Below are 221,175 nucleotides of genomic sequence, written 5' to 3' on the forward strand. Positions count from 1 at the left end.
TCAGGAGGTGAATGTTTTTTTTTTACTCAAATCTAAAAACGGACACCCGAATGGGATTCGGGGTTGAATTTCGTCCTTAAAAATGGTTTTTTTCATAGTTTATGAAAATCAAGATTTTTTTGGTGTCCAGGGAAGAAAATTCCTGATGACGGGGTTTAGGGACTTTTGTGCCCAGGAGGTGAATTTTTTTCCCCACCCAAATGTAAAAACGGACACCAGAATGAGATACGGGGTTGAATTTCATTCTTAAAAATGGTGTTTTTCATAGCTTTTAAAAATCAAGAACTTTTTGGTGTCCGGGGAAGAAAATTCCTGATGCCGGGGTCAGGGATTTTTGTGCCCAGGAGGTGAAATTTTTTTTCCACCCAAATCTAAAAACGGACACCAGAATGAGATTCGGGGTTGAATTTCATCCTTAAAAATGGTGTTTTTCATATTGTATAAAAATCAAGATTTATTTCGTGTCCGGGGAAGAAAATTCCTGATAAAGGTAAAGGGCAGGCTGAACAGAAGGGGGCTGAGCCAAAGACAGAGGCCACAGATATCCCACTGTACAGTAATGGAACAAATCCAATTTCAATTGCCTTAGTAACACTTTTTATACACAGGTAACAAAATAAGCATTTCTCCTGCTTCTTTGGAGCTAAAGAAGCACCGGGGGGAGCCACTGTTGGTATTTATTGATTCCTACTTTCCATCATACAAGAGAATTCAGACCTCTTAACTCTCATCTAGTCAACCGTGTTCTTTTGACCAGAATCACAGGTATGTAGAGTGAGTGTAGTTACTAAATTTAAATTTTAAATTTTAAATTTTAAATGTAAAAACGGACACCAGAATGAGATTCGGGGTTGAATTTCATCCTTAAAAATGGTGTTTTTCATAGTTTATAAATATCAAGATTTATTTCGTGTCCGGGGAAGAAAATTCCTGATTCCGGAGTCAGGGATTTTTGTGCCCAGGAGGTGAATTTTTTTTCCACCCAAAACTAAAAATGGACACCAGAATGAGATTCGGGGTTGAATTTCATCCTTAAAAATGGTGTTTTTCATAGTTTATAAATATCAAGATTTATTTCGTGTCCGGGAAAGAAAATTCCTGATGCCGGAGTCAGGGATTTTTGTGCCCAGTAGGTGAAAATGGTTTTTTGACCCAAATCTAAAAACGGACACCAGAATGAGATTTGGGGTTGAATTTCATCCTTAAAAATGGTGTTTTTCATAGCATTTAAAAATCAAGATTTTGTTGGGAAGAAAATTCCTGATGCCGGGGTCAGGGACTTTTGTGCTCAGGAGGTGAATGTTTTTTTTTACTCAAATCTAAAAACGGACACCTGAATGGGATTCGGGGTTGAATTTCGTCCTTAAAAATGGTTTTTTTCATAGTTTATGAAAATCAAGATTTTTTTGGTGTCTGGGGAAGAAAATTCCTGATGCCGATTTTTGTGCCCAGGAGGTGATAAAAAATTTCTGACTCAAATCTAAAATCGGACACCAGAATGAGATTCGGGGTTGACTTTCTTCCTTAAAAATGGTGTTTTTCATAGTTTATAAAAATCAAGATTTATTTGGTGTCCGGGGAAGAAAATTCCTGATGCCGGAGTCAGGGATTTTTGTGCCCAGGAGGTGAAATTTCTTTCCCCAACCAAATGTAAAAACGGACACCAGAATGAGATTCGGGGTTGAATTTCATTCTTAAAAATGGTGTTTTTCATAGCTTTTAAAAATCAAGAATTTTTTGGTGTCCGGGAAAGAAAATTCCTGATGACGGGGGTTAGGGACTTTTGTGCCAAGGAGGTGAATTTTTTTTCCCCACCCAAATCTAAAAATGGACACCAGAATGAGATTCGGGGTTGAATTTCATTCTTAAAAATGGTGTTTTTCATAGCTTTTAAAAATCAAGAATTTTTTGGTGTATGGGAAAGAAAATTCCTGATGCCGGGGTCAGGGACTTTTGTGCTCAGGAGGTGAATGTTTTTTTTTACTCAAATCTAAAAACGGACACCCGAATGGGATTCGGGGTTGAATTTCGTCCTTAAAAATGGTTTTTTTCATAGTTTATGAAAATCAAGATTTTTTTGGTGTCTGGGGAAGAAAATTCCTGATGCCGATTTTTGTGCCCAGGAGGTGAAAAAAAATTTCTGACTCAAATCTAAAATCGGACACCAGAATGAGATTCGGGGTTCAATTTCTTCCTTAAAAATGGTGTTTTTCATAGTTTATAAAAATCAAGATTTATTTGGTGTCCGGGGAAGAAAATTCCTGATGCCGGAGTCAGGGATTTTTGTGCCCAGGAGGTGAAATTTCTTTCCCCACCCAAATGTAAAAACGGACACCAGAATGAGATTCGGGGTTGAATTTCATTCTTAAAAATGGTGTTTTTCATAACTTTTAAAAATCAAGAATTTTTTGGTGTCCGGGAAAGAAAATTCCTGATGACGGGGGTTAGGGACTTTTGTGCCAAGGAGGTGAATTTTTTTTCCCCACCCAAATCTAAAAATGGACACCAGAATGAGATTCGGGGTTGAATTTCATTCTTAAAAATGGTGTTTTTCATAGCTTTTAAAAATCAAGAATTTTTTGGTGTATGGGAAAGAAAATTCCTGATGCCGGGGTCAGGGACTTTTGTGCTCAGGAGGTGAATGTTTTTTTTTACTCAAATCTAAAAACGGACACCCGAATGGGATTCGGGGTTGAATTTCGTCCTTAAAAATGGTTTTTTTCATAGTTTATGAAAATCAAGATTTTTTTGGTGTCTGGGGAAGAAAATTCCTGATGCCGATTTTTGTGCCCAGGAGGTGAAAAAAAATTTCTGACTCAAATCTAAAATCGGACACCAGAATGAGATTCGGGGTTCAATTTCTTCCTTAAAAATGGTGTTTTTCATAGTTTATAAAAATCAAGATTTATTTGGTGTCCGGGGAAGAAAATTCCTGATGCCGGAGTCAGGGATTTTTGTGCCCAGGAGGTGAAATTTCTTTCCCCACCCAAATGTAAAAACGGACACCAGAATGAGATTCGGGGTTGAATTTCATTCTTAAAAATGGTGTTTTTCATAACTTTTAAAAATCAAGAATTTTTTGGTGTCCGGGAAAGAAAATTCCTGATGACGGGGGTTAGGGACTTTTGTGCCAAGGAGGTGAATTTTTTTTCCCCACCCAAATCTAAAAATGGACACCAGAATGAGATTCGGGGTTGAATTTCATTCTTAAAAATGGTGTTTTTCATAGCTTTTAAAAATCAAGAATTTTTTGGTGTACGGGAAAGAAAATTCCTGATGCCGGGGTCAGGGACTTTTGTGCTCAGGAGGTGAATGTTTTTTTTTTACTCAAATCTAAAAACGGACACCCGAATGGGATTCGGGGTTGAATTTCATCCTTAAAAATGGTTTTTTTCATAGTTTATGAAAATCAAGATTTTTTTGGTGTCTGGGGAAGAAAATTCCTGATGCCGATTTTTGTGCCCAGGAGGTGAAAAAAAATTTCTGACTCAAATCTAAAATCGGACACCAGAATGAGATTCGGGGTTCAATTTCTTCCTTAAAAATGGTGTTTTTCATAGTTTATAAAAATCAAGATTTATTTGGTGTCCAGGGAAGAAAATTCCTGATGCCGGAGTCAGGGATTTTTTTGCCCAGGAGGTGAAATTTTTTTCCCCACCCAAATGTAAAAACGGACACCAGAATGAGATTCGGGGTTGAATTTCATTCTTAAAAATGGTGTTTTTCATAGCTTTTAAAAATCAAGAATTTTTTGGTGTCCGGGAAAGAAAATTCCTGATGCCGGGGTCAGGGACTTTTGTGCTCAGGAGGTGAATGTTTTTTTTTTACTCAAATCTAAAAACGGACACCCGAATGGGATTCGGGGTTGAATTTCGTCCTTAAAAATGGTTTTTTTCATAGTTTATGAAAATCAAGATTTTTTTGGTGTCCAGGGAAGAAAATTCCTGATGACGGGGTTTAGGGACTTTTGTGCCCAGGAGGTGAAATTTCTTTCCCCACCCAAATGTAAAAACGGACACCAGAATGAGATTCGGGGTTGAATTTCATTCTTAAAAATGGTGTTTTTCATAACTTTTAAAAATCAAGAATTTTTTGGTGTCCGGGAAAGAAAATTCCTGATGACGGGGGTTAGGGACTTTTGTGCCAAGGAGGTGAATTTTTTTTCCCCACCCAAATCTAAAAATGGACACCAGAATGAGATTCGGGGTTGAATTTCATTCTTAAAAATGGTGTTTTTCATAGCTTTTAAAAATCAAGAATTTTTTGGTGTACGGGAAAGAAAATTCCTGATGCCGGGGTCAGGGACTTTTGTGCTCAGGAGGTGAATGTTTTTTTTTTACTCAAATCTAAAAACGGACACCCGAATGGGATTCGGGGTTGAATTTCATCCTTAAAAATGGTTTTTTTCATAGTTTATGAAAATCAAGATTTTTTTGGTGTCTGGGGAAGAAAATTCCTGATGCCGATTTTTGTGCCCAGGAGGTGAAAAAAAATTTCTGACTCAAATCTAAAATCGGACACCAGAATGAGATTCGGGGTTCAATTTCTTCCTTAAAAATGGTGTTTTTCATAGTTTATAAAAATCAAGATTTATTTGGTGTCCAGGGAAGAAAATTCCTGATGCCGGAGTCAGGGATTTTTTTGCCCAGGAGGTGAAATTTTTTTCCCCACCCAAATGTAAAAACGGACACCAGAATGAGATTCGGGGTTGAATTTCATTCTTAAAAATGGTGTTTTTCATAGCTTTTAAAAATCAAGAATTTTTTGGTGTCCGGGAAAGAAAATTCCTGATGCCGGGGTCAGGGACTTTTGTGCTCAGGAGGTGAATGTTTTTTTTTTACTCAAATCTAAAAACGGACACCCGAATGGGATTCGGGGTTGAATTTCGTCCTTAAAAATGGTTTTTTTCATAGTTTATGAAAATCAAGATTTTTTTGGTGTCCAGGGAAGAAAATTCCTGATGACGGGGTTTAGGGACTTTTGTGCCCAGGAGGTGAATTTTTTTTTCCACCCAAATGTAAAAACGGACACCAGAATGAGATACGGGGTTGAATTTCATTCTTAAAAATGGTGGTTTTCATAGCTTTTAAAAATCAAGAACTTTTTGGTGTCCGGGGAAGAAAATTCCTGATGCCGGGGTCAGGGATTTTTGTGCCCAGGAGGTGAAATTTTTTTTCCACCCAAATCTAAAAACGGACACCAGAATGAGATTCTGGGTTGAATTTCATCCTTAAAAATGGTGTTTTTCATATTGTATAAAAATCAAGATTTATTTCGTGTCCGGGGAAGAAAATTCCTGATAAAGGTAAAGGGCAGGCTGAACAGAAGGGGGCTGAGCCAAAGACAGAGGCCACAGATATCCCACTGTACAGTAATGGAACAAATCCAATTTCAATTGCCTTAGTAACACTTTTTATACACAGGTAACAAAATAAGCATTTCTCCTGCTTCTTTGGAGCTAAAGAAGCACCGGGGGGAGCCACTGTTGGTATTTATTGATTCCTACTTTCCATCATACAAGAGAATTCAGACCTCTTAACTCTCATCTAGTCAACCGTGTTCTTTTGACCAGAATCACAGGTATGTAGAGTGAGTGTAGTTACTAAATTTAAATTTTAAATTTTAAATTTTAAATGTAAAAACGGACACCAGAATGAGATTCGGGGTTGAATTTCATCCTTAAAAATGGTGTTTTTCATAGTTTATAAATATCAAGATTTATTTCGTGTCCGGGGAAGAAAATTCCTGATTCCGGAGTCAGGGATTTTTGTGCCCAGGAGGTGAATTTTTTTTCCACCCAAAACTAAAAATGGACACCAGAATGAGATTCGGGGTTGAATTTCATCCTTAAAAATGGTGTTTTTCATAGTTTATAAATATCAAGATTTATTTCGTGTCCGGGAAAGAAAATTCCTGATGCCGGAGTCAGGGATTTTTGTGCCCAGTAGGTGAAAATGGTTTTTTGACCCAAATCTAAAAACGGACACCAGAATGAGATTTGGGGTTGAATTTCATCCTTAAAAATGGTGTTTTTCATAGCATTTAAAAATCAAGATTTTGTTGGGAAGAAAATTCCTGATGCCGGGGTCAGGGACTTTTGTGCTCAGGAGGTGAATGTTTTTTTTTACTCAAATCTAAAAACGGACACCTGAATGGGATTCGGGGTTGAATTTCGTCCTTAAAAATGGTTTTTTTCATAGTTTATGAAAATCAAGATTTTTTTGGTGTCTGGGGAAGAAAATTCCTGATGCCGATTTTTGTGCCCAGGAGGTGAAAAAAAATTTCTGACTCAAATCTAAAATCGGACACCAGAATGAGATTCGGGGTTGACTTTCTTCCTTAAAAATGGTGTTTTTCATAGTTTATAAAAATCAAGATTTATTTGGTGTCCGGGGAAGAAAATTCCTGATGCCGGAGTCAGGGATTTTTGTGCCCAGGAGGTGAAATTTTTTCCCCCACCCAAATGTAAAAACGGACACTAGAATGAGATTCGGGGTTGAATTTCATTCTTAAAAATGGTGTTTTTCATAGCTTTTAGAAATCAAGAATTTTTTGGTGTCCGGGAAAGAAAATTCCTGATGACGGGGGTTAGGGACTTTTGTGCCAAGGAGGTGAATTTTTTTTCCCCACCCAAATCTAAAAATGGACACCAGAATGAGATTCGGGGTTGAATTTCATTCTTAAAAATGGTGTTTTTCATAGCTTTTAAAAATCAAGAATTTTTTGGTGTACGGGAAAGAAAATTCCTGATGCCGGGGTCAGGGACTTTTGTGCTCAGGAGGTGAATGTTTTTTTTTTACTCAAATCTAAAAACGGACACCCGAATGGGATTCGGGGTTGAATTTCGTCCTTAAAAATGGTTTTTTTCATAGTTTATGAAAATCAAGATTTTTTTGGAGTCTGGGGAAGAAAATTCCTGATGCCGATTTTTGTGCCCAGGAGGTGAAAAAAAATTTCTGACTCAAATCTAAAATCGGACACCAGAATGAGATTCGGGGTTCAATTTCTTCCTTAAAAATGGTGTTTTTCATAGTTTATAAAAATCAAGATTTATTTGGTGTCCAGGGAAGAAAATTCCTGATGCCGGAGTCAGGGATTTTTTTGCCCAGGAGGTGAAATTTTTTTCCCCACCCAAATGTAAAAACGGACACCAGAATGAGATTCGGGGTTGAATTTCATTCTTAAAAATGGTGTTTTTCATAGCTTTTAAAAATCAAGAATTTTTTGGTGTCCGGGAAAGAAAATTCCTGATGCCGGGGTCAGGGACTTTTGTGCTCAGGAGGTGAATGTTTTTTTTTTACTCAAATCTAAAAACGGACACCCGAATGGGATTCGGGGTTGAATTTCGTCCTTAAAAATGGTTTTTTTCATAGTTTATGAAAATCAAGATTTTTTTGGTGTCCAGGGAAGAAAATTCCTGATGACGGGGTTTAGGGACTTTTGTGCCCAGGAGGTGAATTTTTTTTTCCACCCAAATGTAAAAACGGACACCAGAATGAGATACGGGGTTGAATTTCATTCTTAAAAATGGTGTTTTTCATAGCTTTTAAAAATCAAGAACTTTTTGGTGTCCGGGGAAGAAAATTCCTGATGCCGGGGTCAGGGATTTTTGTGCCCAGGAGGTGAAATTTTTTTTCCACCCAAATCTAAAAACGGACACCAGAATGAGATTCGGGGTTGAATTTCATCCTTAAAAATGGTGTTTTTCATATTGTATAAAAATCAAGATTTATTTCGTGTCCGGGGAAGAAAATTCCTGATAAAGGTAAAGGGCAGGCTGAACAGAAGGGGGCTGAGCCAAAGACAGAGGCCACAGATATCCCAATGTACAGTAATGGAACAAATCCAATTTCAATTGCCTTAGTAAAACTTTTTATACACAGGTAACAAAATAAGCATTTCTCCTGCTTCTTTAGAGCTAAAGAAGCACCGGGGGGAGCCACTGTTGGTATTTATTGATTCCTACTTTCCATCATACAAGAGAATTCAGACCTCTTAACTCTCATCTAGTCAACCGTGTTCTTTTGACCAGAATCACAGGTATGTAGAGTGAGTGTAGTTACTAAATTTAAATTTTAAATTTTAAATTTTAAATGTAAAAACGGACACCAGAATGAGATTCGGGGTTGAATTTCATCCTTAAAAATGGTGTTTTTCATAGTTTATAAATATCAAGATTTATTTCGTGTCCGGGGAAGAAAATTCCTGATTCCGGAGTCAGGGATTTTTGTGCCCAGGAGGTGAATTTTTTTTCCACCCAAAACTAAAAATGGACACCAGAATGAGATTCGGGGTTGAATTTCATCCTTAAAAATGGTGTTTTTCATAGTTTATAAATATCAAGATTTATTTCGTGTCCGGGAAAGAAAATTCCTGATGCCGGAGTCAGGGATTTTTGTGCCCAGTAGGTGAAAATGGTTTTTTGACCCAAATCTAAAAACGGACACCAGAATGAGATTTGGGGTTGAATTTCATCCTTAAAAATGGTGTTTTTCATAGCATTTAAAAATCAAGATTTTGTTGGGAAGAAAATTCCTGATGCCGGGGTCAGGGACTTTTGTGCTCAGGAGGTGAATGTTTTTTTTTACTCAAATCTAAAAACGGACACCTGAATGGGATTCGGGGTTGAATTTCGTCCTTAAAAATGGTTTTTTTCATAGTTTATGAAAATCAAGATTTTTTTGGTGTCTGGGGAAGAAAATTCCTGATGCCGATTTTTGTGCCCAGGAGGTGAAAAAAAATTTCTGACTCAAATCTAAAATCGGACACCAGAATGAGATTCGGGGTTGACTTTCTTCCTTAAAAATGGTGTTTTTCATAGTTTATAAAAATCAAGATTTATTTGGTGTCCGGGGAAGAAAATTCCTGATGCCGGAGTCAGGGATTTTTGTGCCCAGGAGGTGAAATTTTTTTCCCCACCCAAATGTAAAAACGGACACTAGAATGAGATTCGGGGTTGAATTTCATTCTTAAAAATGGTGTTTTTCATAGCTTTTAGAAATCAAGAATTTTTTGGTGTCCGGGAAAGAAAATTCCTGATGACGGGGGTTAGGGACTTTTGTGCCAAGGAGGTGAATTTTTTTTCCCCACCCAAATCTAAAAATGGACACCAGAATGAGATTCGGGGTTGAATTTCATTCTTAAAAATGGTGTTTTTCATAGCTTTTAAACATCAAGAATTTTTTGGTGTACGGGAAAGAAAATTCCTGATGCCGGGGTCAGGGACTTTTGTGCTCAGGAGGTGAATGTTTTTTTTTTACTCAAATCTAAAAACGGACACCCGAATGGGATTCGGGGTTGAATTTCGTCCTTAAAAATGGTTTTTTTCATAGTTTATGAAAATCAAGATTTTTTTGGAGTCTGGGGAAGAAAATTCCTGATGCCGATTTTTGTGCCCAGGAGGTGAAAAAAAATTTCTGACTCAAATCTAAAATCGGACACCAGAATGAGATTCGGGGTTCAATTTCTTCCTTAAAAATGGTGTTTTTCATAGTTTATAAAAATCAAGATTTATTTGGTGTCCAGGGAAGAAAATTCCTGATGCCGGAGTCAGGGATTTTTTTGCCCAGGAGGTGAAATTTTTTTCCCCACCCAAATGTAAAAACGGACACCAGAATGAGATTCGGGGTTGAATTTCATTCTTAAAAATGGTGTTTTTCATAGCTTTTAAAAATCAAGAATTTTTTGGTGTCCGGGAAAGAAAATTCCTGATGCCGGGGTCAGGGACTTTTGTGCTCAGGAGGTGAATGTTTTTTTTTTACTCAAATCTAAAAACGGACACCCGAATGGGATTCGGGGTTGAATTTCGTCCTTAAAAATGGTTTTTTTCATAGTTTATGAAAATCAAGATTTTTTTGGTGTCCAGGGAAGAAAATTCCTGATGACGGGGTTTAGGGACTTTTGTGCCCAGGAGGTGAATTTTTTTTTCCACCCAAATGTAAAAACGGACACCAGAATGAGATACGGGGTTGAATTTCATTCTTAAAAATGGTGTTTTTCATAGCTTTTAAAAATCAAGAACTTTTTGGTGTCCGGGGAAGAAAATTCCTGATGCCGGGGTCAGGGATTTTTGTGCCCAGGAGGTGAAATTTTTTTTCCACCCAAATCTAAAAACGGACACCAGAATGAGATTCGGGGTTGAATTTCATCCTTAAAAATGGTGTTTTTCATATTGTATAAAAATCAAGATTTATTTCGTGTCCGGGGAAGAAAATTCCTGATAAAGGTAAAGGGCAGGCTGAACAGAAGGGGGCTGAGCCAAAGACAGAGGCCACAGATATCCCACTGTACAGTAATGGAACAAATCCAATTTCAATTGCCTTAGTAAAACTTTTTATACACAGGTAACAAAATAAGCATTTCTCCTGCTTCTTTGGAGCTAAAGAAGCACCGGGGGGAGCCACTGTTGGTATTTATTGATTCCTACTTTCCATCATACAAGAGAATTCAGACCTCTTAACTCTCATCTAGTCAACCGTGTTCTTTTGACCAGAATCACAGGTATGTAGAGTGAGTGTAGTTACTAATTTTAAATTTTAAATTTTAAATTTTAAATTTTAAATGTAAAAACGGACACCAGAATGAGATTCGGGGTTGAATTTCTTCCTTAAAAATGGTGTTTTTCATAGGTTTTAAAAATCAAGAATTTTGTGGTGTCTGGGGAAGATAATTCCTGATGACGGGGGTCAGGGACTTTTGTGCCCAGGAGGTGAAATTTTTTTTCCACCCAAATCTATAAACGCACACTAGAATGAGATTCGGGGTTGAATTTCATTCTTAAAAATGGTGTTTTTCATAGCTTTTAAAAATCAAGAATTTTTTGGTGTCCGAGTAAGAAAATTCCTGATGCTGATTTTTGTGCCCAGGAGGTGAAAAAAAAATTCTGACAAATCTAAAATCGGACACCAGAATGAGATTCGGGGTTGAATTTCTTCCTTAAAAATGGTGTTTTTCATAGTTTATAAAAATCAAGATTTATTTGGTGTCCGGGGAAGAAAATTCCTGATGCCGGAGTCAGGGATTTTTGTGCCCAGGAGGTGAATTTTTTTTTTTGACTCAAATGTAAAAACGGACACCAGAATGAGATTCGGGGTTGAATTTCTTCCTTAAAAATGGTGTTTTTCATATTTTATAAAAATCAAGATTTATTTCGTGTCCGGGGAAGAAAATTCCTGATAAAGGTAAAGGGCAGGCTGAACAGAAGGGGGCTGAGCCAAAGACAGAGGCCACAGATATCCCACTGTACAGTAATGGAACAAATCCAATTTCAATTGCCTTAGTAACACTTTTTATACACAGGTAACAAAATAAGCATTTCTCCTGCTTCTCCTTGCTAAAGAAGCACCGGGGGGAGCCACTGTTGGTATTTATTGATTCCTACTTTCCATCATACAAGAGAATTCAGACCTCTTAACTCTCATCTAGTCAACCGTGTCCTTTTGACCAGAATCACAGGTATGTAGAGTGAGTGTAGTTACTAATTTTAAATTTTAAATTTTAAATTTTAAATGTAAAAACGGACACCAGAATGAGATTTGGGGTTGAATTTCATTCTTAAAAATGGTGTTTTTCATAGCTTTTAAAAATCAAGAATTTTTTGGTGTCCGGGGAAGTAAATTCCTGATGCCGGGGTCAGGGATTTTTGTGCCCAGGAGGTGAAAGTTTTTTTTTTACTCAAATCTAAAAACGGACACCAGAATGAGATTCGGGGTTGAATTTCGTCCTTAAAAATGGTGTTCTTTATAGATTTTAAAAATCAAGAATATTTTGGTGTCCGGGAAAGAAAATTCCTGATGAGGCAGCAAAACCAACTGAATGGTAATAGGCAACACATGTGTTTCACTTAGTGACGTGTTTCATTTAGTGACGGTCAGACCAAGTCAACGGTAACAGCCAGTGCATGTGTAGCTCACTCACATGTTGCAAGACCAACTCAATGGTAACAGACAACACATGTGTTTCACTTGGTGATCTGTTTCAGTTTGTGACGGTCAGGCCAAGTCAATGGTAACAGCCAGTGCATGTGTAGATCACTTAGAGGCGGCAACATCAACTCATTGGTAACAGCCAACACATGTGTTTCACTTAGTGACGGTCAGGCAAAGTCAACGGTAAAAGCCAGTGCACATGTAGGTCACTTAGAGGTGGCAAGACCAACTCAATAGTAACAGCCAACACGGGTTTCACTTAGTGAAATGCTTCACTGAGTGACGGTTAGACCAAGTCAACGGTAACAGCCAGTGCACGTGTAGGTCACTTAGAGGCGGTAAAACCAACTGAATGGTAACAGACAACACATGTGTTTCACTTACTGACGTGTTTCACTTGGTGATGGTCAGACCAAGTCAACGGTAACAACCTGTGCATGTGTAGGTCACTTAGAGGCGGCAAGACCAACTAAATGGTAACAGGCAACACATGTGTTTCACTTAGTGATGTGTTTCACTTAGTGACGGTCAGACCAAGTCAACGGTAACTGCCAGTGCATGTGTAGGTCCCTTACAGGCGGCAAAACCAACTGAATGGTAACAGGCAAGACATGTTTCACTTAGTGATGCATTTCACTTAGTGACGGTCAGACCAAGTCAATGGTTACAGTCAGTGCACGTGTAGGTCACTTAGAGGCGGCAAAACCAACTGAATAGTAACAGACAACACATGTGTTTCACTTAGTGACGTGTTTCACTTAGTTACGGTCATGTCAAGTCAATGCTTACAGCCAGTGCACGTGTAGGTCACTCAGAGATGGCAAGACCAACTCAATTGTAACATCCAACACATGTGTTTCATTTAGTGATGTCTTTCACTTAGTGACGGTCAGACCAAGTCAACGGTTACAGTCAGTGCACGTGTAGGTCACTTAGAGGTGGCAAAACCAACTGAATGGTAACAGACAACACATGTGTTTCACTTAGTGACGTGTTTCACTTAGTTACGTTCATGTCAAGTCAATGCTTACAGCCATTGCACGTGTAGGTCACGTAGAGATGGCAACACCAACTCAATAGTAAAAATGGTGTTTTTCAAAGCTTTTAAATCATGAATTTTCAACACCATCCTTAAAAATGGTATTTTTCAAAGCTTTTAAATCAAGAATTTTTTGGTGTCCGGGGCAGAAAATTCCTGATGCCGGAGTCAGGGATTTTTGTGCCCAGGAGGTGAATATATTTTTTTTGACCCAAAGGTAAAAACGGACCCCAGAATTAGATTCGGCGTTGAATTTCTTCCTTAAAAATGGTGTTTTTCATAGTTTTTAAAAATCAAGATTTTTTTGGTGTCCGGGGTAGAAAATTCCTGATGAGGCAACAAAACCAACTGAATGGTAATAGGCAACACATATTTCAATTAGTGATGCCCAGGAGGTGAAATTTTTTTTCCACCCAAATCTAAAAACAGACACCAGAATGAGATTCGGGGTTGAATTTCATTCTCAAAAATGGTCTTTTTCATAGCTTATAAAAATCAAGAATTTTTTGGTGTCCGGGGAAGAAAATTCCTGATGCCGGGGTCAGGGATTTTTGTGCCCAGGAGGTGAAATTTTTTTTCCACCCAAATCTAAAAACGGACACCAGAATGAGATTCGGGGTTGAATTTCATCCTTAAAAATGGTGTTTTTCATATTGTATAAAAATCAAGATTTATTTCGTGTCCGGGGAAGAAAATTCCTGATAAAGGTAAAGGGCAGGCTGAACAGAAGGGGGCTGAGCCAAAGACAGAGGCCACAGATATCCCACTGTACAGTAATGGAACAAATCCAATTTCAATTGCCTTAGTAACACTTTTTATACACAGGTAACAAAATAAGCATTTCTCCTGCTTCTTTGGAGCTAAAGAAGCACTGGGGGGAGCCACTGTTGGTATTTATTGATTCCTACTTTCCATCATACAAGAGAATTCAGACCTCTTAACTCTCATCTAGTCAACCGTGTTCTTTTGACCAGAATCACAGGTATGTAGAGTGAGTGTAGTTACTAATTTTAAATTTTAAATTTTAAATGTAAAAACGGACACCAGAATGAGATTCGGGGTTGAATTTCATTCTTAAAAATGATGTTTTTCATAGCTTTTAAAAATCAAGAATTTTGTGGTGTCTGGGGAAGATAATTCCTGATGACGGGGGTCAGGGACTTTTGTGCCCAGGAGGTGAAATTTTTTTTCCACCCAAATCTATAAACGCACACTAGAATGAGATTCGGGGTTGAATTTCATTCTTAAAAATGGTGTTTTTCATAGCTTTTAAAAATCAAGAATTTTTTGGTGTCCGGGTAAGAAAATTCCTGATGCTGATTTTTGTGCCCAGGAGGTGAAAAAAAAATTCTGACAAATCTAAAAACGGACACCAGAATGAGATTCGGGGTTGAATTTCTTCCTTAAAAATGGTGTTTTTCATAGTTTATAAAAATCAAGATTTATTTGGTGTCCGGGGAAGAAAATTCCTGATAAAGGTAAAGGGCAGGCTGAACAGAAGGGGGCTGAGCCAAAGACAGAGGCCACAGATATCCCACTGTACAGTAATGGAACAAATCCAATTTCAATTGCCTTAGTAACACTTTTTATACACAGGTAACAAAATAAGCATTTCTCCTTCTTCTTTGGAGCTAAAGAAGCACCGGGGGGAGCCACTGTTGGTATTTATTGATTCCTACTTTCCATCATACAAGAGAATTCAGACCTCTTAACTCTCATCTAGTCAACCGTGTCCTTTTGACCAGAATCACAGGTATGTAGAGTGAGTGTAGTTACTAATTTTAAATTTTAAATTTTAAATTTTAAATGTAAAAACGGACACCAGAATGAGATTCGGGGTTGAATTTCATTCTTAAAAATGGTGTTTTTCATAGCTTTTAAAAATCAAGAATTTTTTGGTGTCCGGGGAAGAAAATTCCTGATGCCGGGGTCAGGGATTTTTGTGCCCAGGAGGTGAAAGTTTTTTTTTTACTCAAATCTAAAAACGGACACCAGAATGAGATTCGGGGTTGAATTTCGTCCTTAAAAATGGTGTTCTTTATAGATTTTAAAAATCAAGAATATTTTGGTGTCCGGGAAAGAAAATTCCTGATGAGGCAGCAAAACCAACTGAATGGTAATAGGCAACACATGTGTTTCACTTAGTGACGTGTTTCATTTAGTGACGGTCAGACCAAGTCAACGGTAACAGCCAGTGCATGTGTAGCTCACTCACATGTTGCAAGACCAACTCAATGGTAACAGACAACACATGTGTTTCACTTGGTGATCTGTTTCAGTTTGTGACGGTCAGGCCAAGTCAATGGTAACAGCCAGTGCATGTGTAGGTCACTTACAGGCGGCAAAACCAACTGAATGGTAACAGGCAAGACATGTTTCACTTAGTGATGCATTTCACTTAGTGACGGTCAGACCAAGTCAATGGTTACAGTCAGTGCACGTGTAGGTCAGTTAGAGGCGGAAAAACCAACTGAATAGTAACAGACAACACATGTGTTTCACTTAGTGACGTGTTTCACTTAGTTACGGTCATGTCAAGTCAATGCTTACAGCCAGTGCACGTGTAGGTCACTCAGAGATGGCAAGACCAACTCAATTGTAACATCCAACACATGTGTTTCATTTAGTGATGTCTTTCACTTAGTGACGGTCAGACCAAGTCAACGGTTACAGTCAGTGCACGTGTAGGTCACTTAGAGGTGGCAAAACCAACTGAATGGTAACAGACAACACATGTGTTTCACTTAGTGACGTGTTTCACTTAGTTACGTTCATTTCAAGTCAATGCTTACAGCCATTGCACGTGTAGGTCACGTAGAGATGGCAACACCAACTCAATAGTAAAAATGGTGTTTTTCAAAGCTTTTAAATCATGAATTTTCAACACCATCCTTAAAAATGGTATTTTTCAAAGCTTTTAAATCAAGAATTTTTTGGTGTCTGGGGCAGAAAATTCCTGATGCCGGAGTCAGGGATTTTTGTGCCCAGGAGGTGAATATATTTTTTTTGACCCAAAGGTAAAAACGGACCCCAGAATTAGATTCGGCGTTGAATTTCTTCCTTAAAAATGGTGTTTTTCATAGTTTTTAAAAATCAAGATTTTTTTGGTGTCCAGGGTAGAAAATTCCTGATGAGGCAACAAAACCAACTGAATGGTAATAGGCAACACATGTTTCACTTAGTGATGCCCAGGAGGTGAAATTTTTTTTCCACCCAAATCTAAAAACAGACACCAGAATGAGATTCGGGGTTGAATTTCATTCTCAAAAATGGTCCTTTTCATAGCTTTTAAAAATCAAGAATTTTTTGGTGTGCGTGGAAAAAAATTCCTGATGCCGGAGTCAGGGATTTTTGTGCCCAGGAGGTGAATTATTTTTTTTTTTACTCAAATGTAAAAACAGACACCCGAATGAGATTCAGGGTTGAATTTCATTCTTAAAAATTGTGTTTTTCATAGCTTTTAAAAATCAAGAATTTTTTGGTGTCCGGGGAAGAAAATTCCTGATGATGGGGGTCAGGGACTTTTGTGCCCAGGAGGTGAAATTTTTTTTTGACTCAAATGTAAAAACAGACACCAGAATGAGATTCGGGGTTGAATTTCTTCCTTAAAAATGGTGTTTTTCATATTTTATAATAATCAAGATTTATTTCATGTCCGGGGAAGAAAATTCCTGATAAAGGTAAAGGGCAGGCTGAACAGAAGGGGGCTGAGCCAAAGACAGAGGCCACAGATATCCCACTGTACAGTAATGGAACAAATCCAATTTCAATTGCCTTAGTAACACTTTTTATACACAGGTAACAAAATAAGCATTTCTCCTTCTTCTTTGGAGCTAAAGAAGCACCGGGGGGAGCCACTGTTGGTATTTATTGATTCCTACTTTCCATCATACAAGAGAATTCAGACCTCTTAACTCTCATCTAGTCAACTGTGTTCTTTTGACTAGAATCACAGGTATGTAGAGTGAGTGTAGTTACTAATTTTAAATTTTAAATTTTAAATTTTAAATTTTAAATTTTAAATTTTAAATTTTAAATTTTAAATTTTAAATTTTAAATTTTAAATTTTAAATTTTAAATTTTAAATTTTAAATTTTAAATTTTAAATTTTAAAGTTTAAATTTTAAAGTTTAAATTTTAAATGTAAAAACGGACACCAGAATGATATTCGGAGTTGAATTTCATTCTTAAAAATGGTCAGGGACTTTTGTGCTCAGGAGGTGAATGGTTTCTTTTTACTCAAATCTAAAAACGGACACCCGAATGGGATTCGGGGTTGAATTTCGTCCTTAAAAATGGTTTTTTTCATAGTTTATGAAAATCAAGATTTTTTTGGTGTCTGGGGAAGAAAATTCCTGATGCCGATTTTTGTGCCCAGGAGGTGAAAAAAAAATAAATTTCTGACTCAAATCTAAAATCGGACACCAGAATGAGATTCGGGGTTGAATTTCTTCCTTAAAAATGGTGTTTTTCATAGTTTATAAAAATCAAGATTTATTTGGTGTCCAGGGAAGAAAATTCCTGATGACGGGGTTTAGGGACTTTTGTGCCCAGGAGGTGAATTTTTTTTCCCACCCAAATCTAAAAACGGACACCAGAATGAGATACGGGGTTGAATTTCATTCTTTAAAATGGTGTTTTTCATAGCTTTTAAAAATCAAGAACTTTTTGGTGTCCGGGGAAGAAAATTCCTGATGCCGGGGTCAGGGATTTTTGTGCCCAGGAGGTGAAATTTTTTTTCCACCCAAATCTAAAAACGGACACCAGAATGAGATTCGGGGTTGAATTTCATCCTTAAAAATGGTGTTTTTCATATTGTATAAAAATCAAGATTTATTTCGTGTCCGGGGAAGAAAATTCCTGATAAAGGTAAAGGGCAGGCTGAACAGAAGGGGGCTGAGCCAAAGACAGAGGCCACAGATATCCCACTGTACAGTAATGGAACAAATCCAATTTCAATTGCCTTAGTAACACTTTTTATACACAGGTAACAAAATAAGCATTTCTCCTGCTTCTTTGGAGTTAAAGAAGCACCGGGGGGAGCCACGGTTGGTATTTATTGATTCCTACTTTCCATCATACAAGAGAATTCAGACCTCTTAACTCTCATCTAGTCAACCGTGTTCTTTTGACCAGAATCACAGGTATGTAGAGTGAGTGTAGTTACTAATATTAAATTTTAAATTTTAAATTTTAAATGTAAAAACGGACACCAGAATGAGATTCGGGGTTGAATTTCATTCTTAAAAATGGTGTTTTTCATAGCTTTTAAAAATCAAGAATTTTTTGGTGTCTGGGGAAGATAATTCCTGATGACGGGGGTCAGGGACTTTTGTGCCCAGGAGGTGAAATTTTTTTTCCACCCAAATCTAAAAACGCACACTAGAATGAGATTCAGGGTTGAATTCAGACCTCTTAACTCTCATCTAGTCAACCGTGTTCTTTTGACCAGAATCACAGGTATGTAGAGTGAGTGTAGTTACTAATTTGAAATTTGAAATTTGAAATTTGAAATACCAACAGTGGCTTCCCCGGTTTTTCTTTAGCTCCAAAGAAGCAGGAGAAATTTCAAATTTCAAATTTCTTTAATTTTATTTAATTTAATTTAAAATACCTCAGTCCAGGCCAGACAATTCAAACAACCCAAATGTAAAAACGGACACCAGAATGAGATTCAGGGTTGAATTCCATCCTTAAAAATGGTGTTTTTCATAGTATTTAAAAATCAAAAATTTTTTGGTCTGCGGGGAAGAAAATTTTTGATGCCGGAGTCAGGGATTTTTGTGCCCAGGAGGTGAATATTTTTTTTGACCCAAATGTAAAAACGGATGCCAGAATGAGATTCGGGGTTGAATTTCGTCCTTAAAAATGGTATTTTTCATAGCATTTAAAAATCAAGATTTTTTTGGTGTGCAGAGAAGAAAATTCCTGATGCAGGGGTCAGGGACTTTTGTGTCCAGGAGGTGAATTTTTTTTTTTACTCAAATCTAAAAACGGACACCAGAATGAGATTCGGGGTTGAATTTCATCCTTAAAAATGGTGTTTTTCATAGTTTATGAAAATCAAGATTTATTTCGTGTCCGGGGAAGAAAATTCCTGATGCCGGGGTCAGGGATTCTTGTGCCCAGGAGGTGAAATTTTTTTTTGACTCAAATGTAAAAACAGACACCAGAATGAGATTCGGGGTTGAATTTCTTCCTTAAAAATGGTGTTTTTCATATTTTATAATAATCAAGATTTATTTCATGTCCGGGGAAGAAAATTCCTGATAAAGGTAAAGGGCAGGCTGAACAGAAGGGGGCTGAGCCAAAGACAGAGGCCACAGATATCCCACTGTACAGTAATGGAACAAATCCAATTTCAATTGCCTTAGTAACACTTTTTATACACAGGTAACAAAATAAGCATTTCTCCTTCTTCTTTGGAGCTAAAGAAGCACCGGGGGGAGCCACTGTTGGTATTTATTGATTCCTACTTTCCATCATACAAGAGAATTCAGACCTCTTAACTCTCATCTAGTCAACTGTGTTCTTTTGACTAGAATCACAGGTATGTAGAGTGAGTGTAGTTACTAATTTTAAATTTTAAATTTTAAATTTTAAATTTTAAATTTTAAATTTTAAATTTTAAATTTTAAATTTTAAATTTTAAATTTTAAATTTTAAATTTTAAATTTTAAATTTTAAATTTTAAATTTTAAATTTTAAATTTTAAATTTTAAATTTTAAATTTTAAATTTTAAATTTTAAATTTTAAAGTTTAAAGTTTAAAGTTTAAAGTTTAAAGTTTAAAGTTTAAATTTTAAATGTAAAAACGGACACCAGAATGATATTCGGAGTTGAATTTCATTCTTAAAAATGGTCAGGGACTTTTGTGCTCAGGAGGTGAATGGTTTCTTTTTACTCAAATCTAAAAACGGACACCCGAATGGGATTCGGGGTTGAATTTCGTCCTTAAAAATGGTTTTTTTCATAGTTTATGAAAATCAAGATTTTTTTGGTGTCTGGGGAAGAAAATTCCTGATGCCGATTTTTGTGCCCAGGAGGTGAAAAAAAAAATAAATTTCTGACTCAAATCTAAAATCGGACACCAGAATGAGATTCGGGGTTGAATTTCTTCCTTAAAAATGGTGTTTTTCATAGTTTATAAAAATCAAGATTTATTTGGTGTCCAGGGAAGAAAATTCCTGATGACGGGGTTTAGGGACTTTTGTGCCCAGGAGGTGAATTTTTTTTCCCACCCAAATCTAAAAACGGACACCAGAATGAGATACGGGGTTGAATTTCATTCTTTAAAATGGTGTTTTTCATAGCTTTTAAAAATCAAGAACTTTTTGGTGTCCGGGGAAGAAAATTCCTGATGCCGGGGTCAGGGATTTTTGTGCCCAGGAGGTGAAATTTTTTTTCCACCCAAATCTAAAAACGGACACCAGAATGAGATTCGGGGTTGAATTTCATCCTTAAAAATGGTGTTTTTCATATTGTATAAAAATCAAGATTTATTTCGTGTCCGGGGAAGAAAATTCCTGATAAAGGTAAAGGGCAGGCTGAACAGAAGGGGGCTGAGCCAAAGACAGAGGCCACAGATATCCCACTGTACAGTAATGGAACAAATCCAATTTCAATTGCCTTAGTAACACTTTTTATACACAGGTAACAAAATAAGCATTTCTCCTGCTTCTTTGGAGTTAAAGAAGCACCGGGGGGAGCCACGGTTGGTATTTATTGATTCCTACTTTCCATCATACAAGAGAATTCAGACCTCTTAACTCTCATCTAGTCAACCGTGTTCTTTTGACCAGAATCACAGGTATGTAGAGTGAGTGTAGTTACTAATATTAAATTTTAAATTTTAAATTTTAAATGTAAAAACGGACACCAGAATGAGATTCGGGGTTGAATTTCATTCTTAAAAATGGTGTTTTTCATAGCTTTTAAAAATCAAGAATTTTTTGGTGTCTGGGGAAGATAATTCCTGATGACGGGGGTCAGGGACTTTTGTGCCCAGGAGGTGAAATTTTTTTTCCACCCAAATCTAAAAACGCACACTAGAATGAGATTCAGGGTTGAATTCAGACCTCTTAACTCTCATCTAGTCAACCGTGTTCTTTTGACCAGAATCACAGGTATGTAGAGTGAGTGTAGTTACTAATTTGAAATTTGAAATTTGAAATTTGAAATACCAACAGTGGCTTCCCCGGTTTTTCTTTAGCTCCAAAGAAGCAGGAGAAATTTCAAATTTCAAATTTCTTTAATTTTATTTAATTTAATTTAAAATACCTCAGTCCAGGGCAGACAATTCAAACAACCCAAATGTAAAAACGGACACCAGAATGAGATTCAGGGTTGAATTCCATCCTTAAAAATGGTGTTTTTCATAGTATTTAAAAATCAAAAATTTTTTGGTCTGCGGGGAAGAAAATTTTTGATGCCGGAGTCAGGGATTTTTGTGCCCAGGAGGTGAATATTTTTTTTGACCCAAATGTAAAAACAGATGCCAGAATGAGATTCGGGGTTGAATTTCGTCCTTAAAAATGGTATTTTTCATAGCATTTAAAAATCAAGATTTTTTTGGTGTGCAGAGAAGAAAATTCCTGATGCAGGGGTCAGGGACTTTTGTGTCCAGGAGGTGAATTTTTTTTTTTACTCAAATCTAAAAACGGACACCAGAATGAGATTCGGGGTTGAATTTCATCCTTAAAAATGGTGTTTTTCATAGTTTATGAAAATCAAGATTTATTTCGTGTCCGGGGAAGAAAATTCCTGATGCCGGGGTCAGGGATTCTTGTGCCCAGGAGGTGAAATTTTTTTTTTGACTCAAATGTAAAAACGGACACCAGAATGAGATTCGGGGTTGAATTTCGTCCTTAAAAATGGTGTTTTTCATAGCATTTAAAAATCAAGATTTTTTTGGTGTCCGGGGAAGATAATTCCTGATGACGGGGGTCAGGGACTTTTGTGCCCAGGAGGTGAAATTTTTTTTCCACCCAAATCTAAAAACGCACACTAGAATGAGATTCGGGGTTGAATTTCGTCCTTTAAAATGGTGTTTTTCATAGCTTTTAAAAATCAAGAATTTTTTGGTGTCCGGGGAAGAAAATTCCTGATGCCGATTTTTGTGCCCAGGAGGTGAAAAAAAATTTCTGACTCAAATCTAAAATCGGACACCAGAATGAGATGCGGGGTTGAATTTCTTCCTTAAAAATGGTGTTTTTCATAGTTTATAAAAATCAAGAATTTTTTGGTGTCCGGGGAAGAAAATTCCTGATGACGGGGGTCAGGGACTTTTGTGCCCAGGAGGTGAAATTTTTTTTCCACCCAAATCTAAAAACGGACACCAGAATGAGATTCGGGGTTGAATTTCGTCCTTAAAAATGGTGTTTTTCATAGCATTTAAAAATCAAGATTTTTTTGGTGTGCGGGGAAGAAAATGCCTGATGCCGGGGTCAGGGACTTTTGTGCCCAGGATGTGAAAGTTTTTTTTTTACTCAAATCTAAAAACGGACACCAGAATGAGATTCGGAGTTGAATTTCGTCCTTAAAAATGGTGTATTAGTAGGAATAAGTGATTGGATTAATTTGACACAACTGAGGTTATTAAATCTTGAGGGCCATGATTTGTTGTTTGGCTGGCATGCATATTTGTTATATGATAAGAAGGTAGACAATGTGTTTAGGGTGCATATTTTAAGACAGGCATTGCTGAGAGTTTGGAAGAAGTATAGACATAAGTTGGGTTGCAAGATACCATTGTGGGCAATTCCAAAACACGCAATAGAAAATATACATGCTGGCTTCAAACATGATGTGACTACGTACAAGGAGATCCTAAGTTTGGAAAGAAATGTCTGGTGTTTGAAGTCATATAGCCTCTTGCGAGAAGAGAAGGTTGTTCAAAACTGGTTTCAATATACTCAGTTACGTGCCAGGTGGAAAGAAGACCAGAAAAATGGTTTTACAATGACTGATGAAAATTTGATAAAGCAAGTTAGAAATCAGGGTCCAGCACATATCAAATGGATATATCTTGCATTGATAGAGATTGACTCAGAAACAGAGCTTGTTAAGGATTGTATGATAAAATGGGCCCAAAACATCCAGGAAGTTATCACAATGGACACGTGGGAAAAGATTTGGGTGAGGAACGTAAAATTTACACAAGCTCAAAATCTAAGAGAGAATTTTTATAAAATGTTTTATAGATGGCATTTAGATCCTAAAAAGCTTGCAAGTATGTATCCGAATTATCAGCCTAAATGTTGGAGGTGCGGTGATGAAGATGCAACATATTTTCACATATGGTGGACATGTAAGAAGGTTAAGGCTTTTTGGATAAAAGTTTGGTGGAATATGCAGAAGATTTTTAAACAGAGGATAAAGTTTTGTCCGCAACTTTTTTTGTTGGGAATAATTGCCGACGCTACAGTTGTGGACACCAAGTTGATGTTGAATTTAATTACGGCAGCAAGAATTTTGATAGGTCAATATTGGAAGAAAGAGGAACTGCCGACCATAGAAGAGTGGACTTTAAAGGTTTCCGACCTGGCAGAGATGGCGAAGATTTCGGCCTATTTGAAAGATCATTCGCAAGAACGCTATATTATGGAATGGAGAAAATGGATTGAGTTTATCCAGAACAAGTATAGGGTTAAGAAGTTTTATGTAGCATTTGAATAAGTCTTCTTTCGTTTTTTTTTCTTTTCTTATCTTAGTTTCTTTTTATACATATTCAATATTACTAAGGCTTGTTTTATCCTATATAAGCTAGAGAGTGATGGATTTTAGAGTTTATAGTTGTTAGTATATGATTGTTTATGATTGCTTTTTATATATATACCTTGTATTTAGCTCTGGGAAGTCGGGGGGGAGGGGGGAGGGGGGGAGGGAGGGGGGGAGGAGGGAGGGGGAAGGGGGGATTTTTAAAGAAAAATTGTATGGTAAAACTTTTCAATAAAAAAAAATGGCGTTTTCATAGCTTTTAAAAATCAAGAATTTTTTGGTGTCCGGGGAAGAAAATTCCTGATGACGGGGGTCAGGGACTTTTGTGCGCAGGAGGTGAATTTTTTGTTCCACCCAAATCTAAAAACGGACACCAGAATGAGATTCGGGGTTGAATTTCTTCCTTAAAAATGGTGTTTTTCATAGTTTATAAAAATCAAGATTTATTTGGTGTCCGGGGAATAAAATTCCTGATGCCGGGGTCAGGGATTTTTGTGCCCAGGAGGTGAAAGTTTTTTTTTTTTACTCAAATCTAAAAACGGACACCAGAATGAGATTCGGGGTTGAATTTCGTCCTTAAAAATGGTGTTTTTCATAGTTTATAAAAATCAAGAATTTTTTGGTGTCCGGGGAAGAAAATTCCTGATGACGGGGGTCAGGGACTTTTGTGCCCAGGAGGTGAAATTTTTTTTCCACCCAAATCTAAAAACGGACACCAGAATGAGATTCGGGGTTGAATTTCATCCTTAAAAATGGTGTTTTTCATAGCATTTAAAAATCAAGATTTTTTTGGTGTGCGGGTAAGAAAATTCCTGATGCAGGGGTCAGGGATTTTTGTGCCCAGGAGGTGAAATTTTTTATTTGACTCAAATGAAAAAACGGACACCAGAATGAGATTCGGGGTTGAATTTCTTCCTTAAAAAGGGTGTTTTTCATAGCATTTAAAAATCAAGATTTTTTTGGTGTGCGGGGAAGAAAATTCCTGATGCAGGGGGTCAGGGATTTTTGTGCCCAGGAGGTGAAATTTTTTATTTGACTCAAATGTAAAAACGGACACCAGAATGAGATTCGGGGTTGAATTTCTTCCTTAAAAATGGTGTTTTTCATAGTTTATAAAAATCAAGATTTATTTCGTGTCCGGGGAAGAAAATGCCTGATGCCGTGGTCAGGGACTTTTGTGCCCAGGAGGTGAATGTTTTTTTTTACTCAAATCTAAAAACGGACACCCGAATGAGATTCGGGGTTGAATTTCGTCCTTAAAAATGGTTTTTCTCATAGTTTATGAAAATCAAGATTTTTTTGGTGTCCGGGGAAGAAAATTCCTGATGCCGATTTTTGTGCCCAGGAGGTGAAAAAAAATTTCTGACTCAAATCTAAAATCGGACACCAGAATGAGATTTGGGGTTGAATTTCTTCCTTAAAAATGGTGTTTTTCATAGCTTTTAAAAATCAAGAATTTTTTGGTGTCCGGGGAAGAAAATTCCTGATGCCGGAGTCAGGGATTTTTGTCCCAGGAGGTGAAATTTTTTTCCCCACCCAAATGTAAAAACGGACACCAGAATGAGATTCGGGGTTGAATTTCATTCTTAAAAATGGTGTTTTTCATAGCTTTTAAAAATCAAGAATTTTTTGGTGTCCGGGAAAGAAAATTCCTGATGACGGGGGTTAGGGACTTTTGTGCCCAGGAGGTGAATTTTTTTTCCACACCGAAATGTAAAAACGGACACCAGAATGAGATTCGGGGTTGAATTTCATTCTTAAAAATGGTGTTTTTCATAGCTTTTAAAAATCAAGAATTTTTTGGTGTCCGGGAAAGAAAATTCCTGATGACGGGGGTTAGGGACTTTTGTGCCCAGGAGGTGAATTTTTTTTCCCCACCCAAATCTAAAAATGGACACCAGAATGAGATTCGGGGTTGAATTTCATTCTTAAAAATGGTGTTTTTCATAGCTTTTAAAAATCAAGAATTTTTTGGTGTCTGGGAAAGAAAATTCCTGATGACGGGGGTCAGGGATTTTTGTGCCCAGGAGGTGAAATTTTTTTTTGACTCAAATCTAAAAACGGACACCCGAATGAGATTCGGGGTTGAATTTCGTCCTTAAAAATGGTTTTTCTCATAGTTTATGAAAATCAAGATTTTTTTGGTGTCCGGGGAAGAAAATTCCTGATGCCGATTTTTGTGCCCAGGAGGTGAAAAAAAATTTCTGACTCAAATCTAAAATCGGACACCAGAATGAGATTCGGGGTTGAATTTCTTCCTTAAAAATGGTGTTTTTCATAGCTTTTAAAAAATCAAGAATTTTTTCGTGTCCGGGGAAGAAAATTCCTGATGACGGGGGTCAGGGACTTTTGTGCCCAGGAGGTGAAATTTTTTTTCCACCCAAATCTAAAAACGGACACCAGAATGAGATTCGGAGTTGAATTTCGTCCTTAAAATGGTGTTTTTCATAGCATTTAAAAATCAAGATTTTTTTGGTGTGCGGGGAAGAAAATTCCTGATGCCGGGGTCAGGGATTTTTGTGCCCAGGAGGTGAAAAAATTTTTTTTACTCAAATCTAAAAACGGACACCAGAATGAGATTCGGGGTTGAATTTTGTCCTTAAAAATGGTGTTTTCATAGCTTTTAAAAATCAAGAATTTTTTGGTGTCCGGGGAAGAAAATTCCTGATGACGGGGGTCAGGGACTTTTGTGCCCAGGAGGTGATTTTTTTTTCCACCCAAATCTAAAAACGGACACCAGAATGAGATGCGGGGTTGAATTTCTTCCTTAAAAATGGTGTTTTTCATAGTTTATAAATATCAAGATTTATTTGGTGTCCGGGGAAGAAAATTCCTGATGACGGGGGTCAGGGACTTTTGTGCCCAGGAGGTGAAAGTTTTTTTTTTACTCAAATCTAAACACGGACACCAGAATGAGATTCGGGGTTGAATTTCGTTCTTAAAAATGGTGTTTTCATAGCTTTTAAAAATCAAGAATCAAAAATCGGCATCAGGAATTTTCTTCCCCGGACACCAAAAAATTCTTGATTTTTAAAAGCTATGAAAACACCATTTTTAAGGACGAAATTCAACCCCGAATCTCATTCTGGTGTCCGTTTTTAGATTTGAGTTAAAAAAAAACTTTCACCTCCTGGGCACAAAAATCCATGACCCTGGCATCAGGAATTTTCTTCCCCGCACACCAAAAAAATCTTGATTTTTAAATGCTATGAAGAACACCATTTTTAAGTGTAGTTATCCAAAAGACCCTTTTAATTTCTATATTAAAAGTTATACAGTTTTGCATTCTTGAGTTGTAGTGATAAATCTCTTTACACTAACAAGACTTGTTTCATGTAATTGCTCATGCCTCAAGATATGGCTTCCTGTCTCCTGTAATTGTCCTTGCTTCAAGATAAAACCTCTGCCTTTCCCCAATTATAATTATGAAGTCTGCATTTCTGTGATAAACCTTTGTCCCCTGCCTCATTTATAACAAGACTTGTCTTTTATAATTGTCCTTGCTTTGAGTTATGTTTCAAGTTATGTTTCAAGTCATGCCTTTCAAAGATATGCCTTCCTGATGACAACCCTTGTATTTTCTGTTAGCATAAGATAAGCTATGCATTATTGTTTCCTGTAATGACCTTTGCCCTCTTCATTAGCAGTTCTCTGTTAGCATAAACTATGTTTTATTGTTTCCTGTGATGACTTTTGCTCTCTTCATTAGCAGATGTATGCAATGAGTTATGTTCAAATGAAACAGCATAATAAAAGGAGGGTGTGTGGAGCTGTTCGGGGGCACACCATCCACCCCGGGCACTCCGTGCTCTCTCACCTTGAGCAAACTTGTGTTGGTGCCTCAGTTTGTCCTAGGACTCTGCCTCTGAACCATCGCAGTTCCCAAGTGTGACCGTTGAAACGTCCGGCACACTGGGTCGGTGGCAAAGGGCAAGATCCTTCCATATTCAAGGTGTTCACCCTTACGAGGGTCCCTCTAAATTCTCACCCGTTACAGGGCTCTAAGAGTTGAGGCCAGAACCCTGATCAACCGCTCAGCGCAACAACTGGGGGCTCGTCCGTTGGATCGCAGCTTCAACTCCACAGTACGACTCCTGTCCAGGGGTGTGCTGCCTGCATTCCTGTTCTCACGCACCTCGGAGAAGGCTTCAAATCGTGAGTAAATGGGCTCCCCACTTTCCAAAGTTTCGTCAGGTCATAGGGACGAACTTTTTAATATAGTGCAGAATGCTAATTTTGTTCAAAAACACAATGGCACCATGGTCCATCCTGCAGGAAAGAGACTTTTAACAAAACTTTTACGATATATTAACAAAAATTGTCCGGCTTATCCAGAATCAGGCACTTTGTCTGTTATAACCTGGGAAAAGCTAGGGAAATATCTTCACAATCATCCCAGGGCGCCTGCTGACATTCTGTCCGCATGGCAAGCAGTGATGGCAGCATTAAAACTTTTGCCATCTCCTTTAGATCTGACATCTTCTACCTCTAAACCTCTTGATCCTTCTTCTGATCTTTCGCCTTCATCTGAAGCACCACCACCCTATCCTTCTGCACCATCTACAACACCTTCTGAGGAACCTTCCTTGCATTCTTCATCCTCATCTGAATTTCTAGCCTCCTCTTCTCCAACCTTATTGCCAGGAGGCCAATTAACAAATCTTCTTACTTCATCTGTTTTTCTGATGAATTCTCCTGAAGAAACATCTCTTTACCCTTTAAGTTTAGCCCCGGGTGGAGGGGGTCCTGCAGTTCATCAAAATATACCTATGAAATTATTAAAAGATTTGAAAATGGCAGTAAAAGAATATGGTATCCAATTGCCATATGTTAAAGGATTACTTAATTCATTAGTAGATGCTAACTCGACAATGCTACTTTATGATTGGAAAACTCTTTTTTCTATGCTTTTAACTCCTGCTCAATGTGTCATCTGGCAATCAGAATACCAAAAAAATGTTGAATCTGAGGTCCGAAAAGGACTCCCTCAGGGTGTAACACGTGACCACTTGTTGGGCATCGGTCAATTTGCCACCTTAATTCAACAGCAAAATTGTCCCCGGCGTGCTTTTGCCATGATACATCTCTGTGCAATGGCAGCTTTACGCCACGTAGATGATGCCTCTGGAGAATCTGCTCAAAATTTTCTCAAAATTGTTCAAGGACCTACGGAACCATATGCTACATTTATCAGTCGCCTTCAATTGGCATTAGAACGACAATTTGATAATAAAGCTGGCAGGGATGAATTAATTATTAAACTGGCTTATAGCAATGCTAATGATGACTGTCAGAAAGTCTTACAACCCATTGCTAACAAACCAGGAGTTACACTTGCAGAATTTTTAGAACTTTGTCGCAGTGTAGGGACAACTTCCTATAAGATGCAAGCACTGGCGGAAGTTATTTCTGCTAATAAAGCATCTCCTGAAACTTCTCCGGAAGCTTTTCCTATCACAAGAACAGGGAATTGTTTCAATTGTGGCAAACCAGGTCACTTCAAAAATCAGTGTCGACAACCTGGGGGAGGGGGTGCGCCTCGTGGCCAAGCACGGGGACCACAGCCACCCCCCAACACAAAGCCAAAAACAGTCTGCCCACGTTGCCGCAAAGGCTTCCACTGGGCTTCGCAATGTCGAGCAAATGTTTCCATTCAACAAAATCAGGGAAACTAGACACGGGGCGATCAACCAGCCCCACTCCAAAGGTTGAAACTATTTCCACACTTCCTTTTGATTTGGCAAACACTCAATCTTCAAATACATTTTCATTGCCTGTTATTTTAACTTCAGATATAACATATGATGATCCTGGATCAATTTTTACCATGCCATTATTAATTACATTACAGAAGCCTGTTCCCTCTAATATTCCGGCTTTACTTATTCCTAATTCTGTTTTAATTGTTGAAGGAGTAGTCGCTGCTCCTTTCCTTTATGACTCTACTTCACTTCATAATCTTTCTTTATCTGCCTATGGCGATAGGGCCTTCCACCTTAAAGCAGGCACACAAGTCGCCACACTAATTTTTCTGTCGCCACCAACTAACGAAACCCCTGGTGTTTTTTCTTTGCATCAACCTATTCATGTTTCTAAATCCTTTCTTACTGTTTCCTTACAAGGCCGTTCTTTTTCTGGTCTAATAGATACAGGAGCTGATGTTTCCGTGATCCGTACAGCTGAATGGCCTGCTGATTGGCCCCTTACCAATACCTCTGCCATTCAGGGAGTGGGAGGAGCACAGGCTGCCAAGGTTAGCACTAACTGGCTGTCTGCCTCCACTCCTGATTCTTCGGCTACTGCTTTTCTTAAACCTTACGTGTTGCCTCTTCATTGTAACCTCTGGGGGCGAGATCTTCTTTCTCAACTTCGGGCTACACTACATATTCCTTAAATATGCTGCCTAAACCTTTGTCACTTGCTTTAAAATCTAGTCTTCCTGTGTGGGTAGATCAATGGCCACTTCCTATTGAAAAACTCACTGCTTTAATAGATTTAGTCCAACAACAGTTGCAGCAGGGTCATATTGAGCCTTCTACTAGCCCTTATAACACACCAATTTTTGTCATCAAAAAGAAATCGGGAAAATGGCGTCTATTACAAGACCTCAGAAGGATAAACGACATTCTCCAACCAATGGGCCCATTGCAATGTGGCCTACCTAATCCTAATTTGATTCCTCAAAATTATGACCTTGTTGTAATTGATTTGAAGGACTGTTTCTTTTCTATTCCGCTTGCAGAACCTGACCGTCTTCTTTTTGCTTTTACTATTCCTGAGTTTAATAATAGCAGACCCACTAAAAGGTACCAATGGAAAGTTCTTCCTCAGGGAATGTTAAACTCTCCAACAATGTGCCAATACTATGTAGATAAAGTTTTAGAACCATTTAGACATAAATATCCAAAAATTTTGGTTGACATACTATGATTTCATACTATGATTTCATACTATGATAGTATGATGTCATACTATGGATGACATACTAATTGCAGCAGAAGGACCAAAAGGTACTGTTATGCAAACAATCCCTTTCCTTACTCAGCTTTTAAATTCTGCTGGTCTTTTTATAGCCCCAGACAAAATACAGTCACAATATCCGGTACAATATTTGGGTCATAAGGTACTTGCAGCTGCAGCTGCCCCCGATCTTCCACTTTTAAATATTGGACCAGTTACTACCTTGGTCAAACTACAACAATATCTTGGTACTTTGAATTGGGCTAGACCTTTTTTCTCTCTTCCTACTAATATTTTATCTCCTTTATTTAAGGCCTTAATAGGCCCCAAGCATCCTGCAGATAAAATCATCCTGGATTCACATCAATTACAAGTGGTTCAAGAGGTTAATCTGGCCCTTCGTACTCTGTGGGTGGATCGATTAGAAGCCAACATTCCAATATCTTTGGCTGTTCTTTCCACTCCGCAATTGTATACAGGAATTCTTATGCAAATTAGTAGCAGTAAAAAACTTTTAATTTTGGAATGGTTACACCTTTCTCACACTCCAAAAACTTCTATTTTTTCTCGAATCACCCAACTTGCTGCTCTTTTTACCAAAGCTCGGAAACGGGCAAAGGCAATGATGGGTCTGGAAATAGACACAATTTATCTCCCCTTCCGATTGACACAATGGGAAGAAATGTTTGTAAATTCAGATGTCCTTCAAATTGCTCTTGAAAATTGGAATGGAAAATTATCTTGCCACCTCTCCACAGACCCTCGACTACAATTGATCAAAACAATCCCAACTACAATTTTTAATCCAATAGCAAAACAACCTATCCCACAGGCACTAACAGTGTTTACGGATGGTTCAAAAGCCATTGGAGCATGTGTTTGGCAACTTGATTCCACATGGCACAAACGTCTCACTACGGGACAATCATCAGCTCAACATGCTGAATTAGCTGCTTTTAATCTGGCTCTTTCCATTTTTCAAAATCAGCCATTGAACATAATCACAGACAGTCTTTATGTTGCCAACATTGTTTTTTCCATTTTTGATGCCTATATTTCTCCTTCTTTACCACCATCATTAATGACTTTATTTTTACAGCTGCAACAATTGTTACAAAAACGAACAACACCATTATTTGTAGCACACATTAGGAGTCATCAACATCTTCCAGGATTCCTATCAGAAGGGAATAATATGGCGGATGAAGCCTGTAAATCTGTCTTACAGATTTGTGCTTTAACAGCTGGAGAAAGTCACTCATATTTTCATCAAAACAAAAAGGCTCTTGTGAAGCAATTCGGACTCACACACCAAGAAGCTGCTGCAATCATTCAACAATGCCCTACTTGTAGTCTTCAAGCTCGAAGTATCCCTGAAGGAGTAAATCCTAGGGGTACACAAGCTTGTGAGACTTGGCAAATGGACGTTACACAATTCCCTCCATTTGCCCCTTGGAAGTATATTCATGTATCCGTAGATACGTATTCAGGCTTTATCACGGCCACCCTACAAAGAGGGGAAACGGCCAAACAAACAATCAATCATTGTATTAGATCTTTCATAACACTGGGATGTCCTAAAATTTTAAAAACTGACAATGGTCCTGCATACACAAGTACTGCATTTTCAGAATTCTGCTATCGATGGGACATTGTACACAAATTTGGTATTCCATTTAATAGCCAAGGGCAAGCTATTGTGGAACGCACAAATCAAACACTTAAAAATGCATTGCAACGATATTTAGGGGCAAAAGGCGTAAGCCCCCCGACACTCCCAGTGTTGCAAAATGTTCTTAATGTTTGTCTTTATACTCTCAATTTTTTGAACCTCACAGGGTCACCAGCTACTTCAGCCGCTTCTCGACATTTTTCTAACCCTCCTTGTCCAACCTCCAGACCTTCTGTTTATTATAGGCAACTACCAGATCCTGCTTGGAAAGAACCGGTACCCCTGATCACCTGGGGAAAAGGCTACGCTGCAGTCCAACTTCCGGATCGCACATTGTGGGTCCCTGCACGTTGCGTACGGCCCTATCATGCTATCACAAAGCCTTCCCCTGCTGCTGACTCTATGTCTTTGCCTTTACTCTTTAGCGACAGCTCAATTGAGGGCTGACCCGCATATTATACTTGCACTCCCTTTCACATCTGTCACTTTCACTTTTCGAGATGACTCTCTGCCTCACTGTAATTATGCATTGCAACACCGCGGTCGTTATCTTGCTTCTCCTTTTCCGGCACATATTCAATACACTTATTTTCCATGTACTATTTTCCTTCATGTAACAGTCACCCCCTCCAATATTGGCTCTTACTCCTGCCTTGGATTTCTAGCCAATGGCACCCGTTTCAATCAAACCGTGTATCTTTTCTCTTCATATTCTGCCTCCTACCTTCCTATTCCTTCTCTGCTTGCTTCTTGGCTCTCTAGATACCCACCCTATTCAAAGGATCCCTGTGCTGTACGCTACGTCCGCTGCAGACGCCCCTCTCCTGTCAACACGCTAAAGTGCCTCTGGTCTTTTGATCGCCTCGTCGGCCACTGTGAAGGAGGAAGCAAAATTTCCCCGCCGCCTCATCATCACATTCATCAACGGGCTTCGCCAAGTCACGGCCAGCGAGGACACGACCAACGTCCTTTGTCACTTCCCCGCCGGCCGCGTAACATTGCTTGGACCGATGCGCAGCCTGCTGCACCAACCACTCCAAGAACCATTCTACAAGCCTCATCACCACGACAACATTTTTCTCGATCACAGCGCTCTTTGCCCTCCGTTCCTAACAACCAGCATCGCCCTGCAAACTACACCTGGACTATCATTGACTTTCAAGGAAACACCCTATACTCCATTTCCAACCGTACCCTATGGCCCTGGTTTCCCACGCTCTACTTTGACTTTGCTGAAATGCTCGTAGGAGCCCATGGGTTTAAGCACAAAACAAAGTGCGATCCTTCCCCTCGTGAGGTCTGGTGCACAGGCCCAGGCCTGTACATTTGCCCAGCCTATATTACAGACCTATCCCATATAGATGAATGTGGAACCGCCTCTGATTGGTATTGCAAATCTTGGCAATGTGTGTCCACAGGAAAAATTTGGTGGACTGCACCTTACACTACTGATTACATCGAGGCAGGACTGGGGCCGGACTCCAACTTGCCTTGGTCATCATGCAGCAATTGGGCCTGCTGTGGTGTTCGCCTCAACCCAATGTACGTTACCTTCACATCACATGGAAAAAGGCTCCCGCTTGCTGCTTGGTTAGCAGGGAAAAAGTGGGGGGGGGCAGATCCTATGATAAATCCAGATACAGTCATCCAGGTAATATTTTTATAATTCGACTCACCATGTCCCTAGAAGTATCCCCACCTGTGGGTCCAAATAAGCAAAATAACTCTCCTTTTTTACAACCCTTTTCAAGGGAAACTAATCCATTGATAACTCTTGTTTCCTCCACACACGACGCCCTAGTAGCAGCCCATGCTTTCCCTGACAATGATACCAAATGTTGGTTGTGCTTATCTTCTCAACCCCCTTTTTATGAAGCTATTGGCTCCCCCTCCCCATTTGCAAATAGCACCTCTGATGCCACTTGCAGGTGGTCCAATTCTTCTATAACTATATTTTCCATTGAAGGCCAAGGATGCTGTCTTGGATATGTACCTTCTAATTACTCCCACTATTGTATTAATGCCTCATCTGACGCTTATATATCTTGTATGATATTTTTACCAAATGAAAGGACAGGTCTTCCCTATGGAGCTGAGGGATGGTCTACAATGTATACTCACTCTACAACAGCAGATCTTTCCAAACGACTTAAGGGTCAGTTCTTCATTCCTTCCAATGGATCCATCTGGGCTTGCTCCACTGGTGCCACTGCATGTGTCAGTGGAGACATATTACACACACAAAAAGCTTTTTGTATTCAGGTTTACCTTCTCCCAAAAATGTCTGTCTTTTCTGATAATGACTTTATCTCCCGTATGGAACCACCCCAATATTCTCTTCGAGCTAAGCGCGAGGTAATCACCACTGTGACCTTAGCCATTCTCTTAGGCCTGGGAGCCACTGGTGCAACAACAGGCATTGCAGGTATGGTCCTGGGTGACCAAAACATCCGCAAGTTAAGTATCGAAATTGATGCAGACCTCAAACGAATCGAACAGTCTATGGTTGCTCTCCAAAAATCCCTCACCTCATTATCTGAAGTTGTTTTACAGAATAGAAGAGGCTTGGATTTGCTTTTCTTGAAAAATGGAGGCCTATGTGTAGCTTTGAAAGAGGAATGTTGCTTTTACACTGATAGCTCAGGTATTGTGCTTGACTCCATGGCAGAATTAGACAAACGATTGAAAGACAGAGAAAGGGAATGCTCCCAGCATTATACTTGGTATCAAGGAATGTTTAACTTTTCTCCCTGGCTGACCACCCTTTTCTCAGCTATAGCTGGTCCTTTAATTTTATTATTACTTGCATGTGCAATTGGCCCATGTGTTATGGGTAAACTTTTAGATTTTCTACAACGAAGGCTGAGCAGCATTAGCGATGACATTCTGTTGATGAAACACACTGTTGACAGTGAATACAAACACCCTCTTTTAGAATTCACTTCTGACCCAGAGACTGATGCACCCTCACACCAACACTCTTTGAAAGGAACACTGACGCCGGCACAGGAGGTATCGTAGGATTTCTCTTTTTCCCGCGTAAGTATCCTAGAAGAGAAAGTTTTGGACATTGAGGGGCCTTCTCAGTAATTGGCTTTAAAAAACAGAAAAGGAGGAGTTGTAGTTATCCAAAAGACCCTTTTAATTTCTATATTAAAAGTTATACAGTTTTGCATTCTTGAGTTGTAGTGATAAATCTCTTTACACTAACAAGACTTGTTTCATGTAATTGCTCATGCCTCAAGATATGGCTTCCTGTCTCCTGTAATTGTCCTTGCTTCAAGATAAAACCTCTGCCTTTCCCCAATTATAATTATGAAGTCTGCATTTCTGTGATAAACCTTTGTCCCCTGCCTCATTTATAACAAGACTTGTCTTTTATAATTGTCCTTGCTTTGAGTTATGTTTCAAGTTATGTTTCAAGTCATGCCTTTCAAAGATATGCCTTCCTGATGACAACCCTTGTATTTTCTGTTAGCATAAGATAAGCTATGCATTATTGTTTCCTGTAATGACCTTTGCCCTCTTCATTAGCAGTTCTCTGTTAGCATAAACTATGTTTTATTGTTTCCTGTGATGACTTTTGCTCTCTTCATTAGCAGATGTATGCAATGAGTTATGTTTTCCTTTGACCTCACATATGTTAATTCCTCATGTGTACTTTCCCCCTCCCAAATGAAACAGCATAATAAAAGGAGGGTGTGTGGAGCTGTTCGGGGGCACACCATCCACCCCGGGCACTCCGTGCTCTCTCACCTTGAGCAAACTTGTGTTGGTGCCACAGTTTGTCCTAGGACTCTGCCTCTGAACCATCGCAGTTCCCAAGTGTGACCGTTGGAACGTCCGGCACACGGGGTCGGTGGCAAAGGGCAAGATCCTTCCATATTCAAGGTGTTCACCCTTGCGAAGGTCCCTCTAAATTCTCACCCCTGTTACGGGGCTCTAAGAGTTGAGGCCAGAACCCTGATCAACCGCTCAGCGCAACATTTAAGGATGAAATTCAACCCCAAATCTCAGTCTAGTGGTCCGTTTTTAGATTTGGGAGGGGAAAAAAATTGGTGTCCGGGGAAGAAAATTCCTGATGCCGATTTTTGTGGAAAGGAGGTGAAAAAAAATTTCTGACTCAAATCTAAAATCGGACACCAGAAAGAGATTCGGGGTTGAATTTCGTCCTTAAAAATGGTGTTTTTCATAGTTTATAAAAATCAAGAATTTTTTGGTGTCCGTGGAAGAAAATTCCTGATGCCGGAGTCAGGGAATATTGTGCCCAGGAGGTGAATTTTTTTTTTTACTCAAATCTAAAAACGGACACCTGAATGAGATTCGGGGTTGAATTTCGTCCTTAAAAATGGTTTTTCTCATAGTTTATGAAAATCAAGATTTTTTTGGTGTCCGGGGAAGAAAATTCCTGATGCCGATTTTTGTGCCCAGGAGGTGAAAAAAAATTTCTGACTCAAATCTAAAATCGGACACCAGAATGAGATTCGGGGTTGAATTTCTTCCTTAAAAATGGTGTTTTTCATAGCTTTTAAAAATCAAGAATTTTTTGGTGTCCGGGGAAGATAATTCCTGATGACGGGGGTGGGGGACTTTTGTGCCCAGGAGGTGAAATTTCTTTCCACCCAAATCTAAAAACGGACACCAGAATGAGATTCGGGGTTGAATTTCATCCTTAAAAATGGTGTTTTTCATATTTTATAAAAATCAAGATTTATTTCGTGTCCGGGGAAGAAAATTCCTGATAAAGGTAAAGGGCAGGCTGAACAGAAGGGGACTGAGCCAAAGACAGAGGCCACAGATATCCCACTGTACAGTAATGGAACAAATCCAATTTCAATTGCCTTAGTAACACTTTTTATACACAGGTAACAAAATAAGCATTTCTCCTGCTTCTTTGGAGCTAAAGAAGCACCGGGGGGAGCCACTGTTGGTATTTATTGATTCCTACTTTCAATCATACAAGAGAATTCAGACCTCTTAACTCTCATCTAGTCAACTGTGTTCTTTTGACCAGAATCACAGGTATCTAGAGTGAGTGTAGTTACTAATTTGAAATTTGAAATTTGAAATTTGAAATAGCAACAGTGGCTTCCCCCGGTGCTTCTTTAGCTCCAAAGAAGCAGGAGAAATTTCCACCCAAATCTAAAAACGGACACCAGAATGAGATTCGGGGTTGAATTTCATCCTTAAAAATGGTGTTTTTCATAGCATTTAAAAATCAAGATTTTTTTGGTGTGCGGGGAAGAAAATTCCTGATGCAGGGGTCAGGGATTTTTGTGCCCAAGAGGTGAAATTTTTTATTTGACTCAAATGTAAAAACGGACACCAGAATGAGATTCGGGGTTGAATTTCTTCCTTAAAAATGGTGTTTTTCATAGTTTATAAAAATCAAGATTTATTTCGTGTCCGGGGAAGAAAATTCCTGATGCCGGGGTCAGGGATTTTTGTGCCCAGGAGGTGAATTTTTTTTTTACTCAAATCTAAAAACGGACACCTGAATGAGATTCGGGGTTGAATTTCGTCCTTAAAAATGGTTTTTCTCATAGTTTATGAAAATCAAGATTTTTTTGGTGTCCGGGGAAGAAAATTCCTGATGCCGATTTTTGTGCCCAGGAGGTGAAAAAAAATTTCTGACTCAAATCTAAAATCGGACACCAGAATGAGATTCGGGGTTGAATTTCTTCCTTAAAAATGGTGTTTTTCATAGCTTTTAAAAATCAAGAATTTTTTGGTGTCCGGGGAAGATAATTCCTGATGACGGGGGTGGGGGACTTTTGTGCCCAGGAGGTGAAATTTCTTTCCACCCAAATCTAAAAACGGACACCAGAATGAGATTCGGGGTTGAATTTCATCCTTAAAAATGGTGTTTTTCATATTTTATAAAAATCAAGATTTATTTCGTGTCCGGGGAAGAAAATTCCGGATAAAGGTAAAGGGCAGGCTGAACAGAAGGGGACTGAGCCAAAGACAGAGGCCACAGATATCCCACTGTACAGTAATGGAACAAATCCAATTTCAATTGCCTTAGTAACACTTTTTATACACAGGTAACAAAATAAGCATTTCTCCTGCTTCTTTGGAGCTAAAGAAGCACCGGGGGGAGCCACTGTTGGTATTTATTGATTCCTACTTTCAATCATACAAGAGAATTCAGACCTCTTAACTCTCATCTAGTCAACTGTGTTCTTTTGACCAGAATCACAGGTATCTAGAGTGAGTGTAGTTACTAATTTAAAATTTGAAATTTGAAATTTGAAATAGCAACAGTGGCTTCCCCCGGTGCTTCTTTAGCTCCAAAGAAGCAGGAGAAATTTCCACCCAAATCTAAAAACGGACACCAGAATGAGATTCGGGGTTGAATTTCATCCTTAAAAATGGTGTTTTTCATAGCATTTAAAAATCAAGATTTTTTTGGTGTGCGGGGAAGAAAATTCCTGATGCAGGGGTCAGGGATTTTTGTGCCCAAGAGGTGAAATTTTTTATTTGACTCAAATGTAAAAACGGACACCAGAATGAGATTCGGGGTTGAATTTCTTCCTTAAAAATGGTGTTTTTCATAGTTTATAAAAATCAAGATTTATTTCGTGTCCGGGGAAGAAAATTCCTGATGCCGGGGTCAGGGATTTTTGTGCCCAGGAGGTGAATTTTTTTTTTTACTCAAATCTAAAAACGGACACCTGAATGAGATTCGGGGTTGAATTTCGTCCTTAAAAATGGTTTTTCTCATAGTTTATGAAAATCAAGATTTTTTTGGTGTCCGGGGAAGAAAATTCCTGATGCCGATTTTTGTGCCCAGGAGGTGAAAAAAAATTTCTGACTCAAATCTAAAATCGGACACCAGAATGAGATTCGGGGTTGAATTTCTTCCTTAAAAATGGTGTTTTTCATAGCTTTTAAAAATCAAGAATTTTTTGGTGTCCGGGGAAGATAATTCCTGATGACGGGGGTGGGGGACTTTTGTGCCCAGGAGGTGAAATTTCTTTCCACCCAAATCTAAAAACGGACACCAGAATGAGATTCGGGGTTGAATTTCATCCTTAAAAATGGTGTTTTTCATATTTTATAAAAATCAAGATTTATTTCGTGTCCGGGGAAGAAAATTCCTGATAAAGGTAAAGGGCAGGCTGAACAGAAGGGGACTGAGCCAAAGACAGAGGCCACAGATATCCCACTGTACAGTAATGGAACAAATCCAATTTCAATTGCCTTAGTAACACTTTTTATACACAGGTAACAAAATAAGCATTTCTCCTGCTTCTTTGGAGCTAAAGAAGCACCGGGGGGAGCACGTGCACGTGTAGCTCACTCAGAGATAGGAAGAGCAAATCAATGGATACAGCCAACACAAGTGTTTCACTTAGTGACATGTTTCACTTAGTGGCGGGCAGGCCAAGTCAATGGTAACAGCCAGTGCACGTGTAGGTCACTTAGAGACGGCAAGACCAACTCAATGGTAACAGACAACACATGTGTTTCACTTAGTGACGTGTTTCAGTTAGTGACGGTCAGACCAAGAATGGTAACAGCCAGTGCACGTGTAGATCACTTAGAGGCGGCAAGACCAACTCAATGGTAACACACAACACATGTGTTTCACTTAGTGACGTGTTTCAGTTAGTGATGGTCAGACCAACTCAATGGTAACAGCCAGTGCACGTGTAGATCACTTAGAGACGGCAAGACCAACTCAATGGTAACAGACAACACATGTGTTTCACTTAGTGACGTGTTTCACTTAGTGATGGTCAGACCAAGTCAATGGTAACAGCCAGTGCACGTGTACGTCACTTAGAGGCGGCAAGATCAACTCAATGGTAACAGACAACACATGTGTTTCACTTAGTGACGTGTTTCACTTAGTGGCGGACAGGCCAAGTCAATGGTAACAGGCAGTGCACGTGTAGGTCACTTAGAGACGTCACTTAGAGACGGCAAGATCAACTCAATGGTAACAGACAACACATGTGTTTCACTTAGTGACGTGTTTCAGTTAGTGACGGTCAGACCAAGAATGGTAACAGCCAGTGCACATGTAGGTCACTTAGAGACGGCAAGACCAACTCAATGGTAACAGACAACACATGTGTTTCACTTAGTGACGTGTTTCAGTTAGTGACGGTCAGACCAAGAATGGTAACAGCCAGTGCACGTGTAGATCACTCAGAGGCGGCAAGACCAACTCAATGGTAACAGACAACACATGTGTTTCACTTAGTGACGTGTTTCACTTAGTGATGGTCAGACCAACTCAATGGTAACAGCCAGTGCACGTGTAGGTCACTTAGAGACGTCACTTAGAGACGGCAAGACCAACTCAATGGTAACAGACAACACATGTGTTTCACTTAGTGACGTGTTTCAGTTAGTGACGGTCAGACCAAGAATGGTAACATCCAGTGCACGTGTAGATCACTCAGAGGCGGCAAGACCAACTCAATGGTAACAGACAACACATGTGTTTCACTTAGTGACATGTTTCACTTAGTGACGGTCAGACTAAGTCAATGGTACAAGCCAGTGCACGTGTAGGTCACTTAGAGACGGCAAGATCAACTCAATGGTAACAGACAACACATGTGTTTCACTTAGTGATGTGTTTCACTTAGTGACGGTCAGACCAAGTCAATGGTAACAGTCAGTGCACGTGTAGGTCACTTAGAGACGGCAAGACCAACTCAATGGTAACAGACAACACATGTGTTTCACTTAGTGACGTGTTTCACTTAGTGACGGTCAGACGAAGTCAATGGTAACAGCCAGTGCACGTGTAGGTCACTTAGAGACGGCAAGATCAACTCAATGGTAACAGACAACACATGTGTTTCACTTAGTGACGTGTTTCACTTAGTGATGGTCAGACCAAGTCAATGGTAACAGCCAGTGCACGTGTATGTCACTTAGAGACGGCAAGACCAACTCAATGGTAACAGACAACACATGTGTTTCACTTAGTGATGTGTTTCACTTAGTGACGGTCAGACCAAGTCAACGGTAACAGCCAGTGCACGTGTAGGTCACTTAGAGACCGCAAGATCAACTCAATGGTAACAGACAACACATGTGTTTCACTTTGTGATGTGTTTCACTTAGTGACGGTCAGACCAAGTCAACGGTAACAGCCAGTGCACGTGTAGATCACTCAGAGGCGGCAAGACCAACTCAATGGTAACAGCCAACACATGTGTTTCACTTAGTGACGTGTTTCAGTTAGTGACGGTCAGACCAAGAATGGTAACAGCCAGTGCACGTGTAGATCACTCAGAGGCGGCAAGACCAACTCAATGGTAACAGACAACACATGTGTTTCACTTAGTGACATGTTTCACTTAGTGACGGTCAGACTAAGTCAATGGTACAAGCCAGTGCACGTGTAGGTCACTTAGAGACGGCAAGATCAACTCAATGGTAACAGACAACACATGTGTTTCACTTAGTGATGTGTTTCACTTAGTGACGGTCAGACCAAGTCAATGGTAACAGTCAGTGCACGTGTAGGTCACTTAGAGACGGCAAGACCAACTCAATGGTAACAGACAACACATGTGTTTCACTTAGTGACGTGTTTCACTTAGTGACGGTCAGACCAAGTCAATGGTAGCAGCCAGTTCACATGTAGGTCACTTAGAGGCGGCAAGATCAACTCAATGGTAACAGACAACACATGTGTTTCACTTAGTGACGTGTTTCACTTAGTGACGGTCATACGAAGTCAATGGTAACAGCCAGTGCACGTTTATGTCACTTAGAGACGGCAAGACCAACTCAATGGTAACAGACAACACATGTGTTTCACTTAGTGACGTGTTTCACTTAGTGACGGTCAGACCAAGTCAACGGTAACAGCCAGTGCACGTGTAGGTCACTTAGAGACGGCAAGACCAACTCAATGGTAACAGACAACACATGTGTTTCACTTAGTGACGTGTTTCACTTAGTGGCGGACAAGCCAAGTCAATGGTAACAGCCAGTGCACGTGTAGGTCACTTAGAGACGGCAAGATCAACTCAATGGTAACAGACAACACATGTGTTTCACTTAGTGATGTGTTTCACTTAGTGACGGTCAGACCAAGTCAATGGTAACAGCCAGTGCACGTGTAGGTCACTTAGAGACGGCAAGACCAACTCAATGGTAACAGACAACACATGTGTTTCACTTAGTGACGTGTTTCACTTAGTGGCGGACAGGCCAAGTCAATGGTAACAGCCCTTGCACGTGTAGGTCACTTAGAGGCGGCAAGATCAACTCAATGGTAACAGACAACACATGTGTTTCACTTAGTGATGTGTTTCACTTAGTGACGGTCAGACCAAGTCAATGGTAACAGCCAGTGCACGTGTAGGTCACTTAGAGATGGCAAGATCAACTCAATGGTAACAGACAACACATGTGTTTCACTTAGTGACGTGTTTGACTTAGTGATGGTCAGCCCAAGTCAATGGTAACAGCCAGTGCACGTGTAGGTCACTTAGAGACGGCAAGTCCAACTCAATGGTAACAGACAACACATGTGTTTCACTTAGTTACGTGTTTCACTTAGTGGCGGACAGGCCATGTCAATGGTAACAGCCATTGCACGTGTAGGTCACGTAGAGGCGGCAAGATCAACTCAATGGTAACAGACAACACATGTGTTTCACTTAGTGACGTGTTTCACTTAGTGACGGTCAGACCAAGTCAATGGTAACAGCCAGTGCACGTGTAGGTCACTTAGACACGGCAAGACCAACTCAATGGTAACAGACAACACATGTGTTTCACTTAGTGACGTGTTTCACTTAGTGATGGTCAGACCAACTCAATGGTAACAGCCAGTGCACGTGTAGGTCACTTAGAGACGGCAAGACCAACTCAATGGTAACAGACAACACATGTGTTTCACTTAGTGACGTGTTTCACTTAGTGATGGTCAGACCAAGTCAATGGTACAAGCCAGTGCACGTGTAGGTCACTTAGAGACGGCAAGATCAACTCAATGGTAACAGACAACACATGTGTTTCACTTAGTGATGTGTTTCACTTAGTGACGGTCAGACCAAGTCAATGGTAACAGTCAGTGCACGTGTAGGTCACTTAGACACGGCAAGACCAACTCAATGGTAACAGACAACACATGTGTTTCACTTAGTGACGTGTTTCACTTAGTGACGGTCAGACCAAGTCAATGGTAGCAGCCAGTTCACATGTAGGTCACTTAGAGGCGGCAAGATCAACTCAATGGTAACAGACAATACATGTGTTTCACTTAGTGACATGTTTCACTTAGTGACGGTCATACGAAGTCAATGGTAACAGCCAGTGCACGTGTAGGTCACTTAGAGGCGGCAAGACCAACTCAATGGTAACAGACAACACATGTGTTTCACTTAGTGACGTGTTTCACTTAGTGACGGTCAGACCAAGTCAATGGTAGCAGCCAGTTCACATGTAGGTCACTTAGAGGCGGCAAGATCAACTCAATGTTAACAGACAATACATGTGTTTCACTTAGTGACATGTTTCACTTAGTGACGGTCATACGAAGTCAATGGTAACAGCCAGTGCACGTGTAGGTCACTTAGAGGCGGCAAGATCAACTCAATGGTAACAGACAACACATGTGTTTCACTTAGTGACGTGTTTCACTTAGTGACGGTCAGACCAAGTCAATGGTAACAGCCAGTGCACGTGTATGTCACTTAGAGACGGCAAGACCAACTCAATGGTAACAGACAACACATGTGTTTCACTTAGTGACGTGTTTCACTTAGTGACGGTCAGACCAAGTCAACGGTAACAGCCAGTGCACGTGTAGGTCACTTAGAGACCGCAAGATCAACTCAATGGTAACAGACAACACATGTGTTTCACTTAGTGATGTGTTTCACTTAGTGACGGTCAGACCAAGTCAATGGTAACAGCCAGTGCACGTGTAGGTCACTTAGAGACGGCAAGACCAACTCAATGGTAACAGACAACACATGTGTTTCACTTAGTGACGTGTTTCACTTAGTGGCGGACAAGCCAAGTCAATGGTAACAGCCAGTGCACGTGTAGGTCACTTAGAGACGGCAAGATCAACTCAATGGTAACAGACAACACATGTGTTTCACTTAGTGATGTGTTTCACTTAGTGACGGTCAGACCAAGTCAATGGTAACAGCCAGTGCACGTGTAGGTCACTTAGAGACGGCAAGACCAACTCAATGGTAACAGACAACACATGTGTTTCACTTAGTGACGTGTTTCACTTAGTGGCGGACAGGCCAAGTCAATGGTAACAGCCCTTGCACGTGTAGGTCACTTAGAGGCGGCAAGATCAACTCAATGGTAACAGACAACACATGTGTTTCACTTAGTGATGTGTTTCACTTAGTGACGGTCAGACCAAGTCAATGGTAACAGCCAGTGCACGTGTAGGTCACTTAGAGATGGCAAGATCAACTCAATGGTAACAGACAACACATGTGTTTCACTTAGTGACGTGTTTGACTTAGTGATGGTCAGCCCAAGTCAATGGTAACAGCCAGTGCACGTGTAGGTCACTTAGAGACGGCAAGTCCAACTCAATGGTAACAGACAACACATGTGTTTCACTTAGTTACGTGTTTCACTTAGTGGCGGACAGGCCATGTCAATGGTAACAGCCATTGCACGTGTAGGTCACGTAGAGGCGGCAAGATCAACTCAATGGTAACAGACAACACATGTGTTTCACTTAGTGACGTGTTTCACTTAGTGATGGTCAGACCAAGTCAATGGTGACAGCCAGTGCACGTGTACGTCACTTAGAGGCGGCAAGATCAACTCAATGGTAACAGACAACACATGTGTTTCACTTAGTGACGTGTTTCACTTAGTGACGGTCAGACCAAGTCAATGGTAACAGCCAGTGCACGTGTAGGTCACTTAGACACGGCAAGACCAACTCAATGGTAACAGACAACACATGTGTTTCACTTAGTGACGTGTTTCACTTAGTGACGGTCAGACCAAGAATGGTAACAGCCAGTGCACGTGTAGGTCACTTAGAGACGGCAAGACCAACTCAATGGTAACAGACAACACATGTGTTTCACTTAGTGACGTGTTTCACTTAGTGATGGTCAGACCAAGTCAATGGTGACAGCCAGTGCACGTGTACGTCACTTAGAGGCGGCAAGATCAACTCAATGGTAACAGACAACACATGTGTTTCACTTAGTGATGTGTTTCACTTAGTGATGGTCTGACCAAGTCAATGGTAACAGCCAGTGCACATGTAGGTCACTTAGAGACGGCAAAACCAACTCAATGGTAACAGACAACACATGTGTTTCACTTTGTGACGTGTTTCACTTAGTGATGGTCTGACCAAGTCAACGGTAACAGCCAGTGCACGTGTAGATCACTCAGAGGCGGCAAGACCAACTCAATGGTAACAGCCAACACATGTGTTTCACTTTGTGATGTGTTTCACTTAGTGACGGTCAGACCAAGTCAACGGTAACAGCCAGTGCACGTGTAGATCACTCAGAGGCGGTAAGACCAACTCAATGGTAACAGCCAACACATGTGTTTCACTTAGTGACGTGTTTCAGTTAGTGACGGTCAGACCAAGAATGGTAACAGCCAGTTCACGTGTAGATCACTCAGAGGCGGCAAGACCAACTCAATGGTAACAGACAACACATGTGTTTCACTTAGTGACATGTTTCACTTAGTGACGGTCAGACTAAGTCAATGGTACAAGCCAGTGCTCGTGTAGGTCACTTAGACACGGCAAGACCAACTCAATGGTAACAGACAACACATGTGTTTCACTTAGTGACGTGTTTCACTTAGTGACGGTCAGACCAAGTCAATGGTAGCAGCCAGTTCACATGTAGGTCACTTAGAGGCGGCAAGATCAACTCAATGGTAACAGACAACACATGTGTTTCACTTAGTGACATGTTTCACTTAGTGACGGTCAGACGAAGTCAATGGTAACAGCCAGTGCACGTGTAGGTCACTTAGAGACGGCAAGATCAACTCAATGGTAACAGACAACACATGTGTTTCACTTAGTGACGTGTTTCACTTAGTGACGGTCAGACCAAGTCAATGGTAACAGCCAGTGCACGTGTATGTCACTTAGAGACGGCAAGACCAACTCAATGGTAACAGACAACACATGTGTTTCACTTAGTGACGTGTTTCACTTAGTGACGGTCAGACCAAGTGAACGGTAACAGCCAGTGCACGTGTAGGTCACTTAGAGACCGCAAGATCAACTCAATGGTAACAGACAACACATGTGTTTCACTTAGTGATGTGTTTCACTTAGTGACGGTCAGACCAAGTCAATGGTAACAGCCAGTGCACGTGTAGGTCACTTAGAGACGGCAAGACCAACTCAATGGTAACAGACAACACATGTGTTTCACTTAGTGACGTGTTTCACTTAGTGGCGGACAAGCCAAGTCAATGGTAACAGCCAGTGCACGTGTAGGTCACTTAGAGACGGCAAGATCAACTCAATGGTAACAGACAACACATGTGTTTCACTTAGTGACGTGTTTCACTTAGTGACGGTCAGACCAAGTCAATGGTAACAGCCAGTGCACGTGTAGGTCACTTAGAGACGGCAAGACCAACTCAATGGTAACAGACAACACATGTGTTTCACTTAGTGACGTGTTTCACTTAGTGGCGGACAGGCCAAGTCAATGGTAACAGCCCTTGCACGTGTAGGTCACTTAGAGATGGCAAGATCAACTCAATGGTAACAGACAACACATGCGTTTCACTTAGTGACGTGTTTGACTTAGTGATGGTCAGCCCAAGTCAACGGTAACAGCCAGTGCACGTGTAGGTCACTTAGAGATGGCAAGATCAACTCAATGGTAACAGACAACACATGTGTTTCACTTAGTGACGTGTTTCACTTAGTGATGGTCAGACCAAGTCAATGGTAACAGCCAGTGCATGTGTAGGTCACTTAGACACGGCAAGATCAACTCAATGGTAACAGACAACACATGTGTTTCACTTAGTGACGTGTTTCACTTAGTGACGGTCAGACCAAGAATGGTAACAGCCAGTGCACGTGTAGGTCACTTAGAGACAGCAAGATCAACTCAATGGTAACAGACAACACATGTGTTTCACTTAGTGACATGTTTCACTTAGTGACGGTCAGACCAAGTCAATGGTAACAGCCAGTGCACGTGTAGGTCACTTAGAGACGGCAAGACCAACTCAATGGTAATAGACAACACATGTGTTTCACTTAGTGACGTGTTTCACTTAGTGGCGGACAGGCCAAGTCAATGGTAACAGCCATTGCACGTGTAGGTCACTTAGAGGCGGCAAGATCAACTCAATGGTAACACACAACACATGTGTTTCACTTAGTGACGTGTTTCACTTAGTGACGGTCAGACCAAGTCAATGGTAACAGCCAGTGCACGTGAAGGTCACTTAGAGACGGCAAGATCAACTCAATGGTAACAGACAACACATGTGTTTCACTTAGTGATGTGTTTCACTTAGTGACGGTCAGGCCAAGTCAATGGTAACAGCCAGTGCATGTGTAGGTCACTTAGAGACGGCAAGACCAACTCAATGGTAACAGACAACACATGTGTTTCACTTAGTGACGTGTTTCACATAGTGGCGGACAGGCCAAGTCAATGGTAACAGCCATTGCACGTGTAGGTCACTTAGAGGCGGCAAGATCAACTCAATGGTAACAGACAACACATGTGTTTCACTTAGTGATGTGTTTCACTTAGTGACGGTCAGACCAAGTCAATGGTAACAGCCATTGCACGTGTAGGTCACTTAGAGACGGCAAGACCAACTCAATGGTAACAGACAACACATGTGTTTCACTTAGTGATGTGTTTCAGTTAGTGGCGGACAGGCCAAGTCAATGGTAACAGCCTTTGCACGTGTAGGTCACTTAGAGGCGGCAAGATCAACTCAATGATAATTGCTTCAGATATTCCACTGGAGGCAACAGGAGACTTGAGTCTTGGCAGAGTCTGGCTTGTAAGTCTGCTAATTTCTCCCATTCGCAGGTGCATTCACTGATCTATTGGGTGTGGCCCAGGTAGAAGGGTCCTATAAAGGCCTGCTGGCTGAGAGCTTCAGTCTTTTGGAACCAGCCCTGGGGAAAGAAGCACTGCTGGATGGTGACCTGTCCTGCAGGCTGTTACAAAGGAGCTCAGGAAACCGGATAAGTAGTCAATGGGGAATTTGGGGTGTCTTTCTTTCTTTCCCAGTTTCACTGAGGTTCATGCTTTTTCCTTTTAAAGTGATGGGGATGGAAATTGAATATGTTTGGGAGCCAACTAAAAGCTGTAACAGGCACCGTATTTCCCACTGCCTGTTGCAGCTTTTAGTTGGCTCCCAAACATACTCAATTTCCACTCTAAATATTGCAGTTTGGGTGGGAAATAGCAGGATATGGACCTTTTGAAATGTCTTCCCACACCCCAGGTCCAGAGTTTTGCAGTCTACTGCAAAGGGCCCTTTAGGTTGCCTGCCAGGTGGTGCTTGTGGGCCCCACTTTCCAGGTATTTAGAGATAAGGTAGGAACGCATCTCTTTTGCCGAGCTTTTGATTTCTGAACAATTCTCTTGTGTAATTTTAAGAGCAATTTTAATTGCATTATTTATAGATTACCTGTTAGTATTTTTGAGGCACTTAGATGGTAGAAGAAACAAAAGCTGGATAGACATAAAGCAACTTAGAAACGTACAAATGTAAAATTAGAAATATCACTAAACATAGGTTATACCTTAAACCTTAGTCTACTAAGCAATAGGAATAAATGTAACCTAAACTTTTAAAATTGCTAAGGTTAATTGCTGCCCACAGTTATAACGTAAAAAAACAGAAATGTAACCATCACTGTGCCTGCAGCACCAGTACTTTTGTTTTTTTAAATCATCAAGGTGCCTACCATGATAAAAAAAAATACCAATTGAAAATTGGAGCAATGTTATGCCATTGAAATTAGTTCAAATTAAGCTTTGGGAATAAGTTTCAGATTGAAGTTCGTTCAAAGAGATGTACGATTATCCTATTCTCAATTCCTCTGAGGGTTGGGCAAAGAGGAGAGATTTAGAAAGACCACCAGGGGCCATCTTAGCAACAAAATCCAAAACACAGAGATAGGACAAGGTAGTTGAGTAGCTTTGCGGCAAGCTAGTGGCTGGTGAAACGCAGAATTGTTCCAATATTTTGGGTCCTATTCAGTTCACACACTTTTTTTCTGAGCATAGATAGGGTCAACTTCAGTAGCTGTTTTGCATTTAGCAATTTGCATTTAGCCCTCTTTTGGGACAAAAAGCAGTCTTTAACCACCTGTTTCTCCCTCTTTCTAGAATTAGCCTGCTCGATGGATGGACGTAGAGCCCTTCTGTGAAGACCCTTCATCAGCCTGCCTTTTGGAGAAGAGAAATACCAAGATGACCACGTTTTCCTTTGTGTGGCGGGACAGCGAGAGCTTGGAGTTTACAGGTAAGGAGCGGGTGATTTGAGTCACATTTCTTAATGGGCACTACTGGGTTGGGTGATGTAAATACTGGCCCCTCAAACCCATTGAAAGCTTGTCTTTTCCCACCGGGACACTGCATCAGTTGGTGTTCCTATGAGAGAGGTAGAGGCGAGGAGAGGCTAGTGCAGTTCCCCAAGCTTTACCTTCTTGAGAAATCCTGAGAATAACTTTTGGTTTTTTTTTTACTTACTTAGGCTTTTTTGTACTTTTTTTTTTGTAGAGTAAACGTATTCAGCTGGAGTCATCCTGCTCAGAAGACATTGCACCTGCATGTTTCCGGATGAAGGAAGGGCCCCCCCCCCCACATCGTCGCAGATGGAGTTACTTGTACGCTGCTGCAGCTGCTGCTACGAAGGAACCCTGGGAAAGAGCTTTGACACGTGCCCAGAACGATTGAGATGGAGGAGAACAGAGCAGAGATTGCGTGGGGTGATGGGTGGGGTGGCTTTTTTGAATGGAAAGCTGGCACAGCTTCCCTTAAGTGTAATGTTTCTTTCTTTCATTCCCTTCCTTGACTTTGGTGCCGCCATTGTTTTCTCTGGCCGCCAGCGTACCCGCCGTATCTTATCTTTTTCTGATCTTCAGAGAGCCTGCGTGCCTCGCTTCTGGCACTGCAACTCTCTGATGCTTTCATTCCCTTCCTTGACTTTGGTGCCGCCATTGCTTTAACTCGCTGCCAGCGTACCCGCCGTATCTTATCTTTTTCTGATCTTCAGAGAGCCTGCGTGCCTCGCTTCTGGCACTGCAACTCTCTGATGCTTTCATTCCCTTCCTTGACTTTGGTGCCGCCATTGCTTTAACTTGCCGCCAGCGTACCCGCTGTATCTCATTTTTTTTCTGATGTTCTCATTGCCTGTGTGGTTCCATTCTGGCACTGCCACCACTTGGCATTGACTCTCCGATCTTGGCACTCTTTGCCTCTCAAGTGTAGTCTGCCTTTTGTTCCCTTCCTTTGGTGCCACCATTGTTTTCCTTTGCTTCCAGAGTACCCGCCGTATCTTCTCTAACTGATGTTCATTGCCTACATGCCTCAATTCAAGCACTGCCATCATTGATCAGAGTGTCAGTGCACAGTGGTGGCAGGGCCACAATGGAAGCACGCAGGCAATGACAACATGAAAGTTAGAGAAGATACGGCAGGTAAGCTGGCGGAAAGGGAAAGCAATGATAGTACCAAAATCAAAGAAGGGAGCAAAAGGCAGACTACACTTAAGAGACAAAGAGTGGCAAGATCAGAGAATGGTGACAGTGTGACTGCTTTTTCTTGCCACCAGCTTACCCGCCGTATCTTCCCTTGTTCTGATATTCCCAGGACCTGCGTACCTGGATTCTGGCACTGCCACCATGGGACATTCACACTCTGACAATGCCAATCTTTGCCCCTCAAGTGTAGCCTGCATTTTGTTTGCTTTGTAAGGCGAGGCGAGGCGAGGCGAGGCGAGGCGAGGCGTGTTTTTCATTTGGGTCAAAAAAAAAATTTCACCTCCTGGGCACAAAAATCCCTGACTCCGGCATCAGGAATTTTCTTCCCCGGACACCAAAAAATTCTTCATTTTTAAAAGCTATGAAAAACACCATTTTTAAGGATGAAATTCAACCCCGAATCTCATTCTCATGTCCATTTTTACATTTGGGTCAAAAAAAATTTTCACCACCTAGGCACAAAAATCTCTGAATTTTCTTCCGAAGACACCAAAAAATCTTGATTTTTAAAAACCATGAAAAACACCATTTTTAAGAATGAAATTCAACCCCAAATCTTATTCTGGTATTCGTTTTTAGATATGAGTCAAAAAAAAAATTCACCTCCTAGGCACAAAAATCCCTGACCCCCCCTGTGAGGCATATAGTTGATGTGGTGGAGTTTTTGGAAAGGAACAACCAGATCCCTGCGGCGCTAATTTTTTTAGATGCTGAAAAAGCTTTTGATCAATTGGATTGGCAATTTCTGATGAAAGTTTTAGATAAAATGAATTTTGGGGATAAATTTTTACAACCAATTAGGGCATTATATCAAAAACAAACTGCCCGAATAATAGTTAACAATAGTCTGACTGAAGTATGCAATATTGAGAAGGGCACAAGACAAGGGTGTCTGTTATCACCTTTATTATTTGTTTTAACATTGGAGATATTATTGATAAAAATATGGAACTCAGAAAAAATTAAGGGTATTCAAATTAGAGATCAGGATTATAGATTGAGGGCGTTTGCAGACGATCTGGTTGTTACGGTGACACAGCCAGAAAACTCTGTTGTGGACCTGATGGAGATAATAATGCAATATGGGAAGGTTTCTGGATTTAAGGTTAATGTACAAAAAATAAAAATTCTGGCCAAAAATATGACAGCACCGCAAAAGGCCCTTTTAAAAGGATTAACTGGATTTGAGATTGTTAAAAGGGTTAAATATTTGGGGGTGTATTTGTCACCCTCCAATGCAAAGTTATATAAAAATAATTATGAAAAGTTATGGGGAAAAATTCAAAAAGAATTGGAGAGCTGGGAAAAACTGCAATTGTCTTTGCTGGGAAGAATTGCAGCAGTGAAAATGAATGTCCTGCCTAAATTTTTATTTTTATTCCAAATGATACCGGTCCTTAAAAAAGACTCTAATTTGGAAGAATGGCAACGGGGTATCAATAAATTTGTGTGGGCAGGGAAAAGGCCACGAGTTAAACTCAAGATTATGCAGGATACTCGTGAAAGATGTGGTCTTAAAATGCCTAATCTTAAATTATATTATGAAGCTGCTGCGTTGTCAGGAATAAGTGATCGGATTAATTTGACACAAGGGAGATTATTAAATCTTGAGGGCCACGACTTGTTATTTGGCTGGCATGCATATTTGTTGTATGATAAGAAGGTAGATAATGTGTTTAAAGTGCATATTTTAAGACAGGCATTGTTGAGAGTTTGGAAGAAGTATAGACATAAGTTAGACTGCAAGATGCCGTTGTGGGCAATCCCGAAACATGCAATAGAAAACATAAATGTTGGCTTCAAACATGATGTGACTACGTATAAGGAGATCTTAAGTTTGGAAAGGAACGTCTGGTGTTTGAAGCCGTACAATCTCTTGCGAGATGAGGAGATCGTTCAAACTTGGTTCCAATATATTCAATTACGTGCCAGGTGGAAAGAAGATCAGAAAATTGGTTTCTCAATGACTGATGAAAATTTGATAAAGCAAATTAGAAACCAGGGTCCAGCACATATCAAACGGATTTATCTTGCATTGATAGATATTGACTCAGAAACAGAACTTGTTAAAGACTGTATGATAAAATGGGCCCTTGTTAAAGATAAAATGTACTGTAAAACTTTTCAATAAAAAAAAAATCCCTGACCCCGGCACCATTTTTAAGTATGAAATTCAACCCCGAATCTTATTCTGGTATTCGTTTTTACATTTGGGTGGAAAAAAATTTTCACCTCCTGGGCACAATTCTTCATTTTAAAAATGAAGATTTTTTTGGTGTCCGGGGAAGAAAATTCCTGATGCCGGAGTCAGGGATTTTTGTGCCCAGGAGGTGAAAAAAATTTTCTGACTCAAATTTTTTTTGACCCAAATCTAAAAATGGACACCAGAATGAGATTCAGGGTTGAATTTTGTCCTTTAAAATGGTGTTTTTCATAGCTTTTAAAAATAAAGAATTTTGTGGTGTACGGGGAAGAAAATTCCTGATGCCATGGTCAAACATTTTTGTTTCCAGGAGGTGAAAAATTTTGTTTGACCCAAATGTAAAAATGGACAGGGATTTTTGTGCCCAGGAGGTAATTTTTTTTTTTACCCAAATGTAAAAACGGATGCCAGAATTAGATTCGGGGTTGAATTTCGTACTTAAAAATGGTGTTTTTCATAGCTTTTAAAAATCAAGAATTTTTTGGTGTCCGGGGAAGAAAATTCCTGAAATCTGCCGCCGATTCGCCCGGCTGCTGGACCCGTTGGACAAACTGAAATCTCCAGGACAGTTCAGACATCCTGGGGTTGAAATGGGTATTTAGGAGACAGACCCGATTGCAGTCGGTGAGCACAGTCCCACAGCAAGGTCATAAACGGCGGGGCTACTGATGCAGAGCAGGGCCGCCACTTTCATGCTGTCCTCTGTGATTTGGTTTACTAGGAGGTAGAATTCGACCTGTCCAAGATGCGATTCCCAACGTTCGTGATGGCGGACGTCGAATTCACGGATCTGACCGATCTGAGCCATGTTGCATCCTGTTCTGTGAATCTTGCTTCGAGTTGGCCATAACGTGATGGCTCCTGGCCATTAAAAAGATGCCTCTTCTTCCAGCAATGATGCTGTTGCCCCGTGACTTCAGCTCTCAGGTGAAGCAGGATCCCATCCTCGTCGCCACTATTGTGTAGTGAGTTCTGGAACGCATGGAGGACACCAGGCAGAAGAATACATCACAGCAGCTCTTTATTTGGTGGTGGAAACTGTACTGAGAGGATAGGGTTACCTGTGCCCTCTTTATACCTGTCCAGGTACACTTTCCAGCCATTAGATTTAAACCTGGCTTTCCCGCTGAAACGCTGCTTCCTGCCATAGCAGTTTCGAGCCCGCACCACCTGGTGTATCGATAGAGCCGATGCTTGCAGTGTTATTAAACCCCATACATAACAGATAGCCTTGTGAAATTTTTCAGAGATGCTGCCATGACATCACCTGGATTATAACAGGGCGGAGTCAAATTGAATAAAACTTTTGATTTCCATCTTCAGTACTTCAGATACTCGGTAGCAAAGAAATACAGAAAAATCAAACTACATTTTTGCAACCCAAGTATGGAAGTCTTTTATTTGTAACATTTTTTTTTACATATTAGCCTTTAACTCCTTTTTACCTCATAATTGACTGTTCGATTTAAATAATTGATAATTAATCATAAAACCTATGTTCAGCCTGGAAAAGTGTGACTTACTTCCGACTTTGGGATTGAAAATGGAGCCAGTAAAGCGCTAGAAAAGCCAAGCCGTTGCTCATCACCATCCCTCCTTCCTCCCTTCACAGGATTCCCCTCGCAGGTTAATTTGGGATATTGCTCCGACGTAGTAGGACCAAGAGTGGGATGGAAATATTATAAATAATACGGACAGACTAGTTTCCTAAAGGGGGAATCTCGATTTTATTCAGCTGCCTCTATTTTAACGAAGAATCGTTCTGGACAAGTCAAGAGGCTCCGATATTTTAACGTTCAGGGAGGGAGGGAGTTGGGAGGAGAGGCAATTCCTCTGCACATGCTCAGAGGCATGCCTTCCTAGCTTTTTTTTTTAAAGTTAGGATGCCTCCTGACGTAGCTGAAAGGTTATGCTGCAAAGGAGAAAAGAGGCTCAGGTTGGTTGAGCCGCCGGCCGGCATGCCCTCCGCGCTCGCGCACTCCCCCCCCCACCCCGCCCGCGAGACCCGGGGTTGGCGGGGAAGGCTTCTCCCGGCTGGCCGCTTCGCCCTCCTGCCTCTTCCTCCTCCTCCAATCGCGAGCGCCCTTACTGCTGGGTGGGCTGAGCTGCTCGCCTGCACGCCCAGCTGGTCCGAAGCTCAGCCATGGTAATGTCTGCCGCTTTGTTCTTCCCCCTCCTCCGAAGATCCGGGGCGGAGATCGGTTCGGGGGCGGAGGGCCGCGTGTGTGGCACGATCGAGGCCTGCGGGGGAGAGGCGCGCACTTTCGTCCGGGGGCCGCTTGTCTCCCGATTCGCTGCCCGGATGGAGAAGCCCTCGTGCCGCCCCCCTCTGCCTCCATCCTGCTCCTTTGATGGAGTCCCCCGTGCGCCGGGTCTGTGGCGGGGCGTGTAAACGGGATTCTTGGGCCCCCGGATGGGAGTGCCAGAGGGAGACTCCGGGATCGGGAAGAAAATTGGGCAGCGGGGAGGCTGCAAGCTCCCGACTTTGGCAAGCGGATGAAGAGATGTACACTGTGCGGAGAAATTGCAGAAGCATCCAGCTCGTAACCGAGTCATTTATAAGCAACCACGTGCAGTTGTGGGAATAGGTGCACATCCACACACGAAATGTAGATTCCTGTCCTTTCTTATCCCAAGAGTAGGATCTGAGTGGATAATGTCCCTTGAGCGTGAGGATAAACTAGGCTGAGTTGACGCAGCCTTTTTTGCAAGGCCAGCAGGAATCTCTACTCTTAGTCTACTGAATGGACTGTTTTGTCAGTTTTCTTCTCTGTATCTTCAATCTCCCACAGACACCTCAACCCCAGCAGGAGGAGGCACACAACAATAAATTAGATGCATGGGAATGTACCCATTTAAATAATGGTCACAACAATCAAGACTGCATGCAGCATGTGCTTTTTGTACATGTGCATACATTTAAATATGTACATCAAAGTAGGGCCATATGAAAGATTGTACTTACTGTATGTGGATGTCTGTTTACTATAAAAGAATTTGTAGGTACATAGTCATGGCTGTATCTATGTGAACTGTATGTATAACTTAAATATAGATGCATATATTAGAAGACTGTTCTCACAGTGTAAAATGACACTTGAAGCAGTGGACTGAATTTTCAGAACAGTTTTTGGAGGGGGTGAGAATATTATTAAGATAAGAGGGAGTTGAAGATGCATGGAAATAAATTCTCCCTGATGTGTGTTGTTAAATGTACCATGCAAGATATTTTGAAACCTGTGTGCATCCTAGTCTGGCCTTAGATGAATTCTGAGGGTTGTTCATGAGATTGTTCAGTGGAGAAACATCTGGTTCATTCTCCAAGTAAAGCAGGAAAAAATGATAAATTGGCTAGAAGGTCCAAGAATTTAAGCATCTATAAGGCAGCTTTCTTGGTTTTAATTTCAAGCAACCCGACCCCAGCTTTTTCCTAATATAGGACCTTGATTTATCAATGGTAAACGTAATACTGTATCCAAATATGCAACCATAGTTGTTCATCCCAGTATATATAGCCATATCTTATTACTATCTGTCTATAAGCTTTTTTGTTTTGTTTAAATCGGGTGTGTCCTGTTACTTATTTTGAAGGCCAAGAGCTATGCTTGGTCTTTGAGAAATATACAGGAGGTGGTATTCTACTAAGATCTGCAGTTCCAGAAAATATTTACTTTAATGTAAATTACTTTAAAATTATTTAAATAGAATAATGTAATTGCTGTTTTATTTAATTTTATCCCATTTCTGTTTTATTAAAAATAGTAAATTGTCCATTTTTGAAGATTTCCTGCTACTTGCTCTTTTTCTCTCTCTATACTTTTTAATCTAGTATACTTCTAAAATATGATTAGCGCACAACATGTAGAAAAAGGCCACCAGTGGGCTAGAATACTTGGCCGGGTAAAATGAATTTATGAAAAGCCATGTTTATGAACAAAATGCCCAAGCAGAGAGAGAATGGGGTAGGCCTAGACATCCCTTTTCTCTTGAAGTCACCTAACCCAGAAGTGGGAAATCTATGGCCCTCCAGATGTTGGACTGCAGTGTCCCTAAGACTAGCCACTAAGGGCATTTACTGAGGAGTATGGCATTGCAGTTGAGATATCTGAAGGGCACGTTTGTCAAATAAGATATGAGAACTTGAAATGACTCACTGCACTAGGTTCAGGAAAATGGTAGAATGAAGTCATTCTCTCCTAATCTAGATTACAAAGAATGTATTTCTGTGAGATATAGAAATAGATAGATAGATAGATATAGATATATCATGTTTATATGATTTTATTTGTGTTTAAGAGATGGGACAGGGCACTGGTGGTGCTTGACAATGTTGAGCTACAACTCTTATCAGCCTCAGTCAATGCAATGTGTGGGTTGATAGGAATAGACTGCAGGAGGCTTTCTAGTTCCCAACTATTACATCAGACAAATTGAGGGAGAAAAAGATATACCAGTGGCTGTTACTCATAATAATAGCTAAAAGAGTCTTCAGTAAAAAGGCAGCATGATTGCCAGATACCGAAACCAAGCCAAGGGAGAAGATACGTCCATTTATGAAGCCTTTTGTCAAGTCACCGAAAGTTGCAGGATACTAGACCAGTTGAAGTTTTGGTCTAATCTAGCATTTATTTGTCAATTTGTATTCATACTTTGCACTAGAGAAAAGCAATTTACAGAGTTTTTTCCTTTTAATTTTTCCCCTTGGCTTAATTGGATTGCTGTTAATTTCTGTGTTTGGGTAATAAATACTGGAGGAACACAAGTGGATGTTACAACTCTTACCAAACAGTACCGGTCCATTTGCACTAGAAATCCGAACTGGCACAATTGGACTCTTAAAGTTCCTGTCAATAGGATTTCCTGGATGCAGACTTGGAAAAATTATGGTTTCGCTCAAGGATTTGGAATACAATAGTACCTTGGTAGTCAACTGCTTTGAAACTCATCAAATTTTGTTGTGAAAATTTTCTCCTGGTACTCGTTGTCCCGGTACTAGAACTTGTCACTGTTGGCTGCCTTGTGACTCACTACAATATTTCTTACGGGAAAAAAATGTTTGGTACTCAAATTATGAGTGAAATTAGCTTTCATTTCCCCAACCTGATTCCCTCCAGGCACCTGAAGTACAACTCATCATTCCCATCAAGAATGGGATATCTTTAAAGCATCGGTCAACTTCAAGGCTAAATGGAAATCTGCTTTAGTCAAACTCAACATCTAATGTTTTACATCTCAGTTGCCTTTGCTCTTCTTAACCCATTAATTATTCTTCACTTCCACCTCCACTCATACTTTTATTATGTATTTATGCTTGCAGTCAACTCCAGATTCAGGCAGTGGTCCTCCTGGACAGCCAGCTCCCTTTCCTTCTGCCCCACCACCACCACCAATTCTACCTCCTCCATTTGTAAGTTCACCTTATTGCAAGTTGTATTTAACAGTATCCTAAATGTTTTTATGGAAATATGAGATGTCCTTGGTCTACTGTATGTTAGGGTTGCAATGCCTAGGGAAATGGGAACAAGCCTGAAGCTTGTTTTGACTGGATTCCACTTTTGGGAATTCAAAGCTCATGGCTTCTGCACTTGAAGTTGGATCAGAAACTGCTTCTGTTATGCTTGGAAGCAGCTGAATTAAAATTTTCTATATTTTCTAGGTGCTGTTATAAAATGGAAATAACCAAGCTGAAAAAAAGTGAAACATGAAATTATTAGAGGACTACTTCAAAAATAAAATCCAGATCTTAATTATTACACAAAAGCTCATTCTTCCCATGACAATATGAGATTTCATTTTATTGTTTTTTTATTTATTTCCAGTGAAATTATTTATCTGATTTTTGATCTAAATTCATTAAATGGAAGAAAGTAAAGAAGTTGTGTGTATTTATTGGGGCATTAATTACCATGGTGCAGCCTATCTCAATCTGGTCCATTCCATGAATTTAAGCAACCGTAGGCTACGGATTAGCTTGTAAAGGTAAATTGTAGCCTTGAGTCCATTACCTAAACTGACACATGCACACTGAGGTAGGATTTTAAAAATATAATGTTTGGCATACCAGCATCCTTTCCTTTTTGAAGTGTGATGCTGCTGGATTGAGACTTAGTCTGTGGTTGGTCCAGAGTATATTCTGCTTTGGGCACAGTTCTAAGTTTCTTTTCTTCTTTCTAGATGCCTCCTCCTGGGATCCCACCACCATTTCCACCCATGGGATTGCCTCCAATGGGACCACGGCCACCTCCTATGCCACCTATGCCTCCTAGCATGATGCCACCTCCCCCTCTGATTCCACCTATGCCTGGACCACCACCCCTGGGTCAGGTAGTGCTGGTTCAGTTTTTTTCTTTGCCTTTTGTTTTTCCAGTTTACAATATGTATAATGGCTTGGTCTTCTCTTTTGCTCCAGATGCCCACAATGGTGCCACCAATGCTGCCTGGGATGATCATGCCGGGGGTGCCAGCTGGGCCTGTTCCTGTTTCTGGAGGAGTGAGTGTCAGAAAGTACAGTGATTTAGGGAATTAGAATAGGCTGTGGCACAAGAGCTTGCATACATATTGCAATGGCCTTCATAACAGGGCTAGCTCTTTAATTTGGAAACTGATACATGATCCTCTTTGACCACTTGGTTGACCACACCCAATGGATGGATGATGAGGTGACCAAGGTGTGGAGTTTAGTGCAGGGAAGTAAGCAAAGCTGATTGGGCTCTAGCATCCCTTGAACATGGTAGGAAACAGGCTTGCACTAAGATTATGGTCCTCCAGTTGTTGCAGAACCACAGTACCCAAAAGCCCTAAACCATGGAGGCAATTATGAAAGATTCCATCTCTGTGTTATAAACCTGTACACCAAAATCCCCCAAACGGCTTGAAGAGAGAATGACTTAACATTTTCTTTGTCATTCATTCGTTTGTTTGTTCATTCCTTCATTGGTTCATGCATTCGTTCCAGTATGCCATCCTTCCAGAGGCCTGCTTGACCTCATTCCTGCTGGACTTTAAAAAAGCTTTGAAAACTTGGCTTTTCAAAATGGTGCTAGGCCAAAGTATATTTTGCATTCCCCTTGACTCATGACAGATTGTGGAAGTTGGGGGTGGGTGGGAGTTGTAAAGGTAAAGGTTCCCCCGCACATGCGTGCTAGTCGTTTCCGACTCTAGGGGCCGGTGCTCATCTCCGTTTCAAAGCCGAAGAGCCAGCATTTGTCCGAGGACGTCTCCGTGGTCCTGTGGCTGGCATGACTAGACGCCAAAGGCTCACGGAACGCTGTTACCTTCCCACCGTAGTGGTCCCTATTTTTCTACTTGCATTTTTACGTGCTTTCGAACTGCTAGGTTGGCAGAAGCTGGGACGAGTAACAGGCACTCGCTCTGTTACGCGGCACTCGGGATTCAACCCGCCAAACTGCCGACCTTCTGATCGACAAGTTCAGCATCCTAACCCACTGAGCCACCGCGTCCCCTGGTGGGAGTTGTACTTCCCCCAAATATTTATTTTCTCTATTTGTTTGTTTTTATTGAGTTTTTAATTGTAAGCTACTTGAGGCCTCAATTTGCAGTCTGATAAGTATGTTATCGTTGCTGTAAAAACTAATTCTTCAGTTTTACCATTTAAATTCCTTAACTAATTTGTTTTAATAAAAAAATTCATTCATTCATTTTAATCTTCAGTGTCTAAATTGCTTGCATCTGTGCTATCATACTAAATTGTTTCATTTATTTCTATTAATTTTAGGAAACATCTATGCATTTTAATTTGTAGTTTCTAATATTCTATAATAATTGCATAAAATGCTGATGAGTGGCCATAATAAAGTTAACCAACAAATTGACATAAAACCTTTACTTTGGTTCTTTAAGATTAAAATGAATAAATAAAGCAAAGTGTAATAGAGAAAGATTGAACGTGGCTAGCACTAGTATAAAGAGTTAGAGGAAAGATAAGAAAAAGAAAAAAATACATTGAAGCTCCTTGGTATGATTTGACTTTTTCTTTGACAGGCAGCTCCTGTTACTGACCCATCCAACAGTGAGTATCTTCAGGGATGTGTTTAAATATAGCTTTGGTGTGACCTAGCTCAAAAGATGCTTATTAAATCTGGTGTAGAGAATCATGTCATGTTTCTCTCAGCAATAGAAATTTGGGCCTTTTTATCTTTCCATACTTGACTGAATGTCCACAGATACTGCCTTTGGTAGGCTGCATCAATTGAGTTTCTCCCCCTTGTACAACTTTTAAAGATCTGAATGGAGAAGAGAGGTAGGTATTGGCAACACTACATGAACATGAGCCTTGGTGGAGCAGTGGGCTAATGCCTCCTTAAGTAACACCAGCTGCCTGCAATTAGTGCAGGTTCGCGTCCCACCAGGCTCAAGGTTGACTCAGCCTTCCATCCTTCCGAGGTAGGTAAAATGAGGACCCAGATTGTTGGGGGCAATTAAGCTGACTTTGTAATAATGCCGCTGGGTGGGGGGGCGAAAGCCCTAATAAGCAGGCATATACATAGAATGAAGGCTATTGCTAAGCACATTGGTTTGTGCTTAAATTGTAAGCCGCCCTGAGTCTTCGGAGAAGGGCGGGATATAAATGGGATTAAAATAAAATAAAAAAACTGGTTCTTTATTGCAACTGCATTTCTCACTCTAGTTTGTATTTTGTGTCAGTAATACTGTGAATTCTGGGATATATCATCCTCTTCCATTCCAAGTGAGCCATCTTAATTGCCTCTCATACTATAAGGACCCTTGCTTCCTGGAGGCATCAGCTTGGCTTTTTTGGACCAAAAGGTTGGACTAAATAGGCCATTGGCCTGATCCAGCAAGTTCATCTTAAGATCATATGTTTGCCTTATTTGCTGTCCCTGGTACCTATTGTTTCTCTGCAGGACAGGAGTGTCTCTTTTATGAGTGATCTCTGACCATAACTGTTCCACTTTTCTAAGCTCTGTTCTTATTTTCTAGCTACAGTGACCCAAGCGGCACCTGTGGTAAGTATCTGGACAAATGCTTTCCTAGATGTGGAATTATGGAATTTATGTAAGGAATTAAATGCATTATGGGCGGGTTTCAGAATAATACATAGCTCTTGGGGTAACTTATATACTTTTTTTCCTAGGGAGATGTCAAAGTGTAGTTTGCTTAGCTCTGCTTGAAATTGATTCATTCGCCCAATGCCAGCAGCCCCAAGTATTTATTGGCCTCATCTATACTATAAATCTAACCATTGAACAGTCTACTTAAAGCCAAAATAGGGGCAGGTTGAACTTTTCACTTACAATTGTAGATGACTGGAAGGAGGAAAGTCCTAAATTACGGTTTTAGCAGAGACACCGTGCATGTATTGGTGCTCTTTGTGGTTTTGATCGAGCCTTTCAGTCTTTCACATAATCTAAGCTTTCTTTTCTGTCTTTTGCCACTCCCACTGTCCCAATGGACATGTCCCTTAGTTGTGGGGGGTTGAGGATTAAGGATATGCCAGGTGGGACAGCAGATCTAAAGGTGTTATCAAATTGGGGGCGGATGACTGGTAGGAATAGAAGATTAAGCACTAAAACACTTTAAAAGTTTCTAACTTGGCCGAGATGGCAAAGATCTCAGCGTATTTGAAAGATCAATCGCAACGGAGATACACTGTGGAGTGGAAGAGATGGATAGATTATATTCAGAATAAATATGGGACTAAAAGTTTCATTTAGCATTTGAATAAGTAGCGGATTTATTCTGATGTATAATTAGCTTGTAGTTATTTTATTAAGAGTTAAAGTGCGGTAGAATTTAATATTTTATTGTTGTTTGCATATTTTAGATTATGTTTGTTTGCATTTTTATACCCTGTATTTAGCTCTGGGAAGTCGGGGAGGGGAGGGGAGGGGAGAGTTGGGGAGGTTTGGGGAGAGGGGAGGGGGAAGGGAGGGGTTTTGTATTCAAAATCTATTGTAAAACTTTTCAATAAAAAAAAGATTAAGCACTAAAACAGAGTTACCCTCAGGTAAGATGGGTAGCCAATACATTTTCTAAATGAAAGGAAGGAAGGCCTTTTCCTTCTTCCTTCCTCTCCCCTAGATCCAGGGCTTTAATTTAATTTAATTAAATTGTTTTATTTTTATTATTATTATTATTTCTCCTCTTCTGTTTTAAATTGAAATGCTGCTTTAAATTTCAGATCCCCAACCCCCTGACAGGTGCTGTGCAACAGAATATAATTCTTGGTGGCTCTCCAGCGTTGGATACAGGCCGAAAGGTAAAAAGTCTCAGTGGAGAAAAGGTATTAGATTTCTTGATGTCATCTCTTTTTTTGTTCCAGGAAGCAAACTAGGGTTGCTTCTTGGCATCCCACTGAACCAGAAGTGGTTCACAGAAGACACACCAAGGAGCTAAAGAGCTCCATTGTTTTGTGCTGATGATCATGACTAGCACAGGTGAACACCTTAGAGAGAGTCTTCTAACTATGTTGGCGTTTTGTCCCAAGAAACAGTGTAGTCTTAATTCTTTACCTGGTTTCCCCATACTGCTTCTCTAGTATTTGATGTTCAGAAATAGAGAAAGCTACCTTTCCAAGAAAATAAATGAAGTGCCTTATAACAGGGCTTTTCAACCAGTAGTACAGGTACCACCTGTGGCACATTGGCACCTGGCAGGTGGTACGCGACCATCCTAGAAAAGTGGTAGCGGGGGAGGGGAATGAGCTGAACTGGTGGTAGCACCGCACAAGCCCGAGCGAGAGACGGCTGGAGCTGCAGGGCTGTCAGGGCTTAGCGGAAGCGCCAGGATCAGCGCCAGGTTCCAGCTGGAGCTCGGTGCTGATCCTGGCGCTTTTGCTGAGCCCAGAAGAAGCGCCGATCAGCTGGAATGTTGCAATATCTCCAGGGTCTTGTGACTTACATTCAGATGCTTGGCAACTGATTGACGGTCACAGTGTCCCAGGATCATGTGAAGTGACCAAAACCTGCTGCAACCGCCCAGCAGACGGGGGGAATAAAAACCAAACACCCCCCCACCCCCACTGCCAATCCTCAACAGAAATGCTCACAACAATGAAAACCTCGGACAGGAGGAAGAGCGGCACCGGGTGGGCAGGCAGGTGTCTTACTCAGCTGTTGCTTGGGGGGCACTTTTTTCAGTGCCATTGTAACTTCGAACAGTCACTAGGCGCTAAGTCGAGGACTACCTGTACTTCATCACTTTTTTCCCTTTTTTTTTTTTTTTTTGGTCATCAAGTTTTTGTCACCTGGCTAGGTGACTGGTGGTACTCGAATGTTGCCATATCGTAAAAGTGGTACAATGGGTGAAAAGGTTGAAAAGCCCTGCCTTATAAGCCCCAGGGAAAAAGTAAAGGTGTAGCTGAGCTCTGGATGAAGGCAAAGCACTTCAGTGGTTAGACTTTACTCTAAAGCTAGAAGGAGGGGAAGAAAGCTAGAAGGGAAAGCTAGAAGGAGCATTTTGCAAATAGCATAGTTAGCAAAAGGGGATGGAAAATCCAATGAGTTTGTTCATTTTCTGGGCTAAAAAAAATTAACTCAGAATTCACACACTCCTCAAATCCAACTTACATATCTTTTGCAGAATAAGCTCAAGAGAATCACAGAGTAGAGGATGAGGTGTGGGGATAGGTTCCATTCCATTTTGAAGCATAAAAGTTCTCTGGATAACTTGGGCCCAGTCATTATGTCTCAGCCCAATCCAGCCTATCTTCACAGGGTTATTGTAGGGTAAAATTGAAACGGGGTCTTGTTTGAGTGCCCACGCAAAAGGAAGATCTAGATAATCTAGATCTAGAGTATTCACGCGGTTACTGTTGCGTTCTTCATTATTTTTCCGCCTCTTCTAGGAAGATTCAGATGCTGGCTTTTCCTCCTTTGTACTTTTGACCATGGGAAAAGTTTCTTACTAACCTGCCCTAAGTATCCCCCCTCCCCGTAGGAGATTTTCTTTAGATGTTGCTCACACAACTTCATGAAAGCTACAAAACTGCCCTTTTTTGTCCTTTCATTGGAAGTAAACACTGTGATTCACACAATAGTGGTTCTCAGTGTCTGTTTGGGATGGAGGGATTGTGGATATTTGCCCAACTGGATCTCAGTTTGATTTGGTTTGATTTCAGTTTTCCTTACAGAAGCCAGCATGGAGTGAACATAAAGCCCCTGATGGGCGGATCTATTATTATAATGCTGAAACCAAACAATCAAGTTGGGAAAAGCCAGATGAACTCAAATCTAAGGCAGAGGTGAGAGTTGTTTCTACGCTTGGTTGCAGGAGCAACTTAGACATTGATTCCCCCCCCCCCTCTTGTTGACATGTATTGGATCTCTGATAAGGGAAGGTCAGCCATCCTGAGCAGCAATCCCATCTGGTTTTTCTCCTAAAAAGTAGGGTTGGAGTCATAAACGTAAGAAATCCTGGAATATAAACACAGGAGTTGATGAGGCTGATAAGGAACTGTAAAACAGGCACTGTAAAACACTGTAAAACAGGAAGAGTGCATAGCATGGAGAAGATTTTGGGATATGGAATACATTTGGAAGGGGGCTGATCTCATCCAATGTTTGGGGGACATTTTCTACTAGCAAAGAGTTTCTTCTGAATAAAACAGTCTTCTTGGATCATGATGGATTCTGCCTCATTGTGGATAGCTAATTGGAATCTGGACAACCATCTGTCAGAGAAGTTGTAATTCGAACATTCCTGAATTCAGCAATTGATTGGGTTAGGATCTTTTTCAAGTCTAACCATGTCCATCAAATTCTCTCAGATTATTCTGTGGAATCTGGGAGAATTTGTTGACTGCAGGGCTTGCTACCATCAGATGAATGTGAACCAGATAGATGGTTTAGAAGAAGGCCATGAGGAGCTTTACCTCCAAGTGAGGAAAGAATTGTTAAATTATTAAATGAAAAAAGAAACACATGGCCATAAGCAAAATAAACTCTTAGTAAGTGTAGTTTGTAAATAACCCCTTAAAATAAGAAACCAAACTGGTTTTCACTCAAAATTCAGTTTCCCAATCAGACAGCCAAATGCCTTTTAAGATACAGGATATAACTGCAGCTCTTGGCTTCACAACCAAGTCAGGGCTAATAGAAAAGAAGGCTTTTGTAGTTAAACATTTTGGGCATTTGATTAACTTATGATTTATGAATGCAGAAAAGGAATCAGTTCGTTAACTGAGACAAGCCAGCTTGATCATAGGTACAGATTGGTCTCTCAGTGCATAATTTTTCAGAAAAGGATAAAAAGTTCTGGATCTTTACCCCACAAAACACACACACACACACACACACACACACACACACACACATTATATACTTGCTAAGGCTGTCTTCTTTGCTTTTGCAGCTCTTGCTGTCACGCTGTCCTTGGCGTGAGTATCGCTCAGAAACTGGGAAATCCTATTACTACAACACTCAGAGCAAGGAGTCACGCTGGACCAGGCCACGAGAGTTGGATGACATTGAGGGTGAGGATCTGCAGGATCAAATCTGGGGTGGAGATTCTGTTCCTGCAGTCTTCCTCTGATAACCGTTCCTATTTTTGTTCTTCAGCATTGATCAAGGAGGAAGAGGAGGAAGCAGAGTAAGTTCCTGGAAGCAGGTTGCATCAAGAAGAGCTCAAAGAGCTGGCTGGGTAGGAGAAAAGGCAGCCCTACCCAGCAAGGGTGGTCCCAGGAGACGTGGGCATGGAGGGAGCACTGGCAGGGCAGGGACTTCCTTTTTCTTCCAAGCCTCCCCTAGATGTTGATTTCATCTGTCTTGAAGATCTGCTGAACCTGGCCTTCATCTCTCTGGAAGATCTGCTGAACCTGGCGTATGGGTCAGAAAACCTGAGCTTTGCCATTTGGCTTGCAAATGAAACTTTTGTTTCTAATGCTACTTGATGGTGGCAAGAAACTGAAAAATCACATGGAAACACAAGAACCCCAAACTGGGCTCAGTGGGATTTGGAGTGGTTGAGGCCGGTCCTATGTCCCTTCTGTTTGTTTTTTCTTGATGAGATCGAGCTGGCTGGAATCCATTGTGTGGAAAGTTCTCTAAACTGTGCAATAATTTAGGCTTGTATTGTCCTGTTGTGAAATATTCATAGCTGCCACCTTCTTCCTTCCCAGGAGGCAACAGTTACCTCAGCAACTGGAGCCACCATTGTCGGGCCCTGCCAGTCCCAGCCCATCTTCTGCGGCCACCTCAGACACAGAAGGCACTGGGGGTGTTGAAGAGACCCCAGGGACTGAGGGGGTCCCAGCTGCTGTTGAGGAGGTCACCAGCAGGTAATGCAAGAGGAGGGGACAGTAGAGGGGAGGTGTTGATCTGTAACCAGGCCATTGTCAGCTTTCTAGCACAATGTTTCTCAGTCTTAGCCACTCTTAAGATGTGCGGATTTCAATTCCCAAAATTATCCAGCCTGCCTGGGGAATTCTGGGAGTTTTTTCTTTGTGTCAGAGACATCTTCCAGTTATAGACATATAACACGCAACACTGAGCAAATTAAAAAGGTATAAAATAGATCACAGAACTACAGGCAGTTCTTGACTTACAACAATTCATTTAGTGACAATACGTTACAACAGCACTGGGAAAAGTGACTTATAACCATTTTTCACACGACCATTGCAGCATCCCCACGGTCACTTGATCGAAACTCACACATAGCCAGATTCACTTATCAACCATGTTACTAACTTAACAGCTGTGATTCACTTAATAGCTATGGCAAGAAAGATTGTAAAATGGGACAAAACTCGCTTAAGAGGTGTCTCACTTAACAACATAAATTTTGAGCTCAGTTGTGGTCGTAAGTTGAGGACTACCTGTATAGCACATGTAAAAAGTATGTAAAATAAATAGGATTCTGGGAGTTGAAGTCCATACATCTTACAGCTGCCAAGGCTGAGAAATACTGGTCTAGCAGATAGTGGAATCTCTACTGCAACCCATCAGGAAAGCGTCAGATTGAGGAATGACAGATTAAGCCTGCCTAGGCTTTCGAACTGTGAGTTGGAGGACAAATAGAGTGGTAGAAAAAGAAGAGAGACAGAACTCCCATTTGTTTGCCAATTTATCTGTATGGAAAGCTGCACTACCCACCTGGAATTCTGGGCAGCGATCGGATGAATGGTTAAGCTGCATCAGTGCTTTTACTTTTTATGTTTTGTCCAAATGCTTTGCTTTTCCTTGGGCAGTTGTGACCCCCTCCGGAGAGATGAAGAAGATCGTGCCAGTGCCAGCGCCTGGAGCAACAAAGAGGAAGCTAAACAAGCTTTTAAGGAGCTGCTCAAAGACAAGGTAATAAATAACTGGGGGAAGGGAAAGGAGAACAGAAATTAAAGAGCCTTCCTAGGAATCAGAGCCAAAACAATTCGTCCGATATAACTTTTTTTATGCCCATCGCTTAGCCTGCCAGGAGGATGGTGGGTAGTTTTGAGTTCTGAGTGCTTTCTCATGAGAGTGAAAAGGGCCCATTCTCCTTGTTGTAGGAGAACAATGTCAGGGAATCTGTCCCTCTGGCGGGCTTTTTTTTTTGCCAGACGGGGAGGAAAGGAAAATATTTTGCCTAAAAGTTCAAGCAGAAGAAAACCAAAACACCAAACTAGTTACACCCTGACTCTTGTATTTGTAAAAAAAGTAAAATTAAAAAAAATGAGTCTACTCTAAAAGAAAGAGCCTGCCAGGTAAGGCAGTGCAGGCCTAACTGGTGCAGTCCAAGAGAAGGAGACATCACAACTTGATTGAAATACCCCATTTTCTGGCTTTAGGGTGTTCCAGCTAGCGCATCCTGGGAACAGGCCATGAAGCTTATTAGCTGTGACCCCCGTTTCAGGTATGATCCTGGGTGGATGCATCTAGTTCCCACCCTTCCCTACCATATCAGAGGCGAATCCAAGTTGCAGACCTGTATGATGAAAGTCTTACAGAGACACGTCATTTGGAGCTCCCTGCCCATCCAACTATTTATTCACTCGGGGAACTAGAACTTGGACCCCCTGTTTTCCTTTGCCTGTTGCCCATATGAGCCAGCTCTTGACTTCTGGGTTCTGTGTGTCCCAGCGCTTTGCCCAAGGTGAGTGAGAAGAAGCAGGCATTCAATGCCTACAAGGCTCAACGGGACAAGGAAGAAAAGGAAGAGGCTCGACTCCGGGCAAAGGAGGCAAAGGAAGAACTGCAACACTTCTTGGAAGAACACAGCAAAATGAATTCTACCACCCGCTACAGGTACACAAGGATCAGGATGACTCGGGAAGCAACAGCCCAGTGAGGGAAGGTTGGGAATAATCTGGATGACTCTCTCAAGAGCATTTTAGAGTTTGCTAAGTGTCTTTCTGGCTAGGTCTTGAAGGATCCTTGGAAGGAAATAATAGTAGGTCAAGTGTGACTGGCCCAGTTCCTTTAATAACGTCAACTGCGATGGATGGATCATTTTGCAAGGTTGCGTGTCTGAACCTGGCAGAGACTTGTCACTTTGGGAGAACAGGAACGTGCCGTTTTCCAGTAATGAACCTAGATTGTACTACTAGATTTCCTATGAGCTGGAATGAGAGATGTAAATGCTGAAAGAGTTGTAGCTTGAAGACCAGGGAAGAGATGTTACCTTGCCTATACTAAGCAGTCTAATTTCCCCTGTTTAAGCATGAAACAGGAGGATTCTGTTTCAGGTATCTCTGTTTTTTCTGTTGCCGCAACTCTGTCCTCACCAGATCGAAGCAGAGGGTCTGTTGCTTGGTTCTTCCAAGCGTGGATGTCCCTGAGCGCCTCACCTTGTCTGCTTCATAGGCTCGGATGTCCTTGAACTTTACCTATTCTCCCTTGAGGGTTGCCACCCTGCCCTCCATCTCCATCTTTTTCTCTCTCTCTTTCCCTCCTCAGGAAAGCTGAGCAAATGTTTGGCGAGCTGGAAGTGTGGGCCGTGGTCCCTGAAAGGGATCGCAAGGAGATCTATGATGATGTTCTTTTTTTTCTGGCCAAGAAAGAGAAGGTAAGTCAAGAATGGGGCATGGGCGGGAGTTCTTCATAACAACAACAACAACAATCCAGGCATCATCCTTTCCCCATAGCCTTTCTTCCTAAGTAACAGCAGAAGGGATACTTGCTCCCAGAAATTGAGGGCAGGAATCCAAGATTCCTGAGATGGATACTAGCCACCCACATCCACAGAGTCCAACCCACAGTTTTATTTGAATTACAAAGTTGTTTCGACAAAAGCCCCACCCCTTACATACAGGGAGTGCAGAATTATTAGGCAAGTTGTATTTTTGAGGATTAATTTTATTATTGAACAACAACCATGTTCTCAATGAACCCAAAAAACTCATTAATATCAAAGCTGAATATTTTTGGAAGTAGTTTTTAGTTTGTTTTTAGTTATAGCTATTTTAGGGGGATATCTGTGTGTGCAGGTGACTATTACTGTGCATAATTATTAGGCAACTTAACAAAAAACAAATATATACCCATTTCAATTATTTATTTTTACCAGTGAAACCAATATAACATCTCAACATTCACAAATATACATTTCTGACATTCAAAAACATAACAAAAACAAATCAGTGACCAATATAGCCACCTTTCTTTGCAAGGACACTCAAAAGCCTGCCATCCATGGATTCTGTCAGTGTTTTGATCTGTTCACCATCAACATTGCGTGCAGCAGCAACCACAGCCTCCCAGACACTGTTCAGAGAGGTGTACTGTTTTCCCTCCTTGAAAATCTCACATTTGATGATGGACCACAAGTTCTCAATGGGGTTCAGATCAGGTGAACAAGGAGGCCATGTCATTAGATTTCCTTCTTTTATACCCTTTCTTGCCAGCCACGCTGTGGAGTACTTGGACGCGTGTGATGGAGCATTGTCCTGCATGAAAATCATGTTTTTCTTGAAGGATGCAGACTTCTTCCTGTACCACTGCTTGAAGAAGGTGTCTTCCAGAAACTGGCAGTAGGACTGGGAGTTGAGCTTGACTCCATCCTCAACCCGAAAAGGCCCCACAAGCTCATCTTTGATGATACCAGCCCAAACCAGTACTCCACCTCCACCTTGCTGGCGTCTGAGTCGGACTGGAGCTCTCTGCCCTTTACCAATCCAGCCACGGGCCCATCCATCTGGCCCATCAAGACTCACTCTCATTTCATCAGTCCATAAAACCTTAGAAAAATCAGTCTTGAGATATTTCTTGGCCCAGTCTTGACGTTTCAGCTTGTGTGTCTTGTTCAGTGGTGGTCGTCTTTCAGCCTTTCTTACCTTGGCCATGTCTCTGAGTATTGCACACCTTGTGCTTTTGGGCACTCCAGTGATGTTGCAGCTCTGAAATATGGCCAAACTGGTGGCAAGTGGCATCTTGGCAGCTGCACGCTTGACTTTTCTCAGTTCATGGGCAGTTATTTTGCGCCTTGGTTTCTCCACACGCTTCTTGCGACCCTGTTGACTATTTTGAATGAAACGCTTGATTGTTCGATGATCACGCTTCAGAAGCTTTGCAATTTTAAGAGTGCTGCATCCCTCTGCAAGATATCTCACTATTTTTGACTTTTCTGAGCCTGTCAAGTCCTTCTTTTGACCCATTTTGCCAAAGGAAAGGAAGTTGCCTAATAATTATGCACACCTGATACAGGGTGTTGATGTCATTAGACCACACCCCTTCTCATTACAGAGATGCACATCACCTAATATGCTTAATTGGTAGTAGGCTTTCGAGCCTATACAGCTTGGAGTAAGACAACATGCATAAAGAGGATGATGTGGTCAAAATACTCATTTGCCTAATAATTCTGCACTCCCTGTATATGTGTGTGGGGCCTTACTTACAAAAAGAGTGAAGTTTGCCTTGCGATGTTCTGACACTTTCATCCTTTCCCCTGTACCTTCAGCAGAAACCCAAAGCCCTAGCATTAATACTACCCCTTCCACCCCACCCAGGAACATGCCAAGCAGCTCCGCAAAAGGAACATTCAAGCTCTGAAGAGTATCCTGGACAGCATGAGCCGTGTCAGCTTCCAGACTACTTGGTCCGAAGCCCAGCAGTATCTAATGGACAATCCCAGCTTTGCCGAAGACGAAGATTTGCAAAGTGAGTCATCTTCCACCATCTCATTGCCCCGGTTCCTCCTGCCTTTGTCTTTCTAACTCGTCTTCACATGGTATGGGAACCATATCTTCTCATTAAGCCATAACGTAGGTTATTTATTTGGGCAATGTATCTAATTGCTGCCTTCTAGAAGTCACAAACACTTAATTCTAGAAGGGTAACAAGCTGTCCTAACCTTCCGAATGCTGGGCCTGTCTGCTGCCCTGCTGACAGGTTGGGCCACAACTTCCCATCTTAGGTAGGACAATTCTCAGTGTTTAGAGCGTTTGACTCTTATGCTTCCTTCCCCTTTGTCTCTACCTGAATCTCAGTCACCTCTCATTACAGAATAAACTTGTACTTTTCCTCCTGTGTCACCATGGGCTTTATCATTTAGCTCAGCCTGGCCTGCTCCCAACTTTCCCTCTTTCAGACATGGACAAGGAGGATGCTTTAATCTGCTTTGAGGAACACATCCGGACGTTGGAGAGGGAGGAGGAGGAGGAACGTGAACGGGGTCGATTACGGGAGAGGCGTCAGCAGCGGAAAAACAGGGAAGCCTTCCAGGTATTTGCAATCACAGCCATGAGCTAAGGAGGCTTTTGCTGGGGATTCTTTGGAAAGAAGAGTGTGGTTTATCTTGCAGAGCAAGAACAATGGCAAGGATTCCATGCCTTGTAGTTTTTGGTCATTAGCACTGGAAACATTTCAGGCAATCTTCGAGGTGATGGGCTCTAAAGATGTAGGCAACCTCCAGAATTCTCAGCAATAACCATATTAACTTGAGAAATTCCAGGATTTGAATCTGTGTATCAGAAGGGCACCCAAATTGGGAAAAATCTAATTAAAAGAGTCAGATTGCAAATGATATGAAAACCCTTTTATTGCTGTCACAATCCATAGTTGGCTAAATGGTGAATGGTCTGATTCAGCCTTTTTCATCCTCGTGTTTGCTAGATATTTTAGGAATACATTTTCAGACTTCCCAATAGCCAGGATAGCTGGGAATTCTAGTACCCATCATCCAATACATTTGAAGAACATTAGGTTGAACAAGGCTGCTCCGATGAAGAGTATTCTAGATCATCGTTTAGTCTTTCTGTCGTCCATCACTTGGAGATAAATAGATCGACATTTCCATATACCAGGAAAGAAAGAAAAAATCGTTTTCATACCACTGGAACATTACTTGTCACTATTTTGCTTTGGCCTGTTTGTAGCTAGCTAATTATTGGATTATGATTCTAGAAAATGACTGGATATATACTAGAAGATTTCGGCTTCCTAACACGTTGGCTGTCTTTAGTTTTTGAATAAAAGTCTAGATGTTAGTGAGAGAAGATGCTTGCAGAGAGAGGGCTCATATAACCGCCAGTTATTGCTTTTCTGTCATAGTTAAAAGGACTTCCCATTGACTTTCAACCATTCAAAGCAGTGTTTCCCAATCTTGGGAACTTGTAAGAAGTCGTGGACTTCAACTGCCAGAATTCCCCAGCCAGTAATGACCGGCTGGAGAATTCCGAGAGTTGAAGTCCATACTTCTTAAAGTTCCCAAGGTTGGGAAAGACTGCTTTAGAGAATCTCAGCTTTTTGTTCATGGACCTTCCAACAGATCTGCAGCACAACCAGGGGCAGCATTTTTTGCTTCCCCTGTGCTGACCTTTTACAATCATTGCAGACCCTGCCTCCCTATATTGCAAACTGTGTTTTGTATATGTTTAGCATTTTTTCATTTGGCAGGCAAATAAATGCATGTTGTCCTTGACTTACGACCACAGTTGAGCCTAAAATTTCTGTTGCTAAGTGAAACATTTGTTCAGTGAATTTTGCCCCCTTAATACAATCTCCTTTTACCATTGTATGTTAAATGAATCACTGTAGTTGTTAAGTTAGTGACACGGAACCTGGCTTCCCCATTGACTTTGCTGGTCAGAAGGTCGCAAAACGTGATCACATGACCCCGGGACATTGCAACTGTCATAAATATGAGTCAATGGTCAAAAGTGTCTGAATTTTGATCACATGAACACGGGAATCTTGCAACAGTCGTAAGTGTTGAAAAACAAGCCATGTCACCTTTTCCAGTGCTGTTGTAACTTTAAATAGTTACTTAAATGAACTGTTGTAAGTTGAGGACTACTTGTAGAGTGCTTTCTTGCTTCTGAAAAAATAGTTAACATGGATCCATAAATCCTGAGGCCCATTTTATACACTTTGTAGGAAGCTTTCTTGCATTTTCCGAATCGGTTTTGGAGACCTGAACTGTGACTGCAGAATGCCCCTATTCCTTTCCCCCAATGTTTGCAGAGTCTTTTTTGATCGATTTCCCCCCCAAATTGTTTTCTTCAAATGAGAAAAAAAAGACACCAGGAGAAATTTGGAAAACTTGTTACTTTTATTTAAGGGAGGAGTAACAAAGTAGCCCTGCCAGGCTCCAGGGTGAGGATTACTTGGATTTTGGAAGAACATAACAGCCCCAAGAGAGCACCACAACTGATAAAATAAAGGGGAACAGGTGTAACCCTGTAAATCTGGGGTGGACAATTAATTTTCCCAAGGAGCCACATGAGAAACTGGAACTGTTGCTGAGGGCTGAACCAATAGGCTGAACTTAATTTTGCTCGATATTAATTTTATTATTTTATAAAAAGCAGCAAATTCGGTGGGGTTTTAGTTAGCTACTACTGGTTAGAATCCATGTTACAATAAGACTGGAAATGTGGAACCACATAGCATATACTTATTTACATTTGATTTCTAATTTCCGATTGATCTCACATAGGCTGGACAGGGACAGGCAAAGGGCCATATGTGGCCCAGGGGCCATAAAATGGCCAGGTCTGTTTTAGATACCCCTGAGCAACTTTTAGCCCTCCTTATTGTTGACCACACTGGCTGCGTGTTGCTGTGGTAGAGAAAAGAATCACCTCATCCTTCTACGAGAGGATCATTTTGGTATACCACATCACTCCTTATTTTCTCACATTTTTTGTGCTTCCTGGAATGCTGCATGACAGTTCTTCTCTTACTGCCATTTTTAAAATCACAGGTATCTGTGATTAAATTGTGGCCGTAAGTCCACTTACAACCATTCATTTTGTGAGTGTTCGAAGTTACAGTGGCACTGAAAATGGCACTTATGACCGTTTTTCACACTTACGACCATTGTAGCATCCCCATGATCACATAATCAGAATTCAGATGTTCGGCAACTGGAATGTATGTATGGCAGCTGCAGTGTCGTGGGGGCATGTGTTCACCTTTTGTGACCTTCTGACAAGCAAAGTCAAGGGGGAAGCCAGATTCACTTAACAGCAGCGTTACTAACTTAACAATTGCAGTGATTCATTTAATAATCATGGAAAGAAAGGTCATAAAATGGGGAAAACCTCACTTAACAACTATCTTGCCTAGCAGTGGAAATTTTGGCCTCAGTTGTGGTTATAAATCGAGGACTACCTGTACTTAAAATGAGAGTAGAGCATGGCAGATGTATCAGTGTGAAAACATGGGTTCTGTGCTCATGGCGTTATCTGGACACTCTGGAAAATGGCTTACCGTATAGGCAAATTGCACAGTCATTGTCTAGCAGTATCCAGGGAAGTACGATAAAGAGGCTGAAACACAGGAGTATAAGTTTTCCAGGAGTTAGGGGCAAAATTCTGATACTAGCTTTTTTTAAAGTTGTACTTCTCGGGCCAAATTTTGCAGTTCATCCCAGTGCCTTTTTTCCTGCTTTTTTTTTCTTTCTCTCCTCATACTGTATATATATATATGTGTGTGTGTATATATAAGTGTGTGTGTGTGTGTGCGTGTGTGTGTATACTGTATATTATATATATATATTTTTATATAATATTTATTTATACACACACACACACACACATATATATATACACACATACATATATATATATATATATATATATATATATATATATATATATATATACACAAACACACACACACATATATATATATGGAGTACTCTGTTGTATCTGAAATGTTTGAGTTTCTCAGATGGGCATTGGAAGGGTAGGGGGAAGAAAGTATTGGGGCAGAGGGAGGTGGATTTCAGGGCCTGCTTTGGGGCACGTGGCCTCCCTAGCAGGGCCTGTGATTGGGGGAGGGGCTGACTCCCTGATCTCTCTCACTCTATCGTAGAATAACCAGGCTGCTTCTTGCTCAGGCCTTCTTGGACGAGCTTCACGAAAACGGGCGCCTTCACTCCATGTCCACTTGGATGGAGCTGTATCCCTCCCTCAGCACCGACCGACGCTTTGCCAACATGCTGGGCCAGCCTGGTAAGCAGCCTCAGGCAGGATTCCCTCCCTCCCTGCCTCTCTCCAGAAAAGGTCCATCCCTCTTCCCCAAATTACGGGCATGGATCAAATATAGTCCATCTTCCTGGGTGGTGTTTGGGACAACTGGAAATGTCTCACTTGGCTTTTCAAATATTTTATTTACTAGATTTGAGATCTTTCCATTGGAAAAGCTGAGGACTGGCCCTAAGTCTAGGGCAGAGGTAGGCAAACTTGGCTCTTTTATGACTCGTGGACTCCAATTCCCAGAATTCCTGAGCCAGCCATGCTGAGGGGAAAGAAAGAGGTTTCTAAGCTGAGCCATGCTGGCTTAGGAATTCTGGGAGTTGAAGTCCACGAGTCATAAAAGAGCCAAGGTTGCCTACCCCTGGTCTAGGGATTAAACTCCATGAACCAAGAAAGCTGGTTGAGTCAGGGGCTTCACTAAGGGTTCTCAAAGGTATCTCCTGCCTTACTTGAAAGATTTTCCATTTTGATTTGTCTTCCAAGCAAACCCTTAAATGTATTCCCAAGCAAACCCTTAAATGTGTCCCTGGATTATAAATATGTGCATCATAAGGAGGTTTTTAATTTATGCTTATTAAGAGTTTTTCCATAAAGACAAATTGAAAAAAAAGGGAAAGGGGAAAAAAAAGGAAAGGAAAAACAAAAGAGTGCAAGAAACAAATATGACTCCCAACCTTGTTTTCAATAGATAGTTAAAATTTTGTAATCCTTCTTCCCTTCGGCTCATTTTATCCAAGCTTGTCTTAATCTTCAAACCCATAAATCATCTTTTTTTTCTTTTTAGCAAAAAGGCCATAAAAGGTTTTTAGTCTTTAAAAAAAAGTTTTTTTTTCTCTGATCAACAGGCCAGTTTTCCAGTTCTAACTTTTTTCACAAGCCGTTCTTCTACTGTGGGGATTTCATTGTTCTTCCATTATTGTGCATGCAGAAACCCACCACGAGCTTGTTCGTGAGCACGTCCTTTTCCCTCAAGGATGTTGTGGGTCATATCCATCCTTTGGACTTCCCTGTCACGAGTTGTGGTCATTCATTCTGAACTAAGTAAAAGATCACCAGGGGCACAGCGTGGTCTGTGTTTCTGGTTGCTGAATTTCCAAGAAAGATAAGTAATCAGGGAATAGGAGGCGTGGACAATTTCTTTTGTTTCAGATCGCATTGTTGATCATGTTGTCAGTGCTGCAAACACTGACACGTTTTTTGCACTGACAATGTAAGAGACAGCCTTTTGTTTAAACTGCTTCACTTTGAATCTTGGAGTGTGGGAATTTTCTAACGACTGTTTTGAGAAGATAACGTACAGAATGGGAGGAGAGACCTCATACCTGAAACTAATTGGATAATGTGATTTACGACGTGTAGATAAGGGCAGGGGATTGTGTGTGTGTTAACGATGGGTTTGGGTGGAGGAGATTTCAGATTCTGGCATCCCTCCATGAGTGCCGATGTTTCGTTTCATTACTAAGACTTTTTAGATAAAATAATATGCCTGCAATTTGTTTGATTTGTCTCATTCATCGGAACCATGACATCATGCCAGAATCTGAAATCTCCTCTACCCATGACACCTGTATTGCTCATTTATTCTACTTCATATCCTGCTGTCTATCCTGTAACTCAAGCTGATGGACATGATGGGGTAATGTTTCAACCAAGTTTCAGTGAAATGACGGCCTTATATTCTCCTGGATCTAAAATCTTAAGAAGTTCTGGAAGCTGCTTAAAAACTAGGTAGACGGATCTTCTTTGCACCCAGGACTAATAATGCATGGGCTACTTCCTGCTGCTCTTCTGTTCACAGGCTCCACCCCGCTCGATCTCTTTAAATTCTATGTCGAAGATCTGAAGGCCCGATTCCATGATGAAAAAAAGATCATCAAGGATATTCTCAAGGTGCAACTGGAAGGTTAACCACAGAATATGAGCTAGAAGTACTTTTGGATGCAAAGTTATTTCCCTTAAGGGAATGACGCCTCACTCTGCGATATCAGTTAGCCGGGCTCCTTCTTAGGCACCTGCCAACATGACTTTTGGGAGAACCATTAAGACATTCCCTTTGAAACAGCCTTCTTTGTACAGGACAGAGCTCTGTCCCATTTTGATGCTTGCATTTGCTTTAAAATAAAAGCAGGCAAGGGGAACTGGAGCTGATCTGGGCTGCATTTCCAGCCCCTACCTGATCCAGAGAAAAGACCTTTTCAGAGAACCCCTAAAAAGGATTGAAGCCTACAGTGTTTTCCCTTTAGTATTCCTTAATTCCTTTTGCATGTTTTAGAAGTAAACACCGGGGGCTTTGAAGGAGGGAAAGTTTAACCATGACCTTTTCCTGCCTCTCTCCTTTTCCCTTTTTTCTCTCCTTGGTAGGACCGGAGCTTCAGTGTGGAAGTAAATACAACCTTTGAGGACTTTGCCCACGTCATCAGTTTTGACAAGCGTGCTGCCACGCTGGATGCTGGCAACATAAAGTTAACTTTCAACAGTGTGAGTGGAGCAGGGTGGGATCCTGTGCTTCTTCACCTTGGCGACTATCCCTATTATGTCCCAAAGGTGCTTTTTCAAGAGGCAGCTGAGAATTTCCATAGACGTATCCCCTATCATGTTCAAATAAATGTTTGTTGGGACTGTGTCTTCTCTGTCTAATAATGCTGGGGCTGAGAAGTCACCCAGTGTGGCAGCTGGGTACAGTACAGTTGGAAGAAAGATCTTTTTTACAAGTAAACAGAGAGAAAAGGTGATGGCTGCTTTTGCAAAAGCTGGTCAGGCAAATCCAGGGAGGGGCAGGTCTGTGAACTAGACCCAGTTTGGCCTAGCGCCTAAGGCACCAGGCTAAAAACCAGAAGACACCGAGTTCTATTCCCACCTTAGCCATGAAAGCCTGCTGGGTGACTTTGGGCCGGTCACTCATTCTCAGTTATAACTCACTGCACAGTTTGTTGTTAGGGGAAAAATAGGAGGAGGAAGGTGTGTTGGATATGTTCACTACCTTGGATCATTTGTAAAAATACTAAAGACAGGATGTAAATAAGTAAATTAAAATGAAGCTCTGACATCAGAGGCAGTTGAGCCACTGAGGAGACCTTTTCGCGATAGGAATGCTTTGTGGTGATACTTCTCTCCCGTTGCCTCCCCACCCCAGCTGCTGGAAAAGGCCGAGGCACGGGAGCGTGAACGGGAAAAGGAGGAAACCCGTAAGATGCGGCGCAAGGAGGCAGCCTTCAAGGGCATGTTGCGTCAGGCAGCTCCTCCCCTGGAACCCAACACCGCCTGGGATGAGGTGAGATCTGCTCCTTGCAGGGCAGGTTTTCTGGCCCGAGTGTCGAATGGATGCTAAGGAAAGAGGATGGCAGATTACATCTGGATAATAATAGAACCGTCGGCCCAACTGTTGAATGCATCTTTGGGTATGAGGACATGGGCATTTCCCACCCTTGCGAGAAACCCACCCCTGTGTTTCTGGGTGCCTCCTTAATGGAGGAAGGTCAGCCTAAGAAGATTCCTACGAGGATGGACTTGGCAGTCTCGTTTTTGGAGCAGGTTGTTCTGCAAGTTTGTCTCAAAACAATGGATGCTTCTGTCCATACCAAAGCAACTTAAAGAGAAATTGGAGATTCCATCACTGAGTGAGCAAGTAGCAAAAACAGTGACTTAGGCCAAAGGCATCAGTTTTTTTCCCCATGGGCTCACAAAGAACATTTCTAGCAGCACGTGGTTTGGGAATGAGTTGCCTGTCACCAATTAGCTATCCCTTGACATCAGTACAGTGGTGGGGTCCTCTGCTGTCGGCAAGATTGGTAATCCCGTGATACACCCCTAAATTTTGCATATTATAGGAAAGGATGTGATATGTGCTTCTTATTCTTGGTCAGGTCAGAGAGCGGTTTGTCAACAATATTGCCTTTGAGCAGATCACACTCGAATCAGAACGGATCCGCCTCTTTCGTGAATTCCTGCAGTTGCTGGAGGTGAGCTGTACCTGTTTCGTGTGTGTGCCTGGCAGAGCAGTTGAATCCCAGCAAGGGATCTGCTTGAAGCCCCATGAGACCAATAGGTAGAGCTGAGCTGAAGGAGGATAGAGAAGACAGTTTGCGATGGTGGTGAATATCTGTAGCTCTGGTGTGGGATGAGGTTGCAGGTTCTTTATCCAAGCTTGTGGGTTTCCAAACATTTCGTTACCAGGCTAGGTAATGTCTTCAGCAGAGTTCAGGGGAAGAGAAGGTGATGGCTGGGAAGGCCATGTTCCAAAGGGCCCAGGTAATTAAGTCCTCTTTTTCCCCCCAGAGTGAGTGCCAGCATTTCCATACCAAGGCCAAGAAGCATGCCAAGAAGCCAAAGAAACATCATCGCAAGCACTCTGCCTCGGTGAGATTTGGGGAGGACAGACTCAATGGAGTGTGCAAATAAAAGTTGGTCAAGGGCAGCTGGATTCCCCTGGGCTTTGAACTAAGCCACTGTCAGGCTCAATCCCAGAGATGAGACAGTGAGATCCAATCAAGCCCAGTCCTTTATTTGCTTACACCAAATCTTGCCAAACAAAATCTTGACAGAATCTTGCCGAACTAAAGCTGTAACTTCTAAGCTCCTAGATCAGAGGTCTCCAACCTTTCCGGGCCCGCGGACCGGAGGGAAGGAGAGCAGCTTCAAAATTGGTGTGTGCATGTATGCGCACAGGGCCACTCACACTGGCGTGGCACTAGCAGCCCCGTTTGTGCATGCGGCATGCGCTGTGCACATGCGCGAATAGTCACACACACACCCGTGGTGGCTAGCAGCCTGTTTGCACATGCGGTAATGGGTCATGCAAGCCACCCGGGCTAGTGGTGCATGCACTAATGGGCCGCCGACACCACCACCCCCGCACTAGCATCCCCGTTGGCACCCATGCACATGCATAAATGGGGCCGGGGGTGCTAGCGCGAGTTGGGGGGGAATGGATTTTCACGGCCTGCAGGCCAAGAGCCCGTGGCCCTGGGGACCCCTGAGAGCTTCTAGGATGTGTGATGAACCTTTCCCCCCCCCCCTTCAGTTTAAGATGCACAGTCTTTTAGAATCCAGGCCTCCTTGGGAAAGCTCTGAGTTGGCCAAATCCTCCCCTTCTGCTGCTGCTGCTGCAGGCGCACATTCCATCACATCCACGTGGAATTTGAAGCACCTTGTCTTAGATGCAGTTGGGCTATTTAGAATGTCTTGAAAGTATCTTGAACCAGAAACAGCTTTGCTCTGAGCGAGACACAGTCTATTGTGAGCTTGAAACACTTCCAAAATGCTCAAAACAACCTATTCCATGTGCGAAAAGGGGCATTTTGCCCTTTCAACTTTTCAGTTTGGGGAATGACGTCTCGGGTTCAATTGGAAACTGTGTTTATTCCTACCCCCGAGGCTTTTCTTCCAGCCTGTTCACCACTGTTGTGCCAGATGCCCCCTCTGTGCCAGAAAATTTCAAGGGGGTGCAGTACGATGAGGGGCAAGAAGCCAGAGAGACCTCAGGAGGGCTCCTCTCTTGCTTGGCAAGGATTGGTAAGCCTGATCAGGACCTGTTAAACTAGGACATCTTGGCTGGGGATTGATTAAGAGTTGCAGGGGATTAACTTAGGAAAAGCTGTTCTGATGAGAAGGTTGCCTGGCGTGGGGATGATTTCTGCAAGCTGGCCGCTCTCGTGAAGGATGAACAATGATAACTTGGTTCAAGATCTAGGATTGTGCTGTTTACTAACACAAAAAAGCAGCAGCTTGGCCTGATCCTTTCCTGTTCCTCTTCCTCCTCAATAGCTCTACTTTGGCTTATTTCTTCTTCCTTGTGCTCCTGTCCACTCTTCCTCTGGCAGTGGCTGCCTTGGTGAGTCCTTCTTTTTGTCCCGCAGGGTTCAGAATCGGGCTCAGATCATCCCCACCGAGCAGCCAAGCGCAAGAAACGAAACCACTCGGAATCGGCGGGTTCTGGGGCCTCGTCCTCACCTGATTCAGGTAAGGCTTGGATGAGAAACTGGTTAGCTCTGTAGAAAACGAGGCGTGTGGGCTGTCCTCGTATCTGGAAAAATCCTATAAAGCAACTCTGTAGGCGTCAGCTTGCCTAGGACAAGCGATGTTACTGCTGCTAGTGGTTGTGCTGTTTTTTTAAGAATATTTTCCAGCTTTCGAGGGCAAAAAGCACATGTTGTAGATGTAGAGAAAGTTCAGGGAGTGAATTTTGGGGTTGTTTCTTTTTCTCTCTCCACATTTTGCATAATGCTTACGGAAAGTGAAGATCGTGACGATGCACGTCAGGCTTAGCAAAGTTGTTTGTGGCTTCTGCTGTTTTTGTCGAAATGACGACAGCAGCTTTGTGATGTCAGACTACAAGCGTTACCTTTTTGGGACATCTGTACAATTAAGATGAGGTTCAAAAGGGGCAAGGGCCACAATACCATCATTTTCATCAGGCTCTCCCATTTACCCCCCCCCCTCCCCCTCCCCCAGGCAGCCCTACTGGGCTCTTCACATACCTATTTTAACTTGTTTAAAAACTCACAAAAAATGATGGGCTGAAATTCTTTTCACCAATACAAGTTTCAATACATGTTCTTCAGCGGCTCTTTTGAGATTGTAAAAATGAGGAAGCTCCCGCGGCATGTTGGTCATCCTCAATTTGATCAGAAAAAAGACACGGATAGGTAGCGCCTGCATCGCTCCATTCCCCCCAGTATTCGGCCACCCTCCCAGGACTTCTGTGAGACCCTTGGCCTGCTGCCATGGAGTCACTGCTGGGAGTGGGCTGAGGTTTTCCCAGGGGAAGGCTGGGATGGTCAGTCTCTCTGTCTGCACACAACTTCCTGTCTTCCGGCAGAGCACAGCCCCAGGCGTGCCAAGAGGCAGAAGAAGAAGAGCAAGAAGAAACGGCATAAGTCGGTGAGTAGGTGGTGGGAGCAGAAGGGAGGCAAGGAGGCATCCAGATGGAAGGGACCAATTGCATAAAGCCAGTCTCCTTGGGGGGGGAAAAAAGGGAGTTCTCCTGGCAGCTCCCTCTGCGTGGGTCTCGACCTGCAGAGTAGGAGTAGGTATATTATCTGGGGATTCAAGGGAGCAGCCAGGGCTGAAATGTTCCTAGGTAGCACCAAACCCACTTGGCAAAGTTTGGTACTTTGCAACTGTTTTACCTCAAAGCCTGCGTTGCTGGTTTACAATCTTTGGGGCTCATTTGTCTTCTTTGGTTGTGCTAGCCCAGTGGTGGCGAACCTATGGCACGGGTGCCAGAGGCGGCACTCAGAGCCCTCCCTGTGGGCACCTGCGCCATGCCTCGGAGGTGGCAACTGTCCCTCTTCAACCAGCTGCTCCCCACAGGTGTCCCTCCCCAAGAGCGACATTGAGGTGGCCACACCCACCACAGCCACACCCACCCAATCTTCCATGACCACCACAGCCACACTCGCCCAGTAGGCCACGCCCACCTGGCACCCAGCGATAAATAAGTGGGTTTTGGGTTGCAGTTTGGGCACTCGGTCTCTAAAAGGTTCGCCATCACTGTACTAGCCTCAAGTCACCAAATGGGCCAGTAACCCCGCCCTCCTCCCCGGCCCCCCCACCTCGCAAACTGTTTCTTTTACAGAACAGCCCTGAAAGCGAAGCGGAGCACAAGAAGGAGCCAAGCCGGGCAGAAGACTGGGAGCGAGAGAAGGCCCCTCTACGACCTGAGGGGAGGGGCCACTCCCCTCCCCGGGGTACTCGGAGGGAGCGGGTGAGATGGGGCAGCAGAATCCCAGCCCAGGAATGACTTTTCCTAACCAAGAAGTGGGGAACTATGGTGCTTTTATGGCTCGTGGACTTCAGTTCCCAGAATTTTAAAACCAGCATAGCTGGCTCAGGAATTCTGGGAGTTGAAGTCCACAAAGGGCCATAGTTCCCCACCCGTCCTAACCCTTTTGGGTGGGGAATCGAAGACCACAAAACAGGCGGGACAATTGAGAGATATTTGGATTCAATTTTTTTTAAAGTGACTTGGCTGTTTTAGGAGATTTCACCTGCTCTCTGTTTTCAACAGTCTTAATTGTTTGGGCCTCCAGGGGTCATATAAAGGGAATGGCCCATCCCTGCTTTAGGACATGGAGGATGGAGGAAAATAGGAAAAAGAAAGGCTTGGAGGGAAAGCTGGATGAGAGGCTCTTACCTGCCTTCTTTCTGCTGTCAGAGTGGTTGGGACACCTCAGACAGTGAGGAGCTGAGCGAAGGGGAGCTGGAACGTCGGCGTCGGACTCTGCTGCAGCAACTGGGTGACCAGTAATTGACCCCTGCCTCTTTTGAGGCACCCCCAACACCATTGTATGAGAAGCATTCAGTCCTTGTTCCTGTGGCAACTCTGCCTCGTTTTGGCCTTGGTGCCATCCAAGCCAAGTGTATGCACTGCTCTTGCTGGACCCCACACATTGGGTCACAGCCTTCTTCATTACATTCACCTGCTTCTAAGAGGGGAGCAGCTGCTCCTGCCCGTTGGCAGCAGTCATCTCCAGTGACACCACCTGTCTACATCAAGCATCCGAACAGGGAGGAAAGTTCAGATGTCCCTTGTGGATCTGGAGGGCATCAGCAAAATCGAAACCCGGCTCTTGGATCGTCCAGAAGAGGATTGGGGGAATTGCATCTGAGCACCAGAATGAATGATGTCTGTCTCCGCACAGACTTCATTAGGGCCACACCAGCCCAGAGCTTCCTTTGGCCTAGATGCAAAATGGCAGAAGAAAACAGCTAAGATACAGCATCAAGTCTTGTCTAATGTGGAGACAGGATTGCACTACGTGGTCTTCTGGAAGGTTATTGCTGTGACTGGATCCTTTTCCCTGGTTGAAGTATCCCCTTGTGAATTAAGGATTTAATGGAATTTTTAAAACAATATTTATAATAAATCTGGACTGAAAATACCAATCTGTGGCCTCCTGTAGGAAATTGGTTTATATTGCTTTCAAATGATTTTAGGGGAAAAAACCTAAGCTTATTTTCATAACCTGTTCGACTGGATCTATGGTTGCCTCTAATCCCCAAAATAACAGAGGACTTGAAAGTACGCTGGCAGGTATATATACCTTAGGATATGCAGATATCCTAAGTTAGTACGTGTGGCAAAATAGCCACGCTGGGTATATGTAAAGTGAGTATGGCATTCATCCATAATCATTGTGTGAATAAACAAGCAAATGCTGATCAGATTTCTGATTTCCACATTTTTAACTGATGGATGCATACTTCCATATTTATTACCTTACACTAGAATTCATTAGGTACACTTAGATCGGGGGTCCCCCAGTACCGGGTCGCGTCATGCTAGCAACCGGTCCACACAAACAAGCAAAGCCCCATCTGTGGGATGCAGGCAGCACACAAAGCCACGCACCCTCCGGTCCGCAGAAAACCTCTCTCCACGGAACCGGTCCCTGGTACCCCAGAGTTTGGGGACCTCTGACTTAGATTATTTCCACAACGTGTTCCTTTACAATTTCCTTTTCTTAAAACAGCATTTTCTCTAAAGTTGACCTCCCAATTCACTAGATTATGGCTGCCATCTCTGGTTCTGAGGTGATCTTTATTAAAAGTGACTAGAGAATTACAGATCCCTTTTCAAAGTATACTTAGGAATCCCAAGAAATTCAAAATATTTTCAGAGATGGGGTGTATGTATTGGGGGCTGGATCTGACCCTTTTAATAGCTTTCTCGAGGCATACAGACATGCTCCATTCAACATCTCTCAAATGAACAACAGTATAAGGTGTTTTTTTGGGGGGGGATCGCAAAAACCACGGAGGCGAAAAGACACACTCATTGGCAATAAATGCAAAGGTGTATCACCTTTGGTTCTGTTTTATTTTTTTCCCTTCTCCCATTAGTAGAAATTCTGTACAGTTCAAGGGGAAGGCAGGCACTGGCTTACAGTATAATCAATAATAATTTTCACATGTACAAAAAAGTTACATCTAGCTACACAAAAGGACTATGCTGAAGTGGTTATGCTGTAAACTGTCTAGAAGTAACACCAAGAATACTCTGCCTGCTTGGAATTAGCATTGCCATGAACAGGATCAAAAACCTCTGGGAGTAGGAAGCGTGGAGAATTGGTCCCATTTGGTTTATTGGAGGAAAATAGTGTTTGCATCAGAAATCGAAGTGGCTACTACTCCAACCTTCTCCCCAGATTTTCCATATAGCATTGAAATAGTGTCAAGTTCATTGTTATTTCTAAGGGTGTTTTCACACTTGGACATTTTTCATGACTGTTTTTATTTTAAGTTCCCATCCTGGAAAAAGCTAACATTCTGAATGGCAGATGTCTTTTTTCCTTTGGCTGCACTGCAGCTGGAGGGTTTAATGTCTGGCCCTGGTGTCAGATGAAAAGCAAACTAGCCACTACATGTCCTCTAGACAGTTGTGTGTGCCTTGCTTTTGTTTTCACAATGCCACTGTTCTCTGAACAGGATCAATTTGTGCTGACTTTCCCAGGGAGACATCCATCATTTTGTTGCCAAGTGCAGCCCTCCAGATGTGTCTTGGAAGCACAAAAACAAGGCATAAGTTGCCTGGCTGGTTGTCTCCAATAATTGCATACAGGTTACTATCCTGAGCCCCTTGGATGAAAGAAACAGCATAAAGTTCCTGCTGTCATTCCGTAAGGAATAAGGTAGGATGCTAATTACAGTTAGGACACATTGTTCATGAAAAGCACATGCATGTTCATGCCACGAATGTATACCTTTAAGCCATCAACATTTGAGATGCAATTCTAGGCCAGGCTGTTTCAAAATTGACACATTGTTTTCAGGGTCATTTATCTCCAAGTGAATATGTGAACACAACCTAAAAATATGCCTGATGGTATTGAACATCAAGATGTGAAAGAATCCTTGATCCCTAGGCCTCCTTGCAAGCTAAGTAGTTAAGAGAGTAACCAAGACTGAACAAACCCTGAATCAAATTAACTACATAGATGATGTTATGAAACTTATAATTCTGCCTGGGGTGGTATGCTAAAAAAACAGCCTTTATAGGAGCTATCTAGAGATAATGCTGATGCCCAAACCTTTGCAATGCTACTTGCAATTTTGTTCCTGCCCTTTGTCCAAGGGCTTGAGAGTAAGAGAACCCTTCTTAGGCTTGAGGATTGCATTATTCACTTCCCAGCTTTCACTAAGACATTACCCAACAATCATCCAAATTGAGTGTTTTTAGGTTCCTTCTGGCATACATTAAGAAGTGTGGGTACTTGTGGTCCCCACTGTCTCTCCATTGTTTTAACTTGCTCCCCTCAGTCATTCCTGTACACTGTTGTCCTGTCTCAATCACATACAGTACATACAGATATTTGTACTTTTAATTCTTTCATTGCCTGGTCTTGGATGGAATGTGGGCATCTGAGACATTTTGCTAGTTATAAGGCTTGATTAAGTGATTATAAATATAGTGCCATGAACTGTCTAAACCACTGGTGTCAAATTTGCCATGTCACATGACGTATTGCGACTTTTTTTACATTGCCGGAGCTGGGGTGGGCACAGCTTCCGCATGATGCAACCGGTCTGCGGGCCGGCAGTTTGAGACGCCTGCTCTAAACACAAAACAAAGCATCTTGATGACAACTGGCAACAGGATTCCATGTTTTCACCAGTAAGGCAAGTCTCAATGTAGTTTGCTTAGTGAATCAGGAGTACAAATACATAAAAACAGCACTAAGGTTAGGACAAAGCGCTATCCATTCTGTATTTATCCTATCAACAAGAAAAGGTGGAAATGGGATAGCTGGCATGTTTAGTTTTTCTCTTTGCAGCAAGATACACAGAGAAAAGAACCACAGGGCCAGGAATAGAGTTACACATTAATGACCACTTTAGGGGTTTAGATACATGCCCCCTTTTCTAAGCAAGTAAGTGTGACTGATTTCAGTGGGGGTGTCCCTAAACTAGTGGTTTTCATATTTATAAACACTGCAGTGAATGAAGAGGTAAGGATATTTTATCAATAGTGATACTAGTTACAATTTGCCAGCTTTAAGAGGCAGATGACATCTTGACTGAGAGAAAACATAGAGATTATAACATAGCATAACCTCCCTACCCCGCTCCACCCCGAAGCACAGATGGCTGATTCGTAATTTGCCTGGTGGGGAATTCTAACTTAACCATCTTGTTAACTCCCCCCACCCTCAAATAATAACTAGAATTCTGAATACTGTGTTTAATGTTAGAAGAGTTTACTCAATGAAAATTTAATATTAAAGGGCCAGAAATAAAAGCCAACCCCACCCCCTCTTTTCCATACACTGTCACAGAAGGAATAGAATGAGGAAGTCGGGAAAGGGAAGGGAAGGGAAGGAAAGGAAAGGAAAGGAAAGGAAAGGAAAGGAAAGGAAAGGAAAGGAAAGGAAAGGAAAGGAAAGGAAAGGAAAGGAAAGGAAAGGAAAGGAAAGGAAAGGAAAGGAAAGGAAAGGAAATCAAGAGTTCTATTCCACAAAGTGCCAACACTGCGATCCATTCACCTTTGTTGTGTCCTGTTCTAAAACTGGAGTGGAGAGTCCGAATATCATGCTAAGGCTACAGTCCTGTGCCTCCCCTAAGTGGTCTTCCCTGTGCAGACAAGTATAAAATCAGACCATTGATCTATCATCCAGCAACTCAATCTTTGCAGCAGCTCTCCGGTATCACAAGAAAAGCGACTTCTCCCAGCCATCTGAAATAAACCTGAAATATTCACTGATGCAAACCATACATTTGGCATAGCCATTGATTTGCCTTGAAATTCAAAGCTATCTCCTAAACCACAGGCCTTAGGAGCAAAATTCAGATTCCCAAGCAGAAATCTATCAAGCATGCTAAATCTGCCAGAGAGCCACCCTTTTTTTGGGTGTACAGGCAGTCTGGCTCTGAGAGCTGCATGTAGGAGATGGATGAGGGCCATACCTAGACAATTGTATCCATCTCCCTCTATTTTACCACAGAGCCTCCCTTCTCAGCAATCTCAATGTGACTGAAATTGCTGGGGAGTTGAGAAATCAACCTTCTCTACTTCTTGAATAAGAGTACAACCATGCCCTAATGTTCCTAGCAGACCTAGAAACCATGGAACAGAGGACTCTGAAGAATAAGAAGCTGTTAGATCATAAGAAAGAAAGGCAGGATTAAAGAAGGCTGGCTGTATTCATGGAAGGTGGCATCAAAGGCCTTAGCAGGCCCAATGTAGCCCACCTCCATTTTCAGCATAAGGCACTGGATTGGTTGCAGGAACCATTGTAATTCTTTGGCACAGTTTAATACAGGAATTTTATACAAGGGATACTTTTGCTCTATAATTTCAGGTGTGCCTAATTCAAAGGACCTTTTGCGTAATTGACCAGGACATCACAGCTGTTTAGTAATCCTAATTATCTTCTTGTCTTATGTGGGCAACATGATTTTGGTGCAATCTGTTAGGCAAATCCTCTTCTGTGAAGTTAAATCATAATTCATAAATGTCCATAAGACAAGAATAGTAAGTGATCTACTCTAGATTTTCAGAAACAAAGACAGATTCATAATACTAGAGTGCCAAATTCATCTAAATATCTCTTTGATGAATTAAACTATGTATCAATTTTCCTGAACTTCATGCTCTCCAAATAAATTAATCATGCTGACTCCATCAAAAAGGGTAGACCAACACATCTGGATGGTACCAAGTTGAAGAAGATTGATTTATGGAAGATCTAATTGATCTATTAATTTCCTAGCTGCAAAAAAAGTGCTGTAAAACAAAAGGAGTCAAATTGGTTCTCTGAATTAAAAACAGTTGAAGAATCTAACCATTGTCAAGTGGTTTTATCCTAAACTGTAATACCTCAAAATCTTTGGTCAGAAGTTATCAGGCAAGTTAAGAGACGTTAAAGCAAGACCTGATTGTCTCAAAGCATCCAGGCTGAAATAATAAGCCTAGTTTCAAACATCAGCATAACAATTGCAAATGCATGTTGAGTTAGAGATGGTTCCAACCTGGACAACCTTAAAGGAGCAGGTGTGGGGGAGATAAATTAGTTCTATCTCTTGGCTTACATAATATTCATAAACAATTTGGTTCAAGATTCAATGGCTATATTTGCATAAATTGCTAAGTTTGGTTAGCCTTCATGTCAATTATGGTTTGTTTGTGGTTTAGTGAGCTATGTACTCCTATCTCATAGTTTCAACATATGATGAAAACCAGTAATTGGTTACTTCAGTAACCAGGTCGAATCAATCCAGCCATGAGGTAATATTTATAGATACGTTCTTCAGTACAGGATCTCCTGAAACTATGAAAAATTCCATTTTAAAAAGGCTTACTCCAAAGTAGTTCAGGGAATTCTGCCCATTCTTTTTTCTTTTTGATGATAGGAAATCATGTCATTTACCCTGGATTAATGAATAAAAACAGTAATGAATTAAAACAATTTGGCCAAATTCATCAAAAATAACCTTCATGCATAACTTAACTTCCACTAATTTTGATGGCTTCAATAAGCATAATAGGCAGTGCTTCATTTTGTTTGGTCCACGAACTATAAAAAAGAACTGAATAGAACATGCCACATACAAATAGGAAGCAGATTTTCAACCTTTGGAAAATAACAAGAGTGTCTAAAAAAATTGAGACAGGCTGTAACCTACTCAGGATTTTTCTTGAGATCCCCAAAGGTTGGCTAGCTACTATCAGTTCCCTGCTATATCAACACAGTTACTTTTGTGCAGTTGAGACATGAGACTTTGGTCTTATTTTTTTCCCTTTGGAAGAAAGGTTCCAGTGGTTTTCCAAGGCTACCAAGGCTTAGCATTTAAACTCCCCAGAGTCAGCTTTGAGGAAAACCACACAACTGCAGAAGACCACTCCTGAAAAGAAAAAAAAAAGCTTTCCCACAAAACCTGATCTGTATACCAGGGCCTACTACCAGAGACTGATTTTTCCCTGCTCCGACACATCAGGGCCTAGCAACGATAGTGCTCATTGTCTCCATCCATTAAAGACAAGTTGAAAGGTCAAAGTGCAATTCTGGTTTGGATGCTTGAAGCTTGAGGCTCTAGAGGAGGGTGCCAAGCTCCTGCTGCTCAAGGCCCTTCTCAAAAGCCAGAACAGTCTCATCTGCCCAAGCTGACATAGTGATGGGCTGCAGGAGCAAGGGACTGGTAGGAAGGAACATGTATGTGCAGATTAAAAAATACATCTTAAATTATAAAAGAGTAAGAATAATACTGTTGCAGGAAGGCACTTTTTAAATGTCCCTTGGATCCTTCAGCTGAAAGTCTTTGAAAGAACGGAAGTTGCTTCTTTGGCAAAAAATAACAAGGTCTGGGCCACTAGAGTGCAGCATTCGCCAGTTGGAAAGGCAGGGCATGTAGGAATCTATAGGAGAAAGAAAAATGTTGTCAGAAAGGAGCAGGGCATCTCCAAGGAGGGATAGCTAGGGATACTGTTAAGATAGTTAAATTTAGTAGCTGGAACAGTGGGGTGGTACAATGAGCCTGATATATTATACAGTTATAGTTGATTGGTTGGATTGCTGGCTCCTGCGTGAGGCAGTCTGCACTGTGACTGGTTGCTGTTCAATTTACCTCATGATGCTCCTATTTGCCTGACTATCTTGTTTGATGTATATATAGATGTATAATATCTTTATTTATATAAAACTACAAGTTTGTGCCAGCGTCCCATTTGGACATCTGTTGCACAACTCCTGACAGTTGCTCTGAAATTAGTTCATTTTGCTGCCAGATGCGGGGGAAGAAGGCAGATGAGAAAGCCACTATTTGTATCTCCAGAGGACTTTTAACAATCCATCAAGACTACACCCTTCCCCTAATAAAGCATTTTGCTTTAGGGAAAGCATACAAGAGACAACATTTTCCCTTTAGAAGTGCTTTCCTATGTCTAAAGAAGGACTTTCACCTTCCTTCATCAGAAAGAGTTGATGGGCGAAACATCAGTTGGGGATGGGCAACTGCCAAGTCTACTTATTCACTTTGTGCCCGAGTGCTAATATTTGGTTGTTTTTATCCCACGTAGGCAGCAAAACTGAACTTAGGCTCCAGGACTCTAGAGAGCTGTGTTTTCTTACTCACTGCTGTGGATGAATTGAGGGGAAACTAGAAGCAAATTGCTCTTGCTGCTATGGAGACAATTAGAACAAAAATTCAGACAATTCTTTAAAGAAAGAGCAAGGCAGTGGGGAAGAAAAGGGAAGCTATTTTCTATCCACACAAGACATTCTAGGAATACATAAAGATTGGAAAAATACTGTCCATTTAGCCTTATAGAAGCCCTGGTGGTGCAGTGGTTAGAATGCAGTATTGTGGGCAAACTCTGTCCACAGTCTGGAGTTGAATTCTGACCAGCTCATGGCTGACTCAGCCTTCCATCCTTCTTAGGTAGGTAGGTAAAATGACGACCCAGATTGTTGGGGGCAATATGCTGATCTCTATAAGCCACCCATTTGCATAAAAGCCAACTCCTAAACTCATGGCTAAATCTGAAGTGCAGATTTTCCTACCTGTTCATAAACATCATATTGCATGCTGCTTAGTAGGAATGCAAACCTGGTCCACTAGCCTAGGCTAACATCTCATGCTGAGGAGGGCCTTTGCAATCAGCTATGACCTGAAATCCCTTAAAGCAGACATGTCAAACACAAGTCCCGGGGGCCGGATCCGGCCTGTGAAGTGGTTTCATGCGGCCCACAAAGCCATCCTGGAAACAGTGAGGGAACGGCCCCCACTGCCTTGGCCCTGGCGCAGAGACCCTCCTTCTGTCAGAGACCCTCAGATCTGTCCCACTCCTGTCCAGGCCCCCATAGGCACCCTTGATGCAAACGATGTAGAGCTGGCCACGCCCACCCAGCAGGCCACACCCACCCTGGCCATACCCACCCGGCCCCCTGAGGGCAACCGCAATGCTGATGCGGCCCTCAATGAAATTGAGTTTGACACCCCTGCCTTAAAGGACTCCATTTCCCTCTTTTGTGAGCCTCTAGCATGCTTAATTTTCTGCTTTGAGCCCACTTTGCATAGTAGTCCTTATGTGGAAAAAGACAAAGTTTTGAAGAAACATTTTTCTGCTTCTTTTGATTCAAAAACAGGCTCAGCCAAAAGATGACTCAGCAGGTGATCTGGAAGATCAATGGATACTTTAACTATGCAAGTCATAAGCCAGGGCATTCATCCTTCCAGGTTCATCCCGTTTCTCTAAAACACATACTTAGAATACAATCCATTTCTCAATTTTCAGGGAGTGAACTCCTGACTTAAAGGTGATCAATTAGAAATGACTAAAATTGCTTTCATTCTCTCCTTTCTGTTCAAGACAACCTTGGGAGCTGGGTGGTAGAAAAGGGGGGGGAAATGCTTCTCTCCACCAATAGTGTATTGGATTTGTGTATTTCTGTATTTATATGACAGATGTCAAAGACCAGAACTTTTCATCCTTTCTTCATCTGGTTCACCTTGAACTAATCTGTTCCTTTGGCTTGGAGCACTGAATTGTATAGCTGCATCAAGAAGAAATATGAGATTAATTGTGGCATCATTGGTGTTCTCTGAGTTTGGTGAGTGAAATGAGCTGAAGCCTAATTAAACCTAATTTCATATTGTCACAATCCAGCAAACAGCAATACAATAGCAATAGTACTTACTTATATAGGTAGTCCTTGACTTACAACAGTTCGTTTAGTGACTGTTCAAACTTACAATGGCACTGAAAAATGTGACTTATGACCATTTTTAGTTACACCTTTACAGCATCCCCATGTAAAATTCAGACGCTGGCAAATGATTTATATTTATCAGCATTGCTGTGTCCCCAGCATTGCAACCTTCTGACAAACAATGTCAATGGGGAAGCAGGCTACTAACTGATTAACTGCAGTGATTCACTTAACAACTGTGGCAAGAAAGGTTGTAAAATGGAACAAAACTCACTTAACAAACCTCACACTTCACAACAGAAATTTTTGGACTCAATGGTGGTCATAGGTCAAGGACTATACCACCCCACTGTGCTTTATAGCACTCTGTGGGTGGTTTACAATGTCAGCATTGATTCTAAACGGTAAAACTAAAAGCTAGAAAAGCACAGCCAATGCTTCACTTAGTCACCAAAGCACACTCTTTTTCTTCACCTCAGTGCATTTAGGTGAGTACTTACAGATCCCACATCTGCAGTCTGAACTGATGCAGTCTAACTTTAGCAAAACAATGTGCCACTTGCACACTTTGGCCTCCAGAAGAGGTCCAGCAGAATCTGGTTTGGGGGACAGGATTGTGATGGTTTTCTTGATTATGCTGGCAGACACCTTTTCATCCCCAGTGAATATTTCAGCAGCACCAGTGAACCAGCTACCCAGCCCCAATCCCATCCCGCTAAATCAAGGGTGGACTTAGTAAGCTAGTATACTGTATTAGTGTGATAAGGTGATCCTGGGAACAGACAACAGACTGAAAAGATGCAATCAGGAGAGGATATCTGATAATCTTGCCATGCCAACCATGCAGGGATAAGAGAAACAGGTTGATTCCTCTGAGTCAATGCAGGGATTCTCAACAGTGAGGGGCAAGGGGGCATCAACACAGTAGGGCTCGGTGCTTCTTTTAAAGTTGTTACTATTTAGCATTTTATTTCAAAATGAGTATTTATGAAAAACAATGCTCTGCTCTGGGCCAATGCCTAAGGGGAAATAGAATCTTTTATTTTTTTTCAGAAGGGGGGGCAGGGATTCTGGCAAGGCCATTATACAGGGAGATGGTCAAGCTCACCTTGCTTAAGCCTCCCCTTTCTTTTGTTCAACCTCTGACATCGAAGGCAGAACAGCTCCCAAGGGCATCAGCTGCTTTTGGGATTTTTAAGCAATGGTGCCCCTTCCTGCACAGAGGTAGGTTCTGGGGAGCAGGAGCAGATCAAGGGGAAAGAGTTGAGAAGCCCTGAACTCATTGGGAGAAGATGGGAAGGCATGCAAGAAGGAATTCTCAGGGTCGGTGGCAGAGAAGGAGTTGCATGCAGAAGAGGTCGCAGCTGACGTTCCAGGGTGGTACCTTTGATGGGGGATGAGTGGAGCTAACAGTTGGGCTCCTCGTGGTGAGACGGCTCACAGAAAAAGCGAGAGCCCCGCTTCGCTGTGCGGGCAGTGAAGGGGACACTCTTCAACACTGTGAGATGGGAAGGGATGGATGGACAGAGACATACAGACATCAGATTGTTCAATATGCAGTGCAGAACTTAAGATAAAACTGTCTGTAATGGTATTCAAAGATATGCACCGCGGTCCATAAAGCCACAGCCACCAACATTGATGCATCCAATGCTGGAAAGCTGGCGTTTCTGTTCTTTACAGGGCAAGTGGCCCAGAGCCAAGACTCCATCACATCAGAGTCAGCTTGGAAGAAGTCCTCTGCATAGGAAAAATGGATCATTCCATTAGCTTTTTGGTTCCCAATGAATAGAGGGGGGGAAGTAATATCTTAACTTTGCCCTGTTTTTTGCCTTAATGAGCAGGTTTATGGATACTCAAAGCATGAAAAAACAGTCTGAGTTTAACACCTTTCAAGTGGGTGGTTAGGAGACATTCAGTTCTCACCATTTCATTCTTATTGTCTTTTTCCCTCTAACAAACACATCCAGGATAGGAGGGGGGACCCCGACAATCAGGACTGCTGCTACCAGCACCTTCCTTACCGCCACTTCTGGTTTGAGAAGACTCCAAATCAGACTTTTTGAGGAGCACCTACAATTTATTTGTCAGAGCTGAGTGACAGCTGTCTGGCAGTTCTTTGATCAAGCAGAGTCTGCTCACAACATGGGCTCACCCTCTCAAGACCTAAAATTTTAGTGATGTGGAAGCAGCAGAATAAGATGGGTGGTAAGAAGAGAGAGCTGTGGGCATCAGCCCCTCCCCCTGTAAAGCAGGCCTTTAAGACCACAAGCTGTCAGGGACTGGCAACTAACCAGGCCTTCCAGACCTCAACTGCAAAAATCCAGGCCCTCGCTATATGATGTCAGGATTTTTGCCTTCATCTGATGGTTGGGCAGATTCTATAGACCAGACACAGCAGCCCAATAGTTGATTCATGGTAGGACATCAACTGATTCCCAGAGTGTAACAAAAAGTGCCAAAGGAAGCAAAATTCCTGGAACTTTATTAAAAATGTAAGCAAGGAGAGCAATTTTGTCAATCAGGTTTGGAAAATCTGCATGAGCAAAAATTCTCTTGCCTATGAAATAGTTGCTACAGAATCCTCGGCTACCGATGTTACTGCTTTCTTGGGCTTTTTTATGTGATTCAATCATGCTTCAGTTCAAGATGGGTGCTTTCTGAAATGCATCTTAAATCAATGTCATCCCTTATTAGTCTGGGAACTGCATGATTTTTGAAGTCTGATTCCCTGTGAAAGGGGTAATGAGGATCAGAAAGGCCCTGGGCTAAAGTCAAGAGGACCCAATACCCAAATATCTTGCAAGTAGCAGATCTCCCTTCTTTTTTTGGCATCAAGGTAAAGTTTTCCCTGGAAGAACATGAGAGCCAAGCTAAGGAAATTAATATGGCAGGATCAGGAGTTACCTGTAATAATATCCTCAATGGTCCCATCTTTGCCTTCATAAACAGGCCTGTGGTCCTTGGCTTGGCGCCGCCTCAGCTCAGCAATTAACTCTTGCTGCTGCCATTTGTTGCGCTGCAAAGAAAACTGGGGCTGGTCAAGGATTAAAAGAAAAAAGCAAAAGACACTGCCCAGTCTGACCACCACACATCCTGTTCTGTGACCAATCCAAAAGAAGTTTGGAAAATCCAAACTGTGATTTATGTCATGCTCATGCAACGTGGTTTTCTTTCATTCACAATACAATGTACAACATAATGAGTCAGAGAATGCCCAACCTAGACTCACATCATCTGTTGCAATGGCAAATACACACTAGCATCAGACTAATACTCTTGCTTGAGCTCCGCCAGAAGACACTATATTGTCAAGGAAGGTTCATATCTGCCCCTGGAGGCAGAAGGTCAAGAACCTGAGAACAGATTTGTAGATAAGTAGGCAGCCCAAGCTGAAATATCTATATTTGTGATTATTTCTACATCAATATTGATAGAAAACAATGGGAAAGCTAGCATCTCTTTAATCAGGAACCTGTTCTGTTCCAGCCTATGACCGGCCCTGTTTGTCAGGGACAACCCCCTTTTCCTTTTTACAGTCAATAGGCTGGAAAAACCTAACCCAAATTTATTTACAGTTCAAACAAAAAAGCAACAGAATATTTCCTTCAATAAATGAATCAAAATATCAAACAAGAGTCAACAAACAAGAGTTAAACAGAAGTAGCAAGAACAGACCAGGAATTCTCTTAGAATGTCTCCAAACGGTTGCCTTCAGCAACCAGCCCCGCCCTCACCTTCCCCTTTTATTATCAGTCCCAAGGCGTGGCTTCTCACTGCCTTCTCCTCCTCTCACTGAGTTGCCTCATTGATTTTCTCTGCTCTGCTCTGCTGGATTGCCTTCTGCTTCTAGCGTCTCTGAACAGATTCAGCTGTGACTCTTCTGAGTCTGGCACCTTGTACTCACACAGCTGAGCCTCATGAAGAACATGACTGGAGGGGCCAGGCTGAGAGTCCTGCAGTGCATCAGAGCTTCCCTCACACCAAAGGCTCTCCAAACCCCTCCTCCTCCTCCTCAGATTCATCAGACTCAGATGCTGGGAGCACAGGCTGACACTGAATCACAACACTACCAATGATCATGCCCTAAAATACAGAAGCAGAGACCCAGCAGGATGCCTATTCTAGAAGCAGGTGCAGACGCTGTAGGCTGCAACTATTCTAGTGAAGCATCCCACGCTTTGCTAGAGGCCCTTCCATTCTCTGCTCAGACAGCACCCAAGGGTAGCATCGTAGCAGCTGATACTCTAACGATATTATCTCCAAGCTAAAATATATTACAAGTAAGTTTAAGCTCTATCAAAGCCCAGGAGACATAATGATGAAACAGTCTTCCTGTGAGTTGACACCCTACCTCCTCAGGCTTCTCAAAATGTTGCCAATCATACAACATGATGCCCTGGAGTATATCTTACCTTCTCTAGTCTCTTAGCTTCTTGGGCCAATGCCTGCTCCCTCTGGGCCTGTTCCTGCTTCTTGCGCAATTCATTCTCTTGTTCTGCATCCTGAAAAAGAAAGAACAGTGCAACAGTATGGTGAAGAACTACTGGTCAATGCATAGGCATCTAGCTCAACTAGACCTATTGGTCGGCTGGTTCTCCAAGGACTCAGACTGGAGAGTTCTATTCCAACCCAACTGTTATCTCAGATTGTTTTATCTGGAGATGCTAAGACTGAACCTGAGATTTTCTCTCTACGGAGCAGGTACTTTCTATCTATTGTGCTTGTATGTGTTTTCTGTTAAAAAAAACAAAAACACTTTGCATCTGTCTCCACATGGTTATTACCATTTATATAGCCAAATAGTGGCAGAGCAGACAAACGAATGTGGTCCAGACTGTGGAAAGCCAAGTTCCCCTATGAAATACACCGGGTAGGTTTTACCTGCACTTCAATGGGCAATTGTAGAAAAGGGTTATTCTGACCAGGACTGATGACAACTATAATTCAACACTTGGGAGTCCTCCTAGATTCACGGCTCACCCTGGAAGACCATATAGGAGCTGTGACTAGGGGGGCTTTCGCCCAGGTTCGCCTGGTGCGCCAGTTGCGGCCCTATCTAAGCCGGGATGATCTATGCACGGTCACTCATGCGCTCGTGACCTCTCGACTAGACTACTGCAACGCTCTCTACATGGGGCTGCCCTTGAGGACCACCCGGAAGCTCCAACTGGTACAGAATGCAGCCGCGAGAGTTGTGTTGGGAGTCTCCCGATACTCCCACGTTACACCTCTGCTCCGTGAGCTGCATTCTGTACCAGTTGCCTTCCGGGTGAGATTCAAGGTACTAGTAATGGTATTCAAAGCCCTACATGGCAGGGGTCCGGAGTACCTGAGGGAACACCTGCTGCCGGCATCGACTTCCCTCCGCCCTGTGCGTTCCCACAGAGAGGGCCTCCTCAGGGTGCCACCGGTCAGAGAATGTCGACTGGTGGCCCCCAGGGGGAGATCCTTCTCTGTGGGCGCCCCGGAGCTATGGAACCAGCTACCGGTTGAGCTCCGGACGGCGCCCGACCTTCGCTCCTTTCGCCGCGAGCTAAAAACATACTTTTTTGAACAAGCTGGCCTGGCCTGATGAGGGGATTGGGGGGGGGGGTTTGCTATTGTTATTTTATTAGGTTTTAAAGATGTATTTTAGTATGTGGGCATTTATTTAATCTTGTTTTAACTTTTGTAATTTGTATTTTTATTCTTGCCCTGTTCACCGCCCTGAGTCCTTCGGGAGAAGGGCGGTATAGAAATAGTATTAGATAAATAAATAAATAAATAAATAAATAAACACATGAAGATGCCTGGTTGAATAAGGCTAAGGGAATTCATGGCAGACATTTCTCTTGCTTTTTTCTTGGAAACTTCAGAAGACCTAATGACTTCTTTTTTGTACTCCTTAGAAACACTTTTTTTTATAATTTAGCTTCAATCTATTTCCCCATAACATAGACTTTTTAAAATGAATCACTGATCCCATTTCTGACAAATGCAGATATGATCACCTAGTACATGTGCTTTGTTGCATTTGAGATGAAGCAAGAAAGAACTTGCCATAATAAGTGTTTTAACAAATTTTGAAAGGGCAGGTGCCTCCCTTAAGGGCCTCAGCCTGCAACAGACCAACACAGGTAGTCGACCTATGACTGTCACTTAGCAGTTGTTTGAAGTTACAACAGACTTACCTGGGGCTACTTACAACCTGGATTTGAAGTTTTAATGGTTGCCCCTCCTCTGGTCATGTGACCAAATTTTAGGTGCTCAGCAACTGGGCTGCATTTACAGCTATTTGCAATGTCCCACATCATGTGACCACGTTTTACAACAGTTTTGCCGAAAACCAGTATTTACTTCCAGTTTTCTGCAAAACTGCATCCACCACAAGCTAATGGTTCCTGTAACAACCATGGGATTTGCTTAACAACTGTGGTCACTGCTTTACAACTGCCACAAAAAAAGATTGTAAAATCAGTTTGGTCATGTGACCGACCCATTTTATGACTGTCAGGACTTATGACCATAATGGGTAAGCTCTATTACTGTCATAAGCCAAGGGCTACCCATACTCTGATATCCAGTGATATAAGAGTTCTATGCCATTGCTATCCATAAAGACACCAGGTTAATGTACTCCCTGATTCTACGTGCCTTGTCACTTAAAGAAACCATCTCTCTCTCTCCATCCAGCTGTTTCTCTGCCAGCTGGCCTACCATTCTCTTCCTCTTTCTGGGCTGTGCTTGTCAACTCTGAATCTAAATCTGTGATGGCTTCTCCCAGCAAGGGAGAAAAGTCTGTAATTAATGCAGATGATAGTTGCTCTAGAAAATGCTCTGGGGAGGCTAACATTTTGGAAAGCTGCTTGGCTGAGATGAGTGGCCTGGCACAGGAGATCTTCATTCAGTGGAAAGGGAGTAGTTAGCCCACACAGGAAGAAAATTCTAATTCCCTTATTCACTGGCCATGCCTTGTCCCAGCCAAAGCTGTTTTCTCTTGGACCATGTCCAGAAGAGCTTAGTTATTTACGACTGGGCTCCCAAATTCATGCAAGATCAAGCATGCAGTTCTGGTGTTTCTAAAGTAGCCAGCTAGAACAGTGTTTTCAATCTTGGCAACTAAGATTGAAAAATACTGATCTCGAATCTCCACTTCCCAACCCTCACCTTGTAGGATCTGATGAAACGTGCAAAGACTGGAAAGAAAACAGAGGGTGGTGTCGTCTTTGGGCTCTCGCCAAAATAGCGCACAACCGTGTTGTAGGCTTCCTGTCACAAAAGATAAGCAAGATGAATGAAACAGTAGCTTCTGCAGCCTTCAGGCTTGCTGTAGAAAAAGAAGACTACCAAGCTTAACTGCCAGTACTTTTAGGCTTGAGTGTCGAAACAACTATCTTTGCCTAAAGCACTACAAACCCTGAAATCCAATCTACACAACAGTACAGTGTTTTTTCAACAGCTGTAAAGAAAAGGCATTCATTTCTCCACACAATCCGACTTTCTGCACAAGAATATGAGCAGGAACAAGCACTCTCTGATGTCTGATGTCATCTCTGTTGTTGAATAAATATGGATTAGTCAAAACTGGTGCTAAACGTATCTGCAAAATCACACATAGCAGGACTTTTCTACATGGTCTGGAGTGCAATTAATATATGAAGTTCATATACCAACTTCATGCACACGATTGCCTCAGTGGCACAGAGAAGCAAAGCTTTGGTTGCAAGCTCCTCTCGATTAATCCTTGTCATCCAGTTGCCCCTCCACTCACCTCTGCAGTCTTAGCATCTTTCTGGAGTCGGTCCAACTTCCCCTCACTGGCGATCAAGAAGTTACGCAGGATGCTGTGTTCGTGCAAACTGCACTCCCGCCGAATCAACTCCATGCCACGCCCTAGTTCCTTCACATCCAGCAGCACATTCTCCAGAGACACTGCGGAGGAAGAGAAGTCACCAGATGGGCTTCAGGACAACTTTGAAGAATTTCAAAGGAGTTTATAGGCTTCACAGGGGACTAGGAAAGCATTTGGATTCTGTTCCAGGGATGGGCAGAAGGTGTATCAGGATCTACAGGCAGATCTTTGGGGAAATGAAATGATACCCCTTCACCCCCAGCCCAAATTTGATTGACATACAGAATGTTTTGAATAACTTAGTGCAACGTTCAAGCACAAAGTCAATTGTATTCCGATACTAAAAAAAATCCTAGGATTAAAACCTGCTCAGAGGTACCTGGCGCTTGTAGGTACAAGTCATGCCTTTTGCACTTAATTCTGGTTGATGACTCCCAGGCTGTGTTTAAGCTGCTCTGTTGTATGCCGCTACACTAATTAATTAATTAATTGATTGATTGATTGATTAATTAATTATTAAAAATTGGAAAGGACGTATCCTGCTGATCAAAGAACTGGATTCCATTGTACTAGCTTTTGCAAAGCCACAAATCAACATAATTTGAGAAAATTATCTTTTAAGTATTTGGCTTAATCCTTCAATTCTTCTACATTTCTCCTTGATAATATCATTTCTTGTCCTCACCTCTTCCCATCTTCCTCTCCCACACTCAACATCCAACCTTCTCAAGATCAGTGATCTTCTCTTAGGTTACTCAGAAAAGAATCCTGTCCATCAACAAATGGACACAAACTAATTACAAACAACCATGGATTCTGTGTACAATCTGTTCCCCAACCATCTCTCATTTCAGCTTATATAAATATGGCCTTTCTCGCTCTGATGCCTTCAAATGTACATTTCCCAGAACTCCCAGTTGGGGCACTGAGGCTTTCATGGGATGACATGGACTGGCTCCAACCACTTGCAAAATTGCACAGGAAGTTTGTCAGAGGAAGGGGGAGGCAACTATGAATCCCACACAAACTTTTGTTATAACCATGATATGCTGAAGCCAGCTTATATCAGCTCACAACCAATTGTTAACTTTTCTGGAATTTTGCAGATCAGTTTAGAACAGAGCTGAGCTGCAATGCCTAACAAGTCAATCAGCTATTTGGTGGCTAGCGGTGAGCTGTGGCCATGAGCTGAGTTGGCTGCTATACATTTATCAACATGCCACTGGTTATAAACCATTCAGAGACATCAAGGAAAAAGATTGAGAAGTAAAACTTTGGATCTTAAGTGTCTCCTGAAATGAGCTGGGTTCACAAAACATGACTGACCTGTATTTTGAAAGACCAAGCACAATGTGTGAATCAGAACCCTAATTTTCACAGCAGAGTCAGGAACCTGGTTAGTTTTGAGTCACTTATCCGAAATAATTTATGTAAGGCAAACTCTGAAGAGAAGGCCTAAACACTTTCCTTCAGTCACTTGCGCAGCAGCCCTGCACAAGAGGCAGTCATTCTCTTGTCACTCTATTACTCTATCCTTCGAAATGCATCCCTTCTGTTCCAGGTACCAGCTGTAAAAAGACATCTCCAACCCAGTGGTGGGATTCAAATATGTGAACAACTAGTTCTCTATGTGGATGCCGCTTCCAGAAGTCCATTTGGGGCCTGGGCCACAAAAAATTAGCTACCGGTTCTGCCAAAGTGGTACGAACCGGCTGAATCCCACCACTGCTCCAACCCCATGAAAGCCATTTATATTATCATTTTCCTAGTGCTGCAAAATAAATGACAACAGCTAGCATGCTGCACGACAGTGGGCCACTGGGCCAGTGGCCAAGAAGGCAGCAGCCTTCATCATTGTGGCAGCTTCAGATTACTTTGAATGCTGCTGCATCACTCGATAAGTCATTTATACAGGAGGAGGGGAAGACTGTGTCAGTTGTGTCATCTGAATCCCGCAATTCAGTGGAAGACTGCTGAATCCTAAGAAACCCAAATAGCTTTTTCTGTACATTAGCACAGCTGATCTCCAGGACAGAAAGCTGTGATTTATTGCAGCCATTCTCAAGCCTGAGAGAGCAGCAGCTGTCAGGAGACCCCTGAGAGGATTGATCTGTTCCCTATTCAGCAGTGGCAGGGAGCTCCTTAAGCCTCCAGCTTTGAGTGTTTGATACCAAGTCCCATCAGCTCCAGGAACACTGCAAGAAAATATTGCTGCTCAACGTGGGGGGGGGGGGAAGGGGGATTCTCTAACTTGTTAGAGCAGGGGTATCAAACTGCCGGCCCGCGGGCCGGACGCGTCACAACAAAACCGCACCCACCCCATTGCCGGCAATGGGGAAAAAGCTCCAATACGTCGCACGATGTCACGTTACGTCACGTCTGTGTTAGAGACTCAAGTCCACTTTTTAGTCTGAGCAACGTGGCAACAGGAAATTCAGTTTCCAATTATATTACACGTATTTATATACCAGCACACCTATTAGTCTGCTTGGTGCCTGCTTTACTTTACCATTACCCTTTCTGGAAACAATCTGCATACTAATTGAAATGTAGCAATATCTGTTTCATACATTATGCTGTACGTTATATCAGATTGCAAGTAGGTTTCCCTCTACAGGTCAGTTCATGATCCTCCTAGTACTAAGTCAAAGCCAGAGGCTTGTACCTATGCAGAAAATGTTGTCTCTCTGAATTCCATGCAATCTCCAGATAGAAATGCTGCTGGTCTTTTATATGAAGGAGAGGCTGGAGATAAAGCAACTAATAGGGTCCTCACTAAGACCAGGATGAAACAAAGATGCATTTATGGTTGTCATGGTTGAAGGGACCATCTACCTGCAGCTGCTTTTTCCACAAAGTGCAGTTCCTGCCAGAAGGTACTCAACTCAGGATATTTCTCCTTCACCATCATGGCAATGAAATGTAGAAGAGTCAGCTTCCGGTCAGTTGACTTAGTGTCCAACAGCTTTCAGGACAGAAATAAGGAAGAACAGATTATCAAGACATCAGCATCAGTGTGTGCAAACATTAGACCGGCAGGGAGTCTACATGCATGTGAATACAGACAATCTCATCTGTTCAGTTACACGTATGGACATTGACATGGGATGCCCTGGGGGAAATGCATTCACTCATGAGAATTCACAGGCACGGGTAGTGTGAAAAGGTGCCCAATGCTGTACATTGTGACAGCACATTAATTACTAACTTCCTTCTTCTTATGGTATCTCGAACAAATCCAGCTGGCTACTTTTTACAGGTACATGGATCATACTGTATGACCCTTTTCCATGCTTCTTCCCTTACCAAGTCCAGACTCTGCAGCTTGAACCCGTAAACTGAGCCACGCTTGCTGCTGTTCATGTAGTTGCCAAGGGCCAAAATGATCTGTGGGGAGAGAAGAAGAGAAGAAGTGCAGTTGGCCCAAGGTACAAGACAAAATTCTAGCCAATGAAGCCCAGGGCACAGGGTGAATCTTCTCTGCCTCTGCAGAAATCACATTCCAGCTTAGAGCTACAGCTCCTGAACTAATTGAAAATAAGCCTTTCTTTGTTGTTATAGAAATGGCTAGCTAGTACATGTTAAGTATGTAAACGTAAAGGGGCCGTAATTTTGTTACGATATTCTAGTGTGCTAAAAAGAGTCAGAGGTCAAGGCTTTTCTTTTCCTTTACCCCTTTCCCCTACACTTTTTGCTTTCCCCCTTCCCCTCCCCCCACTTCCCACTATTTTCATTTGTATTTTGTACTTCCGTAAGTTTAATGAAATTGCAATCTTAAAAAAAGGAAATTAAGCCTTTCACAGGCTCAGAGGCTCCCTTCATTTGCTTCATCCGGGTTGAATTTTAGCATTCAAAAATGTGTATGAGAAGTAAATGGCGTTGATTGTGCCTCAACTTTCCATTGTTAACTACGTTAATGCCAACTGACTGACCTACCTCTAGCATTCGCTTGAGTTTTTGTGACGATTTGACAGATGCCGAGGCAGCGATAATGGCATTGAGTTGCTATAAGAGGGAAAAACCAAAAGAGCACAAAAGTATTATTGTTGGTTTAACACCTGAATACTTCTTGTATTTTGTAGAGGAGCAAACTCCTGAGGAAGAGACAGCAATTTGAGCATGATTTAACCATCTGGTTTTTAATTGCTTTGAATGCTTCCCTTAGGAGGAAAGGTCAATACAACCATTAAGCAGGAAGAATAATGAACACTGTAAGCATATTAGCATAGAGGAGAAAAGTTGATCATTTGGGAATACAGAATCACGCCAGAGTGGAACAAGATCTCTGAGTGCATCAAGAAAACACAAGGACTGAGTGAGTAGTATCGGTGGAACACCTACCCAGTGCAGACGCTTTCTTCATCCCTAACAACTATTCTGTTTGATCTCAAGGATGACCATTTTCTCAGCCTTTCCTAAATCTGAAGTTAGAGCAAGCTGCACCTGAGGCAATCAGAAAATGTAATCTACTCCAGGGCTGTATCTGCTTGCTTGCATTCCCCATCCTGCCAGGCAGCCAAGTACAGATTTTCAAAAGGACAGTATAATTGTTATTCTACGAAATTCTACATTATAAGTATGTCCTAATGCCATTATAGACACACAACTGGCTTCCTGGAGCAGAAGAAATAGAAAGATCAACACCGAGCACCTTCTTTCCCATCCCATGTGCACATTTGCTGATAAAAGAGTGCCCTCAAACTTAGTACCACTTAAGGCCACATCACTGCAATTGTACCAGCTCCAAAAATAACTCGTGTTACCGGCATGAGCATCTGGATGTTTTCACTGAAGTTGCCCAGGAAAGCCATAATGGCCATGCGCTGGGTCAGACGCTCCACTTTGCTGAAGTGCAGCATGAAGCGGTCCTCATCTGACAATTCCTCCACTGGCTTCCTCTCCTTCTCATACTGGCGCAGTAGCTTGACCTCATTCTCGGTTGGCAGAAAGCGCATGAGGCACTCCACAAAGTCCACTGGTAAGGTCTTCAGGTCAAACCTAAAAGAGGCCCCAAGGAAGAAAGTTCCTCTATCAGAGGTGGAACAGCCTTGGTGTAGCAGTGGGCTGATGCCTCCTTAAGTAACACCAGCTGCCTGCAATTAGTGCAGGTTCGCGTCCCACCAGGCTCAAGGTTGACTCAGCCTTCCATCCTTCCGAGGTAGGTAAAATGAGGACCCAGATTGTTGGGGGCAATTAAGCTGGCTTTGTAATAATGCCGCTTGGGGTGTGTGTGTGAAAGCCCTAATAAGCAGGCATATACATAGAATGAAGGCTACTGCTAAGCTTGTAAGCCGCCCTGAGTCTTCGAAGAAGGGCGGGATATAAATGGAATTAAAATAAATAAATACTGACGGGCAAAGGTTGCAAGGGGAGATACTCCCTTTTCATTCAGTGATCCTCTCACCTAGGAACGAGCAACTTTGACCCACCCAAGGCTTGTAGCCTAACTCCACGTGACCTGAAACTCAAGCCCTAGTTAGGAAAGAGTGATCTGCCTTTACCCTGACAGCCAGCTGTGTGAGGAAGAAGGGAAGAAAGTGGTTGATAAGGAAAAAAGAGTGTTTCAAAAAGAGAAAAGCACCCCACCTGTAATTTGCTTTGGGATCACCTGCTCTATCTCCTGCTTGACCTATTATTCGCATATCTCACGGCCCGCTCCCGATTATGCCTGAAGAAATACAATCCCAGAGAGAGAAAAAGGCTGCCTGCACAAGAAGGAAAATCACAGGATGGGGAAAGGCACACAGAGGGAGACTCACGTGTGGATGGCTTTGCAGATCTCCTCTGTGGTCCTGCCGGCCTTACGCAACGTGATGGCCAGGTTCTTTGCCCGGTTGGCCTCCAGCAGGGTCACTTTGTTGACTGCTTTGTGTGAAGCCTTGTTTTTAGAGCATAGGAGATCGATGGCGGGGCCCTGAGCCTTGGTCTTAAAGAGCTCCTCAAACTTGTCCAGATCAAGATCCTTGGAAAGAAGGAAAGAGTGAGTTATCTCATCCGTTTGGGGGTAGTAATTAAAACTGCTAACGCCTTGGTTTTTACTTCTTGGTATTTTGCTGTTCTGGGCACATACCGCATATTAAAACCATACAGTACAGGTAGTCCTCAACTTACAACAGTTCGCTCAGTGACCATTCAAAGTTACAATGGCACTGAAAAAAGTGACTTATGACCATTTTTTGCACTGGAGCATCCCCATGGTCACCTGATTTACATTTGGATGCTTGACAGCTGACTCACATTTATGACAGCTGCAGTGTGCCAGGGTCATGTGATCACCTTTTGCGACATTTTGATAAGCAAAGTCAATGGGGGAGCCAGATTCATTTAAGAACCATGTTATTAATTTAACAACTGCAGTGATTCACTTATGGGGCAAAATTCAGTTAACTAATTTCTCACTTACTATCATAAATTTTGGGCTCAATTGTGGTCGTAAGTTGAGGCCTACCTGTATATTTTGGAAATCAAGGGCTCCAAAAGTACACTAGGACTGGATAGCAGAAGTGGGTTCTATGTGGGTTCAAGGGTTAGTATGAGTTTCAGTAGAAGAATCCTATTATCTGTTCCATTTGCAGGCACAATTGTGGCAGACAAATGTGAATATTTAATACAATTCAAAATCAAATGACATTTGTCTTTGCTGCTCCATTATTATTCTAGCACACACTTTCTGCCAATAATACTTTTTGGTTATTTTCAATTTTCCTTCCTTCCTTCCTTCCTTCCTCCCTCCCTTCCTTCCTTCCTTCCTTCCTTCCTTCCTTCCTTCCTTCCTTACCTCATCTCACAAAAGTGACTCTATTTATTTATTTATTTATTTATTTATTTATTTATTTATTTAATTTGTATACTGCCCTTCTCCCGAAGGACTCAAAGATACAAAAATTAAAAGTTATTAAAAAGTAATTAAACAGTGCCCGTAATAACTTAATATAGATTAAAAGTTAAAATCCATATATAAAATCCAACCCCGTCCCATCAGGCCAGGCCAGCTTGTACAAAGAGATGGGTTTTAAGATCGCGCCGGAAGGATCGGAGATCGGGCGCCATCCGGAGCTCGACCGGAAGATGGTTCCAAAGATCCGGTGCACCCACAGAGAACGCCCTCCCCCTGGGGGCCACCAGTCGGCATTCTTTGACCGGTGGCACCCTGAGGAGGCCCTCTCTGTGGGAGCGTACTGGGCGGAGGGAAGTTGGGGCAACTTACAGGCAACTAGGCAACTTACAGCAATAAAAGTAATTATTTGCTGTCCTTCCGTGTTCTTATTCTTGTTCTATTCTTCATATGCTTTATCTTCCCAATTCTACTTGTAATTCCACTACCAGTCAAACTGACTTTTCCTTCTCTCACTCAAACTGAAGAGCAGACTATATTTTTTTTTAAATCAGAGCTTCAGTTCCGTGACACCATAACAGACAACAAAAACAACAGGATGTGAGCTAAGAAAGAAAATCAATTTTCAAATTATGTACTTAAAATCTCAACTCATGCCAGCACTCCCTCCTCTGTTTCCCTTACCTCCAAGATCTTTTCATCATCCAGCTCACTGAAGACCGTCCCGCTGATCTGGTTGGGCTTCAATGCCGTCCAGTTAAAAACGGGCAAGCGGAACTTGGTCTTGATGGGCTTTTTGATGCGGATTGCTTGGTGCAGAACAGAGAGAACAAGGCATTACTAGATCATGTGGAAAACAGAAAGTGCTCCCCGGCCTATTCCCAATAAGTCAGTCGGAGAAAGAAGTTTTAATTTTGGCAATTTTCTGTTGAGTTTTGGTTCATTTTTCTTAGTTTCCCTTAAACCACAGTTTCTGAAGAATGCTATCTATGTGATTTGGAAAGGTCACCAAATCTTTTCCCTGAACTGTATGCAAGCACTGAGGGCAGTGGTGTAGCGTGGGGGGCGCAGGGGGGGGCCGGCCGCACCGGCTGCAACATCTGGGGGGGGCATTAGATGCATTTTACTTTAATTACATCAGTATTTTCATAGCAAACAATACATGTGCTTAGGGGGTAAGGGTTTCTTTAACTAATCTAGTGGAAGAGACTCGAGTGCTAAAATCCACGGGTTAGGGGGCGCGAATTACTTGCCTTGCCCCGGGTGCTGACAACCCACGCTACGCCACTGACTGAGGGAGTTCATTCATTGATCTGTAACAGGCATTCCATACGTGCAACTCAACACTCGAGACAACTCCAACAGGCAGCAAAGAATTACAGTGTACCACTGTCATTTATTTTTGCAGCCCAGACATGGTTTGCCTGATTTGTATTTCAAAAAAACCAAAACCAGATGAATTTTCCTTTGGCTTATTTCCAAAGAAACAGGTTTAAGGCTGTATATCTGAAGCCAGAACCAAAATTAAAGTATCTATTTTTAATGGGGACAAATTATTTTAGTTTTTGCCATTCTTGTCCAATAAAATATGTCATTTTCCCGAGGACATTCAAACTATTAAAAATTCAAGGTTACAACAATGAAATGTGATGCCAAGGAAAATCATCTATACAAATGACATAAATTGCATTTCGGGGGAAGCATACATTTTCTCAGTTATACTGCATAATTTACTCTGCAAAAGTTTCTAGTTGCTTGATTCAATTTTATCAATTGATTTTTTTTTGCTTTCTGACATTTTTCTCAGACTTTCCAGTCTAAATTTATACCCATAAGAGCTAGAAACATATGTTTTTAAGTGGAAACTACATTATTACTTACATTATTTACCTTCAAACCCTCCCCAATTCAACTAGCATCAAGTATACAGCAATCCCCATGCTGTCTTACTGTTCTGGTCTATTTTAGGGGAATAGGTGTTGAGCCAGTGGTGGTGCAGTAATTAGTAGTGTGTTGAGCCAGTGGTGACGCAGTATTGCAGGCAAACTCTGCCGACTGCCAGGAATTTGATCCTGAGCGGTTCAAGGTTGACTCAGCCTTCCACCCTTCCGAGATGGGTAAAATGAGGACCCAGTTTGTTGGGGGGGCACACTGTAAACCCCTTAGCCCCCCCCTCTTAGGGCTGTAAAGCACTATAAAGCAGTATATAAATCTAAGTGCTATTGCTATCTACCTGATAAGCCCATTGTGAGGATCACCGAAGGAGACATGCCAGGAAGCGGTGGAGCTGGTGGACACTTATCTACGAGAGAAGAAACAATAGACAAATAAATAAAACAAAGCACCCTCCTCATGGCAAGATGTTGGCTTGTTAGCTCCAGAACCAAGCCTACCTGGTAGTGGAGGAGGGGGTGGGGGAAGAGGTGGCGGAGGAGGTGGTGGAGGAGGGGCAGCCTCCACAGGAGGCAGGACAGGCAGGCAGAATTCATCCTCAGAGATGTCGCCGAAACTGATCTCTGCCTCTGGAGGTGGTGGCAGTGGCAAGTGGTCACTCCCCATTGGATGTGAGGTATAGTGATGTCGGAAGGCTTCTTCCTTTTCCTTGATAATTCTGCGCAATGTATGAACTTGGTGGCTGGCACTCTCGTAGGTCTCCTGTTCCAGATAGAGAGATACAATGGAGGCTTTCTTATCTCTAAAAACCATTCCCTATTTTTTTTTTAAAAAAATAATAATTTTATTTTATTAATCTTATCAAAGTATAAAATACAAGGCAAAAAGTGTAGAAAACTAAAAGAAGAGGGAGGGGGAAAGGGGGGATAGGGTAAAGGAGAAAAGAAAAAAGAAAAAGGCACTGACTTCCGACTTTCTTTAGCACAGTAAAAGATAACAATATTACAACCACAACTTTTTGCTTTTACACAATAGGTATACAAGCCATTTCTATAACAATAAGCCTATCTAGTTCACAAAAACAGAATCAAAGTTTCATTTTTTTTTCTCATTGCAAGCACAAAATCCGGAAGCAATTTCAAAACAGAGATAAGATTAAGTATATTCTCTTCTTTGGGTAAAGGAATCAGTTTAACCATCTCTGCTTCTCTTTGCTATGGGGAATATCTTTTTTTTTAACCCTGAAGGAAGAAGATATCGTACTTCTTTTTTTTTTAGTTTTAGTAATTTGCTAATTCTAGGGAGTACTCAGCTATTATATATAAAGGAGAAGAGAGAACACCCTTCATTTTATAACCAAAACCCAAAGTTATGGTTAGGATTAGGGTTTGGTTTATCATCTCAGGGAACCCTAATCACAAAGGACCAATCACATCAGATCTTCCCCAATTCAGGGATCTCCAGGTGAATTGGAGGTTTGAGTGTTGCGATCCAACCCAGTTGGCAGATACAGACTGGGGAAGGTTGCAAGGGTCACTGTACGTTGAACTAGGGAATCACAAATATCTCCAACCATACACTTTTGAGAATAAGAATGAGTTACATAATTTAATTTCTTTCATAGGAAGAAAATATCTGCCTACATGGAAAACAATGTGTGGGGAAATAAATTGTCAATATAAACCACATATTAGTTTAGCAGATGTGGGGTGCCTATCCAGCTCAAGAGAAGAATGGAAATATGTAACTCTTGACCTGCTGCAGTGTGGTCCAGGAAAACATTGCCATTTGGTTCTGCTATTTGCCTATATTGGGCAAATCAAGATAGGATGCTAGAGGATGCATTTTATCATAGGATATTTTTTTTGGGGGGGGGAAATAGCTCACTAAGATAGGAATTGTGCTCCATCTCTGTGACAAAGAATAACCTTGAAGTAACACGTTCTTTTAAACCAGAAGAGTTCTTACTTGCAGGAAACCCTTCTATGTTGTTCGCCAAGCAAGGAATTCTGTGGATTTCAGATTTTCAAATATGGTTCAGAAGTTCTGCATGCCTTGAACCTGTCACATATCCCAAAGGTGCTTTTTCGAAAAGACTTTTGTTGGTCCAGAACTGAAGAAGCTTATTGGATGAGAAGTGAAATATTTTCAAAGGAAAAAACCAACAAAAGTGCAGTTGCCTTTTGAAAAAAACACCTTTGGGACAACCATGACCTTGACGGTTGAGAACCTCCATAGTTTATCTTTCCCCACAGTACCTTATCAGTGACCAGCTTCCAGGAAAGTCTACATGAAACCATCACTTTAAATCAAAGTCATACCTCCACGCTCTGGGGAGCATCTTTAATTCCCTTTCTTTGATCCCCTTACCTTGACAATCTCCAATTCCTTTTCCCGTTGTAATAGCTGTTTCTCCAACTCAGCCACCCGCATGATGTTCTCATTCTCCAGATCCAGCAGCTTTTCTGTCAACTGAATAATACAGAACGGGAATCACCAATTGGTCTTTCCTTTGAGTCAAGACAGCTCTGTTTTTATTGTTTGATAACTATATGTTCAATAACGCATTTGTGAGGCCGACTCTCATAAATGAGGTAGTGAAACTGCCAAAAGGATTTTCTTTAGCAAAAATCAAGTAATTGGCATTTTTAAAATACCGGTAGTTAAAAACAAGTTTTAGCTTACCTCTATCTTCCCTTTGCATGGCCGGTCAGGAGATTTTAGACCTCAGACAATGAACTGAATTTATGGGACCTCCTATATGGAATGCACAAACTCCCTAATATAATTAACTGGCATCTCCAGGCAGGGCTAGAAAAATCTTTGTCTCACCTACAGGTCAGCTTAGGACCACAACTGAGCCCAAACTTTTGCAAACTTCTGACAAATCAGTAGGGAAGCCAGATTCACTTAACAGCTGTATTACTAACTTAACAACTGCAGTGATTCAACTGCAGTTGTTAAGTTAGTAATACAGCTGTTAAGTGAATCTGGCTTCCCTACTGATTTGTCAGAAGTTTGCAAAAGGTGTTGACATTACTCCCAAGACAATGCAACTGCCATAAATATGTGTCAGTTGTCAAGCATCTGAATTTTGATCATGTGACCATGGGAATGTTGCAACGATCGTAAGTGTGAAAAATGGTCATAAGTCACTTTTTTCAGTGATATAACTTCAAACAGTCACTAAATGAACTGTTGTTCAGTCGAGGATTACCTGTACTTGAGTTAAGGTACACAATAGGTGGATCAGCTACTGAACACTTTACAATGAAAATCCCTATGTTCTAAAAACTGGGTGACCTTGTTACTAGCTTAAAAGAGGACAGATAAATGTTTTTGCAACTGAATGGAGCTTCCTTATTTGATGACATATTCTCCTTTACATTAAGAGTAAATAGTAAGAAAGGGGAAGGACATTTTTTTAAAATAGTCTGTGTAGTTCCCATAGGCAAAATGGATTCCAGGATTAGCTGCCCAACCAATAAGGCTTTTCCATGCTAAAGAAAAGGCTGTGCACTTACATGTGATAAGTGCTCTTCCAATTCTTCTACTTTCTCCAAAGCCACATTCTTGGTCTCAGCATCTTCTAGCAACCCACCTACATCAAACACATTGTCCAGGTAGGCCTGAATTTGCACTTGCAGCTTTTCACTTTCTGTGTGCCTTGACTTCTGTTGGAGAGAATGAAACAGTCTTAAAGGCCAGAGGCTCCTAGTATTCTCCTGGATACCACCAGGTCCCCACCAAGGCCAAAATACAGCCCCTCTGAGCTACTCATGACTTCCTCAAAGATTTATCCCATAGACGTGTTCTGTCTCAGCAGTACAAGAGGCCCAAACTACAGGTAAAGAAATTACTGTACAAAAATAAACCACTATAAGTACTCCGTGATAAATATCAAGCCATCTGTGGAAAAAAATGAAATTTTTTAAAAATACAGATGTATGTTACTTTATCATGATTTCTTCTCACTCCCATCCTCATGCCTACAGAATTCTGGATCTGACTATTTGATGAGATGATGGGTGTTTTGTTAGTAGTCTTTAAACCCCATCAGAGAACTGTATTTCCAGGGATTTTTGGAAAGAAGGTTTCATTATTAATCAGCTTTGTTTCTATGACATAGACATGCTTTTGAATTATGGAGAATTTTCATACGAACACAACTTATTTGAAATTGGCAGAACAGAAATTTTGTCCTAAATAAATTAACAAACATCTATGACACTTTATCACCAATGGTTCCCATGAGAGACACTGCCTTGCAAGAGCTTCAGCATTTCAAGGGGACTTCTCCATGCCTCTGCTGTTCCTTTGCTATTTCACTGTATGAATCTCTCATTAGGCACTTAATTTTGAGAACAAAACTCAAAACCTGACTTTCTGTAAAACATCTGCCTTCATTTTCAATTATGAAAATGCAGCTATTTTCATTTCTTTAAAAAAATATCTAGAATTACTCCTTAGTTTCAAGTGCCCTTCACCATAAAAACTGATGGGGAGTTGGGGGGAGGACTTGAAAAGCATTTGAGAGGGAAATTGCTTCCAATAGAATGCATATACTTTTCTCTTATTGCTTTGAATCAAGCAAATTCTGAGGATTTTGAAAGTACACAAAAACCCAGATACATAGTAAACGATGCTGGTGGTTTTGTGTATGAAGGAGAGGCTGGTGATAAAGCAGCGAATAGTCACTAAGACCAGGATGAAATAAAAATGGCATTTATGGTTGTCATGGCTCGTGTTGAGGAGACCATCTACCTGCAGCTGCTTTTTCCACAATTAATTATTTTTTAATTAAAATGACAATGTTAACAGATCGTCAGTTCCCCTTCAATTCATATTTTCGGGGCTCTGCCATTCTGACAGGAGGGGGGAGGTTTCACTCTGTTGGGAGGGGGGATAAAGGATGTATTTCCTTTTCTTCGTTCTCTTCATCTTTGATGTATCCCTTTGGGTGTGAAAAGTGGGGACGAATGTGCCAGGGGCCATCTGCCTTATCTCCACTAAGTTGTAAAGACAATGCAATGGCTGGGAACCATCCCTTATCGCTCCAGTTCCCACAACAACTGCAAATGTGGATTGGCTGGAAACGAACTGGACAGTTGGGTATTGGGGAGGGGTTTGTGAAAGAAAGTTTTAATGTAACATTTTGCACGGGAATCTCTTAGAACTTGCCTTGCCTTTCTGCTACCACTGTTTCTCAGTAAAAGTTCTTGTTGAAACGATGCCAGTTTCAAGAGTTCTGCTTTCATGGGAATACTAGCTGAGGCAGGACCTTACATTAGGCAAGATCTGCAAAAGTGGTCAACCCAGAGAGGCATCCACCCTACTGTGGGGACCGTGCATACCATTTCACTCCATGGCAGTGAGCAGGATGAGACTGAATGCTGGGAAGAATCCACCACCAAGACTCATCCTGAAGAGAGCCCCTCTGGATGGATGGAGACAGCTGCCATGGAGAAATCTATGAGGCCGAGGTGGTCGGTTGGCGTGGGGAAAAGGAAAGACTGGGATGGAAGGGCCCAACGGGTAACCTTCATCCGGGGCAGCTGAAAATACGGCTGGAAGCATGAAATAGAAATACTCTATGATGACGAGGAAACCGAGGGAGAACAGGACTCAACTGACCAGATCTTGAAACGAGCAATGCACTTCATGGTGGAAGCCTTTCAGGACCTGAAGGCAAAATCCGAGCAGCGCAGAAGGAGAAGTGAGGGACGACTCGAGGAAGCAGCATGCGGCAAGAGTGAGTAGGGAACTACTAAAACCACAGCAGGGGCAACTGGCTCCACCGAGACAGCAGCAACCACCCCAGCGGCCTCTCAGAGACCTGGCCCCGTGGGGGTGAAATCCCGCAAGAAGTCACTGAAAGAGCCCTGCAGCGTGAACCAAAGTTGGTCCTCCTTGGGTTGAAATTCGACGGAGATCCCCAACAGTTGGGATTCTTCCTTGCTCACATCCTCACCTACTGTATATGCAAGTGTATGGAAGGACCTTCCCCAGTGAGGAAGCTAGAGTCACCCTGGCCCTGAAAGTGCTGCAGCCCAATGGATGGTAACCCTGCACAACTCTGATGCCCTGGAATTCTGAAACTTTTAACCACTTCATGACAACCCTGAGACGGTGCTTTGAAGACCACCTGGTTAATCAGAAGGCGTGAGACCACATAAAGACAGTAAGGCAGGGACACCACCCTGTAGCCGAATACATGGAGGAGTTCTGAAACCTGACATGCCGCCTCAATTGGCCGGAGGACATTTTGGTGAGCTGCTTTAAAGATGGGCTCATTGACGACCTGTATAATGACTGCATCGCCTGTGGAGCCCCAGTCCGCCTGCATGACTGGTGCACCCTGGCTGAAGAAGTGGAGATCGACCAGAACGGCAACCAATAACGGTTGTGCAAAGTTTGGAAGCAATCTCCACTGGAGAAAAAAAGGGAGGCAACCAAGGCCACAGCAGCTCAACTGTGCTCAACTGCTTGCTTCAAATGTGGCAAGTAAGGCCATCACACCCTGAAGTGCCGCACAAAAACCTCAGCTAAGAAAGGAGACCAACTATCCAGAGGGAAGCCGATGAAACCTACTCAATGCCCAAAGGACACGGCGCTGAAGAGCACGGAGGTTGTGGAGTTCCACCCAACCCCAAAATCAGGAGGGGGAACTCCGACCCCACAAGATGATGAACCAGGGATACACAAAAGCGACTACAATGATGACCTCTTAGTAAGTGGGTAGATCGCGCCAATAACAGTGCCCATTAGGATTGTTAATCCCGGGCAAGGAAGAAAAGGTGCCCCTAAACACCCTACTAGACTCAGGTTGTACCAGGTGCCTGATCAGCCGACTGAGGTTAAAGGACCCCACTGCATTTTGCCAACTTGATGGGTCCATTGCAGGGGGCGTCCCAGCCAGCTTTCCCACTGAACCTTTGGGTCTAGCAATGGGAAGCCACTCTGAGACTTTTAACTTTCATAGTGGCACCTGGTATGGAATGGCCCCTTGTCCTAGGGCTGACGTGGCTGAAAAGATGGAACCCACAGGTAGACTGGCTAGAAGGGAGCTTGAAATTCCCAAAGGAACAGAAAAGCCTAAAAGCCACAAGAGCAAAAAGGGGAAACCTGACTGAGGAACTGGTGGTAGCCACGAAAAGCGATGGACTGAAAAGCATACCCAGAGACTACCACAATTTGACTGAAGTATTCAATGAGAGGGGCTCAGATGAACTTCCCCCACACCGACCCTCAGACTGTGTTATTGAGATTGTCCCTGGAGCCAAGCCCCCAAAGCCCAAGATATACTCTATGGCCCCCCTAGGGAGCTAGAAAATCTGTGGCAGTTTATAGATAAAAACCTAGCCTGGGGCTTCATATAGCCAGCAAGCCCACAGGTGGCAGCCCTGGTGCTGTTCTGGGAAAAGAAAAATAGGTCTCTTCATCTCTGTGTGGACTATAGAGGTCTTAATGTTGTGTGTGTGGAAAATCTGTACCCCTTGCCTTTCATGAAGGACATGCAGGCTCACCTTTCCAGAGGAAAAGTGTTTTCTAAACTGGACTTATGGGAGGCATATTACCGAGTCAGGATCAAAGAGGGAGATGAGTGGAAGATGACTTTTAACTGCCCCCTATTTTATTTTCAATTTAAAGTGCTCCTTTGGGTTATAGGGAGCCCCTGCAGTGTTTATGCAACTGATAAATGAGGTGCTACATGAGCACCTATACAAAGGAATTTGGTGTACCTGGACGATACCTTAATCTACACTGAAATGAAAGCTGAGCATGTGAAATTGGTTAAGGCAGTCTTAAACTCTGCACGGCTAAGCTGTATGCTAAGCTCTCAAAGTGCGAATTCCACAAAGAAAAAAATGACTATTTAGGCTATCGGCTCTCACACAAGGGGGAAGAAATGGATCCAGAAAAGGTGAGTGCCCCACACAAAAGGAAGAGGCTGCGCAGCTTCCTGGGCTTCGACAACTTCTATAGACAGTTCATCCCCTCGTTTGCACAAATTGCCCTGCCCATCACAAATTTGCTGAAAACCAAAGGGGTGAAACCCAGCCAGCCGCTAGAGTGGACCGTAGAATGCCAAGCCGTATTTGGAAAGTTAAAAAGACTTTTTTCCACAGAGCTGTTACTGAGACACCCAGGGAGACCATCTGACATCCATGCTGATGCTAGCAATATGGCTATGGGTGCAGTACTGCTCCAAAAGAAAAAAAGGGCAGCTATAGCTCTAAAAAAAATAACTGAGACAAAATAATGCTGGGAGAAGGAGGCTTATGCTGTAAGATGGGCTCTCCTCACATGGAGGCATTTTCTAGAAGGGAGTAAACTCCCTTTCCAGATTTGGACTGACCACAAAAAACCTAGAACCGCTGAAGACCCCAAGGAAGCTGTCTCCTAAACAGGCACGGTGGGCCCAACGCTTCCAGCACTTCAATTATACCCTCTGCTATTTGCCTGGAGGAAAGAATATTTGACAGTTACTTTGTCAAGACTGCCACAGTACAATAGGGTAAAGACAGAAGTAATTAAGGCTATAATTCCAGCACCACACCTAGCAGCCCCAGTAATCATGAGAGCAGTTAAAAAGAGCCCTGTTCCTAGACATCACGGTCACCTCGGAGTTTAAATGAGCCTTAGAGAAAGATGATTAAACATTGTCGAATTTTAATACCACTTGAGATTTACTTTGCGATGGGATAAAATGTTACCTGTAAGAACTCTTCCAAACCCAGCTTGGTGAACTCGTATTGTAAGTGCACTCGGAAGTTCATGTCCTCTACTGAATGGACCACAATGTTGATGAATTGCATACAGGCTACCTATAAAAGAGAGAAAAGGCAGCTGGAATTGTGACACACAGATCCAGTTATTTCCTCCCCCTTAGATTCTAGAACTCTTTTTTTAAAAGAAAAAAAACCAGAGAACTGAATTTTTAAAATGCAACACACTCTATATAATACCCAGATAGACAAGTCCCACCATCCTTCAATGCACAGATTCTCTTCCTCCATGCAGAGAACCATGGATTAATCTTTTGCTGGAGAAGGAGAAAGGGGAAGCGGATGTTTCAGGTTTCATTTACTGAGACCATCTAATCCATATTCTTTAGAGATTCCTGTTATAAGGGAGTTAAAGGGTGGAAGGTTTGTTAACGTTGTAATAGATATTTAGCATATGTTTGCATAAGATTGCTATATGTAATACCCTGTATTCTGCTTTGGGAAGTCCGGGGGGGGGAGGGAAGGGGAGAGGGTTGATGGGGAGGGGGGGTTATTATTAAAATTTTGTAAAACTTTTTAATAAAAAAAAGAGATTCCTTAGAGCAGAGTTCCCCAACTTTTCGGAGTTGGAGGCCCAGAACAGGGGAGAGGGGAAAGAAGGGATGATTTCGTGGGGGAGTGAACGCATGCACAGGCGTGCATGTGCATGAACATCCATTGCTCGCTTGAGTGAGGCTGCGAACGCCCACGACGCTCACAGAGATGCTTGTGTGAGTGGGGCCATGAGCCTGTGTACACATGCGCGCACCAGCCAACTACTCACACGGTCTGGTGGCCAATAGGCCATGATAATGGCCCCCGGCCACAGGTTGGGGACCCCTGCCTTAGAGTAAATTCTTCCTTGGGTTGATAAAGACTCCCTACTCCTACATTTTCACTGATAGATTTATCTGTCTAGGATTTTATATAGAAACCTTTCCCAATCTTGCCTAAAATGATCAATGACTTTCTGAATCCAAGCATATGCTCCATCATCATTGTCTTATGGTCTCTTGCATGGGTGAATCCATGATAGCACGTTAAGCATAGTTGCGGACAGCAGAAGTCCTACATTATCCATGGAATAAAGTTAGTCTTCAACTTACAATCACAATAGGGATTGGAAAATTTATCATTAAGGTGTGTGGTCATTAAGTGAGACATCATCTGACCACAACTTGCAAGCTTCCCTGCCACCTTCCCCATTGATTTTGCTTGGTCACACATGGTGATCATGTGTCTGAAGGATACTGCAACCATAGTAAATGCATGATGGCTGCCAGGATCATGATCATATGAGTGGAAATACTGCAATGTTGTGAGAGGACCAGTTGTAAGTCACTTTTGAAGGGCATTAAAACTTTGAACAGTCACTAAATGAATAGTTCTAAGTTGAGTACAATTGATTATCAAGACAGATAATATACATCCAATGTGTCACTTTGTTTCATCCCAGCATTGGGCTAAATGAGCTGCTGGCATACACAATTTCAAAGCAAATGCATTCTTGCTTTTTTTTTTTTTACTACTTACCATGAAGTCAATATTGCTATCCTCATTACGGAAATATTCCATCAGTTTCTCAAAGCGATGCTGCTCTTTGCATACCTAAGAAAAGAGAACACACCTGGATCATAAACCTGTTGCAGTCCTGATGAGCCTGCCAAATACAGATCATTCCATGATGCTGACACATTTACATAAGTGCTCCTCCACATAGCTGCGCAGTGGTTACTTTCATGCACATTCCCAGAGTAATTTCTTTCTTTGGTCATATACCCAGAGAAAGAGAGTTTTGTTATCAGTAGATGGTACAAGAAGGCAAGTACTGTGTTTGAATTATCCCCACAGAAACACAGGTATGCTCCTAGTCTTTTAAGTCACACCTTGAGGGCCTACTGGTTTTTCTTTAATCATTTCAGGTTGTATTCATTTTACCCTTTTCTTTACTAGATCAAGCTTTGACAGGACTGGCAGCCAAATGGAACATCTAATAAACACATGATCCACATATATTCCTTCAGGAGCCATTCAAAGAAAACACAACAAGAAAATGTTTTCAGAAAGATGTCAGGCTCTTTGAGAAGCTACTGATGAAAATATCCTGCAACTAAGAGTAACTTACTTCAACTTCTGAAAATGAGACACCTAAAAAAGTTATCTAGAGAAGAGCTTGACTACAAGTGAGTAGCAGCAGGTGCATAAGTATATAAACAAATAAGGTGGCATGCAGGCCTGATAAAAACATGGCTTCAGCTTTGTGTAACTACCTATCTCTGACTCAATGCAACACCAAAAGATAGGGTAGACTGCATTGATCAAAAACTTTCTCCAAAGTAATATTGGATAGTTGTGTAGATTTGACTTGGGTTCTCACTTGGAAAAAAAATGATGATCACTATACACACAGAGCATGAACAATAAACAAGGTGAATTAGAAATTCAGGTAAATGAGGGCAGATATGGTATTGTTGCCATTACGGAAACTTGGTGGGAGGGTTTTAAATTATTTAAAAGAAACAGACCAAATAAAAGAGGAGGTGAAGTTGCTCTCTATATAAGAAATAACTACATCTCTACAGAAATAGAGCACAACAATGATGAAAACTGTCTTGAATGCATTTGAGTCAATATAAAAGGGGGGCAAATGACATTCCCATAGCTGTTTACTATAGGCCACCCAACCAAACAGAGGAAATAAACAAACATTTTGCTAGTCAGTTAACTAAGGTATGTAGGAAGCACATCGATAGTAATGGGGGACTTTAATTACCCGGACATCAACTGGGAGATAAACTCTGCACCAGATGGAAGATCAAACAAATTCCTGACAAACCTAGCAGACAACTATGTCTCCCAAAAAGTAAAGAAGGGAACTAGGGGATCAGCCATATTGGACTAACAGAGATGAAATGATTGGAGTTGAAGCTACAGGAAACTTGGGGTGGGGGTGGGGTGGGGGTTGATCATGCAATATTGGTGGTACCGTGCTTAATAGTAGTGAGAGGGATCTTGGAGTTCTAGTGGACAGTTACTTAAATATGAGCCAGCTGTGTGCTGCAGCTGCCAAAAAAGCCAACACAATGCTAGGCTGCATTAACAAAGGGATAGAATCAAGATCACGTGAAGTGTTAATACCACTTTATAGCACCTTGGTAAGGCCACACTTGGAATACTGCATTCAGTTTTGGCCAGCAGGATGTAAAAAAGATGTTGAGATTCTAGAAAGAATACAGAGAAAAGCAACGAAGATGATTAGGGAACTGGAGGCTAAAACATATAGGGAACGGTTGCTGGAATTGGGTATGTGTAGTTTAACGAAGAGAAAGGCGAGGGGTGACATGATAGTAGTGTTCCAATATCTCAGGGGCTGCCACAAAGAGGAGGGAGGCAAGCTATTCTCCAGAGCACCTGAAGGCACAACAAGAAGCAATGGGTGGAAACTAATCAAGGAGAGAAGCAACCTAGAACTAAGGAGAAATTTCCTGACAGTTAGAACAATTAATCAGTGGAACAACGTACCTTCAGAACTTGTGAATGCTCCAACACTGGAAGTTTATAAGAAGAGACTGGATAACCATTTGTCTGAAATGGTATATAGGGTTTCCTGCCTGAACAGCGGGTTGGACTAGAAGACCTCCAAGTCCCTTCCAACTCTACTATTATTATTGTTATTATTATATCAGTTTTTCTCTATTTTCCTCCCTCCCCGTTTGTATCTGTCTCTGGGTGGTGATCAAAGTCCTTCCATCTAACCATTGTTTCCATCTGCTTCCTTATTATTTGCATATCCTTTCTCAATCTAGTGATGCAGATACATTGGACTTCAGAACGTACAATACCCTGGATCTTCAGCATTTGATACCTATCCTTTTAAATAGATAATAAAAGCAATCTCACCTCCTTGAAGTTCTCGAAGGCAGCCAAAATGATCTCATGGCCACCTCGCACAAGACACACAGCTGCCAGCAATTCTAATACCAGGGCTTTTGTCCTAGGGAGAGAAAGGAGACACACAACTGATCGACTAACAACTGGGAAAAAACCATGGAAGCCAAAATGGAGAAATGGCTGATAAGGATGATGGACCTTGCAGAGATGGCTAAATTAACCTGTTTGAATAGAAAAAGTATATATCCTTATTTATGGTTGACTGGAAACTCCTATCAGACTTTTTGCATAAAACAGAAAAAAATGCACTTATGATTGGTAGTTTTGATAGTTATAAAAAACGATAATAGGAAAGAGTGAGTTTTCTTTTGTAAACAGTGTAAGAGATAATTTTGTAATTGCACTTATATTTACTGCGAAGAAAACTGGAAGATCCTTCTGTTTCTTTTGATTCTTTCTACATTTTCTTTCTTTTTTCTTCCTTTCTTTATAGCTTTTACTCTTTACTGGTTTGTGTTAGTTTTTACGTTGTTTTGTAAAACATTCAATAAAAATTTATAAAAGAAGGAAGGAAGGAAGGAAGGAAGGAAGGAAGGAAGGAAGGAAGGAAGGAAGGAAGGAAGGAAGGAAGGCAGGCTCATCTGGAAAGAGTAGTATTGTTATTGTGTTCATACACATAGCACTAACCCTAATGTGGAACTAATTAGCCTTTCCTGTCAGCTTTGGTTATTGGTCCTGGGAATATCACAATGTGAAGGTAGTCCCCATCTGCCGCTCAGCATTTGGTAAAAACATACATTCCCCATTTGCAATTATGTCACTGTTGAGGTTGCTCTTTAAAATCAAAAGATATTTCACCATGCACTAAATCTGATCATTACTCCATGTAACTGAAAGTCTGGCTCTCCCCTTAAAAGTTTCAGAACCATGAGCTGCATAGAGAGGATCTTTTACAGGTGAAACTCAAAAAATTAGAATATCGTGCAAAAGTTCATTTATTTCAGTAATGCAACTTAAAAGGGGAAACTAATATATGAGATAGACTCATTACATGCAAAGCAAGATAGTTCAAGCTGTGATTTGTCATAATTGTGATGATTATGGCGTACAGCTCATGAAAACCCCAAATCCACAATCTCAGAAAATTAGAACATTACATGCAATCAATAAAACAAGGAGAGTACATAGAACAATATCGGACCTCTGAAAAGTATAAGCATGCATATGTACTCAGTACTTGGTTTGGGCCCCTTTTGCAGCAATTACTGCCTCAATGCGGCGTGGCATGGAAGCTATGGCACTGCTGAAATGTTATGGAAGACCAGGATGCTTCAATAGCAGCCTTCAGCTCTTCTGCATTGTTCGGTCTCATGTCTCTCATCTTTCTCTTGGCAATGCCCCATAGATTCTCTATGGGGTTCAGGTCAGGTGAGTTTGCTGGCCAATCAAGCACAGTAATCCCATGGTCATTGAACCAGGTTTTGGTGCTTTTGGCAGTGTGGGCAGGTGCCACGTCCTGCTGGAAAATGAAGTCAGCATCCCCATAAAGTTCGTCTGCGGAAGGAAGCATGTAGTGCTCCAAAATCTCCTGGTAGATGGCTGCGTTGACCCTGGACTTAATGAAGCACAGTGGACCAACACCAGCAGATGACATGGCTCCCCAAATCAACACAGACTGTGGAAACTTCACACTAGACTTCAAGCATCTTGTAGTGTGTACCTCTCCATTCTTCCTCCAGACTCTGGGTCCTTGGTTTCCAAATGAGATGCAAATGTTGGACTTTGGACCACTGAGCAACAGACCCGGTCTGTTTTTCTTTAGCCCAGATAAGACACTTCTGACGTTGTTTGTTGTTCAGGAGCGGCTTGACAAGAGGAATACGATATTTGAAGCCCATGTCCAGGATCCGTCTGTGTGTGGTGGCTCTTGATGCACTGACTCCAGCCTCAGTCCACTCCTTGTGAAAGTCCCCAACACTTTTGAATGGCCTTTTCCTGACAATCCTCTCCAGGCTACGGTCATCCCTGCTGCTTGTGTACCTTTTTCTTCCACACTTTTCCCTTCCACATAACTTTCTATTAATGTGCTTTGATACAGCACTTTGGGAACATCCAACTTCTTTTGCAATTACCTTTTGAGGCTTTCCCACCTTATGGAGGGTATCAATGATGGTTTTCTGCACAACTGTCAGGTCAGCAGTCTTCCCCATGATTGTGATTCCTACTGAACCAGACTGAGAGACCATTTAAAGGCTCAGGAACCCTTTGCAGGTGTTATGGCTTAATTAGCTGATTAGAGTGGGACACTTTGAGCCTAGAATATTGCACCTTTTCACAATACTCTAATTTTCTGAGATTGTGGATTTGGGGTTAACGAAGCCAGATTCCTATAAGCATCATAATACTGTATATACTAGACCCACATACTGAAGTATAGTACATGTTTTGCAGTGTAAGGAAAAATAAAAACCCTACACATATTCAGTTCTTTGCATATCTAAGTAGGGATAGGAAAGAATTATTTTTGAAACCTAGGGGACCTAGTGTCAGATATATACATACTAGAGGTCTGATTTCTTACAAGGAAGACTATTATGGTATATTCGGTGAGTACAGTTAAATAGTTAGGCTAGATCTCTTTTATTTCATGGAATGAAGTGCAGAATTACTACCTGACTATTAGTGGTCTCCCAAATCAGGAGATTAATCAATGGAAAAACCATATCCACCAGATGATTTTTAAATTTGCTTATTTTTTTCAATTTACATGGCTGCTCATCACAGTGTGATGAATTTGGGTGATTAAGAACAGTTAGAAAATAAAACCAACAACAAAATAAAATATGTAGTTGTCAACCAAGGTAAAAAAAACAATAAACAACAATTAAAGTAGCCATCACATGGACTCTGAAAATCTGACTCTCATGCCTGGGCACACAATCATGTCTTCAGGCCCTTGTGAAAGACCAGCAGAATCAAAGCTATCTAATCTCTGGAAGGAGCATGTTCCAAAAAATGGGTGTCATGACAGAACGAGTCATTTCCTGGGTCCCCAAGATGATATTCCTTAAGTGGCAGGAACCATGTCTCCTACCAGATCTAAGTGTTTTGGGGGAGGGGGTCCCAACAAATAAACCAGTCCCATGCCATTGTCTAATTACTGAGAATTAAGAGAGGAATTAATTACAAGATATAAAATTGTGTCATCTGTGCAGAAAGAAAAAAAAGATCCTAAGCTGTAGAGAAACTATAGTTATGGTTAACATTATAAATATTTTATAGATCATATCAAAAGATGCCAAAAATATGACTTGCTCACATGCCTGCTATTCTCCATATGTGCATCCAACCATCATTTAATGCCAAGTGTTAAGGAATATGCACTAAACTGATTTAAGATATGAACAGTAACTTTGCTGGGGAGTTTAGGTAACCAATGAATTTACATTAAGAACACAGCCAGGCAGTATTTCTGGCTGTATACAGAACTTTCGGTAAGATCAAACAATACTGAAATACTGCAAAACAAATGCACATCTGCTTTACCAATTAACATATGTTTGAAATCAGATTTATGAGCTGGTGATAGGCCACATTACAGTATTGTTTAGCTTTTCAGAGTTGAAGGCAGTTTGAAAAATGTACCACTGCTGAAAAGGAAAAATTCATCATACTATTACTCTTGCTAAAAAGATATTGCAAACAATTGTGATTATTTCACAAACCTGCTGTCAATTTCTGAAATGAACCTGGCTGAAGCCATCTTTGTCATTCTCAGTTGCTACACAGATTGGGAGGAAGGGGGGGAGGGAAAGAAACCGAAAGGATTGCTAGACTAAACAAAGAGCGATCCCCTAGGAACCAAGGTCATTCCCACGTTGCTGGAAGGTGGAAAGAAGTGTCATGCAGCCCGCCCATTGCCCTCATTGGGTGGCATGATCAACAGCATGGTAGTGGGAGGGAAGTGTTACATTTAGTTACATTGAATTCCTGGGGGAAAAGGTAGAGTTGGTTTCACTTTTGACCATGCCGATATTATGTATCCAATAAACATATTCTTTCAGAAACTTCAAGCCTCGGAATTCTGATTTGTTTGGGTCCATTAGTCAGAACCTTGATGTTAAACCAACTTTCCAAATTTGTTTTTCTGCTCTAGGATAGAAAGCTATCAAAGAGTTCTCTTCGGGGTCCTGAGCCCTGGCCACCTACTTGATTATTTTGGTATGGCAGTAAAGACTCAGGGAAGATTCTAGGATGGAGAAGAAATAAGGGCTTTCGGTTCACACACACGGCGCTTCCGGATGTGCAGGAACAGTCTGCTTCCTGCTGTCCGTTTCTTTCTTTTTTGGAGGACCCTGAAAAGGGTCAAAAATCGCCCTGTAGGGGAAATTGCTGAGAGGAGGACTTCCCTGCGATCGCAGAAGGGCGGCAGCCCTCCGCTGGAATCCGGGATCATCTCCTTTGACCCAAAGAAGAAGAGACCGGTCATAAAGATGGCCGATCACTTTTGCCGAAAGCCAAGAGTAGTACCTAGCACTAAGAAGAAATGTGGATGACCTGGGTGACCTTTTACCTTTCCTATTCCCTTAACCATCTTTCTGTGGGACTTTCCTGAAAATCTCCTTTCCCATTTTTTGAGAAAACAGCAAATATCTACTTTGGGAACAAATCTTAAAGCCTCAAAGCTACAAAAGAAATTCAATTAATTCAGCGCAGAATTTAAGCAATTTCATCTGTATTTACTAAAAAGCTTCTATTTGATGCTGGGGATCCACTATCCTATCCTCTCTCTAAGCTGTGAATTAAAGAAAAAATTTGGACTAATCCGACAAAAGTTCTATATTAATTTGGGGGGGGAAAAGAAAAAGAAAAAAAAATTCTTATATTGCATGTTATATATTATTGATGACATCTTGTGGCGAAACCTGGTACAGCAAGTAAATTTCCTTTTTTTGTTGTGAGAGCTGACTGAATAACAGAGCTGTCCTTGAAACAATGCTTAAGGATAAGTGTGGGAACACCTGGCACTGAATACAACTCTTCAGGAGGTGGAAAATCTTTGACTATTATTAAAACAGCCTCCATGGAAAATTTAACTGCAAACAACAATGAAATGGATGAATACATCCCACCACTTGATTATAAACTGATACTGAACACGATCTTGGCAATGACAAAGCTAAACTGCAAGAAAAATCTGACAACTTAAAGCCACCAAATCAAATTCTGACTGTAAATGAGGAAAAGATAACCCAAAACCAAATAGAAGAAGTGGAAACTAACACTAAAATACGAGATTTCAAAGAATAACAAAAGCAACCTACAGAAAACCTTGAAGTCCAAACTTTAATGGCAACTACAAAACTTACAAGCCAAAAAGCAACAGCACCTGAAGCAACACCAGGAATGAAGACACTAAAGGCCTTCAAATACACTATATTGAGAATTCAATTAATCAAATGACAACCATAATACCAGCTACTACTTTCTACCTAACCCAGATAGAATTGGAAGAACAAAAAGATTTGACTGATTTAATGACAACTATATCAACCACCAAAAACTGAATTATCAAAGCAAAAATACAATGGTTACAAAGGGGACATTTTCCTTGCAAAACTGACATTTGGATACACTGCGTGGATTCAAATAAGGGGTATAGGAAGAAAGGAAGATACATTTGAGAATTTAAAGATGCCAAGAGGGAAGCATGATTGGCACAAAAGGAAGGAAAGAGTTAGATTTTAAAAAACTGAACTTGTTTCTCTTTTGGGATTCCTAAAGATAGACTATAAATATATCTTTCTATAGATTAAGGGGAATCTCTAAAAAATATCACTGATTTTACATTTAGCTTTTAGATCTGTAAAGGAAAACAAAAGTAAGCATTTAGAATATAACTCCGAAATATATTATAGAATTTGGAATGACATATCAAAAGATAGTGTTTTAATAATTGATGTATGGTCAAGATGACTTATAGAATATTCAGTGGTTACTTTTGAACTATAGTATAGAATCTAGAATTTTATATATAAAAGATAGCATTTTAATAATTGTTGAACGGTTAAGGCAAAAAATATACGGTATTTCTATAACTGGTGATTTGTTAAGATGAAAACTAGACTTTAATGGTAAAACATAAGAATGTTTTGTAATGAACAATATAAGTTTTGTAGACAAAAGAATTATTCTTTATTGAAATAGGGAATTGTGGGTTACCCAAAATTAAGCTTTTTCCTATATACTATAGGCTATGCTAGAATATCTTATTGCAATTAGATAAAATTTAAAAACAGGATATTGATGTTTTAGTGAAAATATATTTTAAATTTTGTTGATTGACTAGGTGATAACTAGAAGTGTACTAACTTGCTTATTTTGACTATGTAATCACTAAGGGAATTAGAGAGGGCATTTCTGTTGATGTAACCTGAACTATTTACAACTGGTTATTTCCTATTTTAACTACCCAATCACCATATTGTTTCACAAATACATGTTTATGTAAATAATTAAAAAATCAATAAAACTTGTATATATATAAAAAAGAAATAAGAAGTGACTACTAATCACGAAGCAACACCTGCAGAGGGGACAAAGATGGCTGCCCAGACCAGGGATGGAATTCCACCAATGGGGGCTTGGCCGAAAGTCTGTGCAGACAAATCTGACAGGCCAGTGGTGTGGGAAGAAGTTCTAGCCATTGGGGATCAATACTGAACAGAGGAAGATTTCCAGCACAAGAGTACCCCCCAAGGTTGCCGAGGCTGAGTTCCCCCTGATCTCATCCCATAGCTCTCTATAATTCATGCCAAAATGGAAAGTACAGAGAGTAATGGAATGGGATGAGTTAGGGGAATGGAAGTACCTGACAGCAGTCCATGGGCACTCGGCCGAAAGACCAAAGGAGAAGTTTAACCAAATGGAAATCAGAGAAGTGACCCCAGTTGCAAGGTACGAGGTCTCAGCTGGGGCCAAGACTAGGATGGATCCTTGTTGGGACCCCATACCTAATAAAAACAAGAAAGTCCAGTTGCCTCATGAAAAAACATCTTTGGGATAACCGTAAGACTAGGAAGGAATCCTCTTCTCACTACTCATAATGGTCAGGAGAGGAAAGCCACCTCCACAGAATCAGAAAGTGAGCCAACTGAGCCTTTGAAACGCGCATCAGAGCAGTTGCCAGGGGTCCAACCCATTCCCAAAGAATACCAAGATCTGGCCAAGATGTTCAGTGAGGAGTGTGATGTGCTTCCCCCTCACCAAGTCACTAACTGCAATAGAGATTCTGCCGGAAGCGAAATCCCTAAGCCAAAAATGTATTCCATGCCCCCAGGAAGATGAATGAACTAAGAGAATACATTGACAAAAATCTGGCTATGGGCTTCATCCAGCCAGCAAAATCATGCGTGGCTGCCTCTGTGCTATTCAAAGAAAAGAAAGATGGAATGTTGAGATTGTGTGTGGATTTCAAGGGCTTAAATGCTGTCAGCATGGAAAATATATATCCACTCCCCCTTATGAAGGACATGTTAGGTCACATGGCTAAAGAGAAAATTTTCACCAAGTTGGACCTGCGGGAAGCTTACTACCGTGAGAATTAAGGAGGGAAATGAATGGAAAACCACCTTTAACTGCCTGCTGGGGAGTTCCCAATTCAACGTGATGCCATTTGGCCTCCAGGCGGCTCCTGCCATGTTTATACAGTTGATCAATGAGGTGTTACATGACCATCTATACAAAGAGGTCCTAGTTTATCTTGACGACATCCTCATCTTTACAGAAATGATGGAGGAACATGTCAAATTGGTTTGCGAAATGCTCAAAAAATTATTAAAGGTGAACCTTTATGCTAAACTATCCAAATGTAAGTTCCACCAAATCCACCTTGACTATCTAGGGCAGGGGTGTCAAACTCAATTTCATCAGCATTGCAGTTGCCCTCAGGGGGCCAGGTGGGTGTGGCCTACTGGGTGGGTGTGGCCTACTGGGTGGGCATGGCCAGCTCTACATCGTTCGCATCAAGGGTGCCTATGGGGGCCTGGGCAGGAGTGGGACAGATCTGAGGGTCTCTGGTAGGAGGAGGGTCTCTGGGCCAGGGCCAAGGCAGTGGGGGCCGTTCCCTCACTGTTTCCAGGATGGCTTCGCGGGCCGCATGAAACCACTTCGTGGGCCAGATCTGGCCCCCGGGCCTTGTGTTTGACATGTCTGATCTAGGGTACCGAATCTCAAATGAAGGGGTGGAAATGGACCTAGAGAATGGCAATCCCCTCATACTCACAAGCAACTACAGACCTTTTTGGGATTTGCTAACTTTTACCAGCAGTTCATTGCCTCCTTTGCAAAAATAGCCTTACTGATTACTGAACTGTTAAAAACAGGCAAGGGGCAGCAAAACCCTGTCCCAGTAAACCTTTAAGATGGACTATGGAATGCCAAGCAGCGTTTGAACAACTTAAAAGGTTGTTCACAGGGGAAACAGTCTTCAAACACTCTAACCCTGTGGAATTGTTTATCATCCAAGTGGATGCCAGTGATGTTGCAGTGGGTGCAGTTCTCCTTCAAAAAAATAGCAAGGGAGTTCTACAGCCATGCATGTACACCTCCAGAAAACTCACCGATACAAAGCAGTGATGGGCTGTATGGGAGAAGGAAGTGTTTGCTGTTTGATGGGTATTGCTAACCTGGCATCATTTCCTAGAGGAGAATAAGATTCCATTTGAAGTGTGGACTGACCATAAAAACCTTAAGGCACTCAGAACCCCATGGAAATTATCTCCCAAGCAGGTTCAGTGGGTGCAATATTTCAATCGTTTCAACTTCTCTTTAAAGTACATTCCTGGAGGAAGAATTTCCTAGCTGACGCCTTATCCAGAATGGCACAGTACAACAGCAATCATGAGGAAGTGGTCAATGCTATATTCCTTTGCCACAAAAGGCCTCTCAGATGACCACTAGACGCCAAGCTTGAAAGCAATCCACCAGCCCTGGCAGCAGCCTGACCCAGAAACCTAAGGCTGAGCTGAAAGCGGACCTCTGGTTCAGAGATAACAGACAAGTGTTGACATATAGAGATGAACTAGCCTGGAAAGGCTCCAAGTTATACATTCCTAGCACCCTCAGGGTCCAAGCCCTGCAACAAAGCTATGATGCCAAGCAAGCAGATCACTTTGGATTTTTAAAGACTTTACACTTGGTAAGGCAGCAGTTTTGGTGGCCAAGGATGAAAAAGGACATTGAAAGCTATGTTAAGAGCTGTGCAATCTGTGCAGCTATGAAAAAAGACCTGGGAAGCCCCCTGGATTGTTACAACAAGTAGCAGTCCCATCCCAACCATGGGAGAAAATCGCAATGGACTTCATTGTAGTGGAAATAGTGGAAATATAGTAATTTGGATTTCTCAAAGCAGGCTCATTTTATAGCATGTCCTAGTCTCCCTTCCACCCAGAAGGCAAAACATATCTACCAACTCCACAGGGCACCAAAAGGGTTATATTGGACCAAGAGATTCAGTTCACAGCAAAATTTTGGAGGGAGTTCGTGCCACTGATTGGATCCACCCAAGGACTCACCTCAGCTTTTCATCCAAGTACAAATGGAGCCGCTGAACGAGAGAATGCAATGGTGGAACAATACCTGAAATGCTAGGTTAACTATCAGCAAACTAACTGGACAGACCTGCCTTTTGTTGAAGCGGCATACAACAATATTGTACACAGCAGTACTGGACTTACTCCTTTTAAGATAGCTACTGGCAGGGAATTTGTTCCCATGCCTGAATATCTCCAAGAACTCCCTCCTCACAAACCGAGTGGGTGAACTCATTGCAAAACACTTGGGCAAATGTCACATGTGTCTTAGCTAAAGCAACCAAGATTCAAAAGGAACAAGCCAATAAGAGGTGATCCCCCCAAAAATCATTTCATATAAGAGATAAAGTCTATCTCTCAACCAAATACCTAAGATTAAAATTACCATGTAAAAAATTGGGATCTAAATCCGTCGGTCCTTTTCCCATCATAAAAATCATAAGCCCCATCACTAAAACTCCCACAACTCTTGGGGAAGATACATCCAATTTTTCATTAGACTTTGTTGAAAACAGTTACAGGATCGACATTGAGACTAGTATGCCGAATAGCTCCAGGTCCTATTATAGTGGAGGGTGACACCCATGATGAAATAAAATGGATTCTCGATTCTAGACTGTATAAAGGGAAATGACAGCACCTAGTTAAATGGAAGGGTTACCCTTTGTCAGAGGCTACCTGGGTAAAAAGCAGAGATGTAAAGGCTGATAGATTAATCCAGAAATTTCATGATGAACACCCCCAAAAGCCTAGGAAAACTTCAGGCGACAGAGATGAAAATTAGTATCACATTAATATGTATCTATGCTTGTTATTTTCCAGGAACTTCTTTCTCTTTAGGGGAGTCCAACTGTCAACTTTTGAAACAAACCTGGCTGAAGCCATCTTTTGTCATTCTCAGTTGCCACACAGGTTGAGAGAAAGGGTGGGGGAGAAACCAAAAGGATTGCTAGATTAAACACAGAGCTATCCCCTGGGAATCAAGGTCACTCCCACTGGTGCTGGAAGGTGGAGAGAAGAAGTGTCACGGAGGCCACCAATTGCCCTCATTGGGTGGTGTGATCAACAGCATGGTAGGGGAAGTGTTACATTTAGTTACATGGAATTCCTGGGGGAAAAGTAAAGAGTCGTTTTCACTTTTGACTGTGCTGATGCAGGTAGTCCTCTAGTTATGAGTGAAATGGAACCTGCCCATTCCACTTGTAACTTGAAAACTTGTGGGAGTAAATCTCGTACCTCGAACAAGATCACCCCCTTGCTCATTAAGACGAATGCGGCTCGTTAAGTGAACATGAGGTATCTCAGGGTGGGGAAGGCCATGAAGAGCCTAGTGATGGAACAGCCCCCCAAGGCCTCTCTGACCCACTAAGATACCTCATGCTTCCCCCTCCCTTCCTGCCCTACCAGACTCACCTTGAAAAGATCCGTCTCCTCTCTGCCACAGTTCCTGCTGCTGCCCGAATCTGAGTCCAGGGGACACTTGGATTGGTGCATCGGAGGCCTTTTCCAGGCCTCTGCTGCCCAGATCTGAATCTGGGGGATGCTTCCACGGCCCTCCAGTGGCACGATCTGAGCACCAGAGGCCTTCTTCAGGCTGCTGCCACCTGGATCTAAGGCTGGGGGACACTTCTGCGGCCATCTGGTGGTCCGTTTCTGGATGACAGTGGCCTGGAGAAGGCCTCTGACACCCAGATCAGGCTGCCGGAGGGCCGCGGAAGCATCCCCCAGCCTCAGATCCGAGCAGCAGCAGCCTGGAAGAAGCCTTTGACACCCCGATCCAGCCTCCGGAGGGACATGGAAGCGTCCCTCAGCTTCGGTTCCATTCTCTGTTGCATAGAATAGAGGTCTAAAGTACCATGAGATCATGCAAGATCAGTAGCGTGAGATCTCATGTGATCTCATGTTACTTTAGGCCTCCATTCTCTGAGAATGCACCGAAGGCCTGGATCAGCCAAGAAAGTGAAGGATCTTGATTTTTGCAGGGTGAGTATTGAAAGCCTGATGCCTAGGGAGACCCAGGGCAGGGGTGGGGAGGAAGGGAATAACCAGGTGAATGTTGCAGAGTCTCTGCAGTTGCTCGTAAGGGAAAATGACTGCCGTGGTGCTGCAATATTTGTAATTTCGACTTGCTCCTAAGCACTAGGGGCGCCTATCACATAACTTTGAAGGAGCATTAAGTGAACATTCGTAACTCAGGGATTACCTGTATTATGTATCCAATAAACATGTTCTTGAGGAAACTTCAGGCTTCAGAATTCTGATTTGTTTGGGTCCATTAATCAGAACCTTGAACCTGCTCACACTGCTTGATTAGTAGGAATAGGTAAAGGTTCCCCCGCAAATGTGTGCTAGTCGTTTCCGACTCTAGGGGCCGGTGCTCATCTCCGTTTCAAACCCGAAGAGCCAGTGCTTGTCCAAGTACGTCTCCGTGGTCATGTGGCCGGCATAACTAGACACCAAAGGCGCACGGAACGCTGTTACCTTCCCACCGGAGTGGTCCCTATTTTACTACTTGCATTTTTACGTGCTTTCGAACTGCTAGGTTGGCAGAAGCTGGGATGAGTAACAGGCGCTCACTCTGTTACATGGCACTCGGGATTCGACCTGCCAAACTGCCGACCTTCTGATCGACAAGCTCAGCGTCCTAACCCACTGAGCCACCGCGTCTTTTTAATAGGAATAGTAAGTCAAAAGAAAGATTTGTTTGGCCTCACACCATGGGACACAATACTTCTATCTAGGTCACTTTCAATTCTTTCAAAAAATATCTACCATATTTTTCAGACCATAAACGCACTTTTTCCCCTCCAAAAGTGGGGGGGGGAAATGAGGGTGTGTCTTATGGTCCGAAGGTATGGTACCCCAGATTCTGCTCCTCCCCCATCGCTCCGTTGGGAGGCTGAGACACTGGATTTTATCCACGGACCAGAGGAGAACACCGCTGATCAGGTGGGAGGTTGGGATTCCGGATCCGATGCCGCCAGCCAGCTGGAAGTCCCGGCGGGTGGCCCCGACACCGCTGAACAACCGGGAGCGTCGGCAACCTTCTCTGGGGGCTGCCAGTCAGCTGGGAGCCTGGGGCCTGACGGCCGCTCCTACTCAAAAGCACCAGTACGCCCAGGTGACTGGCGGCCACGAGACAAGGTTGCCAATGCTCCTGGTTGTTCGGCGGCCGCAGGGCCACCCGCCGGGACTTCCAGCTGGCCGGTGGTGTTGGATCCAGCCTCCCACCTGATTGGCAGTGTTCTCCTCTGTTCCGCAGCTCAAATCTGGAGTCTAAGCAGGCAGGAGCCCGGGATCAGCATTTCTGAATGGGATTTCTCAGTGCGACTCAGCTGATCCTGGGCTCCTGCCTGGCTCACTTGCTTGCGGAAAAGAGGTTGCTTGCTAAGTGAGCCCAGGATCAGCTGAGTCGCGCTGAGAAATCCCACCCAGAAATGCTGATCCCGGGCTGCTGCCCAGCTCATTTAGCAAGCAGCCTCTTTTCCGTAAGCGAGCCAGGCAGGAGCCCAGGCAACACCCGCGCTTGCGGCTTTTCCGCAGCACAGACCCGAGGGCTGCTTCGTTCCCACTTGTCCTCTCACAGGACCCAGGCTGCCTGCACTGGTGAGAAACGCAGCGCTTCTTTTTCTGCAGCGATGGAGCGCAGGCGTCGCTTGGGAAAGACTCCGTGAGACGTGCCTTTGTAGCATGTTTCCCCTTCTTTTATATATCTGAGGTTTGAAAGGCAAGCTGCTCCCAGGGTGTAAAAGTAGAATCCAAATTCTTGTTTTCCTGCTCTAAAAACTGGGTGCGTCTTATGGTCAGGTGCGTCTTATGGTCCAAAAAATACGGTATTTGCCTTTTTATAAAGAACCCAGAAGACTGCACTTCCAGTAGAGCTTGAAAGATTGTGTTTTCTAAACTTATGAGAAAATTTGTATTTCTATGATTTCCATGATATTAGAAACACAAAATCAATGAAATCATCTTGAAATTGCTCATTTTTCAATATTAATGTAGTCCCTGTAAACTGCGCCATATAAGCTTTAGTACACCATTTCTTCCTTTCCATGGGGCTCACTGAGTATCAAGTTGTCTTACCTGGGATTTTTGTTGTTCAAACTGAGGGCAATCTCATTAACAGCGTGAGGATGTGACATAACCAAATTGAATCCATACTGGAAGGAAAAAGAATTTATATAAATGTCAGAAGTTATAAGAAACAGCCAACTAAACAGATAGCCTTATTTAAGATGTAACACACATACAGTATATAAAGTACCAAGGGTGCTTTTTCAAAAGAAAACTGGACTTTGTTTTTCCTTGAAGTTGTTTTGCTTCTCATCCAAGAAGCTGACACACAGAACTGAAAAAGTTTCTTGGATAAGAAGTGAAATGTCTTCAAGGAAAAATAAAGTGCAGTTGCCTTTTGAAAAAGCATATTTGGGACAACCATGACCTGGATGACTGAGAATCTCCATAGACACATATATAGACAAAGGTGGTAAAAAAAGAGATTAGTGAGAAATGTAAACAACAGGTAACAGTATATGAAGCACTGTGCAAGTGTGTTTGAAACAAGGATGATCTGCAACAATAAAAAGGTATAGAGAGATACAGAGAAAGGTATTTATGTAAAGTAGATTTAAATCATTTTTTTTCTTTTGACCCTTGTGTCATCATCATCATCATCATTATCAGTTGGCCAGATGCTCAGACTGGATTTGGCATTTTTGTCTACCTATCGAATTGTTGTTGTTATTATTATTAGGCTTCCTGTAAATTGACATTTTTCTGTATTCTGCATTAAGTTAATTATTCTGAAAAGGGATGTCATGATGGCATATATGCTTTTTAAAAAGACATTTTATGTAAATAAATTATTAAGCCCTTTAAAATGTCACATATAGCATAACTTTGTTACCGTACACATAAATCTGATGCATAGTTAGCTACAAATACTCATACAGAATATTTGGATAATAGGGAGGCAGAAGTAAAAGAAAGAGAAAAGTATATTAATTTAACAAAGAATAGTCCATACCAATTGCACTGCAATTCACCACCCCAGATATCTCTTTGGAAATACACACTATTTAAGAGTGGTGTCCCCCATCTTCTGACACTCCATTTTCAAGTATATTCTTTAGACAGAATGGAATTTTTAAGGCATAGCTAATTGAAATTCTTTACTGGTACTGACATTAGAGGTACTGCATCATTAAGTCGAGTCAAGATACTACACTGCTTGGAGAGCCAAAAACAACTGAGGTTAAGTGCCAAGCTTGGGGGGCGGGATGACCAGCAGGAGGTGCTCTGCCAGCAGAAGTAACAATAGGGTACTCTATTTTCTCTTCCTGCCCCCCCCCAAAAAAAAAATCTCTCAGGTGTTCAAGCCAAAAGCTCTCCTGGGGCAAAACCAAACTATAAATGTAATAAAATGCATACACAAATTTAAAATCATTGATTCTATTAGGGTAGAGTCCAATTTTCCTGTAAATTCACCATAGCCAAGCAACCCCCAATCCCCTATCCCAGCTCAAAGCCAGCACTCCTGAGGGTCAGGCCAGCGATACCTGATAGTTCATGATGGCTCGTAAACACAAGATGCACACGTGCACATCATCCTTCTGGCTCACCAGCCGTGAGTTCTTCAGAGCTTTTCTGCTGGGAAGTGTGGTGTATCTGGCAAAGAGAAGAGAGCCCTGCATTTAGCAAGAAGCAGTAACCTCCCCAAAAGAATGCTGTCACTTGCCAAGGATGAGGTCACAGCCACAGCTAAGAAGGAACACTGGAATTAGAACCACTGGCTTCTGTCAGGAGATTTGCCCAAGATGTATGCTTTCCTTCGGGAACAAAAAAGGCTGGGTGGCCTCAGTACCTTACTTGCAATCTGATAGCTGTTTCAAAGACAGAAGGCTCCTAGATTTGCTAGTCAGAAGACATACTGCAGTTATCCCCTCTTTCCCTGTTTTGCAGATCTTGGTATATATATATAAAACACACACACCTATATTCTGGGAAGCAACTTCAAGTCATTCAGGGGATTTTCCACATGTTTTATTACCCTAGTATCATTATCTGTTTCTGTTACTTTAGCAAGATGAAGGCACGTGGTTTTTTAACAGCCTAAATCAGGAAAACCCAAACCAAAGCAATTAAGAAAAGCAATTAAAATCCTTTTAAAAAACCAAGACAGCAAATTAGACTTTTGTTGATGGAAAATAATCCAAATTTGGAAGAAAATAATGTCTTCTGTGAGGAGCAGAGAAACTAGTAAGTTCTCAAAAATGTGGCATGTGATCTAAACATTTGAGTGGCAGAGAGAAACTAGAGGTGAAAGCTTCCGATGTCATCGTCAGAAAAGGATGTTCAGCTAAGAGAGGACATCTGCAAAAGTTATGATAAAGTTTAGTTCTTCTCCTCAAATGTTCAATTCTATTCCTTTCTGTTCTTGTAAAGGCAGATGATTCAAACCTGTAGCCTTGACTGAGATGCAGGAAGACACTGGACCTTTCAGAGCTAGTATGATTATTATCCAATACAGCATTCTGATGCCTGCCATAAATTTTGAATTATGGACCCCACAATCCCTTGCTGGTTGGGATAGAGGGGAGTTGAAGCCCAAAATTTTTGGAAGGCATCTATTTGCCTATCCTGCATATTATCACTGTAGTAGCAGTTTATCAGACTATTACCAATTAGCTTTCTTTCTGAAGGTATCGGTGCCATCACGGCAGATGGCTAGGTTTTTTAGCTGCCCCTTCAAATAAGAATGAACTTCCACGAGGGTTTGATCTTGGAAAAGCAGCTGATTTTCATTGGGCTTTTTTTAGCCTGAACAAGTTGGTTTTCAGGCGTAGATTAAACCTGTCTCCCAATCCTTATGTGTCTACTCAACCACTCATTTGCCTTCAAGCCAAAAGGTCTGCCATGGACTACAGGGGTTCTTGTCTACATGCCCACACATATCTGCATGCACACAGGCCAGTCCCCGGCCTGAAATGTACATCACTGTATGCTGCGCATGGCACCCAATACAAGGATACTTACCAAGGTAATAAGGACAGAAAAAGAGAGAGAACAGGAGACCCAGCAAAGACAGGCAAACAGAGCAGGGCAAAGGCAAGGCCTGGAGCAGAGAGGAGACCTGGCCAGCTACCCTCAGAGGAACATCAAGGGGGAAGAATAGGAGTGGGAAGAAGAAATCAGCACACGGCATCCCCTGGAGGGCAGAAAGCAGGGTAGGTTTATTACTGTGTAAGTAGCACCGCTGAACAGGATACATACTGGAGGTTGCGGCAAGACAGAGGTACATACCGGAGAGCAGACTGGCGCGCAGAGCGAGCAAGACTGTTGGCGTAGGGAGCAGACAGGGTGCTGGGGTGCTGCAGATCCTCTATGGACCTGCTCCAAGATTTCAGCTTCTCTAGGGCTCCATCCTCGCTATTTTCCAGACCCTCAAAATCAAACCTGGAGGGCAGACAGGGAACATACACCATACACACAGGGAAGCTTTAGGGCAAAAGCTGGCACGGAGGGGTCAAGCTCTGGATTCCCAAAGGATGGAAGTTTCTGCAAGCCACAAGTCAGCAGCATGGGACATGACAAGGTGTGAATGGACAATCAAATGTCCTCTCTGTAAGTAAAATCTCAGCATACAGAAATCTCTGCTGCACAGAAATTCACAGGGCAGTTTTACAGTATGGTTACCCCAATACAGAAGCAACAGTATATTCCACACCGTGGTGAATTTATATTAAATACAGTCTTTTCTGGCATCACCTTTTCTGGCCTCCAGTCAATTGTCCTTTATAGACTATGGTGTTTGCATTAGGTTATGACTAAACAGCTTTATTTCAAGAATGTATCTTGGAAACAGCTGGTCCCATTTGTGCTGAATTCTGGATGAAGTTACAAGTCATTTTTATGATGTTCTTTAAATCTGTGAACAGTATTAAGCCAATAATGGCTCCTGGTCTATTTAAAAGACCAATTCAAAAAATGAACTTTGGACTTCTAAACAACCTAGGATGAAGTTATATGAAAAATCCTCTTGTCACAGACGATTTCTGAATGTTTCTACAAATCCTTTCTGCCGTTTCCAGTCACAGCATTCTGACTTTAGCGCTTCCTCATAGAGCAGCTCTGGTAAATCCTTATATTTTGATGAAGTTCAATAATCTCCCTAAATCACACCTTTTGTAGAATAATTCAACTCTTACAACTGAATGCTTACAAACCTGGGAAACATCATGAGTTAGCCTATTTTGAATGGCAGCTGTGGCAGTAGGGCTGAAGTCAAGGTCTGGCCTCTACTTCAGGTCCAGCCTTATGAGGGTGGCTAAGATGGGCTGGAGGAGATAAATAACAGAATAGGGACCTTGGAAGTCTTCTAGTCCAACCCCTGCTCAAGCAGGAAACCCTATACCAGGGATGACATGTAAGCAGAGTCAAGTTACGCATTTTCCAAATTTTTGACATTCTGAGTCCCCAAATTTCACTATCACTGGTCTAAATTATCTAGCTACACCACTGCTGATGGGTTGAGATCTCTTTGGCCTAAAACCTTAAAATTCCTCAGTTGGAAAAGACATTTATTGTATGGACTGAGGGGTTAAAAAGGATGGGGAAAGAGTAAGATAGCAATTATTCAATAGAAAAAAGGGCTAAAATCGTAATTCGATGTTTTCTTTCCGTTTTGCTTCTATTTTCTTATTTCCTACCTTTTTCTTTGTTTTCCCTTTAATTTTTTTAAAAATATTTTTATTCTAATAAATACTAATAAAATCTTGAAAAAGAAAATAGATTTAATGTATCATAATTGGTTTTTGGTGTGTGTGTGTGTGTATGCATACAGATTCAGACACATAGAAAGAAAGTAAATAAGAAGAAAGCCATCACTAAGAAAAGCCCAGTAACATGAGCTTATGGGAATACAGATTTAAGAAAACTCACCTAGGACCAAAATTGAAAAACTTACAAGTTACCCTGAATTTCTTCTGTTAACCTTTCTGCTGCTGTTTTCTTTTATTCTGGCTTGGGCTACTCCCATTTTATATATTTTGGTTGTTTAAAATTATGTAATTCACTCCAAGATCTCTGCTTCCTGAGAGTGGGATAATTTGAAAAAAAATGAAATAAACAAGCTGCCAAAGCAGCAAGATAAAGATAAGAATTTGACGGGATAAGGAGACAACTTCAAGAAAATTCATCTTCCAGTCAGAACTAGCTTAGGCTAGAAAATGGCATCTATGCAGATTGCCTCATGCCTTACCATTCCTGATAAAGAGATACGCTATATGTATATACTATGAGCCCCCTTGTCTCTTGGGCCCTTGGGCCCTAGCTAGCAAAGACATTTGGGTAATTTCAAGGTGAAAGTTTCTAAACAGAGGTAAGAATACAGTCGGTTAGCTCTCTTGAGTATTCTTCAAAACAACTGCCAGGAAATTTTTTCCTCTTGTTTTGATATCCTTTGGGCTTTCTTTTCATGTTTCTGTTAGGATACCTAAATATTATTGCAAAATGGAATTCTATGGCCTTTCCAACTAATTCTCAAGGACTCTGGGGACCAATTTAGGCCATCTGTTCGAGACTTCATGAACAGTGGGATCAAAGCAATATGTAGTTTATTATTATTAATAGCATATCACCCCAACCCCCCTTTTTATCATCTGTCTGATACTCTCTTGTCCCTCAACCAAGCAGCAGACAGCACAGAAGAAAAGATTTACATAAGCTTTGAAATTAAGCCTCGGAGCCACATATTGTCCTTCATCTTCAAGCTGCCATCCCTAGTCTACAAGATCCTGTGTGGATCATGCATTAATAGAACTTCAGATCTTTTTTTTGAACCAACAAAAAGAAAGGCAGACAACACTTGCTGCACTTTCAGCTCGCATTTCCAGTTTCAGTTCAGAAAAGTGGAACATATTAGTTATAATGTAATTAATTAATGAATGAAATGCCAGACAATTACCCAATTCTCATTTATTTGTACCTGTCATTTTTATTTATCTCGTTAGTCTATCAAGATATACAGTACATGCCAAGCAAATTTTTCCTTGGAAGTACCTCTAATGCAAACTGTGATCTGTAAGTGCCAGCTAGGGAGACTTCCATAATGAACAGGAAAGTCTGGCATGGAAAATGCTAAAAGTAACATATAAATTCTTCTCTATCTGGGAATCTGAATGAGACTAAGAGTCCCACATATAAAACCAAGCTTCCAAAATGTCATTATCCACTCAGTGTGCAAATATCATTAGGTCTTCCTATAACTGTTATTGCCACTTTTTAAGAATACAGTATATATGATACCAACATGAAATGTCAACATAGGTATGAAATATTGTGAAGAAGGAAAAAGAGCCAGGGCATCTTGACAATAACATAATTACTTACATTACTGCACACTGAGCAAATGAGAGGTAGTCCACCAGCACATCCAGGCCTTTGTTTTCATCATTAAGAAATTCACGCACCCATCTGCAAAAAAAAAACAAAAAAAAAACACCACAAACTGACTTCAAAATGTCATTATTCCAGATGTTTTGTGATGTGGCTTACTATGTTTTAAAGTCCAACTGTGGCACTTTTCAAGGTCCATCCTTCCAACCAGCTGTCCCCAACCTGATGAGGCAACAATTTCCAGCTGATGGAGGTTTGCCTCTTTATGCATTCAAATAGTGTTTAAAGAAAGAGGTTCATTTGTTTATGCATCCAATTTTGAAGCCGACTCCTGGATCACTCTGGGCAATCTACAGATGAACTAAAAAAAACCCCATGCAACAATGGCCTACTTGACATTTAAGCATAGAGCCTACGAACCTAAAAACACTGAGAAGAAGGAAAGAGGAGAAAATTACCGTATACTGGGTAGCAAGCAGCATTCAAGGAAATAAAAGACATGGATGTGACTAGATATTAACTTGGAATCCTTCAGTGGACACGAGTTGCATCCATGTCTTTTATTTCCTTGAATGCTGCTTGCCATCCAATATAATTTTCTCCTCTTTCCTTCTTCTCAGTGTTTTTAGGTTCATAGGTTGACACTGCCATTTCATCCATTTGATTGTGACAATTCAAGTGATTGCAACTCTCAGGAATGAGTTGTTATAACCTGAGTTTATGTACACATTGAAAACTGTAATGTTTTGGCTAACACTAATCTTATCTTCCTCCTCCTTCTTGCTGGTTCTTCTGTTTCTGCTATTTTTATAAACACTGGTTATACTTGATTATACCTAACCTTGTCTTATGTTAAGATCTCAGGGATAGATTTTGCCTAAAAAAGACAAGATATTAATTAGTTATATAAATTAGACAGATTCAGGGGGTATATATAATCTTGCAAAAAAATCTAATTCATTGTCTCTTGCAATATACTGAATTAGTACTTCGAGCAGGGTTTCTCAAACTGTGAGGTATATCGCCTTCGGGGAAGTGGTACAGGATGAGTTCAAGGGAGGGATGAAGAACCCTTTAGTTGTGCTTTGTTACAATAAATCCACATCTTCCAACATTCATTACATTGTTTTCATTGTTCATTTGGGTATTTAACTTTTTAGGGGAAATACATATATTAATATTACACTAAAGGAAGGTATGATGGCAAAATGTTTAGGAACCTCTAATTTAGATACTTGAAAACCCACATGAATGACAACAGTCTGGGAGGGCAGCCTATTCAATGAAGATTCATGGAATTATAATTCAAATTGTGTATGGAAATCAAATATGTTCCAATGAGATATCCCTTCCCAATGGGAAATTCTTGAATTTTGCATTTTGTTTACAAGAACTAGGAGCTATCACAATCTCCCTGAACAAGTCAATGCCTATCTCCAGCTTTCAGAGACACCGGCCTAGACATCAGACATCAACACTTCTCCTTCTCAAATAACTCCAATCAAACTCAGCTTATTTTTAGAACGATGTCCAGTCTGGTGTTTTTGAGCGATGTATATAAACTGGACAGGGTTCAGAGAAGACAGAAGAATATGATGAATTTAGAAGGAAATCAGCAACTATGGCCCACCCAATGTCAGTTCAGGGAGATAGTGGTGGCCCCTAGTTGTTGTAAACAAAATACTGTAAGTGGTACAGCTTTATCTTTCAACAGCAGGGAAGGGAGTGTTTGCTTAGGTTCTAAGACATCTGCTGGAGATCCCTCACCCTCCTGTAGTATTTGATGCAAGGAGGGAAAATAGCACGGGAAACGAATGGGACAAATCTGTAGGCAAAGAATCAGACTGTACATGTTGGGTAGTACCAAATGAAGCTGTGAATGTGTATGACTTTGTATGTGGAGATGTGCCAACCCAGGAACAAGTACTGTACATCGTAAGAGAGAGAATGCCTGCAGCTAGTGGTTTCAATATGTGCTGTTATTTCCTGAAGCAGCTTTGGCTGACTGCAATTTTGACCATTAATCATCTGGACCCTGAAATGGTACATATGGTCTCTCTTTCCCTCTCTCTCCCTCTACACCCGCCCATTTCCTGCTTGTCTGAACTTCAGCCTCCAACCCCAGTGTGTTTCCTGCCTGATTTCAGTGGCTGCACTACTAATTTAGAGTCTTCAATGCATCTGCTGAAGTCTAAAGGATGTGGAGGAAGGAGCAAAGGCTCTCTAAGGCAAATCCCATCCTGTAGTCAGGTAAGGAAGAGGAATTATGAGCGGCTGTGTGAGTTCCTTGTAGAAGAGGAAGCCGCACAATTTTTTTTAGTGTGTGCTTACATAGATGTTTCTTTGCAAATGCATCTGCTGCTGTGCCTGATTAACTACAGCTGATTGGCAAAGCACATGTTTTGTATATAGGTGTCCCAAGGATTTACACCAAACATTTCTCAATCTCTGACCTGGAGAGTCATTGTCAATTACAGCAAATACCAGATTAGATCCACTATGCCTCTGACAGTGTACAGTCATTTTATGCCTTCATTGGAAGGAATAAATCCTCAAGAGCAAGTGACAGACAAGGCATAGATGTGAGTGAGCACCTGCATGCACTGGTATTCATTTATGTATATGATGCAAACAATCACTGGGCTTAAGAAAGTCTCACAGACTGCTTCCAACCAGGAATATCACTAACACCAACAACAGTTCAGCCCCAGCTGTGTTAAGAACAAAGTAACAGGGAAATGAGATGAAGTTGCCTATAGGGAAAATATATCTTCAGGGGTTCAAACAAGTGGCACAAGAGGAAGGAAGGAAGGAAGGAAGGAAGGAAGGAAGGGAGGGAGGGAGGGAGGGAGGGAAGGAAGGAAGGAAGGAAGGAAGGAAGGAAGGAAGGAAGGAAGGAAGGAAGGAAGGAAGGAAGGAAGGCTTGAGAAATTTTGGGCAGATCTCTGCTGGGTTACATTATGGCAGGCATGTCAAACTCGCAACGTCATGTAATGTATCGCAACTTTCCCCCCATTGCAGGCAATGGGGTGGGTGTGGTTTTGGCATGATGCTTTGACATGCCTGCATTATGGGATGTCCATTCTCCTCCTAATTTATTTGCTTGTCCAGTATTTATATTGTTTGTTGTGTAGTTGTTTATTCACCAAACAAAAATTACAAATTCTAACGAACAAAATGAAACAACTAAAATGTGATAGGGACAATAGGCATATTAGCGCACTTAGACATGCCCCCTTAGGAACCTCTTAAATATGGGATGAGGTCCACAGAAATTAAGTTAGAATTAAAACTGTAAAAGTTAGTAGCTGAGAGAACTGAATTGGGTAAGATATTCCAGACTCTGACAACTCTGTTACAAAAAATGATTTCTTTTTTTAAAAAAAAGAATAGACTTTTGTTTACAAGAAAGCAAAAGTAAGCTTTAGAAAGATAGAGGAAATGTTATCAAGGACATGTGGATTATTTGTAGCAGTTGAAGATTGTCTGCAAGAAGCAGGTTACCCTGGAAGATTGCACACATGAGCAGGAATTGCTTTATGTCCTTGTGTGCTTCCTTCTCCCCCAGAGAATGAGAGCCTGTTCCCCCATATGCCCAACCCTATCCCCCATCTCAAACATAGCTTTCTAAAGTTTTTCTGTGCCAAAGATTCTGCTGTGTCCAAGTCAGGGACACACTCCAAGTTATATTCTTATCATGGTTGTTCCTTTTTCTTATCACAGTTGTTCCAAATTATCCCTGATTCCATTCCCAGAAATGTTGAGTTCTGTGACTAATTGCCTATTGCAAAGGTATGCTTTTGATAATCATTGGGAGTGGTAAAAAGTAACTGCTGGGAACGATGGAAATTGTAGTCAACAATATCATGATGGCCTAGGTCTGTCCTACATTGGTAAAACTCACTGACAACCTCACCACTGCGATGAAACCAGGTTTTCATCTACACAGACGTTCAATTCTATTTTTGTAGACTAAGACCACAAAATGTTGGAAAATTATGATGGGTAATTTGCAGTTTAGTTTGCACCCAGTTCACTCCCGGTCACTTCCTTTATCCAGATGACAGCAAGTTCACCTATCACTCAGCTCAACTAGCAGATTACATAAACATATAAAAAAGACCGCAAATGTCAAAATCGGTACCAGACAAAAGCAAGGAAAAGAAAGAGATGAACCAGAGGCAAGAATTTCTATTATTTATAGATAGATAGGTAACCTTTATTGTCATTTTTTACTGTGGGCACATTGGCACGCCTTAAAAATGAAATTTAGTTGCTTGCTCTCAAAGTGTACACATATACACAACACACATTTAAACATGCTATATGCAACATAGGTATAAACCTACACCCTTATATATAAATAACCTATAACTATTAAACACTGTCCATCTTGAATACATGAAGAGGACATGTAGTGTCCCAGACAATCCTGCGGACCCTGCTCAAGCAACACTTATATCAGTGATGGCAAACCTTTTAGAGACCGAGTGCCCAAACTGCAACCCAAAACCCACTCACGTATCATTGGGTGCTGGGTGGGTGTGGCCCATTGGGTGGGCATGGCCATTGGGTGGGCGTGGCTGCAGTGGTAACGGCAGACTGGGAGGGACTAAAAAGTTCAATCCATCAATTCCAACTTTGCGAGATTTTTTTTTCCTGAGAGAAGTTGAAATTGATTGATTGATCGAACCTTTTTTTTGTTTTGCACACGGCGACAGCGGCCTAAAGCGAAAAGGTTTTATAAAACCCAGCTGAAGGCCCAGGACTGGGGCATGCCCACAGAGAGGGCTCTGTGTGCCACTTGTGGCACGCGTGCCATAGGTTCGCCACCACGGACTTATATGCTATGTCCAGGATGGAAGGAGGGAACTGCCAATACTGTAATCTTTTCTGCCAACCCCCCCCCCGCCCCAGCCCTCACCTTCCTGTCTGAAGCTGTACATTCACCTGTATCTATCAAAAGACATGGAACTTTCAAAAGCACTACAGCAGGGGTAGGCAACCTCGGCTCTTTTATGACTCATGGACTTCAACTCCCAGAATTTCTGAGTCAGATATGCTGACTCAGGAATTCTGGGAGTTGAAGTCCATGAGTCATAAAAGAGCCGAGGTTGCCTACCCCTGCACTAGAGACTGCACTGTGGGTAACTAGCACGGACAATCCCAAAGGGAACGTCCTTTGGGTATTCCAGCCTTAACCCTCTTATGTGCATAAAAGCAGCAAATTAGAGATGGAAAGGAGGACAGTGAATAATTCCTCCTGCATTCTGCATCATAAAGGAAGCAACAGGTGGATGGGAAGGAAGTATCCAATATAAAACCTGAAGGCTATTGACTGTTGTTCTGCTCAGCCAACATAATTTTCTGAGTTTTGTCTTGCAGAAGAGATGCTGGCCCAGTTATTCATGTCTTCTCATTATTATAAATAGCTTCCATGACTCACTATTATGAGGCAGAAAAGATGTACATGTATTGATTTTCAGTAAAATCTGCATATACAATTTTTTTTCTCACTCTTGTATAGGAACCAGAATATGAAATACTGTTCCAATAAATAATTATACAATATTTTGCCATTTTTCCAGTCACCAAGCAAAAACAATTACAGTTGTCATCATAATAGAACCTGGATCTTTTACTATTGCTAATAATAATAACTAAAAGTTAACATAATATCTTCCCTAATTGCTCAAATAATTCATATCTACTATGAAAATAGAGGAGAGACTGCTTGCTTCAACATGGTCTGCTAACCTCTTTAAAAAGCTGCTTTACATTTTCAGCAGTGGCCACACAGTCTTTCATCTTGACCAGTGCTGTGATTAGCAGAAGGAAGAGAATACAATTTGGTGCCAGAAAATTATTTATTAATAACATTCTGGTGCTTTAAGGGAGAAAACTGTGCTGTTCTTCCAGGTGACTGGGAGAAAAAAGCACTCTGATAAATAATAGCACACCTAGCTTTCTTATCCACGATAAATAGTTCTAGCACAGGGGTCTTCAAACATGGCCCTTTTATGACTTGTGGACTAACTCCCAGAATTCCAAGTTTGAAGACCCGTGTCCTAGCAGAAGAGTCCAAACCAGATTTCTATAAAGGGCTGATTGATACCACACTTTCAATTTTCATTGTTCATATTATAGACTGCATGGCTAATTTTCCATCCCGTTAAATAAAATTATTAGCTTTTAAACAGAATTAGTATGCTGCTTAAAGAGGCAGTTGGACTGAAGTACAGGGGTTAATGTTTTGGATTAAGAATAGAAAATTCCAAATTTAGCTTCCCATTTTGTCTGAATGACTTTGGGCAGGTTATTGTCTTTCAGCCCAATTCTATCTTTCAGAGCTGAGCTGAGAATAATATGGCTGAATCATACCTCTAGCAGTTTCTAGGTTATGAAAAAGGATGTGCTTATTTTTAAGGAGCTTCTAATATTATTTTAGGGGACGCGGTGGCTCAGTGGGTTAAGACGCTGAGCTTGTCGATCAGAAGGTCGGCAGTTTGGCGGGTCGAATCCCGAGTGCCGCGTAAGAGAGTGAGCGCCTGTTACTCGTCCCAACTTCTGCCAACTTAGCGGTTCGAAAGCACGTAAAAATGCAAGTAGAAAAATAGAGACCACTCCGGTGGGAAGGTAACAGCGTTCCGTGCGCCTTTGGCGTCCAGTCATGCCGGCCACATGACCACGGAGACGTCCTCAGACAAGCGCTGGCTCTTCGGCTTTGAAACGGAGATGAGCACCGGCCCCTAGAGTCGGAAACAACTAGCACGCATGTGCTGGGGAACCTTTACCTTTACCTTAATATTCTTTTTCCCTTACACACACACAAGTACACACACATACACAGTGTGTGTGTGTGTGTGTTTGTGTGTGTGTGTGTGTGTGTGTGTATACAGTACCTTGAATTTCCAGATTTTAGTCCCTTGCATCTACAATTCACTGTCTACTGTAATTCAGCTGATAGGGTGGGGTAGGGAATGTCCTTAACTCTGAACTCTCTGCTCTGCAGAACAGTTGAGTCTTGCCTTAGTGAAGAATTCTGGATTAGAAAGCCTGAATGTTTTATTTTCTGACACATTATGCACTATGAATCTCTTCAGAAATTCATACATGTACCTCATTCTACCTTCTGTAAATGATTCTGCCCCACACTCCTAGCATTTGGTCCCTTTTCATCCCTTTCAGATTCCTGAATCTCATACCTCATGTATGAGATTGGTGGAGCAGTGGGCTAATGCCTCCTTAAGTAACACCAGCTGCCTGCAATTAGTGCAGGTTCACATCCCACCAGGCTCAAGGTTGACTCAGCCTTCCATCCTTCCGAGATAGGTAAAATGAGGACCCAGATTGTTGGGGGCAATTAAGCTGACTTTGTAATAATGCCGCTGGGGGTGTGTGTGTGTGAAAGCCCTAATAAGCAGGCATATACATAGAATGAAGGCTACTGCTAAGCTTGTAAGCCGCCCTGAGTCTTCGGAGAAGGGCGGGATATAAGTGGAATTAAAATAAAATAAAAAATACTGTTTGTTCAGACCTCACCAAAGGATACTGCTGACTAAGCATCCCCCTTGGTATCAGTTCCAGCTGACCTGAGGAATTCCTACCCAACCAGGCTCCGAAGCCAAGAACAGGAACTGTTCAGCTTCCTGCTCTTGTTGGTGTTTCCCTTTCAGCTGGAACCAGGACAGGTGGGAGACAGGAACACATTGCTCAATTCTCCATAGCAGGCTTGCAAACCTTTTAGATATGACAGGGATCTTTTTGCTAGGGTGTAGCAATCTAGACGTGAAATTCAGGGAGTAAGAAAGGCAGGGGATTAAATGTTTCCTTGTACAAAATACCACCCTTGAATGGGGAATGACTCCTATCTTAAATCCAACTTCTTGTCAGACTAGAAGGGCTGCGTAGAAAGAGTTCAAGTTCAGAAATGACCCAGATCATTTTTCTTCCTTTCGACAAATCATCTCCAGGTCGGGTACTCACAATATGCTAAACCCTAAACTGAAATTAACAAAACACAATTGTTGTGTTCACATCCTTTTTATAGCATAATGTGAAGGCTTAATTCACGCAATGTATTTCTCAGAAATACTGGCCCATAATCTGCATAGTCTGATCTGATACATTGTGCAAACCCTACAATTATAGACAGATTGGACAGATCTCTGTATTATAGTTTTGGCTTGACTACTAAGGATCAACCATTTACTGCTATTCTATATTGGTTTAAAAGGCTAGCCTGAATATATAAAAAATCATGTGGATCATAGCATGAATTCATGCAATCCAGCAGCCAAAGAAAAAATACCCCATCCCTGTGAGATAACACACAACTTCAAATATAATGCCTGTTCAAATGGCACTTTCTCAGACTTCAACATGACACATGATACACTTGTTCAAAAGCTTGGTTAACAATAACTTACCCAATGTGATTGGTCCTTAAAGAGATCTCCAGCTCCCTCAGCACTTTGGTGGATTCCTGCACCCTCCGACGGAACTTCTATAAGCACAAATAACTCCTTGCTCTAGTAGTATACAACACAATCACTTTTTTACACAAAAGAACCACAACTACAGAGGCAGGATGGACCATCAGTTTAAATATGCTGGCATTTCCTTTTCTATCATTCTTCATATCCCTCTACTACCTTTATTGTTTAAAAGAATAATAATTTTATCATTTATTACAGATTTTGTAACAGAGGATATATCTAATCATCAATAAGATGGATATTTCCATGTCAGAAGGATTTGGGCTTGATTCAATGATAACTGTATTTCTTTTTTTGTTGAGTAGAAAAAAAATAGCTCTCCTGTTAAGCAAGGCCTGCACTGCAGAGGTCCAGAGGTGGTTTTGAGTGGTATGAAGAGTCTATTGTGTGTAGACAAGTCCTGTTTGCGCGTTCAGCACTGCCAAATTGCTGCCTGCCCAATGACTTAGTAGATAAGTCATCACAACTTGTGGGTTGTAGGGTATATTTATTTTTCACAATTACAATTGTGGTAGCTTCCACTCCAATGACTTATCCCTTATACAGGTAGTCCTCAACTTACAACCACAACTGGGACCAGAATTTCCATTGCTAAATGAAGTCACCCCTGATTTTATGGCCTTGTCAGGTCCCTGTCAGAACGCTGCCATTCCAAAGGGAGGGGAACAGTTATTTGGGGTTTCAAGAATTTGTTGCTTTCGCTTTGGTGTATTGGTATGAGAAACGGGAAGGGGGGAATGGGCCATCAGGACCATCTGGATGGACTCCTTTCCAGCTGGATTCAGCCTGTTACCAAGATCGCAGCACCAAGAAGACAACTTGTTATCACCTTCTCATCTTGGAGTTCCCATAATATCTTTAAGCCAGCAGATTGGCTCCTGATGGACTGCGGCTTTGGGGTGGGGTTTGAACAATGGGAAATTAGATTTACGATTCATGAGGGATCTTCAGATTCTGCCTGGCTTCTCTGCAATCACTTTCTCTCAGTAAAAGATCCTTTTGAAATAATGCTTGTTGCAAGAGTCATGCTTTCCTGAGTAAATAGCTAAGGCAGGACCTTACAGGCCTTTTTTGTGACAGTTGTTAAATGAATCACTGCAGTTGTTAAATGAATCAGGTGGACGGTTAAGCTAATCCAGTTTTCCCCAATCACTTAGCTTACTGGAAGTTGGCTAGAAAGATCACAAAAGGTGATCACATGACCTGAGATGCTACGATTGCTGTAAGTATATGCCAGTTGCCAAGTGCCAGAAGTGATCATCTGACTGAGAAGATGCTGGAACAGTTCTAAGTGCATACACAGTTCATTGCTTTTTCAGTGGATTGCAACTAGTCACTAAACAAATGGCTGTAAGTTGAGGGCCACATGTACTTTATTGGTTTTAATTTAATAACAAATAATATTCTGCTTGGACCAGTGCATAGCTGATGCTTTGGTATACTATAAGTGTGGGGGAGGGGAGGGGGTCACCGTTTCTTTGGTCACCGTTCTCCTAATATTGGAAACCATTTTAAAGAAATCTTTTAAGGCTTACCTTTCGGGTAACACCTGGATCGAGGAAGCTCTTCAATTTCTGTATATATGTATGGGGTGGATTCTTCACTTGAAACCTTTCCTGTTTCATGTTGGGTAGGGAAAAGAAATGGGGTGGGGGGGTGGGGGAAAAGATAGAGGGAATTATTGTGTATGCAAGAGGTCTTTGAAAGCCAGCACTGGAATGCTGCGTTATGGATTTATTAATTCAAGAACTCCCCCTCACCATATAAAGCCCTCACTTGCACTGAAAGTTTGCCAGCCAGGGACTCAACTTAGGTACCAACTAATCCAAATAGCAGATGCTTCTTTATGTCTGCTTCCCTAATAAACTTGAAAGGAAAGCCATTTTCATTTTGTGCTTCACCCAGATAGTTTCTGCTCTGGCTCCTCAACAGCCCCTTTTTCTTGTGCTCATACGTTAGAAAAGTCTGTCCCTATAACTTCAAGATTGTTAAGACTAGGCACAGTTACTCTGTTGAAGAGTTTTACTTCTAAGTGCACAGGAATATAGGATCAGGTTGTAAATAATCAAACTGAAAACCATTTTCTTATCAAAGTTCTTATGTACTCACATGAATCAATGAAAATTGTTTCAAATAAATTCACATTTAACTTGTGGCTACTACTTCAAGATCAAAGGCCTTTGGGTATGATATTGGTGATTGTATTAATATCCTACATTTAGCTTTGATCAAATATAGCAGGCATGTCAAACTGTTGGCCCATGGGCCAAATGCATCATACTAAAACTGTGCCCACCCTATTGCTGGCAATGGGGGGGGAAAACTGTGATATGTCACGCAACATCACATGACGTCATGAGTTTGACATGCCTGAAATACAGTATCAGGCTGATCCAGCAGCCTCCTCTAATTCTATGTCCATTTGCATGCATAGGTTTACAGGATTTGTTTTCCTCTCCAAATGGTTTCTCCTGATAGTTCATTTCATGAAAAGCGATTTTCCTTTAAAATAACCCAAGAATTATCTCAGGGACTGCGCCTCTGTACTGTTCTTGAGAAAAGTTTCTGGGCTGAAGCACATATCACTTTTCTTGGCCAAACCTTGAGAACAACACTGATAGATGAGTTGTAATAGTTTTATACTTACATCCGGAATTACTCCAGGTTTGACACAGGCTTCAGCAAAAGGCCCTCTAGTTAGCCATGTTCTATATTGGCACCTTCCTGCTTATTTGGCAGTTCGGTCCAAGACCATACTAAGATAAATTCTTATAGGTTTTTGTTCAGTTTGGGTTTTTCTTCTTTAGGGAAATAAGGGAAGTATTAGCAATGAAGCCTATCTGGGCTCAAGTGATATTTTAGGGATGCTCCGTGAAAAGTGTTGTTCTCTATACTAGTGTTTATTAAACTTTTTTCTGTGACCCCCCCTCCCAGTTTTAAAGATTATACCTTTTAACTTTTTATAGATTTATTGATATTTACAAAATTAAACATTAAAATTGATACATTGATACTATATTTCTCACAATCATTTGATGGGACTTTACTATTAAATATATCATTTCTCAATATAAACTGGCAAATAATTTTGATTTTTCAGGCCCTTGAGGTGGTGTTGGAGGACTCTGCAGGATCCTCAGACCACACTTTGAAAAACACCACTCTAAGAATATCAAACTGACCAAAATTGTCCAGAAAATAAAAAGCACTGGAGCATTTTTTTTCTTCACTTTGTAACAGAGCTTTACCTAGATCAAGTGTAGAAATTTCCCATTATTTACAGGGATAACAGGGACCCCTTGACTTCAGCAGCCATGTATCAAAAGAGCCTTCAGATAGGGAAATGTTGCCTGCTCTTTTAAAGGAAATCAAAGCCCTTAGATAACAGGTGTCAAACTCGATCCATGTCATGTGATGTATCATGACATATCGTGACTTTTTTTGCCTTTGCGGAGCCGGAGTGGGCATGGCCTGCCCATGATGCATCCAGCCCGTGGGCCGCCAGTTTGACACCCCTGCCTTAGATCAAGGGGACCACATGTTGTTTCTGGCAATAGTCCTCTTGCCTGAGTCATAAGGTGATATGCCCTGACATATTATGTTATGTCTCTTTCATGTTGGCAAAGTCTCTCTCTCTCTTTCTCTCTCTCTCTCTCTCTCTGTCCCTCTCCTCTTTCCACCCCCCTCTCCATCTTAGTTCCTCCATCTCTTTTACCTGGTCACAAATTAGGTCCCATTTCTTCTCGTTGTCATATTGCCTCAGAAGACGGGCCTTGTCAGGAGGGAGATTCATGGAGCTCTGTGGAAAGAAGTACAGGGGTGTCAAACTCAATTTCATTGAGGGCCGCATCAGCATTGCAGTTGCCCTCAGGGGGCCCGGTGAGTATGGCCAGGGTGGGCGTGGCCTACTGGGTGGGCGTGGCTAGAGTGCGTATGGCCTACTGGGTGGGCGTGGCCAGCTCTACATCGTTCGCATCAAGGGTGCCTATGGAGGCCTGGGCAGGAGTGGGACACATCTGAGGGTCTCTGGCAGAAGGAGGGTCTCTGGGCCAGGGCGAAGGCAGTGGGGGCCGTTCCCTCACTGTTTCCAGGATGGCTTCGTGAGCCACATGAAACCACTTCGTGGGCCAGATCCGGCCCCCGGGCCTTGTGTTTGACATGTCTGAAGTAGAGGGACAGTTAGTGGGGAGGCACACCACACTGCCTTCTGCATCCTGCAACCCATCTTCAGGACTGGGTGTGTGGTAGAAAGTATGCATTATGGTTTATATTCTGCAATGGGCTGCAGGACAGAGGGCAAGGTTTATTTTATTATTTTATTAATATTTTTATCCCGCCTTTTTATTTTTAAGAATAACTTAAGGTGGTAAACATATCAAACGCACTGTCCTCCTCCTATTTTCCCCACAACAATAACCCTGTGAGGTGGGTTGGGTTGAAAGTCAATGACTGGCTCAAAGCCACCCAGCTGGCCTTCAGGGTCAAGGCGTGACTTGAACTCACTGCCTCCTGCCCTCCAGCCTGGTGCCCCAACCACTAGACCAAGCTGGCTCTCTCTTGGCAGACTCTCTCTTTGTTAAAATAAATAAATAAATCATTAATTAATTAATTCAAACCATTTATATAGCTGCCCATCTGCCCATCTTGTATCAAACTCTGGATGGCTCTCAGGCTCAAATATTGGCACCACACAATATTAATGTGGCACACCAGCCTAATCAGACGCTATCTTACTTAATTCATCTTTTGTATTCCTAACAACATTTGTAAAAATACAGGAACTGCGGGGTAAGCAGATTACATCAACTTGGAAAATTACTCGACAAAAGAAGATGATCAGAGACAGATACAAGAGATTTGACTCACCCTATCAGATGGACTATTGCATGAATAAATATTTGTTTGAAAATGGCTAAAAGAACAGAGAATTTTGAACACAAATTTAAGCAAACAAATATATAAAAATAGGATGTATGCTGAACTAATGAGATGATGGTTATGGGAATAATATAAGCCGGAAAAAATGTTATATAGAGATATTATTATTTGTATAAATATAAAAAATGCCTATATCTAATCATTTATATATTGAAAATATTAAGGATTATATTTTGGCTAAGGTTGAAGAAGGAGAATACAAACAGAATGGAATTATCAAATTTAATTATTGTTAATTAATTATTATTGTCCTTTTTTTCTTGTTAAAATATAAACCAAGACAACATGCTGTACACCAGGCACTGGAGATTGTTATAATTAAAAACCAATAATATATCTATTAAAAAAAATCAATTGTGCAATTTGGGGGAAGGGATATGTTTAAATACTTGTAAAGCTTGGGACGAACCTGTCTCCACCTTCCCTCTCAAAATTAATTTCTCCTGTATGTTCCCTAACTAAATCTTTTTCTGAGCCTTGCTCCAATGTCTATCATCCAACAAAGGGAGATTCTATTCTCTGGGGGAGGATTTGGAGGGGAGAGGCAGTTTGGTTAAGGGACTATTTTCCCAGGCAGCTTTGCTAGTTCTCTTTTTCATTTATTTACATTAATTTACCAGTGCCATATGCCACTCCATTCACTGACAATTCTGAATATATACTTACCGGTATATGGCATCCATAAATCTGTAAATTTCTCAGCATCTGGTGATGAATTCTTTAGTACCCTCTGATTCCTTAAACCAGGGGTAGGCAACCTTGGCTGGCTCAGGAATTCTGGGAGTTGAAGTCCACAGTCATAAGAGCCAAGGTTGCCTACCCCTGCCTTAAACAAATTATGCCCTCTTGGATTTCTCTTTTAAAGTCTGCATTTTTACTGTAAAACTGTTTTCTGTTTTGTTTTAGATACCTTTTATTATTGTTCATCTATTAAAAATTTATATGCCGCCCATTTCACTCCACAAAGAAACCCTTTTATGTTTATGTACTTTTTTTATGATAGCCAGTATAATATCATGTTGAAGGCACCACACTCCTACTGAAGAAACCTGAAGCCAACCATGGAGTTCATGGGTGTATTTTAGGCCAACCTTCCTCAGTCTCAATCCAAAGAAATTCACAGCGTTATAAAAAGGATAAAATTAGGGAAGGCCTCATGTAAATTACCTTGAGCCCTGTGGGGAAAAAAGGGATACAAATGCAATAAAAATATAGTTGGACTGATGGCGTGGTAAGAAGTGAACTGAAGGTAGTTTAAAAAGAGAAGGATGTTTCTTATATCTGCACTCTTTCCATTCTTGTACTTTTTAGAATAGAATAGAATAGAATAGAATAGAATAGAATAGAATAGAATAGAATAGAATAGAATAGGAATCTGGAAGGGACCCTGGGGGTCTTCTAGTCCAGCCCCCTGGTCAAGCAGGAGAACCTACACCATCTCAGACATGTGATTGTCTAGTTTTTTCTTTAAAATCTCCAGTGATGGAGCACCCATGAATTCTAGGGGTAAGCTGTTCCACTGGTTGATTTTCCTCACTGTCAGGAAGTTTCTCCTTAATTCCAGGTTGCTTCTCTCCTTGATCTGTTTCCAACCATTGTTTCTCGTCCTTCTCTCTGGTGCTCTGGTGAACAACCTGACCCCCCTCTTCCTTGTGGCAGCCCCTCAAATACTGGAATACTGCTATCATGTCTCCTCTATTTCTTCTTTTCTTTAGACTAGCCAAACTCAAGTCTCGCAGCCGTTCTTCGTAAGTTTTAGCCTCCAGGTCTTTGATCATCTTAGTTGCTCTTCTCTGAATTTTCCCCAAACTCTCAACATCTTTTTTGTGATATGGTGACCAAAACTGGCTGCAGTATTTCAGGTGTGGTCTTACTAGGGCTTTGTAAAGCAGTACTAATACTTCATGTGATCTTGATTCTATGCCTCTGTTTATACAACCCAATATTGTATTAGCTTTTAGTTCCTCTTTAACACAGTAAGACAAAATTAATATACCTGCATACAGTACCGGAAGAAGCTAATCATCTCTCAAACCATGTGTACCTTTTAAAAATTACAACATGTCACAGTCAAATCCCAAAAAGGAGCCTCTGGTGTTATGGATAATACTGTTCATGTAGGCATGAAAAATGGCTTGCATGCTGTCAATGCTTCTGACTCTAGTTTTCTCCAAATCTTAAAGCTGCTAGACTTAAGATTCATTTCTTCATGTTCAAAATAAGACTTAGAAGTTTTCCTCCAAAGGTCTCCAGCTGGTGGCATACAATACATCAAAATAATCTGTTTCTAAAATTAGGGTGAATTGAATTCAGTGTAGAAATTTCCAGTGTCTACATCTGTGTCTGTGGGTAAGTTGCATGTGAGCCTTCAAGTTAGTTTTGATTCTTGCAAACTACAAGGACAAGTCCATGCAACTTTCCAGGCAACGTTTCCAGAAATGGTTTATCTTTGCTTCCTTCCTAGGATTAAAATGACTGGCTAAAGTTGGCTTCCATGAAGATGCAGGACTAAGACTCAGGCCTTCTCACTCCAAGGTCAGCATTTTAACCACTATGCCAAATTGGCTTTTTTACATGGGTATTTAGGTAGTCCTTGACTTACAACAGTTTGTTTAGTGACCGTTCGAAGTTACAATGGCACTGAAAAAAGTTACTTATGACCGTTTTTCACACTTACAACCATTGCAGTACTCCCATGGTCACATGATCAAAATTCAGATGCCTGGCAATTGACTCATATTTATGACGATTGCAGTGTCCCGTGGTCACCTTTTGTGGCTTTCTGACAAGCCTAATCAATGGGGAAGCCAAATTTAATTAACAACTGCAGTGATTCACTTAACAGCCATGGCAAGAAAAATCCTAAAATGGGGCAAAATTCACTTAACAAATGTCTCACTTAGCAACAAAAATTTTGGGCTCAATTGTGATTGTAAGTCAAGAACTACCTGAACTATGCATAACAAGTTCTCACTTCTCACTAATCCAGGGTTTTACAAGTTTTACAAGAGGTTCAGGCATGTTTAATACTATACAGCTGTACAGGAATAATCCCAAAGCAACATATTTTCCCTCTCACGTTCAGCCACGTTTGTTCCTTCCCGCCTTGTCCAGTAAATAAGTAGAGAAAGTAGAACATAATGCTTTTAGCCAAAAATATGTGCCAGAAGCAGCCTCTTTTATTTTTCCTAGGCAAGGAAGCATTTGCTTTCAGGAAATTACAAAAAAAAGACCCAAAAATAAAATCAAACATGACTCATTGCAGTACGGTCGTGCCCATGTGGTCGTCAGGCTATGATACTCTCAGCAGTTGAAACAATTCCAGAGTTTCATACTAAAAATACAAGAAGTAGCTTCTGTATATGTGAAAAGCTAAAAGTTGAAGACATATTTTGGGTTTAAGTTTTCCCTCTCGCTATCCAAAAAAACTGAGTTTGAAACTGTACAGACTTTTAGATTGGTTTCTACTTTAGAGAGGCAGATGAATAGGCACGATGCGATCAGAGCATTTGTGCAGGCAAGGGAAGTCTGCATTTTTTTGGAACATGACTTGATTCCAATTAGCATGATTTTCATTACAGGTAGTCCTTGACTTACAACCACATTTGAGGCCAAAATTTATGTTGCTAAGCAAGACAGATGTTAAGTGAGTTTTGCCCCATTTTACAACCTTTCTTACCTCAGTTGTTAAGTGAATCAGTGCAGTTATTAAGTTAGTAACATGGTGGTGAGCTGAATCTGGCTTCCCCATTCACTTTGCTTGTCAGAAGGTCGCAAAAGGTGATCACATGACCCCAGGATAGTGCAACCATCAAAAATACGAATCAGTTGCCAAGCATCTGAATTTTGATCCTATGACTAAGGGGATGCTACAACAGGTGTAAGTGTGAAAAACCGTGAATGAGAATGAGAATGATTTGAGTAGAATTTTTCTGAAGTGTGTGCTTATTTTTAGATACTTGCTTTATGCACAGCTGGGGGTATCGGCAGCTTGGCAACATCAGTATAAAAAGAAAGCAGAAAGAAGGACAAATATTTCAAAGAATGATATCAACTTATTTTATAGGTTTATGCTGCACAGGTGCAGCACTATCTTAAATCATCACCTTTTTCCAAGACTGGAATCTCTTTAATTCTAGGATTCACTCATCTTGCACAGAATTTGTCACTTAAGAATATGATAGCAGAACATGTGACATTTCCAAAGCATTCTCTAGTGCAGTGTTTTTCAACCTTTTTGGGGCAAAGGCACACTTGTTTCATGAAAAAAATCACGAGGCACTCCACCGTTTTCCGCACCGTTGGACCTCCCCACGGTCGCTACACGAACGGTCGTAAGTCGAGGATGGCCTGTGTTCTCAAGGGGTTGGACTAGATGACCTCCAAGGTCCCTTCCAACTACTACTACTACTACTACTACTTCTTCTTCTTCTTCTTCTTCTTCTTCTTCTTCTTCTTCTTCTTCTTCTTCTTCTTCTTCTTATTATTATTATTATTATTATTATTATTATTATTATTATTATTAGCCTCTTTATTTTATTTTATTTTGGGGCTTTTGTTTGTTTGTTTTTGCTGTGAAGGAAAAGGAAAGCTTGCATTTCTTTTTAATTTTTCTTTCTGTATTTTCTTTTTTCTCTTCTTTTCTTTCTTCCTTCCTTCCTTCCCTCTCTTCCCTCCCTCTCTTTTCTTTCTTTATCTTCCTTCCTTTCTCTCTCCCACTTTCTTTCCCTCCCTCTCTCAATTTCTTGCTTTCTACTTGTTGTGGAAATTGGAAGCTACTTGCATTTCTTTTTAATTTTTCTTTCTGCATTTTTCTCCTTTCTTTCTTTCTTTCTTTCCTTCTTTCTTTTCTTTCTTTCTTTCTTTCTTTCTTCTCTTTCTTTCTTTCTATCTTCCTTCCTTTCTTTCCTGCCTTTCTCTCTCCCACTTTCTTTCCCTCCCTCTCTCAATTTCTTGCTTTCTACTTGTTGTGGAAATTGGAAGCTACTTGCATTTCTTTTTAATTTTTCTTTCTGCATTTTTCTCCTTTCTTTCTTTCTTTCTTTCCTTCTTTCTTTTCTCTTTCTTTCTTTCTTTCTTCTCTTTCTTTCTTTCTATCTTCCTTCCTTTCTTTCCTGCCTTTCTCTCTCCCACTTTCTTTCCCTCCCTCTCTCAATTTCTTGCTTTCTACTTGTTGTGGAAACTGGAAGCTACTTGCATTTCTTTTTAATTTTTCTTCCTGCTTTTTCTCCTTCCTTCCTTCCTCCCTTCCTCTCTCTCTCTCTTTCTTTTCTATTCTCCTTTTTTTTCTTTCTCCCTCCCTTTTCCCCTTCCCCTTTCTCCTTTTTTCCCTTCCTTTTTTCTTTCTTTCTCACCTTTACCATCAAAAGCACTTCACTCCAGGGGGGGGGGGAAACCCCAAAGGTTTTTAATTGCTTTGGTCCAAAGGACATTTTATTATGCAACGTATGAAAAGGACAGGTTAAAAAAAAATCAGCCATGTAATTTTTCAGACTCAAGCGAAGCCTCCAAGAGCGAAGCGGTCAGATCCCTCTATTTCGGGCTGGGGAGAGGGGTTGCGGCGAGCAAAGAAAGCGGAGCCAGGCAGCCGACCAGGCGGGAGTCTCGCATCCTCAGCCGCACGGCGAGTAAGGAGTAAGCAGCGCGTGCTGGGGAAGAAGAACTTTTTCGAACGTTGCAGGCAACCAACCACGCGACAGCTCAGGTGAGCTGGGCTGGCCGCCCGTCCGTCCTCTTCCGATAAGCGAGCCGGTCGCCTCTCCCCAGCTTCTCTCTCTTCAGCAAGAGACCTTCCGAAGCCAGAGAAGGGGGCGGAGCTACGCTGCTGTGGAGCCCTGGTGCCTAGAGAGGTCGAGCCCACTTCTTTTCCCGGACTTTTGCTTCCAGCGAAGTAGGGCCGTCAGCTTAGCCAAGGCTCCGGTGCCCAGCGTTCCCCGCCAGAGAGTCTTGCAGCACCGCTCCGCCTGCGGCTGTTCCTCGTCCTCCTCGTCCTCCTCCTCCTCTCACCGCTGTCTCCTAGGTCAGTGTTTTTTCAATTTTTCCCATGGCACACCAGGCAACATCTCGTGGCACACTAGTGTGCCGCGGAACAGTGGTTGAAAAAAACTGCTCTAGTGCAGAGCTTTTCAACCAGTGGTATGGGTACCACCTGTGGTACATTGGCACCTGGCAGGTGGTACACAACCATCCAGTGGCAGCACCGCACAAGCCTGAGCGAGAGATGGCTGGAGCTGCAGGGCTGTCAGGGCTCAACGGAAGCTCGGTGCTGATCCTGGCGCTTCTGCTGAGCCCAGAAGAAGCGCCGATCAGCTGGAATGTTGCAGCATCCCCAGGGTCTTGTGATTTACATTCAGATGCTTGGCAACTGATTCACATTTATGATGGTCACAGTGCAACCAACCAGCAGAGGGGGGGGGGAATAAAAACCAAGCACCACCCCACCCCACCCCCCGCTGCCAATCCTCAACAGAAATGCTCACAATGAAAACCTCGGACAGGAGGAAGAGCGTCGCCAGGCAGGCGGGCAGGTGTCTTGCTCGGCTGTGGCTTGGGGGACACTTTTTCAGTGCCATTGTAACTTCGAACAGTCACTAAGCGAATTGTTGTAAGTCGAGGACTACCTGTACTTCATCACTTTTTTCCTTTTTTTTTTGGTCATCAAGTTTTTGACACCTTGCTAGGTGACTGGTGGTACTTGGATGTTGCCATATCCTAAAAATGGTACAATGGGTGAAAAGGTTGAAAAGCCATGCTCTAGTGTAGGGGTAGCAACCTTGGCTCTTTCATGACTCGTGGACTTCAACTCCCAGAATTCCTGAGCCAGCTGAGTCATAAAAGAGCCACAAGTCATAGAAGAGCCAAGGTTGCCTACCCCTGCTCTAGTGGAAGTGAATGTGTATAAATTTCACAATCTATCCCTCAAGCCTACATTAGAGAAAATCTCATGGGGCCATGTTTGTGTGTAATGAACAAAGTCTACACAGCTCCTAGTAGTTCAATTAACCTTTTACCTGGCTATGCCATCTTCAAACCAGCCTTAGTGCCAAATATTCCAAAACAATGTCCTGGCTACAATTCATACCCACAATCCATGATGGACAGAAAATTCAACCAGGATTTCTAGATAATTTACGATAGACAGCAATAGCTTTGACACTCAAATATTTAAGAACAGTGGTATCAATTAAGCTATCCCTGACTACCACAGTTAAACTGTAGAGCTGTAGACAGCTTTTTGTAAAGGGGTTATAGACTTTGAGCTCACTGTTGAGAACAGTCTTCTCACTGAACAAGTGCTCAAATTGGACTTTAAGTTTATTGGGTATCTCTGAACTACTTTGAGCCACTCTTTATATTACATCTGAATCTGGTGGGTGGATTGAACATTCCGAGATTGGGGAGAGTAAGCAAAGTAGACCCCACAAGCCCAAATGAATCTTTTCAATCCAATCCCTAATATAACACTTACACTTTGTTGTAGGGTTGCAGCAGCATTCATTGGGCTATTTAGGCAACATTTGCTAATTAGGGTTCTTGAATGAACAAAGCTTATGAGGGAGTTCCCACAGATAATATCATCAGCAGAAAATTCTGGTCTCCACCCTTAGGAAAATGACTGCATTGTGGATGGGTAAAATTAGGTTTCAGATTACAAAACCAAATCAAATGACAGGAGAAGCCTTGACATCATGTTATAATAGATTTAAGAAATTAGTCCTGAGCATTTTTAATTTTGCATTTTTTACATTTATTCAAAGTTATTAGGGGGAAATGTATATATAGTAAAAATACATACACTTGTAAAACAATGTATAGCATACATTAGAGAAAACAGCTTAGTAAAACTTTATACATTAGGAAAATGGTTTGCAAAGATGCATATATTAGGGAAATATGCATAAAAATGCACAGTTACCTTAGAGCAAACTTCAACAATTCTCAAACTGATTAAGGAAATTGAATGAACCAAACTTAAAACTGGAAAAAATGAGAAATTGAGAGAAACTGGACAGATTTATCCATCTCTGCATTTTGTTATTTTTAAATATGCACACACACTTTGTACCATTCACACATTCCCCGGTTCTGCACCCAGATATTCCCATGTATTTTGTGCCCGATTCACAAACTTGCCAACCCAATCCTCTATGCCAGAGTTTTTTCAAACTTGGCAACTTTAAAATGTTGTGGCTTCAAAGTCCCAGAATTCCCCAGCCAGCATGCATTCATACATCCTAAAAATGGTCAAAGTGGAGAAACCTTGTGCTACATCACAGAGATCCCTTTCTTTCTTTCATTCTATCATCCCTACTACCATGTGTGTCATGTTAACCTTCCCCCACACAGGCAGGATTGATTTATAGTGGGCAAGCTCCATTTTCAAAATGCAGGCTACCTGCCAGATTTAAAAGCCCACAGCCTCTGACTCAGTGACTGTCTGACTCCTTGGAAATGTAAGGAGGATGGAGTCTCAACAAAGTCACTTTTGTTCTTATGGGGGAAGAATTAGAAGTGACAGGAGTTGCCACAAGAAGGCGAAAGGACCCATACTGCATTCCTAAACTGCTCCCAAACCCCTTCTGGATTTTTAACCACCAGTGCTTTCCCATTTTGGTGAAAAGGAGGCAGCTTGGACCAATCCAGAGCTTTTGTATTCAAATGGGGAGAAGATCTGTTTTAGAAGATGACCAGGAAGCACATCAAAACATTCAATTAAAACTACTGGTTACTAATCATCAGTTTTACTTCCATGAATGGCTAAACTTTGAAAAGAGAGACAGAAAAAGATTCCCCTTCACTGCCCCCAATTTGTGGCATGCTTGTCATCTGGACTTAATCGTTTATAAATACTCCTGTTCCCAACCAACATTGTCCTGCATTGCTAATTTAGAGAGAATGAAGAGGAGAGGCTGGAACTGTTGTATGCAATAGTAGCCACTTACAAGCCAACACCCAGAGGATGTCTTCCTAATCCTGAAATAGTTCAGTCATTTCTGGGATATGGGACAGGAAGTCAGAGAGGTTATGGCTCTAAATATAATAAAACTCTCAAGATTTACTTAATCCTTGATCTAGTAAATAAGGTACTAAAGTCTGGGCTTGAATAGTTTTGTTTTATCTAAATAAATATGAGGCTAATGGTGCAATACAATTAAAACCATAATGGGGAGATAATATATTGTGATTCTATCTTGTGGACTTTATAATATATTGTGATTCTATCTTGAGGACTTTTAAGGAACAGTTGTGTTTAACTTTTCTCTAAATGGACAAAAGCTTTGATGTGTTGACTCTAATAGGAACTCAATTAGCATGGATTTCTCACCAGACCTTGCTTCAAGATACCTGTTTTACTATGAGTTCATTGTCAAAATTATTCTTGTTGGCACATACTCCAGGTATCACAAAGCCTTGATGTTTCCTGTCTAAACCAACTTCCTGTTGTTCATTAACCACAGCACTGTCACTTTTTTCCTGAACTCATAAGCTATGCATTCTGCAGGAACATATAGTCTTCTTCTCTTTGAGACCTTTGTGCCTGACAATGTATGACATGGATCTCAGAAACAGCATCTAACCCCCCTGGACAGAAATCACTCTTCAAAAAATAAACATATAACTTGGATTCATTCATAGAAAGTGGACATAACTTGGGCATATCAAGATATCATTTTTGGCATTTGGTTCAGGAATGCTAATCAGATAACAATTTCCTATTCAAGTACAGGACCCTTGGTTAGCCTGCAATGTGACTCCAGCAACTGACAGCAAGTATCAAATACATATAGATCTTTGCCACCTTTTATGAGAAAAATGGACTGGACATCAAGTTTCTACATTTGCCTCCTCTAACCTCCTTGTTATGGCAAGATGTGCCCAAGTATTATACTCAGCCCATGTTATTGCTGGAATCAAGAACATCAAAGCAAGCCATATGGTCCAACACCTTCCTTAGACTAGATTCAAACCTTAACTTCAATGGACCATCAGAGCAAAAATTTCAACCCTGAATTAAAAAGAAAATTGTCTCTACTAAAGGTAATTAAGATCAAATTATTGTCTCTACTAAAGGTAATTATGATCGTTATCAAACTGTACAATATTCACAAAAATCTAAATTCAAAACATTTATAAGCAAAAATACCAATGAGCCAGACTATGCATTATTTTCACAAAATGTTATATATCTGGAAAAAATGAAGGAAGATGGGTTTAGGATATTGCTGGTAGGAAATATGACCAGCTACAGTCCCAACACAAAAATATATAAAACTTTAGTGTCAATGACATTTAATCACCAGCCAGTATTAATATTTATAATAAGATTATAATTTCTGATAGAGAGGTCTTGGAACACAAGATGACATCTTGAATATTATTTGGAAGTATTCATTTGGCATTTTTTTATACGATTAATTGTGGGGGGTTTTCTGAATGGTATACTCTTTCACTCTGTTTAAGGATAAGTAACTGAAGAAATTTATTGTAAGCTTGTTGATTATAGCAAATCTGTTAGATAAGCAGAAGATTCTCCCCAAATCCTGGAATGGTTAATAATAATAACAACAACAATAATTTGGGCATTGATAAAATCAACATTGGTCAATTGCAAAAGACAGCTTAATTTGGAAGAGCTTACATCCCGTGACAATACCTGTAACACCATCAAACATCAACACCTGCTTATCCCAAGACCTTGGGAAGCTCAATGGGTGGATAGAAATGCCAAATCCAGTCTTAACATCTGGCTGACTGTACAACCAACCATAATAATAATAATTTATTAAATTGATATGCCACCCAAATGCCAGTAACTCTGAGAGTGGCATGAATTTTTAAAATCTACTAAAACTATACTAAACTATACTAAAACTATGCTATACTGACCTTATTAGCAGTGAGATGATGAATACACTATAATAGAGGTCCTGCCCCATACGTTCTATAACAAGGGTTGGGTGGTTATGTATGATATAATGGGAAAGCATTAAACTTACAAATAACCACATTTGTCATTCTTTGATAGTGAAGATAGGCACAGATTACGTTATAGTATAATTCAGAAATGCAGCAGTGCTAAGAGAACAAGAGAGGATTTGCCTCTTGTTTTCCTAGGCGAAATCCAAACACAGCTTCAAAATAATAAAAAGATAGTATCGTTATTCTATTATAAAATACTGATCAATTTTGGAATATTGGATTAGCCATACGGAAGGCTTATTTTCCAGAAAAAGCTGAAAAGCTAGACAACTGACTAGTTTGAAAGCAGCACAAGAGCACAGACTAGAAACAAGACAATTGATCTCTATATGGAACCTCTGCTTTCAGTTATTCAAAGGAAAGCACGTTCAAATATTAAAAACTGGAGGGGGGAGGAAAAAATTAGAGACATGTGACTGCAGTCAGCTGCTCCAGATAGACCACCAGATGTATTTATTTCTTGGCACATTTTCTAGCAGAAAAGTTAAATCAATCAATAAAAATTTAGGATTATACTGATATAGTCCTTTAAAACAATGTTTCTCAGCCTGGTTCAGGAACCACAATTCTCATCTTGGCTTTCAATATTCTTACAGGGAATTTAAGGAATCATAGTTCCAATGCCGCTATAAGAAAGAGCAGTGCTTTTTTTGTAAAAGAAAAAGGTGGCGGAACTCACACATGTCATACAACCTGCCTTGCCTACTACCCTACAAGGCTCCATCCAAAAAAGGTGCCGGAACTCCGTTCTGAGCGTTCTATGAGAAAAAAAGCCCTGAGAAAGAGTATTTTAATCACTGCCAAGCCTCACTAAAGGAACTTTAATGGAAGTCAATCCAGGAATAAATATTCTTACATATTTTAAAATGTCCTTAAAATTTTTAACATTACTTTTAACTGGACGTAAAATTCTCTTAGGGCACAGCAAGACAGCAGATTATAGTGTAATCCCATACCATGAGCTAACAGAAAAGTATACCTTCATAAAATTTGCTGCCCTCTTATTATAACACAGCAATGAGGCCAGTGAATGGTGCGGTCCTTACAAGCTTCTCGCAGACCAATTACAGAAAATGATTGGGAGATTCTTCTGACTTCATTTATCTCCCCATCAAACGTTACTACTAATTCCTCTCCTTAATCTGAGGTAATCAAGGCCAGGTAAATGTAGGGAGATTTTTGAACAGCTGGTGTGTAGCCCTTTGTTAAGTCATCTTTTTAACAGATCACAAGCACAGAAGTGTTCCATCTCTGACCTGTCAGAATAATTTCTGAATGTAAGTCAAACACTGAACCCCTGTCCAAATATAGGCAGCTGGGCTCTAGGAATGAAGGAAGAATACAGGAGAAAATCGGAAAGAGTTTTCCTGGTATATTCAGCAGGAACACTAAGAAAAAGCAACCCACTCACCCCTGTTTCACTCTCCACTGCCCCCACCCCAGCACTGCCTGTGGCCTATCAATCAGCTCATACAGATGTGGGGTGAAGCTGAACAGGAGTGTCAACCTGAGGAAGCGATCCATAATGTATGAGCTCCATTCATGACTATAGCCAGCAGCACCCAGGAATAGCCCGCAGAACAGAGAAAAATGACATAGAAGAAATCAAATGGCATTTCTGCACTCACACAATAAACAGTACACCCATGTTGGCATAAGTAGTGAAAAATCTGTAACGCACAGCAACATTACTGGGTTTGGGGCATCAAACAAAAATTAAATCACTGTTATATGAGAGTGGAGGCCTAGTATGGTAACTTCCTTTTAATAAGGGCCCTTTCAGTTGAATAAGGCTGAAGTACATACAGTACCTCCGACAGAGACTCTATCCTGCAACTCATTCCAGTGGAACCTGGATGCATGCAGAGATCTGTTGATCCCCATCAGTAATCCAGATACCTGGGATTACCAAATTCACTTCCCATGCCAAGTCCCTGAAGGTGCAACAGGATTATAACTTCCTCTTAACTGAGTTTTGGAGAGCAGGTCTGAGGATTCTCCCTAAAACTAATGGTGCATTAGACGTATGCCAGGGCCAATCTCTCAGCTCAACTCCCCTCACAGGGTTGTTGTTGTGGGAAAAGAGTAGGAGGATGGAATATTAAGTATGTATTAAGTATTAAGGAGTTGTGGCCAGGGGGGCATTTGCCCAGGTTCACCTAGTGCGCCAGTTGCGCCCCTATCTGCACCGAGATGCCCTACGTACGTTCACTCACGCACTTGTTACCTCCCGTATAGATTACTGCCATGCTCTCTACATGAGGCTGCCCTTGAAGACCACCCGGAGGCTCCAGCTGGTGCAGAATGCGGCCGCGTGGGTAGCGATGGGAGCATCATGATACTCCCATATTACACCCCTCCTGCGTGAGCTGCATTGGTTACCGGTTGCCCTCCGGGTGAGATTTAAGGTGTTGGTACTTACCTTTAAAGCCCTACATGGCCTAGGCCTGGGATATTTGCAGGACCGTCTACTGCCAGGAACGACTTCCCATCGCCTGGTGCGCTCACACAGGGAGGGCCTCCTCAGGGTGCTGTCGGCTAGACAATGTCAGCTGGCGACCCCCAGGGGGAGGGCCTTCTCTGTGGGAGCGCCAACCCTGTGGAACCAACTTCCCCTTGAGCTCCGGATGGCCCCGGATCTCCAGTCCTTTCGCCGCGGCCTTAAAACATTCCTTTTCCATCAAGCTGACCTGGACTGACAGGAAATTTTAAAATGTTTTTAACTTATTATTGGGGCTGCTAGTTTAATTCTTTTTTTTAACTTTTATATTATTGTATTTTTATTGTTGTTAGCCGCCCTGAGTCCTTCGGGAGATAGGGCGGCATATAAGTCCCAAAAATAAATAAATAAATAAATAAATAAATAAATAAATAAATAAATAAATAAATAAATAAATAAATAAATAAATAAATGTCTGCTGCTTTGAATGATTTATAAAAAATAATAAAACAAACAAACAAACAAATAAATGGTGATCCAACTGCTGCATGTGGTTTCTGGAGCCACAAATATCCTACCTCTGTGCTCCCAGTTGTAAGCACAATCACTTTAATGCACTTCCAGGCAACAATGATTTTATAGCATCACCCAAATGTGAATCAACTCCGACTAGCCTATATGCAGAACTCTGTGTCTGCAATCATTTCAGTCAGACATTCTGCAGAAATTTCAGGCATCTGACCAATAAAGTCTACCTAACTTTCTGAGAAAGTTGTGATCTGGTCCCTGATGTCACCGTGGAACGTCACACCAAGTTCCTTTCCACCAGCATCTGGGAGCTAATCCAGTTTGACCACCTCTCTTATAATCAAGAAGAAAAACCAACAGTGGCTAGGCCAAGAATCCTTGTTATTATTATTTTTTAAAGCTCCATGACGAAAAGAATAACCAGTGGGTGAGAGGAAGAAAAAACAAAAACAGAACAGCAGATGGTTACTTTTTTCAATCTACTTCTTAAAAATGGGGAAAGGAAGGGAAGAAGAATTGGTATTCCTGTTAAGCAGACAGAAACGGCATTGTTATAAAATCATGTTGCCCCAGCGGTAACAAAAAGACATGGGCTGATCAGCTGACATTCCTGGATAGGAAGTTGTGTTTTTTTTAAGGAAGAAATTGCTTGCATATATTTTTAGCTGTTCAGACTTCCTAAATCATGAAGTTTCATGATTTGATGCCTGTCTGCCTGCCTGCTGAAAATCTCTAATAAAAGGCAAAAATGTGGCTAGGCAAAATTATTGAGCCTTATCTCTACACCTACTGAATAGCTGAAAAGGGATCTTGTTGTGGACAAAAGAGACCTACACCCCTGCCACTTAACAAATTGGAATTGATCCACCTTGGAGCATCTCCTGAGAGTCAACACTCTTCATTGGAAGGCAATTGGCAAGCTGAATGGGAATGAGTTGGAAAGAGCAGGATAGCTTCCAAGAGAATCTCAGGCATTACAACACAGAAATTACTAGGGATTTGAATATTTCTCTCTCTCTCTCTCTCCCTCCCTCTCCCTCTCCGTCTCCCTCTATTAATTTCTTTACCTTGCGTTGCATTAAGTGTGTACAACCAGCCTTACTACTGAGCCAGAATAAGGCTGGACAATGAGGATAAGCATCATGACCATTTTTTGCCAGGTCTTAGGCTAGGGCCGTGGTAGTGAACCTATGGCACACATCCCACAGGTGGCACTCAGAGCCCTCTCTGTGGGCACGCAAGCTGTCGCCCCTGTCCTAGGCCTTCAGCTGGGTTTTATAAAACCTTTTCGCTTTAGGCCCCCGCCGCCGTGTGCAAAAAAAAAAAGGTTCAATCAATCAATCAATTTCAACTTCTTGCAGGAAAAAAAAGATTTCACAAAGTTGGAATTGATGGATTGAACTTTTTAGTCCCACCCAGTCTGCCGTTACCACCACAGCCACGCCCACCCAATGGGCCATGCCCACCCAATGGGCCACGTCCACCCGGCACCCAACGATACATAAGTGGGTTTTGGGTTGCAGTTTGGCACTCAGTCTCTAAAACGTTTGCCATAACTGGGCTAGGGGGAAGCATTTTAATGTGGCTATCATCCCAGCTGTGTCCTTAAATGCAGGGCATCACATCTTCCAAGCATTTGTATGTGTTCCCTCTCTCCTATCCCAACCTTTCCCTATTCCAACCATCATAACATGTTAGCCACATACAGGAATCCAAACATTCTCTCTGCAATCATTTTTTAGTACACAACTGAAGTACAGATCTTTTCATTCTGAATCTGAGAGTCTCAGCTCAGTGTCCTATCTGCAGTGAAGAGATATCCTCAGAGAGAGAAAAGAATAGTTAAGATTAAAAGAGGAAGATCCAAATTTGTAGAACAGGGGTGTCAAACTGGTGGCCTGTGGGCCGGGTGCGTCATGCACAGGCCATGCCCACCCCAGCTCCACAAAGGCAAAAAATAAAATCATGATATGTCACGTGACGTGATCGAGTTTGACACCTGTGTTGTAGAACAATTTTAATGGATATATAAAAATGGTTTTGAAAGTGGAAGGAAAAGGCTTTACAATGAGACTCTATCAGAGTAAATGGCATAAAAATAAAAGTGATGAAATGGTTTGGAATGAAACTAAAGCAAGGGATATTTTAGAAGGCTGCATGGGCATTATAGTGAGATGTCAGAATATGGAACCATCTCAAGAACTACCTTGCTTGGGGAAAAAAAGTGATGAAACTGAAATCACATGTTGTAATAACACTGAAAAGTGATACAGCAGGCTTAGGTAATATAAATGGTGAATATTAAACTATTGGGGTACATTTTGCCCACAGAATGGCTGAGCAACAGGTTTAACATGTGTGTGCACTTGTACCTGTTGACTGCAAGAATGCCACCACTGTTCCTCTATTTCAAAGGGAAAAGTAGCGAGAGTGATTGCAAAAATGTCAAGGTAATTAGTTTGTTAAGCAGAAAAGTGCTTGGCAACACTCTGATTGAAATGGAAGGATATTTGAAAAGTATAGTGCAGGTGTGCTGACCACAGTTTTGCTCTTTAAAGCAAATCCGAGAAATAGGTGAATGGGAGAAAGTTACTGTACGCTTGTTTGTTTTTTAAAAAAGCATGTGATAAAATGAATAGGCTGAAATTAAAGAAAGTTTTGAGTGAATATGGAGTCAAAGGCAGGCAGCTGAATACAGTGAATGCATGTGAGTGAGAATGGAGTACTTAACAAATGGCTCAACACTGAGCAGGAAATAAGACAAAGATTTTGATGTCCCTTTGGATGTTCAATACCGGGGTCCCCAACCTCTGGTCTGTGGACCGGTACCAGGCCACAAGCAAAGCCCCATCCGTGGGATGTAGGCAGCACACAAACCGTGCACCCTCCGATCCATGGAAAAGCCTCTCTCCACGGAAGCGGTCCCTGGTGCCCAAAAGGTTGGGGACCTCTGATTTAATTTATTTATGGATAAATATATAAGGAATGCTTGGAGCAACATTAGAAATGTGTTGGCTGAGGACAGGAATGTGAGTGTAGTTGAACATGCAGGCAATGTTGTGTTGTTGGCTAAAAACCTGAATGATCTGCAGAGATCATCAGGTTGCTTGCATGATGTTACAAAAAAATTGGTATGGATCTGAAAATGTATCAAAGACTAAGGGACAAAGAAAACTGAATGAACAATTATAAGTTGCATATAAATGCTGAAAAACTAGAGCAAGTAGATCAAGATCCGAGAAATTTTAGAATGTGCAAATGCTGGTAGAAAGATAAATGGTAATAAGTGGTTTACTGTTAGGAATGTGCATTTGTTGAAATAAGTGAAAATGTTGTGTATAAGGTTGTGTTTCTACTCACTTTGTTATATGAGTGTTGGGGGATGTCTGCAGAAACATAAAACATAAAAACAAATACAGTGTGACTAATATATTTAAGAATTATGTGTAGTAAAACTATCAGGTCAAGAATGAATGGTTGCCAAATGAATATGGAATTAATTGAAAAGTGAACAACGAGCCCGAAAGAAGAATGTGATTTGTTCATGCAAAGAGAATGAATTAAGGACAAAGTGCAAAACAATATATGAAGAAAGAATGGGTCGAGAGGAAGAGGAAGGTTCAGAAAGTCATGACTGCATGGAGTGAATAACACATTGAAAAAAGAGGTGAGAACAGAAGACAAATATATAGATGTGGAGAAACCAAGGGTAGTTTACAAGAACAAAAGGTATAGAAAGGTATCATGAACAGAGTTGGTGCCAACTAGTTTCAGCTAGGTTGCCTTTTCTTTTTCTTATTTCATTTCTTTAATTTATTTGTCTTACTTCCTACTCTTTTGCTTCACTTGGAATAATGTTTCTTATCCCAAAAAGGAACATGTCTTTCTCCAATACTCTATTTTTATCCATGTAATAAGTCTCTATGTGTGCATACGTGCTTGCAAAGAATTCAAAGATGTTATTCTACACAACTGAATGGTGTAATCCAGAAATAGATTTAGCATCAATTGTTTCTGTATACTGTACTCAGCATGAGAAACAAAAGCTAGGCAGAAACTAAATTAGAATGAAGCAAGAACACCTATATCTATAGGAGTACGGTCAAATCCTGTTTGAGTACTAATGTTAAGAATATTCTTTTTAAATTTCAAGAAACTTCTCATCCTAATATCCTATGCAGCAATTCTAAGCAAAGATGAATTTCAGAAGCAACTGAAAATGTTATATAATTCACTTAACTTCTATTGCATTCTGTCCATTTTGAAATGGCTTAGACATTCAACAAACTTTCATTAAAAAAAATAATAAGTCTCTCTCGAGTAAACTCTTAATGAATTTTAGAATTTTCCTGACAACAAGAGTGGTTTGGTTTTGCTTTTTTCTATTTCCCAAACTAGTCTTGAATTAGTCCTCTATACAAGAGCAAACAAGAGCCAAGCTAGAAACTGGGAGACGGTGAGTTCTAGTCCCGCCTTAGGAATGAAAGTTGACTGGTGACTTTGAACCAGTCACTCTCTCTCAGCCCAATTTACTTCATAAGGTTGTTGTTGTGGGGAAAATAGGAGGAGGAAGGAGTATGAGGGATGTTCGCCGCCTTGAGCTGTTTATAAAAAGATTAAAGGCAACAAACAAACCAAGACACAAACCTGTTTAGCTTTTCTGGGAATCAGAGAAGATAATCTAGAACTAGACACTAAGCTAAAAAGAATAGGAAAATTCAAAGGATTGGAATTTCCTTAATATTGCTGTGTCTATGTTTAGGGATGCCCAGCTGAAAAGAAAAACTGAAATACAAGGTGACAGGGTAACAAATAGTAGAACTCAATCCTTTCTAAAATTGAAAAGAAAGCAAGCTCTTAAGAGATAATGACCCTATGGAAATTAAATGGAACCAAGATGATCTTCTCCCTGTTCTTGTTCCTGATTTAAATCTTTGGGCAGAAATTGATTTTCCTGGTGCCATCAGCTTGTCATCATAACAAGGAAGTGGCTACACTCAAACTGTTTCCCCCAATATTAAGTTTCAAATGCATGCAAGTTCTATGGAAGATAAATTCATTACATAGGAATCACTCCAGAGATTATACAGTAGCGCATCCTTCATACCCACCATTTGTTTTGCCTCTCATAATTTTGCGAAATAGTTGTGCTAGGCATGGCAAGAAATAACCACTTGCAAATGCAACCACTACTATCCCAATTTTCCAACCTTCACTTGGATAGCATTTGTTCATTTGTTTATAACACTTATACATAGCAGTGATAAGAGTATATAAACTAGTCAAAAAACCAACATCCCACCCACCCCCAAATTCCTGGGTTTTGTCATAAATGGCATTTACAAAATACAGTCTGCAGAGTTCGTATGCATCAAAATAGCTTCTTCAGTTTGGTAGCCATTACTTGTACTTAATTAGAGGTACAAGTAAAGATCCCTGATGGCTCAGTGGTTAGAATGTAGTATTGCAGACCAATTTTGCCAACTGCCAGGAGTTCGATCCTGACTGGCTCAAGGTTGACTCAGCCTTCCATCCTTCCGAGGTTGGTAAAATGAGGACCAAGATTATTGGGTGGGTAATACGCTGACTCTGTCAACCGCTTAGAGAGGGCTGTGAAGTGGTATATAAGTCTAAGTGCTAGTGCTAATTACAGCTCCCATCATTCCCTGATAAATATCCAAAAGAAAGACTTGCACAAGAAAATAGAGTTACAATAAATATCCAAAACATTACAGTTAGTATGAACCAGTGGGGTTTTTTTTATTTGGTAAATTTAAAAGTGCTGTGAAATACTGACTGGGAGTTGCAGTCCACACATTTTATAAAGGACATCTTTGAAGGCGGCGGGGGTGGGGGGTAGGTAGAGAAAGAGGGGGGGGGAATCCATCTGTAGCACTCACACAAGGAGAGCCTGGGTACAGAGATGGATCTTCAACATGTGACTAAGCATACAAAGATAGCTGTTTCATAAAGCGACCAGAGAACGTCCATATGGAGGACAAGGATGAATATTATAGGAGCCAGACAGACAATTTAGTCATCACAACTAGCTTCCTTGCTTTAAGCACAGCTGTTCCTGGGGAAAAATGGATCAAGGTCCTCATAAAACATTTCCTTCCCATCTGTATGACTTCAGGCTATTTGCAAATGTGCTCCCAGCCTCTTATTTCCTAAGCTGAAAAGCCATTATAAAGTAGCCAGAATTTTTTCTGCTAATATAAACATCTGAACAAGATTCAGGAGAACAGAGCAAGCAAGATGTGAATATATTTATATATTTATAAATATAAATATACATTTAAATCCCTCCATAGCTTGAGCCCAGGTTCTCTGAGGGACCGTCTCTTACTGGTCACATCCACCTGACCCACTAGAGCGGGGAGACAAGGAAAGTTGTGGATCCTGTCCCCTAAGAAGATACATCTGGCAGGACCCAGAAGGGCCTTCTCTGTGGTGGCTCCCTCCCTCTGGAAATTAGACTGGCCCCCACACCTTCACTCTTTCAGAAGGCCCTGAAGACTTTGTTCTGCCAGCAGGCTTGGAGAACCCAGAGCAGAATGGAGCCCATTAAATGGCTGATATGAGTGTGTGTTATCGGCGGGGATGGGAGATTATTATTTTATTATTATTATTATTTCTTTTATATTGTGTTTTTATTTCCTATAAGCCTCAAGTCGCCGTGAGTGAGTAGTCAGCAATATAAATTTTCCAAATAAATAAATACGAACATGATTGCTTTGTCCTTGATCTGTAAGTTAAACAAGCCAGCAGTCACTTTCATAGCAGTTAAATTTATTCGTAGTAATATCGAGTGACAACTTCCATTCCTTTCATTATTCCTATTTATTTCAGAAAGAAATCTGTGTAAGTGGCAGTTTTGCAATATTCTGAACAAAAATGAGAAAGGTGACCAAATTTGGAGAGTCCAGCGGTGTGAATTCTTGTTCATTTTCTCATTCTAACTGTCTTCAAGGTTATTTTTCCAGCAATAAAAGCCAGAAACTGGAGAAATGAAGAAAAAAGTAGATTTATCTGAATGCTGATGTCCAAATATCAATTTCTGTATATGGAATATGCAGAACCATGCAATTTTATTCAAATGATATATAGAAAAACAAGAAATCACTCTTATGGTGGGGGAGCTTTTGCACTGCTGCTTTTGCACATATGTTCCTAGCAAGTATACAAATTTCATCTTGAGCACCCCTCTCCTCTCCACGTGCTACTTGGCTGGAACCCGAGATCTGTAACTTCACTTCCAAAAGGCCCAGACAATGAAAGAGCCTGTTAACTGAAGCCAGCTGGGCTGGGTATTCCCACCACCCGCCTGTCTCGTTTGTTTACCTCCTATTTGCCTCATTTTAGCTCTTCCTGAATCAGATCAGATTTCAAGAAGCTAAAATTACATACCATTTCCCCCTTTTTTATTCCTCCAGTCCCTCACACAAATGTGTAAACAGACGTACACAGGCACACCTACAGACACGCAAAGTTGAAGAGGATACAGCCTGGAATTAATTCCCTTTCTGTCCTTATTCCAAGAAAAAGGAATATTTAATCTTGCCTTCCAGATCAGCCAGCCCCATGAAGCAATGCCTAGCTAACGTTTCCAGCGTCTGTAAAGCCCCTGTCTGCAACCATCACTGCTTTGGTTAGCAGGAGTATGGCTTTAAACATTTCTCACTTGGACTTAAATCATGGTTCCAACATCTCCTGCCACGTCCATATGATGGACCCAACCCATGGGTGGGCCAGCTTCAAGAAATCCATAGCTGTACTAGAGAAATTTAAGGTAGTCCTTGACGTACGACCACAATTGAGCCCAAACTCTCCATTGGTAAGCAAGACAGTTGTGAATTTTGCCCCATTTTATGACCTTTCTTGTCAGAGTCGTTAATGAATCACAGCAGTTGTTAAGTTAGCAACATGGTTGTTAAATGAATCTGGCATTCCTCAGAAGGTTGCAAAAGGTGAACACATGACCCCAGGACATGCAATAAATACATGCTGGTTGCCAAGTGTTTGAATTTTCATCATATAACCACGGGGATGCCACAATGGTTTAAGTGTGAAAAATAGTCATAAGACATTACAGTGCCCCTGTAACTTTGAACAGTCACTAAACAAAAGTTTGTATGTTAAGGACTACCTCTAATGTTTTCCTCTTTAAGCTATTAGCATCCAAAAGCAGCTGCAAAGTGCACTTTGCCTTGCCACCCTTAGACTGGAGGTAAAGTTAGGGAACTGGTAGTGGCTAAAATTAGAGAAATGCCCATTGGTCTTTCCAGACTGAGGAGACCCTCGTCCACTCTAGTCCTTGGTCAGTTTTGTCTGCTATCAGTCTTCTGTTGTCTCCTTATAAAACTGGGTACAACAACACAGAAAAAGTAAAGAAAACTTGAAATTAAAAAATGGATAAAGCATGGCAATGAAATAGCATAACAGGCTGCAATAGCATAACCCTGACATTAGAGGATTCACTCCACTCCTCCACGTTATCTCTTCAACCAAGGCATAGTGGAATCTGGAAGTTGGCATTGTTGCTTATATAATGAAAAGAAGGGAAGGGAAGGGAAATCCCAGAGAAATGTACTGCTTGTGACTCAGTTCCCTTTGTGACTGTAATGACTAACTTTATTCAATCTGGGTGAAGGCAGAATGGGGTGTAAGAAGACCACAGAAGTCCATGTCTTGCAACTAGATAGGCTCCATTCCTGCTACAGTGATTACAGGATGTTCCCAGCTAGAAGCTGTGGATTGGCACCAAGGCCAGAGGAATTAACCCATCACTTTGCTTATTAAGAGTCACTAGGAGTATGTACATAATGAGGACTGCATCATTTGGTGATGAGTTAAAACAGAAGCAGGACAGGAAAGAACAGCAATAGGGTAATAAAATTGCACTCTGCTGCAATTATGTACTAATTCAACATTGGATGGATATCTTTAACCATCATTTAATCTTGATGATAGAAACTTATGGCATCTTAAGAGATTCAAGTTTTATTTTACCAATTAATAGTATTAACTGCACTGCCTTCTGCACTGGGGACTGGGTTTGATAAAGTTACGGTACAGCCCAGTTCTTATGTTAATATACAACAATTCCCTTCTGCAGCTATCTCTTTGCATCACGATGGATTAGGGAGGAAACATGGACCAAAGCATTTAAACTGTGCCTGCTTATTTTGGGTTTCTTCCATCTCAATAGGTTAATTGTTCATGCCTTTCTACAGACCGTGGAAGAGATTCAAGCCAAACCCCCTTGCTCTTTGCTGATAATGTGTAAATTGCCCATCCATACAAAATGGGGAGAAATAGTTTGTTTGTGCAAGTTAATTCATTTATAAAATGGCTCATAATTAAGAAGGAAGGAAGCAAGTCAGAAAAAAAAGGAAAAGGGAGAAAAAACTCCAACATAAGAAAGAAGAATACTTTCAAAGTATGTAAAATTATTGATTTAGGCAACCAAATATAAAGGTAGTCCTCAACTTACGACCACAATTGAGACCAAAATTTCTATTGCTAAGTGAGACATTTGTTAAGTGAATTTTGTTCCATTTTACGACCTTTCTTGCCACAGTTGTTAAGTCAATCACTGCAATTGTTAAGTTAATGACACGGTTATTAAGCAAATATGACTTTCCCACTGACTTTGTCAGAAGGTCACAAAAGGTGATCATACAACGCCAGGTCATTGCAACCATCATAAATAAGTCAGCTGTCAAGTGTCTGAATTTTGATCAAGACCATGAGGATGCTACAATGGTTCTAAGTGTGAAAAATGTTAATATCACTTTTTTCAGTGCTGTTGTAACTTCAAACGGTCACTAAACGAACTGTTGTAAGTTGAGGTCTACCTGTATTTCATTACACTCTTTGTGAAAAATATGGCATGAAGCAAAATACTGTCTACTTTCTGGCTGAATGTTATTTGAAAATTCTTTGAGGAGTACATGTTCAGGCATTTAAGAAGCTCTCCATCGTACAAGCAACTTGCCCAAATCAGAGTAAAATTGTCTGTTAACCCTTGCCACAGAGGGGAAGCCAAATGAGAAATATGCCTCTGTAGCAGATCATACACAAATGTCTGGGAAATGTTGTGATCAGGGTCACTGGTTCATCCTTGGCCAATCTGTTTCTCGGGTATCTGAATGGCAGCTGTGCATACACTAAGGCAGGCCCATCTGCTATGTAAAATAGCAGTTTTCCTTGACGACTGTCACAAAAAAGCCAACAGCCAAATGCAGGTCTCCTCTTCCTGTGCTCTGCAATCATATTCCCATCACTGCTTTGACCCCATTTGTAGTCATAAAGCCGGCCCAGCCAGCAGGTTTATGCCAGTCAGCAAGTGCAAAATGAACAGTAATATTGCTCCTTTTTCAGACTAATGAAACAAGTAGCTGCTACATCTTAATTCAGGGACGCGGTGGCTCAGTGGGTTAGGACACTGAGCTTGTCGATCAGAAGATTGGCAGTTTGGCGAGTCGAATCCCGAGTGCCGCGTAACAGAGTGAGCGCCTGTTACTCGTCCCAGCTTCTGCCAACCTAGCAGTTCGAAAGCATGTAAAAATGCAAGTAGAAAAATAGGGACCACTACGGTGGGAAGGTAACAGCGTTCCGTGAGCCTTTGGCATCTAGTTATGCCGGCCACATGACCACGGAGACGTCTTCAGACAAGCGCTGGCTCTTCGGCTTTGTAACGGAGATGAGCACTGGCCCCTGGAGTCGGAAACGACTAGCACTCATGTGCGGGGGAACCTTTACCTTTACATCTTAATTCATGGTCCCTTTGGTGGCAATGAAAAACAGGAGGCAGTAGTGGAAAACGCAAAGCTTAAATTAAGCTAGGTTTCATCTATGCATGCTCCTGAAGTTTTTCTAAACCAGGGTTCAGCTGTAAAACACACAGGGGTTAGAAGTGGAAAAAAGCAGAAAAGGAGAAAGGAATGCTAAAAGCGTTTTCTTCACCAATTAAAATAAGGACAGGATAGCTTCTAAACCAGGTAGTATAGCTTCTAAACCAGGAACATACATTTTATCTTCTTAACATTTTCCCGCAAATAGAGCCCCCTCCTTTTTTTGTCCCAGGAATTAATTGGCCAGCTTTCACCCAAGACTAATATCAGAGCTGAGAGAGAGTGGCTGGTCTAAAGTCACCCAGCCAGCTTTCATGCCTAATCTGACTAGAACTTACAGTCTCCTGGTTTGTAGCCTGATGCTTTAATTACTAAACCAGACTGTGAGGAATATACATCTATTTATATAATTCTTTGTTATCTTCATGTCAATGTTGACTCCCAGGAACTACATGGACTATTACAAATGAAGGCAAATATACATGTCCCAGGATAATGTTGCAGGATCCAATCTGGTTCAGTCACTGGATTGTGTTGGAAGACTAAAGCTCCTGGTGACTAACCCAGATTGGGTCCTGCTATATTGACTAGTCCTTGCAGTTTTCTGGGCAAGATTTTAGGATGTGGTTTGCCACTGTCTGCTTCCTAGAGCTAAGAGAAAGGGACTGGCCCAAAGTCCTCAAGTTTATGCCTAAGGCAGGACTAGAATACTAGAATTTCCTTTCTATTTCAAACATGGTATCTATAAGTGCATGCCAACTTAGTGCTGGCGCTGTTTCCTTGTTAGGTGGTACACATCAAGGTTAAGACAACCTGATACGCTCCGGATGTATTTTAAGTCCCACAATCTGTGGCCGTAATAAATGGGATTCATGGGACAGCACCACGATGGGGAAAGTGGTAAACCGGAGTTGATTTATGAACTGAGCTGAGTTCAGTGTATGATCTCTAGAATCCTTCTAGAACAGGGGTGTCAAACTCAATTTCAGTGCGGGCCGCATCAGCATTGCGGTTGCCCTCAAGGGGCCAGGTGGGTGTGGCCTGGGTGGGCATGGCCTACTGGGTGGGCGTGGCTAGAGTGCGTATGGCCTACTGGCTGGGCGTGGCCAGCTCTACATCGTTCGCATCAAGGCTGCCTATGGGGGCCTGGGCAGGAGTGGGACAGATAGGAGGGTCTCTGGGCCAGGGCCAAGGCAGTGGGGGCCGTTCCCTCACTGTTTCCAGGATGGCTTCACGGGCCACATGAAACCACTTCGCGGGCCGGATCCGGCCCCCGGGCCTTGTGTTTGACATGTCTGTTCTAGAAGATCCTAACAGAAGTTCTGAGGTGCAGAACATTCCTGTTTTAATTGCCCAACATTTCTTAACTCTACCTTGTGAGGAAAAATCCATGACAGAGGGAAAGCAGTCTTTCAGTTTCACAGGGCCCCAAAAGCTAATCATACAGGAGAAGGAAAAGGTGGGGAAAAACATTCTTTAACTTTCTCAACTCCATGTAACCTGTTTCTGTCTCCAGCAGGGCAGGATTCTGCAGAGTTAAATATAGATCATTTCTAATTGAAAGCCCTGCCTTGGACAATGGCTACTTTCTGCCCTACATATAGAAGTAGTCTTTTTATTTTCGTAACAAGTCAGGCCACAAATTACTGTGTCGGCAGAAACTGCAAAGAGGCCAGGTCTCTTTGCTCTTCCCTCCTCCAGTGAGCGGGACACACATAGCCTAGCCCAAGCAAGTGGCAAGGAGGAAGAAAGAGACAATGGAGCACTTACATAGAGCCAAAGGCTTTTATACGGAAAAGAGAGCCATTTAATCTCCTACAGCAACATTTAGCACATTACCACACAATGGCAAGATAGTTTTTTTCTTCCCTGGACACCACTAAAAAAAATCTTTCCTCTTCCTAACATTTTTTTTAAACCACACAAAATGACTATCCTACTTTTTTAGGTTAGTGTAGCAAGGAGCAAAACAGGATCCTAACATTTTCAGTGAGCAATTACCAGGGTGGTGCTAAGCCAGAGTCTGAATCAAGGAAACAGCAGCAAAAGTTCCACACAAACACAACAGAGGGAGGAAGTCCCTTTTACTTAGGCAGGAACCCAATACAAACAGGAAGCCTCTTACAGCCCTTCCTGGCCGGGAGGGTCGGGTGATCAACGCAGATTGGCAGGGCCAGGTCGGAGCTTAAGAAATCTTCACTATGAAGATTTGGTTCCAAGTTGCAATTTGGACACATCAGCACGTGAGAGACAGCAGCATGCAGAATTAAAGATTCAAGTTCAGGATTCCCAAAAAGACAAGTACACAAATTCTAACTTTTGACCAAGGATTTAGTGGCCTTTGGGGATGGAAGATGAGGGGCTCTTCAAAATGCAGTTGACCAAACTTGCTATGTGGGTGTTCCCTCTCTTGAAGGGGTTCTACAACTTGTTCCCAATGTTGTACTGTAACATTGTAGGATATGTGATGAATGGTGGGGGATGGTATTGTGCCTCAATTCAATAGTGAGGAAGGAGAAGGAATGGTCCCCACAAGCTATGATTTTTTCTAACCTGGTTCTGTCCAGATATAGGCATTCAAGACCTTCAAGCTAGCAGTACCCTACCAACAGGAATGGGTTTGGGGCACTTGTTGCATGAGATCAACATCTGAGGACTGTAAAGGCAATCACAGCAGAAAGTGGAATGGCAGACTTCAATGGGCCTGATATGACATACAGAGAGCCTTTCAAGCAAATGAAAAGGGCTCGAATTTCAGCTCAGGGAACCACCAATCAGAAAGTTGCATATTAAACTTGCACGGGCAGCAATGCAGCATGGACTAATTCCAGGTCCATACTGGGGACAGCAAGAAATAAGGCCGCCTTCTGCATAATAGGGGAACATGGCAAAACATCGTGTGGATGTGGGTTTGATTAAAAGGAGTGAGTCTTAACATATTAATTATATACATGTGGAACATATTCTCAAAAATTCCGAAGGTTGGACTTCCGGTGGCGACGCGACGCCGAAGACAGCCGTTTTCGGGCTGCCCGCTCCGCAGCTGTGTTTTTCCATCGTAAACAGTGCCGATCAGCTGTTTAGATGGATTTGAAGCCCCCTCCTCAGGAGAAGAGGAGGGGGTGAGGCCCCAGGTAGGGGTTGAGCTCTCTGGGGCCGCCTGAGCTGAGAGCTTGGGCGGCTGAAGGATGAGCCCCCCCAAAGCCTGGGTTGCTCCGAGCTGCGCAGCGCCTCTGCTCTGGGATTATTGGAGCAGAGCCAGGCGTTAGCAACCACCCCTGCCAAATGGAAATACTTTTGATTATCAAGAAGCAGGCAGAGCGGTACAGGAGGTCAAGGTGAAGTGGACTCTTTATTTTTACTCTCTAGCTCAATGGATTTTATAGCTTCAAAGTGAAAGTGAGTAATAAGTGAAAGTGGGGGAAGATGGCGGCTAAAACTTCTAAAGCTCTTCGGAATGTGGGGTCTTCCCTGGTGCAAGAGACCTCATTGCAAGCTTTGTTTCCTCCTGCATCTCCCCCGGCATTGACGCTTAAGGATTTACAAGACGCTCTTGGAAAGCATGTACAATTGATGTCTGATATGATGGATGAAAAGTTGAAAAAGCTGGAGGAGAAAATGGAGGAGAAAATGGAGAAATTGGAGAAGAAGATAGAAGAGAAGCTGAGAGCAATGAGGCGGGACATTTTGTCTAAGGTTGAATCCGTAGCTGAATGTGTGCTACAGCTGGATATAAAAGTGGAGGATCTCAGTCAAAAGAACTCTATATTAGAAGCAAAGGTATTAGAAAATGAAAATATAAGGGATAAAATGGACGAAGAATTGAGCCTTGTTCAGTATAATCAGATGCAGAATGCTATTAGAATTAGGGGTTTAAAGGAGAATGGTAAAGAAGATTTAAAGCAGCTGATTTCTGAGGCTCTGGAAGGGGTACTGGGCCAGTCAGCATCTGAAATTAAGGGAAATATGGACAAAGTTTTTCGTGTAAATTCATGGATTGCAAGACAGAAGAAGTTACCCAGAGATGTGGTGGTCTATTTTACAAAGAGAGTAACGAGAGATGAAGTTATTCAAGCTGCTTATGATACTAATTTGGTAGTGGATGAGCAAGAAGTTTTGGTTTTAAAAGAGATCCCTCCGAAGATCCTAAGGAGAAGGAAAGATTTTGCATTTTTGGTACAGGAACTTAAGAAACGTGATATTAAGTTTAGATGGGAGATTCCAGTTGGATTGGTGGCGACGTATGAAGGTAAAAGACATCGTTTGGTTACTGTGGCTCAGGCACGTGATTTTTATAGTAATGTGTTAAAAGCAACCCCCCTATCATTTTTGGAAGCTGCAAAAGGATACGGTGGGGGAAAGCCTCAAGACGTTACAGATAGACAGACAGAGGACAATGGTGTTGGAGGGGACCAAATCACAGTTTCATCGGTTGCTGCAGGAGGCCAGAAGATGACGCGTGCCGCCCTAAGAAGAGCGAGACGAGAGCAAGAGCAAGATCAGCAGAAAGTTATGGAATCTCCAAAGCGTGCTTACAGTGAAGATGTGAGAGAGGAGCGGTCTAAAGAAGTTTTGGGGGTCATGACAGAGGTGCTCCAAAAGTTTTGGGGCGTTAAGATTGCTGATTAATTTTTAGATTAGAATGTCAATGGAGTAAAATTATTATAGAGGAGAAAGAAGGTTTTTTTTCTTTTTTTTTCTTTTTGTTAATATTTTACACAATTTAAGATTGCTTGCTAGAAAAGTATATTAGGGTAATGGATTTAAAGTATGTGTTGAACTAAGAATGGGTATGTAAGCTCCTAATTAATAACAAGTTGTCTTAGAGATTGCCTAAATCTTTTTTTTATATAATCTTTGTATTTGAACTTTTATTTGAATTTAAGGATTATTTGGAACTGTGAGACATTTGGTGTGATACATGCAAGAACTATTTTTGATCGTAGTTTAGTTTGGTTGGAGATTATTAAGACTAACAGAGATAGGCGCTTTTGGCGTGTAACTGAGAAATTGTTTGGAAATTAGAGAAAGGTGGGAGAATGTAAATAGCAGGTGAAAGTTTTTTTTTCTTTTCTTTTTTCTTTTTCTTTTTTTTTTGAAATTAATATGAATAAGATCTGGGATTAAGAAAATTTATTTTGAGCAAAGATTTTTTTCTGTTTTCCTCTTTTTTTTCCCTCTACTTTATTTGTAATGTTAATATTGTTTGTATTCATTTTATATGAGCTAGAGAGAGATAGAATTTATAGTTTATTGTTGATAACATAAGGGTGTCTATGTTTGTTTTTTGATTTTATGCCCTGTATTTAGCTCTGGGAAGTGGGGGGGGGGAGGGAGTGGGGGGGAGGGATAGGGAGGGTTGGATAGGGGTGGGGGAGGGGGGGGATTAAAGTTAAAATGTATTGTAAAACTTTTTAAATAAAAAAAAATTCCGAAGGTTGCTATATGCACACTGTTGAGTACTTCATATAATGTGAAATAATTTCAGGGGTATTGTTTCACATTTATTTTATCATTTATGGTAGGAAGAGGGATTTTCAGAATTTAGCTTTTCTGGAAATTCTGACAAAAATGGGTTTATGAATGTTCAGGAATCCATTTCAATACTTGCAATTATCAGAAGATACTCATTGGAAAGAGTGGTAAATAATGTTTTAATTCCACAAGCTTATATTGTGAGGTAACCCTGGTTTTTAAAAACTGGATAAATCTTTTAGGGGCAAAACTGGACTTTCCATAGCTTCATCACGGTGGAGCTACTTAATTTGGAAGAAGCTGATTTAAAAACTTTTATTTATCAAAGGATGATTTTTGGCAGTTTACTCAGTATTAAGACCTTATTATTTGGACTGTGTTGTCCAAATGCTAGCCTGATGCTATTTCTGCTTTTGAAGTTCGACACTTAAGAGTTTGGAAGGAATTAATTGAGGCCAAAGCCAACAATCCATTTTTATCATTTGAAGGAAGTTGATATCAATTATTTATGTAATCTTTGGAACAAGTTTGAATGTTCTGTTCCTGTAAAACAGTAGAAGTTTTCTTTAAATATGAATTTATTTTATTTTGATCTTAAAATAAAATTAAACCAACAGAGACAAAAATTGAGGTATGCTGCACATCTTACAGTTTGGATGATTTAAAAGCCAGTTAAGACAGTTACGCCATTTGAAAACCAGGTGGATGGATGGGGAGAGGAAAAGGGAGAATTATATTCAAAGGTTCAAAATATCTACCTTCAAAAGTCTGAAAACAGTTTCTTTTATATTTGACAATAGCTGAGAATGCACTGTTTGAATGATTTCCATACAGCCACCATCTTAGTTTTTATATAAAACAAGCCCAAGCTACAGTATCTTGCATCTTGTACTTATAAATCCCAGCAAGTTAGTATACTGGCAGTGGTATTAGGGTTGAGAGTCTATTCTGCATTAAGAATCTAGACCATCCATATTTTACACCAAAAACAGTTGAACGTTGCAAGTTGTAATAATTAGACCCACTGATTAAACAGTTGCTTAGCTAGCGTAATATATTCATATACTGAGAGCTGAAGGGGGAAAGGTCTTTGCATACTCTCTATATTTCCTATTTTTATTCCAAAAGACACCGTTCAGACATTTTCAAGTTTCTCTCTCCTTGTGGGCTGGAAAATTTGCACTGAACCTGAAAACTGAGAATTGCAGAGCCATATGCAATCAGAACAGCCAACACCAAATCACTGAACTCACTCCTCACATTTTACACTATCTGAAACTGGCCTACTGGCTGGTACTGTATGTAGCTTGTCTGCAGGCTTATCTAAGTTTGAGAGGGGAAAGGGGGGAGGAAGCAAGAAAGACAAAGTTGGCAGGTGTGGTAACGTGTTGGTATAAAGATGGCAGCAAAACTGTTGGGAAATTGTTCTCACATCCCATTTCCTGTAGGGTTAAAGAGAATTAATTTAAACTGCAGGAGGAAAGATTTAGTTTAAAAATGTCAGCAGAAATTTTCCAACCATAATAATAGTCAAGCAATGGAACAAATTACCAGGGGAACTAGTGGAGTCCCTGTGATGGGAAGCTCTGGAAATAGTCACATTGGCTTCTGTCTGGAACGGCTTAATTGTAATTCATGCTGGTCAGAGCAAATGGTTGGAAGGGATGGTTTCGATTCATCTATTTATTCATATAGAGATTTATTTGCCATATTCTACAAATGTTTTCAAGGCACACTAAACTGCAGTTTGAGAAACCTAACAAAACCAACTGTTATCAGTCCAAAAACAACCAGCATGTAGGAAAAATGTGTATTAAAAAAATCTAGCAAGTATCTTGTTAATAACAAATAAAAAATCTAGCAAGTATCTTGTTAACAACAAATATTAATTTGTTGTCATGGCATATAAAACCATGGAAACCCCTCCCTGGAAATTCCTTAAAAACACAGGCATGTTTGGAGGCATCTGTAGAATCTAATGCTTTTTTGTCAAGCTGTCACAATGCAAGCTCTGCTCTTTTTGCATGTGTGCAATATCATGAAGTATGTACAAAAAGAGTGGAATTTGTCATGCAACAATGCAGCCCAGCTTTAGTCATTTACTCCCTCTTGACATCCCTGGCCATGATGCCTTGATGATACTTTTATGTCCTGAGGGATATTATTTTAGTGAAAAAGGACCAGCAACCAACTGATTGCAATTTAATGGCTGAAAGAAATATATAAGGGAGGAAGTGTTCCACAAAATATCCAAGACTTCATAAGTGCATTAAATCAGGGCAGGGCAAACTAGCCTTCCAGAAGCTGCTGAACTATAATTCCAGAGGTCTGAGACTATCTAGCCCAGCGTTTCCCAACCTTAGGAACTTGAAGATGCGTGGACTTCAACTCCCAGAATTCCCCAGCCAGCAATTCTGGGAGTTGAAGTCCACGCATCTTCAAGTTCCTAAGGTTGGAAAACGCTGATCTAGCCAATGAAAAAGGAAGCTGGAAAGTTGTAGCTTAGCAACTTCAGAAGATAGTTACATTTTAAAGTAGTGTGGCAAGCCGGGAGAGCAAACCACTGCCAGAAAGTTACATTTTCCCAGGCCTTGTTTTAAGGTAAGCAGGAACACTTTCATATACAGGTGAAACTTGAAAAATTAGAACATCGTGCAAAAGTTCATTTATTTCAGTAATGCAACTTAAAAGGGGAAACTAATATATGAGATAGACTCATTACATGCAAAGCAAGATAGTTCAAGCCGTGATTTGTCATAATTGTGATGATTATGGCTTACAGCTCATGAAAACCCCAAATCCACAATCTCAGTAAATTAGAATATTGTGAAAAGGTGCAATATTCTAGGCTCAAAGTGTCCCACTCTAATCAGCTAATTAAGCCATAACACCTGCAAAGGGTTCCTGAGCCTTTAAATGGTCTCTCAGTCTGGTTCAGTAGGAATCACAATCGTGGGGAAGACTGCTGACCTGACAGTTGTGCAGAAAACCATCATTGACACCCTCCATAAGGAGGGAAAGCCTCAAAAGGTAATTGCAAAAGAAGTTGGATGTTCCCAAAGTGCTGTATCAAAGCACATTAATAGAAAGTTATGTGGAAGGGAAAAGTGTGGAAGAAAAAAGTGCACAAGCAGCAGGGATGACCGCAGCCTCGAGAGGATTGTCAGGAAAAGGCCATTCAAAAGTGTTGGGGACTTTCACAAGGAGTGGACTGAGGCTGGAGTCAGTGCATCAAGAGCCACCACACACAGACGGATCCTGGACATGGGCTTCAAATATTGTATTCCTCTTGTCAAGCCGCTCCTGAACAACAAACAACGTCAGAAGTGTCTTATCTGGGCTAAAGAAAAACAGACCTGGTCTGTTGCTCAGTGGTCCAAAGTCCTCTTTTCTGATGAGAGCAACTTTTGCATCTCATTTGGAAAGCAAGGACCCAGAGTCTGGAGGAAGAATGGAGAGGCATACACTGCAAGATGCTTGAAGTCCAGTGTGAAGTTTCCACAGTCTGTGTTGATTTGGGAAGCCATGTCATCTGCTTGTGTTGGTCCACTGTGCTTCATTAAGTCCAGGGTCAACGCAGCCGTCTACCAGGAGATTTTCATGCTTCCTTCCGCAGACGAACTTTATGGGGATGCTGACTTCATTTTCCAGCAGGACTTGGCACCTGCCCACACTGCCAAAAGCACCAAAACCTGGTTCAATGACCGTGGGATTACTGTGCTTGATTGGCCAGCAAACTCGCCTGACCTGAACCCCATAGAGAATCTATGGGGCATTGCCAAGAGAAAGATGAGAGACATGAGACCGAACAATGCAGAAGAGCTGAAGGCCACTATTGAAGCATCCTGGTCTTTCATAACACCTCAGCAGTGCCACAGGCTGATAGCTTCCATGCCACACCGCATTGAGGCAGTAATTGCTGCAAAAGGGGCCCAAACCAAGTACTGAGTACATATGCATGCTTATACTTTTCAGAGGTCTGTTATTGTTCTATGTACACTCCTTGTTTTATTGATTGCATGTAATATTCTAATTTTCTGAGATTGTGGATTTGGGGTTTTCATGAGCTGTACTCCATAATCATCACAATTATGACAAATCACAGCTTGAACTATCTTGCTTTGCATGTAGTGAGTCTATCTCATATATTAGTTTCCCCTTTTAAGTTGCATTACTGAAATAAATGAACTTTTGCACGATATTCTCATTTTTCAAGTTTCACCTGTATAGGTTGGAAAACTATTCTGACCTTTGGGGAAAAAAATAGATGTATATTTTCCAAATGCAGGACTTGTTGCAGCTCTCAAATTGCAGCTTTACACTAAATTGTGTTGTGGTAATTATTTTTTTTTATTTTATTTTTTTTATTTTAATTCCATTTATATCCCGCCCTTCTCCGAAGACTCAGGGCGGCTTACAAGCTTAGCAGTAGCCTTCATTCTATGTATATGCCTGCTTATTAGGGCTTTCATACACACCCCAAGTGGCATTATTACGAAGTCAGCTTAATTGCCCCCAACAATCTGGGTCCTCATTTTACCTACCTTGGAAGGATGGAAGGCTGAGTCAACCTTGAGCCTGGTGGGATGGAACCTGCACTAATTGCAGGCAGCTGGTGTTACTTAAGAAGGCATTAGCCCACTGCTCCACCAAGGAGGCATTAGCCCACTGCTCCTCCACCTAGAGGAGGGCTTTATTGTACTGTTGTCCTGCATGGAATTTCACAAAATGACCAGATGATGCTGTTTATTCCATTTTTAAGTAGCCTATGTTCTAGGTTCTAATTTGTATTTGAATATTGCAAGCCAGTATAATATAGGGTTAAGGTACTGGATCGGCTCAAGAAACACCTAGTTCAGGGCTCTTCAAACTTGGCCCTTTTATGACTTGTGGACTTCAACTCCCAGAATTCCTCAGCCAGCGTGCCTGGCTGAGGAATTCTGGGAGTTGAAGTTCACAAGTCATAAAAGGGCCAAGTTTGAAGAGCCCTGACCTAGTTGAAGCCCAAACTCAGCTATACCTGCATTTATTAAATAGGACAATATGATAGGTGCACAATGGCTTTTGATTGGCAGGTTTAAGAACCATTCAATCCAGTCAATAAAGTCAAAAGGCAGCTAAAATGTGGATGGCTGAGGCAAGAACATAATCAGAAAGACCTGTTTACTCAAACCCTGAAATCATTATGTTATGAAAAAGATGTGATGCTCAAGAGAATGACCCTCAAAATGCCATTAGACAGTATTAACGAGGGATAGGTGTTTGGCTCAAACTCTTCTTTGGAGCAAATAATAACCTAAATCCAGCATGTCCACTGTTCCAGTCCAAAAGCTAAACTAAGGCATTTTTTGCTTTTAAGCTAGCCCAGATTATAAAATTTATTATTTTATATCAGAAGTGTCCAATAATAGTTATAGTGCTCTGCATTACAGAGCAGTAGTATTTTGTGTTACAGTCTACAGCAAGTAAATTAAAACTTATCCAGCACAAAGTCATTTGCACGCAGTCCTTAACTTATAACCACAATTGGGATGGGGACTTCCATTGCTAAATCATGCAGTCATCAAGTGGGTCATCATATGACCATACGCAAGCACATGGTCGTTAAGTGAATCCATGTGCCAAAGCAAAGAGGCATTGGAAGAAAATACATACTTGGCTAGAAAAGATGTTGGGAAAACATGTAGATTTTAAACCTGAACTTTTTTATTAGGTATAATGCCAGAAAAGACTGATAAACAAAGCATATATTTGATTTTACATGTAATAACAGCGGCAAGAATTATATTTGCACAGTACTGGAAAAATGAAGAAATACCATCAGATGAAGAAATAATTTAAAAAATACTAGAATGTGCGGACATGGACAGACTTATTTTGAGGTTGAAAGAAAAAGAAGAAACAGAATATTATCAAACTTGGGACTTATTTTATCAATGGCTAGAGAAAAGAATAAAGGATTAGGAATTAAATTTGTATTAGTGAATGTAAAACTCAGACAATATGTTTGTTGAACAAGTACTATTGAGTGTATGAAAAAAATCAATGAAGTTTTATAAAAAAACTGCTTAGCCAGCACAAAGTCATTTGCAGGCAGTCCTTAACTTATAACCACAATTGGGATGGGGATTTCCATTGCTAAATCATGCAGTCATTAAATGGGTTAACAACATACACACACCCACACACAAACCAGCTTTTACTGTGAAACAGAGAGCAAGTTGTAAGCAATATGCCCATCATATAAAGTCAGGCATGAAATAGAAAAGTTGGTTTTAATTTTCTGCTCCCCAAATATGATCTTGTTTCTTTTACCAAATATACATACAGCATTTTTTTTAGAAAGCAATCAGCAGCCCATAATGTGAAAAACATTTTTGGAATTATGCATATGATGATCATATATGTGACCGGATGCTGTTCCAGTGTGAAGGTAATATTATTTATTTATTTAAAATGTGTAAGGCTGTCTTGACTCCACGACAACTCTGAAAACCTTACAAAAATTAAAATAGTACAGAAATCATGTCACAAAATAAAAAGAGTGGTGCGCATCCAGAAAAGAAAAAAATATTCAGCCTCATTAAATAACCCTATAAGAGGCTTGCTTCCCACTTTAACCCCAAGCCTGGGAGGAAAACCATCTTTTTTGCAACCCTTAAACAAGATCAAAATAAGAGCCATATGATTCTCTAGGATATCCTCTTCCAAAGGACAGATGCAACAAAGATCCCTTTCCTGAATCCCATCAGGTATGATGAAGGTACATAGAAGTTCAGTTCTTAGTTCCCCTTCTCTTTTTTTTAGCTGCATCTTTTGCCTTATGTGTATTGTGTTATTATCAGTTTAAGTACTGCCCTGCTCCACATCACTGGCTGCCTTAGGTATGGCAAGGAACTTCTCTTTTTCTCCTGTAATCTGTTTCTCCTTATACTGGCAAACTAAGGACTTTTACGCTCTAATCCGGAGGTCCCCAACCTTTTGGGCACCAGGGATCCGTTCCGTGGAGAGTTTTTTCCATGGATCAGAGGGTGTGTGGTTTTGTGTGCTGCCTGCATCTTGCGGATGGGGCTTTGCTTGTTTGTGTGGACCGGCTGCTGGCATGCCACGGCCCAGTACTGGTCCACAGACCAGGGGTTGGGGACCCCTGCTCTAATTCATGCAATAGTATAAAAATGGTGATATGCAAATGTATGTCACAAAAGATCTGTGATAAATTTCTGAATATAGAATGCTGCCTTAGTGACTTTCTCTGGTTTCTACAGGCTAGTCTGCTTGCAGTGAAGCAACTCTCCAGAGTCTTTATTCCTTGCTTTCACCACAAAATGCACCATGAAGATGGACATTAATAACCATATAATGTATTTTGATTGCTCTCCATTTGGCACAAATATTTAAAGTGGATGCATCCTCTCCAGGAGGGACTTCTAATAGGACATTTTGAAAGGAAAAAAAGCAGCATTCCTACACCCAGTTGGAGTAAATAGCACTAGACAATGATCTAGCCAGTATCTGCATTCCTAAATTTCCTTCTACATTCTTGACCAGTTGACCCCATCTATTCTTGTTAATAAACTAGCGTAAGTAGGCTTTGTGTGTGTTATTCGTTACTCCATTGAATAAGAATGTATGCTCATATAATTATTCTTCACCATTTCCCCTCACCCATCCTCTCCACCACCATTTTGGCAAATATAAAATTCATTATTTGTGTTTTGCAATGCAGTGCATTAATTCTGTTTTGCAATGATATAAAGTTACTGGTTAATTCTAGTAGCAACTGACAAATGTGGATGAACAAGAGCAAATCACAGATTCTGAAATTCAGCCAGTATGCATGTGATCAATATGGTCATCAATTGTGCTGAAGAAAAAAAAGAACTATCATAATATTCTTACTAAATCATTTTCTTTCTTTCTTTCTAGTATTCCCATCCTGGGGTACTGTATGTACTAGATATAGGAATGGTCTCTGAATTTGTAAGCACCATATACTGTATATTAGCCTTGTATTAGCCCAATCTCTAAGAGCAACATAAAATACTACACAGGTAAGTGAGCTGTTGAAGGCTAGAATGTTAGCCTTTCCAATGTACTAAGATCAAAAAGAAGTATCAGAATGGAAAAGCTCCTTGTGCCATGTTTAGCCAAAAAATAAAATTAAAAAATCACATTTCTCTGATATTTCTCTGCCAACTTCTAAAAGGCTACCATGGTTTTTGCAGACAAGTAGTTTTTACATGTGTATTTACAAAGCCTATATATTGTTTGTATTCTGGCTCTTCCTTGATGGAAAACAATCAAAAACATGGGATTCTCAGGTAGTTCTTCAACCACACATTAACCAGCCCCAACTCTATTTTGCTTTAGCAACATGGCGATTATGTGCTTTTTGTCTATATTGTTTAACGCTACTTCTATTCATATCAATGTACAGATACCATCCAAAAGAAAAGGATACAAAGCTGACAATTACTAAGATGGTTTGAGGTTCATTAAGACTCCTAATTCTTTGAACTGTCTCAGCCATTATTACTTTTATTTGCCATTACTGAACATACTAAAGTGTCCTTCATATCACAGGTGATAATTATTACATCTGTGCCATATAAATTGAATACCAAACACAGAAGCAGAGTAACCAGTAATTTTTCACACTAGTTGGTAATTCTATTCTCTGCATGTACTACACCAGGGGTGTCAAACACAATTTCATTGAGGGCTGCATTAGCATTGCGGTTGCCCTCAGGGGGCTGGGTGGGTGTGGCCTGGGTGGGTGTGGCCTACTGGGTGGGCGTGGCTAGAGTGCATATGGCCTACTGGGTGGGCATGGCCAGCTCTACATCGTTGGCATCAAGGATGCCTATGGGGGCCTGGGCAGGAGTGGGACAGAGCTGAGGGTCTCTAGCAGAAGGAGGGTCTCTAGGCCAGGGCCAAGGCAGTGGCAGCCCTTCCCTCACTGTTTCCAGGATGGCTTCGCGAGCCACATGAAACCACTTCATGGGCCGGATCTGGCCCCCGGGCCTTGTGTTTGACATGTCTGTACTACATAATAAGACTGGGACTGTGAAAGTTAATGGACTCCAAAATGGCAACACATCACCAGCAGTTTAAGAATCTAATTAATTAAACATGTTTGCTATTTAGCGTGGGGATAGCCTTTAAAATACATACCTCTATCAGATACATCATAGACACAAGGATTGAGATTTCACTATTCTCTTTTGCTTTCTGCAGTGATATGTCTATTTCATTCCAGTTCAGTCCAATAAATACTAGATACAGGACAGAATTCCAATCCCAAGAATCTGAGCTTTGGTTTTTCAAAAACCAAGCTTCTATCCCTCAGGATCACAAAATTAGACTCAAAATATAAATGAGCATTGTCAGTTGAAATCTAAAAAGCTGAAAAGGAAGTTAAGTAGGATTTCCCATGACCAGGAATAAAACTTTAGTGACATTCATTATTCCTTATTCCTATGTTTGGTAGAGGCAAATAAACTGTTCAAAGTAAGCAAATCTTAAAACACTATATGGCTTTTTCTGGTAATAGATGGTAGATTTCTATACTTTTATGAACATTCATATTCCCACATAGGGCTTTTAGTAAACATTCAGTGCTGATGGAATATTTGATTTAATTTCTATACCTTCCTCTCTTCTCATTTATTTCCCAGGAATATCCAAATGAAATTCTGTTGATAATTTTAAAAACAAACCTCGAACCTCAAATATATTATGCCAACTCAGTGCAGTTTCAACATTTGCGCCCAATCAAATGGTATGTCTGTTTAAAAAGGCTTGTTTGAAAAGGTTAAAAAAACACAGTGACAATGCTAAACTGAGAAACAGCATTTGAAGCCTGGAATACAATATATATTGCCATATTGTGAATGGAACAATATGTAGCCAACTACAATGTAGTTGAGAGACCCCCAGGTCTTATTTATGCATTTAATTTTAAAAAAATGTATTATTGTTAGGGATTGCCACCATGCTTTCTGGCAGGAAATTTATACCCTTAAAAAGTGGAATGCACAACAAGCAGAAAGTCAACAGATAAAGCATTTTTTTATTACCACACCTCTGAACTAAGGAAATATATGCTGAATTCTGACTGTTCACTGAAATTACAGAAGACTTGCTGGAAAGTATTTCCACTCTTAGAAAGCAGAGATCAATGGGAATCAGGAATCCATTCTTGGCTTCCCTAGTTTTGAATCCCAGCACTGGGAGAAAAAACAGCAATCTGGCAATGATTAGAGGGCAAAGCCTGACAGGGTTTTTACATTTTTTATTTTGTAAATGGGTTTTTCTCGCCTTCCCATACAAGTACTTCCAGAGCGGCTAACAATTAAAACACAAAATAATACCGGATGGGTAAAAACCAGAATGTATCCAAAAAAGAATTAGACGATTCAGCCTTTCCAAACCAAACTTCTCTTTCTTTGTCCGCCCTATACCATAGTTTGAAACATGCTCCTTGAAAATCCAAACACACTTGGCAACAGAGGAACCAAAGTATTGGAATTCCTGGCGGCAGCTGCCAGCTAATTATTCCTCAATTGGTATTTTCATGGTGTAATTACACTCTTGTGATATGCTGGTAACAGATTTGAGACATTTAATGATGGGACACCCAGAGGACCTCCATTTGTGAAAACTACACTAACTCACTTAGTTTCCTCTACAGCTTGCTATCCCTTCCTTCACTGGCATTCTTTCATTATTCCCATATATCCTTCCATACAAGCTTTCCCTTCACATGCCCTTTCTCACTGCTATGAGCATCAGTGCAGCAGCCATTTTGCCAGCCCCAAGGCAGGAAGGAGAGAGAATGTAGTATAGTAGTTGCTAAGCAACCATGACAGCAATTCTCTCCAACATCCTCCAGGCTGAGGATCCAAATGATTAGGGCAGAGATCCACATTTTCCTCTGGAGTCCAATCCAGAAGGCTCCTCCTTTCCTCAGAGCTGAGGATAAGAGCTCCTGGCTGCCTGCCTCATTCCCCAGCTCCCTATCTAACAACCACTTCCATTTTCCATGAAATAATACTTCCTAATTTAAACCCTCCCCGTTGATGAGATGCTGTTCCCAAGGAAGTGATGCAACATGACTGCAATTCCTGCAATGCTACTGGGCTACAGCCCGTGCATTTAGGCCTCCATGGGGATTTGGCAGCCAATCCTACAAACCAAATTTTCCGAATTGGTTCCCCATTTACTTTGCCGGGGTAGGAACCACTGTTCCCTCTTCTATGCCTGTTTTCATTCCGTCTCTAAACAGAAAGGCATTCCAGTCCTCCCCACCCTGAGAGAAAAAAGCTCGGGGTGTTTCTTCCAGATGAAATATTGCAAAGAAGCATAAGTTTCTCCTCTGCTGGAAATACGCCGAGAGGAAACCAATAACTATTTCCACCACTTTTTACCCACCCCTGTACAGAATTAACTGAGCAGGGAGGGATGCCATATGCTTCTAAAACGTCATGCCGTTAGTAACTGTGTCTATGGCTGTGTGGGAAATTCAGCCCCTTGCCAGGGAAAGCTCCCTTTGAAATCTCAAACCGGAAGTCCAAATGCTGAAACACAACCTAGCCAGCCAGCTGGATTCCATTGAACGAGGGTCTTCTTGAGTTCTTTTCCTTCAAATTGAGACCAACACAGAATTGCTTCTCAAATCTAACATTAAGCACACACAGACATGCACCAATTAAAACTGAAAAATCTTTTTTTTTTCAATCAAAGCATGCTTAGAGTTGTTTGCTCTCTATGTTCATCAAACTTCTGATTACTTCACTGAAAAAAATCACCATGGTTCTAGTTTTTATGACTATTCAAGCCTTTTGCAATGCTGAAGCCATGCCTATCAAAGCCAAAAAGAAATGTTCAGAAAAAAAGCACCTTATTCTGTTTTAACCCAGGCTTGTACATTGTTATTCCATAGAACTTTGAAGCCTCAGGTAAAAATGAAATAGTGCTCCCCATTTTTCAACAGTTCAGGTATAGATCCACCAAGATTGCGACAACAATTGTATAAATTAAGATCTATAGGTAACTGGATGGCTTAAATTTACCCAGTCCATATTACGTATACATACAATTAACCTGACCAAAATTCATTATAATTTAGAAATTATTGTAGTCTACCAAATAATGTTAACCACGCCTTGCAACTACCCCCAAAACAGCCCTAGTTCAGAACCAAACTTCAGCAAAGGAAAACAGCTCTTTCTCAGCAATTTCTTTCATACCAAAACAAACGTGGTAATTTATTTATTTATTTTTTTATTTTAATTCCATTTATATCCCGCCCTTCTCCAAAGACTCAGGGCGGCTTACAAGCTTAGCAGTAATTTAACTGTAATTTAACATCACAGTCAGAGATTTAGGATATGGAACAACTGCTAAAGCTTAATAGTACAGAACTGGTAAAGCTTGCTGAAATTGAATCATTTTTTTGGTATTCATTGGGAAAAAAACACCCTATCCTACCTAGAAAATTAACATATTGGGGGGAAAGCTTCCCGTTTCTTAAGGAGGAGTCTTTGATCCTGGGAGCCTGTGCCTGAAATCAGAAATCACTCTGCTGCCACTTCATTGGTCATCACAGTGAGAACCAAACCTCAAGTGATTCCCAAATTCATATGCCATTATCAGTTTATCCATAATAGCTTAACAATATGTTTATAAAGACATATTGTAAAAGGTTGTATTTATACTTCAGTTATGTGGAAGGTAGATATTTGCAGGCCTCACTGAGAGATTATTTCCATTTTTTTTCAGTCTCAGCAAATGCCTCTGTTTATGGAGTAACTGTAACATTTCAAAACATCACTTTCCCAGCCTGTCTCAAAGGGAGGAGAGTTTGTGAAAGCTTGCTCTCTAAGGAAGGGTGGGCCCAGACCATTTAAGGTTTCAAAGGTCAGTAGCAGCTTCTTAAGCTGCATCTGGAAACAAACTGGCAAACAATCCAATTCACTTACAGTAGTGTTGTGATTATATTCTTCCTCCAAACAGCTGTGGCAGGTTTTTCATTCATTTTGTAATGTAGAAATCAGCCATCAAGTGGGCAAATCAAGTTCCCTAAGGAGCATCAACTAACCTCACATTGCAACACTTTTCATTTCCTCTCCCAGAAAAATGGAGTATAATTGTTGGTTCGGCATTACAGAGTTACTAAAATACTGACCAAAAAATGATATAAAAGCATTTTATAAACAGAAACAAACAATGGATACAGATTAAACATGCATTTCTAATAATACAAAAATGCAGAAACCTTGAAATGCAGTAACAAAATTCACTTTTCTATATAGTTATCAACTGATTTAAAAATCATTTATATGAATACTAACGACTGTAGACTTATCTACCACATAAGAATGAGAACCATTATGGGAGAGACTCAAACTATTTCAGGCAATGTCTGTAAAAGCAATTTTAGTATAAAAATCATATCTAATTCATTAATTGTTACTGTATTTAGTTACTAGATTAGATACTTATTTTTGGAACAAATATAAATATTCATACATTATTTTGGGATACTGTTAACCCAACTTTCCCTAACTTGCTGCCCTCCACAAATCCTTAAATCTGAAACAAATCAAGCTGGAGAAAGGAGGATTAACACATGAAATGTTATTACATGTAATAGCATTTAAGTCTACTAGCTCAATCTGGTCCTGTGATCTTGCTTAATTGTCAGCAGTACAGGTTATGACAATTGAGCCCCAAATTTATGTCGCAAAGTGAAAAATGTGTTGAGTTTTTCCCCTTGTTATGACTTTTCTTGCCACATTTGTTGTGAATCACTGCAGTTGTTAATTTAGTAACATGGTGGTTCAGGGAATCTAGCTTCCCCATTGACTTTGCTAGTCAGAAGGTTGCAAAAGGTGATCACATGTCCCCAGGACACTGCAACCGTCATAAATGTGAGTCAGTTGTCAAACATTGAATGGAAATCACATGACCATGGAGATGCTGCAATGGTTATTATAAGTGTGAAAATGGTCACTTTTTTCAGTGCCGTTGTAACTTTCAACAGTCACTAAGCGAACTTTTTTAAGTTGAGGACTACCTGTATTCAAATTAGGAAAAAGGAAAAGGGGGTGGCAGAACAGGTCATCTTTCCTTTTTCTTATGTTGTTCCTAATATATTTGGGTTTAAATGGCTGTACTAACTGGCTAATATGGGGGAGGAGTCTGAAAGAAAGTTTTGGGCTTTCATTAAAGCACCATTATATAACTAAAATATTACTTTATATCTTTTGAAATTTATGGCATTCTTACAGTCAGTAAGGTTGACTCAGCCTTCCATCCTTCCGAGGTAGGTAAAATGAGGACCCAGATTGTTAGGGGCAATTAAGCTGACTTTGTAATAATGCCGCTTGGGGGTGTGTGTGTGAAAGCCCTAATAAGCAGGCATATACATAGAATGAAGGCTACTGCTAAGCTTGTAAGCCGCCCTGAGTCTTCGGAGAAGGGCGGGATATAAATGGAATTAAAATAAAAATAAAAATATGCCACATTCATATACCATATTCCATATTCACTGGAAGGGTCGAATCCATAGTCTGTGGGCAAGCCTTTTTTGCAATCGCCCAAGACTGCACCAGAAAATATGATGGCAATAAGGAAAGCATGCTTTCCACAAATTTTCAGAAGAGAAACCTATCAATAAAATCCATTCCAAATTGGTGAGATTTGGCAGAATATATTTTTTTGAATTATGAACAAATTATGGTGTGTTAAGCATTGAATGGACTTAGGCCATTTATCAATATTTAAAAATATTTAAAATATTTTTCAATATTTTTCAAAAACTGAGAAGAAGCCCAAGAATTCTGTTCTGCCCCTTCACAGACATCATTACATTTATGTTCCTGTGGCTCTTGGATGCCAATTATAATTTTTAAAAATGTAATCTCTCATTACACAAAGGATCTCACTTCTCATCTATAACACACAAAGAACAGATCTTGTCCAGGACTACAGTTTCCAGACTAATGTAATATATTTGCAGAGATAAAGGAGAATTAATAAAAAAAATCATAAACTCTACTGCTTTTCTATAGTATCATTACAATGAGCAAAAAAGAACAGCAAAAGGCCCTAAGAGATCAAATTAAATTGTTCCAGCCTTGAGTGTGAGATCTGGGACACAAAACACACTGTTCACACTGGAGAGTGGATTAAACTGATTAATTACTAGTTAGTTCAGAATTGTAGAATAGTATGCCATAGGAAAGCAGCATGACTGACAGACTCCAATTACATCACAGAATGCCAATATATCTTCCTCTGTATTACACTTACCATACTGCTTAAGCTTGCCCTGAGGAAGATTAAAGCTGCATCTGTTTAAATTATGAACTGTAATTCATCAGCCATAAAGGCTGAGACCTTCACAAATATAGGCTGCTCTTTTATTTTTTCAGAACCATGTGTATTCCACCAAGACCATCCCACACACATATATGCATGTTAAACATTATAATTCTGCATCCACTAAATTCAAATTCCACGTTTAGTTTGGAACTAGGAACCAAAGCAATTTATGCTAATTGATCAGACATACATATATTTACTTATTTTGCAGCATTTTTGTGTTGTATTTGCATTTTCTTCTACTTGTTACTCCTTCTCACAGTTATGGAAAACAACCTTCCAATAACTAGGAATGTTATTATGTCCAAGCTTGTGATTACTAAATCTCATTTTTATATTACAGGCAGGCTTTACCTAATGCTTTCAAAAACATCCTCAGTCATAAAAGCTAGCCAAAGATGTGCTTGTTTTTAATTTTTTTTAAAAAAAAATCAAACTAAGAACTTCAGGATGCTGAATTCTGTACTTACATATGGTGCTCCTTCTCATCCTAAACTGCAAAATAGGACCTGCAATATTACATTAGTAGAATGTGGGTGTTGTTACAAGCTGGAACTCAAAGGTAGAATGGTTTGCATGCAAAATTTTCCAGTATGTGGGCCCAGCATCTCCAGCCAACAAGACATCAGTGTGGAAAGCTGCTGTCAATCATAGTGGACAACTAATGGAGTTAGAAGCAGCAATGGTTTGGTAACATATAACAGTTTCTTTAATCCAGTATTATGTACTTTTGAATTACCATATTATTTCCTAAAGTGGCAATATTCAAAGAATAACCTACCCACTGAGAAAAGGTTCATAAAGGAGAAAACTATGTATAACATGCTGTCAACTTCCTCTCATTCTGACATCACTGGAGTGGAATTTTTTGACAAACAAACTCTCCATTAACTAAGGAAAAAACAACGACATGGAGATCCCCTCCCCCAGGTATATTACTACAAGTATCACTAAAAGCTCATCACTTGTCTTGAAATCTCAAATCATTCACAGTGAAAGTGTCAACATTTTATTAAATTTCTCAGGGAATTCCCCTGTGGTTTTTGTGTGGGGCGGGGGAGGTGGCTAACTAAAATCCAGCATCCTATTTTGCAGGCTATAATGGCAAAATGTCTTCTGGGCATGCAGATGAAGATCAATAAATGTACCTAATGTGTCTATTAATACACTTTCCCTTACTATAGAAGTGTGTTTTATACATGTATCTGGATGACACGAACTTAGACAACTAAACTCCTCTATCTAAATTCCTAAGAGAAATGCTGTGCAGGTGTTTAAACCTGGATCTTCTTAGTCTAGGGATAAGTAAGATAACAGCAACAATAATAATTAATAGAGTTGGAAGGCACCTTGGATGTCTTCTAGTACTACCTACCCCCTACCCACCCACCCCAGGAAACTCAATACCATTTCAGACAAAGTTCTTTTCTGTGTTTACATTTGAGGAGTTTCAAATGGCATCCACTTGTTCTTTAATTCCCCCCCCCCATGTAGTCAGGGAGGAGGGATTTAAGGAAATCTTTGCCCCTTAACCTCCTCCTTTCCAAGTGCACAACAGTCTAAAAAGTTACACACACACACACACCCCAAACACTCTGGGCTTTGTGATCTGCAAGTTCAGTAGTATGCAGGCCACAGACTGTTCTCTCCTGTGACAGTCAAGCACCCTATCTTACTTTTTCCCACCCACATGAGAGAATGAGACCTGTATTCCAATGCATATAGCAGGTACCAAGAGAAGGCTACTTTAGTAACACAATTGATTTGTCTTCTTGTGGAATTCTGAAATGTTTCTTATCAACGTATCAGCAGAAGGGACTTGCAGGATTTTGTAAACTGTTTTGCGCAAAAACCTCTTGATGTGTAAATTTTCATAATGGAAAATAAGTCAACATTCCCCACTAGTGCTACCTTACTATGGGCTTGGGATGGAAGATGTTTATATGGGACATTTCTAAAGATCTTGTACAAGTGGCCAGACAAGCTGAATAGGTACATTCTTAAACTCTGCATCATCCTGCAATAGCCAGCAACGTGTAGCAACTACAGGAGGGTTAAGAATGCAGTGAAGATGCTTTGCCAGGAATGATAGATTCTTCGAGGGAGCGTATCTCAATTCATTCTCAAAATATACCAAGGGAGGACATTTGTTGACTCTATTAGACAAATCCTTATCCTCACTGTTGGCAGTCTTAGCCCTTCAAACATTAAATCTGGAAGGGGAATGTGTTTTTTGTTTTTGTTGTTGTTTTTTGAAGAAGCAGCTTACAAGTTTTTACAAGAAACTCAATGGGTGAAGAAAAGTTCACACACCAGATCTTCACAGTACAGTCAAGGTGCAAAAGTCTAAGGCAACAAGATACAAAAGTGGCTCTTGCATTTTGGGCAAGTGACTGGTCAAGGTTCCTCTCAGCCTAATCTGAGGATAGTGGGAGGAACAAAGTGAACAAGCGCTACACATACTGCCAAGAACTTCTGGGAAGAATATTAAATGTAACATCTAAAAGCATGTCTAGTTCCACATTCATATTTCATCCCGATATGTTTATGGAAGTAGGAGGTGCCACACAACTGTTCCTTTCTTCTTTTTATGGGAGCAGCCACAAGGTTACCTTCTAGTCTTTTAGTTACAAATCCTAAATGAATTTCACCACATTAATTCTTAACATCACAGCTGTTAATACATATTGGGAGTATTACTAGAAATCGAAATCAATAAATAAATCACAGAAACCCTGTATAATCCCATATCATTTTCTATTTGGATTAAATAGGAATTATAAAACCTCATTTTATAGCCAGCATCATCATTCCTTACATAGTTATGGTTTGATTATCCATGCTTTTTTGAATAAACCATAACTGGTTGAGTTGATACAACGTGTAACCCAAAATACAAGGTTTAAATCTGTAAAGGCTGGGTCCACAATATTTGTATTAAATTAAAACCAAACAATGCACATTAGGGTTTAGAACCTTGTGCAAATTAGATTATAGGTTTCCAAGCCACAAGATTCTGGGTAAAGAAGATCAATTGGATTCAGATTTTTTAAAAAATTATAAAAATCCATCAGCTGAATCCATTGATGTTTTCCATCAAAGCTTGGGCAGGACAGAACTAGACCATATCCCAGACAATGTCGCTTCATATACTTTTCCCATTCAGATCAGTCTTGGGGGGGGGAAACCCCAAATATTGCAGCATTTCTGTAAATCAGGTGAGTAGGAAAAAAAGAGAAATCAACCAAATTCCATGGTTGTGAGGAAAAATCAGGATGAACAATGAAGGGGCTATGGAAAAAAAAAGATTAACCTTTTTTTAAAGGATATCCTATGTGGAGTGGATAAAAGCAAGAAAGTGGAAGGAAATTAATATCTGCTGACATTTCCCACTAGAATTATGAAATGATGAGGGTTAGATAATAGGGATAAAGCAGAGGCAAAAAAAGGAAAAAAAACAAGGATCATTGACCCCTAGGCTCTTAATCAAATTCCCACCTTGGCCTAGAACACCTTGATGCAGATCTGAAATTTTAAGAGAAATTTGCCTGCCACCAATCACACATTTCAAGCAGATTAAAAAGTGGGCATCTGTCAAAACCAAGCCTCAGGCTTCTGCTGGATCTGAGTAGATATATAAAGAGATACCTGCGGGATTAAGAGCATGACCAATGCAACTGGGGGGGAGGGGGCAGGTATTTAATAGGGGAAAAAATCTCGGCTGACAAACACAGATGCATGTGATTATCTCTGAAATGACATGGTCTACCTGGAAGAACTGCCACCTCGCTGGGAATCTTGCTCCGCAGGGGAAATAGTCGAGCATACAGTATTATAGGCGCACAAGAGTAACAGAAAATCCGACCAGGCAAGAAGTGGGGAAACAACCAGAATAAGTGGAGGTTAGGGAGGCAACCACCAGGGTTTGGGCTTCAATCCCAGCGAAAGCGAGAGATCCAGAATGCTTTCCTGGATCTTATGGGACCGGGGGAAAAAAGTGTCTGAAAAAGTTGGGAGAGCGGGAAAGGAAAAGGAAAAAAGGAGCAAGGCGCAGTGCTGGCGATCCATCTCTGCAACTAGAGAGAGCGGCTCGAAAGAAACCGATTTCCAACAACGTCGGAGATGCAAACGAGTTTATTTGCAATAAACGCTGCGAATTCCCCGGGGCAGCGTGGGGGGTGGGGCGAAGAGGAATCTATGCAGGGATCTGACGGGGAGGGGGGGGATTGGAGGAGGGGTCTCTCACCAGCACCATCGCGAATCGCTCTTCCAGCTCCCCCTGATCCGGCATGGGAACTCTTCCCGGCGGGGGCGGCAACAGCCCGGGCCCCCCGCCCGGCTCCCCGCTCTCCGCGTTCCCCATCCCCGGCCCAGGCGGCTCCAGGGGAGGCGGGGGTGACTCGGCCCGTCTGGATCGTTGGTGTAGAAGTGAGCCGCCGCGGGCAGGCGGCTACAGCTACCTCCCGATCCCTCCCTCTGTGCCCGGCCTGGGACAAGACGGGGCTGTCGGGACCGCCCCCAGCACCGCCCGCCCGAAGACATCGTCCGTCCAATAGAAGAAAGTAAGGACGGCTCCTTCCCGGCCCTCCCTCCCTCCTTCCTCCCCAAGATGTGCTGCCCCTTCCCAAGAAGCCTCTTCGTCCACACGTGGCGCCCCCAAATTGCAGGCGTGTCTGCAAAGGTCTCTTCGCAGCGCGGGCGAGGGGGAAGTTCAACACCTGAAGAGGGCGCTTGTTTTGAGGCAACACCCCAAGAGCGCTAACTTCGCCTCTTTTCCCTCAAGGCCCAGCCCTGCTCGCCCGATTGGCGAAGAAGCCCCCTTAATTGATCGCTCTCGATAGGGCTCGACTTGCGAGACGTAAAAAAAAAAAAGGAAGGTCCAACTAATGTGACTTTAGCTACTTTTAAGTTCACATTCATTCGAGGGGGGGGACTCGGCTGAAGAATGGAAATGCTTTTAGACCCGAGTTCCGCTCGGGGTATCTTCGAAGTCAGTCCGCTACGTTCGGGTTCTTTTTATTAAGACTTGGACTCCATAATCCCTTTCTAGTCTAGTCCTACGATACTCTCGAGTCCAATCCTCTCTGGTTTCAGCGAGTATGAGGGACACTCGGCCACGTAAAGGAGCACGTACAGGGCACCCGGCAACTGCAGAGTAACTGTCGTACTTTAGATATTTTTTTTCCAGAAATGAAGCTCGGTGGTGAAGGGGGAAAAAAACTACGACCTACAATCTTGAACATAACTTCACACCGGGATCCTAAGACCGTAACTCAGAATCCTCCTGTTGTTTTAAAGATTGCACCCCGTTGCGTTCTCCATAGGAACCTGAACGTGAAATAGTTATATGTGTATCTTTATACCTACATAAATACCTACATAAATACCTCTAAACCTGAGTTCGGGGGAACTGTCTTCCCGAGCAAACTGAAAACTAAAGGGTGCATCTTTCTAAAAAAAAAAAAGACGTTACTCCGAAAATGTACTCTCCAGTCCTGAGAGCGAAAGACAGGATCGAGGTGGAGCTTTGCCTAGAAAAATTACACGCCTTTCCCCGGGTCTTGTGCACGCAGTAAACTGAGTCAAGAGGACAAAGGGAGCCGTTACTCAATCCTGCCCCTCCCACTGCTAGGCATCTGCTGTTTGCGACAGGAAAAGAACGGCTGCCCCCTAATGGAGAAGGGCGGAATAGCGGCGGTCCTGACCGTCATTTCAAAGAGCGCATCTTTGCCTGGTTTCAGATAAGCGCTTACATAGGCATGACAGAATTGAGACGGCAGCATCGTGTCTAACTGGGATAATAGTTTTCTCAGATACACTTAACAGCTGCATGATAGGTGGACATTGGTAAAATATATCAATCATTGTAATTTCCTCATCATAACGGGAAAGGTTATTTTATCAATCTGTAGCTCTTCTAGGTACAAGGGGGAAAAAACATTACTGGGAATTTGCTGCAACAGCCTGTCCTAAGTTTGTGATATGTATTCAACTGTTAATGTTATGTTATCAACTGTTACGTTATTAATAGTTATGTCTAACTAGTTATGAATCAATTGTTAAACGCTACGTGAGGTAATCGCTGCTGACAGAAAAACACGCGGCAATTTGACAGCTGTCAAATTGCCGAGAGCTACCGCGCAGGCGCAACGTTTGACAGCTCCACATGCGGACTCAGACTGTCAAAACCGACGCAGCCAATTGGCCCAAACTGACAAGCGGGAGACGACAGGTTCCAGATTGGTGGAGCCAACTTTCAGCTGGCTATATAAGGGAGTCAAACCCCTACTGTTTTGCCTAGTGTGTACCTCAATAAATCTAAGTAGCAGAGCCTGCTGTCTTCGCATGATCCTTGACCCACATATCTTCCACTGGCGACGAAGGTGGGATCGGCTTGCTAAGCTGAAGTCACTGAGCTTAGGAAGGCATCCTTCTGGAGGCTCAGAGCTAGTCACTGGGAAGTTGTAACTTCCACCTCAAGCAAGCCGAGGGGAGAACCGAGATAGCATGGCAGCTTTCGGTCAGATACGTGAATTCGACACCTGATTTCCCCAGCGCTGGGAATCACACCTTGGTCAAGTTGAAGGGTTCCTGCTGGTTAGCAAAATAACCGACGACCGGGCTAAGGCAGCAGCTCTCTTGTACCTGAGCGGGACTGCGGTGTACGATGTAGCCGTCGGTCTATGCAGCCCGGAACTGGTCGCGCAAGTAACCTATGCTGAACTCACCGAAAAGCTCAGCAAACACTACATGCCGACGCATTCCGAGATCTACTGGAGAGTCCAGTTCGCGAAGCGACATCAACGACCCGGGGAAACGGCAGCCGACTTTGTAGCGGGAGTAAGGCAAGCCGCCAGATGGTGTCACTTTCCAGACCTGGAGGACCGGATGAGGGACCAGCTGGTTATCGGTCTTAGAGACGAGCACCTCCAGAGAAAAATAATGGCGAAACCAACCCTGAATCTAGCTGAAGTCACTAGAGAGATTCAGGCATACGAAAACACCCACTCAGAAGATTTCGCCAAGGTCGAAAACGGTCAAACCAGGGCCGTGAACCAGGGGGAAATAGTCCCCAGGGACCAGGGAGAGTTGGAAGACCTCACCGATGTGGACGCCATCCACCGTCGATTCGAAAGGCTCCAAATATGGAAAGCCGAAAACAAAGAAGGGGCAAGACCCAAAAACAACAACCGTGAACCCCGAACCGCCTGCGCAAGCTGCGGAGGAAACCACATCAGATCCTCCTGCAGGTTCAGGAACGCCAGGTGCCACAACTGTGGCAAATCGGGCCACATCAAAACAGCATGCAGAAGCCGCAACTGTGGAGAGCTCCACGAGGTCGAGGCAACATCCCCAGGTATGACATCCCAGCCTAATCCAAGGGCCAAGCCCCCCAGACACCTAGTACAGGTCATAGATAAGAAAGAAGGAGGGGGGGAGCCACAGTCTAACCCCTAAGGTTAAAATCAAAGCCAAATTACAAGGGCTAGCTTGCGAACTGGAGGTAGACTCCGGCTCCGCAGTCACCCTAATATCTGGGCAAACCTTCAGAGAAATTTGCCAAAAATGCCGAAAACAGATTCCCTTAAAACCACCCCAGGTGATCCTAGCGGACTACCAGAAGTCCCCAATACCCCTGAAGGGCTGAGCTAAAATCTTTGTGGAATTCAAAAAATTCCGAGGACCCCTTAACGTCCTAGTTACCCAAGAGAACAGGTCCAACCTAATCGGCTTGGACTGGTTTAAAGCACTAGGCATAAAACTAACAGGCATCAACAAAATACAGGCCGCAAGCCTTGAAGACGTCTGCAAACAATTTGCAGACGTCTTCGATGGCTCTCTAGGAACTTACACAGGGCCCCCAATCACCCTTAAACTAAAGCCGGAGGTGCCACCCATAAGGATAAGGGCACGAAGGGTCCCGTTCGCCCTCAAACAGAAGATTGAGGACGAACTGGACCACCTTGTCAAAATAGGAGTCCTAGAGCCCACCGACGGAGGGACCTAGGAAACCCCTATAGTGACACCTATAAAACCTAACGGCCAAATTAGATTATGTGCCGATTATAAGGCTACTCTAAACCGGGCACTCAACGCACATGCTTACCCGGTCCCCGCAGTGAAAGATGTCCTCTCCTCTGTCCGGTCCGGCGCCATCTTTGCCAAGCTTGACTTGGCGCAGGCATATTTACAGCTTCCAGTAACTCCTGAAACCGCAGATGCACAAATGATCGTAACTCACCGCGGGGCTTTTAAAGTCAAACGCCTCCAATTTGGCATTTCGGCAGCCCCAGGAATTTTCCAAGAAGTAATGGAAAAAACATTAAAAGGGATTCCTGGGGTATGCCCTTATTTCGACGATGTCCTCATCGCCGGAGAAAATAAGGAAAATTTAGCGGAACGCCTGTCAGCTGTTCTGACCAGATTCAGGACAGCAGGTCTAAAACTACACAAACAGAAATGCCAAATAGGTGTTCCCTCAACTGAGTTCTTAGGCTACAAAATAGATGCCCACCGAAAAATAAACAAGAGTTACAAGCGTTCTTAGGACTCTTGAACTTTTATCATGCATTCTTGCCACACAAAGCCACCCTAGCAGAACCATTACACCGACTTTTAGACAAGGGATGCCCTTGGCTCTGGACATCGGACACGATACCAGTTTTAACAAACTCAAAAACGCCCTATGCCACAGTTCCACTGTCACCTTATTTAGAGAAGACCTCCCCCTGTGCATCGCCTGCGATGCATCCCCGTACGGGATAGGAGCGGTACTAAGTCATCTCCTGGACTCAGGAGAACAAAAACCTATAGCTTTCTATTCAAGGACTCTCACGAAAGCAGAGAGAAATTATGCTCAAATTGATAGAGAAGCCCTTGCCATCGTTGCCGGAGTCAAAAAATTCCATGATTACCTATACGGTAGGAATTTTACTATTTACACCGATCACAAGCCCCTTCTGGGCATATTCACCTGGAATAAACTAACCCCGCAAATACTCTCACCTAGAATACTTCGATGGTCGACCTTCTTGTCGGCCTATTCGTTCCAACTAATCCACAAGCCAGGGAAGGAACTAGGACACGCAGACGGCCTCAGCAGACTGTCCCTACCCGATTCTGACCCAGACCCGGCCCCAGCAGGGCGTATTTTGGCAATCATGGAGCTACCTGATAACCCCTTAACAGCAAAGGACATCTCCTCTGCTACAGCCACAGACAAAATTTGCAGCTGAGTATTACAGTGGGTCTCCACAGGATGGCCAGCCACATGCCCAGGGGAGGATTTTAAAGCATTCTTCACAAGACGACACGAGCTATCAGCTCATTTAGGTTGCCTCCTATGGGGAAACAGGGTGGTAGTGCCTCACAAACACAGGGAAAAAACCTTATTGACACTACACGAGGGACACCCAGGTATTGTTAAAATGAAAGCCCTAGCAAGAAGTTATGTTTGGTGGCCCGACATAGATAGCAACATAAAAAATCACGTTGCCGGCTGTTATCCGTGCCAATTAACGAGATCAGCTCCACCTCAGAACCCACCACACAGATGGGAGTCGACCAAAAACCCTTGGTCCAGGGTCCATTTGGACTTTGTCGGACCATTCCAGAAACAAACATTCCTAATTGCAGTAGATAGTTTTTCAAAATGGCTAGAGGTAGTCCCAGTCCATAGCATCACCACTGCTACCACAATACAGGTTCTGCGGGGGCTTTTCGCTACACACGGCCTCCCTGACACCCTTGTTACTGACAATGGACCCCAATTTACCTCTTACGAATTTCAGATATTCACGAGGGCAACTCTATTAAATACATTACATCGGCTCCCTTCCACCCCTCCTCCAACGGGATGGCTGAAGTCATGGTGAGATCCACCAAGGACGCCCTCAGAAAAATAGTAAAAGGCAACTGGCATCGTCGACTCTCCCAATACCTTCTCGCCCAGCACACCACTCCATGCACTCCTTGCCCAAACTGACAAGCGGGAGACGACAGGTTCCGGATTGGTGGAGCCAACTTTCAGCTGGCTATATAAGGGAGTCAAACCCCTACTGTTTTGCCTAGTGTGTACCTCAATAAATCTAAATAGCAGAGCCTGCTGTCTTCACGTGATCCTTGACCCACATATCTTCCAGTTTGCACCTTCCAAATGTGCATGGATCACAGTTCCCAATCACAAATAGACTACCTGAATACAAAACAAAGCAAAAGCTCAAATATTTAAATGGTACAGAAGAAGGAATTATGGCGGTTGTGTTCTGTTATACAGAGGTGAGAAACAATGTTTCTATGGAAATTGTTCTACAGACCTATTAAAATACAGATGCCCTATTCTGCAGATGAAGATTCTGTGCAAAGATTAGCCAAGGAGTGTAGCTTCAAGTATTATTTAAGTTTTGTTTTTGATTCAGCTATGATGGTTATATAATTTGAAAAGTAATTACCTGGGAAAAGCTACTGATACCAAATTATTAAATAATCAAATTTAACAATGCCCTTTTCCTACAAGCTGGACAAAAATACTTTGCTATTCAATTCTAATAAGACAACATACACAGAGAGACAATAGAATGACTATAAAGCTAATGTCTATTAAACCTATGAAAATGAATCTATTAAATACTGTTAATTAAAACTAATAGAGTGAGCGCATGTTACTCATCCCAGCTTCTGCCAACCTAGCAGTTCGAAAGCACGTAAAAATGCAAGTAGAAAAATAGGGACCACTACTGTGGGAAGGTAACAGCGTTCCGTGTGCCTTTGGCGTCTACTCATGCCGGCCACATGACCACGGAGACGTCCTCAGACAAATGCTGACTCTTCGGGTTTGAAACGGAGATGAGCACTGGCCCCTAGAGCTGGAAACAACTAGCATGCATGTGCAGGGGAATCTTTACCTTTAATATCTAATTATAATAGTAATCACATTGTTTTAAAATGATATCTAAGAGACTACAAAGCTATGAATTTAAAATGCAATATATCTAAATAACAAACCACCCTCTGATCAGAAAATAAATGTGTAAGATTGCTGGTCTGGCTGATATTTCTTCTTAATTAGATTTAGATCTAACCCAAGGTCACTCAGAATTGGTTTCATTATAAAACTGGGAGGCCAGCATTAAGCTGATTTACACAGTAACCTTGAAAGTAAGGGTGCTAGAAAGAAGCAGTGAAGAAAGATGTTTGATGGTTCACCATGCCAAGGGGTCTGAAAGGTATCATCCCTCTAAGACAACCAAATAATATGACAGAGGGACCACGTAAATGTCCTCTGCTTAGGGATTCCTGTCTGCATGAGATACACTGTAGATACTCAAAGTATGACTTTTACAAATAGGAAGTATTGGAACTCTTAACAAATTTGGATCAGTTGTTCCACACCCATTATAAGCTGCCTGAAAAGAATTCTTGACTGTTTATAACCCACTAGGGACAAGTGGAAAAGAAGTAACCCAATTAATTGTTTCTTCCATATGTAAGGTTTCTTTCATCATCTACCAACTTTCTATGATTGACATAAGAGTTTTTGCTGAATATATAAAAAAAGATGAAGAGGTTAGCAACATTCTAAAATAAGATATTCTTCAATTGATATGACAGGCTCTGGGATGATGGCAAACGGAATCTGTCATTCCAAGAATTTTAAGCCAGAGCACTTCCTCTCAACTAAATTCTTGAGGGAAGGATAGATTAGAGAAGTCTGAAGTTCCAAGGATCTCCAACTTTCATGTAGGCACGAGGGAACTGGAAAGATGTATTGGAGTGAAGTTACCTAAGTATATCTTCTACCAATCAAAATGACTGCTTTAAGTAACAGTAATCTTAGCTGAAGAATCCTAGACCTAGTATCTTGAGAATAAACTGGAATGGTTACTGTATGTTACTAAATGCCAAGAAGCTAGTTTATCTAGAAGGTCATCCAACATTAATTTACTTTGAAGCTTTAAGCAATTCTTAATACATACTCACAAAGTCAAAGCTGAGTATTTTCTATTAAATTATCTAATAAGGATAGTTCTAGTCTAGTGAGTACAGAGATATATCCAAGTTGAAAAACTATTTTATCAACAGCAAACACATGCTTTATGAGAAATGCTAAGAGGGAATTATCTTTAAATTAAACAATAAACAATATTCCATTTGTTTCCAAACATTGACTCACTGACTAAGGCAACCTAGATTCTCCCCATGTTTCACTATGTCACATTACTAAAAGAAACATGAGGAGTTCCAAATCAGGAAAAGGGTTGGTAGTAGCAAAAATATCAGGAAGATTTTAAATTCCCTAGAACAGGTCAGCACAACATGTAATCCACCTCTTTTTTTAGAAGCAAATTTAGAGCCTCCATTGCCATCATCTGCAGCAGGGCTTTTCAACCTTTTCACCCATTGTACTTTTAGGATATGGCAACATCCGAGTACCACTAGTCGCCTAGCAAGGTGTCAAAAAAAGAAAAAAGTGATGAAGTACAGGTAGTCCTCGATTTACAACAGTTCGCTTAGTGATTGTTCAAAGTTACAATGGCACTGAAAAAAGTGCCCTCCAAGCCACAGCTGAGCAAGACACCTCCCTGTCTGCCCAGCGGTGCTCTTCCTCCTGTCCGAGGTTTTCATTGTTGTGAGCATTTCTGTTGAGGATTGGCAGTGGGGGTTGGGTGGGGGGTGTTTGGTTTTTATTCCCCCCATCTGCTGGGTGGTTGCAGCAGGTTTTGGTCACTTCACATGACCATCATAATGTGATCATCATAAATATGAATCAGTTGCCGAGCATCTGAACGTAAATCGCAAGACCCTGGAGATGCTGCAACATTCCAGCTGATCGGCGCTTCTTCTGGGCTCAGAAGTGCCAGGATCAGTGCCGAGCTCCAGCTAGAGCCTGGCGCTGATCCTGGTGCTTCCACAGAGCCCTGCAGCTTCAGCCATCTCTCACTCAGGCTTGTGCGGTGCTGCCACCAGTTCAGCTCATTCCCCTCCCCCGCTACCACTTTTCTAGGATGGTCGCGTACTACCTACCAGGTGCCAATGTACCACAGGTGGTACCCGTACCACTGGTTGAAAAGCCCTGATCTACAGCACTTCTGCCCCACTCCATTAACTGCAGAAGAACTGGTCAGCACTCCAGGTATTTCTTTGTGGCCCAGAAGGATTTTTAATTTATCACTGGCAGATCAAAACACCATCCTGGCTTGTTTGTCCAGCATTGAATCAAATCGTTCATTCTTTCACCCCTAATCAACTTACAACCATTAATAAAAATAAAAATTGATTTTCCCTTACGCTCTTTCAAGCTGTGCTCAGTATTTCTTCCCTGATTTTGCAAGGCTCCTCCAAAGTTTCTTATTTCAGACTTTGCATGTGCTTCATTCCCTTAAAACGAAGAGCACTCAAGGGCTTATTCATTCTTTATGCTGATTAAACACATTTATCCTGGTATGAACATTATGAGAAAAAAAACAACATAGAGCTGCCTTCTCCCATTTGGCATCCTGCAAGTAACATATTCTGGCTGTAAGTAGGCAATTATAGTAATTCCAAAAATATGCACATTCAGTACAAATTCAGCTGTGGTTACAATGTATGGGTAATAATGTTTTTAAAAAAACTTGTATCCCACTTAATTCTCAATGACACTGGGCTGCCTGCTCACAGAGAAATTATTAGAAAAACCAATAAAACATAAAGATAAAAGATGGGAAGTGTGATAAAGCAAGGGATATCACTATCTTTCGCCAAAGGCTGGGTGAAAAACCTGGTTTTCATGGCTCTCCTAAACAACAGATTGAAAGCCATCCAGATCTTGGGAGAAACCTTGTTGCAGAGGGCAGGGGCTACTATAGAAAAGGTATGTTCCTGGGGCCCTGATAGATGCCATTCTTTAATCAAAGGATTCCAGAGCCCCCAACCCTGCAGGATCAAAGTGGCCGGGGAGATGTTATGGGAAAGAGGCAAATAACCTGGCCCTATATCACCTAAGGCAGAGTTGTCGAACTGGCGGCCTGCGAGCCAGATGCGTCATGTGCAGGACACACACGCCCTGGCTCCACAAAGTCAAAAAATGTCACAATACATCATGTGATGTGATCGAGTTTGACGCCCATAAGGCTTTATATGTAACAAAAAGCATCTTGAATTGCACCTGGAAGAAAACTGGTGCAGCTTGTGAAACAGATGTATTATATAGGCGTGCCCATTACTGCTTGCACTGCTTCATTCCAGACCATTTAAAGTTTCCTAGTGGTCTTCAAGGACAGCACTATATAAAGCATGTTGCTGTGGTCAACCCACAAGGTGAGTAGGGCATGAGTGACTGTCTAACTCACCTAGGAATGGGTGCAAGTGATGCACCAGATAATGTTGTGGAAAGACCTTCCTGGCCACAGATGACACTGTTTCTCTAGTAGGAGTTGCGAATTCAAGAAGATCCCTAGACATCCTACTGATTGTGTGTGTGTGTGTGTGTGTGTGTGTACACACACACACATACATATACACACACACACATATTATTGATTTTTTACAGTAATAATCTTTGGTGCTTAGTAAACAATATATTGTCTGGATTCACATATTTAACAATGATTAATAGTAATTAATTTCTATAATTCCATAGTTAACATGTTGGACAATAATACACTTCCTTGATCCTCTCCGAGTAATGTTCTCATTTTACCAACATTAAGCAAATACAGTTCTTGGTATTATTGATACATACAAAATTAGATATAGGCATTTTTGTAGTGTTTATACAAATAATAATATTTTAATTTAATTTTAATTTTAATTCCATTTATATCCCGCCCTCCTCCGAAGACTCAGGGCGGCTTACAAGCTTAGCAGTAGCCTTCATTCTATGCATATGCCTGCTTATTAGGGCTTTCACACACACCCCAAGCGGCATTATTACAAAGTCAGCTTAATTGCCCCCAACAATCTGGGTCCTCATTTTACCTACCTCGGAAGGATGGAAGGCTGAGTCAACCTTGAGCCTGGTGGGATGCGAACCTGCACTGCAGGCATCTGGTGTTACTTAAGGAGTCATTAGCCCACTGCTCCACCAAGGCTCTATATATCAGTATATAACATGTTTTCTAACCAGCTTATATTTCAGTTGTATTTGCAATTAAGGTCTTCTTATTGAATCAATGTAGATCCTGATTTTTGAGCTCTTATTTACATTTAGTTTCCCATCAGTATTCAAAATATTCTTGTCAGTTATGATTTTCTCCAAGTTAGTTACATTTAAGTGTCCGAACATTTCACTCACTTAAGCCATCCCAATATTTTTATATTTTCCATATCATAAAAAGTGCTATTCTAATTATAAATCACATCCCTCTTACTATAAAATCCATTTATATCCAAAAGTTATCTATTCTTTTAACCATATTTAAATAAATGTTTAGTCGTGTAATACCCCATCTGATAAGTCAAATCATCTATTCTCTTAAGTCTAACTCTAGCCTTCTTCCTTTGCCAAGACACTTTCCAAGTCAATGTATTCAAATCACCAAGAATTTTTCCTGTATTTTTATGGATGTTGTTTGGAATGGGAGAGACAATTTAGGTGAAGTGTTTTCTGAGGGGGAGTTTCGCTCATTTATATTCATTAAACAGCTTCCACTTTCCTTCTTCCTCAACTTCTCTTTTCATTTTTTGTCTCTCAAACTCTAGTGATGCTCCTGACAACTCTGTAATCCATTTTATTAGATCTTCTTTCTTGTCCTCAGGTATATTTTGAAGTCTGGAAAGATAAGGTGCCTTTTCCATTTCCAGTATTACAGTATAAAGTTTGTAGCCTCCATCTTTTGGTCACTTTCCTCTGGTTTATGTTTTGTTTTCTGACTTGTTTATTCTTTGTCCTCATTTTCTGAGTTTTTTAGTTGTGAGCTTAAATTAAAGATTTGCTCATTTATGTTGTCTAAATTATTTTTATTCTCATCTTGGGGTTTTTTGTGTGTGTCTTCTTTATGTGAAAGAATTGTCTTTTGAATTAATTTCAGCATAGCATGAATTTCCTCCTGGAAGGTGTTTGCCTTGTCTTGAGGTGTCACTCCTGCAGATCCCTGATATACCAGGCTGGGGGCTTCAGATGAGAGTATTGGGTGTGGTTTCCTACCACTTTTGATTAGATAAGCAGCATCTATTTTATTTCCCCCCTCCAGGTATTCTATCAAAAATACCATAATCCCCAAGTATTAGCCTTATCTAATACAACCAATCTTAAGATCCATACAGCAAAGTCTTGTATAGTTCTTATGGTCTTTATGTATGGCCTTTATAATCCAAAATGTTCTCAGTTGTTAATCCACCACTAAAAATAATGTTTTATTCCTCTCCTCAGGGGTCCAACAATTATCAATTAGCCAAAATTTGCAGCCCAAAATGTTCAACCACCTAAGAACAATCCAAGAGCCCTCTCCCCTACAAAAGTAGCTAAAAGTCAAGATTTTTCTTTCTCCACAAATAGTTCTTAAACTTAAAAATCAAACCTCAGTAGATGTTTATAATCCAGGAAAGTGAGCAGTTTTTATAACAATTGTAGTTCTCATTCTGTGGTAGATAGCCCAATGTATTTTCCTGTTCCCAGCTTAAATTATTAAACTTATTAAACTTAAGAGTCACTGGGCATCAAAGGAACACATTGTTATCTGTTTCTGGGCGTCTTGCCAATTTCTCAGTCAAGGCAGTTGTAATGCTATACTCTGATCCACCACTAGATGTCATTAAATATTCATTTTCCGACTTTTACTTATTTATTTATTTATAATGAGACTTGAATGCCACCCTATCTCCCGAAGGACTCAGGGCGGCTAACAACAATAAAATACAAATAAATACAAATATTAAAAAAGAATTAAATTGTGTCAAAGTCCCACTAAAACCAATAAAAACATTTAAAATCATAATTAAAAACCCCATTATCATCAGTCCAGGTCAGCCTGTTGGAAAAGATATGTCTTAAGGTCACGGCGAAAGGACCAAAGGTCTGGGGCCATCCGGAGCTCCCGGGGGAGTTCATTCCACCAAGCAGGTACCCCAACAGAGAAGGCCCTCCCCCTGGAGGAAACAGAAAATTATTTTCTCGTAATTTCATCCCAATTCAAAGAGAAAATCTTAAAATTTCCTCATTTTTTAGGTTTGTCCAAACTATAGCTTTATATTAGTTCTACTTCAATATATTTCTGTCCCCCATAATAATTAAAACACCACTTCCGTCTATGGAAGGGTGGGGCTTCAATCCCCTTCCTTCTCACTTTCAGAGGATTTGTTTTTTTTGTTGTTGTTGTTTTGCTTCTTGGGGGCTTTTTCCAGACAATCCAGTTGTAAAATAGAAAAGATTGATATTCTCACCCAGTTCCAAACCTGTTGTTCACAATCTGTTCTAGTTGGTGCTTTTTTGCTTCGGTTGTCGGTAGCTTGGGCTAGTCATGGAAGTGCAGCTAGCCTTTCTCCTGCTGGTTTGGAGTGCTTTCCCCAGATCAACCGCCATCTTTCCGTGATCAACAGGGGTCCCCTCCTAAATGGGCAACTTTCGACCCATTTAGGGTCCCCTGGCAGAATGAAACCAGCTGTGCGGTATGGAGCCCCACAATCCCTCGGCCAGGTCATTACGGCACAAACCAGAAGTCCCTACTGATTCTGAAGGGGGAAGTTTACCTCATCCAAAGTGAGAGATGGAACATTCCAAAATCTGGGCAGTCCCAAAACCCACAACAATTTGATCAGGGTAGGACTGAGTCAGAGACACTTCCTCCCCATCCAAACTTGTACACCTCTAGGCACTGGGACAGAACCTTGATAGCCTCACTTGGCTGGACCAGGATTGAAAGTTATAACTGGGTTTTATCAGCATATAAATGATTCTGAATTCCAAACTGGCAGACAAAATCACCCATACTAAATCAAATTACATTGATTTTAGGTTTAATCTTTGCTACTTGGAAATGAGTTCCTTGAGTTCAGTGATATATAGTCTCTAGTAAATTATTTATTTATTTATTTGTTTTTATATACCGCCCTTCTCCCGAGGGACTCGGGGCGGTGTACAGAGTAAGGTAGGTATACAGTTAAACAATAGTAAAAAACAATAGTAAAAACAACTGAGACCCCAAGAGCTATCAGGCCAGGCCGGACTGCTGGAACAGGTAAGTTTTTAAGTCGTGCCTGAAGGTGCGAAGGTCGGGGGCCATCCGGATTTCGGTAGGCAAGCAGTTCCAGAGGGTTGGCGCACCCACTGAGAATGCCCTCCCCCTGGGGGCCACCAGCCGACATTCTTTGAGCGGTGGCACCCTGAGGAGGCCCTCTCTGTGGGAGCGCACAGGACGGAGGGGTGTTGATTAGAGCTGCTGCAGATTTTCTAATTTACATTCAAGCTGAATTATTAATATGAATATTAATATGGCTTCATGAATATGGCAGTCATGCTATATTCATAACTTTCATAACTTTTCTAGGCTAAATATATAACATTCCTCTAGCTATTCTCTGGGGAACATAGGCATAGGCCACTTACTACTTTTGCTGTCCCCCACCAGAAACATGGAAACTTCTTGAGATCTTTCTAAACAAAACACCTCAGCCAAATGAGGCTCTG

At 41.5% G+C, this 221,175-nt stretch overlaps 2 protein-coding genes and 2 long non-coding RNA genes across 6 annotated transcripts; 2 read left to right on the forward strand and 2 right to left on the reverse strand.

Annotated features, from left to right (window-relative positions):
• The first annotated feature begins 57,911 nt into the window (after positions 1 to 57,911).
• PRPF40B (pre-mRNA processing factor 40 homolog B) lies at positions 57,912 to 85,491 on the forward strand. 3 transcript variants are annotated; one of them, XM_083352431.1, is made up of 26 exons: positions 57,912 to 58,639; positions 59,407 to 59,556; positions 59,642 to 59,722; positions 61,234 to 61,261; positions 62,194 to 62,219; positions 63,395 to 63,472; positions 65,333 to 65,455; positions 66,565 to 66,685; positions 66,771 to 66,801; positions 67,331 to 67,489; positions 68,402 to 68,504; positions 68,975 to 69,039; positions 69,267 to 69,431; positions 70,083 to 70,191; positions 72,134 to 72,284; positions 72,715 to 72,848; positions 76,471 to 76,585; positions 78,408 to 78,499; positions 78,971 to 79,087; positions 79,743 to 79,880; positions 80,473 to 80,568; positions 80,885 to 80,965; positions 82,465 to 82,567; positions 83,427 to 83,488; positions 84,186 to 84,314; positions 84,765 to 85,491. In XM_083352431.1, the coding sequence occupies exons 1-26, from the start codon at positions 58,532 to 58,534 to the stop codon at positions 84,855 to 84,857; spliced, it is 2,658 nt and encodes an 885-aa protein (XP_083208557.1). In that variant the 5' UTR covers positions 57,912 to 58,531; the 3' UTR covers positions 84,858 to 85,491. The 3 variants fall into 3 exon arrangements, with proteins under 3 accessions (XP_083208557.1, XP_083208556.1, XP_083208558.1); XM_083352430.1 differs by having other exon boundaries at positions 84,186 to 84,297; positions 84,618 to 85,491; XM_083352432.1 differs by having other exon boundaries at positions 65,345 to 65,455.
• LOC310634246 lies at positions 83,489 to 90,334 on the reverse strand. Its single transcript, XR_014491176.1, has 3 exons — positions 89,092 to 90,334; positions 84,744 to 85,290; positions 83,489 to 83,620 (listed from the first exon to the last, which is right to left on the reverse strand). It is a non-coding gene; the product is annotated as an uncharacterized lncRNA (long non-coding RNA).
• Positions 90,335 to 91,809: 1,475 nt separating this feature from the next.
• Positions 91,810 to 207,137, reverse strand: FMNL3 (formin like 3). The gene is made up of 27 exons (XM_083352442.1): positions 206,818 to 207,137; positions 155,677 to 155,760; positions 153,497 to 153,577; positions 151,893 to 151,969; positions 143,458 to 143,541; positions 140,371 to 140,523; positions 138,627 to 138,735; positions 137,152 to 137,228; positions 123,485 to 123,578; positions 121,118 to 121,192; positions 119,534 to 119,644; positions 114,341 to 114,490; positions 113,187 to 113,288; positions 111,317 to 111,578; positions 111,157 to 111,225; positions 109,608 to 109,732; positions 107,848 to 108,050; positions 106,852 to 107,086; positions 106,025 to 106,093; positions 105,395 to 105,475; positions 104,924 to 105,053; positions 102,008 to 102,168; positions 101,404 to 101,505; positions 98,670 to 98,759; positions 97,162 to 97,273; positions 95,639 to 95,752; positions 91,810 to 91,961 (listed from the first exon to the last, which is right to left on the reverse strand). Exons 1-26 carry the CDS (start codon positions 206,932 to 206,934, stop codon positions 95,661 to 95,663), a joined length of 3,045 nt encoding a protein of 1,014 aa, XP_083208568.1. The 5' UTR covers positions 206,935 to 207,137; the 3' UTR covers positions 91,810 to 91,961; positions 95,639 to 95,660.
• Positions 145,590 to 155,722, forward strand: LOC310634247. The gene is made up of 3 exons (XR_014491177.1): positions 145,590 to 145,713; positions 147,187 to 147,255; positions 155,659 to 155,722. It is a non-coding gene; the product is annotated as an uncharacterized lncRNA (long non-coding RNA).
• Positions 207,138 to 221,175: the final 14,038 nt, after the last annotated feature.

Source organism: Vipera ursinii (assembly GCF_947247035.1).
Source record: "Vipera ursinii genome assembly, chromosome: 2".
NCBI lineage: Eukaryota > Metazoa > Chordata > Lepidosauria > Squamata > Viperidae > Vipera > Vipera ursinii.

Coding starts and splice junctions, on each gene's coding strand:
- PRPF40B (XM_083352430.1), top strand. CDS start 58,532: ATGTATTTATGCTTGCAGTCAACTCCAGATTCAGGCAGTGGTCCTCCT. Junction 65,456..66,564: donor AACTCAAATCTAAGGCAGAG/GTGAGAGTTGTT, acceptor TTGCTTTTGCAG/CTCTTGCTGTCACGCTGTCC. Junction 66,686..66,770: donor AGAGTTGGATGACATTGAGG/GTGAGGATCTGC, acceptor TTTGTTCTTCAG/CATTGATCAAGGAGGAAGAG.
- FMNL3 (XM_083352442.1), bottom strand. CDS start 206,934: ATGGGGAACGCGGAGAGCGGGGAGCCGGGCGGGGGGCCCGGGCTGTTG. Junction 106,094..106,851: donor ACATCCAGATGCTCATGCCG/GTAACACGAGTT, acceptor TCCCTCTTATAG/CAACTCAATGCCATTATCGC. Junction 101,506..102,007: donor AAGATGCTAAGACTGCAGAG/GTGAGTGGAGGG, acceptor CTTTTGTGACAG/GAAGCCTACAACACGGTTGT.